The sequence below is a fragment of the Chiloscyllium plagiosum genome, unplaced genomic scaffold (assembly GCF_037043375.1).
Source record: "Chiloscyllium plagiosum isolate Xiang-an unplaced genomic scaffold, Cpla_swu_hap1 HiC_scaffold_35, whole genome shotgun sequence".
Lineage (NCBI taxonomy): Eukaryota > Metazoa > Chordata > Chondrichthyes > Orectolobiformes > Hemiscylliidae > Chiloscyllium > Chiloscyllium plagiosum.
In genome coordinates, this window is record NW_028270173.1 from 43,593,885 (window position 1) to 43,882,242 (window position 288,358).

The following is a 288,358-nucleotide window of genomic DNA, read 5'->3' on the forward strand; positions in this document are numbered from 1 at the left end:
ATTTGACACTGCCATCCAGCTTTGTGCCATCAGCAGATTAGCTAATATTCCTTTTAATACCTTCATCTATAGCTATTTCATTCACCACAGTGTGGTGAAGATTAGTGGGAGCCAGAGGATTCTGAAGGCTTGAAGAAACAGCAGAAGCTAACTGAAAAAGCAATACGAAGGAATAAGATGAAACGTTAGAGTAGGCGAGCTATCAATAAAAAAGAAGAACACAAGAGATTTTTTTAATATCTAATAGCTTATAGATAGGCTAGAGTGGAGCTTTGACTGCAAGAAAATGCGGCTGCAGAAGTAGTAATGATGAACAAAGAAATGGAGGAGGAACTGAGTATGTACTTTGCATCAGTTTTCACAGTGAAATACTTCAGCAGCGCATCAGAACATCAAGAGAGACATCAGGCTGTGGTGAGGGCACTGGCCGACACTGAGGAGAAGGTGCTGGGGAAGCTGAACGGTCAAAAGGTAAATATATCACCGAGGCTGGATGGACCACACGCCAGATTTCTGAAGATGAGGAGGCTGTAGAGGTGGTGATTTTCAGACATCAGGGAGGGTCCGAGATGACTGGAAAATTGCTAATGAAACACCCCTTGTTTAAGAAGGAGGGAGCCAAAGGGTGGGAGCTATAGACAGGGGATGCTAACCTCGGTTCTTGGGAAGACTGTGGAGTCCTTTAGAAAGAATGAGATGACAGAGTACTTGGCAACACATAGTAAAATAGGGCAGAGTCTGCATGACTGCATCAAGGGAAGGTCATGTCTGACAAATCTGTTAGATTTCTTTGTGAATGTAACAAGCAAGTTAGACAAAGGAGGGCCAGTGGACATGCTCTATTTGGATTCCCAGAATGCCTTTGTCAAGGCACTGCATAGCAGGCTGCGAAATAAGATGAGACCATGGTGTAAGTGGTAAGGTATAGAGTGGCAGACGGCAGAGAGTCAGGATAAAGGGGTCTTTTGCAGGATAGCAGGCGGTCACCTGATGAGTTCCATGGGGTCAGTGTTGCAACCACAACTATTTATGTTGTGCATTAACAATCTGGAGAATAAACGTGTTGCCACGTTTGCAGATGGCACAAAAATAGGTCGATGGACAGGTAGAGCTGAGGAAGTTGGGAGGCTGCAGAAGGACTTGGAAGGGTAGGAGAGTGGACAAAGAAGTGGCAGATGGAACACAGTGTGTGAAAGTGTGACGTTATGGATTTTGTCAGAAGAATACAGGCGTAGACCATTAACTAAATGGAGAAAGGCTTCAAAAGTCTGAAGTGCACAGGGGCTTTGGGAGACCTTGTTCAGGAATTTTCTTAAGGTTAGCATGCAGGTTCAGTTGATGGATAGGAAAGCAAATGCCATTTTAACAGTAATTCAAGGGTGCAATAATACAAGATCAGATCTGCAAGGTGAAGCTGGTTCAGCTCAGGTCAGACTGCATTTGGAATATTGTGAGCAGTTTCCAGCTGTGCATCTAAGGAAGGATATGCTTGCGTTGGAAGGAGTCCAGATTAGAATTACAGGAATGCTCGCAGGCTGAAGGGCTTGTCATAAAAATAGCAGTTGAGGACTCTGGGACTGTGTTCGATGGAGTTTGGAAGTTTGAGGGCGACGTCGGAGGGATAGCAAGGGAGGGAAAACAGGAGGACGACTCATGTTATTGATGAAAACGTTACTGCTATAACTACAGAAAATGTTTCTAAACAAATCATCTCGTGAAACTTTATGGATTGAAATGAGAAATAAAACAGGAATAATCGCCTTGATGGCACTGGAGGCCGCCCAATAGTCAAAGAGAAACTGAGGAACAAATATGGAGAAAGATCTCAGATGTATGTATGAGGACAATAAGTGTGTAATAGTAGGTAATTTCAATTTTCTAAACATTGGCTGAGGCGATCATAATGTTAATGATTTTGATAGTGATGGATTTGTTAAATACCTTCAAGAATGTTTTTTCAGACTTGAGGCCTATCACCAGGGGTGTTACACAGGGTGGCTTTTTGGGTCCTCTTTTGTTTGCTATTTATATTAATGATTTGGATGAGAAAATAGAAGACATCGTTGGTAAGTTTGTGGACAACACCAACATTGTTGGCATAGACAGTGAAGAAGGTGGTGATTGTGCATCCAACAACCACTTCCTCAGGAATTTGATTCCACTCACAAACCACGCCAGTGTATAAGGTTATCTACAATTACAAATGGATCTTGATGAAATCAGTCAATGGGCTAGAAAATGGCAAAATGAGTTTAAACTGGATGAATGCGAGATATTGCATTTTGGTAAAACAAGGGTAGCACTTATACAAATAATGGTAGGGATTTGGGTCATGTTGTAGAATAGAGCGACCGAGAGTGGCAGGGACATAATTCTTGGACGTTTCCTCCACATGTTAGCAGGGTGGTTAAAAAGGCGTTTGACACGTTTGCCTTCATTGCTCAGTCCTTTATGTATTGGAGTTGGGAAATCATGATGAGTTTGTACAAGACATTGATGAGGTGTCTTCTGGGGTACAAGTCTCCAAGTTATAGGAGGGATATTGTTAAGGTGGAGAGGATTTAGAAGAGATTTACCACAATGTTGCCAATTATGAAAGGTTTTAATTGTAAGCAAAGGCGAGATCGTCTGGCATTTTTTTTCACTCGAACATAGGAGTTTGAGAGATGACCATACAAAAGTTCATAAAACAACGAGAGGTATAGATTATATTAATGATAGCTGTCTTTTCCCCTCTATCATTGCCCCTCCCATAATTTCTCTTCACCCACTCGCTCTACCTGACTACTGCACTCTCTAAATTCCTTTCTCTACCCTCCTCCCACTCTTTCATTTCCCACCCATTCTCTGTTTCTCCCCTCCCACTCTCTCTCTAACCCTTTCCCACATACTCTCCAACCACCTCCCACTCTCTATCTACGTCCATCCAACCTCTCTATCTCTCCTTCCACCCCACTCTCTTTCTACCCCCACGCACTCTGTCTCTCTATTCCCATCCAATTCTCTCTTTCTATTCCCACTCTCTCTCTATCCCATCACATTCTCTCTATCTCAAAATCCCTTCCACATGCTCTCAATACCCCTCCCATTCTCTCGCTAACATCCTACTCTGTCTCTTTCGACCACCGTCACACACTCTCTTTCAAAACACTCTTTCTCCAACTCCTCCCACTCTCCTTCTCTCTCTACCTCACTGCCACACTCTCTTCCCCAATCCTTCTCTCCAGCCCTCACACTATCTCTCCCTCCCAGCAAATCTCTCTCTCCTCCCCTCCCACTCTCTCACTCCAGCCCACTCTCTCTATCCTCCACGCACTCTTTATCCTATTCCCACTTTCGCTCTAACCCCCACACTCTCTCTCCTTCCCGACGACAATCTCACTTTACCCCCTCCCACTCTCCCTCCACCCCTCCTACTCTGTCTCTCCGTCCCACTCTCTTTCTCACCACCCACTGTCCGTCTCTACCCCTCCTAATTTCTCTCTACTCCCTCCCACTCTTCTCTCACTCTCCACCCCATCCCATTCATTCCCCACCCCTCACACTCTCACTCTCTCTCTCCGTCTCTCTACACACACCTTCCACACTGTCTGTCTTCCTTTTCATCTACAACCTCTCACTCTCTCTCAAGCCCTCCCAGACTCTCTCTCCCTCTCTCTCTCTGCAGTTGTCCCAGTCTCTCTCGATCTGCACCCTCCCACACTCTTTAGCCGTTACCCTCTACACCCCTATTCTCTCTCTACCCCTTCCCAGTGTCTCTCTCTATGCCCAAGCACACACTCTCCCTCTCTCACTACACCATCCCTCTCTCTACCCCCCACTCCCGCTCTCTCTTGCTCTCTCCCTCTCCCCCCACAATCTCTCTAAAACCTCCCATCCTCTCTTATGCTCTCTCTCGCCTCACTCTCTCTCTCTTACTCCCATATTCTCTCTACCCCTTCCACTGTCTCTCTCGTCTTCCCATTCTCTCTCCGCCCTCGCAATCTCTCTCTCTCACTTTCTGCACCCACTCTTTTTCACCGTCTCTAACTACCACACCCCACACACTCTCTACCAGTCCAATTCTGTTTCTCACTCTACACCCACTCACTCTGACAATCTCTCTCTACACACACTTTCTCCTGTTCCACACTCTCTCTGCCCCCACTCTCTCTGTCTCTCCCGCCACCTACTACTCTTCCTCTCATCTCCCTCTCCCACTCTCTCTACACCCCCCTCTCTCGACGCCCCACTCTCTCCCTCTCCGCCCTTCCATTCTCCATGTCTACACCCCTCCCATTGTCTTTCTCTCCCTCCCTCCCATTGCCTCTCTCGACCACTCTCCTACCTCTCTCTCTCTCTGCTGGTCCCACTCTCTCTGTCTCTCTGCCCCCCTCACACTCCCCCAGTCTCTCCCCTCCTCACGTTCTCCATCTCTTCCTCTACCACCCTCTCTCTCTTCATTCACTTCCCATGTTCTCTCCCTGTCTCTGTGTGTGTCTCTCTCTGACGCCCTCTCTCTCTCTTACTATGCCCTTCTGCACACTGTCTTACCCCTTCTAATTCTGTCTCTCTCTATCCCCAAACACATTATTTCACTATCTCTCTCGCTACATCCTCTCACCCTCTCTCTGCAACCTCCCTCTCACTCTCTCACTCTCTATCCTCCCTCCCCTTTATCTCTCTACCCCGTCCCACACTCTCTCCCCCTCTGCCCCTCCCTCTCTGCCTCTCTCTATCTGCACACCTCCCACTATTTTTCTGTCACCACTTCTTCCCACTCTCCCTTTCGCTGTCTCTCTACCTGCTCTCTCTGCACCACTCCCACTCTCTGTCCCTCTCTTATCTCCCTCCTATACTCTCTCGCCATCCCTTCCACTCTCTACCACCCCAGTCTCTCTCTTTGCCCCTTCCCAATGTCCATCTCTTTCTCTACCCGTCTCCACACCTCCCACTCTCACTCTCTAACCCGCTCCCATTCTCCACCTTCCCTCTCATTGTCTCTCTTTCACTGTAAACTTCCAAATCTCTCTCTCAATATCCCTCCCCCACTCTCTCCCTTTCTCTCTGCCCCCCCTCTTTCGATCTCTCACTGCAAACATCATACTCTCTTTTGCTTTCTCTTTACCCTGCTCTCCCTCTAATCACTCTCTTGCTCCTGCCTAACTCTCTCTCTTGACATCCCCACTCTGATACACGCTCTCTCTCCCTCTCTCTACCCTACTCCAATTCACTCTCACTCTCTCTGCCACCCCACTCTTTGTCGCACAAAACACTCTTGCTTTACCCACGTCCCACCATCTTTCTCTATTCATCTCCTCTCTGCACCCTATCACTCACACTCTTCCAGTCCCAATCTCTCTCTGTCGTCAATTTTCTCTCTACTCCCCTCCCACTCTCTCTCTCGAACACCCTCAAATTCTCTCTCCACCTGCTCCTACTGTCTCTCTACGCTACCTTCCCTCCATTCCATCTCTCTCTACCCTCACCCAATCTCAATCTATCCCCTCCCACTCTCTGTCTACTCACCTTTTACTTTTTCTCTCTCTCCTCCCCATTCTCTCTCCCTCCCCAGCTCCTGCTCTCTTTCTCACTCACTCTCCCCCCACATTCCCGCACATTCTCCCTCTACCCACCTGCCAGCTTATTTCTCTTTTCGCCCCCTCCCTATCTCTCTCTACCCCATCCGACCCTCCATCTCTCCCCACTGTCTCTCTCTACACCGACCCACTCTGTCTCTGCATCCCTCCCTCTCTCTCTCTCTCTCTAATTCCCCCCTCTCCCTCTGTTTCTCTAAACCCCTCCCACATTCTCTCCCTCTTTTTCTCTCTCTCGGACAGCGTCTCTCTCTCTCTCTTTCTCTCTCTGCAATCCTCCCACTCTCGCTTTCTCTCAATCTACCCCCTCCCACTCTCTTTCACCCTCTCCCTACCAACCCATCAATCGCTCTCTGTACCCGCTCTAATTTGTCTCTTTCTACTCCCAAATACATCATTTCTCTCTCTCTCTTGCCCCCTCTCTGTCTACGCCCTCCCACTCACTCTCGTTCTGCTGCTGCCACACTCTCTCACTCTCTCTCCCCAATGTTTCTCGACTCCTCTCTTGACACCCACTCCCACACACGCTCTCTCTCTATCCCTCCCCCCCCCCCCCCCCAGTATCACTCACTCTCTCTCCCCACTTTCTCTGGCCCCTCCAAACTCTCGCTGTACCCTCTCCCACTCTCTTTCTTTTCCCCGCTCACTCTCTCTCCATTCCCTCCCACCCCCTCTCAATCTCTTTCTAGTCCCTCAAAGCTCTCTATCTCTACAGTGCTCACACTCTCTCTCTTTCACTCTCTACTTCCCTCTCATTCTCTCTCTATGCTCCTTTCCCATTCTCTCTCTATGCCTCCCTCCTATTCTTGCTGTCGAAACACTTCCTATTCTCTCCCTCCCTATCCCATCTCTCCCTCGCTCCCTCTGCCGGCCTCCCAATCTCTCTCTCTATAACCTTTCCCACACTCTCTCTACTCCACTCCCACGCACTCACCACCCCTCCCACTCTCTCTCACTCTGTTCTCTCACTCCCACTTTCTCTCTTCCCTCTCCCAATCTCTCTCTCTTTTCCCCTCTTTGTATCTCAATTTCTACACGCTTCCCACTTTCTAAGCCCCTACTACACACTTTCTCACTCTCTCCCCACCCACTCTCGCCCATCCCATCCCATTTTCTCTCTCACACCCCTCACTTTCTCTCACTCTCTCTCTTTCGCATCTCTCTCTCCCTCGACACCCACTCCCACACTCACTCTCTCTACTCCATTCCAGCCTGTATGTCTCTTCCACACGCTGTTTGTACCCCATCCCATTCTCTCGCTCTCTCTTTACAACCTCCTAATCTCCATCTCTATAATACTCCTACCTTGTCTCTTGCTTTTTTCTCTCTACTACCCTGTGATTTTCTCTCTCCTCCCCTTCCACTCAATCCACGCTTCTATTCTCTCTCTCTCGACACCCCTCCCACTTTCTCTACAGCCGCCACTCTCTCTGCCATTCCTACTTTTCCTCTCTCTCTGCCCCGCTCCCTCGCTCTCTCCCCTCCCCTCCATCTCTCTCTCTACACGGCATCAATTTTCACTCTCCATATCCCTCCCACCCTCTCCCGCTCTCTCTTTCTCTGTACCATTCCCTCTTACTTTCTCAGTCTCCGTACACCTCTAAATGTCTCATTCTCTCTTTCTAGCTCCTCCCCTGTCTCTTTCACACTCTCTATATCCCCCTCTCTCTACCCACTCTCTCGTTCTCTCCTCCGTCCACTCTCTCTCTCGATCTCACCAGTCCCATGCTGGCTCTCTCTCTCTCTCTCTCTCTCTCTCTCCCTCTACCCAACTCCAACTGTCTTTCTCTAACCTCCACCCCACTGTCTCCCCCCATACTCTCTTTATATCCTCCTCCCACCCTCTTCCTCTCTTCGGCCCCTCCCAATCTCTCAGTAACCCCTCCCAATTTCTGTCTTCCCCCAATCTCCCTCTACCACCTCCCACTCCCTCTCAACATCCGTAGCTCTCTCCCACTCTCTCTACGACCCTCCCACTCTCTCTGTCTCTCTAATCCCCTCACTCTCTCTCTCTGACACCGTCACTTTCTCTCTCTGTACGATGTCCACTCTCACTTTCTCTCTCTCTGAACCCTCCCTCCCTTTTTCACCCTCTCTTACTACCAGCCGCCCCACACTCTCTCTCTACCTACTCCAATTTTATTTCTCTCTACCCCCAAATACACTCTTTCTCTCTCTCTCTGTCTCTCTCGCACTCGACGCTCTCTGACTACATGCTGCCAATTTCTCTCTCTCTTACGCCTCACTCTTTATCTCCTGCTCCCCAACTCTGTCTCCGCACCTCGAACTCTCTCTCTTGCCCACTCCCACTCTCCCTCATCCCTCTGTCATCGCTCTCTCCCCCTCCTAGTCTCTCTCACTGCATCCCTCTCATTCTGTCTCTACCCCCACTACACACTCTCTCCCTAACCCCCTCCGAATCACACTCTCTCCCCACCCACTCTCTCCCTCTCCCCACACTCTCTCTCTCTGCCTCCATCCCTCTCCTTCTCGCTCGCTCTCTATCTCCCTCCCACGCTCTACTTCTCTAAGCCCTAGCAATTTCTCTCAGTCTCTCTACCCCAAAACCACGCTCTTTCGCTCTCTCTCACTACTACCCATCATTCTCTCTCTCTCTCTTTGCGCCTTCCAAATCTGTCTCTCTCTCTCCCCCCACCACATTCCGACTCTCTCTCTCACTCTCCACCACACACTGTCTCTCTACCCCTCCCACACTGTCCCTCTACAGCCCTCCCATTCTCTCTCTACACCTTCCCACTCTCTTTAACCCCTCTGTCTCTCTCTCTCTCTACCCTACCCACATTCTCTCTCAGTCCCTCCCATTCTCCATCTCTCTCTACGTCTCAACATCAAGAGTTGATGTTGATCATTTTAATAAAAGTACAGTGTTCTCCCCATGACAAATGTGAAAACCTGACATATTTGTTGAGCGAGAGTAATTTTGATCCTGTTAAATTGAAGACCAACGCAAACCAAAAACAGCCAACGTTTGAACCTGCAAGGAAATGATTATTACAGTATATTTGGCAGGTCTAAAAGTCCAACTTTATTTATTTATGCCACAATCCATAAGACTGGTTTGAACAATGTAACTAGTTCCTCATAATTAGCAATGTGATCGGATAAAGTATTAAAACCCTGCATAACAGTTTATTTCTGGGCATAATCTTGTGAAATAGCCAATCAGCACTTTTGTAAGAAGGTTTTAAAATTGTAATCTTTATAGTAATGCTGCTGTTCCAAGAACAAGTCAGTGATCATCCCACCAAACTGGACCACAGAGAAGAGGATGGTGTGTTGGAGTATTGTCAAATGCTGTAATGCGAGTGGAAAGGGCTGGATAATACAGCAGGGCTGAAGTCAAAGGATGTTGTCTGTTACTGGTCATTCTGGGCTATTTCAGTGCTGTGTAGAGGTTGAAAATCGAATTGTGGATCTTACATATTGAGAGAAAAATGTTCATGAACATTTGTATTGTGTTTGCTTTCATAAAAGCAAACCTTGAAATGTTGGCAATTTTTACCCCTAAATGAAATAGTTTCCAAAGAACTGCTGAGAAATGTTTCCATGAACTATTAGAATCCTACAACCGCAAATCTTTTATTTCAGGATTTCTTTTTGACATAAAAGACTTTTTCTTTTACACAGATGTTGGTTTACATGTGGAATGAACTTGTTGAGGAAGTGGTGGCTGTGGGTACTGTTAGAATGTTTGAACGACATTTAGATGGATATATGAATAGGTACGGTTTTGAGCGAAATTGGCCAGGAGCACACAGGTGGGACGAGTTTAGTTTGAGATTATGTTCAGCATGGACTGAAGAGACTGCTCCATGCAATATGACTCTATGTTTCCCACTCGTCGTATTTTGGAAATCACTTTGAAACGAAGTTTTATTCCGATGAACACACAAGCATTACCCATGCAGATACCTATTGCAAATCAGAGCATACACCGTTTAATTCAATGTGGCACACCAGGTCTGGCGTTTCCACATTCATTTAGACCTATTGGCAGTATATCATGAGCAGCACAAAAAAAAAATGAGAAAACGAATGCAGGAATTAAAGTAATATAAAATTGTTTGTACCATTATTTTAATATGGGATCTTTGTGACTTTTCATTATATATGAAAAAGTGAAATCAAGAATTCTTTTTGTGTAAAACAGTGAATGAGTACGGAGGGAGGACACAGAACTCGTGGAAAGGTATAAGACAGAGGGCCGTAGCATTGAGTTGCTTTTCAGTCTGGAGGCCTGTGACCATTGGTGTATCACAACGGTTGGTGCTGGGTCCCCTGCTTTTCATCATTAATATCAATGATTTGGATGTGAACATAGGAAGTATAGTTAGTCCGTTTGCAGACGATACCAAAATTGGAGGTGTCGTGGACAGTGAAGAAGGTTCCCTCAGAGTTCAATGGGATATTGATCAGATGGGCTAATGGGCTGAGGAATGGCAGATGGAGTTTAATTTAGATAAATGTGAGTTGCAATATTTTGGAAAGGCAAGTCAGAGTAGAACGTATACACTTAATGGTAAAGTCCTGGGGAGTGTTGCTGAACGAAGAGACATTGGAGGTTCATAGTTCCTTGCAAGTAGAGACAGATAGATAGGAAGTGAAGAAGGCATTTGGTATGCTTTCCTTTATTGGACAGAGCATTGAGTACAAGAGTTGGGAGGTTATGTTGCGGCTGTATCGGACATTGGTTATGCCACTTCTGAAATGTTGTGTTCAATTCTGGCCTTCCTCCTACTGGAAGGATGTTGTGAAACTTGGAAGGCTTCAGTAAAGTTTTACAAGGATGTTTCCAGGTTCTTAAGATTTGAGCTACAGGAAGAGGCTGGGGCTGTTTTCCCTGGATCCTCAGAGGCTGAGAGGTGATGTTATAGATATCAGCTGGTACCATTGAGGTATCATGAGGGGTATATATAGGATAAATAGACAAAGTATCTTCCCTGGGGTGGGGGACTCAATACATAGACGGCATAGTTTTATGGCGAGAGGGAAAAAAATCAAACGGGATCTAAGAGGCACCGTTTTTACACAAAGGGCGGTGATGGTATGGAACGAGCTGCGAGAGGAAGTGGTGGAGGCTAGTATAATTACAACATTTAAAAGGCATGTGGATGGGCATATGAATAGGAAGGGTTCAGGGGAATGTGGGCCAAGTGTTGGCAAAAGGGACTAGATTAGATGAAGTTAGCTTGTCAGCATGGCCGATTGGACCAAAGGATCTGTTTCCATCCAGAACATCCCCATGATTCTATGAATCTATGTGGGCACTTTGTTTATGATTTAGCTATGCATTTGGTCTTCTTTTCTACTTTAGCTTTTTGCCGAGATCATGATGTTGCAGTTTCATAGGACACAGAATCCCACTTGCTACATATTCGGTCTGTCTGCACAGTAACTGGATCAGGCTTACAGAGCCCAGGTTCCCACAATGGAAAAAGGGGATACATTTGATAAAATAATCAGCCCTCACACCTCCCAGCGATACAGTTTGCTCACTATGGATGATGTAATGCAAGAAAACATCATTAGCCAGCACCAACTCCGTGGCAGCAGTAATGAAACCTAACAGTCAGAAGTGGATTTCCCACCATGTAAAATCACCAGATTGCAGACTGCAAATAAGACATAAATTACAAAAGGATGCTTTAAGGAAAGAATGTGCATAAAAAGATACAATGAATTGCATCAACTTGCACAAACTTCAACAGTCATTCATTTATAATATATAAAGAGACCCTAGCACGTTAGAAACAGCATTTTTGGACAGCATTTACATGTGTTAAGTATGAATGCTCATCCCGCAAAAGATATGTGCATTAGACTAAAAAGAAGAAAATCTGTTCATTTGTATTATGTAACATGTAATTTAGATTTAACCAGCAAGTGTTATAAATGGAATGAAGACTTCACTGAAAGGGAGTTTCATCATCAAAGCAATGTAGGTCCATATTAGTCTCTATAAGTGTCCTAAATTATTCATATGATGCTATTGTGTTCTATGAATTTGGGAATGCTGACATCGTGCCAATGGTACCAGCTCATGAAATTCTGAGGTTCAGACTGAAGATCTGGAGGCATTATTTCGAATATCATCGCAATGCTAAAGGAATTTCAATGTAATTCACTCATAAATTTGGAATAAAATTGGAGAGACTAATAATGATAATGGAACAAGCAGGACAAGGAGTTGAGGAAAACCATTTCATTTCCTAATGCCCTTCATCCTGACTTATTTTCTCCTAAACATGACTCCAGATCCACAGGAATGTTATGAACTCTTTGTTAAGTACCTTTTGAAATGACCTTGTATGTCATTGATTTTAAAAATGAGGAAGAATAAAGTTGTATGGATCACTCAAAATCTATCTAGGAAATGGAAATAACAAAAGTGTACCTGGCTCAGGTGACCCTGCAATATCCTCCCAAGCGTCAGCTGGGAATTGTGCTATAATTGGGAGAGCTGTCCAACAGTCAAGTCAAGGAACAACCTGGCTTCGTCATAAATCATACCTGAAAGCCAATGAATCTGCGTCCTCCATCAATATCTCTCTCCTACTGGCAGAATAGATACAAAAAGATAGGAAGGATCAAAGGTGTACAGTCAGGAGTTCATGAGAGTTCTGAGATTCCTCTAATTTTACTTTGAACCAGCTGACATTTCAAGGCTTCGACTCAAACATGAGCACGGAAACCTCCTGCTGATTTCCACCTTTCCCCCTCTCTACCCTGTTTTCAACTGATAAGTCATTTTATCTCCATTTTGAATACCACAAAGAAGAAGCATTCAGTGCTTTACGGGTATAGAATGTATTTTGCATGGGGTCTTCAACGTCCATTACCAAGTATCGCAAGGGTATAAACGTTGGGGATTGATAATACCGAGTGGGTCATCAACATGTGTGCAACTGCGTTCAACAAGAGCCTGTAATCTCCATCCTGCAGCTGAAATCAGAGGTACGGTGGAGCATGCCAGAAATTACTTTTGTTGTAGGTGTGCATCCACAGTGCTGGGAGAGATAGTGGTCCAGAATTTTGACAGAGTGAAAGAATGACAATGTACTTCACAGACAGGGCAGTGTATTTCGGAGGTGGATCAGCAGGTGGTTTTCGCATGCACCTGCCACCCTTACTATCACTGATGCAAGATTAAGGCTCGCAGACCAACTCACATGGGAGTGATCCACACGTCCCTGAACAGTATCCATGATGTGGGAAGACATATACAAGACAAAATATTCAGCGCTTGTGATAAAAGCATGGGAATAAGAATTGATCATTTTACCCTACACATAAACTAAAAACATTGGATTGGTAACAGGAGTAATTCCGCTGATGGCGAACTAACAGAATGGTTTCAAAATAGTTGGTCAGAGCAGCACGTTCAGGAGCTGACCAGAGAGCAGCTTATATGAGAATTGACATTGCATAACATAACATCATTAATAAATGATTTCAGAGTGAAAGTATTTTCAAGTAGCAATGATCATAATGCGTAATTTTGCATTCATTTTGGAAAGGAGGTGAGTGGGTCTAAGCTAAGTATTGTAAACTTAAATTAGGACACCTATGAGCTAGCTTAAATGAACTGCGATATTAGGCCAAACGGCTGGGCAACATCGATTATCCGAATTTTGGATTTTGCGAAAGATCTTAAGGTTCGTAGCTTAGGTAAACTGCATTTTCTGAGCATTACATTATCCAAACATGTGATTATCTGAACAAAATACATCCCAGTTTGTGCGAAGATTTGTAGCTCGGGTGCTCGTTGTTGTGGTTCTGTTCGCCGAGCTGGAAGTTTTTGTTGCAAACGTTTCGCCCCCTGGCTAGGCGACATCATCAGTGCTTGGGGGCCTCCTGCGAAGCGCTTCTTTGATGTTTCCTCCGGTGTTTATAGTGGTCTGTCCCTGCCGCTTCCGGTTGTCAGTTTCAGCTGTCCGCTGTAGTGGTTGGTATATTGGGTCCAGGTCGATGTGTTTGTTGATGGAGTTTGTGGATGAATGCCATGCCTCTAGGAATTCCCTGGCTGTTCTCTGTCTGGCTTGCCCTATGATAGTAGTGTTGTCCCAGTCGAATTCATGTTGCTTGTTGTCTGCGTGTGTGGCTACTAAGGATAGCTGGTCGTGTCGTTTCGTGGCTAATTGATGTTCATGTTTGCGGATTGTTAGCTGTCTTCCTGTTTGTCCTATAAAGTGTTTTGTGCAAAATCAGAACATAAATGTTAATAGGAGTAAAACTGTCCACCTGATATGTACCTGGATTCCCAGTTATTTCAGTGGGCAGTTAAGAGATAACCACACTGTCGTGATTCTGGATCACTGTAGGTTAGACGAAATAAGGATAGCAGATATTTTTTACTTTGAAGGGCATTTGTGCAATAGGTAAGATTTCTCCGAGGTTTTCACAGCTATTGGGTAGCTTTTTTTAATTCTGAATTAACTAATTAATTGAACATATATACCCTTAGCTGCTGTTCTGGGATTTCAATTTGTGTCACGCAAACAATAGGCTCGTATGTCTAGATTACTCATCTACAGTAGTTATATTGGCACAAATCTGTACCCTTGTGCAACAACGTTGGTACAATGTCATCTACTTACATAGCATGATTGGCAATGAAACACATTGAAAATTATTGAGAAGGCTGGCCAGGCAAACATATGAAACTTCATTCCTGAAATATTGAAATCAATATAATGAATTTCTCCAGAGGAATCAATCAAATATCAAATAAGCTGTGATGGTTGCTCCCGAAACAATCATTTAGATTAAAGTCTGCTTTGTGGGTGCTTTTAACAATTTGGTTTCTTGTCATGAACAATTCAGATCACAAAATCTCCCGTGTCTCCACAACTAGGTAGTTCAAGTGGCTGTGGTAATTTAGTAAGAGTCTGCTATTACAGCAACAAATATCAAATCAAACGATGCTAAATTGTTAAATTAGAAAGCTTCATGACATTGTAAAAAAACTGATTTGATTTGACTTTAACAAGCAATTTATGCATGTATTTCATTGTCTGAAAAGGAATAGTAAGATTGAAAGTTTAGTGTGTAACTTAGTCGATGAGGGAATATATTCAACTGAAATATCTGAATCTTATGTCATTTTTCTTTTGTGTAACACAGGTCCACAGGGAACAGCCATTAATAACAATCCAATTGCCCAGATTATCTTGAACAGGAGACGTCAGTAGGTCAAGCAGGAGTCGAAGGACTATGACATGACTGTGTTTCCTGACAAATATCCTGCTCCTTTATGCAGAGACACCAAGGGTAATTATAATATTTAATTGTTATTTGTACAGACAGCAGTTAACTCAGCAGATATAAGCCTTTTTAGTCTGAAGAACCTTTTACGCTTACTTTCTTTTACAACTCAGAAACACTTGGGACATTGTACTCCATTAAAAAGTTGCTAATATGTTTTTGCAGGCCAAAAGGCAATGGAAAACCTGCAAAATTGCTTTTGAAGTGGAGCAAGGTTCCAGTATTTATAAAATTGCCATTTGTAACATGCGACTGTTCCAATGTGTTTTACAGACAATGACATGCATTTTGAAGTGCTTGCACAGAGAACATAGAACATAACAGCGCAGAACAGACCTTCGATGTTGTGCCAACCTGTGAACTAACCTAAGCCATCCCGCTACATTGTCCCATCATCATCAATGTCCCTAATGTGGCTGAGTTAACTACATTGTAGGCAGGACATTCCACGCCCATACCATTCTCTGAGTAACGAACCTGCCTCTGTCATCTGTCTTAAATTTATCACCCATCAATTTGTAGTTATAACTCATCGTACATGATGACGTCATCCTCCTAGGAAAAAGACTTTCACGGTCGACCCTACCTAAACCTGAGAACATCTTGTATGTCTCTATCAAAACCCCTCTTAGTCTTCTTCTGTCAAATGAGAACATACCCAATTCTCTCAGCCTTCCCTCGTAAGACCTTCCCTTCAGACCAGGCAACATCCACGTAAATCTCCTCTGCAACTTTTCCTGTGCTTCCACATCCTCCCTGGAATGGGGGCCACCATACCTTGACACAATATTCCAAGTGAGGCCGCACTCGCGTTTTGTATAGTTGCAGCATGATATTACAGCTTCGGAATTCAATCTTTCTACCAATAAATCTTAACACACTGTATGCATTCTTAACAGCACTACAAACCTGGGTGGGAACTTTCATGAATCTATGTACATAAACTCCAAGATCCCTCTTCAAATCCACACTACCAAGAATCTTTCCATTGGCACAGCATTCTGCCTTCCTGTTATTCTTCCCAAAGGGAATCACCTCACATTTATCTGTATTGAGATCCATTTGCCAGCTCTCAGCCCGATTATGCAATTTATCCAAGTCCCCCTGCAACCTGCAACCATCTCCCACACCGTCTATACTCCACCGACTTTAGTGTCATCTACAAACTTACTAATCCATTCACCTATGCCTGCGTCGAAGTCATTTATAAAAATGGCAAATAGCAGTGGCCCCAAAACCGATCTTTGTGGCACATCACTAGCAACCAGACTCCAGGCTGAATATTTTCTATCAATCACCACTCGCTGCCTTCTTCCAGAAAGCCAGTTTCTAATCCAAGCTGCTAAACCATCTTCGATCCCATGCCTCTGCGTTTTCTCCTGCAATCTACCATGTGGAACCTTATCAAAGACTTTACTGAAGTCCATGTTCACCGCGTCAACTGCCCTAACCTCATCCACATGCTTGATCACCTTTTCAAAAAACTCAGTGAGATTTGTGAGACATGACCTGCGCTTTACGAAACCATGTTGACTAAATCCAATAAAATTGTTGCTCGCTAGATGATTATAAATCCTATCTCTTATAATCATTTCTAAAACTTTTCCTACAACAGACGTAAGTTTCACTGGTCTCTAATTACCTGGGTCATCTCTATTGCCTTTCTTGATCGAGGGCACAACATTTGCAATCCTTCAGTTCTCTGGTACTGAACCTGTAGACAATGATTGGTCAAAGATAAAGGCCAAAGTTTCCAAACTCTCCTCCCTAGCTTCCCAGAGAATTCTTGGATAGATTTTCCAGTGCGAGCAGCAGCGAAGGTAAGACCGTTTGGTTTTAAAAGTGCTTACCGGTAGCGGGCAGCGGTGTTTTTTTTTCTCTTTCACTCTCTCTTCACAGAAAGAGCGGGAGCACCAGGGGGAAGTGACGACGACTAGAGGGGCAGCCGGGAAGGAAAGCGGTGAGTATTTATACTCATGGTATCTGAAGAGACTGAACACATCAGTCCTCATTATCTTTGATCCAAGGCCAACAACTACTGCTTTTCACAGTGTCATGCAACATTGGTATTATTATTTAGTTAGATATGGCAGAGATGATTAACAGAAAATGGATCAAAGTAGGAGGCAAACTTTATATACGACTAAAAAATAAGAGAATGAGTGTGTGATTCAATGTAAAGATATGATGAATAGGACATCAGTGGATTGGAGTTTGTGGTGTGTGAAGAACTAACGAGCACTCGTACCTTAGCGAATCGAATTTGCAGTACAGGAATCAATGTGACTTGGTGAGATCACTCGGATAATAATATAGTGATTCAAAAAGTAAAATGAAAACATCATGAGAGTCAAAACGAAATTCAGCGTGAAAAGAGAAAGTGGGAGATCAAACTTGAATATTGGACCAATAGGTATCAACTGCTGAATTCAGTGAAATTACTTGTGTCCATGATTTCCTTGGTCTTTCATTATCGTCTTGCTCTTACTTCAAAATCCTGAAAGCTTAAACTGCTAACTAGGCAAACTATGACTTCAGCATTGAAATACTTCAGGTCATTCAAAATTAAATTTATCAAAGCTTCCACGTAAACATATTTGTAAATCGATATATAAATCTTGCACATCCTGGAAGAAATATCTCAAGTTCAACAGGGCTAACGCAAATTCAAGGTCAGGGAGACAACGTTCATTCAGATTAGGTTTAGCAACAGCAGTCTCTGACATTAATCCAGGGGAAAGGGCACTGTCTGTTCGCCACCCGAGGCAGTCAGCTTCTCAGAATCCATAACCCTGCAGGACAGTCAGCTGGTCACGGTCAGCCCAGTGGGTGATTGAAACCAGTCCGTGGAGTGGGGAGTAAGCAGCTGCAAAACTATGGAGAAATCAATAAGATGTCTGGTCACTTATCGCTCATGTTGTCTGAAAAGAGTGACCACATCAGTGCTCATTGTGCTCAGCATTATCATAACTAAGAAATGTATGACTTTGGGGGCAGAGTGCTGTCACTGATGCAAGGCCGATGATTATTTCTTTTCACAGGTATCATGTAACACTGGTGTTATCGTCTAGTGGAATGTGGAAGAGATGAGTGTCAGCAAATGGATCAAAGGAGCAGGGAAAAGTCACTCGTGAATTAAAAAAAATAAGTGAATGAGTGTATGAATGAATGTAGGAACATCAGAAACAGTATATCACTGGATTGTAGTTTGAGGTATGTAAACCACTAAGGATAACTCATATCTTTCCGAATCAAAGTAAAAGTATAGAAATCACAGCAACTTGGTGAAATCACTCAGATGAAAGAAAGCGCGTTCTAAAATAAAAGTGAATTCATTATGAGAGTCCAAACGAAATTCAATATGAAAATAAAATGACTGCCATCAAGCTTAAATTCTGGATTAATAAATAACAACTGCTGACATCAGTGCAAATACATTTGTCCATGATTTGCTTGTTCTTTCGATATCATCTCGCTTTTCCTTAGAAGATGTAAAACTTTAAAATGCCAACTAAGCAAATTATAAATTCAGGCTTAAGAGAATTTTGGTTACTGAAAACGAAACGTAACAAAGCGTTCACTTATGTGTATGCACAAAAATCTGGCACACCCTAGAAGCACTATCTCAACTTGGTCATTCAGAAAAGCGGAGTCAAGAGCAATCTCTGACATTAATCCAGTGGCAGAGGCACTGTTAGTTCGCCATACGAGGCAGTTTGGTTCTCGGAATCCATACCTCTTCAGGATAGTGAGAGAGTCACTGTCAGCCCAGTAGGTAACTGAAACCAGGCCGGGGTGTGGGGAGAAAAAAGCTGCGAAACTGCAAAGACATCAGTCAGATATATGGTCACCCATTTCTCACACTGTCTGTTTAGGTCTCTCAAGGGGGTTGCCACATCCGTCTCATAGTGTCCAGCATTATTACAACTGAGAGATGTCTGACTCTGGGGGCAGACTGTAGCTATTGATGCAAGGTCGACCAGTAGTTCTATTCACAGGGTATCGTGCAACACTGGTGTTATTATTTAGTCGGATACGGCAGATATTAGTATCAGCAGATGGAACAAAGGAACAGATAGAAGTTATATGTGAATTAAAATTTACTGACTGAGTGTGTGACTGAATGTAGGGATATGATGAACAGGATATCAGTGGATTGAAGATTGTGGTGTGTGAAGAACTAAGGAACCTTTCTTACGTTTCCGAATCAAAATAAAAGTACAGAAATCAGAGTGACTCGGTGAGATCATTCAGATGATGTACAGTGATTTCTAAAAGTAAAATGAATACATTATGAGAGTGAAAACGAAATTCAACGTGAAAAGAGGAAGTCTGTGCTCAAACCTGATTATTGGATCCATAAATATGCTTTCTTCAGTGTAATTGTATGTCTCCATGACTTCCTTGTTCTGTCAATATCATCTTGCTCTTCTTTCAAAATCCTGAAACATTAAAATGCTAACTCAGCAAACTATGACTTCAGCATTGAGATACTTCTAGTCATTCAAAGTGGAACGTCACAAAACTTTCACCAAAACATATCTATGAATAGATATGTAAAGCTTGCACATCCTTGAATCACTATCTCAAACTCGAAAGGCGGAAACCCACAGTAGAGTTAATGGAGACAACGTTCATTCAGGACAGGTTCGACAAGAGCTGTTTCTGACATTAATCCAGCGGCAGGGGGCGTGCTAGTTGGCCACCCGAGGCAGTCAGGTTCTCAGAATCCATACCGCGGCAGGACAGTGAGCTGGTCACCGTCAGCCTCGTGGGTGCCTGAAACCAGTACATGGAGTAGAGAGTAATGAGTTGGGAAACTGTTGAGACATCAGTTAGATGTATGGTCACAGCTTGTTCATGGTGTCTGAAGAAGCTGACCACGTGAGTACTCATTGTGATTAGTATTATTACAACCAAGAAATGTGTGACTTTGGGGGCAGACTGCTGCCATTGATGCAAGGCCGTCGATTGCTTCTTTTCACAGGTGTCATGCAACATTGATGTTATTATTGTGTAGCTGGATATGGCAGAGACGGGTGTCAGCAAATACAACAAAGGAGCACCCAAAATTTATAGTGAAATATAGTGACGTATAAAATAGGTGAAAGAATGTGTGACAGAATGCAGGGATATGAGGTACAGGATGTCAGTGGATTGGAGTCAAAGGTATGTGAAGAACTACTTTTAGCTGGTAAAATTCCAAATCAAGATAAGAAATACAGAAATCAGAGTGACTCGGCGAGATCACTCAAATGATCTATAGTGAATCCTAATAATTAAAAGAAAACATCATGACAGTCAAAACGAAATTCTCCGTGAAAAGAGGAACACTGCCATCAAACTTAAATACTGGACCAATAAATATCAAAGGCTGGCCAGTGAAAATATATGTGTCCAAGATTTCCTTCTTCTTTCACTTTCATCTCCCTCTTCCTTCAAAAACCTGTCTTAAAATGCCAAGTAAGCAAACTATGACTTCAGAATTTAATATTTGAGTTCATTCAAAATAAAACTCATCAAAGCTTTTACATGTACACATTGATGAATAGGTACATAAATCTTGCACATCCTAGAACCATTATTTCAACATCAAAAGGGAGCAATGAGCAGTCGAGGTAAGGGAGACAACGTTCATTTTGGATAGGTTCGTCAAGAGCAGTCTCTGACATTAAACCAGGGACAGGGGCACAGCTAGTTGGCCGCCCGACGCAGTCAGGTTCTCAGAACTCATACCTCTGCAGGATAGTGACAAGGTCACAGTCAACCCAATGGATGACTGAAATCAGTCTGAGGATTGGGAAGTAAACACCTGGGGAACAATAGAGACATCAATTTGTCATCTGGTCAGTGTTTACCTGTTGTGTCTGAAGAGGTTGACCACACCAGTCCTCATTGTGTTTAGTACTATGACAACCTAGAAATGTCTGCCATAGGAGACAGACGTCGGCCATTGATGCCAGGCAGATATCTTCTCCTTTTCACCAGTGTCCAGCAACATTGGTGCTATTGTCTAATTGGATATGGCAGAGAAAAGTGTCAGTAAATTGACCAAAGGAACAGAGAAACGTTACGTGTGAAATAAAAAAAAGTGAATGAATGTGCAAATGAATGTAGGTATATCAGAAAAAGTAAATCACTGGATTGTAGATTGAGGTGGTTGAAGAACTAAGGATAGCTCATACTTTTCCGAATCAAAATAGAGTTACAGAAATCAGTGACTCGGTGAAATCACTCAGACGAAAATAAAAAGCGAATTCTGAAAGAAAATTGAAATCAAATCAGTGAAGTAAAATGAAAACGTCATGGAGATTCAAAATGAAATTCACCATTAAAAAAGAAAGACAGTTGTCAAAATTACACACTGAACCAATAAATACGGATTGTTTACTTCACTGTAATTGCATGTACCCGTGATTTGCTTGTTTTTGTTCTTTCAATATCATCTTGCTCTTCATTAGAAGACGTAAATCTTTAAAATGTTCACTATGAATTCAGCCTTAAGGTTACTTATGGTCACTGAAAATAAATATATCATGAGAGTCAAAACGAAATTCAACATGAAAAGACAAATGCTGCCATCAAACCTAAACACTGAACCAGCAAATATCAACTGCTGACTTCAGGGTAATTTCTTGTCTCGGTAAGTTGTTGGAAGTGATTCTGAAAGAAATGATTTATATGCACTTGGAGAAGGAAGGAATTGTTACGGATAGTCAGCATCATTTATGTGAGGGAAATCGTGTTTCTTAAACTTGACTCCGTTTTTTGAGGAAGTAACCAAGAACATTTATGAGGGCAGAGCCGTAGACATTGTTTACTTGAACTTTAGTAAATGTTCCACACAGTAGACTAATTAATTGACTTACATCACATGGAATTCAGGGTGAGCTTTTCAATTTAATACAAAATTGGTTTAATGGCAGGAAACAGACAGTGATCGCGGAGGGACGTATTTCATGCTGTAACCCATGCTGTCCCACAGGGATTAGTCGTGGGTCCATTTTTATTTGTCATTCAAACAAATGATTTAAATAAGAATATAGAAGATGTGATTAGTACATTTGTGGATGACACCATAATTGGTGGTATAATGGACAGTGAAGAAGGATATTTAAGTTTAATATGAGATCTTGATCAATTGGATCAATTGGCTGAAAAGTAACAAAATGAATTTTAATTTGGATATAAGTGCGATGTTGCATTTTGGTAAAAACAAACAAAGGCTAAACGCATGCAATTAAAAGTAATGCCTTCGGTCCTGTTTTCGAACAGAGAGAGCTCGGGATTCAGGTACATAATCCTTTGAAAGTTTGTATCACATGTGTATAGAGTGGTTAAGAAGGTATTCAGCATGCTTGCCTTCAGTTGTATATTTGTTATGATATTAAGATAGGTTGTACATGACGTTGGTGAGGCCTTTTCTCGATGACAGCATTTAGTCCTGGTTTCTCTGTTACATGGAGGATACTATTAATCTGTAGAGAGTTCAGAAGAAATTTACTCAGATGTTGCTGGGAATGGAGGATTTGAATGATAAGGAGAGGTCGGATTTCCTGGGATTTCATACATTTGAGCGTAGGAGATTGTGAGTCGGAAAGTGTGACGCTGTTAAAGCACAGCAGGTCAGGCACCATCTGAGGAGCAGGAAAGTGGACGTTTCGAGCATAATCCCTTCAAAAGGATTATCTCCTACTCCTGCGATGCTGCCTGACCTGCTGTGCAACACACTGTTTGTCTCTGACTTTCCAGTATCTGCAGTCCTCACATTCTCATAGGAGGTTGTGAGGTGACCTTATAAAGGCTTACAAAATAATAAGGAGCATAGATTTGGTGAATTTCATGTGTCTTTAAAGCAAGGGTGAGACATTTCAAGACAAGGAAACACAAGAGGATAATGTTTTAACAAGACATGAGGGAATGTCTTTGACAGAAAGTGATGTGTGCGTGGAATGAACAATCAGACTGAGTGACACATGTGAATCGAGTTAAAATGTTTATAAAACGTTGAGATACATATATGAATAAGAAATGTTTGGAAGGATATGGGCCAAGTTCTGCTAAAGATTATGGTCGCATGGACTGGTTGGACTAAATGGTATGTTTCTTTATGACCAAATAGAGGAATTTCAGATCCTTGCAGACAGCAGGGCTGGTAGATAAGAAAGCACATGGGACACTTGGCTTTATTAGTCAAGGCACTGATTACAAGGGTAAGGTGCTGTTGGAGGTATATACAGTCCATCAGATAGGCCATAGCTGTATTACTGTCTGCTGTTCTGGTTGACACACAAGAGAAAGAATATGATTACACTGGAAAGTATGAAGAGATTTACCACAATATTATTTGGACTAGACCGACTCAATTATGAAGAAAGACTGGACAAGTTCGTGTTATCTTTCCTTAGAGCAGAGAAGGCCGAGGGATGGGGGGAGGTGGAATCAGACTGACATATCCAAAGTTCTGAGGATAGATAGGGAGAAGCCGTCCTTCTTGGTAGACAATTTGGTTATTGCACTGGAGCGATGGAAATGGATAGGGCAAGAGTTCTATCTTGGAAAAAGGCAATTATGATGCGATTAGGCAAGATTTTGGATGCAGAAGATGAGAAGGAAACTGCAGGGAATGACCAGAATTGAAATGTGGAGCTTATTCATGGAACAGTTACTGGGGGTCCTTGATATGTATGTACCTGTCACGCGGGGAAAAACTGGTCGAGTTAGGGTGCTGTTTGTTTTTAAACTCAACAAGTTGAATCTCTTGTCAAGAAGAAGAAGAAGAAGAAGGCTTATGTTAAGATGAAACTTGAAGGCTCAGTTAGGACACTTGAAAGTTACAAGCTAACCAGGAAAGACCTAAAGAGAGAACTAAGCAGAGCCATGAGGGGACATGAGAAGTCGTTGGCAGTTAGAATCAAGGAAAACCCTAAAGCTTTCTATTGGTATATCGGGAATAAAAGAATGACTAGAATTAAATTAGGGCCAATCAAGCACAGTAGTGGGAAGTTGTGCATGGAGTCCGAGGAGATAGCAGAAACGCTAAATGAATATTTTTCGTCGATCTTCACACAGGAAAAAGGCAATGTTGTTGAGGCAAATACTGAGATGCAGGTTATTAGACGAGTCAGGATTGAGTTCACAAAGGGAAGTTGTTAACAATTCTTAAAAGCGTAAAAATAGTTTATTCCCCTGAGCCAGATGGGATTTATCCTAGGATTATTTGTGAAGCCAGGGAGGATATTGCAGAGCGTTTGGCTTTGACCTTACGTTGTCATTGTCTACAGGAATAGTGCCAGAAGACTGGAGGATAACAAATATTGTCGTCTTGTTCAAAAAGGGGAGTAGGGACAATCTTGGTTATTATCGACCTGTGAGCCTTACTTCGGTTGTTGGTAAAGTGTTGGAAAAGGTTATAAAAGATAGGATTCATAATCATGTAGAAAACGATAAGATGATATGGGATAGTCAACACGGTTTTGTGAAGGTTAGGTTGTGCCTCACAAAGTTTATTGATTTCTTTGAGAAAGTGATCAAACAGGTGGATGAAGCGGTTGATGTGGTGTATTTGGATTTTTGTATGGTATTTCATATTTTTCCCCACGTAGGCTATTGCACAAGATTGCGATTCAGGATGATTTAGCGGTTTGGATCGGAAATTGGCTTGCTGAAAGAAGACATAGGGTGGTGGTTGATGGGAAATTTTCATCCGAAGGATTAGTTTTGTACACATTGGTGTTTGCCATTTCTGTAAGTGACCTGAATGAGGACGTAGAAGGATGGGTTAGTACATTTACAGATGATACTAAGGTCAGTGAAGTTGTGTATGGTGACAAAGGATGTTGGGTGTTACAGTGGGACATAGATAAGCTGCAGAGCTGGGCTGAGAGGTGGAAAATGGACTATAATGAGGAAAAGTGCAAGGTGATTCACCTTGGAAGGAGCAACAGGAATAAAGTGTACTGGGCTAATGGTAAAGTTCTTTGCAAGGTAGGTGAGCACAGAGATCTGGGTGTTCATGTATATAGGTTCCAGAAAGTTGCACCCAGGTTGATAGGGCTCTTAAGACTTCTAAGGTGTGTTAGTTTTTATTAGTAGATGGATTAAATTTCGGAGTCACGAGGTCATGTTACAGTTATACAAAACACTAGCGCGGCCACTCTTGCATTATTGCATCCAGCTGTGGTCACAACATTATGCTTTGAAAATGATTTGGGGGCGACTTCCTAGAATATTGTCTGGTATGGAGGTCAGGTCTTCTGAGGAAAGGCTGAGAGGTTTGAGGCTGTTTTCGTTCGTGGGAAGACAGTGAAGAGGTGACTTAACTGAGACATATAAGATCATCAGAGGGCTTGGTAGGGTGGACATTGAGAGCCATTTTCCTCGAATAGTGTTGGATAACACGGGGGGCATAGCTTTAAATTCAGGGTTGATAGATATAGGACAAATGTCAGATGTAGTTTCTTTACTCAGAAAGTAGTAGGGGGTGGAATGCCCTGCCTACAACAGTAGTAGACTCGCCAACTTTAAAGGCATTTAAATGACCATTGGAGAGGCATATGAATGAAAATGGAATCGTGTAGGATACATCGGCTTCAGATTGGTTCCATGCCTCAGTGCAACATCGAGGTCCAAAGGGTCTGTCCTGCACCGTACTGTTCTATATTCTATATTTGAACTCACTGTCTGACAGTGTGGTGGAAGCAGATACATTCAAACCATTTGAGAGCTTTTTAGTTGAGTACTTGAAATGCCATAGCTCACAAAACTGCAAGCCAAGTTGATCATAGATCCCTAAAGTCCATCGAGTCCATACTGACCCTCTAAACAGCATGTTATTCAGACCCACACCCCTATCCTATCCCCGTAACCCGATATTTACCACTGCCTGTCTATAGGCTACATATCTCTCGACAAAATGGGGCAATTTCACATAGCCATTCCACCTAACTGGCACATTTTAGACGGTGGGAGAAAACACTCACAGAGACAGGTAGAAAGTGCAAATTCTGCACAGTCAGTCATCCAAGGGTGGAATTTAACCCAGATCCCTGATATTGTGAGGCAACATTGCGAATCATCAAGCCACCCATGCTGCCAAGTACTAGAAAGTGCCATCGAATAGATGGATGTTTCATGACTGATATGGCACGATGTACTGTTGAAAATCAAGATAGAACTCATGATTAGCAAGTTGATTTCCACATGCATGCTTTTCGGATGATTCAACAAGTTGAAAATCTCATAAACATTCTTTTTATGGATGTGGTGTTTTATTTATTCGAAGTGACAGGAAAGTCTGTTATCATACTTCGAAATAGTAGGCTGAGGCAGTCGCTGATGGTAGCAAGGATGCTGCATTTCGCTCAAATGCACTTGATCAAATAGGCAGTTGTTGGGGCTTGGGATTGATGGATATCATGTACTGCTGCTTAGAATAAAATTAAAATCTGAATTGCTGTACGTGCTCCTGTTGTTCACATTCATATTTTACCATTTGAAATTGTGAAAATTCGAAAGGAAATGACTTGGTTCAGGAAAATTTATGTATCTTTCCAATAATTTTGGGAAAGCATCTTGATCGTATTGAAGTAAAGATTTCCATGAAAATTTGGGTAACTTAAACCAGCCAATCACTTTGTGAATCTGTTACTTTAACAGATGTTTCCCCAAAACTAAATCGCAGTCAGGTCGTTTTAAAGTACCTTTCTATCATCAATTTAAGATGGGAATTTCCTTGCAGTTGAAGAGACCTAAATATGCAAGCAAAATGTTAACAATACGTACAGAAGCAGAATACTGAGACAAGGTCTGAGACGGTCCAGGTGAATTCGAGGTCGGGGTGGAGCGGTTGCAATAGATGATGTGTGTGGAGGTGCAGGTGAATTTGTGGCGGATATGGAAGTATCCCTTGGGGCCTTGGAGGGAAGTGAGGGGGGAGGTGTGGGCGCAAGTTTTGCATTTCTTGCGGTTGCAGGGGAAGGTGCTGAGAGTGGAGGTTGGGTTGGTGGGGAGTGTGGACCTGACGAGGGAGTCACGGAGGGAGTGGTCTTTGCGGATGCAATAGATGATCTGTGTGGAGGCGGATGCAATAGATGATGTGTGTGGAAGCGGATGCAATAGATGATGTGTGTGGCCTCCTCTATATTGGGGAGATAGGCCGCCTACTTGCGGAACAGTTCAGAGAACACCTCTGGGACACCCGGACCAACCAACCCGACCACTCCGTGGCTCAACACTTCAACTCCCCCTCCCACTCCACCAAGGACATGCAGGTCCTTGGACTCCTCCATTGCCAGACCATAGCAACACGACGGTTGAAGGAAGAATGCCTCATCTTCCGCCTAGGAACCGACCAACCACAAGGGATGAACTCAGATTTCTCCAGTTTCCTCAGTTTCCCTCCCCCCACCTTGTCTCACTCAAATCCCTCGAACTCAGCGCCGCCTTCCTAACCTGCAATCTTCTTCCTGACCTCTCCGCCCCCACCCCACTCCGGCCGATCACCCTCACCTTGACCTCCTTCCACCTATCTCATTTCCAACGCCCCTCCCCCAAGTCCCTCCTCCCTACCTTTTATCTTAGCCTGCTGGGCACACTTTCCTCATTCCTGAAGAAGGGCTTATGCCCGAAACGTCGATTCTCCTGTTCCTTGGACGCTGCCTGACCTGCTGCACTTTTCCAGCAACACATTTTCAGCTTGAATATACAATGACATGCCGCACGGATAACATCTCAGATATTTCTCAATGGTGAAATGTCAGAAAGTCTTTCAGAACAGCATCACTGTTCCAAGATTTTAGCAAAAATCTGTGACTTGACAAATATCATCCAATTCTTTATTTCTACGCTAATGCTCTTAAATACGTTCTTCACTCAGAGTAGCAATTCATTCTGCGATGCTGATTTCATTACTATGCGATTAACCAGATACACAGAAAGTCACTGCAGCCAGTTTACATTCACTTTAGGAAAGAAATAAAACCCGGTTGTAAGAAATGATGAAGACTAAACAAAGACACCAGAGTAAACAAATACTAGAGTAAATAATAAATTAGATACATATTTTTGACTGCAATTTAGATCTCTAAAAAAGAAACAGTACTTTGTGTTGAAATGACTCATGATCACCAAAAAGAGAGATTAAATTGAAAAACTGCATAACATTGATTATCAAACTTCTCTTTTTTAGCTGAGCATTGAAATGACTGGCAAGAATGAAAGATCAATTTGCCAAAAAAAGGAAGTCCAATTGCTTTGGTAAAACTGGCAGAATTAAAACTCTATTTCCTTACAAAAAGTTGCAAATAATGCAAAGGAGTATTCTAAAATGCAGGGACACAGGACGTTGAAAAGACAGTGCAATGCAATTAACAATCAGACACCAGTGTAGCTGTCAATATGGAACTGAAAGATTTTGAAAGCAAACAAATCATATTTGTGCCGCAAGCTAACTGAGAGCTGGAAGACTTCGTGGACTCCAGTGAATTATATAAACATTCCCAGTCTTGCTATTGCATTGTAAGTTTCGATCTCTCCAAATGCGAAATGTGGATCACTGTACAGACACAGAACGTTACAAACTGTAGTACTGTGAGGGAGAATTATGGGCTTGTTCAATGTTCATGTTTTAGATTATGAAATCAGAGACGAGACTCCCCGTACATTTCAACTTAGGACTGGAAGATCAACTTGACCTTAGACAGTGCACCTCGCCTCATTGAAGACCCAAGAATCTTCACAGGGGCGCCAGAATCAGCATTTTATCTTAAACGGCGTTGTGTAATAATTCTGCAGAATGGAAAAACAAATGGAGAATAAGTAACATTTTACAATGGTTTTCAAAGGCAGGAGTTCGTAGATGAGATTGAAAAGTATATATCCTTTGCACTCTGGTGTTTAACTCATGTGGCGGTATGGTTATTCTGTGGTGAATAATACTATTAACACTGTATTGTTGGTTCATCTTCTGGCTAATATATACTTTTAAACTACCTCAAATGGAACGTATTGGAAAACCTAAGGTTACCAATAACTCATCTTCACATTCTCTTCTGCATATCCATTATATTATTGGTATTGGAGGCATTCAGGCAAAGTTCTCTAGATTGAACAGTATATGGCAATATTTTCTTATTAGAAGAATTCTGGCCTGTGTTTATTGGCGTTTAGACAAATGAGGAGCAGCCTATTGAAACAATCAAGGTTATCTGGGGGTTTCAGAGAGTTGATTCTGCGAGGTTAAATCCAGGTGGCATTATTTCAAATGAGGTATTCCGTTTGCCTGAAATGCATTTTTACTCAGTATGAAATAGCTACTTAAATGTCTACGATTGTATTTCCAAAATGTCCCTTAATCCGATTTTTCAGGTCTTTTCATTCAGCTAAGCCTCTATATGAATCTAAGTGCCTGTACATAGATTCAAAAAATAGTTTTGGACCCTTTGTGTCTGTAATGATCTTAACCTGAATTTCAATCACATCATGATCGCAGCTTCGATTACAAGAGGATCAATTGATCCATTTTTTTGGCTGTCGCAAAGTTTCTATTATTCTTCTCTACTGTCGATTTTAGTTTATAATGCTCCAATAAAATGTTGTGCAATTTATATGTCGGACAAGATCACTCCTGTTTATTTCCCAAACACGCCATTTCATGAAGGGTCTATCATTACCGAACCCATAGAACACTTTCCAAAACTTTTTCCACTTCCCTTAACTTTTTCTTAATTTTACTCAATATTATTTTATGCCCAGATATTTAGAATGAATGACTAATCTGTGCTCAACTACTTGGCTGCTTTGTTCATCGTATGCTGGTTAGTTAATTAATGCCCAAGCCAAAATAAAGATAGATATTGCTTGGGGGTGGGGGAAGCTCAACAGGTCTGGCATCATCTATAAAGACAAAACAAAGTTGTCGTTTTGGCTTCAGTGAACATTCTTCAGATTTCTGGTTGTTTTCTGATTTTCAGTATGCATAATTTTATCTTTTTTTTGTTTAATGAGTTAATACCTGGCTGTGTTCTATTAGTAATTGTTCACGTGCTTTCAGCAGTAAAGGAGCATTTCATCAGTCCCATTGGTTGTGATCAATACCTTAGTTGGTGGCTGTCAGAGGGATTTTTCTTTATTTCTACATTCACTTAATTTGAGATGCCCTGGCTCAACCAGAATATGCTATTCATTACTTGTGACCTTGGAGAGTGGTGGCCAGCTGCTTGATTAAATTCATGCAGTCCAGTTGCTGTCGTGTCCTCTACATTACTGTTAGAAAGGCGGTGTCAATTATTTTTATGTAATACAGAGACGTTTTGATGTATTTCCAAAGCAGACTGGCGCTTATCTTTAGGATATTTTTAGGATGGTGCGTCTTTCCTTTTGCCACCCTTGGCCTTTCAGGAAAGTAAAGTGATGGGTTTGGAATGTGCTATTAAAGAGGCTTGGTCGGCGCTTCAGGGAATGTTATAAATGGTACACGATACAGTTGTCTGAATTGGTATAGGAGTGAATGTTTATGGTTTTCATTGTGCTACCATTCATTAGATGCAAACACTTACGCCTTGGAGATGGTGATCACATGATACTTGTGAGAACAACACTTTCCCATTATTAGCCGGAGACTAACGACTGGAGTGAAGCCTCTTGAGTGTTGAGTTACACTCTTCCAGGAACGTGGATGCTCTTCCATCATGGTTGTGCATTATATATTTTGGAGATGCTGTGTGCTTCCAGAATAATTAACTCATCACACAATGTGTATCATATCATCTGACTGCATAACTATAATAATTCTATTGCTGAATCAATTCAAGATTTAGGTCATTCTCGTTCTAAAATGTTGATGGTGCGAGATTAAATGTTAGCAAGAGTATCGAACATCAAGGAAGATTGTTCATAGAATCAATGAATCATCGAATTATACAGCACAGAAGAGCTTTTTGGCCCATGAGTCTTTAGCGCCAATAGTGCACTGAGTTAAGGACCAGGACACACCTCATCAAATCAGTTCAAGAAAGTTGCCCAGACCTTAACTTTGCTAATTGTTTTAAGCAGGTGTGACGCAGGTATTTCAGGAGGGATGCAGTTATTGAACCACGTAGTTTTAAACAAACCAGAATTTATTTACAGGATTGTCCAATGAAACAAAAAAAGTATACGGAAGAACTTAACCTATCTGAAAATCCAAACGGCATCCCAAATTATTGATGCTGTCCCAAATACTTACAACATCCCCCATTGGCACAAAAGGTAAAATCAAATATAGGTTCTGACAGGAGAGAAGTTAGAGAGAGAGAGTACCAGAATGGACCTGCTTCATCGGGTCCAGCAGCATTAGAACACTGTGCTAAAACCAAGCCAAACCAGACAATAGCGGAAATTGGAGAATTGGCCACTACACTGTCATTGTAAAAGTTGTTTCGTTTTTAAAACTTGAAAGCATTTTGCCTGAGGCAGTATCTGTTAACTATTATCAAAGTGGCCCTAAAATCCTTTGACTCAGTTTTCAGAATCTGTCTTTTACGATCTTGGTGAAATAAAAACTTAGGACAGCATAACATTATTAAAGGAGCGGCATGTTCACAGCTGCTGCTAATATTGCTCCCACATTTTTGCACAACGTCCATAACCTTGAATATTATGATACTTCAAGTATTCCTCAAAGTGCTTTGAAAAGTTTAACATAGAACATAGAACAGATCAGCATAGCACAGAACAGGCCAGTCAGCCCACGATGTTGTGCTGATCATTGATCCTCATGTAAGCACCCTCAAATTTCTGTGACCATATGCATGTCCAGTAGTCTCTTAAATGTTCCCAATGACCTTGCTTCCACAACTGCTGCTGGCAACGCATTCCATGCTCTCACAACTCTCTGTGTAAAGAACTCGCCTCTGACATCCCCTCTTTACTTTCCTGCAACCAGCTTAAAACAATGACCCCACGTGTTAGCCATTTCTGCCCTGGGAAATAGTCTCTGGCTATCGTCTCTATCTATGCCTCTCATTATCTTGTATAGCTCATTTAGGTTCCCTTTCCTCCTCCTTTTCTCCAATGAAAAATGTCCGAGCTCAGTCAACCTCTCTTCATAAGATAAGCCCTCCAGTCCAGGCAGCATCCTGATAAACATCCTCTGAACCCTCTCCAAAGCATCCACATTTTTCCTATAATAGGGTGACCTGAAATGCATCACCTCGCATTTATCCAGGTTGAACTCCATCTGCCTCCTCTCAGCCCATCTCTGCATCCTGTCAAAGTCCCGCTGCAGCCTACAACCGCCCTCTATACTGTCAACGACACTTCCAACCTTTGTGTCGTCTGCAAACCTGCTGACACATCCTTCAATCCCCTCATCCAAGTCATTAATAAAAATTACAAACAGTAGAGGCCCAAGGACAGAGCCCTGTGGAACACCACTCACCACTGACTTCCAGACAGAATATTTTCCTTCTACTACCTCTCGCTGTCTTCTGTTGGCCAGCCAATTCTGTATCCAGACAGCTAACTTCCCCTGTATCCCATTCCTCCTGACCTTCTGAATGAGCCTACCATGGGGAACCTTATCAAATGCCTTGCTGAAATCCATATACACCACATCCACAGCTCGACCCTCATCCACGTTTCTAGTCACATCCTCAAAGAACTCGATAAGGTTTGTGAGGCATGACCTGCCACTCACAAAGCCGTGTTGACTGCATTTAATCAAGCCATGCTCTTCCAGATGATCATAAATATTATCCCTCAGAATCATTTCTAACACCTTGCAGACGACAGACGTGAGACTTACTGGTCTGTAATTGCCGGGGATTTCCCTATTGACTTTCTTGAAGAGAGGAATTACGGTCCTCAGGTACGACTCCAGTGGAGAGCGAGAATGCAAAGATCTTTGCAAGTGGCGAAGCAATCGCATTTCTCGTTTCCCAAAGCAGCCGAGGACAAATCTGTTCCGGGCCTGGCGACTTGTCAATCTTAATGGTTAACAAAATTTTCAGCACATCAGCTTCCTCTATCTCTACCTATTCCAGCATGCATACCTGCTCTTCAAAGGTTTCGTTCACTACAAAGTTCGTTTCTTTCGTAAAGACAGAAGCAGAAAACTCATTTAGGGCTTCCCCTACCTCCTCAGACATCACACACAAGTTCCCTATGCTATCCCTGATCGGCCCTACTCTTTCTTTGACCATTCTCGTATTCCTCACATAAGTGTAAAATTCCTTTGTGTTCTCCCTAATCCGTTCTGCCAAGCCTTTGTCGTGCCCCATCCCGGCTCTCCTCAGACAATTTTTGAGCTCCTTCCTCGCCTGCCTGTAATCCTCTAGAGCTGAGCTTGACCCTAACTTCCTCCACCTTATGTAAGCTACCTCCTTCATTTGATGAGAAGCTCCACCTCTCTCGTCATCCAAGGTTCATTTATCTTACCCCTTCTTGCCTGTCTCAGAGGAACATATTTATTCATCACTCTCAACAACTGTTCCTTAAACAGTCTCCACATGTCTACAGTGCCTTTACCATGGAACAATTTCTCCCAGTCCATGCTTCCTAACTCATGTCTAATCGCATCATAGTTTCCTCTTCCCCATTAAAATATCCTCCCATTTTGCCTAATCGTCTCCATAGCTATGTAGAATGTGAGGCAGTTGTGGTCACTATCACCAAAATGCTGTCCCACCACAAGATCTGATACCTGCCCCGGCTCGTTTCCGAGCACCAAGTTTAGAATGGACTCTCCTCTCGTCGGTCTGTCAACGTACTGAATTAGGAAACCGTCCTGAACACACCTGACAAAACAGCTCTATTCAAATCTTCTGCTCAAATGAGGTGCCAAACAATATTGAGAAAGTTAGTCACCCATTACAACAACCCTACTACGTCCACACTTTTCCAAAATCTGCCGACCTATGCTTTCTTCAATCTCCCTGCTCCTATTGGGGGGGGGGGGGGAGGTGCTGTAGTAAACCCCTAACGAGGTAAATGCTCTCTTACTGTTCCTAATTTCCACCCATACTGACTCAGTAGGCAGATCTTCCTCGACAATGGAAGCTTCTATAGCTGTGATACCCTCTGTGATTAGCAGTGCTACAGCCCCTCCTCTTTTCCCCCCTCCCTATTCTTTTTAAATGCTCTAATTCCTGGACCATCAGCAACCATTCCTACCCCTGAGAAACCCATGTCTCTTATGACCAAAACATCATAGCATCAGGTACTGATCCATGCTCTCAGTTCATCATTTTTATCCCTGATACTCCTTGTGTTAAGCAAACACCCTTTAACTGATCCCTTGTTCCTTTCCAGGAAAATCCTACTCACTAGCTGGTGAACCTCTTGCTATTGCCTCATCTGTATCAATTCTCACCTCCTATCTACAGCTCAGGTTCCCATTCCCCTGCCATACTAGTTTAAATCCTCTCTAACTACTCGAGCAAACCTTCCATCCAGGACATTTGTCCCCTTCCAGTTCAGATATAACCCGTCCTTCTTGTACAGGTCCCACCTTCCCCAGAAGGCATCCCAATTATCTACATATCTGAAGCCCTCCCTCCTACAGCAGCTGCACAGACACGTGTTAAGCTGCACCCACTCCCTGTTCCTCACCTCGCTATCTCGTGGCACCAGTAGTAAACTAGAGAACACTACTCTGTTCGTCCTGCTTTGCAACTTCCATCCTAACTCCCTGAAAATCACTTTTTATATCCTCAATCCTTTTTCTGGCTATATCATTAGTGCCAATATGTAACACGATTTCTGGCTGTTCGCCCTCCCCTTTTAGAACCTTATATACCCTATCGGAGATGCCCCGGACTCTGGCACCAGGAAGGCAACATACCTTCCGGGAATCCCGATCCTGACCACAAAATCTCCTGTGGGTTCCCCTAACTATCGAGTCCACTACCACGAGTACTTTTCTATTCTGCCCCCTTCCCTTCTTTCCCATAGTGTCAGGCTCAGTGCCAGGGAACTGACTACTGTGGCTTTATTCTGGTAGGTCATCCCTCCCCAGCAGTGTCCAAAATGGTATACTTATTGCTGAGGGGAATGGCCACAGAGGATCTCTGCACTGTCTGTCTGTCACTGCTTTCCTTCCCGGCTGCCCCTCTGGTCCTCGTCACTTCCTCTGCTGTTCCAGGTGGTGAGGTTACGCACATTAACTACCCTTCCATGCAATATATTCAAGACCCAAACCACACTTAGAACGAAAGAAAATCCTTAAATTCCCCCTGAAATTTCTGCCTTTCACCTTAAAGGTTTGTCACCTTGTTCTTGACCCTTAGACAAAATGAGGGGGTGTGGCAGCAGTTTTTAATCCATGATGTCCATAAACTTGATCATCTGCATGCCCCTATTACCTCCCCCACAAACGTTTGTGTTCAACGGAAAACAGCACGAGCGTATCCAGTTACTCGTCACAACTGAAAGGCTCCATCCCAGGTAATATCCTGCTGAGTCTTCTCTGCACTCTCTCAGATGTGGTCCCATCCTTCCTGTGGTGATGAGGACTTCACACAGTATTGCAGCTGTGGCTTAAACAAAGTTCTGTGCAGCTCCAACATGCCTTTTTCTTTTATAATTTTTGATGGTTTGATATAGATAATCTGTTCTTGGAGATGACAATCACCCAGTACTAGTCTTATCAGAGAGACACTTGCGAATTATTAGCCTAAATGTTCTGTATTCCACCTCTTGTTGTGTATGATGAGAAACAAACTGTTGTAATACTTAAGAGATTGAGTATGGTTACACGACGTTCGGCAAAGATCATCAGATATTCCTAGAACTAACCTTTGATGGGTCCTTCATGAAGCAGTTGCAAATATTTTGAACTAAGAGACCACCCTGAGGAGTTCCTGCACCGATGTCCTCTGACTGAGATCAAGTGCTGCCTTAACGTAAAGGCAGACAGCCCGAAACGTCGTTCCTGCTCCTCAGATGCTGCCTGACCTGCTGTGCTTTTCCAGCACCATTCTAATCTAGACTAATATCTCCGGCATCTCCACTCCTCACTTATGCCATGCTTATGTCACTCTTGCATTTCAGAATCAATAGGTTATAGCCGTTGTGTTGATTAACATTTAATCATCAGAATTTTGAGATTCAGCTTTTATCTGTGTGTCATCAACCTGAAAATGATCAGTTGTCAAACTCCCTATATTTCTATTTTGATGCCTCGTTAGTCTACTGCAGCAAATTTCGCAATATTTTCTTCATTACTAATTCAAATTTAAAGACAGTTGTTTTTCAAAGGGCATGTTAGATCCATGTGCTTGTTAGCTGCAGCTTCTGCATTGTTTTGAAATATCATGTTAGTTGAAATGGTTGTCGTTAAAGATACACCTTTGGAGTTTAATATGCTATTGTAAACACTATTCGTTTGACCTATTTTATGTGTTGTGTGAGTTTGAGATGTTATATTATTTCCAAGTGCTTCAGTTAAAACAACTTGTTCTGTCTAATTTTATACTCATTTCCAAATTAAACCCAGGGTCATTTTAATAAATAGTCACAATTATTCTATTTGTAGAGAAAATTAAACGTATAAGTTTTTTTGATATTTTATCTTGAGTAAGTTGTAAGCAGTAATATAAATATTAAGAGCGAGTAATGCTGTGATTTACAGAGAAAAAGCTTTGCTCTTTCTTTTCGTCAGTGAGGTAACTTGAATTAAAGGATGTAAAAATTCTGGAGTGTAATAGAACACCACAGACGGGGTGCATAAACGTTAAGAATTGCATAATTGAATTGATGTATTATGTGGGGCATCCACATCTCAGAGCGCAGTCCTGCCAAGGCTTTCAAATATTGATCTAAAATGCTGCATGAATACAGCAGCATTCAGTGAAATATATTACCATTATTAACAATGCAACTATCGATTGGACATACTGTTTTTAAATAATCAAGCTATCGAAGGGTGATTAATAGACTAAACATCTTGGTGAATTCGGAATGTTTCAGAATGTGATCAGTATTTTTCACAGACTGTTATTTTACAATATAAGATGCAGCTATTGTTACAGGGATGAAGACCGTACTTCTACACTGCTTGTTTGTTAAAATAGAAACGATGTTGCAATCCCAATGTCCCCACAAACTCCATAGCGTATAAATTAAGGTCTCGGCCAGTGTTTAAGTCAGAGAGGTTGCTTGCTTCACGAAACGGTAGATTGACTCACACAGAAAATGTTTTACAATATCCGGAAAATATACTATCTGATTGTTGCCATTATTGGTGTCCCTGGTAAGTGCCTGTAATTGTTTCTACTGTCTAAACATGTGTTTTGCCTAGTGGCTCGTTTACTGCTGTGACTCTAATTTTCTGCGCTGGTCAGTCTTGACTACTATACATTCACAAGTTAAGTCCTACCGTTTTGATAAGACAACAATTACAGGTTGCAGTACAGGTTAGTTACCTCTAAAGAATCTTTGGCAGCGGCACAGTCTTTCTGAGTTTCAAGAATTCTTCTGTCATACAAAATTGCATTGTTTCTAAATAGTCCGCATATCAGGTAACTGCCTGAGCATTGATGTTAGTGTGAAAATAACTCCTTCTAAGATTACAATGAGTAGAGCTGGAGAGGAACACTCGCCTCACTGAGTATTGGGAATATCTGACTCTGTAAGATAGAACGTGCTCGGAATACATTGTTTCTACTTCCGAAATCAAACTAAAGAACTGCTGGTACTTCATTAAATCTTCATCCTGGATATCTGATGTCACCATTCCATGGAACAAACACAAGCAAGGGAATATTTTTGTTGACGGTTGATGACATTTTGTGGTAAATTGAAGAAGTCTGATATTGATTAATATTGAGTTAATTGCTAATGATCTGTAGCAAGATAAATAAATGTTATGTTTTATAATAGGTAACCAATAGGATAGTACATAATTTCATTTAAATTGTTGTGTAAATACTTATTCTTATTTTAAGTATATTACCTTTAATTAATTTGTTGGTTTGGTGGTTATTAAAACCCAACATGCAACTTAACTGTAAGGAAGCATCAGAATTGGATATTGTCTTTTCATGGTCTGTCTGATGCATGCAGAATTAGGTCTTTAAACGCTAGTATTGAAACTAATTAGTCTGTGGTCCTCCAGACGATTTCGTGTCTCTTCCTCATCTTTGATGATCTATCGATTTGAAAACAACTCAATGTTGCGTGTTCATCCATTGGCTTAAAACAATTCAATATATGAACAGCGTATTTGTTGACACATGAAGCAAGACCCCATTTAAGATGGCCGAGTCGGAAATGCAGGATTTTTTTGTTTAACGTTGTGTATCTTTCTGCTTTATTGTGACGATATTATGAATGCAAGCACAGTGCAGCTCCATAGGCAAGTTTTCACCGTTCTGAATGATTGACAGCCAGATCCTCCCAGTGATTTGTCAATGCCACGGGCTTTCATCAAAGAATTATTATGTGCATTGCTTAGTGCTTTCCAACTCTATCCCTGGGAATACTGATTACTTGTGAACTGAAGGTTAAAAGCTTGCAGAAGAGGTGCATTTGAGCCATTCCAGTAATGGTTAAAAAAAACGAAGATGATTGCGGGGGTGATAGACCTAAATGCTTGGCATAAAGAAGGACATCATGCGCTGATCCGTTGAGTCTGGACATATGATACATGCTGTCCGCATGGGATTTGTTGAACAATCGTCATTTGGCACAAGAGCATTGCAATGACAAGTTTTATGAGCTAAGACTTTTGTTGATGATAGGAAGTTAGTCCTGTCAATGAATCACTAATGTCATTTGCAGAAAGCTGAATTAATTATGTCCAGTGTTTCACGTCGTCAACCACCTGAAAACTCTTTCCCAACGATGTGTAATAAGGTATGGGAAAGTGTCAATGTATTTCAATTTCTCCCAAATTTTATTTTCAACAATACCTTCCTTTATGCCATTGCGAACTGTTTTGATAACGAAATGTACGAATGCGAATGTCAGTTTATAGAAAATATTAATCCGTTTTGGTTCCTTAAAAACATCATCAGTTCCTATTAAATAAAAAAATGCTTCTGCATTTCAGTCATGAAAGTTAGTTAACTGATTTATGATTCTTTGGACATATTGCACGTTTTAATTTTTAACACAGGCATCAGACTTGCTTTTTTTTTATTTTATTTTCATCAGTTTATAAATTTGTCTTTTATTCTCACATGCATGGATTTATTCTATTTGAATTAAAAGTTGTATTCCCACTGTTATTCATCTGTCATCTAGTTTCACCACCCTATTTCCTATCTATCCAATCGTTTGATATATTACAATGTTTGCTGGTTCAAGTTTCATTTCTAGACTTCATTCCTTTTTTTGGGATCTGAATTTTCATTCATTTTCTATTACGAATTCAGCCACTAATGCCCACAAACAGGGTGCCAATTTTCTTGTCATTTCCATGAATCTCCAGTAGTTTATTTGCGTTTTTATCGTTTCTGTCAATTCTATTCTACTGCAAGATCCAGCAATTCAGAGAATCCCTGAAAGTCACAGTGAATCATAGAATACCGACAAGCATCAATTTCCACTTGCATCCCATTCTGGACTCACAATCCGCATTTCACTCTATGCTATTTAACCAGTGCCTTCTGTTCAACTTCAATCCTCAGCTCAACAAAGGAGGAGAATGATGCGGTTATACTGAGTCTTCAAGCTTAACTTTACTGAATATGTTAGCAATTCTAATTACTGTGAATCAAAACTTGGTTCCAGTATTGTCAGCTAACGTTGGTGAGAATGAAAGTTGTTCACCTCAAACCCTTCCAAATTGGATAAATCAAATGTCCTGGATCTGAACAGTAACAATTTTGTGATTGCTTGAATTTGAAATCATGGTTTACTTTTTCAAAATTGTAATGTCTGTCACCACTCAATTCAAAACGATTATGGCTGGTTAACTTCAGCTCTTTTTGTCTTGGCTGCAGTTAATTTAACGGCGATTATAATATTGTCCCGGAATAAATGCAGACTCTCCACCTGCACCACCCGTTATCTCGTGGCCATGGCTGTTGCAGTTATAATTGCTGAGGTCCCACTTTGGCGAATCAGTTATTATTTCTTCCCAGGATCGTTTCTGGAAATCACTTTTGTATGCAGCACTATCTTCTTCCTTGATTGTGCAGCCACTGACTGTTCTGTCTGGTTCACAGTTACTTTTGCTATTGATCGATTTATCGCTCTTTGTTGCCAAAAGATGAAGCTAAAACTTTGCACAGAGAAAAATGCTGTCATTGTTCTCAATGTAACTTGTATTTTGTTCTGTTTAAAAAATGTTCCCTTCTACTTTACACTCGAATCTACTGAGATGATTGGTAACATACCATGGTTCTGTTTCACTAAACCAAGCTATTTCACAAAGCCTGGATAGATAGGATTTAATTGGTTTGATACAGTGGTAAACTCATTTGTTCCATTTGCTTTCAGTTTGCTGCTCAATACCCTGGCAGTCAAACATATTTTAGTGGTCAGCAGATTTCGTAAGAATTGAAGGTTTCAAAGTAAAACGGAACGAATTGCAATGATCCAGAGATGGACACCAGAAGGAAGTCTGTGATTTTGCTCTTTGCCATATCCAGCAGCTTCATACTTCTATGGCTTATAGATGTTGTCATAGAATTTCTATATTACAACATCACAGAAATAGATCCTTCAAATTAGAGATATACCTTATACATCTTTCGTCAAGTTGGAATTACGTTGCGAAGTTTAAATTGCTTTACAAACACATTTATTTATACGTTTACTCAGTCCAAGTTCAGACATGAATTCAAAAGATTGGTGATATATCCAGTTACATCTCTCACTCCACTCATCAATCGTCATAAGCACTGACGATAGCACAGAAGCGAATTCCAGCATTCACAATGCATAAAATATATATTTAGCCCCAGACCTCTGTGAATTGAACTGCATCATGATGATATAAAGATTTACTCTTCAGCATGACCACAACAACATTTCCTAAGATTTTTCTCATTGACTGATAGTTGTTAGGTACGAGAGACTTAAGTAATTTGGTGATTAATTTATTAATTTGAAACTTTTAATTCGTGGCATACGGGCGTAACTCAGGAAACTTTACGCATATTATAAGTAATATCTATTGCACTGGGGAAATGACTTTACAAGCAAATCATAATTCTTGCTTTCCAGTGCAATTTAGGGTGCTTCGCCTCTTTCCAATGCCTCGAAAACCTTCCACCACTGATTAGGAAGACGATATCTTCAAACTTGATCAGATGGGCCAATGGGCTGAGGAGTGGCAGATGGAGTTTAATTTAGATAAACGTGAGGTGCTGAAGTTTGGGAAAGTACATCTTAGCCGGACTTATAAAATTAACAGTAAGGTCCAAAGGAGAGTTGCTGAACAAAGAGACCTTGGAGTGCATGTTGTTAGCTCCTTAAAAGCAGAGTTTCAGGTAGATAGGATAGTGAAGAAGGCGTTTGATATGTTTTGCTACATGAGTCAGTGTATTGAGCACAGGAGTAGGGAGGTCATGTTACGGCTGTACACGACATTGGTTAGGCGACTTTTGGAATATTGCGTGCAATTCTGATCTCCTTCCTATCGGAAGAGTTTTGTGAAACTTGAAAGGGTTAAGAAAAGATTTACAAGGATGTTGCCAGGGTTGGAGTATTTGAGCGAAAGAGAGAGGTTGAATAGGCTGGGGCTGTTTTCCCTGGAGGGTTGAAGGCTGAGGGGTGACCTTATAGACTTTTATAAAATCATGAGGGGCATGGATAGGGTATGTAGACATGCTCTTTTCCCTGGGGTGGTGGAGTCCAGAACTAGACGGTATTGGTTTAGGGTGGGAGAAAAAATGTATAAATGAGACCTAAGGGGCAGCTTTGTCATACAGTGGGTGGCGTGTGTTTGGAGTGGATTGCCAGAGGAATTGGTGAAGGCTAATACAATTGCAACATTTTAAGGGCATCTGGATGAGTATGAATAGGAAAGGTTTGGAGGGATATGGGCTGGGTGCTGGTAGGTGGGGCTAGATTGGGTTGGGATATCTGGTCGGCATGGATGGGTTGGACCAAAGGCCTAGTTTCCGTTCTGTACATCGCTATGACGCCATAACTTTCTCAAGTTCTTTGGTCAGCAGTCAAAAAATGTGACGCTGGAAAAGCACATCAGGTCAGGCAGCATCCAAAGAGCAGGAACTTTGATCAGCAAACGTTGCTGCTTTTTTTAAGTCTTTTGAAAACATTAACTGCAGGTTAATCAATTGCAGCATGATATTTTGATTTGTCGAGGCGACATGGATCTTATTGTTAATTGTTCAGAAAAGGATAATTAATCTCAGATTATTTTAACCTTGCTGAACAGTGATGAACGCCACCACCACTGTAATGGATTAGATTCCTTGCAATGTGGAAACAAGCCCTTCGGCCTAAGAAGTCCACACCGACCATCTGAAGATTAACCCACCAGACCCATTTCCCTCTGATTACAGCACCTAACACTATGGGCAATTTAGAACTGCCCATTCACCTGACCAGCACATCTTTGGACTGTGGGAGGAAACTGGAGCACCCGGAGGAAACCCACGCAGACACGGGGAGAACGTGCATGCAAACTCCACACAGACAGTCACCCAAGGCTGGCATCGAACTTTGGTCCCTGGTGTTGTAAGGCAGCAGTTCTAACCAATGAGAAAGCGTGCCACCCCAATTGCGACTGCTTCATTAAGATTTCAATTATTTATTTGTCCATTCACCTCATTATGTTTTATGTTGTCAATTTAATAACATAATGGGATAAGTTTAAATGTCCTTTACTTCTTTGTTTAAAAAAAGAGGCAATGGTGGTCACGAGGTGAAGATTGATTTCCTTGAAATCATGTCTCAATCATTGCTTTATTGCTGAAATTCCCATTAAATCAGATACTTGCTTTTCACTGATCATTTACTCATTGTTTTTCTTTGCTACATTTGATGATGGGACGTCGGGGGGTAGTCTTCTTTTATTTTTCTGCTCTGAAAGTAAAACTAATTCACAAGATCAAAATATAAATCGTTCAGAAAATACCAATCATATAAAGTTGTTGTGAATTAACTGTAATACAGTGTGTCAATTGTTATATTTCCAGCATACAATTACGTGGACACAGCTGTGGTTATGGTTTATTCGAACAGGGCTAAATCATCCAGCAGTATACCTGTTGTCTCATGTACTCGGTAGTCATCGGGATGCTGCCATCAAATATGACTGAGAAGAACCCACGTTGTCCCAACAATTTGTTTGACAGCTGGTAACAGTAAATTGTCCTCAACTCTCGTGATTTCCTTTCTTTTAATGCTTATGCGTCTTACCCAAACTGGTGCTTCAGAAACACTTAATAAACTTGTCTGAACTATCTGTGATTGATGCATTATGTTTTCCTCCTGAATCGAAAATCTTCCAGTCTGTTATTGAGCTTTCAGTTCTGAAAGGTTAAATATTTTTTACATCCTCAATATTTGCCATTTTTCCAAAAATTGTGACGACCTTTTGTTGACTCGCTGGGAATGTCACGTGTACCATTCTGTAAATAAAAAAAAATACTGTAACGTATTATTTTCTGTCTATAGCACATTTCCATTTCATCCAATTGAAAATTATTTTCGTACTCCATTAGCCACAATTTTGTTCATCAACCTGTTACATGGAACTTTGTCAGATGATTTGTTTTTCGTGTCGATGTAGGCAACATTCATCATATTATCAGCTCCCACCTTTCCAAGGTTTCTCTGTTATTTCTAAAAAAGAACTTGCAATTCTATTAGCCAAGCTTGATCTGTACTTCACTAAATTCGGAGGGCTATAATTGAACAACTAAAACGTTAACAAGTGCCTGGATTTCTTTTCCGCTTTATACTGCTTATTCTTTTCAATATTGTTGTCCCTCCTGGTTTCAAATGAAATGATTTATATTTGCTCAAATACTCCTCATGGAAATATGTTTGCTGTTTCATACTTGCCCCTTTCCAATTGTCTGAAACATTGCGTTCGTTTGAGAAAGGTTGAAAATTGCAATAAAAACCTACAATACGAGCTTTTTAACTACCTAGAACAACCTGGAAAGGAAACTATGAAGACCAAATGGCGAATGAAGGCTCAGAAGGTCTCATAGCTCCTGTTAGTTTTCAAATTATCAATACTAAAATTTTGTCAAATTCATCTTTTTTCGTAAATACCGAAACGACGTGTTAGTTAAAGATCCAAACCTCGCCTGTTGCCATTATTGTCCATCTCCATTTGAATATCAATAAGACCATCCAGCACCTTATGACCCAAAATTCAATTCCATGCTTTGGGAGCATTTTTATTCACTATTTTTTAAAAATATATGGAATGTTTCATGAATTTCTGTGTCATGATTGCTGTATCATTCCAAGTTTAATTTATGGGCTGGCAAATCTATCTCTTTTATGTTGACGACCATAATTTCTTTGTCATTCGTAATATTATCTTCAACTCCCCTTTCAACCGATTGCACTTAATATTGTTATCGCTTGATAGCTAACCTAAATTCTACTTTCTTTCCTCTTTCATGGTATCATTACATTTTCTATGTCTCTTGTGCAAACGTCAATGGTCATTATTTCTCCCAAAATTCTGTTATTATTGAAAGGCATCTTTCTTTACCTGACTCAAAGAGTCGTCCCCAAATTTAAAAACCATTCATTTTTCAGTTAAAGACTTTGTTGTCTGACCTTGTTTCTAATTTACGTCGGCTAAATATTCTCAAATCCCATTCTCCACCAGTTTAGACGATAGACTGCTAACTTTAATCAGATTTTATCCCTCGGAATAAGCTATCCACTGCCATCCACTACGAAGCAACTGATTTCCATAGCTACCTTTGCCACAGCTATTCACACGCACACCCCACCCCCTAACCTCATCCAGCAAGGATTCCATTCTGTTCTCCCAATTCCTTTGCCTTTGTGGTATCTGTTCAGTTGATCCTGCTGCTAGCAGGGATTTCTTCTGCCATAACTGGGCTTTCCCCGTGCTTCTGCCCGTTCCCCTTTCCGTCATCATGATTTGATCCCTCTTTTCTTCACTTTTCATTGCACCAGTCTCTTCAAAGAATCATTCTCCGCCATTTCAGAAAACTCAAGAAGAACGCCATCACTAAGCACAACATACCTTGCCATATCTGATCTTACAGATATTGTCAAACCGAATACAAAAAGACACATGAGCTCTGAAGTAATGCAAATTTAATAATTTAGATTACGTGAGAATGTATAACAATGTTAGGCAATATTGCTTTAGACATATTTCCATGAAGTCATTATCTTAACGCATCCAGAATCAGATAGATGAAATTTCAGCATGAGTTCGTACCTGGGACTTCGATGCTGTGGCCATTTCTAAGACATGAATAGAGCAGGGACAGAAATGGTTGCTGCATGTTCCGGGATTTAGATGTTTGAGTAAGAACAGACAAGATGGTAAAAGACAGTAAGGTGTGGCATTGGTAGTCAAGACTAGTATTACGGTGGCAGAAAGGACATTTGAGTACTTGTCGACTGGGTTAATATGGGCTGAGGTGAGAAACAGGAAATGAGAGGTCACCATGTTGAGAATTTTCTATAGGCCTCCAAATAGTTCCAGAAATGTAGAGGAAAGGATAGCAAAGATTATTCTGGATAGGACCAAGAGAAACCGGGTAGTTTGTTATGGGGTTTTTAACTTTCCAAATATTGATGGTAAATACTATAGTTCGAATACTTTGGACGTGTGAATTTTTGTCCAATGTATGCAAGATGGTTTCCTGACACAGTATGTGGACACACCAACTCGGGGCGAGGCCACGATGGATTTGGCACTGGGTAATGAACCACGCCAGGTATTAGGTTTGCTGGTGGTGAGCAATTTAGTGATAGCGACCACAATTCGGTTATGTTTACTTTAGCGATGGAAAGGGATAGGTATATAACTCAGGGCAAAGCAATTATGATGTAATTAGTTAAGACTTAGGATGCATAGGATGAGGAAGAAACTGCAGGGAATGGGCACAATTAGAATGTGGAACTTATTCAAGAACAGCTACTACGTGTCCTTGATAAGTATGTGCCTATTAGGCTGGGAGGAAGTAGTGGAGCGAGGAAGACGTGGTTTACTAAAGAACTTGAATCTCTTGTCAAGAGGAAGAAGAAGGCTGATATTAAGATGAGACAAGAAGGCTCAGTTAGGGCGCTTAAGAGTTACTAGTTGGCCAGGAAAGACAAAAGAGAGAGCTAAGAAAGGTCAGGAGGGACATGAGGAGTAATTGACAGAAAAGATCAAGGAAAACTGTAAAGCTTTCTCCAGGTATATCAGGAATAAAAGAATGACTAGAGAAAGATTAAGCCAAGTGAGGATAGCAGTGGGAAGTTGTGCATGGAATTCGAGGATATGGGGAAGGACAAAATGAACATTTTCCGTCGTATTTCACATGGGAAATAGACAATGTTGTCGAGGAGAATACTGAGATACAGGCTACAAGACTAGATAGGATTGAAGGTCACAAGGAGGAGGTGTCAGCAATTCTGGAGAGTGTGAAAATAGATAAGTCCCCTGGGCTGGATGGGATTTATCCTACAATTCTCTGGGAATCCGGGGTTAGATTGCAGACACTTTGGCTTTGATCGTTATTATATACAGGAATAGTGCCACAAGACCGCAGGATAACAAATGTTGCCCCCTTGCTTAAGAAGGGGAGTAGAGATAACCATGGTAATTATAGACCAGTGAGCCTTACTTCGTTTGTGGGTAAAGTGTTGGGAAAAGTTATAAGATATAGGATTTATAATCATCTCGAAATGAATTAGTTGATTAGAGGTAGTCAACACGGTTTTGTGAGGTTGTGCCTCACAAATCTTATTGAGTTATTTGGGATGGTGAATGAGGGTAAAATGGTTGATAGTGTGTATATGGATTTCTGTCATGCGTTTGATAAGGTTCCTCACGGTAGATTATTGTACAATATATGGAGGCATAGGCTTGCGGGCGGTTTAGCGGTTTGGATCAGACATTGGCCAGCAGGAAGAAGGCAAGGGTGGTCGTTGATGTGAAGTGTTCATCCTGGAGTTCAGTTAATCGTGGTGTAGTGCAAGGATCTTTTTTGGGGCCACTGCCGTAGAAGGATGAGTTAGTACATTTGTGGTTGGCACTAACTTCGTTGGAAATATGGATAGTGCTGAAGGATGTTGCAAGTTACAGTAGTATATAGATAAGCTGCAGAGCTTGGCTGAGAGGTGGCAAATAGAGGTAAATGCGGAAACGTATGAGGTGATTCACTTTGGAAGGAGTAATAAGAATTCAGTGTATTGGGCTAATTGTAAGATTCTTGATAATGTAGATGAGTAGAGCGATCTCGATGTCCATGTTATTGATCGCTGAAAGTTGCCACCCAGTTTGATAAGTTCGTTACGGAAGGCATACGGTGTGTTAGTTTTTATTTATAGAAGGATCGAGTTTCAGAGCCCCGAGGTCATGCTGCAGCTGTACAAAACTCTGGTGCAGCTAACTTGGAGTATTGTATGCAGTTCTGGTCACCGCATTATAGGAAGGATGTGGAAGCTTTGGAAAGGTTTCAGAGGAGATTTAATAGGATGTTGCCTGGTATGGTGGGAAGATCTTCTGATGATAGGCTGAGGGACTTGAGGCGGTTTTCATTCAAGAGAAGAAGTTAGAAAGATCACATAATTGAGACTTATAAAATAATCAGAGGTCAAGATAGGGTGGACAGTGAGAGACCTTTTCCTCGATGGTGATGGGTAGCACGAGGAGGCATAGCTATAAATTGAGGCGAGATATGTATAGGACAGACGTCAGAGGTAGTTTTTTTAACTAAGAAAGTAGTCAGGGCGTAGACCACACTGCCTGCTACAGTAGTAGACGCACCAAGATGAAGGACATTTAAGTGGTCATTAAATAAACATATGAATGAAAATGGGATAGTGTAGGATAGATAGGCTTCAGGTTTGTTCCACAGATCGGCGCACCATCGAGGGCCAAAGGGCCTTCACTGTGCTGTAATGTTCTATGTTCTGTTAAGGTGAACAGATATATTCAAACAAGTGAGTTTCACGTCCTTTCGCCTATCTGGTCTCCTCAGAAATGGCTAGTGTTTGGAGCTCTAGATCAGTTTCCAGGGGACGAGTCTAAACCCAAGTCTGATGATGAAATCCAAGAATACGAAAAGTCCCCGATATTAATACTGTACTGAAATAAAGTTTCCCCGCTGAATTGTTTCTTATGAGTACTTTTCTCAAGCATTTCTCTGTGTTTGATGGTCAAATACAAGTACAAATGTTGCTGCAAAGCAATTTGTTCTCATGTAAAGTCCATCTTTTCGCAAAATGTCTCTTCTTATGTATTTTCGATTCTCCATCTTTTTTTAATTACCATGTTCAAATAACCCTTAGTAATCTGTTTTGGTGATGCTGTTTTTACATTCATTCATGACACAGGGTGGGGTTGGCAAATAATCCAACATGAGGACAGAAACAAGTTTCAGCAGAATTAGATAGGTTGTGTGATGAGGCAGCAAAATGTCAAGTAGTATAGTCAATGAGATTATCCAGATCAATAGCAAGAGGAAGCTAAATGTTTTCTTGAATATTTAGAATTTGAAAAAGGATTGTGTTTAGACACATCCTTAGGTTTTGTGATGTTACGAAGCTGAAGCTATTTACCGTACCTTTAAGAGAGAATGAATGTTCCCTTGCACTAAGAGCTTCCAAGTACCTGTCATATGACTGACTAGCAGTCCCAGAGTGTACTGGAAATTTGAAAATATGTAACATTTGGCTGTGAAATGATACCTAAGTTGTTGCTGTTTTGACAAAATTAGAATTTAACTGACCAGTTTAGATTACGCCCGGAATGCTAAAATCCAACATTGAACTAATGAGAAGATACGATGTTATGGGTTACAAACGTATCAGGCATTTTGAAAGTCGGAATGACTGCTCACACGTGTCGCTTCCATTGAGAGAGTAACTGCCATCGAGAGACACAGGGACCCAAAAGTCTGAAATGCTGTCTGGCAACATTTTCAAAGGAAACATCTTCACAGTAAAAAGATAGAAGACTAACAAGAGAGATCTTCAGCTGGAAGAATAGCGACGCCGGTGATGTACAGTTTTGAAAATAACTTGATGTAATATTAATAAGTCTTTTATTGGAAGAACGTATTGTTATAGAGTTGGAGGCAGATAATAAGCAGTTAAGAGAAAGGCAGGCCTAGTGTGGTGAAAAGCTTTTTTTAATGCTCACTTCTGGAGTTAAAGAATAAATTGATATAATTTTCTTCAAATAGTGGAATTTGGGAATCCCCTGTCACTCATATTTTAACAGATTACGAGGCAAGATAAGCTTTTCTGTGTGTTTGGCTTAATTAACAAAAGAGTTCACTACTGTGTCATCACAGTGAATTAAATAGAATCCTAACGTGCAACAGATAGGGCACATTGTAACTCAAATGGCATTTTAAAATGTGTTATAATCCATTGGAATTTGTAAGTTAAAGGGTTTCACTGTAATTAGAGCAGCATTGCCAAAGACGTTGCTAAGTATTTTACATATATTTCGTCCATCTGCCTCACAAGGAAGACATATTCACAAAGGAAGAATACAATAAAAAGTTCATGCCAACGATATTTGGTAATGGAAAGTGGAAGTTTTGTTGACATGTGAGAAATAAATGCAAGCTTGCTTGGAATGGAAAAAGATATGAAAAAATTCAGACTCTCGAGCCGGCTTTGTTATTTGATTAAAATTATAGCTCATACAATTGTAACCCCGAGTTCACATTTCTGCTGAGCCCAGATAAAATTGCATTTCCCTGTCTCATAAAAATATATCTAACATTGCCTTAAGACACTTTCAACAGCTCAGTTTTAAGCACCTTTGCAGGAGGAGATTTACAATTATTTAATAGCTTTTCAAAGAAGGAATATCATCTCATCTCATTTTTTAACAAGTCATACGTCATTCTTAAATAGTCAACTGCGAGATCTAGATGTTTTTATAAGAAGAAAGACCCTTCAAGTTCATGCATTTTTCAACCATTGGCACCTTATTCTTCTAAACAACAGAAATTACAAGCCGAGCTTATCCTACTTTTCATAAAAGGACAACCATTCCACTCCAGATATAAATCTAATAATCCATCATCAAAATGTCTCCAGCTAATTTTCATCCTTCCTAAAATACAGTGAGCTTTAATGGGGTGCAGTGCACAATAAGTTCTTTTACCCAGCATAAATTTGTTTTAAATTGTCATTAAGATAACTATCAATATGGCTAAATATCGTCTGCACCTGAATGCTACATTTTTAAAACTCGTTTTGTGATGTGTGCGATGCTGTTGGGTCCAGCACTTACTGTCAGCCCTTAGTTGCACTTAAGAGGGTGATGATAAACAACACTTCTGAATGACTGCAGTCAATACGCTGTATGTAAACCCATAATGCCATAAAAACGATCTATTTATTAGATTCATAGAGTCATAGAGATGTACAGATTTGTTATTTAACTCTAAAAGTGATCATTAAGCAACAGCTGTTTAGAATTTTAAGCCCCCTTTCTCTAAACTATTTATTATCTGCCTTCAACTCGATAACAATATATCGTTCCAATAAACATGTATTAAAATTAGATTAACTTAATTTCAAAACTACACAGTGGCAGTTATCTCGGTGTCTGTTTTCCTCTGTCTGTAGATACCCCTGGGTCATCTTCAGTCTCTTGCTGCAAAAATGTTTCCTTTGAAAAATGTTTTCTGACAGCCACTCTGTCGATGGCAGTTGGTCTCATAGTAACTTTCAAATAGTCACTTCGTCTCATTGGTTTGTGGTTGGAAAAAACAATAAATTTAAATTTGATTGAGCTTTCGCATCCCGGGGCATAATTTAAACAGATTGGTTTTATTTGAATTGTGGTCAAAAGAACCGTGGTATCTAGTTTACAGCTAAATGTGACATATTTTTCAACTTTTCATTGCGCTTTGAGACTGCTAGTCAGTTAAATAACAGGTGCTTGCAAGCTCTCAGTACAAAACAGCTTTCCCTCTATCTTAAAGGTACAGTACACATCTTCAACTTCACAACACAACATCAAGAATTAAAAGCAACGCTAACGTTTCAGGTTGAGGATCTTCCATCAAAAATTCACAGATGAAAGGTCATCATCCTGGAAAGTTATCTGTGTTACATCCAAAAATTATGAATACGTAGCTTGGTCTTCTGTGAATTTTCGCGAGGAGGCAGTTGTCATTTTTGTATCTTCTGAAAATTTTGACATGTAATCAAATTCTTTAACTGATTTCTGAATTTTGTCTGTGCCATTGCGTAAATAAATGTGTTGGTGCAGGAACTCAGGCGTTGAAGCATGTATCCAGTTTGCTCTATAATAGTGAAATGATCATTGTAATCAGTTTGGTAAAACTGGTTCTCTGTAAATTGCACAGATATATGACAGAAAGAAATTAGTACCCATAGCGAGATAAAACTTCCAGAAATGGCAAGCAACAATATGATAGATTTTCTGCGATTTTCACTTTCTGGGTCGTACTTGATTTCTCTGAATTGTCTCCTTATGCGATTGCTCCTTACAATATGCCTGATGGTCAAAGCATTGAACAGTGAAATAAAGAAAAATGCAGAAAATGGGGTTAAAATAGTATGAAAATGCAAGTAAGCCTTCCAAGCGGGCAAAATATAGAACTCAGGCTTTACAACACAGAACCATGCCGTGTTGTCAATAATAATCTCAGATTGGGTTACAAAATAAAGTGGCAGGTTTTGTCCAACACAAAGTCCACAAATAATGGCTATAACCACAGCTGCAGTTTTCTCTGTGCAGTATTTCCCTCTCAACTTCTGATAACAGATTGATAGACAGCGATCAAAGCTGAAAGCAACTGTTAACCAAACAGAGCAATCAATGGAAATGAAACTGAAGAGAAAAGTAAGACGACAAATGGAAGTGTAATCCAAAAATGATTTTGGGAAATAAATCTTTTTAATCTCGGACAGAATTACTTCAAATTTTATGACGAGGAGATCCGCTGCTGCCATTGAGACCAGGTAATGAGTAATACATTTAGATAGACCACAATTTCCACGGGGAAGAATTATGATTGATAATAAGTTGGCTGAAAGAAAACGTTGAAAAGCGTAATTAGTTTTTTCATAAAAGAAGGAGAAGTACGTGTTAAATTATTTTCCTCTTTCATTCCTTTTTTTTCTTGCATCCAGAATATGAACCACCATCTTGCTCTGTTATTTGATGGCTTGCACATTCTTGCTGCAGAACATCGAAATTGCAACAATGAAAATTTTATACACTTTGTTAATATTCCAACCTCATGTAAATTGGACTAGATAAGGGGGCAAACTTGTGGAAAAAAGGAACAGAAAACACTCTTCTGATATTGTGATGAAAGCAATTGATTTAAGAGTGCAAAAATGGGGGGATATTGTCTCCTGCATGGACTGTGTCTGAGCATTCTGCTTTAACATCTGTTCGAACTGTGAAAGGACAACGCAAACATTGAATGGAAAAGACATTCAAAGTGGCATTCACGTGTTAACTGTCAAATGATGACTTTGGCAGGAATTTGCTTCACAGTTTTTTGACAAGTGAACTTAAAACCATGAGTTAAAAGGTAGCTCCAATGAAAACTATCCGCTCTGATTGTATGTTCTTTCGGGAAAAAAAATACAGTTGGTCATATTACATTGAGAATTCATTGTGTCACTAAGGATTCGAAGCCAGGGTGGTCATCAATGTCTACAGTCTCTTGCGGCTTTATAACAATATATCAGACAATCAAGATGAGAAGAAGGAAATTTACAATGTTCTTAATTAACATGTGAGCAATGACTACTGAAACAGTTTGATTAATTTCTTTGCTCCTTCCTCCTGAGAAAGGATCGCTGGAGTTTAAATGTTACGCCTGCTTTCTCTTCACAGACACTGATAGACCTACTGAGTTTTGCCATAAATTTCTGTTTCTGTATCAATTTAATAATGGCTTCATCAGTCATCACAGCATGCATGCTGGTACACTGTCCTAATACATGACTGATCCTGATAACTGAAGGTGTATCTAAAATTATTGGTGATTGTCCAAATGCATTAACTTTGCAGCCATGTAAAATAAAAAGGCTACTTACATAAAATTCCTAATGTGCAGAAAGGAGGTGCATTACCCATCATCTCAACAGTGACTCTCCAAACAGCATCCCAGCCAGACCTTGCCAACCACCCTATCGACGTAAATCTGTAATTACCATGGCGAACTGAACTAATCTGCATTTCCCCGAACACTACAGGGAAATTTTCCATGACGAAAACACCTCACTTGCACATCTTTGGACTGTGGGAGGGGCATACTGCACTCAGCAGAAATCCATGCATTCACCTGGTTCCTGGCTCTGTGAGGCAGCTGTGTTTACCATTGAACCACGTTACCATTCGCTGAAAGAAGAATTTCAACAGAACTACTAATTTAAAAATGGGAGCTTTCTTTCCTTTATTTATTTAAACGAAAACGAATAGAGGCTATAGAACATCTCACCTGAAAGCTAACCTGTCTTGAATGTCTGGTACATTTATATGTTTTATTTTTGCAATCCCTGTTTAAAGAAAGTTCAATTAATTAATAGTTGAATGCATATCATAAATTCCGTGGGCTGTTTATGTTTAAACTACAGAACTTCTTGTTTTCTTTCTAGCACGGATAAAACCCCATTTTTGGAAGTACATACTGTATCAGCCAACTCATCATTCTGTTCTTCCAGTTCCATTGAAACACGTTTTGAGTCAATCCTTAGAGACTACTGTGTCATTATGGATCATATCAGATCATTAACCATAATTCCACATTCCTAAACCATCTCCAATTTGCATGATGTCATTAACGATTCAAAATCGATAAATCTCGGTGTCGAAATGACTTAATAACCAGCCTTCCACAGCACTTCCGGGTAAACAATTCCACAGAAAAACATGCTGTACTTGAATGTGTTCCTCCTTCCCTTCATCCTAAATAATTTCGTTGACTGTAGCGTCAAGAGCCAATGAAAGCATTTTTTTCAATCTCTGCTCTTTCTCTTCCTTTAAGAATTTTCCATGTTTCAGGATTTGATTCGTATTCTTCTAAACTCCAGACAATGCAACCGTATTCTCCCCAATGTCTCTTGAGAGGGCCAAACCAGCATCCCAATAATCTGTCTGCTGAACTTCTGCTGCAATACCTCATTGGTCAGTGTGTTCTACCTTCACTGCTGTGATCAGAAGTGTACATATAACTGCAGCTATGGTCTAGCTAATATTCAATCCAATTACAACAGTCTTCTTTGCTCTCGTATTCAAATCATTTTGTCATGAATACTGACATAACTTTGGTGCCTCAGCATGCTAGCTCTTAGTGACTTATGAAGAAGGACAAATCAGTTTACTTCCTATGTCCATCTTTTCTTATCACTCTCCATTGTTGAAATACTCCACGCTATGTTTGCTCCTTAATCTTCTTGGGACTTCACTGTTCATAGTCTACCAATCTAAGAATGGCACATTTGATCACAGTCTCTGCTTTCTACTTATTAACAAATCCTCAATCCAACCGATTCTTAGCCTCTGAGCTTTTACTTCTATTCTTTTTCTTTCTTGGCGTGGTAAATGTTCACTGCAGAACTGTTACATTTCCTGTCGATACACTCTCTAGCGTAAATTCTGCTACTCATCCAACCCCATTTTAACCCCTAAGCAAATGATGGTTTGTTAACTCGTCGCAAACTCCAGTTCAGATTTCTGTGTGATGTTCCACTGAGGTTTTTGGCTTCCACTTGCTCCCTCAATGTATTCCAGATCCTGAACAACGAACTGTGTCTGTGAGCTTCAGGCATATTGAAAACAAAAGACTTAAGCAAACTTCCGTGGCAAAGCAACGCACATAGATCGTGAAAACTGTTACTGTGCTGATGAGCAATACTGTGGAAAATTTCTCTGTTACTACTTTTTGAAAAAAGCACGACCTTTAAAACACAACCGTTTAAAACGTGACAACAATCCAAAGACTAGAAACGCAGTTGTGATTCTGTTGATAATGCATTCTAGTCTGACCATCTTGCAACTAATATCGACATAGAGTCGTAGAGATGTACAGCACGGAAACAACCCTTTGGTCCAATTTGTCCATGCCGACCAGATATCCCAACTCAGTCGTGTCCCACCTGCCAGGACCTGGCCCATAGTCCTCCAAGCCCTTCCTTTTCATATAGCCATCGAGATGCCTTTTAAATGTTGAAATTGTACCAGCCTCCACAACTTCCTCTGGCAGCTAATTCCATACATGAACCACCCTCTGCGTGAAAAAAAAATGTCCCTTAAGTCTCTGTTATATCTTTTTCCTCTCACCCTAAACCTATGCCCTCTAGTTCTGGACTCCCCAATCACAGGAGAAATACTTTGTCTATTTATCCTATCCAGACTCCTCATGATTTTATAAACCTCTATATTTCACCCCCTCAGCTGCCCACACTCCTGGGAAAACAGGCCGAGCTGAGTCAACCTCTCCCTATAGCTCCCGAAACCCGTTACCCTCAACCCTCTTTGAAATTTCAACAGAAAAGGCAACATCCAAATTTTTAACAACTAAGGTTTAGAACAGGTACAATGATCTAATTTATTCATACGTAAACTAAGTGCACAGTCCAGTAATATAACTGTCTTATAAACCTGATAAACTTAACGTATCAGATGAAAAAACTGGATGGTGAATTCCTCTGCCTCTGTAGTGATGGGATTTTTCGTAATTTATCGGATTCATTGACACTGTTAGTGAGAAAGTAGGTTTGCTGTGGAACTAATGATAAAGCAGAGGAAAAATAATGAACAGCATAAAATATTATCAAAAATCATTTCCACGTTAATTTTGTAACATCCGTTTTCGAATTAATTGCATATATTCACTTAGATTCTCTCATCATGAAAATATCCATTGCTTCCACGGGTAGAGAATATTAAAGAAGTATCACCTTACTGGAAGAAACACCATTGGCTTATACGACTGCTCCCTTATTTTGAGGCTACAGTCGTAATTCTGGACATCCCAGCAAGATGAAATATTTGCCAAACACCCAAGAAGGATTCTCCGTATTTCTGAGCAGAAATTAATTTGACATAATCTAACTGGACCTCAGCAAGGCTTTTGATGAAATCCTACATGGGATACTTATAGATTGGCAATGATGGAAATGTGTTGCTGGAAAAGCGCAGCAGGTCAGGCAGCATCTAGGGAACAGGAGAATCGACGTTTCGGGCATTAGCCCTTCTTCAGGGCTAATGCCCGAAACGTCGATTCTCCTGTTCCCTAGATGCTGCCTGACCTGCTGCGCTTTTCCAGCAACACATTTCCATCTCTGATCTCCAGCATCTGCAGACCTCACTTTCTCCTTATAGATTGGCAAGACAAAGCAAGGGAAAGAACGATGAACTGTAGTATCTTGGGTAGCAACGGGGATCACAGGGACCTTAGTGTGCATCCTCTGGTCACTTAACGTCGTGGAACATTTGCATAACGTGGTTAAGAAGTCGTTTGCTTGCTTTCCTTGGTCAGCGTTCCGTTTCCCAGCCCGGAAGTTATGTTGAAATTGTGTAAAATGGTGATTAGGCCAGACACAAAATATTGTGTGCAGCTCTGGAATTCACATCCTGGAAGGTGATATGATTGCAATGGAGACAGTGCAGACAGGATTGATCTGAATGTTGCCGGGAGTGGAGAAGTATATTTGTGAAGTGAGATTGGATAAATTGGTGTTGTTTTCATTGGAGCAGAGGAGATTAAAGTGGGGAGTAATTGTGATGCATAAACTTTAGTCGGATCGATCCGGCAGAGAGGAAGAAAATTTTTGCCATAGTGTAGGGAATCTACTTCTCTTCTATTCTGCGTTATATCTTTCCAGAATTTTAATCAGGAAGTTGTTACTTGTTTTCTGTTGATGATTAAACCTGTTCAACTCTCCCACTGACGATTCTGAGAGAATGGTTAAATTGTTTGTTCTGGATTACGGGATATACCCAGAAACAAGATATTATTTAAAACAATTTCTTCATTTTATATAATGAATGAATATGATAGACAACTGTTCAGAATTGATAGGCCGCTAGCCTGAAATCCCTGAAGCCTAAGGGCCCTCAGTCCACATTAAGATTCTCCCCCACAATTGACCCAATCACAAACTTGCTGGCGTTTTATATGTTGATTATAAATCTTCAAACAGAAGACTGAGACTCAACCAGTTTGATCACTTGATGAACAAATCTCTGTGGGTGCAAATCTTCCAACAGGCTTCTAAATGAATGGGAATGCTAAACGCGGGCCACCGGACTCACAACAACACCAACAATCTATTTGTCATTTATACCAGAAAACGTTGTATGAATCCCCGCAATTAACCCCATATGATTGTATGGACTCATAAAAGAGGTGAAGAAAAAAATGGTAGATACATTTAACTATCACCATAATTCACTTTGGCTAACACCATCCCAGACTTAACTCTGCTCTCCTTACTTTTTGTTGGTTTGTATCAATATTGAAGGCTGTCTGATCATGATTAAATTCAAGGGAAGTTCAAAGGATAAGTTTCAAGTCGGACTGTGTGAAACAGCAGAAAATCTTTCCTCAGTGTCTTGCCAGCACGTCACAACATTATTCATCTTGTGTGGTCATGTTGCCATATCTGTAAATATACGTAAAATCGAAATCCGACACCATTAACGTGAAGTAATCCTGAAATTAACATTGAACTCACTATCAGGACACAATACATTATGCTGTGAAATGATGGATTTGAATGGACAGAAATGAGGGCAATGCCCTTGGTAACTTCTCTGAACTTAATAATTTGCAGCAGAATTAGGAGATTGCGGGAGTATCCGTTCATATCTTCCATCTATGGAATCAGAATGATATCTAGATTCTCAACAGCAAGGACGCCAAAATTGGAGGTACTCACAAGTTTAACAATTGTTCCATCTATCACTGGCGTTATAGTGTTTAGTGTTTACTATCTACATGAGGACCCGAAATATTTCATAAATTCTCACAGCACATCATCACCCAAATCCTCAATTCATGAGCTGATAAGTGCACAAGGGAAGACTGACTTCTTTTTTCAAATTGCACTTCATCCTAATTTGGAACACAATGCTCGTCAAGTATCCGTCACCAAAATCCTAAAACTTACTCGCTAATACTGTTCTTTTGCACTGCGGAGCCTTCAGAAAGGGAATAATCTCCATGTTTTGTCCATTAATCCGTTATGGAGAATAAATACTTAAAAATATGCAAAGATAAAAGTAATTATGCAGTTTCTTTAAAAGTGAAACATTTGTTTGCATCAGATCATACAAGAAACGGAAGTTATCAATTGGGAACATATTCAGTCAGATTGCCAACTGATAGTAATGACTTACCAGGAACGCCAACGATTGCGAGAATAGGGTAGTACACGGCTTCAATCTGTATCAGCATTGATGAGTTCATCCTTCAAACGATGTTGATTTCACTAATTCCGATTGAAAAGCCAGCTTCCAATTATATCTGACAGAAATCTCAAGTGGGATAATTAGACAGCAGTTAATTAGTCAGGGTCTTTCAAACACGGAGATCAATTACTTGCTTGGTTATGATGACAATTGACGAATAGAAAACATACACTATCCAAGAAAGTAACATGTTACTGGTCGCAAGCAATCCACGTTATGGACCATCAGAACAGAAAAAAAAATCCGAATTACTTTTGCCACAGTACACCCAGGTTCCAAACTCGCTTCACCAGTCATCTTTCTACCAATTCGAATCTTGTTTATTGTCATATTTTTGCGTTACAAAATCAGCAATGTGATGCTACAGTCAAACATCTATTCATGAAAAAAAAAGTTATGTTGCCATCCTTCCATTTGAAATTACTTCAAATTAAACTTTAGCCTGCCATCCTTTAATTTTCATTCGAAATTTTAAGATATATGCATCCACCCTTTTACATCAGTTATAATATAAAGTACATCTATGAAGCTCAAAGTTTCTGACAAAATATGTGAGGAAGATGGACGTGATTGTCGCAGAGTATTTTAAATGCTAAACTACTCAGCTGTCACCAAGATGTTTCGTTTAATATTCATGCTCACTGAAGGTTATCATCTTAGTAAACCAGCTGAAACTGGTTCAGTTAGAGTCTTCGTGCCTTGATGTGCACTTGTTTATCTTGTACCATCGGGTTAGGTTAAATGTTACCAGAATCCTGAGGGATGATACAAAGTTTTTTTAAAAAAATGAATCTTCCATTTAAGAGCATGATGAGAAGTTTTTTTTTTAGTTCTGCCCCAGAAGGTTAATCCTATTAATGGTCAATCCTCAGGAAGCACTGGAAGCAAACCATTTTAATATATTCAAAGGTTAAAGCGAAATTTTGAAGATTTTCTCGGAAAAACTTCTTGTTTAGGAACATAGTGCTGCAGCCATGATAAGACTAAACTGGAATAACAGCATTTCGCTTTCATCTTGGAAACTCTACAACCTTCTGTACTTTATATCGACTTCAACAATTTTAGCACTTGAGCAGCATCACCAGTATCTTTATCTCAACCATCATTCATGAGGCCACTCTATCCCATGGGCTGCTATCACATGCAACCCACTGTCAACGACTAAGTCCCCATTAGCAGTTATTTATTCTTCCAGCCGGAACTTTTCCCAATCCTTTATCCAATTGCTTTTCACTCTTGGGAAACTATCTCCAGCTATTGCTTACAATCTCCCCCTCCACATAAACTATCTTGCAAAGCATCAAACGTTTCCAAGTTTTTAAGGTTCACTTGACCGGAAATTTAACTCTGCTTTTGCTCCATAGATGCTGCCAGAACTGCTGATTGTGTTTTTCAGCAATTTAGTTAGTTGTGTCAATAACGTTAGGTCCTGACCACGTTTTCCCATCTGCTAATCCCAACAACCACAAACCAGGCTTTGCCTTTACATTGGCTGTAACTGCAACCATTCATATCAGCTAACAATCATCCCGAACAGTTATTGATTCTCCCAGGCTGACGAATCCCCATTTCCTTTTTTCCGCCCAACTGCTGTTCTCTCTCTCTGGGCACAATCTCCACCTACCATTTATTCCATCAGTCTTGCTCCAAATTTCTGTATTCAGCTTACATAACAAACCTTTCCTTGCTAAAATCAAATATGAAGACATCACTGGACCAAATGCTTAACGCTGTTTTCTCTCCACAGATGCCGGCAAATCTACAGACATTTTCCAGCAAGTTCAAATAAATAATCGAATTTACATTTGATTAACTTTGAAGGAATCAGAGATCACTACCTCATAATTACTTTCCAACTGATTTCTTCCTCTTGGATATCTTTTACAAATATTGCGAGTCCCCCAGCTGGAGAGTCCGGTGCAACATTAAATAACTTGTACTCTGCTTAAGCATAATGCAAAGAGGTTCTACAAATTAATTCAGGCCAAAAGAGTAACTAGGGAGGGAATAGGGACTCTAAATGATCAAAAAAGTCATATATATGTGGAAATGCTGGACATGGGTGAGATGGTAAAAGAGAACATCACGTCAGTATTTACTGTGGAGAAGAATGTGGAAGCGAGTGAACTTGCAGAAATCAATAATGATATCTTGAAAGGTTCACAATTATAGAGGAGGAAGTGCTGGAAGACCTAACATGCATAAATCACCGGGACCACATTGGCTTTATTCCAGAACATTGTGGGAAGTTAGGGAAATGGTTGCTGGGCTCTTTGCTGAGATATTTTTGTCTCAGGTATTTTTGTGGGCGACACGGTGGCACAGTGGTTAGCACTGCTGCCTCACAGCGCCAGAGACCCGGGTTCAATTCCCGCCTCAGGCGACTGACTGTGTGGAGTTTGCACATTCTCCCCGCGTCTGCGTGGGTTTTCTCCGGGTGCTCCGGTTTCCTGCCACAGTCCAAAGATGTGCAGGTCAGGTGAATTGGCCATGCGAAACTGTCCGTAGTGTTAGGTAAAGGGTAAATGTAGGGTTATGGGTGGGTTGCGGGTCAGTGTGGGCTTGTTGGGCCGAATGGCCTCTTTCCACACTGTAAAGTAATCTAATCTAATCTAATCTATATTAGCATCATCATTGGCCACATGTGGAGTGCTGAGTTGTTGCCATTTTTTTAAAGAAAGGTGGTACGAACTCTGGGCATATCTATGGTCAATGGATAATCAAACTTTAAAAAGGCCAAGCAAGGACAGTCGAGAATAATGAACAGATCGGGTATTGTTCTACAAGAAGAAACACCCCGATACTCCAAATTGACATTCACACATGACCAAGATCTAGTTTAAAGTTGATTATATGGGGATGCTTCTCAGTATTGTAACCACAACGTTCAATCAAAGTGGTTTAATTGTCTATGAAGTGTAAAATGTTGGCATTATCTGAGAGAGACGTATTGTTTGCACATGACTGCAGCCTTCCCTGTGCTTTTGAAAAAGAGAGAAGTCTTGTAGGTGAAAGTCCGGGTAAATTTTGGTAATAGAAGAAGTACTCATGTGACCCCACTAAAATATTCAATTGAAAATGCCTTGTATAGTTTTTTCTGGCAAACACTGGTCGAGAATGCAGTGTGGAGACCAAGAGACTGGCCTACCTAGTGTATGGTATCGGGGGAAATGGAAATCACAAATTCTTGAAATACCACCAATATGGGACTTTCACATGCAACATCCAACACATCACCTTTTGTATTAGGCCAGACAAACCACATTAGTTTAAATTGAAGTCACTGACTTCCACAAACGGACAGAAATCTTTATTATTATCAATAGAAAACTCAGGCAAATTTTCGGGGATTTCTGGAAATAATACAACACTGGCATTAAACTCCTACCTGGATACGTACTCCAGGTCTTGACACAATTAAGAAAAGTATACAAAGATTTTACTGCAATTATTCAGCAGAAAGAGAAATTCAAAATTGTCGCAGAGAAATCGACGTGACTAGCGAATGGGATTCCTTCTGGGATCCATGGATCTGTCACCTATCAACTTGCCCACATAGGGCATCAGTTTTACTTTAGACAAAAGTGAGGATCGTGTTGCGTTGGAAAAACGTCGAATTTTTTTACTGAAACGTCGATTCTCCTGCTCCTCAAATGCTGCCTGACCTGCTGTGCTTTTCGAGCATCAGTTTTACTTTAGTTGACCTCATTATTCTCACCGTTAATTTCATTTGGTTGTAGAATAAACACACACAGAAATTAACAGTGGGCTCGATTTTCCTGCAGTGGAAGCCTAAATATTAATAAACCTGGACTGACACAAGAAAACACAATTTAAATTCTACTCTACTAAGTGCTGCAAACAGACAAAGAGGGTAGAGACCGACACAGTGCACGTATGGAGTACCTGATTATCAATTTATTTCTTCAGTTTTTTTTTATATATAGCCCTGTTCTGCTTACTGATTTGCAAAGTAAGTTACTTAGTGTATCGGGTACTAATAATTATGTACAAATGGGAACCCAGTTTCTCAGGCACTTGGTCTTTATGTCGGAGACTTGATTCGGGCCTGCCAACTGCGTGGCCCGCGACAAAGATCCTATTTTCACTCGATGCTTCAAGAGGTCAACAGAAGGGATAGTGGCAAAGCTATTACAAGCTAAAAATTAGATATTCTCAATTGATCTTAAGTGGAAAATTGGGCTTGACAGCAAGTTTGACAAACTAGATTAAACAACAGTTGTTGGCGACAGACAACAGTGGAAATCAAGATCAATGCATTCACAAAGTTTCAGCATTAATGACTTACAACCAGCCCGACGTTTGTGCATTGGAAAATCATTGACAAGACGTCCTGTTACCTTGACCTTTACCCAGTGCAAGAAGATATCCACTTTATACCTTCCCAACATGGTAACACTGATGGCAGGACCACTTTGGATGACGATGGCATCACAACAACCAAACTATTTGGGAAAGCCTGGGGCGAGGCGAAAAAAATACATAAACCTGGAAGTCACGCCCTCAGTGAAGAATGCAGAGAACATTCGTAGCAAGACTTGAGGGTGAAAACTACATGGCAGCCCAAGAAGACTCTGAAGATAATGTGTCCCACCTGCAAGAGCGATGTCTGTCGAAAAGAGCTGTCGTGGAAAAATAACTCCAAGAAGTATAATAACCAAGATGAAACAAACCTCAAGTTAACGCCTGCGGTGATGGATTCAATTGCATTGAAAATATGATAAAATGAAAAGAAAGGAGAAGTCAGTTGAGATTATTGAAGTCTCCGGCACAGAAATGAGGACTGAATGTTTGTAAAAGGTAAGGAATCAAACTTTGAACACACTGCATAAACGAATACCAATGAGAAGCGAAACAGTTAGTACAGGAATGATGATGTTAGATGCACACTATATGCAACATAGGGTAAATGACCTTGTTGCATCGATCGAAATTGGCAGAGAAGATGTAGTCAGCATCACGAAGATGTGGCTGCAAGGGGGTCAGGACTGGGTGTTAAATATCCAAGGATATACAACCTATCAAAAAACAGGAAGGAGAGCAGAGGGGGTTGCCTTGTTAGTAAAGACTGAGATTAAAGCAATAGCAACAAGTGAAGTAGGATCAGATGTGATAGAATTTGTGTGGGTAGAGTTGAGGAACCGCAATGGTAAAATAAAAACATAAGGGGGTTACCTACAGGCACCCAAACTGTCGTCAGGATTTGGCGACATAAGATACACCAAGAGATAGAACTAGCATGCAAGAAAGTCAAGGTTACATTGATTATGGGTATTTCAATTTGCAGGTGGACTAGGAAAACCAGGTTGGTAGTGAAGTGCAAAAGAAATTTGGGGAACGTCGATGCGATGGCTTTTTGGAGCAGTTTGTGGTGGAGCCCACTGGGGAACCGGCAATGCTGGATTGAAATTTGTACAGTGAGGCAGACTTGATGAAGGATCTTAAGATGATGGAACCCGTATGAGGCATAATATGATAGAATTTACTTTGCAATTTGAGAGGGAGAAGATGGAATCAGGTGTAACTGTGTTGCAGCTGAAGAAAGGCAAGTGCAGAGTCATGACAGAGGAGCTGACCAGAGTTATCGGGTCAGGAGCCAAATAGGAAAGATGGTGGGACAGCATTAGCAGGAGTTCCTGTGGAGAAGCTCGGGAGATAGAGCAAAACTTCATCCTGAGGAAAAACAAGCATACTACAAAGAGGATGTGGCAAGCATGGCTAAACAGTGTACCAGGGTCAGCATAAAAGCAAAAGAGAAAGTACATGATACAGTGATGGGCAGTTGGGAAGTCAGAGGATTGGGATTTCTACAAAGCCCAACAGAGGACAATGAAGAAAAACATAAGGAGGGAGAAGATTAAATATGCGAGTAAGCTAGCTGATATTAGGGAAGATTGCAAGAAATACTTTAGATACATAAAGGACAAAAGATAGGCTAAAATGGACATTTACAGCTGGAAAATGATGCTTGAGAAGTAGAAACGAGGATCAAAGAAATGGCTAAGAAACTACACAAGTACCCCGTGGCAGTCTTCACAGTGGAAGACGTGAGTAACACCCCAAACGTTCAAGAGATTCGGGAGCAGAGATGACTGTGATAGACATCATCAAGGAGGAGGTACTAGAAGAATTGAAAGTGGATAAATCATCTGGACCAGATGGGCTATACCCTAGAGTTCCGAAGGAGATAGCTAAAGAGACAGTGCAGACCTGAGCAGTGATCTTTCAGATATCATTGGAGTGACAAACGGTCCCAGAGGACTGGAAAATCCAAAACGTAACCCCCTAATTAAAACGGGAGTAAAGCAAAAGATGGGAAATTATAGGCTGATTAGACTGACCTCAGTCGTTGCTAAGATTTTGTAGTCCATTATGAAGGATGAGACTTCTGAATACTTGGAAATGCATGGTAAAATAGGGAAAATCAGCATGGTTTCATCAAGGGAATGTCATGCCTGAAAAACCTGTTATAATTCTTTGAGGAGGTAACGAGCAGGTTAGAGCAAGGAGATCCAATGCATGTTATCTACCTGGACTTCCAGAAGGCCATTTAAAAGATTTTGTACAGGAGACTGCTGAGTAAGGTAAGGGACCATGTTGTCAGAGGCAAGGTACTTGTTTGGCCAGATGATTGGCCGTCTGGCAGAAGGCAGCAAGTGCGGTTAAAAGGATCTTTCTGTTGCAAACTGGTGGCTGGTGTTGTTCCACAAGTCGCAGTGTTGGGACCACAAATCTTCACTTTATACATAAATGATCTAAATGAAGGAACTGAGGGTATTGTGGTGAGGTTTTCATATGAGAGAGAAATACGTGAAGGTACAGGTAGTATTGAAGGGGGGCAAGGAGGCTGCAGAAAGTTTTAGGCAGGGTTGGTATAATGGGCGAAGAAGTGGCAGATGAAATGCAACGCCGCAAATGTGTGAGGTTATGCACGTTGATCGGAAGAATCAAGGTATGGGTTATTTTCTAAATGTGGAGAAATTTTAGAAACCTGAAGTGCAAATGGACTTGTGAGTCCTCGTCCAGGTTTACCTTCATGTAAACTTGCAGGTTGAGTTATTACTTGGGAAGGCAAATGTACTGTTGTCATTCATCTCGATAGGACTAGAATAGAAAAGCAAGGATGTCTTTCTCAGGATTAATAAGGCTCTGATCCGACCACATTTTAAGTATAGTGAGACATTTTGGGCCCCATACCTCAGCAGAGACGCATTGGTCCCGGAACAGGTTGAAAGGAGGTTAACGAGAATAAAGTTAATGAAAGGTTCAACAGATGAGGAATGTTTGAGGACTCAGGGACTATACTCAATGGGGTTTAAAAGGATGAAAAGTGGATATGATTGAAGCTTGCAGATCACTGGTCAGCCTGGGCAAAGTGGACGTTCGGAATTTGTTTCCATTGACAGGAGAGAGGACAACTTGAGGGCACAGCCTTAGAGTAAAGGGAAGACCCTTTAGAACGGAAGTAATGAAGAACTTCTTCAGCCAGAAAGTGGTGAATCTATAGAATTCATTGCCACAGAAGGCAGTGAAAGCCAGATCATTAAGTATAATTAAGACAGAGGGAAACAAGCTAGTATTTGTCAAGGAGATCAAATAATATGGGAAGTAAAAGTGAAAATGGGATTGAAACCCCTATCAGCCATGGTTGAACAGACTAGGTGCGCCAAATGCCCTACTTTCTGCTCCTATGTCTTATAGTCGTATGATCTATTCTTCTAGGTCCACTTGTGCCACCATCAATATTCATAAGCAGAAAATATGCACTATCTATGAGATGCACTGCAGAAATTCATGGAAGATCGTTAGACCATTCCATCCGAAGCCACAAACATTTCCATGTGCAAGGTTAAGGGCACTAGATCCCTGTGAAAACCGCCAATTGCACATTCCTCTCCTTCTGGACTTCAAATATATGACTATTCTTTCACTGCCACTAACTTCAAATTTTGGAATTCCCTCACAAACAGCATTGTGGGTCTATTAAGTGCAGATGGACTGCAGAGGTTCCAGAAGCCTGCCCGTTACCGACTTCTAAAGAAAACCTACAGGCAGGCAATAATTGCAGGACCAGCGAGCAATGCTGATGTCTCAGAAAAGAATAAAGGAAAATTGTCATTTTCATGCAAATTGAAGACATGAATTAATCCTAAGTGGAGCAGAGGATGAGTTCATAGACAGAATTGAGGACTTTTCTTTCCCGAATAATACATCCTTCTACCAATAAATGAAACGGCTTATTTTGGAATTGGCAACGAGTAATGAGACAGGATGAATTGATGACTTCATGGTAAGTGGTGTTCTCGTAAACTGTGACTGAGACATGATGGTATGTATTTTCAGCTTGAAGGTGAGGGAAGTAGTTTTGGAACTTGCATATTAAATTGAAGAAAGGAGCACAATGTGACGCAAGTGATAATTCAGGTTTCAAGTCTTACTATCAAGAAGCAGTGATGCACATTTAATGAAACAATCCCTTATTCTGCAACAAATGTACTAATTTCAGATGATCTGTGAATGATACATTGTCTATGCTGAACTAAAGCGTCAATTTGAAAAGGAACAATCTTGTGAAATTTAGTGACGTAGTCTCACAGATAACGATCCCAAAATTAATGGGCAATCAAAGTCAAAAGGAATGGCAGAAAGTAAATCAGTAATGATTTCTTGAGAAGGAAACTACTGACACGTTGACATAAACGGATGTGATGCATCTCGGTTTATCAGCTAAATATCTAGGAAAGTAATAGATGCATGGACTGTAATCTGCTAAAATTTCCCATGTTCTGGAACAACCCCGGGTGGTTGAACGTCTGTGAATATTTCACCAGCAATCAAGAAAATATGGAGATTGTAAGGATATTATAGATCAGATCAAGCCCCCATTAAAATATATCTAGGAAACAAACTAGAAATGACCGTTTTATCTTTTAAAGGTAAGTGTAAGACATTTATTTTTACACTACAGTTAAAATACAGACATAATACAAATAAAAGAAAATAATTCGCTTCATTGTTACTTTACTAAATGCTTAACAATATAATGTATATGCTAACTACTACTAATTAACTGCTCGAGTATAGTAACATACCACAAAGGTAAAGGCAAATTCAGTGAAATAGATTCTCTCGCATGTAATTCTACAAGCAGGAAGAGGAACCTAGATTTTAACTGTAACAAAGAGAGTCAGACGTCGCAGTTTTCACAACTACAATAACTACTGCTTAAAGCTAAATTAAAAATTTTGGTTCTCTGGCAGCTTGACCCTCCCCATTCGGGTTGCTTCTATTGTTCAAACGTGAAAATCAACCTAAGGTCTCAGAAGCTGTTTACCCTAACAGTTTTCAGCAGATCGTTCGATATGTCTGCCTCAGCGTTTCTTCAGAAAAGAAAAGGACAAAAGCTGCCTGACCTGCTGTGCTTTTACAGCAACACTATAATCCAGACCTGGTTTCCAGCATCTGCAGCCCTTGTTTTTAACTTTACTGTTTAGTATACGCTGATGACCTCACTGAGGGCCTCAGTCTCAGTTTCCAACATTTCTTGTGATGCTATCTGCAGTGACACGATGAAATGTCCTAACTAGTCTTTCAGACATTATCAAAATGAATGCAAGAAAACATGTAAGTTCCGATATAATGTAAATTTCTTTCCTTAGGCATATTTAAAAAATATTAGGTAACACTACTTTAGATATATTTCAATAACACGGTTAGTTTAAGGTACATAGATATATTCAATCAAATGAGTCTCACATCGTTTCGCCTATAGGGACTCCTCAGCAACGGCTAGCATTTGGAGCTCAGCCTCAATTTGCACAGTATCAGTCGTGAACCCAAATCGCATGGTCCAACGAACTGTGAAAGTCCCGACATTAATAGCATGGTGTAGTTGATGTTCTTTGCTGAATCGCGTCCTCTGTGTACTTTTCACAAGAATTCCTCTGTGTTTGGCGGTCAAAAATAAGTACATGTGTCATTGCAATACAGCTTGTTCTTACAGGAAGTCCTTTTATTTTGCAAGATGCCTATTCTCACCGATTTTTCTTTTCTTCACCAATTGCTTATTATCATAGAATCATAGAGTCAGATGATCTGGCTTGGAGTTGCCATTTTTACACATATACACTTCAGGAGGTGTGGTGGGGAAAGAATTCAGCATGAGGACACAATAATTTTATCAGTTTTAGATAGGTTGCAAAATTAAGCAAGAAAATGAGAACTAGAGTATGGTTGGTGATGCTATCCAGATCATCAGCAAAAATAACAGGCAACTAGAATTTTGTGGAATATTTGGGATCTGGGAACGATTTGGAGGTGTCCTGGGGCTTTGTGAATAAAACAGAATGTTAATGTAAAATCAGAACCCGCACGTAGGATATCAAACAGCGTTTTAATATATGTTTCAACCTGGAATTTTTCCGTAGAAGGGGTTTGTAGTAATTAGAGAAACATTGCTGAAGCCATTGCCAAGTATTGTGAGCAGATTTCGTCCCTCTGCCTAAAGAGAAAGGATATATTGCCCAAGGAAGAATACAGTATAATGTCACTAGGTTAATATCTGATAATGGAATAGGTGGCGGTGTTGGCATGTGAGAAAAGAATGCAAGCGTGAATAGAATAAAGAATGACAATAAGACGTTCAGACTTTGCGCTGTCAATTGAAATAAAATATACAATTAATGTGATTCACCCTCAAATCTACCTTTCTGACGATCCCTGATATTTAAAAAATCAATCCCTTTTCTAACAAGAACATATCTAACGTTGCCTTAAGAAAAGCAACGGGCCATGTTTCAAGCAGCTTTACAGAAGCAGATTTACAAAAATTCGAAATAATCAAAAGCAAGAAAATCATCTTATCTCAGTTTTAAATAGGTGATACATGATTTTTGGGCCCCCGAATTCTATATGTTCCTATCAGAAGAAAGATCCTTCAGGTTCTTGCGTATTTCAAACAATAGACACCTTAATCTTCTAAACTACAGAGATTACAAGCTTACCTTGTCTAATATTCTCTGAAATGTCAAACATCCCATTTCAGAAGAAGTCGAATAAACCTGCATCAAAATGCATCTAGCACATTTTCATCTTTTCTGAAATAGGGTGGTGTATTGTGCACACTACACAAGATGTGCTCACATCCTGTATAAATGAAGCAGAGCGTACATTGTTTTGTTTTCAATTTCCGTTGTGATAACTATTAATATGTCTTTCGACTTCCTAAATATCCTCTGCACCTGAATGCTATCTTTAAAAAACAAACACTCATTTGGGATGTGGGCATCGCTGGTTCGATCAGCAGTTATTGCAAGTCATTTATTGCCATTGAGAAGATGCTGGTGCACTGCATTCTTGAACTGCTGCAGTCAAAATTTTGTAAGTCGTCACACAATACCGTAGTTGAGCGAATTCCATTATTTTTTCCCGAGGCCACTGAAGGAATGGCAACGAATTTCCCACTCAGACAATACGTGATATGAAGGAGAAATCTAGAGGTGCTGCTTTCTCTAGGTATATGCCGCTCTTGACCTTTTAATGGTCATGGTTCTGTGGAACGAGCTTTGAAATGTTCGTGTGTGCGGTCATGTGGATCCCTGTTCATCTCAGATGTCTGCAAGTCTTCTCATTTATTGAACATATTACATACGTATTTGTCTATTTATTGAATGATGAATGATCATTCATTCAAAATGTTACTTTCTTTTGTTGAAGCAGAATTGAATCAGCAGGGATCTGCAAAAGCAAAAGAAATCAAGTATACTCAAAAATCAACTAAACTGACAATAATCAGCATTTATTGTAAATACTGCAGCAGTTTGGCTGAGACTTGAAAAGAAATGGGATCCAGAACATTCCCTGTTTCCCTTCCAGGTTTCGTGCATTTGCAAAAGAAAAGGAACACATTATCTACTTTAAAATATGCTCAGCAATTACAGATTATCATGAAATGTGCGTCACCTGTAACGCAACTGAACCTTAGTGTCAAAAAATTTCAACATTTGCAGCATTGCATAACTCTGTTTCTATTATACGGACCTGTTGTGTTGGCTAAGACTGCAGTTTGAAATGTACAAGGAGCCGTTACAAGCTTAAGAACGCAGCCTGTGTCATGTTTACTGTTTCTGATATGTTTTTTTAAACAGTTTTTTAATTTACTAAATTATAACTCGAGAATTCACCATTTTTCCCATCATGCAATGTTAAATGTTGCCTACAATACCGCACTTATATTCTTCCTGCCAAAAGTGACCGCACTTTTATTCTTCCGGCCAAAAGTGACAAATTCACACATTCCCATTCAGCATCCATTCATTGATCTCACACTTCCAATTATGAACGCTGTCTGTATTAAAGGTCTACAAGGACGATATTGGACAGCAAGGGCAGCAATTATTTGGCAAAATTTCGAACAAATGTTGTGATGAGTTTGCATTATCATCACGGCTATTTAACAACAGATTCGCCAAAATCAAAATACTGCAGATACTTGAAATCTGAAATAGGTGCAAATTAAAAAGAAAGAAAATTTATAAATCTAAGCACACCAGGAAGCATCAGGAAAGAAACACAACGCTCACCTTTCAGGTAAAGGATTTTCCACTCAAAATACTCAGGTGAAAGATCGTCGGACTAGAAAATTATTTTTGTATCATTCACAAATTCTGAGTAACTAGCTTGTCTTGTGCTGGAGGGTGAACCTGCAAGAAGCGGCAATTATTATTTCTATACCTTCCAATAATTTTGAATATCAAGCATTTTCTTTATCACATTTTGGAAATTAGCTTGTGTCATTGCATAAAGGACCGTATTGGAGCAGGAACTCAAAAATGTTGAAGCACGTATCTAATGTCGTCCATAATTATCAAAGGATTATTATAATCAGTTTGGTAAAATGGATTCTCTGTAAATGGGACAGATATATGACAGAAAGGAATTAACATTCATAGCAAGAAATGGCAAGAAGTAACAGGATGGTCGTCAAAGACAAAAGAACACTTTGAATGTCCACCATGTCTACAGCCTGTTAAAGCTTTGTAACAATATATCATACAAACAAGACAATAAGAAGCAAATTCGCAATGTTCTTAATTAATTGGTGAATAACATCTACAGAAACATTTCCACATACTTGGGAAGAGTGCTGATGAATGCTGACTGGAGCTGAAGAGATAGCTCTGCGTTCTCATCACAGATGTGGCTAAGTGTGCTGAGCTTTTTTTACAGAAAGTTCTGTTGTCAATTTAGTAATGGCTTTATCTATCATCTTGTCAAGCTTTCTTTTACACTACCCCAGTTAGTGACCCAAACCTAATAAATGAAAAAATATCTAAAACTATTAGAGATTGACAACATATGTTAACTGTCCATCCATGATTGATGTAAAGCCTTCATGTTAAGAAAATCCTAACTTGCAGGAATAAACCACATGGCCCATTATGTCAGCACCCCCTCTCCCAAGAGCACCCCAGACAAACATAGCCCATGACCCTGTCTACACAACCCCGCAATTACCATGGCTAATCCGATTAATTTACGTTTGCATGGACATTACTGAGAAATTTGCAACGACGAATACATCTAACATCTTTGTCCTGTGGTAGGAATTCTGAAAAGCTGGCAGAAACCAACACAGACACCGGGTTCCTGGTTTTGTGAGGCAGCTGTTCTAACCACTGACACAGCGAGCCACCCACTGAAATAAGAATTTCATCAATACTATCCATTTGACAACATGAGGTATTATTATTTTTTGCTTATGAATGTAATAAAACAAACAGGAGTAGGGAGCATAGAGCATCTCTTCTGAAGACTGAGTTGTTTTGTAACTAAAATATATTAATAGAATTTGTTACAAGTCGCCTAGAGACTAGCAATGTCTCAAAATAAAATTCAACCAATTAATGTTAAAAGGAATATCGCAACAATATTTCATACTTGAAACATAAACTGTCAAAACAGACAAAAACATTTATTGTCTAAGCGCTCTTTTTTGTAGTTTGTTCATATTTCAAAGTAACAGAACACGTTGTTCTTTACAGCAGCGTAAAAATTCCCATTTTTATAGGCATAAACTGCATCGTTCACTCAACATTCAGTTCTGCTTAAACCACAGAAACATGAGGCGAGTCAATACATAGAGTCTACTGTGCCATTCTACATCATAGCTTAATATCGACCACTATCCGTATTCCCAAACCATCTCCAATTTCTTGCTGCCCTCACAGTGCTAGAGTCCTGGGTTCGACTCCGGCTTATCTGTGTGGAGTGTACACACTCTCCCCGTGTTTGCGTGGGCTTCCTCCCACAATCACAAAGCTGTGCAGGTCAGGTGAATTGGCTAGTTGTAGGGTAAGGGAATGGATTTGGGTGGGTTCTTTTCGGAGGGACAGTGAGGATGTGTTGAGCCGAAGGGCCTGTTTCCACATAGTAGAGAATCTAATTAATAAATTAAAATCTTCAAATCTTTGTCTTGAATGGACTTAATATCTAAGCTTCCACTGCAATCTCAGTTAAAGAATTCCAAAAAAGCCTGTAAGCAAATATGCTGCTCTCTTAGTTCTTCCTAAATAATTTCATTGATTTTGGCGTCGAGAACTAATGGAAGTATTTGCTTTTGATACCTACTCTCTCTCTCTCTTTTACAATTTTTTTATGTTTCATGGTTTGACTCATATCTTCTAAATTCAGGCAGTCTTGCCACATGTCCTCAATCTCTCCTTAGAGGACAATTCCAGCATCCCAGGAATCTGTCCACCGAAATTCTGATGCATTTCCTCCATGGCCAATGCACTCTCCCTTTGGCATTGTGTTCAAAACTAGCCACAGGACTGCAGCTATGGTTTATACAGTATTCCATACAATTCTAGCAATCTCTTTGCTCCTGTATTCAAATTGCCTTGACATAAAACCGAACATAACTTCCTTGTTATCTTTGCATGCTATCTTTCAGTGCCTTAAGAACAAGGACAAATAATTTTCGTGTGGATATCCATCCTTTCATATAACCTATCATTAAAATAAAACTCTGCTTCATCTTTGTTCCTTCATCCTGATGGCAATCTACTGCTCATGGTCTACCAACCTGAGAATGGTGCATTTATTCAAACTCTCCAATTTCTACCTATTAACCAATCCTCACTTACTTCCAGTCTAAATTGATTCTGAACCACCAAGGTGCTACCTGTACTAGTTTCCGTCCTTGGTGTGGTAAACATTAAGGGCAGAACAGTTAGACATTTCCTATAGATATGCTCTCTGAGATAAATTTAGCTAATTTTACAGGTTTTTTCCAACTCCTGAGTAAATTAAATGAAGTAAAGTCGCATACAAACTCCAGTTCAGATTTCTGTTTGATGTACCACAGAGATTTTTGGCTTCCATTTGCTCCCACAGCTTGTTTCAGATCTAAAAGACTGAATTGTGTCTGAATTTCAAGTGCATTGAAAAACAATCCATGCCGCAAGCACACCTTCATGGCAGAACAAATCTCATGCCTCTTGCAAACAGTTAGTGTACTCATTAGCGTTAATTTGGAACCCTTCTCGGTTAGTAAACAAAAAGCCTTCAAAATATAACCACTTGGAACGTGACAGCACTCAGATCACGAGAAACGCAGTTATGATTCAGTTACTAATGCGTTCTAGTATGAATATCTCACAAATCTTTTGCGACAAAATAGCCTGAGCCCTCCTTGAATTTTCAAAAGCTACCTCATCCAAGTTTTCATCTTGTACCGTTTAGGACAGGTAAGTAACTGCGACGAAGCTGCTCCTCTAACAAGGTTATGTTGTCTTCTTTTTTTTTTCCAGAGACGTTGTAAAAGACAACGATTCTGAAAAGTCTAAGTTGAAGGTTTTTCGGGTCAGTTAGATTATAGCTAACAAATACTGCCTCAGGCAAAAGGCTTTTACGTTTTTTTTTTAAATTGTACAATGAAAGGAGAATAACCAGTGCTTCCAGCTCAGCTGTTCTCTGGTTTGGTTTGGCCTCAGCAGTCGTGGTGAAAAAGATGCTGAACCCAAAGAAGCATGTCTATGCATATCTCTCTCTGACTTCTCTCCTGTTCGAATGGGTGTCTGATTTTACCTTTTGTTTCACACGGTGTTTATGGGGCTTGTTACAAGTTTGTGGAACAGTACGATTATGTTGGACAGTCTGTTTACAAATAGAGTAAGTTATTCGGTATTCTAATCGCTTTTTTGTGTTTCATTCGGTGATATTGTAAATAAATTCTATTTTGTTGAGAATAAGTGATTAACAAGCTGCATCTCTCCTGGAATACTCACTGTTCACCCACTTAAAACAACGTTCAAAGATAGGTCCTGGGCCACTTACTCGAAATATTTTGAGGAGGTCGAGCCTGGTCCATAACAGTAAGTACGCAGTCCACTGATATAGCAAGCTTATAAATCTAACAATTTTAACATATCAGATGGGGAATTTCCATGGTGAAGTCCTCTGCTTCAGACGTGATGGTAATTGCGGTAATTTACATAATTTACTCTAAATGTTAATGAGAAGCCAGCTTGGTATTGGTCCTAATGACAAAACACATGAAACAGAAATAAATAAAAGCATAAAAAACACCAGTAAAAATAATTTCCTCGTCAATTTAGATAAGCTACTTAGAGTGTGTCTTCCACATTTTAAAGGATTTTGTGCGCAGTTCGCACAATATAAAAAATAGACAAATGGAAATGATTAATCTCTTTAAGCAGTCAATAGGTCCTGTCAGATCTGGTAGGTGACTTTACACTCCTGCAGTATCCAAATGTCTCTTAACATTCATTCTCCAAATAAATGCATATATTGGTCTTAGGTACTCTCAACTGGAAACAATCCAATTCTTTTAAAAAGCGTTACCTTAAATGAAAAAACTTAACCTTTGCACTGGCTTAAATTACTGCAGTCACAATTCTGGACATCCCAGCAAGAGTAAATATTTGCCAAACACCCAACGAAGGTTCTCTGTATTTCTGATGGAAAATGAAATTGACGTAATCTAATTTGACTTCAGACAGGTTCTTGATAAAATCCTTCATGGGCGATTGATAGAGAAGTTCAGAGCCAAGCAAAATTGGCTACATTAATCCAGAATTAGAATTACGGAGCATGGTTTTCGATGTGTCTTTTTTTTCTGACTGGGACATGTAAATCCAATGGGTTTCCGCAGTGATTAGTGTGTTGTCACCTACTGTTTCTTTTAGATTAGATAACCTATAGTGTGGAAACAGGCCCTTCGGCCCAACACGTCCACACTGACCCTCCGAAGAGTAACCCACCTCGACCAATTTCCCTCTGACTAATGCACCGAACAACTTGGGTAATTTAGCATGGCCAGTTCACCTAACCTGCACATCTTTGGATTGTGGGAGGAAACTGGAGCACCCGGAGGAAACCCACACAAACACGGGGAGAATGTGCAAACTCCACACAGTCAGTCGCCCGAGGCTGGGATCGAACCTGGGTCCCTGATGCTGTGAGGTAGCAGTGCTAACCACTGAGAATCCGTACCACCCATTAAAAATGGACACGTGATGAATTTGGCAGGGCAAACAAGGCAACGGAACACTTGATATATTGCTGCTGCCTGGAAAAGAACGAAGACCAAAGGGACTTTACTGTTATTGTCCATTGGTCCCTCCTGTTTCTTGGACAGTTGCATAACGTGCTTAAGACAGCATGTGGGATACGATAACAGCTCAGACTGTTAACGATTGAACAGCCAGAGGTTGTGTTGAAACCGTAGAAAATGTTCATTGGGCCAGAACCCGAATATTGTTTGCAGCTGCGAAATTCACATTCCAAAAAGGGACGTGATTGCAGTGGAGACTGTGCAGATGCGATTTCCATTAACATTGCTTGGGTTGAAGAGTTATATTTATGAATTGATATTGGACATTTGAGTGTTGTTTGCTGTGGAGAGTGGAGACTGATTCGCGAAGTGATTGTAATGTGTAAAATTCAGTGGGATACATTTAGTGGAGAAGAAGGATCTTTTTGCCTTGGTGTGGGTATTCTGTTCTTCTTATATTCTGTATCGATATCATTCTAGAATTTTGAACATTGGTTTGCTTTTTTTCTTTTTCCCTGCTGATGATTTTACTTCTTCAACTATCCCACTGGCGATTTTGGGAGAATAGTCAAATTGGTCATCATTTCAGTTTGTGGGAAACGCCAGGAGACAAGATGTTATTTAAGACAACTCCATCGTTTCACTTAATGGAGGAATATGACAGATAACTGTCAAAACTAGATAGTTTGCCAGCCTGAATTCGTTGCAGTGTGAGGGGCGTCATTCCATGTTAAGGTTCCATCCCACAGTTACCACACAAAGGTTTTGGGGTCGTTTGCAGTTTAATTTTCAAACTTCAAATGAAAGAGGCTGGTAGCCAACCTGTTTGGCCATTTGTGAACGCATCTTATGTGGGCGGCAAGTCCTTCAGCAGGATTGGAACCATAAGGAGATTCTATGTGTTTGGTTCCAAGACCTACACGGCATTAAAATCCCAATTGTCAGTTTGTACTGGTGAATGCTACACAAACCAATGAAACTAGTATGACTGCACGCATTTTCAGAACAGGTGAAGGTAAATTTGTAGATCAGTTTCAGTGTCACCATAATTTATTCTGGGATTTACGGTGAGAGGAGAAAGACATTAAAGGGACCTAAAGGGCATGTTTATTTTCGTGCAGAGAATGTTGTGTGCATGGAATATGCTGTCAGATAAAGTGGTGACGGCCGGTACAGCTACAACGTTGAAAAGGGAATTGGATGTGTACATGAAAAGGAAGGGTTTAGGGGCATATGTGTCAAACGCTAACAAATGGGATTGGGTTAACGTAAAATACCTGGTCGGCAGAGGCCAGTTGGACTTAATGATCTGTTTGCGTGTTGTTCAACTGTATGACTCTCTGACTCTTACATATTGCATGATCAATTGTTACTAATCTGTCTTTAAAGAATATTTTATAGCTCCTACAAGAATGTCCTAGCATTTCCCTGCACAATTGAAAATAAGAACGTGTAAAAAATCCAGACATTCAAGTAAGCATGTCTTATTAAAGCTTTGCCCATTTTGCCCTCCTTCCATTGTTTCACAGAAGTAGCTCTTGTTATTATTTGTAGTGTTTCATCATATTTTACACGAGTGGACTTGCTTCATAATGGGAAAGCAAAAGATCTGATGAAGTATTTTCAAAACTTTTCCAGGAAGTGAAGGCAAATATCACCGAGGCACTCGCCATAATCTTTCAACGTACACTGTACTGCCATAACATATCAAGTCTGCATGAAAGCAGGAATACTGTTAAGGTGTTAAGGTATATGAGGACTGGGCAGATCAATGTGGAGCAGGGAGCAGAAAGCAGGGATACAGATTTTTGGATCTTTGAAATCTTTTCTGGGGCATAGTGACCTGTAAGGTGGGAAAATGTATACATCAACTGGTGACGGACCAATATCATTTTGAGAAGATTTGCTGGAATTGCGCTCAACTCGTTACCCTACTCTGGCACAGGAGGCGGCGGGGTGGGGGAGTGCGAGGTTCGGGGGAGGGGAACATCATAAACAGCAGTGACGGTTGAGGATAGTACAGAAGTTAAAGACATCAAGCAAAATAAACAAAGCAAGCAACAGCATAGCGGTGCACAGGGCTAAATAATGAATAAAATTGTATGTATTTCAAGCAAGAGGCCTGGGAGGTAAGGCAGACGAACTCAGGGCATGGATGGCAACACGGAGCTTTGATATTGCTGCCATTAGGAAAACATGATTAAGGGACAGCCTTGCTCAGGAGATCAGATGTTAAAGGTCGGATAGAATGGAGGTAAGAGAGGGACCACAACAGTACTTAGGCAGGTTATTCCAGAAGGGTGGTCTCGTGAGGCTCTACATGTGGAACTGAGAAATAAAAAGGGGATTGTCACATTGAAGTGATTGTACAGTAGACCTATAATCGTTATCGTAAATATGAGGAGCAAATATGTAAGGAAACAACAGATAACTATAAGAAGGAACAGCATTTTATTAGTTGGCGATTTCAACTTTCGAAATATTGATTTGAACTGCCATACAGTTAATATTTTGCAAATGCAAGATTTTTTGAAGGGTTTGCAGTAAAACGTTTCGCAATAGGTGCACCACCAACAGAAGGAATAAAGTTCAATCTTCACTTGGGAAATAAACAGTACATGTATTCAGATGTCATTGGAGAAGCACTTTGGAACTTTGACCATAACTCTATTAGCTTTGATCTAGTTTTGGAAAGGGATTGGTATGGTCCACAAGGTAAAGTTCTAAATTGTAGCAAGGCCAATTTTGATGCCGTTAAACTACAACTGTCAAAATTGACTGCGGGAGTTTGTTCGCTGGTAAATGGATACATGGCTTGTGGGTGGATTTCAGAAACGAGGTAAAGTAAAATCAGGGCCAGCGTGTTCCTGTTGATGAGAAGTGCAAGTGTGGCAGGAGTAAACGGCACTGGGTGACTGGAGATATTGAGGTCAAAAAGAAGAAACGATTAGGCTGGAATCACCTGAACGCCCTGAGGAATCTCAGGATGTCGACGTATTCTTAAGAGGGAAATCTGGAAAGTAGTAATACAAAGGGGACTTGAGATTGCTTTGGCAGATAAGATTAAGGAGCATCCAAAGATATTCTGCTATTATTAGGGGTAGAAGGATAAGTAGAAAGAGACTCGAGCCTCTTAAAGATCAAGTGAAAATCTATTTGAGGAGCCACAGGAGATTATAGAAATTCTAAACGAATATTCCTTCTCAGTATTTTCAATGGAGAACGACATGGAAGCTGGAGAACTCAGGGAAATAAATAGTAACGTTTGAAAAGAGTACACATGACAGAAGATAACGTGCTGGAGGTCTTAAAATGCTTATAGGTTGATAAAACTCGGGACATATTCCAGGACATTGTGTGAAGCCAGGCAGGATTTCGCGATGCTGATGGCAAGTCAATTTTGTCATCAAAAGCCACGAAAGAGGTGTTGGAAGATTGGTCTATAACTGATGTTGCGCTATTATTTAAGATCAAAACCTCTCAAGATAAGTGAAGAAGTTAGCCTACAAGCCAAATTCCTCGTATTTTTAAAGGCAATTTAATTGTGTTATGTTCTGGATGCAATTTGATTGGTCAAACCACAACGCTTGAAGCAAAACACACTTTATTTTAGCACTACAGTTAAAACCCAAACAGAGAGAAGAATCTGGTTAACCTAATTTTATTGAAAAGCTTGACAGAATAATTTATTATTTCACGACTAAACAGCAACTCCTACCATGCAGCAACATTCCATAAACACACCTTTAGCAAAGGCAATTTCAATGAAATAGATTATATGACATGAAATTCTCCAGTCCAGAAGGGAAGAATATCAGTAGAAAATTCTGAAAGGTAGAGTGAGTGAGACAGAGACAGAGAGAGAAAGAGAACTCAAGCATTCTGCAGTGACCGGGGAGGGGGGGGGGGATGTTTTGCAGCTTACAAATTCCATCAGCTACTGAATGTTTAACTAAAATCCGGGTTTTGTGGGAGATTAGCCCTACTCCTTAATGCTGCTTTATTGTTCCAACATTAGAGTAAAAACTCAACGACTTACAAGCTGTTTACTTTGTTAACCTGAAGCAGACCAATCCGTGAGTCTGTCTCAACATTTCATCACGAAAAAAGGACAAAATACATCTCTTAAAGCCACAGAATCGTCACAACTCCACCTTTAAAAAAAATATATACAAAGATGTCTTCATTAAAAAAAACTTGCTCTTACGTGATTAATACACTATAATGTAAGTTAATACACTCAGTCAAGTTGACATTCAAAATTGTAATTCATTTCAATCCATTTCTTCCATTGTCAAATATCTTTGTCTTCACTAATTAAAGACATGACAATGTATCAGTAATTACGTTCTCTCGCCTTGACAGCTGCATAATTTTCATATTAAATAGCTGAAATAATAATCTCTGCCTAAATAGCCTATCATTTTAATTCTCGTTTCTTTTTCCAATAATTTTAGGAGGTTATGATCAGTATCTGAAGAAAGAAGGGTAGCAAAGACTGGGTGTAGGACCATTGGGAGCAGCCACTTTGGCGTGAGCGATTCGGCGCGGCCAGTTTGGCGCGGCCCATTTCGGTGCAGACCCACTGTGGAGCGAGCGATTTGGTGCAGCTCTTAATTATTCCTTTTCAGGCTTACTTACAAGCATTAATGAAAGCAATAAAAAGAAAAATAATGTTTATCCTCTTCAGTAAAAATGTTAAAAAGAAAATAAAAATGAAAGAAATAAGGCAAATACAAAATTGTTGATGGCATTTTAACGGGTTTTATTTTATTTTAATAATTTGGATATTAATATATTTTATTTTTATATATTTTAATAATAGTAGTTTAATAACTACTACTGAATAACTAAAAAACAGTTCTGCCCCGAAATGGGTCTGCACTGAAATGGGTCGCGCCAAACTGGCCGTGCTGAATCACTCACGCCAATATGTCTGCGCCGGTCGGTCCCACTCCGGCAAAGACTTCTTAAAGGAGTAGCTTCGTTACAAATTGTACCAACGTCCACCACTTCCTCTGGCAGCACATTCCATTTGCGCACCAACCTTTGCATGATAAAAATGCTGCTTAGATCCCTTATAAGTTTTTCCTCTTCCGCCCTCAACTTATGCCCTCGAGTTCTGGTCGACTCACAACAGGGAAAAACCTTTTTCTATTTACCATATCCTTGCCTTTGATGACTTCTTAAAGCTCTGCAAAGTCACGCCTCAGCATCCAACACTCTAAGGAAAACCGCCCTCGCCTACTCAGCCTCTCCCTGTAGCTTAAACTCTCCAATCCTGACAAGATCATTGCAAGTCATTTCTGAACACTTCCAAGTTTCACAACATCCCTCCCATGTGAACGAGACCAGAATTGCATACAATAATCCAAAAGTGACCGAAACATTCTTCTGTACAGCCGTAACATTACTTCTCAATTCTCATACTTAATGTTCTGACTAATAAAGCATACTAGCCTTTACATTAGAACAGGAACAACGATTTATTTCACTAAAATGTAAATTAAGTAAATTTAAGTAAATTATGTAGAAATCTTACAAACTTTGCCGTAGCATATCAGATTTGGGATTTCCATGGTGAAGTCATTTTCGTCTGTACTGATGGTGTGGCAAGGCTGTTCCTTTAACAAGGCTATGTTGTCCTTTTTTTGTTCAGAGAGGTCATAGAAGGCACAGACTCCGAAAAGTCTAAGTTGAAGGGTTTCGGGACACTTCGATTGTGGATAACAGATATTGCCTCAGAACAAAGCCTTTTAAGTTTTAAAAAATAATCACTTGTACAATGAAAGAGGAGTGGCCAGTGCTCCCAACTCAGCCTTCACTCGTTTGGTTTGGTTTTAGCACTGTAGTGCTGTAAAAGCTGCTGGACTCAAAGAAGCAGGTCCATGCTGATCTCTTGTAAGACACTGTGTTTGATTTTACGTTTTCTGCCAAGCAATGTTTATGGGGATTGTTGTGCCAAGCAATGTTTGTGGAGATTGAAGTGTTTGGTACAGCATCATTAAGTTGGAAAAATCTGTTGAGCTTTCGGATAGGTTAAGTTATTCCGTGTTCTGTTCTCTTTTGTTTGTGCTTAAATTGGTAATCTTTTAAATAAATTTTGTCTTGTTCAAAACTAGATGGTTTGGCCAGCTGCATCACTCCTGGAATATTTGTGTTAAACCTGATTTAAAGAATTAGTAAAGTTAGGGTCACGGCTACTTTCTTGAAATGTTTTGAGGGGATCTGGTCTGGTCCATGGTTAATTGTGATAATTGCTTAATTCATTAGCTATGTTAATGAGATGTTAATGAAAAAGGTACAGAAGCAGAACCAAAGAAAAGTATGAAATATAAGCAATAAATAAACTCCTTCATTGACTTATATGTGCTGCTTCCCCTGCCTCTTCTAAATTTGAAGTGATTGTGCGTGTAGTTAACATAAACTAATGAATAGAAGGAATACAGAAATTGGATCAGTGTGTCTCCTTCGTCAATAATTAAGGTGATGACAGATCTGGTGGATGAAAGATACATTCATATTTTATTCAAATTTCTCTTAGCATCCATTCTCCAAACATGTGCAGGTATTGATCTTAGAAATTCTCAACGAAAGTCAATTCATTGCTACTTGAGATAGAAAATTTCAAAGAATCATTATCTGACCACAATAAGCTCACCCTTCTCAGCGACTTAAATGACTGATTCTTCATTTTGCAACTGCAGCCACAATTCCGGAAATCCATCCACAATCTATTCACCTCAACGGATCTTCCACCAACAGCCCTCCAACCTCAGTGTCTAGGAACCCCGTACTGCCTGATTTTACCTATTACCAAACATTTACAAACCGTTCAACCCGTCGTCTCAGCCGACTCCTGCCTCAATGAACTTATCTCCACATAGCTTGACACTGTCCTGTCCCTCTTGTTCCCGAATCTCCCTACATACATTCGAAATACCAACCAAGAAATGTTCAAGGGCTCCGTTTCAACAACCTTTGCAAGAACGATTTGCAAAGACTTCTACTGAAAGAAATAATATCATTTCAACTGTGATGATACTGTGCCTTGAAGAGATATGCTCCGTTCTGTTTTTCTTCCTAAGAGATGCTGCCACAGTGGTGAAAAAATGCCTCATTCATCAATCAAATGGTAAACAGCTTTGGGTTCTCCGTGGCTGAATATCTTAAAGAAAGACAAAAGAGGTTTGAGTGGCAGGGTAAGGCAGATACATGTCTTGACTTCAGTTCTTCTTTCAGTTAGTTGAATAGGGCTTTTTGTCTAGGTGCGGGACGAGAACGTTTGAGTTATCTGCTGCAACAGTAAAGTCTTAAACAGTGACGTGTTTTGCACCAGGCCAGATTCCCTCAAAACGTTTTAAGAATATAGCCCAGAAACCAACGGACGTTTTGTTTATTTAAATGACAGGTGCAGAGTAAATATTCCAGGCGTGATACAGCTAGCCAAACCACTTGGCTTTAAGCAAAACAGATTTTATTCACACACGCGATTGTGACTCAAAGAAAAAAAATAGAATAAATGAACTTATTTGAAAACCTGACCGAACCTAACACAACTTAATGACTGCTCCAATTACCGCAACATCATATAAATACACCTCTTAGCAAATAGAAAATTCGAACACAGGCTTTACAGGAAGAACAGATTTCAGAGAGAAAGTTCTGGCAAGACCTCTGTTGAAGCATGGAGTCCCTCTATTTGCTGCAGCTGCTTCTCTGCTACCAGTAGTTTTCTTGCTAAAATAAAACCAAATGAGGATGAATCTGATCTGGGAGAACTGGCCGCTTCCCTTTAATTGCACAAATGTATTTTTAAAAAAAACTGAAGGACTCCTCTGATTGTTGACTTAGGCAACTTCTGTTCGCCATGTCCGGTCATTAGCTGTTTTGCTTTATTGGCTTTGAGCATATCGCTCGGCAACTCTCTCTCAATCTTATGAGGAGAAAATACAACTCATAATGTTGTCACAAATGGCAGAATAGGCTACCTATACGATCCCTTTGAAATAAATCGAAGACAGAATGCACTTGTTAAACTGATAATATGGTCACTGAAGGTTCCACTTAAAAATCAAAGAGGTAAGAATGCTACTTTCGGTGTTTCTTTCTGATAGATGTAGATAAACAGTGCGTGAGAATAATAACTTTTTGAATTGCCTTTGACTAGGGTATGTTTGTGGGATGCTGCCTACACTGGAACAGTTGATGATTAATTGTTAAATAAGGCATTGCATTGTTAATTCTTTTATTTGGTAAAGTTATTTAAATTCGCCTTTTTGTTGGATTTTAACTGTTTGGGAAGAAAAAAGTGTGTTTTCATTAAAGCTTAGCTGTCGATCAAACGAATTGAAAAAAATAAATAATTTAATTTCGAGGTTATCTTCATGATGTGCTTTGCAGTGTATAGTTGGGGTGGTGGTGCAGACAGTTCTGGGCCATAACAAATTGTGGAATTTTGTGGGAACAAGTCTCTAATTCCAGGTTGGAATTAGGATTATTTTTAAATGGGTGATAATTCATTTTTCAACAGCGACACTCGAACTCCAGATGTTCCCATTAGTTGAAATGTCCTTCATTTTCATACGTGTTTCAACCAAGACACAACTTATTCAGCTCTACTGTAAACAGTCCGAGCTTGGATCAAAAAGCAATCACTCGAATCCAGGCATAACTCTACGAAATCAGCATCAAAATGTCTCCAGCTCATTTACATTCATCATTGAATAAGGTGAAATAATGTGAAACGTCTTGTGCACAGTAATTTAGATATGCTTCAGCAGTTCCCTGTGTAAAGAAGCATAGGCAACTCAGTTTTGCTTTCAATTCTTGTGCTAGCTATTAATATGGCATTAAATGTACCATATATCATCTGCATCTTAATTATGTTTATTTTAAATTATTTACGTGTTACAAATACACTTAAACACTTCTTGTCTAAACACTCTTTTTGCAGACTGAAATACTTTAAACTATAGAACAAGCCTTTCGTTTTCTTTTCTTTCCAGCACAATAGAACTCCCCATTTTTACAGGTAAATACTTTATCATTTAATCATTATTCAATTCTCCCAAAACATAGAAGCAGGAGTACAGTATTCAAACCTTAGAGCCTATTCTGCCATTTGTGACAACATTATGAGGTGTATTTTCTCCTCATAAGATTGAGAGAGAGTTGCCGAGTGATATGCTCAAAGCCAATAAAGCAAAACAGCTAATGAGGCTTCAGGATTTTTAAAAATTAAAGGTGGAACACTAGAAGCAGGATGAATGTGCGGGTTCAAGCTTCCAAACAACCAAGATTGTAACTTTAGCTAACAGCACTATATGTTGGGGTTGTTAAAGCTGTTATGTCTTGCTCTTTTTGTTCCAGTTAACTGTTGGGGTTCTCTTCATGTTATTAGAATTACGTGTGATACCATCTATTTTTCTCAATTTGTCTTTACCAAGGGTGTGTTTGTGGGATGTAACAACAATGGAATATTTGCTGTTTTGTAGTTAAATAATCTGTTATTCACTTCAGTTTTCCAATCGAGTTAACGTTTGCAAATGTTTCCTTCTCCTGTTGTCGGTTAACTTTGGTGTAAATGCAAAGTGTCTAAGAGAAAGTGAGGACTTCAGATGCTGGGAGATCACAATGGATAAGTGTGGTCCTGGAAAAACACACCAGGTCAGGCCCCATCCGTGGAGCAGGAAAGTCGACGTATCGGGCATAAGCCTGCTCCTGGGATGCTGCCTGAACTACTGTACTTTTCCAGCGCCACAAATTTTGACGTAAGCATATGGGAGGTTTTGCTTAAAGACGAGTGGTTTGACCAATAGAATTGCATCTGGAACACAACACCACACACTTACCTTAAAAGTAAATAAAACGTTAGGGTCTGGGCTATCTTGTTAATATATTTTGCAGGGGTTTGGTCTGTTCCTTAATGCGTCCAAGATCATAACTGACCATCTATTGCAATTCAAAGTTTCCAAACCATGTCCCATTTGCATGATGTCATTAATAACTATATAAAGTCTATAAACCTCGGTCTTGGTGTACTTTATTAATGAGCTTCACAATACCTTCTGATAATGAACTCCAAAAGAACTTATCACTCTGTGAACGAATATCTTCCTGATTCCTAAATAACTCTACTTATCCTATGTTATTCCATTTTCGTCCATTTGATAATCCAGTGACCACTTCAATGTCCTTAAAGTTGGTGAGCCTACTATTGCTGCAGAAAGATAGTTCTACGCCCCTACTACTGTCTGAGTAAAGAAACTACCTCTGACATCTGTCATCTAGCTGCCACCCCTGAGTTTAAAACTATGCCTCCTCATACCAGCCATCGCCATCCGATGAAAAGGGCTATTACTGTCCACCCTATTAGCGAGTTTTCAGAAAATGTGTAGCTCAGGTTGAGGTTCTGGATTTGGGTTTGCTCGCTGAGCTGGAAAGTTCATTTTCAGACGTTTTGTCAACATACTAGCTAACATCATCAGTGCTTCGGAGGAAGCACTAGTGGCCTGGCCCGCTTTCTATTTATGTGTTTAGGTTTCCTTGGGTTGGTGGTGTCATTTCATGTGGTGACGTTATTTCCTGTGTTGATGTCCTTTCCTTTACTTTTCCTCAGGGGGTGGTAAATGGGATGGAAGTCAATGTGTTTGTTGACAGAGTTCCGGTCAGAAGGTCATGCTTCTTGGAATTCTTGTGCGTGTCTCTGTTTGGCTTGTCCTAGGATGGATGCGTTGTCCCACTGAATGTACTGTCCTTCCTCGTCTGCATGTAAGGATACCAGTGAAAATGGATCATGGTTATTTTGTTGCTAGTTCATGTATCCTGGTTGCTAGTTTTCTACCTGGTTGTCCAATGTAGTGTTTGTTACAGTTCTTGCAAGGTATTTTGTAAATGACATTAGTTTTGTTTGTTGTCTTTCACGGGTCTTTATAGGGTCTTTCAAGTTCATTAAATGTTTTGTTAGTGTGTTGGTGGTTTTGTGGGCTACCATGTTGCCAAGAGGTCTGAGTAGTCTGGCAGGCATTTCCGAGATGTATTTGATGTAGAGTACTAGGCCGCCTGGACGTGTTTTGTCTGCTTGGTTGAGTTTGTTGCTGAGAAAACAAACCTTCCAGCTCAGCGAGCAAACCTACATCCAGTTCTCCCTAACCCTCTGATTAGCAAACTTCGTGGCATATGATAAAGAAAACAGAAATTTTTAAAAAGCCAATAAATTATGAACAAAAATAATTTCCCTGATCAATTAAGGTCTTTTGTTTCTATCGCCTATTCTGAATTTGAAAGGACTTTCTACGGAATGCAATTGTTAACTACTGAAACCAGTATGATTGTACGCACGTTGAAAGCCGGTGAATCTAAATTGGTGGATAAGTTTAATGGGCCCCGTAATTAATTTTGTATCACCATTCCAGACCCTTGAATTCTCCGTCTCATTGACTGGATATCGAAGGTTTCCTGCTTGTCAGTAAACTCAAACGGCTTTGAACGGATAAAATTTAATGTTCCATAAAATATTTCCTCAGTGCTTTGCCGTCACAGAAAGCTGTTATTATGTTGTGTGGCAGATTATTAAACCTGCGACTATTTGCACATTAAAAATGAAAAAAAAACAACACCCATTAACGGTGAAGTGATCCTGAAATTAATATTGGAATCACAGTTGCAACACAGTGCATGAACGAACAGTAAATGAAGACCGTGCGACCAGAGATTACAGGAAGCCGCACACACAGACGAGATGTTTAACTATAGAAGCAATCATCCCAACATCCACAAACGGAGCTGCATCAGGACATTATTTAAACAGGCCACAGCACACTGCAACACCCAGGAACTACGCGCAGAAGAAAAATACCTATTCAAGAAGAACGGGCACCCAATTAACACAGTCATCTGATTCTTAAACAACAAACCCAAACAAGAAGACAAAACACGCCTAGATATTCTAACCACATTAACACACATCAACGACATCTCTACCAGACAACTTCGTCCACTAAGCAACATGTTAGCCCACAAACCTATCAACACAATTAAACATCGGCTGATGACCAACACGTTTAAACAGTGGCTGATGAACGTAAAGGACGCTACACAAACAAGCACTAAAACCCATATAATTTACTAAATGAAATGTGAGGACTGTAAGAAACACTACATCGGACAGGCAGAAAATTCGCCACCAGGCTACAGGAACGATAACTAGCCACCAAAGGACATGACCAACTATCACTAGTATCCTTTCATACAGGTGAAGAAGCACACCACTTCGACTGGGACAACACATCTATCCGAAGAGAGGCTAAACAGGGACATAAACAGAAATTCCTAGAGGCTCGCATTCAACTGGAACTCCATTGACAAACACATCGATTTGGAACCCATTTACCAATCCCTAAGGAAAATAACCCGAAATGGTATCACTCACTTTAAGAGATCAAGACACATAAATAGAAAGCGGGACATACCATCAATGCTTCGCTGGAGGCTCACCGATAATGTTACCTAGCATGGTGATGAAACATCTGACAACAAACCTTCCAGCTTAGCGACAAAACGTACAACCTGAACCTCAACCTGAGCTGCAAATCTTCTCCAAAATTGCAAGCAGTCATTTAGATTGCAAAATGCTGACTTTGAGGCTGCAGAGATGAGCGCAATGCACTTGGTACTTGCTGTGAGCTCAATAATTTTAAGCAGGAATAAGAGAATGCGGGAGTAACATTCGATACTTTCTGCCTGCCTGTATGTATGCAATCAGAATGATATCTGAATTCTCGAAACCATCAGGACAAAAACGCTCACTTGAGCAGCATTGACTAGTTTAATAATTGTTCCATCCATCATTGGCGCTGCATTGTTAATGTTTCGTATCCACAGGAGAATCGGAAGTATTTCACAAAGTTTCACGGGTAAAATCGCTTTCTCCGACCTCTTAAACAGACAAGTGGAACAGTCTAAATTTCCTCTCAAATTAGACATCATCCTAATTTAGAAAATGAACTAAATTCCTGATGAAAAGCTTACGCTCGAATCCTCGATTCTTCTGCTCTTCCGATGCTGCCGGGCCGACTGTGCTTTACCAGCACCACACGTTCCGACTCGGATCTCCAGCATCTGCAGTCCTCACTCGCACATGATGCATTCATCCTGATTGTGTGAAAATCCTGAAGCTAAGATCTTAACAGTGAACTTTTTCTTGGACTTTAGTGTCTCCATAAGCCGAGCAATGATCATCTGTTAAACATTAACCAAAAATGGAGAGCAACTATACATGTGGTGATCTAGGCAATTCCGCACAACGACTTATTACTTAAGAACACAGAGGTGACATTTGTTGACATGACAAGTGTCTTAAAGTCACTATTTTTGTGACTTCTGCTGAGGATGGAAAAAAGAGCACCATATTCTCTGAGTCACTTTCGCTAATAGTTGAGTTCCATTGAGCCTGGTAATACCCTGACAATTACCCATAAAACATGCTGGGCCGCTGTAATCTATTGACATGTATATGAGTGATAAAGACTTTAAAAAGATGGTTTGCTTGTACCTTGGCTAAACTGGCTTTAGCATGCTCACACGGACATTTGCAAATATAGTTTGGAGAGATTAATCTGGAGCTGGAGCAAGAGTGGGAGCTCTGGTTCACGGGAAGTAAAAGTAGAAATCAAGTGTTGAGTAAGAAATACAACTGAAATGAAGCATCGCGTTTCAAGGTCAGAATAAAAGAAACGAAAGAAGGATGCTTGTTGCATATGCAAAAGGCTTGATGATTTGAAAGCAAAAATTGAGTTAATTGGTTATGATTTATTTACTTAGTTATTTGGCTCAAAGACTGGTGTTTGAAAAAAAAGGTTTTCAATTCATGCCCCCTGGAGAGAGGCAAAGACGTGCTGTTTGGAAGACCTTAACCTCTCTTGTGGTCGCTGCGGCTAGTCTATTTAATTAAATGAAAATTACGACTGGAGCTAGTGATATAAGTTCTTCTTTTCTCTCACGTAAGTAGAGGGAAAATATATTAACGGGACCTAAGGGGCAACTTTTTCGCACAGGTGTGTGTATGGAATGAGCTACCAGAGGAAGTGGTAGAGGCTGGTACAATTGAAGCATTTAAAAGGCATCTAGATGGATATATGAATAGATTTAAAGGGATATGAGGCAAGTGCTGTCAAATGGGGCTAGATTAGGTTAGGATATCTGGTCAGCATTGACGAGTTGGACTGAAGGGTCTGTTTCCGTGTTGTACTTCTGACTCTAACTCTAAATGACAAGCTGTCTCTGTAGAGTGCCACAGGGATGGGATGAGATGATAATCTCAATTATCTACGATTTAAGCTGGATGAGTGGACTGAATGTACGATAGTGAAATTTAATGATACCAAGTTAAGAGGTGAGTATGCAAAGGAGTTAAGTGAATGGTTAAAATTTGATAGATGGAGGATTATGTGGATAAATGTGAATACTCCCATTTTGGATGGAATAATAGATAATTTAAATGGGAAGAACTATAACTGAACTTGTGGTAGAGAGGAATCTGGATGTGCTAGAGCATAAATTAAAATTGAACTGGAAATAGTGATTCAGAAGGCAAAAGAAATGATGCTTATGGCAAGGAGAATAGTAATTAACTTCCATGGTAGTTGTTCAGGGTTTTGGTGAGACCACATTTGGAGTAGTATATAATTTTGTTCTTAGGGTGCAGGGAGATAACTGATTCAGAAACAGCTCAGAAAATGTTTAGTTGACTGATTCCTGGGGTCAAGGACTTATCTTGGGAGGGAAGGCTGAACCGTTAGCTCCATATTGGTTGATGTTGAGAAACATTAAGTGACCTTATAGGAACACAAAGAAGGGACAGAATACAACGGAATGTCAGGTGTGTGTGTCTGTGTGTGTGTGTCTGTGTGTGTGTGTGTGGGGGGGGGGGGGGTGTTTTCTTTTATGGGGGAAGCTCAGTAAATTTTTTAGGGGAAGTCTCCTTTTTAAGACTTGACACATATTGAGGGCCATCAGAATGTGGAATTTTAATCACAGCAGCTGGTGGAGGCTGGATCTTTAGATTCAAGGCAATTTCACTGAAGCTTATCAAAAAATCTAAAGAGTCATGGGTTAAGGGAAGTAGAGGTGAGACCACACAAGAGCAGCCATGATTTTATTGAATAGAACAGCAGACTTAAAGGGCTGAATACCTACAATTGTTCTGATGATTGTACATTGGTATTCTGGGTAATCCAAATGGAGGACAGGGGAAAACTGTGGCTGTAAGAACTGCTCCTTTTTGAGGTTTCTAGGTGTTGGAGGTGATTTCCTTGAATTACAGGAGCAACTATTTCATAACTGTTTCATATGCTGTTCCATTGTTTTGGAGTTTCGAGAGAAAAAGTTTAAACAACGGCACTTTAAAAGGAGGAAAGACAGATAAAGAAAGCAAGCACATAGTCAAAAGGGAGACAGACACCTGCTAACTGACAATGAATCTGCACAATTACTGCCTTTGCTGTTTCAGTTCTTGTTTCTCTGGATAGCAGAGTGTATCTAGAAAAAGATTAACAGTGAAATGCACAGCTAACCTTGGAGGAACCAGCACAGGAACAGAGTTCATAGTTTTTAAGTGTACTTTTGCTGTAAGTCTGCAGTACTGAATAGAGTTAAAAATCACGCACCAGGTTATAGTCCAACCACCTGATGAAGGAGCGGCACTCTGAAAACTAGTGCTTCCAATTAAACCTGTTGGACTATAATTTGGTGTTGTGAGATTTTTAACTTTGTAAACCCAAATCCAACACTGGCATCTCCAAATCAGTACTGAATAGAGTCAGAGTCATAGAGATGTACAGCATAGAAACAGACCCTTCGGTCCAACCTGTCCATGCCGACCAGATATCCCAATCCAATCTAGTCCCACCTGCCAGCAACTGCCCATATCCCTCCAATCCCTTCCTATTCATATACACATCCAAATGCCTTTTAAATGTTGCAATTTTACCAGCCTCCTCCACCTCTGGCAGCTCATTCCACACATGTACTACCCTCTGTATGAAAACGTTGCCCCTTGGGTCTCTTTACCCTCTCACCCTAAACCTATGCCCTCTAGTTCTGGACTTCCTCACCCCAGGGAAAAGACTTTGTTTATTTATCCTATCCATGCCCCTCATAATTTTGTCATGCTCTTCTATAAGGTCACCCCTCAGCCTCCGACACTCCACGGAAAACAGCCGCAGCCTTTCAGCATCTCCCTATAGCTCAAAACCTCCTAACCTGGCAACATCCTTGTAAATATTTTCCGAACCCTTTCAAGTTTCGCAACATTTTCCAATGGGAAGGAGACCAGAATTGCACGCAATATTCCAACAATGGCCTAACCAATGTCCTGTACAGTCACAACATGACCTCCCAACTCCTGTACTCAACACTCTGACCAATAAAGGAAAGCATACCAAACACCACCTTCACTATCCTATCTACCTGGGACTCTACTTTCAAGGAGTTATGAACCTGCACTCCAAGGTCTCTTTGTTCAGCAACAGTCCCTAGGACCTTACCATTAAGTGTATAAGTCCTGCTAAGATTTGCTTTCCCAAAATGCAGCACCTCTCATTTATCTGAATTAAACTCCATCTGCCACTTCTCAGCCCATTGGCCCATCTGGTCCAGATCCTGTTGTAATCTGAGGTAACCTTCTTCACTGTCCACCATAGCTCCAATTTTGGTATCATCCACAAACTTACTAACCATACCTTTTATGCTCCTATCCAAATTATTTATATAAATGACAAAAAGTAGAGGACCCAGCGTGGGTTTGTTCTTGATTATGTTCAATTGAAGTGTCTCTTGCAGTTCTGGTCTCCTGTCTATTCGAAAGATGTTGTGAAACTTGAAAGGTTCCGAAAAGATTTACAAGGATATTGCTAGGGTTTGAGCAGTAGGGAGAGGTAAATAGGCTGGGGCTGTTTTCCCTGGAGCATTGGAAGCTGAGTGTTCTAGAAGTTTATAAAATTGAGGGGCATGGATAGGATAAGTACAGTCTTTTCCCTGGGGTGGGGGAGTCCAGAGTCCAGTATAGGTTTAGGGTGAGATGGGAAAGATATGAAAGAGACCTAAGGGCAAATGTTTCACAGAGGGTGGTGCGAGTATAGAATGATTTGCCAAAGGAAGTGGTGGAGGCTAATACAATTACAGCATTTAAAAGGCATCTGGATGGGTATATGAATAGGAAGGGTTTAGAGAGATGTGGGCTGAGTGCTGGCAAGTGGGAACAGATTAGATTAGGATATCTGGTCAGCATGGACAAGTTGGACCAAAGGGTCTGTTTCTGTGCTATACAGCTGACTGAGTATGTAGTAATCACGCAAGTAAATAAACAAAAGATATGTTGGTATTAATAAGAATGCAGAACCATTAGAAACAACTGGCATCGACAAATGTTGAGCAGTGTTTGAGTTTTTGAACCAAGTCTGGAACATCTGAAGTGTTTAATGTGTGAGGTTCATGCTTCCTCAAGCTTCAACCGTTTGGTGTATGTCCCCATCTAAGGACAGTGAAGCTTTATGATAAGTACTGCAATTTTTTTTATAATGTTGATATTAAGTAAAAGATACTCTTTTGGTTAATATTAGACTTACTCACTGGTTTGGTTGGCAATAATGAATCAAACATTTGACATTAATCTGATGTGCATGTGACTTAATTCCCCTAGTTTTCATGGAATGAATGCTTAGTCATATTGTCTCTATTCAAAATATTTAAGTTAAAACCAAATTAGGAGGGCTGTTATGGCAGAGTGGTAAAGTCCCTACCTGAGCCAGGAGGTGTGGAGTTAAGCCCATCTCTTCTAGAGGTAGTAAGAAAATATTTGAACAGGTTAATTTGAAAATTTCTAGACTGAGGAACTCCTGCAGATATGTCCATGGACTGCGATGATTGACCTTAAACAATCTCAAATCATGGGGCTCTTGTAGTGCAGTGGTAGTATCCCTGCCTCTTGGGGTGTGTGTGTGTGTGCCTTGCACCTAGTGGTCACGTCCTTATCTATAAACAAGAAGGTCTGGGTTCATGTTCCACCTGCCAGGGAGATGCAATTGTGTCTGAATAAGTTGACTTAATTTGATATTTGAAATTTGATAATAATTTCCCAAAGTATCTCACCCCAGTGGGTATTCAGGGGGCTTTGGAAATGTGCCGCTGTCTTTCCCTCCAGCTTGTTTTCATACCTTACATTGTGATTACTGTGGACGGTACTGATATTTTAATACAAATGACCGTCAGGCTCAGACCTGCACTAACTCCATCTGTGTCTCTGTGCCTCTCAGAGACTCTCACCTTGAGCATAGCTGCCGGCTGTGAGTTTAACAGCTCCGGGAACTGGACCTACTTTGACCAGTTCATCTATGACCAACAGCTGATCATGTATTTCGACTTTAACCAGAAGAGGTTCATTGCGGTGAAGGACTGGATGAAGTCTTATGCGGAGAGATTCATTAAAGACAGAGGGGAAGCCATATACCAAGAAGTGTTCGCTGCATGTCCGGCTACCATTGGTATCCTGGAGAGAGGTGCTGCCCTGGAAAGGTGAGAGCGGTCCGTGGGGTGGGGGCACAGGGAGATATCAGCAGTGCCCCCGCCCCAGTGTGTGTCTGAGGGGAGAGCTTTCCTCACTTTCCCAACACTGCACCGCACTGGAAACATGGTCCCAGACTGAGTCTGAGTTAGAGATCCTCAGCCCGCACGCTGTTCCTGTTACAGGGATCTATAAAACTCCTCCAACCCTATTGCACAATCAGCCCTCTGCAACCTCAAAAGATTATGGTGCACAGGCCCACTTGGCCCATTATGAACGTACCAGCTCTTCAATCATCATGACCTACTACAAATCTCCCGCCTTTATTCCATATCCCTATACCATTTCTATCCAAATAATCAACCCAGTCCCCCTTGTATGCCTCCATTGAACCCTGCCTCAACCACATGCACTGTGTTTAAGTGTTCTGACATGACCTTTGCTAGACATGGTGGACGTGGACTTTAGTCTACCATGTGGAACCTTTGTCAAAGACTAAATTAGTAAAAATAGAACATAGAAGAATACAGCGCAGTACAGGCCCTTCGGCCCTCGATGTTGCGCCGATCCAAGCCCACCTAACCTACACTAGCCCACAATCCTCCATATGCCTATCCAATGCCCGCTTAAATGCCCATAATGAGGGAGAGTCCACCACTGCTACTGGCAGGGTATTCCATGAACTCACGACTCGCTGAGTAAAGAACCTACCCCTAACATCTGTCCTATACCTACCCCTCCCCCCCCCCCTTAATTTAAAGCTATGCCCCCTTGTAATAGCTGACTCCATACGTGGAAAAAGATTCTCACTGTCGACCCTATCTAAACCCCTAATCATCTTGTACACCTCTACCAAGTCACCCCTAAACCTTCTTTTCTCCAATGAAAACAACCCCAAGTGCCTCAGCCTTTCCTCATACGATCTTTCTACCATACCAGGCAACATCCTGGTAAACCTCCTCTGCACCCGTTCCAGTGCCTCCACATCCTTCCTATAGTATGGCGACCAAAACTGCACACAATACTCCAGATGTGGCCGCACCAGAGTCCTATACAACTGCAACATGACCTCAGTACTCCGGAACTCAATTCCTCTACCAATAAAAGCCAGTACGCCATATGCCTTCTTCACCACACTATTTACCTGGGTGGCAACTTTCAAAGATTTGTGTACATGGACACCAAGATCCCTCTGCTCATCCACACTACCAAGTATCCGACCGTTAGCCCAGTACCCCATCTTTTTATTACACTTACCAAAGTGAATCACCTCACACTTAGCTACATTGAACTCCATTTGCCACCTTTCTGCCCAGCTCTGCAGCTTATCTATATCCCGCTGTAACCTGCCACATCCTTCCTCACTGTCTACAACTCCTCCGACTTTCATATCATCCGCAAACTTACTCACCCAACCTTCTAACCCCTCCTCCAGGTCATTTATAAAAATGACAAACAGCAATGGTCCCAAAACAGATCCTTGCGGAACACCACTAGTGACAGCACTCCAAGATGAACATTTGCCATCAACTACTACCCTCTGTCTTCTTCCAGCCAGCCAACTCCTAATCCAAACCTCCAACTCACCCTCAATGCCATACCTCCGTATTTTTTGCAGTAGTCTACCATGGGGAACCTTATCAAACGCCTTACTAAAATCCATATACACCACATCTACTGCTTTCCCCTCGTCCACCTCCTTAGTCACCTTCTCAAAGAATTCAATAAGGTTTGTGAGGCACGACCTGCCCTTCACAAAACCATGCTGACTATCCTTGATCACATTATTCCTATCCAGATGTTCATAAATCCTATCCCTTACAATTCTCTCTAAGATTTTTCCCACAACAGAAGTGAGACTCACCGGCCTATAGTTACTAGGGTTATCCCTACTCCCCTTCTTGAACAAGGGAACCACATTTGCTAGCCTCCAATCTTCTGGCACTACTCCTGTAGACAACGAGGACATAAAAATCAAGGCCAATGGCTCTGCAATCTCTTCCATGGGAATCAGAGAGCTTGCCAATGGGATATAAAATTAGCTTAATGATAGGAGACAGTAATGGTGGAGGGTTGTTTTTCAAACTGGAAGCCTGTCATCAGCGGTGTTCCACAAGAATGAATCTGGGTCCTCTTGTTTGTCACTTATAAAACTGATTTGGATGGGAATTAAGAGGGCATGGTTAGTAAATTTACAGGCACAAAAATTGATGACAGTAGACTAAGAAAGTTATCTAAGAATACAGAGGGATCTTAATCAATTCAGCTGAAAAATGGCAGGTGGGGTTCAATCTGGATAAGTTGAGATATTGCCTTTTGGTACAACATACAGGGGTAGGGTTTATACAATTAATGGTAGAGCCTTAGATAGCTCTATAGTAGAGGGACCTAGGGGTACCGGTGCACAAATCTTTGAAGTTTGCTTCACATGTATACAGGGTGTTTGAAAAGGTGTCTGACACGCTTGCCTTCATTGGCCAGTTCTTTGAGTGCAGGAGTTGGGTTGTGGCTCATCTGTTTTGTCATGTGCTACTTATCACTTCCATTCACCAGACGCTATTATGTTTTCTAATCAACCTAATCAGTGCTGTTATGACATCCCTCTGGAACAGGTGGGACTTAAGGGTGGGGACACTACCACTGTGCCTCAAGAACCCTTCTGTTACTTTGTATTTATTTTCTACTTTAGTGTCTGTGATGTTTTAGACAAATAGAGGTCCCTTCCCTGCTATGGGTGTATAAACTGGTTCAATATCATCAACACTTCCCACTGTCTATATTTTACACATTTATTGTTTTTACCCAATTACAATGAGCTCGCACAATCTCATTTCACTGCATCCACCCTGGCCTAAAACTAAGACCTTGAGAGTTTCATATTGCTGTCGTTTAAATACAATATTGCACTTTGATCACATTGTGGTCATTGTTAGAGAAATATTCCTGCTCTGCTCGTGGTAATGTCCCTCCTGGATTGAAACGCAGGTTTAAGCCCCACCTCCAAGGTGTGTAATAAAATGTCCAAACAGGTTGATTAATGAAATAAATTAAATTTAAAAGTTAAATCTGACCTTGCTCATTTCTAAATAATGATGCCTGACACTGAATAATAGGTATTCTGTGCTGATGCTAATCAGCTAGTCCTACTGCTATACGTTATGCTGTTTACCTGGACCTTACTCAGCATGTTTTAGAAGTGACTGCAGTTAATACCCAACATTGTCTCTTCTTGCTGTTTGAGCTCTCACCTAGTCTGACTTGCAGTTTACACTAGGGCTTCTGGAGAGTTTGAGCCATTTAGAATGAGACTATATCTTAATGTGGTCCAATCGGGGACATTTGGAGGTGTTTTAAGTATTGTTTTTCTATTGCAATTTCTCAATTTCCAAAACATATCTTAATCTTGGTCACCTGAATGAAGGCCAGGCCTAATATAGGCATCCAACATGACATAACCGATCCAATTGGGGTTATTCAGGAATTACAAATGGGGATGGGAGAGTCAGACATAAACTGAAAACATTTGAACTTGTCCTGTACTTTTTATGAACTTTCTTTCTGTTCCAGATGAACTGACAGTCACTCTCCTACCTAAAGTATCTCAGCATTCTGCACAGTCAGCTCCGCTCTCATGTCATGTCACTGGATTTTACACTCCCCAGATCAAAGTCACATGGCTAAAAAATGGAGTACCAATTCCTGATGGTGTCATCAACACTGTCTTGTTATCAGATGGTGACTGGACCTATCAGGTGGAGGATCTCCTCCAGTACCAGCCAGTGTCTGGGGATAAATACCTGTCGTGTGCAACACAGCAGCCTGAGTGGATTCAAAAGTGTGGACTGGGGTAAGAGACTCTGAAGCAATATTATGTTGATTATACAATGTTGAAAGAGTAACAGAATTAACAGGTTAACCCATCATCAATAAATACAAATTACAACTGAATCCTAAATCACCACTCTACCCACATTCCGTTCCAGGGAAGATTTTCTTAATTGCTGCATTTTCTCTTCCATTATAAGCTGTTTGCTATTCCTTTTTTATATCACCTTGGCTTCTCCAATAGGTTTCAATATGAATCCTTCAGTGTTCTCTTGATCATCTATGAACATTTTTGTGCCATTTCTCCAAGGTGAGCTGTGCAGTTGAAGCAGCTGAAGATGCTTGGATTGAGGACACTGACCTGAGGAACTCCTGCCCTGGTAGAAATGATTGGCCTCCAACAAAACAAGCTTCCTTTGAGCTAGAAATGACTGCAATCAAAGCTTTCCCATTGATGCTCACTGACTTAAATTTTACTACAGTTCCCTTGATACCATTCTTGGTCAAATGCTGTTTTAATGAAAATGTTAACCACTCTCCTCTCCCTTTTGGGATGCTACTTTCCATGTCTGGATCATGGCTGTAATGAAGTCTGGAGCCAAATGATCCTGACAACCTAAAATGAGCTCAGTTTTGTGGACAGACTTGCTGGACAATTTTCTGCATATTTGTGTATGGAATTGTATTGAAGCTTAGCCGCATCCTTATTCAATGTTGGCAACTTGCAAGCCATTTTTCTCCCAACTGTAAAACATTGCGCCACCTTGTGTGCGTCTGCTTCACTCCATTACACCTATGGTCTGGATGCTCAGCGTGGTCTGTTGTCAGAGACGTGTCTGCAGGTAAGCTCTCTATAGCGATAAGAAATAGGAGAATAAGAATACATTATTGGAAAGTGTCAGAAATAAGGAACAGGAACAGAAGTTGTTGGGAAGGTTCCTCAGGACAGCTATATTTTGGATAAACTGACATTTTGTGAAGAGTGGAAGATGGAGAGCAATGAAATACTCCAATCTGATGAAAGCACAGGTGAGGGTTTCAGTGGTAGATGAGCTAAGTATTGGTAGTTAGACGTAGCCAATGAGATTTATATTGTGCTTCTCATTGCCATCAGACATCTCAAAAGGCTTTATAGCTATTGGAGTAGGTTCGATATGCAGTCACTGTTATATTGTAGGCCTGAGATGCCTTAATTTGAAATGAAGTGGTATTAAAAAGAGCTGAAACTTGTATCTCAATTCCAGTGGGTGATGATTGCAATCTGAAAGAGACTCCACGAGGCCCTTTCCAACAGGAGATACTCCACTTCCATCACACTGTTATATTTGTGTGAAACCAATTTGCACTCTGCAAACTCTCAAATAGCAATGTGACCATGACCTGGTAGTGTTTTTTTTTCATGTTGGTGGAGAGATAAATATTGGCCAAGGATAACACCAGGAATTACTTTTGACGTTTTATTTTTGAGGTGGTTCATTGGGATCTTTACATTCAATTGGTCAAGCATGTGGGGTCAGGCATTAACATCACATCCAAACGGCAGATCTTTTCAACACTCCACTGGTGTGTCTGTTTTTTGATATTCTGGAATTGAACTTTAATGTACAAGTACAAACAACTGAGTCACTCAGATGCTCAACACAGGACCACAAACAATCCTGTTCAACCTGAGACCACAGTCAGGGAAGGGAACAAAATTGGTGACAAGCCCAGGAATTGTGTTTAAGACCAAGAATTGATATCTTTGATCTTTCCAATATGTAACAGGAGGAAATTGTTACTGATCCAAGAATGTTTCTTGGAGAAACAGTCTAATAAATAAATCAGCAGTAATGGATCAAGAGAGATGTCAGAGATTTTTGTGTTATATCTTTGTTGAATCTAATTCCATGCTCAAAGATACATTTGGAGGTCTCTTTGGGGATTCTCAGTGAGTATAGGTCAGTAACAATGTGCTACAGGTCAGATTGGTCTGTGACCAGACAGGTAAGAGTGAAACAGGTGAGGGCACACTGACTGATATGGTGATTAGATAAGAAGTGTTGGAGCAGGGCTGTTCAATTAACTGTGATGAAGGGGATAATGTGCAATATTGTAGCCCACTCAGACACCAAGAATATGGGCTATTTCAGTATTGTGGCAGGGCAGGAAGCCAACTGGAATTAGTGAAAAGATGTACCTGAATTTGGGAAATTACAATACATTGAGCAATTTTAGAGAAAGGGGAGGTTTGACATTGGGCACTGGTTTTGTTACTAGGAGTATAATAACTGCATATTTTTGAGAGGAGAATTATATTTGTTGATAATGGATCTAGAAAACTATCATATGGTCAGCAGTTTCATGGAATGGGGTCACATAAACATAAATTGGATTACATAGATAAGATAAACTTGGAGAAAAGTTTAGAGCAAATGGAGAGCGTCTAGAGAAGTCTACATATTTAGAGCTGGGGAAGGAGTGTTATCTGGCAGGTTAGAGGGCAGGTGGAAAGTAGTAGAGGCAGCAGTTAGAATAGCATTGACTGAGAATCCATAAATTCCTTACACTTTGTATCTGAAGAAGTGTCATTATACTCAACATGTTAACTCTGCTTTCTCTCCACAGATGCAGTTTCTCCAGCATTCTGTATTTGTTTGGGATTTCCAGCCTCTGCAGTTCTTTGGGTTATTTGTTTAACTCCTGACAGTTGTTGTTGTTGAGGGAACAGGCAAGAGGGGTTTCATGAGATAATGGAGCAAGGATTGAGAGCTTATTCTTGATTTGCAGTTCAGGTTGAAGGGAGGAGCGGCAGGAGAAGTGGTTTAAAAAAGATCTAGTTGTGCACCAGAAACATTCAAATATGTGATCTTGGACTTCAATGAACACAAATCATAACGATATCATTTGCTGGTAGGAAAGAAGGAAAGGATTTACTGAAGCTGACGTTATCTAAAGAAAATAAGACCATAAAACTATAAGAAATAGGAACAGGAGTAAGCCATTTTGCCTCTTAAGCCTACTCCACCACTCAATAGGATTGTGGCTGATCTGACATGCCATGCATCCACTCTCCTGCCCTTTCCCTATAACTCTCAATTTCCCCAACTGACCTAGAATCTATCTCAGACTTAAATATTTAGAAGGATACTGCACCCATAGTTCTCTGTGGAAAGAAGTTCCAAAGACGCATGACTGAGTGGAGAAATTCCTCCTTATCTCTGTCTTAAATTAACACCGCTTTATTCTGAGATTATGCCCTCAGGTCCTAGAATCTCCCAAGAGGAAAAATATCCTCTAAGCATTTACTGTCAATTTCAATGAGACAGAGTAGCTGTTACAGAAATGCTATGACTAATGGAAAGTAAAGACTGGGGAGTTGGGAGTTTGAAAGGATTTATGTGAGTGATTTAGCAAAAGATTTGTTGTAGTAATAGATAGAAGGAAATATGGTGGAAGAGGTTAATGAAGATTGTGACATTTTCTTTCAAAGGAAGTGCAGTGTAAAAATAGGGAGATTTGGCTCAAATGTACAAGACAATAGTCAGTCAACAGCTGAAATACTGTGAACAGTTTTGGTTCCAGATTACAGACTCTAAAAATGTATTTTAAGGCTGACTGAATGTCCTGAAATGGTCATATTTATCACTGCACCCCTTTTCTAAACATTCCTCCAATTCTCTGGTACCGATATACCATGCCCTTATTTATCCACCTGTTACTGATGCATCTGATACTGATTGATTCTTGGAGCAGTGGAACCAACCAGGGAGCAGGGTACTCTGGATTTGTATTGTATAATGAGGAGAGATCAATTGATGACATCATAGTTAAGATCCGCGAGGGAGTAGTGACCATAATAATATAGAATTCTAAATTCAGTTTGGGGGTGAAAAAGTGGAGTCCCACAATAGTGTTCTGGAATTTACAAAGGAAATTACATAGGCTTGAGGACAAATTTGGCCTGAGTAGATTGGGTGGCAGGGCTAAAAGGTAAGACAGTGGATGAACAGTGGCAATTGTTTAAGGAGCTACTCAATTCCTCACAACTAAAATGTGTCCCAGTGAGAAAGAAAGATGGTAAGGGGGTTAACCAATATCCATGGCTAAACAAGATGGTCAAAGACAATATATAGTCAAAACTAAAGTGTACCAGATAGCAAAGGCCAATGGTAGGATGGGAGAAAGTGAGGACTCCACTCCTGATGAAGAGCTTATGCTCGAAATGTCGATTCTTCTGCTCCTAGGATGCTGCCTGACCAGCTGTGCTTTTCCAGCACCACACTCTTTACCAATGGTAGGATGAATGATTGGGAACTTTCAAATATAAACAAAGGGATACTAACAACTTAATAACGATACCTAAGATAAATTACAAAAAAACTAGCACAAAAGGGTATCAAAAGTTTCTATACGTATATAAAAGGAAAGAGAATGCTAATGCAAATGTTGGCCCCTTGGAAGATGAAACCGGAGAGTTAATAGTGGGGAACACTGAAATGGGAGAGATTCTAAATCAATACTTAGCCTCAGTTTTCATGGTGGAGGACAAACATACCATTCCTGGTGGAACAGGCAAGTCAGAGGCAACAGATAAGGTAGAATTCAGAACAATCAACATTGACAGGGAAAATGACTTACCAAAATATTAGGATTGGAGACAGACAAGTCACCCTGGCCTGATGGCCTACATCCTAGGTTATTAAAGGAGGTGGCAGCAGAGATAGTAGATCCATTGATTACAATATTCCAAAATTTCTCTGGACACAGAAAAGGATACAGTGGATTAGAAAATGGCTAATATAACGTCCTTATTCAAAAAGGAAGGAGGCAATATGTGGGAAATTACAGACCAATTAGTTTAACATCTGTTGTTGGAAAGTGTTAGAATCATTATCAAGGAAACAATATCAAAACATTTGGAAAGTCAAAATGCTATCCATCAGAGTCAGGATGGGTTTATGAAGGGCAAATCATGTTTGACTAACTTGCTAGAGTTCTTCAAAGGTGAAACAGGCAAGGTGGATAATGGGGATGCTGCAGATGTAATATATCAAAAGTTTAATTCACAAGGTTGAATCAGATAAGATTAGGGGTAATTTATTAGCCTGAATAGATGACTGGCTGATGGACAGAAAACAGAGAGTCAGGATAAATGTTTTTTTTTCTGGATGGTAAGATGTTTCTTTCCCGCCTCAGGCAACTCTATGTGGAGTTTGCACATTCTCCCCGTGTCTGCGTGGGTTTCCTGGTGCTCTGGTTTCCTCCCACAATACAAAAAAATGTGCAGGTTAGGTGAATTGGCCATGCTAATTGCCCGTAGTGTTAGGTGAAGGGGTAAATGTAGGGGAATGGGTCTGGATGGGTGGCGCTTCGGCGGGTCGGTGTGGATTTATTGGGCTGAAGGGCCTGTTTCCACACGGTAAGTAATCTAAGTAATCTATAGAAGAAGTGGGGTGCCATAGGGTTCAGTCCTGCCACAGGGTTCAGTAATTTACAATCTATATTAATGACTTGGATAAAGGGATAGAAGGCTTTATAGTCAAATTTGCAGATGATACAAAAATAGACAGGATGGTAAATTGCAGTGAGGAAATAAGAACCTTAGAAATGGATATAGATCGGTTTGGAGAGTGGGCCAAAATTAGGCAGATGGAGTTTAACATGGATAAGGGTGAGATCATACATTTTAGTCAAAAAAATGGGAAAGCAAATCATTATCTAAATGGGGAAAGATTTTAGAGTGCTTCAGTGCAAAAAGATCGAGGTATACTCGTTCACGAGTCATGGAAAACTAATGTGCAGGTATAGCAGATAATAAAGAAAGCAAATAGATTATTGGCTTTTATAGCTGAGGGAATAGAATATAAAGGGAAAGAAGTATTGTTGTGACTGTACAAGGTATTGGTGAGACTCCACCTGGAGTTACTGTGCACAGTTTTGTTGTCCTTATTTGAGGAAAGATGTAGTGGCATTGGAGGCAGTTCCCAGGAGGGTTCACAAGATTGATCCCAGAGATTGAACTGTTTAGGCCTATACTCTCTGAAATTTAGAAGAATGAGGAGAGATCAAATTCAAGATGATAAAAGGTGTGGATAAAAATAGACTTGGAGTGGATGCTCCCTCTTGTGGGGCATCCGAGGATGAGAGGTCATAGACTTAGGATAAGGAGTAGCAAATTTAAAACAGAGTTGAGGAGAAACTACTTTTCCCAAGTATCTGTGAATCTGTGGAACTCATTACCCCAAAGTGTGGTGGATGCTGGGACAGTGAGTAAATTTAAGGTTGAGTTAGACAGATTTTTAATTGGTAATGGGGTGAAGGGATATGGGGAGAAGGCAGGAAAATGTGGGTGAAGAGTATATCAGCCATGATCAAATGGCAGATCTGGATCGATGGAATGAATGGCCTAATTCTGTTTCTAAATCTTATGAACTCTTATGAACACTGGAGGAAGAGGTTACACAGATATCCCCAAAGTCAATGGTGGAACAGCCCAGCACATCGGTGCAAACGACTAGGCTGAAGCATTCACAGCAATCTTCAGTCAGTAGTGCTGAATAGATGATCCAGCATTACAGATACCAGTCTTCAGCCAATTCAGTTCACTCCATGTGATATAGAGTCATAGAGTCATAGAGATGTACAGCATGGAACCAGACCCTTCGGTCCAACCCGTCCATGTCGACCAGATATCCCAACCCAATCTTGTCCAACCTACCAGCAACAAGAAACAGTTGGAGACACTGGATAATGCAAAGGCTACAGGCCCTGACAACATTCCATCAGTAGTACTGAAATACATTTGCTCCAGAATTTGCCTCTCCCGTAGCCAAGTTGTTCCAATACAGCACTGGCATCTGCCTGAAAAAGTGGAAAATTTCCCAGTCACGTCCTCTAAATAAAAAAGAGGACGAATCCGACCTGGTCAACTGCCGTTCCATCATAGAGTTGCTTAAATGGCTATTGCAGAAATATGACCTTCACAGCAAACTATCTCACAATATTAGAATGTAAGACGATAAGATATAGATCATTTGGAACAGTGGGTCTCCTCTGCCATGCAATGACGTCGTGGTTGATCTGAATCCTCAGCTGCATCTTCCTGCCCTTTCCCCATAGCTCTTCATTCACTTATTGTTTAAAAGCCTGCCTCTTGCAGCCTTGAATACACTTGAATGATCTATTTTCGCCAGACATCTGTGGTAAAGACTATCATATATCCATGATCCTCTGAGAGAAGAAACTCTTTAATTTGCGATGCTGCCCCCGATACGACACTCTCCCACAAGTGGAAACAATCTTTTCGCATCTACACTGTAAGGTGCTCTAAAAATCTTATATGTTTCGTAAGGTTAACTCCCATTCTTTTGAACTCAAATAAGTACAGACCAAACCTACTCAATCTCTTGTTGTAAGACTGCCCCTCCATATCTAGATCAACGTAGTGAACCTTCTCTAGACTTCCTTTGAAAGGGAACCAAAATTGTTCACAATACTCTAGGTCTGACTAGTGCCTTGTATTGTTTTAGCTAAATCATCCTTCATTCCCTTTGAAGTAAAGGCATGTATTAATTTGCTTTCCCTATTTCCCAGTGAACTTGGATGCTAGCTGTTTGTAATTTATATCCAAGAACTCACAATCCCTCTAAGCTGGAATTTTCTGAATTTTTTTACCATTTAAGTAATATTTAGACTCTCTATTCTTATGACAAAGTGCACAATCTCACATTTCCCCATCTGCCAATTCGGCCCACTCACTTAATCTGTCTACGTCCCCTACAGACTCATTGTGTCATTCATATCACTTGCCTCCCCCACACCCATTTTTGTATATTCTGCAAACATGGCTATAGTACATTCACTTTCATTAATTAAGGCATCAGCTCATAATTATGGTCCCAGCACTGAGCCCGATGGCACATCTGTAGTTACAGGTTTCCATCCTGAAAGTGACACCTTTATCTGAACTATCTGTCTTCTATTAGTTAGCCAATCTCTGTCTATGCTACTATCCTATCTCCAACACCAGAATCTGAAGCCATTGTGTTAATACTCCTTATATACAATGTCTTATTGAAAAACTTATGGAAATTCAAATATATTAAATCTATTACTCCTCCTTTATTTATCTTTCTTGTTACCTCCTCAAAGAATCCTAGTAGGATTTCTCCTTCATGAAACCATGAAGACTCCACTTGATTATATTTTGCATTTCAAAATGCTCTGCTAATACATCCTTTAGAGCAGACTTGAACATTTTCCCAATAACAAATGTAAAGCTAACTGATCTATAGTTACCTGTGTTCTTCTCTTCCTCCCTTTTTGAATAAGGGTGTTATATTGGAGTTCGCCCTTGAATATCCTTGGATACAACCTATTGGATCCAGAAGACTGTTTAGCCTTTAAAGCCATTTGTTTTCCTAGCACTCGCTCTGTAGTGATAGTTATTGAATTCATTTCCTTGGCTGCTCTTTTATCCCTTTTTTTTAAAAATGCCATTTCATTTTCTACTGTTAAAACTGATGCAGTGCACTTAGAGTCATATCACAGAGAAACAGGTCCTTCGGCCCACCAGGTCTATGCTAACCAAAAGACACCAAACTACACTAATCCCAATTATTTGCACTTGGTCCACAGTCTTCTATGCCTTGGCATTTTAGGTGCTCAACCAGATGTTGGTTAAATATTGCAAGAGTACCAGCAATCTCTTAACAGCATGTTCCATCTACCACCCTCTGTGTGAAAAAGAAATGTTTTCAGATCTCCTCTAAACCACTTGCTTCTCACTTTAAATCTGTGCCCTGTGGTTTGAGACACATCTGCTACTGGGAAAAGGCTCTCACAATCTACCCTCTGTATGCCTCTCATAATTTGAGATACTCATTTAAGCCTGCTCTGCTCCAGGGAAAGCAATCCCAGCCTATCCAGTCTGTCCTTATAAGTGAAACTTTCCATCCCAGGCAACATTCTGGTGAATCTTCTTTGCATCCCATCCAGTGTAATCATATCTGACTAATAGTGTGGTGACCAGTTATCGGAAAAATAAGCCCAATACAGCAGAGACCACACAAAGCAGATCGGGTGAAATTGACATGCTATTTAGTACTAGGGATATTGCTGGAAGAGAAATTGACTAGGCTGACACAGAACTTGCAGTCTGTACGGGTAGTTCAAGAGTTCTCCTCTTCGAGTTGAGGATGAAGCCAGCTTTTACAGGAACCTTGTACATTAAAATGTGGAAAGATACAATGTGTTTGGAAATGGAGTAATATAGTTACAATGATGATAATTGAAAAACAGTTATCGGATGAATATCCTGATTCTCGATACAATGCAACATCCTGACAGTATCAATGGGATCAGGACATTCCAGTTCTCTTTGCAGGTAGGTGAGACTGTCTGTTTTGAAACAGTAAGGTGCTCCCATTGTCTTGTCCAGGGAGCAATGTCCTTGGTGGTGCCTCTCTGTCTGACCTGTTCTTTGTGTGGCTTTGGTACTGCTGTGTTATGAGACTGCCCTCAGGGCTTTGGGACAGCTGTGGTTGATCTGGTATTGTTAGTGGGTTTTGGGAAGTGTGTTCCCTTGTCTGCGAGTGCTGTCTGGTTTCAATTGTCAGCCTGTTTGATCCCTGCTGAGGCATTCTAGGTGGTATTTTTGGTATAGTTTGGCCAAGTTTACTTTCCTATGTTCTGTGTGGGCCTATTATGGGTAGGCAGGGTGGCAGATCTTTTCCCACACCAGTAATGCACACAGTATTCAATCTGTGATGAAGGGCTTATGGATGGGGTTTGGTGGTGGGTGAGGAGGGCCGTGTTGGAGGCAGACGGGGGAGCAGGCAGTGGGGCGGTGTTGAACAGTGTTGGGGTGGGCGGGACCTCACGCGCACTGTGCTGCTGCTAGTCTCCTGAACAGGCAGCAGACTTCAGAGAAAACTCTGAGCCCCAGAGGAACGGCATTGAATTGATTAACCGTATAATCAATTATCCGAATGAAATTGTGCCCGCCATCTCGTTTGGATAATCGAGATTCCTCTGTATTAAACTCCTCTACCATTTCCTGTTTCCCAAATATTATTTCCTCAGCCTCATTCTCTAAGGCACCAATTTTGGCTTGAGTCTTTTATATATTTAAAGAACCTTACTATCCATTTTTACACTATTTGCTAGTTTACCCTCAAAATATATTTTCTCCCTCTTTACCCAAGTACGTCGAAAATAGAAGCAGGAATAGGCCAATCAGCCCTTTGAGTCGGTTTTGTTATTTATTATGATGATGGATGATCATTCAATTCCGTACCTTGTTTTTGATTTCTCCCCATTTCCCTTCATCCCTTTCACCCTAAGAATGATACCCAACTCTTTCTTGAAAACATTCAATGTTCGGCTTCAATCACTTTCTGTGGCTGAGAATTTCACATTCTCACCATTCTCTGGGTGAAGAAATTTCCCCTTATCTTAGTCCCTAAATATTGTTAGACTGTGACCCCTGTTCTGGTCATTGCTGGCATCCTTCCCACATTACCCTATCTAGTCCTGTTAGAACTTTATAAACTTCTATGATGTGGAATCCCAGTGTCACACAGCAGAGGAGCAAGCCCTGCAGCCCATTATGTCACTGTGAACCAATGAATATCAAACTACACTAAACCCACGTACCTGAAATTGATCCATAGCTAACTTTGGTCTGGAATTTTAAGCCCCGCCCATTCTTCAAAACTCCAGGAAATATTATCCTAACCAATCCAACATCACTTCTTACATTAGGCTGCCATCCCAGGAATCAGTCTGGTAAGCCTTTGTTACACTTCCTCCACATACCGAACATCCTGCCTCAGGTAAGGAGTGCAAAATGAGACACAATACTCCAGGGTGTTGTCTCATCAAGGCTCATTAACCTGAAACCCCTCACAATGAAACCCAACACCATTTCCTCCTTCATTGCTTGCTGCACCTGCATGCTTACCTTCAGCGACTGGTGTACAAGGTCACCAAGACCCCCTTTCCCAATTTATCAACACATTCAGATAGTTATCTGTCTTCCTATATGTTCCGAAAATGGATAACCTCCCATTTATCCCCACATTATACTTCATCTGTTATGCATTGCCCACTCACTCAACTTGTCCACATCAGACTGAAGCTTTTCAGCATACTCCTCACAGTTCACCCTCCCACCCAGCTTTGATCATCTGCAAACTTGGAGGCATTATTTTTATTCCATTCCCCCTCCCCACCCCACCCCAAGAAATGGCAGTAAGGCAGGACTTTGCAAGGTTGACAGGACTGTTTCTACCATTGTCTTTTTTAGTGCCTTAGCGAATGCAAGCTGATTCATCTGATTTCCATAAGACCAGAAGACATCGGGTCATTCGGCCCATCTAGTCTGCTCCACCATTCAATCATGGCTGATCAGTTTTCCAACCTCACTCTCCCGCCTTCTCCTCATAACCCTTGAAACATTTGATACTCAAGAACCTATCTATTTCATTCTTAAGTATACTCAATGACCTGGCCTCCATAGCCTTCTGTGGCAGTGAATTCCATAGATTCATCACCCTCTGACTAAAGAAGTTTCTCCTTATCTCCATTCTAAAAGGTCTTCTCTTTACTCTAAGGCTGAGTCCTCGGATCCTAGTCTTTCCTACCAATGTAAACATCATCCCAACATCTACTCTGTCCAGGCCATTCAGTATTCTATATGTTTCAATTAGAACATCCCTTGTCCTTCTAAACTCCATTGAATACAGGCCCTAAGTCCTCAAACGTTCCTCATATGTTAAGCTTTTCATTCCTGGGATCATTTTCGTGAGCCTCCTCTGAACATGCTCCAGGGCCAATGCATCCCTCCTGAGATACGGAGCCCAAAACTGCACACAATACTCAAAATGTGGTCTGACTACAGCCTTATAGATTCTCAGAAGTACATCCTTGTTTCTATATTTAAGTCATCTCAAAATAAATGTCATCATTGCATTTCCCTTCCTAACTATTGACTCAACCTACAAGTTTACATTGAGAAAATCCTGAACTCCAAATCTCTTTCAACTTCAGACTTCTGAATTTTCTCATTTAGAAAATACTGCATGCCTCTATTCTTCCTACCAAAGTGCATGCCCTCACACTTTCCCACATTGTAGTCCATCTGCGACTCCTTTGCCCACTCTCCTAACCTCTCCAAATCATTTTGCAACCTTTCCGCCTCCTCAATGCTACCTGTCCCTCCACCTATCTTTGTATCAAATGCAAACTTAGCCAGAATACCCTTGGTTCCTTTATCCAGATTATCGAATAAACTCTCTTGAATGTTTGGGATATTACTCTGCCTTCCATCGTGAAGACTGACGTGAAGTACTTATTGAGTTCCTCAGCCATTTCTTTGGTTTCATTTCACTGTTGACACTTTGTAGCCATTATTAAAACTGAATGGCTTGTTTGTAAATCTTTTCTGAACAGTATACAATTAAAAGTAAGGCTTTAGGAAGAACAGAAAGACCTCAGGGTTCATGTATATAATTTGAAGCTTGTATCAAATGTCGACAGGGTGGCAAGAAGGCAATTGGCACACTTGTCTTCATTGCCCAGACCTTTGAGTATAGGAATTGGGAAGTCATGTGGAGGTTGTACATGACATTGGTGAAGCCTCTTCTGGAGTACTGTGCCCAGTTCTGGTCACCCTGTTGTAGGAAGGATATGTTTAAACTGAGTGGGTTCAGAAGAGATTTCCCACGATGTTCCTGGGATTGCAGGGTTTGAATTCTAAGGAGAGGCTGGACAAGCTAGGAAGTTTTAAATCAATCACAGAAGGTTTAGAGTGACATTATAGACTTTTATAAAATCATCAGGGATATAAATAAGGTCTACAGGAGGTAGAGTTTCTCTCTGGTAGGAATTTCAAGACAAGGGGACATACTTTTGAGGTGAGAGGAGAAATATTGAAAAAAGACATTCAGGAAAACATTTTTTAGACACAGAAGAGTTTGTACGTGGAATGAACTTCCAGAGGAAGTGGTGGATGTGGGTACAATTACAACATTTCGATAAGTACATGAATAACAAATGTCTGGGGGGGATGTGGGCCAAATGCAAGCAGGTGGGATGAGCTCAGTTTGGGAAGATCACTGGCATGACGCCGTGTTGGAAGACTCAAAGGACTTATGACAATCGATAATGGCCAACAATGCTTTCCAATCAAATGCCACCATCACCTGAGATTTGAACATGAGGACCCAGAACATTACCTGAGTTTCTGGATGAACAGGCCAGCGACTAGATCACTGCACCATTACTTCCTCTTGCCACAGTGTCACTACTGAGAGAGGACACTGTCACACTGTCAGAGGGTCAGTACTGAGGGAATAAGACAGTAAGACCATAAGACATAAGAGCCCGAAATTAGGCCATTCAATCCATCGTGTCTGCCCCACCATTCAATCATGGCTGATATGTTTCTAAAGCCCATTCTCCCACATTTCCCCCATAATCCTTGATCCTCTTGATACTCAAGAACTTATCTATCTCAGTCTTAAATATACTTAATGACCTGGCCTCCACAACCTGCTGTGGCACTGAATTCTATAGATTTACCACTGTCTGGCTAAAGAAGTTCCACCTTATCTCCATTCGAAAAGGTCTTCGTTTTACTCTAAGGCTGTGCCCTCAGGTCCTAGTCTCTCCTGCCAATGGAAATATCTTCCCACTCTGTCCAGGGCATTCAGTATTCTGTACGTTTCATTCATCTAAACTCCATTGAGTATAGACCCAGAATCCTCAAACATTCCTCATTTGTTAAGCTTTTCAGTCCTGGGACCATTCTCGTGAACCTCCTCTGAACACGCTACTGGGTTAGTATATCCATCCTGACATAGGGGGACCAAAACTGCACACAATACTCCAATTGTAGTCTGACCAGAGTCTTATAGAGACTCAGAAGTACATCCCTGCTTTTATATTCAAGACTTCTCAAAATAAATGCCATCATTGCATTTGTTTTCCTAACTACTGACTCAACATGCAAGTTTACCTTGAGAGAATCCTGGACTCGAATTCCCAAGTCTTTTTGCACTTCAAAGTTTTGAATTTTCTCCCCAGTTAGAAAGTAGTCAATGCCTCTATTCTTCCAAACAAAGTGCATGACTTCACACGTTCCCATGTTTTACTCTATCTGCCATGTCATCACCCAACTTTTCTAACCTGTCCTAATTCTTCTGCAGCCTCCCCATCTCCTAAATACTATCTGTCCCTCCACCTATGTTTGTATTGTCTGCAAACTTAGCCAGAATGCCCTCAGTTCCTTCAACTAGGTCTATAGGGAGAGCTAGCATTTGGAGACTTAACTGGCTCAAAAGTAAAGGACAGAGAGTGATGGACGAGGGTTGCTTTTCAGACTGGAGACCTGTGACCAGTGGAGTGCCAAAGGATCGTGCTGGATCCAAAGCTTTTTGTCAATGTTATAAATACTTTGGATATGCACACAGGAAATATAGTTCGTAAGTTTGCAAAGGACTCCAAAATTGAAGATGTAGTGGACAGTGAAGAAGGTTACCTTAGAGTACAGCGGGATCTTGATCAGATGGGCCAATGGGCTGAGGAGTGGCAGATGGAGTTTAATTTAGGTAAATGCGAGGTGCTACATTTTGTAAAAGCAGATCATAGCATAGCTGGGCTTGGACACGTAATAGCAAGGTCCTAGGAAGTGTTGCTGAACAAAGAGACCTTGGAGTGCAGGCTCATAGCTCCTTGAAAGTAGAGTTGCTGATAGATAAGATAATGAAGAAGGCGTTTGTTATGCTCTCCTTTATTGGTCCGAGTATTGAGGAGAGGAGTTGGGAGATCATGTTGCGACTGTACAGGACATTAGTTAGGCCACTGTTGGAATATTGGTCTCCTTCCTATCGGAAGGATGTTATAAAACTTGAAAGGATTCAGAAAAGATTTACAAAGATGTTGCCAGCGTTAGAGGATTTGTGCGATTGAGAGAGGCTGAATTGGCTGGGGCTGTTTTCTCAGGAGTGTTGGAGGCTGAGGGGTGACCTTATGGAGGTTTATTAAATCATGAGGGGCATGGATAGGGGTAAATAGGCAAGGTCTTTTCCCTGGATTGGGGGAGTTCAGAATGGAGGGTATAGGTTCGGGCTGACTGGAGAAATATATAAAAGAGACCTAAGGAGCAACATTTTCACGCAGAGGGTGATGCGTATATGGAATGAGCTGCCAGGAGAAGTGGTGGAGGCTGGTACAATTACAGCATTTGAAAGGTATCTGGATGGATATATGAATAGGAAAGATTTAGACAGATATGGGCCAAGTGCTGGCAAATGGGACTAGATTAGGTTAGGATATCTGGTCAGCATGATCGAGTTGGACTGAAGAATCTGTTTCTATGTTGTACATCTCTGACTCTATTAATGTATAAAGTGAAATGTTGTGTTCCAACACTGAGCCGTGTGGAACATCACTTCTCTCTGACTGCCATCCTAAGAAGGACCCTTTTATCCCCACTCTCTGCTTTTAGCCAGACAGCCAAGTTTCTATCCAAGTGAGCGCCTTGCCTTGAACACCATGACCCTCATCTCACTCAGTAGCTTCCTGTGTGACACCTTGTCAAAGGCCTTCTTGAAGTTCAGGTAGAAAACATGCATTGGCTCTCCTTGGTCGGACCTGCTCATTACCTCCTTAATGAATTCTAATATGTTTGTCAAGTATGACCTCCCCTTGATGAAACCATGCTGACTTTGTTGCCCCATAGATCTCTTTTATATCTTTCCCCTCTCACTCTAAACCTATGCCCTCTAGTTCTGGACTCCCCAACCCAGGGAAAAGACTTTGTCTATTTATCCTATCCATGCCTGTCATAATTTTGTAAACCTCTGTAAGGTCACCCCTCAACCTCCAATGCTCCAGGGAAAAAAAACCCCAGCCTGTTCAGCCTCTCCATATAGCTCAAATCCTCCAACCCTGGCAATATCCTTGTAAAACTTTTCTAAATCCTTTCCGGTTTCACAACATATTTCCGATAGGAAGGAGACCAGAATTGCACGCAATATTCAACAATGGCCTAACCAATGTCCTGTACAGCCACAATATGACCTCCCAACTCCTGTACTCAATACTCTGACCAATAAAAGAAAGCATACCAAACGCCTTCTTCACTATCCTATCTACCTGCGACTCCACTTTCAAGGAGTTATGAACCTGCACTCCAAGGTGTCTTTGTACAGCAACCCTCCCTATGACCTTACTATAAGGTGTATAAGTCCTGCTAAGATTTGCATTCCCAAAATTCAGCACCTCACATTTATCTGAATTAAACTCAATCTGCCACTTCGCAGCCCATTGGCCCATCTAGTGAAGATCCTGTTGTAATCTGAAATAACCTTCTTCGCTGTCCACGACATCTCCAATTTTGGTGTCATCTGCAAACTTACTAACTGTACCTCTTATGCTCACATCCACATTATTATGTAAATGACAAAAAGTAGTGGACCAGCACTGATCCTTGGTCATAGGCCTCCAGTCTGAAAAACAACGCTCCACCACCACCCTATCTTCTGCCTTTGAGTCAGTTCTGTATCCAAATGGCTACTTCTCCCTGTATTCCGTGAGATCTAACCTTGCTAATCAGTCTCCCATGGGAAACTTTGTCAAACGCCTTACTGAAGTCCATATAGATCACATCTACCACTCTGCCCACATCAATCCTCTTTGTTACTTCTTCAGAAAACTCAATCAAGTTTGTGAGACATGATTTCGCATGCACAAAGCCATGTTGACTCTCCCTAATATTTACTTGCCTTTCCAAATACATGTACATCCCATCCCTCAGGATTCTCTCCAACAACTTGCCCAATGTGCTTTCTCTTTTTGCTGTTATTCTTCCCTGACTTCCCTAATCAGCCGTGGTTGCCTCAGCCTCCCTGCACTATGCTTCTTTTTCCTCGAGATGAATCTCTGCTGTGTCTCCTGAATTACTCCTAGAAATTCCTGCCATTGCTTTTCCACTGTATTTCCACTGTATTTCCATTGTATTTCCTGCTTGACTCCTGTCCCAGTCAATTCTACCCAGTTCCTCCTCATGCCTTAAATTAAGCGGTAAAATTATTACCTCTGTTTTATGTTCACCCTCTCAAACTGCAGATTAAATTGAATCATATTATAATCACTGCCTCCGAAGGGTTCCTTCACCTTAAGCTTCCTTATCATGTCTGCCTTGTTGCATAACACTAAATCCAGTATTGCCTATTTCCAAGTGGGCTTCACAATAAGCTGCTCCAAAAAGCCATCTAGTTGACATTCCACAAATTCCTTTTCTTGCAATCCACTACCAACTTGACTTTCCCATTCCACCTTCATATTCAAATCCCCCATGATCACTGTAACTTTGCCTTTCCTACACATCTTTTCTATCTGCTCATGTACCTTGAGGCACAGCTCCTAAGGGAGGCCTGTACATAACTCCAAATGTGTTTTTTCATCTTTGCAGATTCTCATTTCTACCCTCACAAATTCTACACCATCCGACCCTACATCATTGCTTCCTGTTGAGTTAACTTCATTTCTTAATAATAAGGGAATCACATCCATTCTACCCTGTCAGAGGGTCAGTACTGAGACCGGCATCACTCCCCACCTCTTCCTCCGCTACATTGATGACTGCATTGGCGCCACCTCGTGCTCCTGTGAGGAGGTTGAGCAGTTCATCAACTTCACCAACACATTCCACCCCGACCTTAAATTCACCTAGACCATCTCTGACACCTCCCTCCTTTTCCTGGACGTCTCCATCTCCATTAATGACGACCGACTTGACACTGACATTTTTTACAAACCCACCGACACCCACATCTACCTGGGTAACACCTCTTCCCACCCTATCTCCTGCAAAAATGCAATCCTGTATGCTTAATTCCTCCGCCTCTGCTGTATCTGCTCCCAGGAGGACCAGTTCCACCACAGAGCACACCAGATGGCCTCCTTCTTTAGAGATTGCAATTACCCTTCTCACATGGTTGAAGATGCCCTCCAACGCATTTCATACACATCCCGTCCCTCCGCCCTCAAACCTTACCCCTCCAATCATAACAAGGACAGAACACCTCCCCCGCCCCCCCCCCCCCCCCCCCCGGTCCGCACTTTCCACCCTACCAACCTTCGCATAAACCGCATCATCCGCCGACATTTCCGCCACCTCCAACAGACCCCACCCACCAGAGATATATTTCCCTCCCCACCCCTTTCTGCTTTTCGCAAAGACTGTTCCCTCCGTGACTACCTGGTCAGGTCCACGTCTCCCCAACAAACTACCCTCCCATCCTGGCACCTTCCCCTGCCACCACAGGAATTGCAAAACCTACACCCACACCTCCTCCCTCACCACCATCCAAGGCCCCAAAGGAGCCTTCCACATCCAACAAAGATTTAACTGCACATCCACCAATATCATTTATTGTATCCGTTGCTCCCGATGCGGTCTCCTCTGCACTGGGGAGACTGGACGCCTCCCAGCAGCGCGCTTTAGGGAACATCTCCGGGCCACACACCAACCAACCCCACCGCCCCGTGGCGCAACATTTCAACTCCCCCTCCCACTCTGCTGAGGACATGCAGGTCGTGGGCCTCCTCCACTGCCGCTCCCTCACCACCCGACGCCTGGAGGAAGAATGATTCATCTTCCACCTCGAAACACTTCAACCCCAGGGCATCTATGTGGACTTCACCAGTTTCCTCATTCCTCCCCCCCCCTCCCCCACCTTATCCCGGTTCCAACCTTCCAGTTCAGCACTGTCCTCATGACCTGTCCTCCCTGCCAATCTCCCTTTCCACCTATCCACTCCACCCTCCCCTCTGACCTATCTCCTCCATCCCCACCCCCATTCACCTATTGTACTCTTTGCTACCTTCTCCCCAGCCCCACAGCCCCCATTTATCTCTCCACCCTGGAGGCTTCCTGCCTCTATTCCTGATGAAGGGTTTTTGCCCGAAACATTGATGTTCCTGCTCCTTGGATGCTGCCTGACCTGCCGTGTTTCTCCAGCACCTGTCTGATCTAAACTCTGGTTTCCAGCATCTGCAATCCTCACTTTTGCCGAGTACTGAGGGAGTGTGGCACTGTCAGAGGGTCAATACTGAGGGAGTGCTTCAATGTCAGAGGGTCAATACTGAGGGACTGCCTGCACTACCAGAGGGGCAGTTTTGAGGGAGAGCTGCACTGTCAGAGTGTCAGTACTGATTGTTGCACTATCAAGGGTACAGCACTAAGGGAGTGCCACACAGTTGGAGGGTCAGTACTGAGGGAATGCTGCGCTGTCAGAGGGTCGGTACTGAGGAAGTACTGTATTGTCGGAGAGTCAGTACTGAGGGACTGCCGCTCTGTCAGAGGGTCATTAAAGAGGAGATGCTGCACAGTTAGAGGGTCAGTACTGAAGCTGTGCCACATTGTGAGAGCCTCAGTACTGAGGAAGTACTGCACTGTTAGAGGGTCAGTACTCAGGAAGTCCCGCACTGTCAGAGGGTTAGTACTTCCTTGGTTGGCAATACTTCTTGTAAAGCATTTTTTCTTTTTTCATATCACCCAGATACGCAATGAAATTAAGTTCATGGAACTGTTCCATATTATTTGATGAATTTGTTTGTAAGCTAGTCTAGGATATTATTTTTTGCACCTCCAGATATTTCAAAGCATTACTATTAGAACTAATAATGTGCTAAAAAATAAAGCATTCAAGCAAGCCTGTGATGTTAAAGATGAACAATGAACTGTACAGACCCCCTTAAAGATTCAGGATTTTTCTCTATCTGGAGCTAGAGAAGATGGATGAAATCCTAAATAGACTCATGGAGTCATAGAGATGTACAGCATGGAAACAGATCCTTCGGTTCAACCCATCCATGCCGACTAGATATCCCAACCCAATCTAGTCCCACCTGCCAGCACCCGGCCCATATCCCTCCAAACCCTTCCTATTCATATACCCATCCAAATGCCTCTTAAATGTTGCAATTGTACCAGCCTCCACCACTTCCTCTGGCAACTCATTCCATACATGTACCACCCTCTTGTGAAAATGTTGTCCCGTAGGTCTCTTTTACATCTATCCCCTCTCACCCTAAATCTATTTCCTCTAGTTCTGGACTCCCCGACCCCAGGGAAAAGACTTTGCCTATTTACCCTATCCATGCCCCTCGTGATTTTATAAACCTCTCTAAGGTCAACCCTCAGCCTCTGACGCTCCAGCGAAAATAGCCCCAGCCTGTTCAGCCTCTCCCTATAGCTCAAGTCCTCCAAACCTGGCAACATCCTTGTAAATCTTTTCTGAACCCTTTCGAGTTTCACAACATCTTTCTGATAGGAAGGAGACCAGAATTGCATGCAATATTCCAACAGTGGCCGAACCAATGTCCTGTACAGCCGCAATGTGACTCTCAACTCTTGTACTCAATACATATGCCCTCACGTTTTGGACTCTTCTATTCTGGGGGAAAAGACCTTGGCTATTCATCTTATCCATGCCCCTCATGATCTTTTACACATCTTTAAGGCCACCCCTCAGCCACCTGCACTCCAAGGAAAAAGGTCCCAGTCAATCAAGTCTCTCCTTATAACTCAAACCTTCCAGTCTTGACAACATTCTTGTCAATCTTTTTTTTAATACTTTTCCATTTCATAAAATTTGCCTATAACTGGGCAAATAGAATTCCGTACAGTAAGCAAATATGGTGTCATCAATGTTTTGTACAGCTACAGCGTGGTGTCCCAACTCCTGTACTCAGTGCTCTCAATGGTGAAGGCAAGCATGTCAAACAGCTTCTTTGCCACCCTGTCTACCTGTGACACCACTTTCAAGGAACTCTCTGTTTGACAAAACTCCACAGTTCCCTACCATTAGCAGTGTAAGTCCTGTCCTGGAACCAGCAATGATCCTTACGGAACATCACTAGTCACAGGCTTCTGATCTGAAAAACAACCCTTTACCACCACTCTCTGTCTCCTGCCAAAAAGCCAATTTTTATCCAAATGACTAGGTCTCCCTGAATCTAATGTGATCTAATCTTATTAGCCTGTCTAGTGTGTAGTGTCTTGATGGAGGCCTTGCTAAAGTGCATGCATACAATGTGTACCATATGGCCCTCATGTATCATCTTGATAACCTTTTCAAAAGTCTCAAATATGTGAACCAAGTCTTCCTATACACAAACCATGCTTATTATCCCTAACTAGTTCTTGCCTTCCCAAGTGCATGCAAACCCTGGTGCTGAGAATACCCTCCAACAACTTATCCACCACTAACATTAGGTTAATTGCTCTGTAGATCACTGGCTTTGACTTGCAGGCTTTCTTAAGTAATCTAGCATTAGCCTCCAATCAGACTTCTAGCATCTTGCCTGTGGCTGTTGATGACAATATTACCTCTGCTAGAGGTCCTGCAATTTCTTCCCTTGCTTCCCACAATACCTTACGGTATACATCATCAGGTCCCATGGTTTTATCAAAAGTCACATATTTCAAGGTTCCCAGCACTATCTCTTCTGTAATGTGGACTCTTTTCAAGACATCATCATTATTTACTTCCCTGAATTCCCCAATTTTCATGTCTTTCTCCACACTAAATACTGCTGAGAATTGACACCAAAATTGGAGGTGTACTGGACAGCGAAGAGAGTTACATCAGATTACAACAGGATCTTGATCAGATGGGCCAATGGGCTGAGAAGTGGTAGATGGAGTTTAATTCAGACAAATGCGAGGTGCTGCATTTTGGGAAAGCAAATCTTAGCAGGATTTATACACTTAATGGAAAGGTCCAGGGAGTGTTGCTGAACAAAGAGACCATGTGCTTTTCCAAGGGATGTTTAAATCTCCCTAATGTGACTGAGTTAACTACATTGGCAGGCAGGGCATTCCACACCCTTACCACTCTCTGAGTAAAGAACCTGCTTCTGACATCTGTCTTAAACCTATCACCCCTCAAATTGTAGCGATACCCCCTTATACAAGCTGACGTCATCATCCGAGGGAAAAGACTTTCACTCTCTACCCTATCTAATCCTCAGATCATCTTGTATGTCTCTATCAAATCCCCTCTTAGCCTTCAACTTTCTAATGAAACAGACCCAAATCTTTCAGCCCTTCCTCATAAGATCTTCACTCCAGACCAAGCAACATCCTGGTAAATCTCCTCTGCACCTTTTCCAATGCTTCCACATCCTTCCTGTAATGGGGCAACCAGAACTGTACATAATATTCCAACTGGGGACACACTAGCGTTGTAGCATGACATTAAGGCTCCAGAATGCGATCCCTCTACCTGAAGAAGGGCTTATGCCCGAAACATCGATTCTCCTGTTCCTTGGATGCTGCCTGACCTGCTGCGCTTTTCCAGCAATACATTTTCAGCTCTGATCTCCAGCATCTGCAGCCCTCACTTTCTCCTCTACCAAAAAAAACTAACACACCATATGCCTTCTTAGCAGCACTATTAACCTGGGTGACAACATTCAGGGATCTATCTACATGGACTCCAAAATCCCTTTGAATATCCACACTAACAAGAATTTTTCCATTGACCCATTATTCTACCTTTCGGTTATTCTTCTCAAAGTATATCACCTCACATTTATCTGCATTGAACTCAATTTGCCACCTCTCAGTATAATTCTGTAGTTTAACCAAGTCGCCCTGCAACCTGCAACATTCTTCGACACTGTCCACTACTCCACTGACTTTCGAGTCATCTGCAAACTTACTAATCCATCCACCTATGCCTGCATCTAAGTCATTTATAAAAATGACAAAGACCAGTAGTCCCAAAGCAGATCCTTGTGGCACACCATGAGTAACCAGACTCCAGGCTGAATATTTTTCATCAACCACCACTTGCTACCTTCTTACAGAAATCCAGTTTCTCATCCAAACTGCTAAATTACCCACAATCCCATGCTTCTGCATTTTCTCTAACAGCCTACCATTTATCAAAGGCCTTACTGAAGTCCATATGCAACACATCAACAGCCCTATCCTCATCCATTCTTGGTCACTTTCTCAAAAAACTCAATGACGTTTGTGAGACATGGCCTGCCCTTGATGAAACCATGTTGACTATCTGTAATCAAATTCTTGCTTGCTAGATGATTATAAATCCTATCTCTCATAATCCTTTCTACAATTTTTCCGAGAATACATGTGAGGCTCACTGGTCTGTAACTTCCTGGGTCATCTGTATTGTCCTTCTTGAAGAATGGCACATTTGCAATCCTCCATTCCTTTAGTACTAAACATGTTGACAATGATGACTCAAAGATCAAAGTCAAAGGTTCCAACGCCTCCTCCCTAGTTTCCCAGATAATCCTCAGATAAATCGCATCTGGCCCATGGGACCTATTTTCACTGCTTCTAGAATTGATAATACCTCTTCCTTACTAACCTAGATCCTTTCTCATCTAATATCTTGTATCTCATTCTTCTCCTCTAAAATATTCTCCTTTTCCTTAGTGAAAACCAATGAGAAATATTCATTTAGCACCTCTCCAATCTCCACAGGGTGCACACACAACTTCCCACATCTATCTTGACTGCCCTATTCTTACCCTAGTCATCCTTTTATTCCTCACATGCCTATAGAAAGCTTTAGGGTTCGCCTTTATTCTTCCTGCGAAGGACTGCTCATGTCCTCTCTTTGCTATTCTTAACTCTCTCTTTAAATCCTTTCTATCTAATCTGTAACTCTCCATCACTTGATTTGAACCATCTCGTCCCATCATCACATAAGCCTCCTTCTTCCACTTAACAAGAGATGCAATTTCTATAGTAAACCACGGTTCCCTTGCCTGTCACTTGCTCCCTGCCTGACAGGGACATACCTATCAAGGACACGCAATTCCTGTTCCTTAAACCAGCTCCACATTTCGATTATCCCCATCCCCTGCATTTTGTTACCCTATTTTATGCATCCTAAGTCTTGCCTAATTGCATTATAATTGTCCTTCCCCCATCGATAATTCTTGCTCTGTGGCATGTACATATCCTTTTCCATCGCTAAACTAAATGTAATGGAATTATGGTCACTTTCTCTAAATTGCACACCTATTACTAAATCAAACACCTGTCTTGGTTCATTATCAAACACCAGACCCAGTGTGGCCTCCCCTCTTGCTAACCCTTCGACATACTGTGTCAGGAAACCCTCCTGCACACATTGGACAAAAACTGATCCATCCGATGTACGAGAGGCATTGATTTTGCTTTTTTTTTTATTGATGTCACATACAGTGAACCAAGTTAGTTGAAGACAGACATTTGTGAGGTGGGAACTCAGTAGGAAACCAATACAGATCATCCACTCAATCTTTTTAGCTAAATATTTATGGAAATACTTCAGCCAGTTTTTGCACTAGTGTGCTGGGCTTCCTTGGAAATGAAGGTGGCAATATTTGTCAAATCTCCCCTCCATGTTAGTTGTTTAATTGTCACTACTAGTCATGACTGGGTGTGGCAGGATGGCAGAGCTTGCATCTGATCAATTAGTTTTGAGAGAGCCTTGCTTTGTCTATAGTGTCTTACTTCAGCTGTCTGACATCTAAGTAGTCATGTCTTGCAAATTCACCAGGTTGACACCTCATCTTTACGTGTACCTCAACTTCCTCCCTACATTCCTCATTAAACCATGGTGAATCTCCTGTCTGGAAGCAGTTTTAGAATGGGAGATATGCGAGACATGAGGTTTCAGAGAATGTGTTTCAAATAATTCCGTTGTTCTTGATGGTTTGCAGTTCTTCATGGATTTGCAGTGTGGAGTTGCTAGATATGTTCAAAGTTTGTCCCCGTTAGCCTGGTGGTCATGCAAAAAAAAACACTAGGGTGGATACTCTCAAAGCAAAGATGGGACTTCATCTCCATAATGAGTGCACAGTGCCACTCATTTCAAAGTTATTATGCTCAGATGCATATGTGACAGGTAGGTTTGTGAGAATGAGATTAAATAAGTTCTTGTTTCACTTTGGTAGCTTCCTCACCACTTGTGAAAATTATGTCTTTTAAGACTTGGTCAGTTTATGTACGTTGTTGTATTACTGGTCCACTCTTAGTGTTCAACATTGATGGTCATTCCATGTTCTTGTGACTCTTAGTGCTTCATGGAATTGCTTTCAACATGGAGGAGCATTGATTCCTCAGTGGTTGGTGGCAATCTGCAGGACATTTTCCTGCTCTTGTTTTAATTTACACCATGATACTTCAGCAGATCTGGAATGGGTTTTTAATGGAATTTCGACCCATTGTATTACACAACGCTGCCACTCTTGCACACCTGTCCTCACAGTGAATTTGGACGACTGGGCACTGTAATGGTGGTGCTTGGGGTATTGTCCATGAGGTATGATTCCATTAGTGAGACTATAGAAGGCTGATGCTTGACCAGTCTCTGAGACAGCTCTCCCAATTTTGGCACAAATCCCCAGATATTAGTAAGGAGGACTTTGTAGTGTGAATACAGCTGGATTCAAAATTGTAATTTCTGCTGCCCAATTCAACCTAAGATGTCACATCCAATTTTATTACTTCCTCCAAATTTTGTTCTGGATTTTAGGTAGCTTGATAGGTCATTTCAAGTGGTAATTCAGAGCCATTCCCAGAGCTAGATGCTCAGAATTATTTGTAGGCTAAACCAGCAGAAGTTAGCAGACACCTTGATCCCTTACCCAAGATGGGTTTAATGAGCGCCATGGGTTTGTATAGCAATTGATAATCCTTTCATTGTGACTACAGAAGAACTTTTTTAATATTGTTAAGAGCAGTTACATGGATAAGCTTTTGTCTTAAAATTATCAGAATAATTTTCAGGAATACCAATGAAAATGGGGAAAACATTGAAATGCTTTATGGAGAGGGTTAGCAGGTGGATTCTGATGAGTAAAGTTGTTGCTATTTGAAAATGCACAAATTTAATGACGACTGAGAGTTAACAGCCAAGCTTTGTTGAAATATAAATCAAATAGATTGATTCTCTTTCATCAAAGCCTTACTCTGATGAATAAACTAAAGAATAGCTGTCATCTATTTTGTTGAAACAGATACTAGAGTACGTGACATTCTTTCTGTCTGGAAAGAACGGGGCTCTGTGCACTAATAAATGTGGATTCTAATGAGTGTAAGTACCACATCATCAGCCAACTAACGATCTTAAATTGGTTCTTGGTATCATTTTGAACACAATCATGATTATTTCACAATAAAGTCCAATAAGGATAACATATTTGTTAACATTATGCGGGCTATTGGCCTTTTGAATCCTCAAAACCATTCAATAATATCATGGCTGCTTCAATTTCTACTTTCCAAACTATTTCAATATTTATTCATGGGATGTGGGCATCAATGGCTAGGGCAGCATTGATTGCCCATCCCTAATTACCCAGAGGGCAGTTTAGATTTAATCACCTTGCTATGGGTCTGGAGAGATATGTCGGTCAGACGAGGTTAGGACAGCAAATTTCCTTCCCTAAAGGACATCAGGTAAATCAATCAATTTTTACAAGAGTCAATCGTGATTGCATCACCACTGTTAGGCTAGCTTTCAATTGTTGATTTGGTTTCAATATTGGATTCAAAGTTCATGAGCTGCCATGGTGAGATATTTAGCTATGTACCCCAGAACATTACAATTGGTTTCTGCAATAATCTAGTGACCTTCCTTCTATGCCATTATTTCCCAATCTACACTGATGCCCTTTGCTTCCCTTTCCTAAAAAAGCTGTCTACCTCTACTAAAAATATTTTCTGACCCAACTTGCCAAATTACCTGAGGCAGATTGTTCTAAAACTGCACAACCATCTGAGAAAGAAAAAAAAAACTCATCTTTGTCCTGACAGGGAAATGACTAATTTTCAAACCTAGTTCCAGACACAATTAAGAGAAAATATCCTTTCCATTCTGTTAAGATTTTTTGGGATCTTTATACACTTCAATGAAGTCACCCACTGCTGTTCCAAATTTCATTGAAAACAAGTCCAACCTGCCCTAACTATTCTCATGAAACAAGGAATTCTATTCGGGTATCAATATATTAAACCCCCTCTGAAGTGTCCCCAACACATTTACATCTCTACAAACAATTTTAAAGATGGGGTGTCACCCATGATTTAGATGACAGAATCATAACATCCTTATTTTTATGTTAAATTTCTTGCAATGAAGAACAGCATCCCATTCATAATAAAGACAGAACTTGCTAGAGAGAAGTTTAGCAGCATCTTCAGAGACAGAAACAGAGTTAACATATTCTTTTAATCGTTCACGGGATATGAGCATGGCTGACTGACCAGCAATTATTGCTGTCTCTAGTTATCTTGGAGAAGGTCTTGGTGAACTGCATTCTTGAATCACTGCAGTCCACCTGCTGTGGGTTGAAGCACAATACCATTCAGGAGGGAATTCCAGGATTTTAACTCAGCGACATTGAAGGAACATTTCCAAGTCAGGATGGTGAGTTGCTTGGAGGGGAACTTGCAGGTGGTGGTGATTTCAGTCCCATGATTCTTCTTTGGAATTAATATTCCATCATCATTCCTGCTTGTGTTGTGCCTGTGTTGTAGGGATAAATAACAAAGAGGAGTCTTGAGTTCTGTGTTGTGGAGTACAAATTATCTTTTTTCAGAGGTCTTCTGCCACATATGTGGGAGAGGCCAGACACCACGCCGAATCTGAAATTCACATTGGACGCAGTTACTCTCTTAATAACAGCTCAGGTCAGATGTCTGTGAGGCTGGGTTCCCTTGCTCAATATAATATTTTTATACATTCGTGTTACAATGATTACAAGCAACACTGATGTCATTGTTAGCCAGTGTTGACCAGTCAATTATCAAGACCCGAGAGTCAACTGCTCACTATTCTCAATCTGGGGTTATGAATGATATTACCATGACACTGCAGAAATCTCACATAAAATGGATCAGATAGTCTGGTCATTGCTGGGTCCATTGTTGCTGACTGTGAAGATAATTGTGGACTTACTGCCATCAGGACCTGGCTGCAGATGTCAGGCCCACAAAGAAATGGTGAAGAGAAGCAGTGGAGAAGTGAATTATTCCTTTTCACCACCCCAGCTGCATAGTACAGGCAAGATTTTGTAGGTTTCAAAAGGGTTAGTAGATTAGTGAGAGAATAGTTAGGAATGAAAAGGTACAGTAAGAGGGAGGGAGGGAGTGAGTTGGCAGAAAGGGAGTGGTGGTCCTGATATGTGTTTGCGAAGTGGATTTGGGAGGGTGGCGGAGGTTTGCTGAGTGGTTAAAGACATTACTGGTGTGGGAAAAATTGGGATTTGTTGGGGTACTAATATTCAGGGAGGGCAGCTAGTTGAGCCAATGCAATTGAGTAGACCCAGGTGTGCTGGGGAGGCCAGGATGAGGGCAGGTGGTGAACAGTTGGCTCTCAGGACTTGACTCAACTGTGTGGTTTGGTGTGGTAGGTTCACTGCTAAAAACTGGTCTCCACCAGAAATTAACAATGGGATAGTGGTTTAGCATCCAGGTAAGTCTCACATAAAAATGCCCAGTGATGGAGATGATTGTTGCACTGAAAATGTGACCAAATTTCAAAAACAAAGTCTGGGCAATTACTATAAATTGGTGTTGGTTCGGACTTGTAAACACTCTCACGGCAAAACAATGAAGAATGTATAAACTTTCACTGCTGTGATGCTGTTCTCTTTTGAGACTAATTAAGTTTAAAATGTACACAAGATATTCAAGTGATTGTGAATAGTTAACATTGAGGAGCTTGGTAAGGAATGTCCAGAAGTTAGATTCAAAGCAGAGAATAGACAGGCCCAACATGGTGAAGCAAGTAAAATTAAAGATGCACAAATAAAGGCATACAGGGATCACAAATAGTTATAAGGGCTAGAGGAGGTTAGAGATATGGGGAAAGATTTGGAAACAACAATGTATATTTCAAACTGAAGTGCTCTTGAGTATGAGTATTGATTGGAGCAGCAGCTGAGCTGAGCCAGAAGTCGACATTAGTACATAAGTGAAAGGAGGGTATCTTGAAGATATGAGGAAATAAATCAAAATTTCAGTCCAGGGTCCAATTTGACCGCAGGGTTGAAAAGAGTCTTGTTCAATGCCAGAAACCAACAATGAATGGGATAGGCTGGAGTCCACAGCAAGGGAAACAGGCTCATTGATCGTGCCAATACTTAACTGTAATACAGTTAAAAATCACACAACACCAGGTTATAGTCCAACAGGTTTATTTGGAGGCACTAGCTTTCGGAGTGCTGCTCTTTCATCAGGTGGCTGTGACAAAGCTCGTGCCTCCAAATAAAACTGTTAGACTAGAACTTGGCGTTGTGCGATTTTTACATTGTTCACCTCAGACCAACACCGGCATTTCCAAATCATAATCGTTGTAACTTTTTGTTGTATTACCAAAAAAGAGAAAATGCTGGAAAATCTCAGCAAGTCTGTTGTATTACCTACGTATTCTTTCTTTAGGTGAGGCAACCTGCGATCTAATTTAACACAATTAAAGCTTCTGTACAAATGTTAATTTTTTTTCGAGTTGTTTCTCGTGCTTTCCATGAGGTGGCGTTCTCGTTAAAAAAAATCGTCATGCAGGGAAATGAAACTGAAAGCAAAACGCTGACTTCCTCCCTGCTGCTGAACCGTCTTCAGCTGGAAATTCATTCAAACGTTCAAGTCATTGGTGAGTGCTAACTTCTTTCATATAGGAAGAATTAAATGGAAATCTTGAGAAAAAGACTTGTTAAAAAACTCTGCAAAAGTAGAGGGGAGTTGGAAATTGAGAAAGAAATACAATGTGAGTCGATGGTGTAGGTGGGATAGACCGATGGAATAACAAGAGTGGGAGAAAGAGAGAGAGACATATAGAAAACAAAATGCCATCCAGAAATCTCAGCAGAGATACAGAAAGACAAGCAGACGAAGGGAGTTACTGAGAATAGGGAATAGCGGGGAAGGAAGATAAAGAAACCGACATACATACACCTAAAGTCAGAGACACATTGAGAATGAGAGACAGAGATACAGACAGATACAAAGCACAGGCAGCGTGAGAGAGAGTCAAGGACACAAAGAAAGTAAAGAAATAGAGAGAAAAAGAGGAAGATGATCACAGACAAATAGAAAACAAAACTCATGAGTTGCATGGAATACTTTGGAGGGTTTCTCCCTGTGAGGCTGAGTTTTCTTGCCTTAGCAAACTAGTTCCACTAATTACCTCAAAAACAAAAGTTGCTGGAAGGGCTCAACAGGTCTGGCAGCATCTGTGCAAAGAAATCAGAGTTAATGTTTCGGGTCTGGTGATCCTTCCTCAGAACTGATGGTAGTTAGGAAAATATCGATTTTGATGCAGAAGATAGGATGGAGGGAGTGGTAAGGAGTAAAGGATAGGTGAAGGGGGAAGGAGCCCAACCAGAGAAAGAAGAGCCTTTGGACAGACAAAGGAGTAGATAATGATCTGGCGAGGAGGGTGAATAGCTGTTAATGGGAACCATGAGTGGCTAACAATGGCTTGTGCATAATAGCAGACGATAGAATCACAAGGAGAAAATGAGGACTGCAGATGCTGGAGCTCAGAGTAGAGAGTGTTGCGCTGGAAAGGCACAACAGGTCTGGCAGCATCCGAGGAGCAGGAGAATCGATGTTGTAGGCATAAGCCCTTCATCAGGAATGAGTCTTGTTTAAAAATTAATTGGGGAGGGGTGGAGTTCGGGGGAAGATCATCTCCTGCATTCTTTGCACCCGATGTGATCTCCACTACATCGGGGAGACAGGACGCCTTCCTGTGGATCTGGGACACCTGCACCCACCAACCCCACTGCCCCATGGCTGAACACTTCAACACCATCCTCCCACTCCATCAAGGACTTGCAGGTCCTGGGCCTCCTCCACCGCCAAATCGTTACCACCTGACGCCTGGAGGAGGAATGCCTCACATTCTGCCTTGGGACCCTGTAGCCACACAGTATAAAGGTGGATTTCAACAGCTTCCTCATTTCCCCTCCCCCCTCATTATCCCAGTCCCAAGCCTCCAACTCTGCACTGCCTTCCAGATCCATCCATCACTCCCCCTTCTGACCTATCTCCTTCTCCTTCACCGACATCCACCTATCGCTTTCCCAGCTACCTTTCCCTGAACACCACCCCCCTCCCATTTATCTCTCAGGCCCGACCAATAAGCCTCATTGTTGATGAAGGGCTTATGCCTGAAACATTGATTCTCCTGCTCCTCGGAAGCTGCCTGACCTGCTGTGCTGTTTCAGCACTACACTCTCGATGGGATCACAAGGCCTGTTGTGCGTGGGGTGGGGGCTAGGACATAAGAGACTTTAAGCCCTAAAGTTATTGAACTCAATTTTGTGTCCAGAAGGCTGCAGCGTCCCATGCTGTAAACTGAGGTGTTGTTCTTCCAGCTTACGCTGAGCTTTGCTGGACCACTGCAGCTAGCCTGAGAATAGGGTGAGGTGTTGACGTGGCAACTGGAAGCTCAGGGTCTTGCTTGCAGGCAGAATGTACGTGTTCTGCAAAGCGATCACACAGTCAACGCAGTGTTTCCCCAGTGTAGAGGAGACTACATTGTGAGCAGCGAGTGCAGTGGACTAGATTGTGTCAATGAGAAAGTGAGGACTACAAAGCACAGCAGGTCATGCAGCTTTCCAGTTGCAGGGTCTATGCATGAAACATTGACTTTCCTGCTCCTCGGATGCTGCCTGACCTGCTGTGCTTTTCCAGTGTCACACGTTTTGACCCGAGATTGTGTGAAGTGCAGGTGAAGGTCTGCCTCACCTGGAAGGTATGTTTGTGCCCTTGGATTCTGAGGAGAGAGGAGGTAAATGGGCAGGTGTTACAACTTCTGTAGTTACACGGGAGGGTGCAATCAGACTGTTGGGGGTGTTGAGAGTGAAGGAAGAGTGAACCAGTGTGTCCCAGAGAGAAAAGTCATTGTAGATGGCAAACAGAGGGCTGAAGTGTGGGAGATGGGGCAGACCTGGTTGAGGGTCCTGCCGACAACAGTGCTTGCTTGAGGAAAAAGGTGGACGTTTCGGAGCCTTGCCAAAGTTTGCTTTATTGAAACATATGCAACGGAGACGGAGCAACATGGGGAAATGCAATAGAATCTTTATAGGAAGCAGGGTCTGAGGATGTATAGTCCAGGTAGCTGTGGGAGTCACTACATTTATATTAGTGACCAGTCTATCCTCAGAAATGGAAACAGAGATGTTGAAGAAACAAAGGGGGGGGGGGGGTGAAAATCAGAGATGCAGCATGTGAAAACGAGGGCCGGATGGAAACTGGAAGCAAAATCAGTAAACCTTTCCAATTCCAGATGAGAGAGGGAAGCAGCACCAATGATATCATCAATATATCAGAGAAAACGTTGTGAGCGGGGACCAGAGGATGATTGGAATAAAGAATGTTCCACGTACCCCACTCTGAGTCAGGCATAACAAGGGCCCAGGCAGGTACCCATGGGCATACTCTAACCTGAAGAAAATGAAAGGAGTTAGAAGAGAAGTTGTTCACGGTGAGGACGTGCTCAGCCAGGCGGACAAGGGTAATGGTGAATGGGGACAGTTCAGGCCTTTGTTCGGGAACAAGTGGAGATCCCTGAGAGTATCCTGGTGGGTGATGGTCATGTAGAGGGATTGCATGTCCATGGGGAAGAGGAGGTAGCTGGAACCTTCAAACTGGAAATGAGTTCTGAGGGGCAGGAGCATATAGAAGCAATGGGTCTGCCTTGGCACTCCTGTTTGTGAATTTTCAGGAGGAAGTAGAAGTGAGCTCTTCCATCAGTTTGGAGGCAGTGGGGAGGAGATCACCAGGTGAAATGAGGTTCCATGACAGGGTCATGAACCAGGGAGAAATAATAGGAGATAACAGGGAGCTGGTGCTCAGCCTCTGCAATGTAGAGTACACCAGATTAAAACAGCATTAATTACCTACCCATCCCTAAGGCATCTCTGATGTCTAATTTCCAACTCATTCTACCGTGTCATTCCATAACAACACATCACTTTGGGTATCTGCTAAAACACAGGAATCCCCTATGCCAGCACCACCGTTAAAGCCTTGTGCATTTGGACTAGCACACAGGGTCTTTGTCTGTCTCTACTCCTGCACTGCCTCTTATTAAGCTCATTCTCTGCCGCTGGCAGGATTGAATGCAAGCCTTCCCACACTTTGTCTACAGATCCACCTTCCACACGCTCCCCTACCCCCAGACCCCAGTCAGAACTCTGAACCTCCACAGCAATCACCATACATGCCTTCTGTATTGCCTCCTCAGTCATTCGGTATTCCCAACCCCATTTTCCACTCATGCCACCCATGTAGATCATGTCATCTCATTGCAGGAGAAGACACAACCCTAACAGGGCAGAGATAGCAACACTGTTTGGAGGGGTGCCTGACATCCACAACCTCACCTACTTCTCCCAGGAAAACTGGACTGCCATTATGGAAATACAAAAAGCATACATATCCTACCAAGTATCACTCTTCATCCCACTGTAGATCTCATATGAACCCAGCTGTCGCCCTCAATCAATCATTTTTACTACTTCTAATGACTGACCGTGACATCTCCTCTCTCTTTCATTCCAACAAACATTCATAATGGACTTGAATCATCAATCTGAGTTCACTCTCCACAGCTGCTGTCGGACCTGCTGAGGTTCTCTGGCACTCTTTGTATTGCTTCAGATTTCAAGCATCTTATGCATTTTGCTTTTAATCCTTTTTCTCTTGAAGAATCTGCTAGCCTGTCCTTAACCTCTGCTGTGAAATGCCTGGTTCCAACAAAAGTGCCACTCTCAACCTCTGAGGATGGGTGTACAGAGGCTTCTGAGGAAGCATCGCATGGCCCCCTCCTGCAGCGCCATCTAGTCAAGATGCTGACACCTCAAGAGGAGCTGTAGGTACAGAGAGTGTGGGTATCCAATTTGGTGAGCACCTCACTACAACAGCTCCATAGCTAGTCCAAGTAAGAAATGGCCCAGGCCACTAGCATTCAGAGGACTGAAGGAGGTGAGGCATCTGCTCAGCCTCAAGCAGGAGTAGACCCTGTGATATTGACAATAAGCGACTTCATCCAAATGCTCAAAGCCGACCAGCAGTGGAAGACAAGCACATGGGATGCAATACTCCTCATTGCCCAAAAGCTGCATTAAATGCAGTAAATCCTGTGACCATTTGGTTGCCACCTCAGCTGGATTGGTGGCTGCCATGGTGAGCTAGGCCCAGCATACTCAGGAGCTGTTTGCGAGGGGCAGCCGTCTGCATTCCATCGCCCCACACATTGATATCTAGGACTCAAGTCATGGCAACAGGGGGTGGGGAACACTGGTTACAATCTGCATTCACCATCTTCACAAAGAGATAGGGTGGTGTAATGAGGCACCCAGCCACATGTGGAAACACGCAGGTCCCTCTTCACTTTGTACTCAAGAGGTGACCAGACCTTCAACCGCCACCTGACCCCTGCTTGGAAGATCAAGCCCAAGAGGATCAACGTGCCTCTGGCCTGTCCAGACACAATTGACCCAGGGTTGTCCCAACCAAAACTCCAGAGTTCATGACACATTTGTCCTTCCTTATTCACAAACACAGAGAATGTGTTTCGACTTTTCAAGAAAGGTGGAAAAGATCAACAAGGGAATACAGACCAGTGAGTCTCACATTAGCAGTAGGGAAACTATTGAAGAAGATACTGAAGGAGAGACAAGGTTTGTTTAAGGATAGTCAGATTGGCTCTGTCAGAGGAGGTCATACCTAATAAATTTGATTGCATTTTTGAAGAGGTGATCAGGTTTGTAGATGAACAGGGTACACGTTATTATAGGTCTTTCAGCTCCACTGTCAGGGTTTAGACTATCTCTCCTTCTGCATCTCTGGATCACCTGACCCTCTCACTTAAAGGGGCAGCACACATCCAACCGCATTCATCACAGTATGAGACAGAGAGTGGCAGTCAAAGGCTGTTTGTGTGATTGGAGGCTGATGTTTTGTGATGTATTACAGGAAGTAGTGCAAGGTGCTAGACATTGGGCCACTTCAAACTGATGCTGGAAGCCTAGTGATGGGAGAGAAGGAAATAGCTGGAGAACGTAATAAGTACTTTGGGTCAGTCTTCACAGTGGAAGACATGAGTAATATCCCAACAATTAAAGGGAGTCAGGGGGCTGAGTTGAGTATGGTTGCCATTACAAAAGAGAAAGTGTTAGAAAAGCTAAAAGGTCTTAAAATTAATAAATCTCCTGGCCCCGATGGGCTACATCCTAGAGTTCGGAGGGAGGTGGCTGAGGAAATAGCAGAGGCGTTGGTTGAGATCTTTCAAAAGTCACTGGAGTCAGGGAAAGTCCTGGATGATCGGAAGATCGCTGTTGTAACCCCCTTGTTCAAGAAAGGATCAAGACAACAGATGGAAAATTATAGGCCAATTAGCCTAACCTCGGTTGTTGGTACATTTCTAGAATCCATCATGAAGGATGAGGTTTCTAAATTCTTGGAAGAGCAGGGTTGGATTAGAACAAGTCAACATGGATTTGGTAAGGGGAGGTCGTGCCTGACAAACCTGTTAGAATTCTTTGAAGAGGTGACAAGTAGGTTAGACCAGGGAAACCCAGTGGATGTGGTCTATCTAGACTTCCAAAAGGCGTTTGATAAGGTGCCAGACGGGAGGCTGCTGAACAAGGTGAGGGCCAATGGATTGAGGATTGGCTGTCTAACGGAAGGCAGAGAGTTGGGATAAAAGGTTCTTTTTCGGAATGGCAGCCCGTGACAAGCGGTGTCCCGCAGGGTTCAGTGTTGGGGCCGCAGCTGTTCACATTATATATTAATGATCTGGATGAAGGGACTGGGGGCATTCTAGCGGAGTTTGCCGATGATACAAAGTTAAGTGGACAGGCAGGTAGTGGGGAGGCTGCAGAAGGATCTAGACAGTATGGGAGAGTGGTCCAGGAAATGGCTGATGGAATTCAATGTGAGCAAATGCGAGGTCTTGCATTTTGGAAAAAAGAATACAAGCATGTACCACTTTCTAAACGGTGAGAAAATTCATAAAGCCAAAGTACAAAGGGATCTGGGAGTGCTAGTTGAGGATTCTCCAAAGGTAAACATGCAGGTTGAATCCGTGATTAAGAAAGCAAATGCAATGTTGTCATTTATCTCAAGAGGGTTGAAATATAAAAGCACCGTTGTGCTACTGAGACTTTATAAATCTCTGGTTAGGCCCCATTTGGAGTACTGTGTCCAGTTTTGGTCCCACACCTCAGGAAGGACATACTGGCACTGGAGCGTGTCCAGCGGAGATTCACAAGGATGATCCCTGGAATGGTAGGTCTAACATATGAGGAACGGCTGAGGATCCTGGGATTGTATTCATTGGAGTTTAGAAGATTAAGGGGAGATCTAATAGAAACTTACAAGATAATACATGGCTTGGAAAGGGTGGACGCTCGGAAATTGTTTCCATTAGGCGAGGAGACTAGGACCCGTGGACACAGCCTTAGAATTAGAGGGGGTAAATTCAGAACAGAAATGCGGAGACATTTCTTCAGCCAGAGAGTGGTGGGCCGTGGAATTCATTGCCACGGAGTGCAGTGGAGGCCAGGACGCTAAATGTCTTCAAGGCAGAGATTGATAAATTCTTGATGTCACAAGGAATTAAGGGCTGTGGGGAGAATGTGGGTAAGTGGAGTTGAAATGCCCATCAGCCATGATTGAATGGCGGAGTGCTCTCGATGGGCCGAATGGCCTTACTTCCACTCCTATGGTCCTATATCAATGATATGGATAAGAATGTGAAGAGGGATAGCAATTAAGTTTGCAAAAGACACAAAGATTTACCAGGTGGTGATAGTAAGAAAGAAAGACTTAGGTTACAGGAAGACAAAGATGGATTGGTCAGATGGGCATCTAAATAGCAGATTGAATTTAACCCAGAAAACTGTGAGGTGATGAACGTTGAAAGAAGTAAGAACACAAAGAAGTACTCAAGGAATGGCAGGAAATTAGGAAACTCAGAAAACGAGAGTGATTTTGGGATATTTACAACAGATTCCAACAGGCTAATTGGCTGGTTAAGAAGCCATTCAGGACACAACTTTATCAAGTATAGTAGAGGTTACATGTGCAGCATCATCCTGCTTGCGAAAAACATAAAAATGAAGATGATTTTGAGTTGGGCTGGCCCTTGTCAGACTTCATGTCTGATTCTGCCACATATCTCACCAGAACCCTTGTCACTCAAACCCCTATAAGATTCCCTTATCAGCACAAAACAAAATGTGATAGCAAAGATGGAACGTGAGACAAAAAGACCGAGGGAAACCCAGAAAGAAAGGTCAAATAAGTATAAGAAACAGACTCGGGAGCAGAGAGAGAAAGTCAGCAAAAAAGAGAAAAGATAGCAGACAGAGGGTTAACAAAGGTAGAGACAGACAGATATAGAGGACGAAAGACAGCGACAAAAACAGTCATGGAGGAGAGGCAAAGCCAAAGACAGTGACAGCAAAGGCAGACAGAGAAGATGGGACATCTGGTCACTTTGCATTATTAACTCTGTTCTTTTTCCCTTTTCTGCCAGGTGATGGATGCCACAGGGCTCTCAGAGACTCTGCAGCATCAGAGTAAACTGATGGAGACCATCTCCAAACTTCTCAACAATAATCAACTCAGTGACATCAATTTGGTGGTGAACCGTAAGCTTGCCCTGAAAGCTCATAGATTTGTCTTGGCTGTGCACAGTGATGTCTTCAAATCCATGCTCGACAGTAAACACTGGCCTGATTCTGTAGACCATGTTGTCCACCTTACTGAGGACGAAGACTGTCTTGCCCACTTTGAAGAATTTGTGAGTTACCTCTACAGTGGGACAATCACACTCAACACTGAGAATGTGCTACCCCTTCATGTTTTATCAGAGAAGTACAATGTCCAGGAGCTGAGAGAAAGCAGTCAGAGCTTCATGTTAGCTAATGTGACATCCCCAAGCACTTATAACCATGCCATTACTTGGCACAAATATGCCAACCTGATTGGCCTTCGCCAACTGGAAGAAGAATGCCTTAGGTTTATAACCTGGAATACCAACACTGTGATCAAGTCACCAGACTGGACACTGTTAGAACCATATCAACTCTCTGCACTGCTCCAAAGATCCGACATGGTGGTTGAAGATGAAGTGGTCCTTTTTCAAGCCCTGGTGAGTTGGCTCTCACTGCATCCAAACCATGCTGAGGAAATGTTGGCCCATATTAGGTATCCGATGATGCCTCCTGAGAAACTGTTTGACCTGTTAAGCCCGGGAAGCCTACCTGACAGCATTGCATCCTATCTCTGCCGGGAAAGCCTGCTGGTCTACCAAGCTCATGTCTTATCAATGGAAACCATTAGCCAACGCAACAATATTGCTGCCAATCCTTTACCATGAGGATTTACACTTCAGAAAGGTTCAGCCAATTTTGGGACATCTCGGGATATAAAACAATGAATAAAATTGCTCTTAGTAAACGTTTATCTACAAGACATTTCCACCTGAAAACTGAATGGAATGTCAACTATTCTCCAAAAGGTCAACAGATTTTAAACTACACATGCAATAAATATCTTCCTCATGTTGTGCAAGAAGATGACTTTTCGACATTAACTGTCCGGCTGGGAAGCTGTGAACCAGGAGACATGAAGCACACTCACAAGATATGTGTCCTGCTCTACCAGTTTATCAATAGTCAGTGGTTTGTGGGTGACATCCAGACCCTTGAGGTTCCACATATAGGGGAAGCTAAAATAAATGATCTGATCCCCTTATCAAACAGGGACAGATACATTAGTAATGACACCATGAAGGTGCATCTCATCACTCAAACCAATTGGGAAAATGAAGAAGAAATATAGTGAAGTATCATATCCAACTCTTCGGTAATGCACTTTAAAATGGACGAGGCATTTCAGTTATGCTGAGAGATTGAGGAGGTTAGGATTGTTTTTTCTAAAGCAGATATGGTAAAGAGGATATTTCATAGAAATGATCAATATTCTGAAGGGTTTTGACTGATAAATTGCAAAGGAATAATTTCTTTTCACAGAAGGATGTGGAACCAGACAATACAGATTTCAAGTGATTAACACAAAAACATGAGGATTACTAAGACTTTTTTTATGCAATTAGTTCTGATCAGAACTATAGTGTTTAAAAGAGTGGTAGAAATAAAATCAATAATAAGGAATTTAGGGAATCGGATAAATATATTAAATTAAAAGAAATCTACCTGCTCTTGGCCAAAGAACAGAGGAATAAGAATCTTTTGCAATGAGCATAGACACAATGGTTTGGAAAAGCCAGACTCCAAACTGAACCTCATTCTCAAGTCTCTTTCCAACCATTGGTTTTTCTGTGCTTCATAACACTATTTCTTCAGCCAAGAATCTTTTATTCTTTTGTAAAAATAAATTTCACAACTTGTCACACCATCTTGAAAGATTTGTGTGAAACTTCATCCAGGAACTTGAATCATCTTTGAGACATGAATGAACATAAAGCAGTTGAGAGAAATCAATGTAGCAGATCCTGATCCATCAGAAGATGAAATGTAATGTCACCTCAAGGATTTTGGACAGTACCTGAATTAAATGCTGGAGGAATTGAACTGACTGTTCACAGAATATTAGAGAAATAAATATCTTCAAACTGATCTCTTTAGGGACCAGTGAATTCTGCCTTCAGAATGCTGTGTAGCATAATTGGAGTTTTATGATGGGGCTTCACCTTATTGGTACCGCACCCCTTCGTGTGGTGAGTGTTGTTCTTGACATCCTCTTGTACATTTTTCAAATAACGTCAAGCCTAATTTGGACTTATAGCTAAACCAGACCAGATAAGTATGGTAAAGATACTCTCCTGAAGGATGTTAAACAGGATAATATGATCAGCATTATTAAGACAATTTTTTAATTGTGGTTTTACTTAATTGAATTCATATTTGCCCAGGCAAAACTGAAACTCTTCTAAGCAGTTGTCAACAACTGTGACTGTTTACACTTCACATCAAACAAACTCATGGATGAGATACAAGTACCTCGCTCTCTACATTGCCCCATAATTATGGGCCAGATAAAATGGGAGATGCGGATTCAAATACTGCCTGCAACAACCTTTATAGATAGGATAAAATAGATTAAAGATCCTTTTCAAATGTTCCATTGAAAGAATTCTGGATCTCTTAAGATAACAAGGAGTAAAATCAATGTTTATTCTGAACAATCTGATCATATTCTCCAAGGAAATATGCAGCACATTTAGATAGAGGGTAACACTGTCTCTACATAGTCCCTCAAGTACTTCTAGGGCAGTCACAGTTTGAGTTAGATTGAGCATGTTGAAGACAGAATGAATACTCTTCTGGATGGCAATGACAACAAAAGGACATGGAAGTAATGTCACTTTCCTGCACTGAAATGGATGATCCGCCATGACCCAAGTGAATCGCAGAGGAAGCTCAACAGGTTGAATGGCATAATATTGTTCCAATAGCATAGATAAAGAGTAAAACTCTATCTGTACTGCCCAAACAGTCCCAAGCAAGGACAACACCCAAGTTAAATACACAGTAGCGCTCCCTTTACAAAGTGGCATTCAACATACCCAGTATCTTCTATCAAGATACAATGCATAAAGTGACTTTCATACTGACTACTCACAAATTTGCTAATTTGATAAGGTATGGATTAGATGCTGTTTAAATTGTTTTAGTTATATATTTGCATGCAAAGTAACACACAGGGTCACTAAACAATGAAGATCACTTTACAACAGTCCAAAAATATGCAGGTTAGGTGAATAGGCCATGCTAAACTGCCTGTAGTGTTAGGCAAAGGGGTAAATGTAGGGGAATGTGTCTGGATGGGTTGCTCTTCGGAGGGTCGGTGTGGACTTGTTGGGCCGAAGGGCCTGTTTCCACACTGTATGTCATCTAATCTAATTTATCTAATCAAATAGTCCCAGGGAAGTTACATACTGGGTTATAGGCAGTAAAGCTTTATTTACACTGACAGTTCAGACACTCATTCTAGACTGCCCCAATGAAACACTTACTGTAGTGGCAAAATACAGACAATGGAAAGTACAGTGGCAAACTGCACTTAACCCTGTTCATTTAGGTAATCCCAAGTAGTTAGCAGGATTATATGTTGTACAGTGCTTCCACTACACATGCCACTAAAAACCTGGAGCAACGTCGGCTAGATTGCAGGCTAAACATTCCTTGATACTATCCATTCAAAAATTGCCAGTTGTTAAATGTCTGACAGCTGGCATTGAAGCTGGAAACCAAATTCCAAACATGAACCATTATAAAAGTCCATACCTTCACCAACACACAAGGTGCAGAAGATCACTGTTTATGTATGCTCGAGGTATGTTATGAATCTATTATCTGAACCGTACAATTAACATACCATTATCAATAATTCCATAAGCACACTAATGGTACCTCGACATTGCTCGACCATACACTTCAGTCTATCAAACAAAAGTGTTAACTGAGCTTTAAATTATTTCAAAAATGTTCCATCATGCAATATCAGAACACATCCAGTCCAGGTTAGAGACAGAGTAATGTTCCCCCTGTACTATCAAACATACCGTGGTCAGGAATATCTTTCATTAGAAACAGAGTAATGGTCTCTCCAGACTGTTCCATTACTGTCTATACAGGAATAGAACAACTAAAATACAGATAGTATTTCCTGTTAATTTGATTCACAAAATTGAGAAATAACATGAATTCTTGAAGTGAAGCTCCTTTATTTTGCCAATATCTGACCAACTCAGATACAGACTGATAGTAAATGCATATTAGAAATGTAAATATAAATGTAAATATTCATGTAAATATAATAATGGTTTATGCACAAGGGTATATATATATATTACATTAAGCTCTATCAACTTAGTATCCCAAAAGCTGAGTCTGTTTGCAAATGTTAAATGCTTTGCATTCTCTGCACACTGTGTCACCTTAGCAAAATCGTGAACTAAAGGAAATCTCCCATCAGATTGAAATTTCCCACTTTTGTTCCCCATTTCCAACACTGTATGTCTTGATCCTAGCTGTCCTCTGTGTACAAGCTATATTTTCCATATCCAGTTAGTATGACAATGATTCAAGTTTTCATTACGTTTTGGACTTGCTAACATATTGCTCATATCAAGAATCTGTCAAACAAATGATAGTTACAACACAATGTAAACAGTTTTGTGCACATGATTAAACTTATCATGAATTTACTTGTGATAAGTTAATTAGTTTGAATCATTATTTTATATGATCTTGTCCTTTCTGTCCTTTTTTCTTTTTGTGAACACTCTTCTACTACTCACTCACACCATCTTTACTCAGGGGCTGCAACCAGGGGCAGAAATACACTAAGGAGGCAGAAGCCAGATATAAGTCTCAGATATCATTTCATATAAATTTGCTGGAGCCTCTCCCAGTTGATGAGTCACAGGATCATATGACTAGGCTCTGTGTCTGGTGTGCAGACTCACTGGACCTGAGGACAGTTGATAAAATAAGACTCAACTTCAAACTGCTCCCATCTTGGGATGATGCAACACAGAGGAAACTAATCTAGTCCAATATAGTTTGGCACTTCGCCAAAGATCCAACAATGCAGTTTAAGTTGAAATGGTCCATTTGAAGTCCTGCTGATTTGCCTCTCCCTGAATCCAAGCCACATTGAGGAAAAGTTGGCCCATTATTAGCCACTCAATGATGCTTCCTGAGAAACTGTTTGACCTGGTGTAACCAAGACGCTTATCGGAGGACAACACTATCTATCGCTACTGGGAAGGCCTGCTGGTACACCAAGCTTATGTTTTGTTATTGGAAACCACTGGATAATGCAGTAAAAATCTTGCCAGCTCTTTTCAAAACTCTTACAATCATTCATACATTTGATTTATTTATTGTCACTATATTCTGTTAGAAAATACAATGGAAAATGTAGGATTGTGCCACAACCAAATGGAATGGTAGCTCAGTGGTTAGCACTGATGCCTCACAGCGCAAGGGACCTGGGTTCAGTTCCAGCTTCAGGTGACTGTCTGTGTGGAGTGGTACATTTTCCCATGTCTCTGTGGGTTTCCTTCAGGTGCCCTGCTTTCCTCCCACAGTCTGAAGATGTGCAGATTAGGTGAATTGGCCATGTTAAAGTGCCCATAATGTTCATGGACCTAGGTTAGGTGCATCAGTCAGGGTTAAATGTAGAGTAATAAGGAAGGGGAACAGGTTTGGGTGGGGATATTATTCAGAGGGTCAGTGTGGACTTGTTGGGCTGAAGAGCCTGTTTCCACACTGTAGGAATTCTATAGTTTCCCGATGCCATCTTAAAACACAGAAAAGTAAGCCAAAACATAGAACTTACTTAAAGGCAGAAAAGGAAAGAAATAAAGGAAAAGTGTTCAAATTTGCAGTGCTTCTTGTTAAGTGCTATACCATTGTGCCAGGCATGAGTCCCATTCACTGTGCCACCACTGCTGGAATGAAAGTTGTCACTTTTTGGTGCCATCTCACCTCCATTGACATCCTTGCCACTCTGAATCCTCGCAGGACCTCGCCAATGCAGATGCCACTGATGCTGGCAGGTACCATACCAGCCCAAACTCAACTCCGCTACTGCCATGAGGCTGCATTGTGCCCACCTCGCAATGCAGCTGCTGCCAATGCCACCGAGTCTCGTGTTGTACTAAAACCTCGCCTCTGCAGCTGTAGTCCTGAGTTGGCACTAGGAACGTCTCGCCAGTACAGAAGCTGCTGGGAACGCAAACTTGCTTCCGACATTGCTGCAATGAGCTGGGCCCACTCGAGTCCATGCTGAGCTCACTCATCACTGCTGACCGTGCTCTTCAACATGAAGCAAGTAAAATAAAAGAGAAAAACAGAAAAGAAAAACAAAAGTTGGTGTTCAGCAAATAATCTTAAATACAGAGTCATATTAATGTCAGGGACATTGCCCAATCCATTAGACATTTCACCATCGGGTTGGGGTTCGTGAGACCTAGGGACAGAATAGTGCCACATAAAGATCACCAAGTGTTGTTGGAAACATGGGAGATGGGTGAGATACTAAGTGTGTATTTCGCATCAGTGTTTACTGTGGAGACGAATATGGAAGCTAGAGAACATGGAGAAATAATAATATCTTGAAAAGTGTCTAAATTACAGAGGAGGTGAGCTGGATGTCTTAAAATACATAAAGGTGTATAAGCCTTGGGAATGATGAGGCGCATCCCAGAACTTTGTGGGAAGCTCGGAAAGTGGTTGTTGGGCCCCTTGCTGAGATATTTATATCACTGATAGCCTCAGCTGTGGAGCCAGAAGACTGGCTAATGTGGTTCCGTTATTTAAGAAAGGTAATGAAAAGCTGAGGAACTATAGACCACTGAGCCTGATGACAGTGGTGGGTAAGTTGTTGGAGGGGAGTCTGAGGGACAGCATTTACATGGAAAGTCAAGGACTGATTAGGGATAGGAGAAAGTGAGGTCTGCAGATGCTGGAGATCAAAGTTGAAACTTTATTGCTGGAACAGCACAGCAGGTCACGCAGCATCCAGGGAACAGGAGATTAGACGTTTCGGGCACAGGCCCTGAAGAAGGGCCTGTGCCCGAAACGTCGAATCTCCTGTTCCCTGGATGCTGCCTGACCTGATTAGGGATAGTCAATATGGCTTTGTGCTTGGGAAATCGTGTCTCACTAACGTGATTGAGTTTTTTTGAAGTGACAAAGAAGTTTGATGACGGCAGAGTGGTGGACTTTGTATGGACTTCAGCAAGGTGTTCCACAAGGTTCCACAGGGAAGACTGGTTAGCAAGGTTAGATGACATGGAATTCAGGAAGACCTAGCCATTTGGATACAACATAAGGTTGAAGGTCGGGTACAGAAGCTGGTGATAGATGGTTTATTTTTGGAATGGAAGCCTTATGAACAGCAGTATGCCACAAGGATCAGTGCTGGGTCCACAGAATTTTGGCATTTGTACAATTAATTTAAATGTGATTATAGAAGGAACGCTTAGTAATTTTGCAGATGACATCAAAATTAGTTGTGTTGTGAATATTGAAGAAGGTTATCTCAAAGAACAATAGGACCTTTATCTGATGGGCTGAAGAGTGGCAAATAGAAATTAATATAGGTAAATGTAGGTTGATGCATTTTAGTAAGGTAAATCAGGGCAGGCCTTATACACTCAATGGTCAGATCCTGGGCCTGTTGCCAAACAAGCAAAGGTGGTAGTGCAGGTCGATAGTTCCTTGAAAGTGGGGTTGCAGGTAGATGGGAGGTGAAGAAGACTTTTGGTACATTTTCCTTTATTGGACAGTGTAGAAGTTCAGATGTCATGTTACAGCTGTACAGGACATTGCTTAGGGCAAGTTGTAAGTTTGCTCACTGTGTTAGAGAGTTTATTTTCAGACATTTCATCACCATATTAGGTAACGTCATCAGTGAGCCTCCGGTGAAGTACTGGTGCTATGCCCAGCACATTTCTATTTATGTGTCTTAGGATGTGTGATATCATTTCCGAATCTTTTTTCAGAGGATGGCAGATGGGGTCCAAATCGATACGTTTATTGATGGAGTTCAGATTAGAATGCCATGCTTCCAGGAATTCTCGTGTATGTCTCTGTTTAGCTTGTCCTTGGATTGATGTGTTGTCCCAGTGAAAGTGGTGTCCTTCTTCATCTATATGGAAGGATACTAGTGATGGCAGGTCTTTTTGTAGTTAATTGGTGTTCATGTGTCCTAATGGTTAGTTGTCTATCTGTTTGTACAAATCTTCTCAAAAATCACTAATTGCTTAGGGCAATTTTGGAATGCTGCATTCAATTCTGGACTTAAAATGGAATACAGGGGCAACATTTTCATGCAGAGGATGGTATGCATACAGAATGAGCTGTCAGAGGAAGGGGTGGAAGCGAGTACCACCACAACATTTAAAAGGCATCTGGATGGGTACATGAATAGGAAGGGTTTAGAGAGAATAGGACCAAATGGACAGTGAAGGTTACTTCAGATTACAACAGGACCTTGATCAGATGGGCTAATGGGCTGAGAAGTGGCAGATGGAGTTTAATTCAGATAAATGTGAGGTGCTGCATTTTGGGAAAGCAAATCTTACAGGATTTATACACTTAACGGTAAGGTCCTAAGGAGTGTTGCTGAACAAAGAAACCTTGGAGTGCAGGTTCGGAGCTCCTTGAAAGTGGAGTTGCAGGTAGATAGGATAGTGAAGAAGGTGTTTGGTATGCTTTCCTTTATCGGTTAGAGTATTAAGTACAGGAGTTGGGAGGTCATGTTGCGGCTGTACAGGACATTGGTCAGGCCACTGTTGGAATATTGCGTGCAATTCTGGTCTCCTTGTATAGGAAAGATGTTGTGAAAATTGAAAGGGTTCAGAAAACATTTACAAGGATGTTGCCAAGGTTGGAGGATTTGAGCTTGAGGGAGAGGTTGGGGCTGTTTTCCCTGGAGCATCGGAGGCTGAGGGGTAACCTTGTAGATGTTTACAAAATTATGAGGGTCATGCATAGGATAAATAGACAAAGTCTTTTCCCTGGGGTCGGGGAGTCTAGACCTAGAGGTCATAGGTTTAGGGTGAGAGCGGAAAGATATAAAAGAGACCTAAGGGACAACTTTTTCAGGCAGAGGGTGGTACGTATATATGGAATGAGCTGCCAGATGAAGAGGTGGAGACTGGTACAATTGCAACATTTAAAAGGTATTCGGATGGGTATATGAATAGGAAGGGTTTGGAGGGATATGGGTCGGGTGCTGGCAGGTGGGACGAGATTGGGTTGGAATATCTGGTCGGCATGGACGGGTTGGACTGAAGGGTCTGTTTCCATGCTGTTCATCTCTATGACTCTAAATGCTAGCCAATATGATTAGATTAATTTAGGATTAATTTAGCTGGTCAGCATGGACCAGTTGGACCAAAGGGTCTGTGTCTGTGCTGTACAACTACATGACTCAAATGCAGCTGGCATGTGACTTTGTTTTAATCCATAATGAGATCCTGAGAGACTATTTAGGATATGGGTCTAATGATGTTACCATGCAAAAATGTCTACTAGCTGAAGCCCAAAAGGTCTACAAACAGACATTACAACTGGCTTTATCTTGGAAAATGGCAGCAAGTGGAGCATATGAGTTGCAGGGTATTCTGATGGAAGTGGACACCCTTGCCAGTCCAATTTATCTTGAGGAACACCACTTCAATAAGGGCAATTGCATGGCCTCACATAGGGCACATCCTGAACAGAGGGACTGTTGGTCAGCCCACAGCAAAACCCCAGTCAAAGCCCAGCTTCGGCCAACATTGAAAATTTTCTTCAGGATCCAGGTTGGCAAGCTACTGTCTTGTGGACTTGAGACAGCAAAAGATTCCCACTTAACCTAAGTTGAGTAAGAGAAGTCTGAGGGCGGTATCCAGGAGAGTATACAGCCTGCAAAGTTGACCAACAACAGGTTTGGATGAGTTACATTGCTTAGCAACATCCAAATCAGAACTAATTAAACATCTGGTTAAATGCTTCCCCAATTCTAATGGAGGTCGATTCCAGCACGGCGATTTCAGTGATCACAGAACCAGTTTGTAACAAAATTCACTATGGCCTCGAAACCTTAAGTTTACGCAAAACATCAGCTATACAGTGGAACATTTACAGATTAAGGGTGCAACTTTTGTCTGGTCTTGTATGAAAAAGCAGCTGGTTCAGTTAACACTGATTGTAGTAAAATGCTCAGGTCCAAGCTTGATGGGATGACATTGGTTGAAAAAGATTCAGCGTGATCGGATCAACATTTTTCGCTTATACAATGGCTGCCTGAGTGAAGTCCTAATTAAATATCTTGAAGTTTTTCAGGAAGGTCTGGAGGCTATCAAAGGAGCCAAGGCCACCTTGATGTTGACTAGAAAGCAATTCCATGATTGTGCAAGGCCTGCCCACTGCCATTTGCCTGAAGGACGGAAGCAGAGGCAACAAACAGAAGGTGGGAAAATGATGGAATCGTCAAACCAATCCAGTTGGTGGAATAGGCAGCACTGGTCGTATTGGTTGTGATACCTAACAGGTTGGTTCACCTTTGTAGGGATTTTGAACGCATGGTAAATTGATTATTGAAGCTGGATAAACAATGAATCTGTCACAAAGCTGTTTGGGGGGTGTGCACGCAGGGGGAGGGTCTGTCCTCCATGAAGTCACACATGAGCCATGCTTACTTACAATTGTGGTTAGATGAGGATTCCCCCAATTATGTTACAATTAATACTCATAAGCATTTGTACCAACTTACGGGACTGCCTTTGGGGTATGATCAGCCTATGCTATTTTTCATTGAATGATGAAGAACATTTTATATGATCTACCCTAGGTCACTATTTATCTAGATGACATGCTAATAACAGAATTAATAAGGAGAACTTGTAGCAAAATTGGATATAGTCCTTCTCTGAGGTGGGTATAAGCCTTAAAAGGGAAAAATGTGTGTTCCTGGCACCCCAAATGACCAACTTGGACAACAGTCAATAAGACCAGATAATATCCAATGGAAAATATAAATGAAGGTGATTGAACGTGCCCGAGATCCCATCTCAGTACCAGATCTTAAGTCTTTATTTGAGTTGATGAATTATTATGGAAACTTCATACATAACCTTGCCTCCATCTTGGCACCTTTGCTTTGACTTTTAAAAAGGGTCAGCCTTTAAACAATTGCCAAGCCATAGTTTTCAGGGAAGTAAGAAACAGCTATCATCCTCTAAGATGTTGGCATATTGTGATCCCAAGCGAGATCTAAAACTAGATAACATTCCTGATGAAGGGCTAACGTTCGAAACGTCAACTCTTCTGCTCCTCAGATGCTCCCTGACCTGCTGTGCTTTTCCAGCCATCCTTTTCAACTCCAGATCTTGGTATTGACATGTGATGCCTCCCCATATAGCATCAGGGTAGGTGCAGAACGTAAATTTGCCCAGATAGGGAAGGAAGGCTTGGCGGTCATACTTGGAATCAGTAAGTTCTACTAATGCCTTTATGGATGTACATTTGTAATAATAACAGACCACAAACCCTTGCTAGGTCTTCTTAAAGAGGACAAGGCAGTAGCACCCATAGCTTCAGGCTGAATTCAGTGGTGGACCTAATACTAAATATGTAAAAGTTGGAACACCATCCAGGAGGCCAACTAGCAAACGCAGATTCATTGAATCATTTCCCATTACAGATACGCTACCACTGATACCGATGCTGGAAGAATCCACAATGTTTTTAAACTTTCTGGAAGCACTTCCAGAGAGCTCACAATCTGAGACTTTGGACATAGAAAGATGCGGTGCTAGCAAAAGTGAAGTAGCTGGTAGTGATGAGGGAAATCCAAAGGGCCATCATAACTAGAATTGAAACCTCTCTGAACTCAGAGAGACCAGATCTCAGTCGAGGATGGCATGTTATTATGGGAAGCAAGTGTGATTGCCTTGAGCAAAAGTCACCACCAGATTCTGGCTGAACTCTATGATTTATCAGGGGTAAACAATATAAAAACGTTGGCGAGACTTTAGGTCTCGTGGCTAGGATTGGATGCAGACATAGCTGTGTTGGTGAAATAGTACCAACAAGGACAATAATTACCACCAGCAGTTCCCCCACATTCATGGGAATGGCTGGATAAACCCTGGACTCGGTTACTCATCGACTATGCAGGTCCTTTCTCGGGTCAATGTTTTTAGTCATTGTGGATACCCGCTTAAGATGTTTGGAAGTGCATAGAGCTCATTAATCAAACACATGAACAATGAAAGAAAAACTGCACACATCTTTTGCAATCTATGGACTCCCAGAAGTATTGGTCACAGATAATGGGCCATTGTTTACCAGCAGGGATTTTGAGCATTTCACACAGTTGAATGGTATGTGCCATCTAAGGACAGCTCCATACCATCCATAATCCATTGGTCTGATAGAAAGAGCAATCTAAATTCTGAGGCAGACTTAAAGAAACAGCCTACAGCCTCACTAGATGTGAAACTGTCCTGGTTCCAATTGGTTGTAGGACTGCCCTAATGCAACTACAATGATAGCTCCAGCAGATTTGCTAATTTGGAGAAGACTCTGCACCAGATTAAATATGATATCCTCGGATCTTGTGGGGGTTGGGTGCCGGATGAAGTGGCATCAGGAACTCCTATGCCAGGCAAAAGACTCCAGTAAGCAAGAGAGGCAGTTTATTTCAAGGGACAAAGTTCGATGGAGGAACCACAGGGATGGCCCTGTATGGGTAAGAGGCATAGCTGATGTGAGGTCAGGTGCAGAGATGTTTTCATGTGCAGGTACATGAACTATGGGAAAGCTGCAAACTCGCAAATGGCACAGGAGCAGTACTTAGCCGGCTCCCCCATTGCTTTTTTGGCTAATTCCGAATCTGTAGGTTTTTTGTCTCCATTAGGCATTGAAGATATCTCGCTATCTGAGATGCACATAGTAGGTGCCATCGCCTTGATACCTTTGCCTCCTGAATCAGGGAATGAATTTCTTCCAAGACTGTCCAGCCACAAGAAGTGAGTTAATGCGTATTACATACCACCTGTATCAGAGGCAGAGTTGGAGGAAGCTAGCCCAGTGCCAAAACATTCCAGGAGAAACTACACAAAAAGAACTGGCCTGTGTCCTCAGACTCAAAAAGGGACCATGTATATATTGGGGGTGGGCGTTTGCACTCACTTTTTGATTTCCTCAAAAACCTCCTTCTCTGTTTCTGGTTGCATTTCAGTCCCATGCTCCTGATTTTCGGACACCCAGTACGGAAGGGGGAGGGGAGGTCTGAAGACCTCCTCTTGGGTCTGCGCCTAGGCCTGGCCAAACTGGGCATAAACAGGTCCAGGCAGCGGGCCATGGAAGGGGTCGTTAGGGCTGACTGCCTTCCCCTTTTCCACGGTTACATTAGAGCCCGGGTGTCTCTGGAGAAGGTGCATGCGGTGTCCACCAACACCCTTGAGCTATTGAGGAACAGGTGGGCACCGCAGGGAGTGGAGTGCATTATTTCCCCCTCCGACTCTATTTTGATTCAATCCCTGCCCTCCCCTTCACTGTTTGATTACGCAGCATTGCCCTTTGATGTGAAGGGCACTGCTTGTCACTGGCCACTTGGGTGTTTCTTTTCTTCCTGGTGGTGGAAACTGAATAAAGATTCGTGCACCTTGTGTCTTTCACTGTGTCTCACACCTGCACACACACAACGTGGGTGCAGGGGGAAAAATAAGCACTACCGCAGTTAGGCGGTAGTGTAGGGGTAATGAAAAAAAAGGAAAAAAAAATTGGAGTGTATTTTGGTTTCGTCCCCTTTAAGGACATAAAAAGACGGGCCTTGTATCGACTGCTGCTGCATACCATCCACCTCTTCTCCCTCATCCACTGCCCGGACACACCTTCGCATGCCCATTTGCCACCGGGTGGTGGGGAGCCCTAGTGGAGGGCTGTCTACATGGGAGTCCTCCCCCTTTCTCTCGTGGATTTGGGGTGGAGGGTGTTGTACGCAGTGCCCCCCTGCAACGTTAGATTCCGGTGGTTCACAAAATCCCAGCCCAACTGCTTGTTCTGTGGCGCTGTGGAGTCAATGGACCATTGATATATTGGGTGTGGGCGCTTGCACCCTCTTTTCGATTTTCTAAAAAACCTCTTTTTATGTTTTTGGTTGCACTTCAGTCCCACACTCCTGATCATCGGGCACCCGGTACAGAGGGGGGGAGGGCAGGTCTGAGGACCTCCTCGTGCGTCTGCTTCTGGACCTGGCCCTAACTGGTCCAGGAAACAGGCCGTGGAAGGGGTTGTTAGGGCCGACTGCCTGCCCTTTTTCTGTTAGAGCCCAGGTGTTTCTGGAGAGGGAGCATGTGGTGTCCACCAACACCCTTGAGCTGTTCAGGGAGAGGTGGGCACTGCAGGAAGTGGAGTGTATTATTTCCCCCTTCAATTCTCTTTTGATTTAATCCCTGCCCTCCCCTTCACTGTTTGATCACGCAGCATTGCCTTTGGATGTGAAGGGCACTGTTTGTCACTGGCTACTCAGGTGTTTCTTTTCTTTCTGGTGAAGAAAATTGAATAAAGATTTGTACACCTTGTGCCTTTCACTGTGTCTCATACCTGCACATACAAACATGGCTGCTGGGGAAAAAGTAAGCAAAACAAAAGGTGTATCAGACATCCTGTTCACTCTGAGAGTTGGTTCTGAGGGAGCTGCATCAGTATCAAGGACTCTCCATGTGTAAATAATGGGGGACTTGGTGATGGGATATTAGCCTCTGTGGAGTTATTTCAGGAAGATGTTGAGAAGATGTTACAACTTGTGACGGAATCTCGAGCTGCGGAACATGGTTTCAGAATAAGGGGTAACTGATTTAAAGGTGAGATGCAGAGGAATTTCCCTTCTGCCAGAGGATGGTGAATGTCTGAGAGTTGTAGAGGCTGGATCACAGAAAATATTTAAAGAGGAGGCAGATATCTGCAACATTTTAGAAAAAAGCTTTGAGACATATGAAGCATTGAGGAGGGGAGGGGAGGAGCTCCTGAACTGCCTGGAACCACCCAGTCAGTGTATCATGTTTTAAAAAAAATAAAAATAAACTGGAGTGTCATAGATTCTGTTCATTAAGAACTGGCTCTGAGGGAGCGAGATCAAAGATAAGGACTCTCCATATGTATATAAAGGGGGACTTTGTGATGGGATAATTGCCTCGCTGGAGTTACTTCATCTCCCTTCATTTTTGTCCGAATATGTCATGATTGGGCCACCAGTGGTCTTCAAAGAATCTTGTCTTTCTTTCAGAACATAAAATCCTATAAAAAGAATTATTAAGTTCTACTGTGTACTGCTTGTGTGTGTAGTGGAAGCTCCAATTAAGGTGGGAGTTGGATTACTACCTGACAAGGAAGAGTGAGCAAGAGTACAGAGCGAAGGCGGGGGAAGGGCAGTCGGGCATGGTCTTTTGAAGCCCCATGCTGACATGACAGACTCAACGGCTTCCTTCTGTGATGTAACAATTCTGTGATACTGAAGTAGCAGTACTTCACTCCTTGCACCCTGAGTGTTTGCACTTCCCTTAATATTTTCATGTAAACAATGTTGCAATCTTTTACCTTAAGTTGTTGGTTTCAATTAAACAAGTTGGTTCTACACATATAGAACTTGATCAAGCCATTTTGTCATCTGAGAAATGGCTTTAGTTATGGGTAGTGACCAAATAGTTTTTGTGAAAGCAAAACAATTCTTAATGTACCGTCCTCTTTAAATGGTAAGTGATCTGTACTTAACACTTCTGCTTTGTTAAATTAAAATCTAAAAGCCAGAATCCCTAGGTATCCCTCTCCATTTGTGCCTTTTCTGAATATTCCTGTCTTATGTTAGTCCCTAAGTAAACCAATTCAGCTGCGTAATCTCTGAATGCCCTAGTTTGGAGGTGGTTTATCTGTGTATATTTACCAAGAGATGTTAATTCCTGTGTATGCCTGACCAGCCTCCTCTGTCACAGCTAAAACAGATTTAATTTGTTCATGAACAACAGACATTCTGGCACATATTTTGAGTAATTGGAAACACAAATGATTGGAGTGGTGGCGATGAATCAGTGATGGAAAATAAATGACTTTTGGATGTTTGATATAAAATAGGAAAACAAGAGAAGAATTATCAACATACACTTTCTTTTGGTGCAATTGTAATGCCCCCTACCTCTGGACCCGGAAGCCTGGGTTCAAGTTCACATAATAAAACAGATGTGGAGGCTTTCAATAGGGTAAAAATAGGTTTACAATGATGTTGCCTGGATTGGACTGCATTAGCCATAGTCGAACGTGGGTGCTGCAGATGCTGGAGGAGCACCTGAGGAGCAGGAAAATCAAAGTTTCAGGCAAAATCCCTGATGAAGGGTTTTACCCGAAATGTCGATTTCCTGCTCCTCGGATGTTGCCTGACCTGCTGTGCTTTCCCAGCACCACTCTAGTCTTGACTGTATTCGCCATAGAGAAAACTTAGGTAAACTTGGACTATTTTTGCAAAAGCACCGGAGGTGGTGGGGCAACCTAACAGAGGTACAGAAAATTATGAGGGGCATGGATAGGTGGAGAGTCAGTGTCTTTCTTCCAGGGTGGAAATGTCAAACACTGGGGGGCTGAGTTTTAAGGTGAGAGCGGAAAAGTTCAAAGGAGATGTGCAAAGAAATTTTTTTTACACAGACGGTGATGGGTGCCTGGAACGTGCCGCCAGGTGAAGTAGTAGAAACAGATATGTTAGCCAAGTTTAAGAGGCATTTAGACAGGCACATGAACAGGCAGAGAATACAGAGATACAGAACAAGTGGAGGAAGATGGGATTAGTGCAGAATGGCATCAAAATTAGCAAGTTGGGCCAATTCTGTATTGTGCTGATCTATGACTTAAGTCCCATCTGCTCTCATAATGTAAATAGCATTTTGTACAGGCTGATAAAAAGAAAACAACAGACCCCAGAAATGGGATTGTTAGAGTATGCTTACAACGTACTGCTCCTCCTCAAGCCTGATGAATCAGTCCTCCTCCATGCTGAACACCACTTTATGGATACAATGTGGATGATCAGAATGTGGAAGGTGCTCTGAGTGGGGGACTTGAATGGCCACTGAGCCAGACGTGTCTAAAAGGGCCTGCATCAAATTGTGAGTGAATCAACACGAGGAAATAAAGGCACTTGACCTTATCCTCAGTAATCTACTTGTTACAGATGCCTCAGATTAGTAGAAATGACAATCACACATTCCTTGTGAAGACCGAGTCCCAGCTTCTTCTTAAGTATACCCTCCATGGTGTTGTGTGCCACTACACCATGAACAAGAGGGATTTCAAACAGAGCAAATCAAGACTGAGCTTCCTTAAGATGCAATGAGCCACCAGCAGCAGAACTGCATTTAACCACAATGTCTTATAGTACAGGTTATCTCCCATTAGCAATACTGCAAACCAGTAGGCCAACTCTCATTTAATGTAGAGTATGAGGCAATATGCCCAGAGCAGCACAAAGTATCCCCAAAATTGAGCTGACAGCCTGCTGAAAGTATAACATAAGGCAATTGTCATGAGAAGCAGCTCCAGTAGCCTTTGGTAGAGAGAGCTAAGTGATCTCACAACCAAGAGATTAGATCTACTCTTGGAGTCCTGGCACATCCAGTCATGAATGGTGGTGGCCATGTAACAAACTCACTGGAGGAGGAGGATTCACGAATATCTCCATCCACACTGACAGGGTAGCCCAACATATCAATGCTGAAGCTCTTGTAACCACGTTCATTGAAAGATGACAAGTGTACAATCCATCTAAGTCTCCCTTTGAGGTCCCCAGCATTATATCTGCCAATTCAATTCAGTAATGTATAATAATATCGGAGATGAACATAAGGTCTGAACTTAATAAAACATGAGGACTAGCAGTTACTAAGACCAGGCAAAGAAATCTGTTTGCCAAAAGTCTTTTTTTTATTCCCAGTTCAAAAGGTTGTGTTTCCATGAAATAATGAAATGCTAAATGAGGTAAATTTCAGTTAGTGACCTGGTTTGCCAACAGATGCTGTCAGACTTGCTGAGATTTTTTTAAACAGTTATGGTTTTGGTACGTTAAAGTTCTTAGCTTTTTTTTAAACCATTCACTTTGTGCTTATTTACAGGTTGCCAGCCTATGGCTTGAATTGCATTCAAACACCTGGGATCTTCAATTTAAAGGCTGCCAGCTTCTGTGACCTACACTCCTTTTTAGTGCAGATAGAGAGGCAGGTGCTTTTCATAGCTGGGAGCACTGAGCAGTCAATGAGTTGGACATGTTGCTGTGCTGCACCATGTCATCTTAATGTCACATCTGTAACACGTACCAGCAGTTTATGCAGAGAACACAGTGTGTGCTTCAACCAATTAGCTGTGTTTGAAAGACAAAGGGAAGGAATTAATAATAGATTCAAGGAGACATCAGTCAGTCAGAGATTACCACCACAATCAATTAATGCACTCATAGGAACAACTGGGACCCACAGCACAGCCTCAGAGTGAATGGATTTTGTTTCAAACTCAGATGAGAAGGAATTTCTTCAGCTAAAGGGTGGTGAATATCTTGTGCAGAATGCTGTGGAAGTTAAGTTGTTGAGTGTATTTAAGACAGAGGTACAAATCCTGTTGATTCATAACGGGATGAAGGGTTACAGAGCGAAGGCAGGAGGATGGGCTTGGGAAGCATATTAGCAATGACAAACAGTAGAGCAGACTTGATGGGCCGAAAGGCATAATTTTGCTCCTTTATCTTATGGTCAGTCTGGTAAATGCGCCACAATTAGTTCTGCAGATCAAGTAGAAGCAATGCAGGCGTTGCAGATATGTTTTCAGTAAAAAAATTAACTGCACAATAAAGATTAGTGTTCGTACTGTTAACAGTCCTTTTATTAACTCTCCATAATTAATGGTCAATCACCAAGAACTATCTGGTTTCCTAATTGGACAACTGGGAGAATTATTTGTTGAAGGTATAGGTCACAAATCTCCCTGTTCTAGCAAATTTGTAATTACCTTTGTTACTTCACCCTCAGCTTGTTGAGAGAAACCATACTGCCTTTGATATTTTGTGTTTGAACCTTCTACAATTATTTCCCCTAACATTTTACCACACTCTTGCATATGCATTACGAATTCATCTGCATGCTTAGTAATAAGCTCTTGTACAATTAAATCATTGGACACCTTTGTAGGTTTGAGTCAAAATTCCCTGAATGTATGGATCCTGTCTGTATAGATTCTTGTGCATATCTCTATTGGCATCTCATTTACATCAGCCATTTGCCAGATGTTACAAATCACCGGATCAAAAGACAAAATACACCTGCTGATAAAATTAGAATCCGGGGAACATGTGCTAATACGACCACATGATAACAAAATAAAGTGCCCAACTTAAACTCAATCCAGTCCGTTCAAAGTCCCTCTTTTAAATATTCGGTAAACCCACTCAAAACAATTGTCCCATTCTTTTGCCTAAACAAACAAATAACTCTGGATGTTTTCAGGGTAGTACAGGAACCCTATGCATCCCCTAGGAATTCAGTGGGGTATTCTCCTAATTTGACTTCTACTATGGGTCTCCATACACTGTCCTATCTAGCATTACACATCCATACAGAGAGGCCTGGCACTATCATGACCTCACATCGAAGAACAGTGGATAAAAAGCAGAGGACTGCTTCCCTTACTGGAACCTGTCGCACTGGTCCCTCTAGTGGCAGATCTCTGTATCGCTGTTCTGATTCTTGTCCTCGTCCCTACTCTCGTGTTGTGCCTTTGCAGAGCGGCAAGGTGTTCTATAATCCCGAGCGAAGTAATCTAGTCGGCCACAATTATAACACTGCACCTGAGGTCTAGTGTCCCCTTGTGATTGTCCTCCACCTCAACCCACAGGCACTGTAGATGGGGGTGCAAAACCCCAAAGATTAACATCACCACAAAAATTAACACCACCTCTTCCTTTACCTCCTTCAGTTCTTCACACTGGACCAGCATTAGGACCTTTAATAAGAAATATGTTCCCACTCTTACTCCCTTTGCCTTTACTTGCCTTTTGAACTTCCTTCTCCCAAGCTCAAACCGGTCGCCTTACTATCTATACCTTATTATGTGTAATATCTACAGGCTCTCAATTCTCACAGGCCTTATTACCCCTTCTGGAGCGTGTGTTATTCAAGGTTCTGAACCAATTCGAAAAATCACATCCAGTTAACCTCGTACAATGCATGTCCTCAAAACCTTGAGTAAAATGAATCCAATCTGCACATGCAGTCGGATGTTCCATTTTGTTTGCACCTACTCCTTCATATATTTCAATTCCCCCACTCTGAGGAGTGGGCAAGCAGTCTGAATCACAGGGCGCACACATATTAGCATTCATTTTACATCTTTATCATCAAGCCCATGTAAAAGTCTTTACTGGTGATTGTTTTAAAAAGAAATAAGGATCTGCAGTATGTTCAAAAGTACAGATCCTTTTAACGATTGCCCCTTACTGCACTACCATTAAGCAGGATTGGATAACGAACTGACTGAGGATCCTGACCTTCTCTGCACTCAGTAGTCACAGGTTTCATCAGGGCGAGGGTAGTTTCTGATGAATTTGATGCTTCTGAAAGAGAGATAAGATCCAGTTATTGTCACCTGGGGCATACCACTGGGCATTCACTTCTGTCTCCCGTTAATCCATTCCATTATCACTATCTCCATCAGACATAACTCTCCCAAACACAGACTTTTTTTGTACTGCCAGCAGTATGGCAGCATGGTGGCTCAGTGGTTAGCACTGCTGCCTCACAGCACCAGGGTCTTGGGTTCGATTCCCGCCTGTTTGTGTGGAGTTTGCACATTCTCCCCGTGTCTGCGTGGGTTTCCTCCCACAATCCAAAGATGTGCAGGCCAGGTGAATTGGCTATGCTAAATTGCCTGTAGTATTAGGTGCATTAGTTAGGGGAATGGGTCTGGGTGGGTTGCTCTTCGGAGGGTCAGTGTGGACTTGTTGGGCCGAAGGACCTGTTTCCACGCTGTGGGGAATCTAATCAGAGATCTCAATTTATCAATCTCCTGCTGGCTCAATGAGAGATCAGCCACAGAAATTCTATTTTCTCTGTCTACTTGACACAGGACTTTTAACAACAGCCTGCAAATTGTCCACGTCTCATTCACTGTTTGCACGCCATACATCTTGGTAAGCCTTCTCACACTGTGTTTGAAACTGATCGATTTACAACACATTTATCTGACACCTTCATTCCTGTTCTACCACTTTTCAACATGGACAACTTCTCATTGTCTTAACATAACTTCTCATTTTCTAGCTCTTTTCCCCATTAACTGCTCCAAATATCTATCATTGTTGCCTTATTAAGCTTAGAAGTGCACTTTCCTTACACTCTACGCGCTCCAGGAGTGTTGCTGAAGAAAGAAACCTTGGAGTACAGGTTCATCGTTCCTTGAAAGTGGAATCTCAGATAGATAGGATAGTGAAGAAGGCATTTGGTATGCTTTCCTTTATTGGTCAGAGTACTGAGTGCAGGATTAGGAGGTCATGTTGCAGCTGTACAGGACATTGGTTAGGCCCCTGTTGAAATACTGTGTGCAATTCTAGTCTCCCTCCAGTAGGAAAGGTGTTGTGAAATTCGAAAGGATTCAGTAAAGATTTAGTTTAAGAGGGGAAAGATTTAAAAGGGACCCAAGGGGCAACTTCTTCAAACAAACGGTGGTGCGTTTATGGAATGAGCTGCCAGAAGTGGTGGACGCTGGTACAATTACATTTAAAAGGCATCTAGATGGGTATTTGAATAGAAAGGGTTTAGCGACATATGGGCCAAGTGCTGGCGAATGGGACTAGATTAATTTAGGATATCTGATCAGCATGGATGAGTTGGACCGAAGGGACGTGCTGTATATTTCAATGACTCTCAAATCTGACCCATGGGTCCCAAAATCCAGTCTAAATTAGTGAAGTGTTTCTGGGATATAGGTAAAGCAGTGTTACTTCTGCAATCGTAATTACTTATGCAAGGTAAATGAACTCACACCAGTGTATAATTGTTTCAGCCAAGAGCTGAGTCAACAAGAATGAAAACTATGTGAAGGAAATATATATTTTTTTTGTATTAGCTAACATGTGCATACAAGAATGAAATGTGCCTGCAAACAATGGTAGATGTTACAGACAAATAGATAAGGTGCTGTGAGGGGAGGGGGTTAAGCTAGATACGCCTGTACAAACAGTAGTTATAAGCAACTATTTCCCACTTCTAAAAAAACAAGAACAAACCATAATCAAGAAGTCATGAGGTCATAACAAGTAAGGGAAACAGATGGTAGTGAAGGGGGATATACCTAACAATGGCCTACAGCAGGATGTGGTCAAATGGCCTTGTGAGGCCAGAGATAAACATTTTGTCATGGACAAGGCCGGATGAGTTCAGAGATGAACAGCCGGGTTTGGATTAGAAACAGATGTAAACAGGGGAGGAGCAATGGGAGGAGAGAAGAGAAACAAATTATATAAATATTGTGTACTAGTTGAATTCAGTGTGTGTCCCCCTGCCTTGTGGACAGTGGACACAACCCCCCTCTTGCAAGAGCGTAATAAACAATACTACTGATTCAGATCTTGTCTCGGACTGAAATTATTGAAGTGAGTGAGCTTTGTTTCTCACATGCTTGACCCACTTGGTCCACTAATTAGGCACTTTCTTAGAATGCCTTCCCATTCTTGGCAATCTACCATTCTCTACCCTTAATTCTTTAGGTGTTGTCTAAGAGATAAGGGGAGCGAACTGGGATTAAAGTCCAGCTTTTGTGAAATTCCATCCCAATCCCCTGTCCCCAGTCACATTGACATTCTATGAGACAAGTCTTAGCCTTCTTGTGGCTGGCTATAGTTTACCCTTACCCTTTCAACTAAACTAGCTTAACTTCACAAATTCCACCGTTTGTTTGTCTCACTCAGCAAGCACTCAATTTTTTTCCAATCTCTGGTCAATCCACCTCTATCCTCAGAGATCTGTTTGAATCCTGGACATCATGTGTAGCAGCGGTCCTCATAATTCAGGCTCAGGCTGTATGTTTGAGAAGTTAAAGGTTTGTAGGTTCGACTTTGGAGCAATTTAGGGTCACCTCTTATCGAAGTCTCTCCAGGAGCATAAGATGTTAACCGAATGGTGTACTTAAACCTTTTCTCCAAGTGCTCTTCCTTTGTGCTAGAGAGGAAAGACACAGAGTTGATTTGGAATTTAATTAAACTCTCCTTTATTTAACACTTCAGGTATCAATATAAAACATATCTTTGTTGCAACATTTACTTCTTACCTCTAACAACTCCAATTTTAATTCCATTTAACATCATTTTAACATAATTTACATTTAACTCTAACCTGTAATGTAACTCTAATAAATTTGGCTTGAAACATGTACCAGGAGAAAGTGAGGTCTGCAGATGCTGGAGATCATTCCTGAAGAAGGGCCTGTGCCCGAAACGTCGAATCTCCTGTTCCCTGGATGCTGCCTGACCTGCTGTGCTGTTCCAGCAATAAAGTTTCAACTTTGAAACATGTACCACCCCAACTCGAATGAAGCAACAAACCTTTGCTGCTGGTGTAGACCTTGCCTTGCTCTGAAGGCAACTTCAGGGCACATATGTCACAAATGTGTCTTGAATCCTCTCTGAGGAAGTAAATTCTTTGTACTGCTAACTTTATCCCAGAATGAACTTTCTCTTCCAGAAACTTCTCTGGCACTCAGCCAGTGAATTGACTGAAACCTGATCACAATGATCCCATACAATGGAGTTCACTGAGAAACAAATCCCAAATGTTTATATTAAGTTGCAAGCAGTCACATACAATGCTCCATATAAGGTAATAGTGGTGCCAGTGTGTCTAGCTATTTATCAACCAGTCTTTTAACAGTTTCATTCATGTAGCTTCAAGCCACTTACTCTCAGGCATGGCTAATTGCTGTCAATTCCTGTACAAATTTGCCCTTGCCCTTCAAGAGTTTATTCCAGAGATATTGCTGCTTCTTTCTGCACCTAACAGCTTATTCTTGTTGATTCTTTCAATCCATGAACAGTTATTACAGCTCTGAAGTTTATAATATCACAACCCTGCAACATTGCATCTATCTCAGTGTACATCTCGGTGCATCGGTAGCATGCCTGCAAATATAATGATCCATCATTGCATCTATATCTGGGTGTAAGTGAGGACTGCAGATGCTGGAGATCAGAGCTGAAAATGTGTTGCTGGAAAAGCGCAGCAGGTCAGGCAGCATCCAAGGAGCAGGAGAATCGATGTTTCGGGCATGAGCCCTTCAGGAATCTCCTGCTCCTTGGATGCTGCCTGACCTGCTGCGCTTTTCCAGCAACACATTTTCAGCTCTATATCTGGGTGTACCCATTATTCTGTCCATTAGCGAGTGCGAGCATGTGTGTGAAATTCATTGATCAATGTATGTACACATCCATCTCTATCCATCAGTTTATACATGTGAAATGTGAACAACAAACCTGGGTCATGTTAAAAAGAATGACATTCAAATTAACTTCCTCACAGCAGGAATGAAGGTCAGATGATTAAGTAAAACCCTGACACCAAATTCAAACAATAAGCTGACCTTTCCGTTGCAGATGTTCTTATTGTGAATCATGATGCCACTGGTCTAGTCAACTCATGTGGTTTGAGTGTCTGATGAATAAATGGTCTTTCTGGAACATTTTGGGGTCAATTATAAGCATTGCAAAGTCTGGTTAAAAGCAACTGCGAAATAGTGCAAGGTTGCATGCTGTATTTGGAATTGCATTGTTCAAGATTAGAAAGCGTGAGAGCAAACATCAGTTTTGAAGATGTCTCTATCTGTGAAGCTGGTCACATTGCTGCTGCTTATTGCAAATGCTATCTGCAAAGTCTGGTTTGAAACATCAGGATCCCAATCTGCAGGAACCTGGATTTCTTGTTGAATCTATGGAAGCACAATGCTACGTAATGAACAAGACACTTATCCATCTGTAAATTACTGGGTGGGTTCAGAGATCAAAACCTCACTTACTGAGTCATGAAGAAGGTGGAATGGTGACATCAGAAGCTGAGAAAATAAAAAAAATGAAGTATTCAATATCCCATTGACAAGTAAACAAATCTGAAGATTTGAGAGAAGACACAAATTGCATCTTAGCTAGAGTCAAGAACCTACTACACTGTATTGTTCTATGTTCTATACTGTCTCAGGGCACAAGCTTCTCCCTTTAGAATTGAACTGAGGAGAAATATTTTCACTGATGAATATTAATCTTTGGAATGTTCACACCCAGAGCACTCCTTGAGTATACGAAAGGTGGTGATTCATACATTCTGAGATGTAACAACAGCAATTAGAAGACATTCAGCTTAATTCTATGTTGATTCTTTGTGAAGCAATTCAGTTAGTCTCAGTTACTGCCCTTTAGCCCCATAACGTTGCAATCATATTTATTTCAAGTGGGCATTCAATTTTATTTCGAAATTGCTGATTGTGAGAAACAAAAGCTCACTCACTTTAATAATTTCAGTCCGAGACAAATATCTGAATCCGCCATTTATTTATACACCTATAGGTGGGTGCCCTGTCTCATTACCAGGTAAGGTAATGACAAAATGCACACCAAATCCAACAAACTCTCGAAATTTATACAGTTTGAATCCCCATATTTTTCCTTATTCCATTGTTTGTTCCCTGCTTCGCTTACGTCACTCATTTCCTTAAGACTTATCCCACAACTTCTGTTTATCCTGTTTTGTCCGTGACAAACTCTTATCTCTGACTCCCATAAGGGTGTTTGACGTCAGTCTATTATAGATTATTGATTAGGCATATCTTTTCTTCTATCAGCATCTATTTCCATCCAGAGGCCACTTTGACCTCTTTGATTAGGGTTTGTTCCTGTGTCCCCGTGTAAGGGGGAAACAGATGCTTTCCTGTTTGCCCATACATCCACCATTGTTCTGTATTCACTTCTCATGCTTTCTTTTCGCTGAATATGTATTTTCTCATTCCTGTTCTGTATCAGAATTTATACTTGCAGAAATAACATTAATTCATTTATATCCCACAATTTCCCCTTTTTCTTTTCATTACTATCTGTTATCTTCTGCATTTTTGTCTCTTTTTTTTTAACATTGTTCCCAAAATTCGCAAGCATCATTTCAGAGATTTCATCCATCTTAGTCTCACTCATCTCCTTATTATTTAGTCGATAAAGTTCCTCTGTCAAATGTCCCCTCAGGGGCATTCGTTTCATCAAGGCTGTTTCAATCAGCCTCTGGGTGAGCCCTCGTATACAGGGTATGACACAACAGCCAATGGCCACCAATACCCCGACTACTACTATCAGGGAAGTAAGGATAGAAACCACTACCCCCTTTCTCTGCTAAAATCATATCAAGGGCTATTCTATTTTCCCATGCCATCCTACTTGTCGCATCAAGCTGTTTTGATATTCCTTTAACCGCCTCTCTTGTATAATTTATAAATCGCTGTTGATTATTAAAAAAAATGTAATTTATCCAGTCTACATTTTTATTAATTGTTGCCCACCAAAAGAGAGCTGACTCAAAGCCTGCTGCAATCTGGTTACGAGCCTTGAATTCAGGCACTCCCCTAGGGACTCCTACCGAATCAAGATACCGAAGTATCTAACAGTAATCTCTTACCCCTTCCCTTTTTCCCTACTATCTTTTCCTTCTCAAATGCCAGGGTAAATGGAATTGCCAATTGTACAATTGCGCATATCCCTTTCCAGTCCGGAGGTAGGGTGGGTCTCAATATTTTTCCTCCACAGTACCACCACAGATCCGCTCGGGGAACCTTTAGTGCTGAGTGGTTCCCTCCCTTCTTCGTTTCGGTAACATTCTTAATCTCTGTACATAATTTCAGCTCCCCCAAATGTCTCGACCGACTCGTACCTCGCCTGTGCACACATGATGTGTGATTTCCAACTGCGGCGGAAAATGTGGGGGGAACTTTTGCATCTTTCTCCTCCAAGGGAGGGGACATCAGAGATAGGGAGGTACAATTCCTATCATTCCATGCAGTCTCATCCTGGTACAGGGCTATCATACATTTCATGCCCTTCCTGTCTCGCTTCCACCCGAGCGGAAAGGGAACCACCTGGGCCACTGGCCTACCGGAGGCACATGCATAGCAATTGCTTTTGTTCAGACTTTTTACAGTATACTTTACCCATTCAACCCAGGCATTTGCATCCCCGTACCCAGTCTCTATCTCGATGGTCTGTTTCAAATCCTTTACCTCTATAATTTTTACTACTGTAGGATCATCGGGAGGGGTGAAAGGTTGTATCTCATTACCCAGTAATTCTACCCATTTTTCCCTGTCCTATGCTAATTCGAAAACAACAGCCCACAAACTCCTTCCTATTTGCTTTCATTTCAATCCCAAATGTTTCATTTAATTGTACCTCATAAGTGCCACCTCCCAAAACCGCTCCGTGCCATGTGGTTTTTCTTATCGTTAAATATATGGGGTTACACTTTTTATTGGGACAATCGCGTGCTGGTCGGAAGGGGGCCCGGTGTATTGTGACAAGACCATTATACCAGGTACCATCCCAGAGGCCATCCCCATAGGACTTAAGATGTATCTCTGAGTTGCGGTATTGTCTCTGATTAGCTACATTCCCACAATTTACTAAGCTACATATATCAGTGTCTATTACTTGTGGATTATCAGACTCAGGAACCATTAATAATACATATGAAAATGATATGTGACAAAATCCTAATACCAAAAGGGCTAGCATCATAACTCTAAGCATTCCCAGTATTCTGATCATTATGCTAAAACACAAAAAGGCTTAATATACAATCTTACAGAAATAATCCCGCGCTCGCATCGCCACTGTATAGTCAATTACTCAAAGTCTCTTTAGTCTGAGTTTCAGCGGGTCTTGTGTTGATTCGGCTGTCCAGACTTCTTCCTCAACTGGAGGGTCCACTGGCCCTTTGATCCGAATGTAGTGAGTCTAGCCTTTCTCCACCGTCCTTATTGCCGTTTCGGTAGTCAAAAGAGCCTGGTACGGCCCTTCCCAGTCTGGCTGCAGCTTAGTCTCTGTCCATGATTTTATTAAGACCCAATCTCCTGGCCGGATGGGATGAACAGCAAATTCAAGGGGCGGAGTCTGTGCCAATAGACCCGGTTTTCTGAGGAAAGATAAAGAGGAGGACAAGCCCAGTATATACTTCTTTAAAAACAAATCTTTAGTTTCGGGAATTGGCAATTCTCCCTGTGTTCCCAGATAAGGTAATTCAAATAAGATTTCATAGGGGGATAGTCCCAAATCTTGGCCAAGGGACAAGCCCAAAAGGCATCCTTTAAATCTATCACACTAAACCTGTAATCATGAGGGATCTTACTTAATAACGTATAGGGGTTTGGCACCACTGGGTGCCTGACCTGTACTATTCGATTTAATGTTCTCAAATCCTGCACCAATCGATAAGTTCCATCAGATTTCCGCACTGGTAGAATTGGGGTATTATAAGGAGACATACATGGCTCCAACAGTCCATCTCTAATCAGTCCCTCAATTACTGGCTGCAGTCCTCGTTTACCTTCTATGGAAATAGGATATTGTCGTTCACAGATAACGTCCCCTTTCCGTTTTAAATTTATTGTAAGGGGAGGGATCTGTAGTTTTCCACGATTCCCTTCTCTAGCCCATACAATAGGGTCTATCTTTCTCTCAGCATCCTCTGTCAACATCACCAGTTGTACAACTAATTCTTTTTCCTGAATTCCAATCTCCAGTCCTAAAAGGATAATTAAATCTCTCCCCAGTAAGTTACTTCCTATATCAGGGATATACAGCAGTTCCCCTGTAACCCTACCTTTAGGACCTTCTATCATCATAGGTTCAAATAGTGGAACAGTAAATCCTTCCCCTTTCACCCCCGAAACAGTAATTGACCGTGTTAACATTTCTACTTTCTTTGGTTTAAAATTCAGCAATGACCGTGCTGCCCCCGTATCTACTAGGAAGACTACCTCCTCCCTACACGGTCCCACCTTCAAGTTTATCAAGGGTTCCTGGTGGGCCCCCGAGGGCAGGAACCCCTGACACCCCTATTCTTCATCATAATTCATAAGCGGAATTGCCTTTTCTTCCCTTTGTAGATCAGGATACTCCCGCTTAAAATGCCCTATCTTTCCACAATAATAACATCCTGCCTGTAGCGACTTCCATCTCTGCCCCTGTCGCTCAAACCCTCTATCAAATGTTCCCCCTTGTCCTCTCCCTCTTTACAAACACTTTCTGTGCCTCTCTCAACAATTCATCTCATGGTTTTTCACTCCATCCTTCTATCTTCTGTATCTTTCTCTGTATGTCTGGCCATGCTCTTGTCACAAAATGTACTTTCAAAAGACCCTGTGCCACTGGGTCCTCAGGGTTCATTCCAGAGTAGTTCCGCATTGAGCCCCTTAATCTTTGCAAGAAAGCTGAGGGAGTCTCATCTTTCTCCTGTCTAATTTCAAAGGCTTTAATCAAATTCTGTGACTTCGGAACTGCCTCCCTTATTCCTTTTAGAATCAGGTCTTTCAATTCCCTCATTTCTTCTCTATGCTCCGGGTTTTGGTTTTCCCACTGGGGGTCTCTGAGGGGAAACTTCACCTCTCCCTGTCCAGCATCCCCATCTCCAATCGGGTGTTCCCTGTCCCATATTTTAATGGCAGCTCCTCATATAAGTCCCCTTTCCTCCCCAATAAATAATATATTCAAACTAGACATTAATTCAGCCCAGGTATACAGACTGGGCCCCAAAAATTGATCAATTTGTTCAGACAACCCCACCGGATCCTCAACCAGGACCTCCATTTCCTTTTTAAATGTTCTGACCTCCCCACTGGTGAGGGGGGCACTTACAAACCCAATCTCTTTGTCCCCTATGGGTACCTCCCAAAGGGGATAAGTCGTTACGTTTTTCCCCTTTTTCTTTTTTTAAAGAAATATTGCAATATTTCTAGCTCCCCATAACTTCAAACACCAATTCATCAATTCATGCTTGACTAACCTTCAAAGCCTGTTCCTAACTTATAAATATATTTATATATATTTATGTTCATTTCTTCAGTATTTAATAGTCAAAATGCAAAATGCATACAGTTCCCAATTTTGCAATTCACTGTAATTACCCAGTTTTAGTCCTTTAATTTAGATCCAGAATTAGTTTCCTTAAATAGTCCTGACCAATCATTGCTCAATTACAATACTATAAGTCGTAAAATAATCAGAACTTGCCTTCAAAGAATTTGTCTACTCAAGTTTTTTTAAAAAAAAAACAACTTCTAATGCATGAACAATGGCTGAATCCAAGGTCACAGATATTAACCATAGAATTTTGCTTTTACTACAATCTAATGTTGAACTGAAACTTCAACTGTCCTCCATTAATCGCTGTTATGTAAAGATAAAAGAGATTAGTTAGGAACTGATAGTAAGGCAGTCATGATCTGTAAAAAGAACAGGAGTTATCATTCCTTTTTTTTTCTTCATAATCACAATAGAATCCTTAACCTTAAAAGAAATCATGTTAAGTTTCCATAACAAAATCAGATTCAAAACAGTCCTGGAACACAAGCTCCAGGGAATAAAACACAAACATTCAATCACCAACAAACAAATGTTCACTCAAACCAAATCACAAAGGGTTAAACTTCCTACCAGCTGTACAGCTCTTTTCATTCTCTCTCTCTCTCTCTCGCACATGGACATATAAACTCAGATATTCACAAACCCAGTCTTCGTCCGATCTGTACTTTGGCCAGAAGACAGCGGGACGAAGAATGGAGTCCTTAGTCCATACAAAGCAACAATATTTACTCATCTTTCTCCCTTGCACAAGTATTATTTTGCCAATTTCCACAACATCCTGCCCAAAGGACCTTCCGGAGGAATGTTGTAAGGGACCCCGCCTCCATTTCCATTGCCGTTTCCTTACTTTGTTTCCCCGGAGGCTTTTTCCTTACCCAAAGCGCAAGCCATATTGAGTTCCTTCGTTAGTCCCTTATTAACTACTAAAACTCAATCCCGGCCACCAAGGCAATACTTAAAAGTCAATTTTCTTACCTTGGTCTGTGCACAGAGTTGCCTGGCCCCTTTTGTCACCGTATTTTCTATCGAGCTCCTATCACTGTCTGATTCAGATGTCTCTCTTATAGGATTCACATCAGTCACCCAAGGGAGCAGACCAAACCGGGATACGAGACCGCTCCTCAATGGGGAACGGGACGCGTCTTCCCAGTGTCCAAGGCCAGCCACTCCCCCCGGTGATGGAAGAAAATCCCGGACACGAGCCCCCAATTGTGAGAAACAAAAGCTCACTCACTTTAATAATTTCAGTCCGAGACAAATATCTGAATCCGACATTTATTTATACACCTATAGGTGGGTGCCCTGTCTCATTACCAGGTAAAGTAATGACAAAATGCACACCAAATCCAACAAACTCTCGAAATTTATACAGTTTGAATCCCCATATCTTTCCTTATTCCATTGTTTGTTCCCTGCTTCGCTTACGTCACTCATTTCCTTAAGACTTATCCCACAACTTCTGTTTATCCTGTTTTGTCCGTGACAAACTCTTATCTCTGACTCCCATAAGGGTGTTTGACGTCAGTCTATTATAGATTATTGATTAGGCATATCTTTTCTTCTATCAGCATCTATTTCCATCCAGAGGCCACTTTGACCTCTTTGATTAGGGTTTGTTCCTGTGTCCCCGTGTAAGGGGGAAACAGATGCTTTCCTGTTTGCCCATACATCCACCATTGTTCTGTATTCACTTCTCATGCTTTCTTTTCGCTGAATATGTATTTTCTCATTCCTGTTCTGTATCAGAATTTATACTTGCAGAAATAACATTAATTCATTTATATCCCACACTGATTATTTCTGCTTCCATCTCCCGAGTAAGGAGTGAGTGTGAAGTTATTACACTCACTGTGCAAAAAATGTCTTCTCAACTCCCCTGTATCTCTTCTGCAAAAACTTTAAACTCATGGCCCTGTCTTCCACCTAGAATCATAGAAACCCATTTGGCCCAAGTCCACACTATCCCTCTGAACAGCATCCCATCCAGACCCGCCCTCCCTACCTTATCCTGCAATCCGGCACTTCCCATCGCTTCTCCACCCAGTCGGAAAATCCCTGGACGTTGTGGGCAATTTAGCATGGCCAATCAACCTAACTGCACGTTTGGACTATAGGAGGAAACTGGATGACGCTGAGATAACCCATGCAGACACAGGGAGAATGTGCAAACTCCAAAAAAACAGACTCCCGAGGCTGAAATAGAATGTTGTGAGGTGTTGTGAAGTAGCAGTACTAAGCACTGAGCCATCCTCGTCCTTGTATACTGTATCTGATTCTATTATAATCTTAAAAATCACAAACACCAGGTCCAACAGGTTTAATCGGAAGCACACTAGCTTTCGAAGCGTCGCTCCTTCATCAGGTGAGAATGGAGGACTCAATCCTAAAACACAGAATTTATAGCAAACATTTACAGTGTGATGTAACTGAAATTATACATTGAAAAATACCTTGATTGTTTGTTGAGTCTTTCATCTGTTTGAATACCATGATAGTTTCACTTCTTTCATGTGTAAATCACAAAACCTTTTTTTAAAAGTTGCATTCTCAGGTTAGCTGTAACGATGGGAGATAGCTAGACAATATGTTGAAGGTGTTAGCCCCCTGTGTTCTCTGTCTATGCCATGATGTTTAGATTGATTCTAATCAAAAAAGTAAGATAACGGAATTTTACATGAATTGATACAGTTTTTGAGCAAAGTACAATGTAACTGTGCAAGTACAAATTCACCCCACAAAATATATGTGCATGTGGGTCTTTGTCTGTGTGTATCTGTCTGTCTGTGTTGGGGGTTGTGAGTGTGAGAGAGAGTGTGTGTGTGTGTGCGCGCACGTGTGTAGTGAGTGTAGAGTGTCTTAAGTCTGTGACGGGGTGCATGTGTGAGTGTGGGAGTGTGTGTACGCGTCTGGGGTGGGGGGTTGTGAGTGTCTGTGAGAGAGAGTGTATATGTGTGAGCATGAGTGTAGAGTGGTCTAAGTCTCTGAGACGATGCCTGTGAGTGTGCGGGTGTACGTGTCTGTAAGGGTGTGTCCGTGTGCATGTGTATACAGGAGTGCCTGTGTGTGTGTGTGTGTATGTGAGAGAGTGTGTGTGTATAGGAGTGTCTGGGTGTGTGTATAGTGCAATGGTGGTCACCTGTAATGTGACGTGGACCCAAGGTCCCGGTTGAGGCCCTCCCTATGGGTGTGGAACTTAGCTATCAGCCTCTGCTCGGCCACTTTTCGTTGCTGCCCATCGCGAAGCCCGCCTTGGAGGACGGCCACCCGAAAATCCGAGGTCGAATTTCCTGGACCACTGAAGTGTTCCCCAACTGGGAGGGAACATTCCTGTCTGTTAATTGTTGTGCAGTGCCCATTCATCCGTTGTCGTAGCCTTTGCTCGGTTTCCCCAATGTACCATGCCTCAGGGCATCATTGCCTGCAACATATAAGATAGACACCGTTGGCTGAGTCACATGAGTACCTGCCATGTACAAGGTGTCCCCACGCATAATGGTCGTATCCATGTCCACTCACTGACATGTCTTGCAGCGGCTACCGTGACAGGGTTGTATGGAGTTGTCCTGAAAGCCGGGCAGCTTGCTACGAACAATGATCTGTTTGAGGTTAGATGGTTGTTTAAAGGCAAGTAGTGGAGGTGTGGGGAAGGTCTTGGTGAGGTGGTCATCCTCATTGTGTTGCAGGTCACAAAGAATATGGTGTCGTTTTTCAGCTCCTGGGCAGCGCTGAACAACGAAGTGTATCCTGTCGGTTGCAGCACAATGTCCGTCTCCTGAGGAGGTAATTACGGTTCCTTGCTGTGGCACATCGGAACTGGCGGTCGATGAGTTGGGCATCGTACCTTGTTCTTGTGAGGGCATCCCTGAGTACTTCCAGGTGCCCATCACATTCCTCCTCATCTGAGCAGATCTGGTGTATGTGTATGTGTAGGGCTTGTCCATAGGGGATGTCTGTTTTAATATATTTTGTATGGAAGCTGGAGAAGTGTAGCACTGTGAGTTTGTTTGTGGGTTTGCGGTAGAGTGTGGTGCTGAGGTGCCCATCCTTAATGGAGATGCATGTGTCCAAGAATGAGACAGATAGTTGAGAGTAGTCCATGGTAAGTTTGATGGTGGGATGAAACTTGTTGACGTCACTGTGTAGTTTTATAAGTGACTCCTCACCATGGGTCCAGAGGAAGAAAATGTCGTCAATGTACCTGGTGTATAATGTTGGTTGGAGGTCCTGCAGAGAGAAGAAGTTTTGTTTGAACCTGTGCATAAAAATGTTGGCATATTGGGGTGCAAATTTGGTCCCCATGGCTGTTCCAAGTGTCTGGACGAAGAACTGGTTGTCAAAGGTGAAGACGTTATGATCGAGGATAAAGCGGATGAGTTGTAGGATGGTGTTCGGAGATTGGCAGTTCTTGATGCTGAGTACTGAGGCTGTTTCCGTGATGCCATCATTGTGGGGGATACTGGTGTAGAGTGCTAAATCATCCATTGATGAGGAATGTTCCCGCTTTGACTGGTCCATGGGTGCTGAGTTTCTGTAAGAAATCCGTAGTGTCGCGACAGAAGCTGGAGATCCCCTGTACAATAGGTTTCACGATGCCTTCCACATTGCCGGAGAGATTCTCACACAGGGTCCATTGCCCGACATGATGGGACATCCTGGTGTGTTGGCTTTGTGTACCTTTGGAAGGCAGTAGAAGTCGCCTACACGAGAAGTACGTGGGATGAGGGCATGTAGGGAACTCTGAAGGACTAGATCCAAAGTCCTGATCAATATGTTCAATTTACGGGTGTATTCTTTGGTCGAATCAGCTCGTAGTTGCCTGTAGTGTTCCTGGTTGTTCAGCTGTTGGTACACTTCCTTGCAGTAGTCTGTTCTATTCTGATTGATAATGGCTCCTCCTTTATCGGCTGATTTGATTACAATATTGTGATTGGTTTTGAGAGCCTGGATGGCATTGCTTTGTGAATGGGTGATGTTTTGCTCTACCTTGTGGGTATGGCTGATGAATCTAGCATTTATATATTTCCTGACGGTTTGAGTATACATGTCAAGCCCAGGGCAGCGGCCCTCCGGTGGGGTCCAAGTTGACACCTTCTTTGGTCGCTCCTCTACAGATCCCTGTGATGACTGTTCCAGTTCATTAGTGGGCTCATTGGGATCACTGCCGGCACCTTGAAAGAATTCCCGGAATCTCATTCGTCTGATGAACTCCTCCGTGTCAGGTGACCACCATTGCACTACACACACACAGGCACTCCTATACACACACACACACACATATACACAGACACACACACCCCCACACTGACACAGGCATCCTCTCAGAGACTTAGACCACTCTACACTCATGCACACACATATACATTCTCACTCACAGCCCCCCACCCCAGATACGCACACCCACTCCCACACTCACACATGCACCCCCTCACAGACTTAAGACACTCTACACTCACTACACACACACATACACTCTCTCTCACACTCACAACCCCCAGCCCGGACAGACACATGCACAGACAAAGACCCACATGCACACATATATTTTGTGGGGTGAATTTGTACTTGCAAAGTTACATTGCACTTTGCTCAAAAACTGCATGAATTCATGTGAAACTCAGTTATCTCACTTCTTAGATTAGAATCAATCTAAACATCATGGCATAGACAGAGAACACAGGGGGCTAACACCTTCAATATGTTTGCTTTTGCCCGAAACGTCGATTTCGAAGCTCCTCGGAAGCTGCCTGAACTGTTGTGCTCTTCCAGCACCACTGATCCAGAATCTGGTTTCCAGCATCTGCAGTCATTGTTTTTACCTTCAACATATTGTCTAGCTATCACCCATTGTTACAGCTAACCTGAGAATGCAACTTTTAAAAAAAGGTTTTGTGATTTACACATGAAAGAAGTGAAACTATCATAGTATTCAAACAGATGAAAGACTCAACAAACAATCAAGGTATTTTTCAATGTATAATTTCAGTTACATCACACTGTAAATTTTTGCTATAAATTCTATGTCTTAGGATTGAGTCTTCCACTATCACCTGATGAATGAGCGATGCTCCGAAAGCTAGTGTGCTTCCAGTTGGTCACTAACCTGGTGCTGTGTGATCTTTAACTTTGTTCACCCCAGTCCAACACCAGCATTTCCAAATTATAACAATCTTGTGCACCTCTGTCAAAGCTCCCCTCAGTCTCCACTGTTCCAAAGAGAACTAGCCCAGCTTCTCGAATTTAAACTTAAGGATAAAGTCTTTCATCTCTAGAACCATTCTTGCAAATCTCCTCTGCAATCTCAAGGCCCCTCAGTTTCTTCAAAGAATGGTGATCACTTATGGAAGCTACATTCCAGTTGTGACACTTGAACTGGAGCAGGGGTAGGCCATTCTGCCTATTATGGCTGCCCTGACACTCAATAAGATAGTGACTAATTCAACTGCAACTCAAATTCACATTCCTACTTACCAATGATAATATTTCATTCTATCATTTAGAGAGAATCTACCTACCTACATACCTCTGCCTTAAAAATATTCATGGACACTACTTCAAATTCAATTATTCTGCTATAACTACTTTATCAGAGTTCTAAAGACTGATGACCCTCTGAAAAAAATGTCTAATCTCTATTTTAAATGAGTGACCAATGCATGACACTGTAATCTTTTGCTATAAATTCTGTGTCTTACGGTCCTGCTTCACAACCACCTGATGAAGAAGCAGCGCTTCGAAAGCAAGTGCCTCCAAATAAATCGGTAAGACTATAGCCTGGTGTTTTGGGATTTTTAACTATATTTATGACAACCAAGTTTTCACATGCTTTGCTCACCACTCTCTGTTTAGCCTGCTTACATCAAGATTCAATGCATATGCACTCCCAGATCTGTTATTCAGACTTTTATTTTTAAGATTCCCTACAGTGTGGAAACAGGCCCTTTGGCCCAACAAGTCCACACCAACCCTCTGAAGAGTAACCCACCCAGAACCATTTCCCTCTGACTAATGCACCTAACACTATGGGCAATTTAGCACAGACAATTCACGTGACCTGCATATCTTTGGCTATGGGAGGAAACTGGAGCACGCAAAGGAAACCCATGCAGACACGGGGAGAATGTGCAAACTCCACACGGACAGTTAGCCAAGGCTGGAATCGAAGCCGGATCCCTGGCTCTGTGAGGCAGCAGTGCTAACCACTGAGCCACCATGCTGCCCCAATATACCCTGTATTCTGCTCAAAATTATGCCATTACATTTACATTTTCTCTCCATATCTGTTCTGCCAAGTGTGTCAACTCATACTTAGAGTCATACAGCATGGAAACAGGCCCTTCGATTCAACCAGTCCATTCCGAACATAATCCTGGTCCATATCCCCTTCTTATTCATGTACTTATCCAAATGTTTTTTAAATGTTGTAATTGTACCCACATTCACCACTTCCTCAGGACGTTCATTCTACAGGTGAAGCACCCTCTGTAAAGTACTGTATTTGTCACTCATGTAGTTTTTAAATCTCTCTCCTCTCACCTTAAAAATGTGCCTCCAAGTCTTAAAATCCCCCATCCGACGGAAAAGACAACTACCATTAACACTCTATTAAATTTCATTTGCCACTTGGCTAGTCATTAACTCGTCTATGTTCTATTGCAGTTAGATTGTATAATTGTTACCGCTTTGATCGCTTCTCCAAGTTTTGCGTCAGTGGCAAATTTTTACATTTCCCACTGACGCAAAACTTGGAGAAGCGATCAAAGCGTTAACGATTATACAAACTAACTGCAATAGGACAGAGACGGGTTAATGGCTAGCCAAGTGGCAAATGAAATTTAATAGAGTGTTAATGGTAGTTGTCTTTTCCGTAGGATGGGGGATTTCAAGACTTGGAGGCACATTTTTAAGGTGAGAGGAGAGAGATTTATAAACTACATGAGTGACAGTTGAGTTACTGATCTTTGGGGAGCACCACTATCATCAAGTCTGAGAAATACTGAAAATAATTTTCTATCCAAGGTGACACTGGCCTTCCTATTTCACAAGTCTAAATTTTGTTGGTATTTTTGAATGGTACCTTTTCAAGTGTTTCTTAAAATCCTCTCCATTCCTTTCCCTTCATCAAATTTACCCGTTATTTCATCTGAAAGTTGAATTGAAATGGTCAGTGATGATCTGTATTTTACTAATCTAGCTGGCTTTCCTTAATTAAGTCAAACCTCACCAAGTTCTTTTTACTTTTTTCAATAAATGTAATTGTGAAACAAGCTATACCTTCAGTCACTTACTGCAAGCTGCTGTTTAGGTCACCATTGGTGAATCTGTAGAAACAAAATAAATATTAAGTAGAATGGGGAATAACCCATTATTAGAGAATGAGACCAAAGCAAGTGCGTTGGAATGGAGAGTATTAAATGAATACAGCAGATCAAGACATACAAATCAACTTTTGAAGCCTATAAACTTTTGAAAGATGGCTTAAGAATAGAGTTTAAAATGTCAGTGATCATGATTTTAAAATATAAGAAACAAACATAATCTGATAATTCATTTCAAATTAAGTGTGGTGGGGTTTACTGAATGAACTAACAATACAAAGATACAACACAACATTTGTGTAAACATTTGTAGCTTGGGTGCTGGTTATCATGGTTGTGGGTAGGTTCACCTCTACAGAGTCTTCATCAAAAATGGATAGCCCTGCAACTTCATCCGCAGATGCCTAATAGACAAACAACTCGACCAAAACATGCCACGACTTAACACACTAGCCACTCTACCTCATATAAAAAACATCTCAGAACTGACAGCCAGCCTTCTTCGACCACTGGGATTCATGATGACCCATAAACCGACAAGACACACTCAGACAACTTACCAGGACAAAAGACCCGATACCCATCACGTGCAAGATTAAAGTAATTTACGAGATTCCATGAAAAGGCTGCACAAAACACAATGTAGGACAGATAACAGATAACAAGCAATCCACATCCGCGAACAGCAATTAGCCACTAAACGCCATGACCAGCTGTTCCTAGTAGCCATACATACAGATGACAGGGACCACAAATTCGACTTGGACAATATAACAATCATGGGACAAGCTAAACAGAAGACAGCCAGAGAATTTCAAGAAGCTTGGCACTCATCCACAGATTCCACCAACAAGCACATTGACCTGGACCCAATATACCAGCTAGGAGAAAGTGGGGACTGCAGATGCTGGAGATCAGAGCTGAAAAATGTGTTGCTGGAAAAGTGCAACAGGTCAGGCAGCATCAATTCCTGAAGAAGGGCTTATGCTCGAAACGTCGATTTGCCTGCTCCTTTGATGCTGCCTGACCTGCTGCCCTTTTCCAGCAACACATTTTTTAGCCCAATATACCAGCCACTACAATGAATAACTGGAACCAACAACCGAAAGCAGCAGAAATAGAACAAAATAAATTCTAGAAGACACGGTACAGCAGCGTTTCACAGAAGGCTGCAAAGTGCTGAAGATGTCACCGAGATGGGACAAAACCTCTGCAAATCAACTTCCCAGCCCAGAGAACATACCCACAACTAATACAACAAAACACAACACAATGCAACCTAACTCAACCACCGTCAAAGCGTTTTAGAACCATCAAATTCATTGTCATCAGCATCTGATGCACAGTTGATAAACTTCATTCAGAGTTACTTTGGCTGTGATGTCACTGTGAACTCCAGCAACAGAAATTTCACGTGCCATTCACAATATAGGTCTAAACAATACCCAGGCAAAAACCACTACCTGATGAACAACCATCTATTATTTGTCTTCAGGTCTCTTAGAACTTTTCCACTTTCTCAACAGAATTCCATATTTTGAACAATCAATCTATAGATCTCGTTTGCCCTTAGCTTCAGTGTGGACTGATTGTGTGAAAGTGCCCAACTCCGAATCTGTTTGTTGAGCCTCAATAAAGAAGACTTAACAAACATTTCTCAGCTACTTTATTCACCTCTCCACCTCTCTGCAGTGTTTACATTCAATCTCATAACTGGAGTTAAGATTATAATTTGACCCACAGGTTTTCTTCTGTAAGCCCTTTCCTTGGACACATTCCTACTTCAACAAGGCCTTTTAATACATACCCACAAATTTCAACATTCTGAATGAAGGTGTCACACTTTGTCACAATGGAAACACTTTGACCTTTGATTCTCAATTTCACCCTGAGCACCTTAATTTAAAGTTTGAGGAAACATTGCTGGGTCGTTCCCAATTGCCCCTTCTTTGCCCTGGCTACATGCCTTCCTTTTATTTTCCTTTTACCCTTTTCGGTTTTATGGAGTGGGAGACCATAAGATAGGGGAGCAGAATTAGGCCATTCAGCCCATCAAGTCTGCTCCGCCATTTGATAATGGCTGACATGACAGCAGGAAAATAGTCTAGATTTAACGATCACCTCATAAGAGTCAGCTAGCTCAATGCCTGCTTAGTTGCAGCAACCTACCAGTATTCAATGTAAACTCTAAGTACTGGCAGTAGTGGATTTTTCAATTCACCTGACTGGATAACTTCCATCGGAATTTCATTGCCTTGAGAACTTTACCTTTTAATATCGATAGACCACAGTCAAATATTCCTTGGCTTTACTCTTTCAAATTGAATTTGGATCTGCTCAATGTGTTTCCTTAAGTTTCAAAACTTCAACATGTACGCTTCAGGAACTTAAATAGACCAAGAATAACATAATTTTTCAAAACTGTGTAATTATCCATTGAAAAACAAAAGGATGAGCTCTATCTGTTCATCTGCTCTGCTTGGTCAGTATCCAAGTTTACCTTCAGCCACTGAGTACTTTTTCCAAACAGTATAAGGAATGCCTCCACATCTCTTTTCTGAAATTTAGATAGGAATTGTACAAATTTAAACTTTCCCTTATTGGGCTTTAGATTATGTTTAAGTTTTTCTCATTAGAATCTTCCTCGGCATCTGAAGTCTCTTTTCTCAATGGCACCAGTTTAAACTGACAGTCACTCCCTTTCCTTTTAACCCCTTTGCAATTCTAATTCAAGCCTCTCTCTTGTTTTCTTTGTGTCCTCTTTCTAAAGTTAAAATTCATGCCTTTTCACTTCCATTTACATCATTTCCTTCGAACAGTACCTGGTCTTTCTTCCATTTCCATAAGTCCTAAATGCTGTGGCAATATTTCAATCATCTCTGCCTTCTTGGCTTCATGTGACACTGGCACCAGTACTGAGGAAGAAGGGACCTGTTTTGATGGGACAGTCTTCATCTGAACCATGCTGGGACTAGTGTCCTAGTGAATCGCATAACCAGGGCTGTGGACAGGGCTTTAAACTAGATTGGGCATGCATGGTTCAGTTATAGGGGAAACTAGAAAACCTGAATTAAAAGAGGAGGGAGGAGTGCAGAACTCAGGAGAGGTTATTAAAATCTCCAGCAAAGACACAAAAAATGACAGAGTGTATGGAAAACCATAGCAGGTCAGGCAGCATCCCAGGAACAGGAGAATCAACATTTCGGGCTGAGGAGGTAAGGGTTTCCTTATTGTAAGAAATGAAATTAAATCAATACTAAGAAAAGAAGTAGGGTCAGATGATGTATAATCCATGTGGGTAGAATTGAGGAACTGCAAAGGGAAAAAAATAAACATAGTTGAAGTTATGTATAGGCCTCCAAACAGTCGTCAGGAGCTGGACTGCAAGATATAATAGGGGATAGAAAACATGTATAGGAAAGGCAAAGTTACAGTGATCATAGTGGATTCCAACATGCAGGTTGCCTGGGAAAATTAGGTTAGTAATGGATTGCAAGAAAAGAAATTTATGGAATGTTTACAAGATGGTTTTTTGAAGCAGCTTGTGGTGGAACCCCCTAGGGAACAGGCAATACAGGAGTTAGTATTGTGCAATGAGGCAGACTTGATAAAGAAGTTTAAGATGAAGGAAACCCGAGGAGGCAGTGATAATAATATGATTGAACTTACACTGTAATTTGAGAGGGTGAAGACAAAATCAGAGGTAACAGTGTTACAGCTGAAAAAAGGCAGAGGAAAATCGACGTTTCGAGCATAAGCACTTCATCAGGATTCCTGATGAAGGGCTTATACCTGAAACGTCAATTCTCTTGCTCCTCGGATGCTGCCTGACTGGCTGTGCCTTTCCAGCACCACAGTCTAGAGTCTGATCTCCAGCTTCTGCAATCCTCACTTTCTCCCTCCTGAATGGAAGAGGAGCCTAGCAAGAAAGACAGTGTAACAGCAATGGCAGGAGTTTCTGGGAGTAATTTGAGAGCCACAGCAGAGATTCATCCCAAGGAAAAAGCAGCATGGTACAGGGAGGATGAGGCAACCATGGCTGACTAGGCAAGTCAGGGATAGCATAAAAGCAAAAGAGAAAGCATATAATGTGGCGAACGACAGTGGGAAACCATAGGATTGAGAAGCTTAAAAAGACCAACAAAGTGTGGCAAAAAAAAGAAATATGGAGGAAGTAGATGAAATATGAGGATAAGCTAACCAATAATATAAAGAAAAACTATAAGAGTTTCTTCACATATATAAAGGTCAAATGAGATGCAAAAGTGGGCTTTGGGCCGCTGGAAAATGATGCTGGAGAGATAGTCTTGGGGTACAAGGAAAAGGCTGAGGAACAGAAAAGTTATTTGGTGTCAGTCTTCATGATGGAAGGCACGAGCAATATCCCAAAAATTCAAGAGAGTGAGGGATGGAGCTCAGTATGGTGGCCATCACCAAGGCGAAAATGCTAGAAAAACTGAATGGCCTGAAAGTGGACAAATCACCTCGGCTAGATGAACTACATACCAGAGTTCTAAAGGAGATAGCTGAAGAGAGAATGGAGCTGTTCGTGGTGATCTTCCAGAAATCGCTAGAATCATGGAGAGTCCCAGAGGACTGGATATTTGCTAACATGTCACCCTTTTTAAAAAAGGGATTAAAGGCAAAAGAAGGAAAATTACAGACCGATCAGCTGAACCTCAGTCATGGGTAAGATCTTGGAAGGCATTGTGAAGGGTGAGATTTCTGAATACTCGGAGGTGTGTGGTAAAATAGGGCAAAGTCAGCATGGTTTCATCAAGGGGAGGTCATGCCTGACAAATTTGCTCGAATTCTTTCAGGAAGTAACAAACAGGTTAGACCAAGGAGAGCTAATGATTGTTATCTACCTGGACTTCAAGAAGGCCTTTGACAAGGTGCCACACAGCAGACGACTGAGTAAGATATGGGTCCATGGTGTTAGAGACAAAGTGCATGCATGGATAGAAGCTTGGCTATCTGGCAGGAAGCAGAGAGTTGGGATAAAAGGGTTATTCTCAGGATGGAAGCCAGTGACAAGTGGTGTTCTTCAAGGCTCAGTGTTGGGACCACAACTTTTCACTGTATGCATGAACGACCTAGATAAAGGAACTGAGAGCACTCTGGCTACGTTTGCAGACAATACAAAGACAGGTGGAGGGAAAGGCAGCATTGAGGAGGCAGGAAGACTGCAGAAAGATTAAGACAGGTTAGAAGAGTGGGCAAAGAAATGGCAGATGGAGTACACCATGGGAAAGTGTGAGGTCATGCACTTTGGTAGGAAGATTTGAGGCTTGGACTATTTTCTAAATGGGGAGAAAGTTCAGAAGTCTTAAATGCAAAGAGACTTGGGAGTTCTAGTCCAGGATTTTCTCAAGGTAAACTTGCAGGTTGAGTCAGTAGTTAGAAAGGCAAATGCAATGATGGCACTTATTTTGAGACGACTTGCATATAAAAGCAGGGATGCAGTTCTGAGGCTCTATAAGGCTGTTGTCAGGTTTAGAGTATTGTGCGCAGTTTTGGGCCCCATATCTCAGGAAGGATGTACTGGTCCTACAGCATGTTCAAAGGATGTTCACAGAAATTGCCCCAGGAATACAAAGCTTTACATTTGAGGAATGTTTCAGGACTCTGTGTCTATACTTGATCGAGTTTAGAAGGATGAAGGGGAATCTAACTGAAATATACAGAATACAGAATGGCCTGGACAGAGTTGTTGGGCAGATGTTTTCATTGGTAGGAGAGGCTAGGACCAGAGGGCACAGCGCCAGAGTAAAAGGGAAGACCGTTGAGAAACTTCTTCAGCCAGAGAGTGGTGAATCTATGGAATTCACTACCACAGAGGGCTGTGGAGACTGAGTCATTGAGTATATTTAAGATGGAGACAGACAGGTTCTTGAGTATCAAAGGGATCAAGAATTACAGGAGAAAGCAGTAGAATGGGATTGAGAAACTTATCAGCCATGATTGAATGGCGAAGCAGACTCAATGGGCTGAATGGCCTAATTTCTGTCTTATGTCGTAGTCTTATGCAGGAAATCTCAACTTTCCTTTCTTTGCCAATTAACTAAATCTTGCAAACAATTCAGGGATACCTCTTCTAATATTTAACAAATAACATTTTAATTTTATAATAAGAGAAAGCTGGTCCCATTACAAGTACTCAGCATCCAACTTCATGTTATCTGCATCCAATGTCCACACTAAGGCCCAAACTTTCTTATTACTCTGACTGGTAATTAACTTTCCCACCACATAAACTGTACAAGTGTAAATGTTCATTTTACCAATATGCTCAAGGTGTTTACCCTTACTATTGTACCTACAACAAGAGACTGCCACTGGGTTGCTTCAAAAAGCTAAACAATAGTTTATTAAAACTGTAAATTATTCAAACAAGTGGCAAAACTGGTGATCAACAATCATACTGTTTTGAATTAAATGGTATATCCTTAATCCCAAAACACATTCATACCAGAAAAGACAGGACAAGACAACTCTGCACAGATATTATGGATAAAATAAAGGGAAATAAATAACAACATGGGTAAAAATTTAGAAGTATAGAATGGCTTGACAGTAAATTTCAAGACCAGACCAAGAAAAGTGAAGAATTGTAAACCCTTGTGAAAGTCAATGGGATTTATTGACTGACTGCACGTCACCTTAAATTCTGAAGGATTGGCTGAGAAATCTGTAGGATCCATCGTGATCACATTTGATGTATAATTAAATACGTTCATGGGTCGTGACCATTTATGGTCAGCGCCTAGTTGCCCTTGAGAAGATGGTGGTGAGCTGCCTTCTTGAAATGCTGCAATCCATGTGCTGCAGGTACATACACGGTGCCATGAGGGAGGAATTCCAGGATTTTGATTCAGCAACAATGAAGGAATGTAAATATCTTTCCAATTCAGGATGGTGCATGGCTTGTAGGAGAATTTGTGGATGGGAGTGTTCTGCTGTATCTGCTGCCCTTGTTCTTCTAGACAGAAGTGATGTGGGTTTGGAAGGTGCTGCCTGATGATTTTGGAGTGCTTGTTCAGAGATCCATGAAGGTGGCAGGACAAATCAATAGTGTAGTTAAGACACTTGCTTTGATCTGTCGTGGTATAGATGAGAAGAGCAGGGAGGTCATGTTGGAGCTGGACAGAACATTGGTTAGGCCACAGTTGGAGCACTATGTGCACTTCTGCACGTGGTGGGGTTCCCATCTATCTGCATATCCCATGTATATTCCCACTGGCCTTCTAAATGGCAGAGGTCAGAGGACTGAAAGGTGCTTTCTGAAGGATCTTTGGTGAATTTCTGCAGTGCATCTGGCAGATCATACACACTGTTGCTCCTAAGCATCGGGGTGGAGGAAGTGGTTGTTTGTGGATATGACTCTAATCAAGTGGACTATTTTGTCCTGGATAATGTCAAACCTCTTGATTTGATTTGTGCAGTTCCAAAAGCAAGTGGAGAGTATTCCACTATACCTCTCACTGTGCAGTGTAGATGGGGCTAGGCTTTGTGGAGTCAGGATGAGGGTTACACACTGCAGTATTCCAAACCTCTGACTTGCTCTTGCAACCACTATACTTCTGTGAAACGTCCAACTGGAGTTTCTTGTCAATGGTAAGTCCTAGGATGGCGATAGTGGGAATTGAGTAATGACAAAGCCATTGAATGGCAAGGATGGTGGTTAGATTGTCTTTTGTTGAAGATGGTCATTGCCTGGTGCAAATGTTACTTACCAACTGTCAGCCCAGGCCTGGAAATCTTCCAGGTATTGCTACATTTGAATATGGACTGCTTCAGTATCTGAGGTGTTGCGAATAGTGCTGTACATTCTACAATCATTCCTACAACTGACCTTAAGGTGGGGAGAAAGTAATTGAAGCAGCTGAAAGTGATTGGCATGGGACACTACCATGAGGAACTCCTGCAGAGATGATGTTCTGGAGCTGAGATGTCTGACCTCCAACAACCCACAACCATCTTCTTTTAAGCCAGGAATGACTCCAACCAGTAGGGTCTTTTCCCTGATTCCTATAGGATGCAGTCTTGCTCAGGCTCCTTGATACCACACTTGGTCGAGGGTGGACTTGATTTCAAGGGCTCTCATGATTACCTCATCTCCAGAATTCAGCTCTTTTGGTCACGTTTGAAACAAGGCTGTAATGAGGTCAAGAGCTGAGTGGCCCTGGCAGAACCCAAACTGGGCGTCACTGAGCAGGTTATTGCTGAGCAGGTGCTGCTTGATAGCAGTGTTAGTGATACCACTTCACTGATGATCAAGAGCAGAGTGATGGCGTCATAATAGGCTGGGTTGAATTTGACCTGCATTTTGGACTTTTGTAATGCATACTGAATTTAGTATATTGCATAGGATGTAATATACTAAATTGTGCATGTGTAAAAGTTCGCGGTGGGGAGAGATCAGGAGAGTCTTTTTTTTGTGGGGCAGGAAGTGAAGGGCAGGGACGAATGGGATTGTAACTGGGATCCTGCAGAGAAGCCTGGGGGAGGTGGGGAAAGAGCCAGATGCTGGGGAGCTGCAGTGGGTGGAAAAGAAAGCCACTGGGGAAAAAGAGAGCTAGGTTGAGTGTGGAGGGTGTGGAAAGGAGAGAGAAGGGAAGGTGGCCACCTGATAACTAGGCTCAACATGTCACCACGCCCCCATGCAAAACCCTGTCTTCTGGTCTGCATTTCTTTCTTAATCTAGGGGCTTTCCTGTCCCACATTCAGCGTCCCTCTCTTATTGCTAAGCCCAGTCAAAATTGCACATATCTATCTGCACACTACTTCATTGGCATTTGACATCACATGAATAACCTCAGTGCTTACAAATGTGAGTTCCCAAATGAGCATGCATGGGTAGTTTGTCTGTTTTTGATTTGTGCCATGGGGCATCGGATCACAGCATAATACTCATATTTAGCAAGTTACTTCTGAAATAAGTAAGTATTAGATGCATTGCTGGTTGTATTACAGATATAACTTGTGTGGCACTATCAAGGAAATGTCACCACAGCCCCAAAGGTCTAAAGGGCTCAGAGAAATAACTGATAGTGAATCTAACACCTCTCAGACAGATCGAGGTTGAGAATCTGGAACGCACGTGAAAATCTAAGCCAGTGTGGAATATGAACTGCTACCATCACTCTGCATGCAAATCAGGCACAACGGAGCCAAGAAAAGCTAACAAATATAGTTGGGCCCTAAATACGCAAATGAAAAATGTAAACTGTCTTTCACTAACCAAAAACAATTGGAATGATCTCTTTACAAATATAAAGAAGAGAGTTTCATCCGCTTTTAATCGCAGCAATACCTTTATAATATTCAAACGTCAGTGAAGAGTCACCATTATTTCCGTGTTAAAGCTTTCTCCTCAACACGTTTGATGTTAACTAGTTTCCTTTTGGCAAATTTGCCAGCATTCACATAATGCTATTGTCTTAAGCCAATGTCTCTCTCCCCCCCCTCCCTCTCTGAGATCCTTATAATAAGCAGAAAATGCAGCCCACTTGTTAATTGCAATAGTAATTGTCAGAGAAGGCTAAAGGGGCCTAATGACCTAGTCCTGTTTCTTGTAGATATATTCATGTTGGTAAGTGCTTACCCCCAGCTACTTTACTTAGAATTATGACTTTTTGTAACTGCAAACCTGAAGCTCATAGCATTATAAAATTCCTTGGCCTTACTTTGAGCCTCATTGATTAAAACAGGCCATGCTACATTGCCTGTAGTGTTAATTAAAGGGGTAAAATGTAGGGGAATGGGTCTGGGTAGGTTACGCTTCGGCAGGTCGGTGTGGACTTGTTGGGCCGAAGGGCCTGTTTCCACACTGTAAGTAATATAATCTAATCTAAATATTCTACACCACACGCTGTGCGTGTGCATCCACTGACGGGCAGCAATAATTGAATGACTCAGCAATTAAATCATTTAGAATCATAGAATCTCTACAGTGTGGAAGCAAGCCTTTGGCCCACATCTTCAACAGCCTTGAAAGATGATTTTTTTCTCGGATAGCTCATTTACGACTGGAACTTTCTTCTCCCCTAGCCCTGATTGCTTGGAGACTGCTCATAACAGCAACTCTTCTCTCTGAATGGGCCTGCTGATGATCCTCTGTCTCTTGCTGTTTTGCTGGTGAGAATAATCCTCAAATCAGCAATCTCCTAAGCAATTATCTCCTTGTGGTAGGCATTTTTGTTAAACGTCACAAAATTCCATGCAAATACTGATTCGAACTCAATGTTAAAAATGACTGACATTCAAAGAAAAGTCTGATTTTCACACACTTAAATCTATTTTTCCTTTAAGACACAAGGTCTCAAATAATAAAATGAATATTGATAGCACAAGGTTTTTGAAATAACACATGATAACAAAAGGTTCATAAGGTGATGATGGAGATTGATCCGACTGAAGAAACTCTATTTCTCACAGGAAGCATCAACACAGTAATAAACCAAGTAACCTTCAACCCAGAAATCCAGGGCAGCACGGTAGCTCAGTGATTATCACTGCACCAGCGACCCAAGTTCAATTTCACCCTCAGGCAATTGTCTGTGTGGAGTTTGCACATTCTCTCCATGTCTGTTCACTTTCCTCTGGGTGCTCCAAAGAAATGCAGGTTAGGTGGCTTGCTCATGCTAAATTGCCCATAGTGTTTAGGTGGATTAACCATGGGAAATGCAAGGTTACAGGGTTAGGGTCTGGGTGGGATGCTCTTCGGAGGGTCGGCATGAACTCGATGGGCCAAAGGCTTGCTTCCACACTGTAGATTCTATGATTCTAAATGGTTGCTGCGTCATTAAATGATGCTGCTGGACAGTGGATGCATATGCACAGTGTGTGTAGGAGCTAATTTGAAGATAGTATGCTAATCAATGAGGCCCAAAGTAAGGCTAAGGAATTTGATAATGCTACAAGCTTCAGGTTTGCAGCTGACCAGAATCATTTCAAAAAGTCATAATGCTCCGTAACCTAGCTGGGGTAAACAATTACTAACATGAGTATATCTACAAGAAGCAGGGGTAGGCCATGATAGGCCCTATTAGCCTTCCGTGACGATTGATATAATGGTGGCTGATCTGATTGCAATCTTAAATCCACATTTCTGCTTACCCATGATAACATTTAATTCTCAATCCACTTTAATGCCTTAAAAATATGCAAAGACTCTGTTTCCATCACCTCTTCATGAACAGAGTTGCAAAACTCTCTACCTTGAGAAGAAGCTTCTTCTCCTCTTATTTACAACAGTAACCCCGAATTCTCCAATAAGAGGTCTGCAGTATTATTGTTTTTGACTGTATTGTATCTAACTAACATCCATTCAACAGAACAGTTAACCTGATCTTACCAGATGTTTGGTTCATCCCCTTCATTATTGTGTGGAGATTCTCCTTTGATATATTTGAATGTGAATTTGCAATATTGGTGACAACATTCGGCACCAAAAGCGTCTGCCATGAACTTCCTCCTGGGAATCATTTAACGGATTTTTGTATCATGGTAATTAAGTTGAATTCCTTTCACCATTGCAATTTTAGTCACGTCAGGAAAGTCATCAATGCCATGTATAGCACAGTCAGTGAATCACTGTCTATAAAACAAAAAGGAAAGAGGCAGATTATCAACCGTACACACCGACCACAACCAAAGGCATACCCAGAGTGACTCCAATAATCCACCACATCCTTGCACTCTCAGAATTCTGTCTGATATGAGAAGCAAATCATATAAAATTGGGTCAGAATTAGAAGACTTCAGTCTCTCAGTTCAAGAAGTAAATGTGGAAACATAGACAGAAAGAAACCCAATATATGTATATGTGGGGTAGATATTAGGTCCCAAATAGAGCAATTACTTCAATACATGAGGTCACTCTCTAACCTGGAAACATAATATGGGGCATTCTGGACCCATGACTAATCTAGAACAGCAATGAGGTAATGCCAACTTGAGGAAACTTTTGGAGAAAGACAATGAAGAGACCCTTCTGACCAGAAAACATTTGGAGTTAGGAATTCAGGACAACCCAAGGGTAGGTCTGTGGTTTATCACCATAATCAGGAAGGGAATGGTGTCAGTGAATCTGGATTGCCGGATTTACACGATCCTTTAGAGCTCTTTAATTTCTTCATATATAGGCAGTCAGATGCTGATGGTGTGAGATAATCTGTTCTGTTCAACCGTGAGGGCATCACTTCTGAACCTGGGATGGGTTCAACACAGATTATCCGCAGCCATTTGACTTCTCTCATTTCATATTGTTACAGACCAAACCAGACCCCCTCAAAGATTAAGACCCTAACTTTCTCTTATTTTAAAAGGTAGATGTGAAGCATGTGCTCCAGATGTGTTGCAACTGTTCAAACTACTCAACATTAAGCAAAACACAATTTATTCACATTCTACAGTTAAAATACAAACAAAAGAAAGAAGAATTTAGAATAACTTAACTATTGGAAAACTTAACCGAATAATAGATACACTGACCATTACTAATTGACTATTGCATTATAGTAACATGCCATAAACTCACCCCTTGGCAAAAATGCAAATTCAGACGCAGGTTCTTACATGCAGCTTTCCAATCCCGGAAGAAAAAACATCAAGAAAAATTTCAGTGGAAGTAGCAACTAGGAATCATTCACTGAAGCTTACAATTTTTCTGAGACCCCAGACAGCTTTTGACTGCTGAACAAAAATCAAAGCCCAGAAATTCTGATTTGAGAGAACTAGCCACACCTACTCAGACTGTTAAAAGAAAACCAAGGTCTCACAAGTTGTTTACTCCAGTGGTTCTGCTAGACTGCCTTTACAACCACTCTTCAAAACAAAAAGGACAAAATAACTTTTAAAGTGAAAGCATTGTTATCATAGGAAGATTAAAATTGTCCATCTGCACCATTCTCTGTTTGCTTGGAGCTTCTCTGTTCTCAGGGTTTCTACATCCTGCTGTCAGGACACCTGGACACAAAGCCCATCGGAGTCTTCGATAAAAAATAGGAAAAGCAGTAGACTATTTGACCCCATAAGTTGCTCTGCCATTCAACAGTATCTGACATCTGGCCGATCTAACATTCGTCATTCCCACTTTCTTGCCATTTCCCTCAATTCTTGATTCTATCTATCACAGTTTTCAATACAAAACTCTATTCCTCCCTCATATCTCTCTGTGGCAAGGAGCTCCAGAGACTTTCAATACTCAGAAGAAATGCCTTCTCAACTCAATCTTAAATTGTAACCCCTTTATCCTGAGACAATAATCCTTAAACAGCACCTTCCAAATCTACGACTATTTCCATCCAGAAAGACCAGGGTAGTGTACATATGAACAAAACCATCTGCAAGTGCCCCTCAGTACACTCACCATCCTAACTTGAAAATATGTCCTCATTCATTCACTGTTGCTGGATCAAAATTCCGGATTTCCGTCTCTAACAGTATTGTGTTTACCCACTGAAGTAGAAGAAGGCAGCTCACCACTGCCTTCTCAAGAGCAACTAGGGATGGACAATAAATGCTGACTAGTCAATGACTCTCACATTCCATGGGAGAATAAAAAACTACATCCTCTGGTCCTAGACTCGTCCATGAGGGGAAATATCTTCTCAGCATTTACCTTGTCAAGCCAGATTGTGTTGCCTTCAAAGTGTAAAAACAAATCAGTTTGGCTCTGATCAAACATCCCAATTTCAAACTCTCACCAAAATATCTGTTTCTAATGGATAGAGTGCGTGCACGTGGTTGGGTGACCCCAGTAGAGAGGGAGGAATTGGAAAGCTATTTTTGTACTTACCAGCAGAGACCCAGGAAAAACAAGGAGATGAAAAGGATCAGCAACATTCTGGAAATCCACTCTCCCTATTCCAAACCAGGACTGGGGAATTAAAACGCTGAGCGATAGGAAAACAACAGTAAACCAGAAAGAAAAGAAAAGGAACAATCATTCTACTGGATTCTACTTTAACGAAGCTTGAACTTTTCAACCAGAGGGTGAATGATTGGTTTGTCTCAGAAACAAAAATAAAATTAATAATGGTAAACAGCATTCTGTCATCAGTTACCAGGAAGTTCAAAGCCAGACAGTGTTTGAGCTTCTGAGATGAACACAGAGCGCTCGAGAAACTCAGTACGTCTGGCTGATCTGCGTGCAAAGAGTTAACATCTCGAGTCCAAAATGATTCTGTCATAAGTGGGCCGGCTGAGAAAAAGTGAAAGTACATTTAGCTGCAGGCCGACTGATGCCTTGTGGCTCGCAGGGAATGAATGGCTGCCTGAGTGCCCTTTAAACATAGAGCCAAGACTTGTCATTCCGGAATGTACTATGCAGATTCAAGATAGCTTGTCTGCAGGCCCACCCCCACACCTTCAGATTCGCCAACCCATTTGGTGGTCCCATTCCTCCTCCAGAACTGCTATGCTGACTCTGGCCAGACTGAGGCTCCACTACGACACATTACAGTCAGACACCACCACTAACATTGATTCCCCAGAGAAACTCACTAAGCAGAGGGAAATGATGTCGAAAATTGCTCGGGTATACCCCGCCCACACACACACAGAAAGCAACACACAAAAACAGAAATTGCTGGAGAAACTCAGCATGGCTGTGGAGCGAAAACATATTTTGAGTGACCCTTCCTCAGAACTGACAACATCTAGGAAAAGGTGGTATTCAAGCTGGGGGAGGTGGGAGGGACAAATGGAGTGACTGAGTAGGTGCTCGGAGAGAGATATTGAAGAGCAGGCAGACAAAGTGATTGTTGTGAATAAACCAGGGTGCAATAAAACCAGGGAAGAGGAGATGCTAGACAAATGATAATCAGGGTTCGAGTGGGTGAAAATCGCTCTGCTATGCTGAAAACAAACTGAAACTGGGACAAGACAAATCTGATTTGACCAACTATCTTCCAGTTGTTCTACTTTCACTTTCAGCAAAGTAACAAAAGGTATCATCAATAATGCTCTTGTAGAATATTTACACAGCAATAACTTGCTCACTGATGCTTATTTTTGAATTCAGCCAAGGTTACTAATCTCAATGCTGTCTTCGATTCAATATGGACAAAATCTGGTGTGGTGTGAAAAACCCCAGGGTTTGTGTGAAGATTGGTTAAATACCCTTTCATAAACAGAGCAGGCGACTACTTCAGCATGAATGCCAAGTGTCAGAGTGATGGTGAACAAATGAACCCTTTCTTGTGTACTGATGAGGTACCATCCCTGCAGAGTGAGCATACTAGTGTCTGCAAGTGGGACGAGCAATTAAATTCCTTGCCATGCACAGAACAGGGAAGGGGTAATCCCCAGTGTGGCTGAGTTGATGAAATTCCCCCTGGATTGATAATCCAATCCTTTTCTATTAACCCACATTTCCAGTGATTCTCCATTGTGAGCATTAGAACTAGAGATGTACAGCATGGAAACAGACCCGTTGGTCCAATCTAACCATACCAACAAGACATCTTAAATTAATCTAGTCCCATTTACCAGCATTTTGCCTATATCCCTCTAAATCCTTCCTATTCATATAACCATCCAGAAATCCATTAAACATTGTAATTGTCCCAGCCTCCTCCACTTCCTCTAGCAGTTCATTCAATACAAGTGCCACCATGTGCATGAAAACATTTCCCCTTAGGTCCCTTTTGTATCTTCCCCCTCGCACCTTAAACCTATGCTGTTTAGATTTGGACTCCCTTACCCTGGGGAAAAGTCCTTGGCTATTCACCCTCTCCATGCCCCTTGTGATTTTATGAACCTCCGACGCTGCAGGGAAAATTGCCCCAGGCTATTCAGCCTCTCCTTATAGCTCAAACCCTCTAATCCTGGTAACAAATTTGTAAATCTTTTCTGTAAATCTTTCAAGTTTCACAACATCCCTGCTTTTGCAGGGAGACCAGAACTGTATGCAGTATTCCAATAGTGGCCTAACCAATGTGCTATACAGCCACAACAAGATCTTCTAACTTCTATACTCAATGCACTGACCAATAAAGGCAACATACCAAACACCTTCTTCACTATCCGATCGACTTGGGACTCGACTATACACATGCACTCCAAGGTCTCTTTGTTCAACAACACTAAGTACATACGTCCTGCTCTGATTTGAGTTTGCAAAATGCAGCACCTCACATTTATTTAAATTAAACTCCATCTGCCACACTTCAGCTCATCGGGATCTTGATCAGATGGGCCATTGTACTCGGAGGTAAACTTCTTCGTTGTCTACTACACCTCCAACTTTGGTACCATCTACAAACTTACTAACCATGTTCAGATCCAAATAATTTAGATAAATGACAAAAAGCAGTGTGCCCAGCACTGATCTTTATAGCACATTGCTGATCACAGACATCCAATCTGAAAGGCAACCCTCTACCACCACCATCTGTATTCTACCTTCAAGCCAGTTCTGTACCCTAATGGGTAGTCCTCCTATGTGATATAACCTTACTAACCAGTCTACCATGAGGAACTGTGTTGAATGTCTTATTGATGTCCATATCATTCAATCTTCTTTGTTACTTTTCCAAAACAACACAATCAAATTAGTGAGACACAATTTCCTATGCACAAAACCATGTTGACTATCCCTAATCAGTCCTTGCCTTTCCAAATACATGTAAATCATGTTCCTCAGCATTCCATCCAACAACTTGCCCAGCACTGATGTCAAGCTCACCAGTCTATAGTTTTTCTGACCACCTTTCTTAATATTTCTAGTAAAATTGAGGTCAGGAAATGAGTAATCCTAGCTGAATCCAATCTGAATGTTGGTGAGAAGGTGCTTGAGAAGGTCAAGCAAGTGCTGTGAGATAGCACAGTTGATGACCTTTTCCATCACTTTATTAATGATTGAAGGTTAAGGATCAGTGTTCTGGCTAGCAAGTGCTTTGTGTCTCCAGAACACAGCAGTGCTTCTCCAGATATGGTTAGATAGATGAGAACGGAACAAAACGAGTACAATTGTATCCAGCTGCAGAGTAGCAGAACGATCTTGGAGGAAGATGCTGCGAACAAGTTCACTAAAGCTTGTATTGAGGTCGAGAAAGATGAGAACCTATAGTTAATGGTGAACTGTTACAGCACAGAAGGCTTCTCCAGCCCATTGTGTCCACTCTGACTCAAGCCTCAATCTGTTCTAATCACATTTTCCAGCACTTAGGCCATAGCGTTGCATGCTATGTCATTTCAAGTGAATTTAAATACTTATCGAATTTTTTTGAGGGCTCTCGCCCCCAATCATTTTTTGTGTTGAATTTCAGGTACCCAGCGCCATAAGGTTCAAACCTTGTTTCAAATTTTCTCGAGACTTCCTGTTCCTTATTTTAAAACCGTGCTTCTGATTATTGAAACCTCTATTAATGAGAAAAGTTTCTCCTGACGATCTGATCTATGTCATTTATAATTTTATACACATCAATCATGTGCCTCCTCAGTCTTCTCTGTTCTAATGTAGTCCTCCTGCATAGCTGAATCAGTCCAGTCCAGGAACATGCCAGTCAATCTCCTCTGCACCTTTTTGAGTGCAAATTACAACCTTCCAAAAGTGTGGCAACAATTACTGTGTACAGCAGTCCAGTTTGGGCCTAAATAATATTATACTGTACACAGCTCCATTATATAACCACCTTGCTCTTGAATTCAAAGCTTTGATTATTAAAGGCAGATATCCCATGCATCATCTTAACACCCAAGACTAATACCAGTCCTTCACAATACTAAAGTGTTCAAACGTAATTTTCACAGCCACTAACGCAGTCATTAATGGTTTTGTAAAAAGGCCGTTTAATTACTGTAGCAGAGGCGGAAACCTGAGTACTTCAGACACAATCCAGGGTAAGATGGACACAGGTGTGGGAAGGTGCAACACATTCAAGCATTTTGGAGAGCACAGAAAGGTTGGAGTCAGGTTGTAGTTTTCAGGGGCAGAAGAATTAATGGTTTTTTTGCAGGACAGGAGAGACGACAATGTCAATTTTTGCAGGAAAGGGGACAGATTTAAAAGAGAAAACAGTGGTCAAGATGTAAGCTAACACAGGGAAAGAATGTTTTACGAACAGAATCAGAGAGGAATACAGATGTACAGCACAGAAACAGACCCTTCGGTCCAACCCATCCCATGCTGACCAGATATCCCAACCCAAACTAGTCCCACCTGCCAGCACCCAGTACATACCCCTCCAAACCATTCCTATTTATATACCCATCCAAATGCAATTGTACTCGCCTCCACCACTTCCTCTGGCAGTTCATTCCGTACACATACCACTCTCTGTACGAATAAGGTGTCCCTGAGGTCTCTTTTACATCTTTCCTCTCTCACCCTAAACTTATGCCATCTAGTGCTGGACTCCCCGACCCCAGGGAAAAGACTTTGTCTATTTATCCTATCCATGCCACTCATTATTTTGTAAACCTCTATAAGGTCACCCCTCAGCCTCCGACGCTCCAGGGAAAACAGCCCCAACCCGTTCAGCTTCTCCCTATAGCTCAAATCCTCCAACCTTGCCAACATCTTTGTAAATCTTTTCTGAACCCTTTCAAGTTTCACAACATCTTTCCGATAGGAAGGAGACCAGAATCCACGCAATATTCCAACAGTGGCCTCACCAAATCCTGTACAGCTACAACATGACCTCCCAATTCCTTTACTCAATACTCTGACCAATAAAAGAAAACATACCTAACGCCTTCTTCACTATCCTATCTACCTGCGACTCTCCTTTCAAGGAGCTATGAGCCTGCACTCCAAGGTCTCTTTGTTCAGCAACACTCCCCAGGACCTTACCATTAAGTGTACAAGTCCTGCTAAGATTTGCTTTCCCAAAATGCAGCACCTTGCACTTATCTGAGTTAAACTCCATCTGCCACTTCTCAGCCCAATGGCCCATCTGATCAAGATCCTGTTGTAATCTGAGGTAACCTTCTTCGCTATCCACTACACCTCCAATTTTGGTGTCATCTGCAAACTTACTAATTATGCCTCTTATGCTCACATCCAAACCATTTATATAAATGGCGAAAAGTAATGGACCCTGCACCAATCCTTGTGGCACTCCATTGGTCACAGGCCTCCAGTCTGAAAAACAACCCTCCACCACCACCCACTATCTTCGACCTTTGAGCCAGTTCTGTATCCAAATGGTTAGTTTTCCCTGTATTTCATGAGATCTAACCTTGCCAACCAGTCTCTCATGGGAACCTTGTCGAACACCTTAGTGAAGTCCATATAGATCATATCTACCACACTGCCCTCATCAGTCCTCTTTGTTACTTCTTCAACAAACTCACTCAATTTTGTGAGATATGATTTCCCATGCACAAAGCCATGCTGACTATCCTTAATCAGCCCTTGCCTTTCCAAATACATGTACATCCTGTTCCTCAGGATTCCCTCCAACAACTTGCCCACCACCGACATCAGGCTCCCTGGTCTATAGTTCACTGGCTTCTCCTTACCACCTTTCTTAAACAGTGGCACCACCTTAGCCAACCTCCAGTCTTCCAGCACCTACCGATGATACAAATATTTCAATAAGAGGGCCAGCAATCACTTCCCTCGTTTCTCACAGAGTTCTAGGGTACACCTGATCAGGTCCTGGAGATTTATCCACGTTTATGCATTTCAAGGCATCCAGCACTTCCTCCTCTGTAATCTGGACAATTTGCAAGATGTCACCATCTATTTCCCAACATTCTAAATCTTCCATGTCCTTTTCTACAGTAAATAATGATGCAAAATACTTGTTTAGTATCTCCCCCATCTCCTTTGGCTCCACACAAAGGCTGCCTTGCTGATGTTTGAGGGGCCCTATTCTCTCCCTAGTTACTCTTTTGTCCTTAATGTATTTGTAAAAACCCTTTGGATTCTCCTTAACTCTATTTGCCAAAGCTATCTCATGTCCCCTTTTTGCCCTCCTGATTTCCCTCTTAAGTATATACCTATTGACTTTATACTCTTCTAAGGATTCACTCGATCTATCCTGTCTTTACCTGACATATGCTTCCTTCTTTTTCTTAACCAAACCCTCAATTTCTCTAGTCATCCAGCATTCCCCACACCTACAGCCTTTCCTTTCACCTTAACAGGAATATACTTTCTTTGGACTCTTGTTATTTCATTTCTGAAGGCTTCCCATTTTCCAGGCATCCCTTTACATGAGAACATTTACCCTCAATCAGTTTTTGAAAGTTCTTGCCAAATACCATCAAAATTGGCCTTTCTCCAATTCAGAATTTCAACTTTTAGATCTGGTCTATCCATTTCCATTACTATCTTAAAACTAATAGAATTATGGTCACTGGCCCCAAAGTGCTCCCCACTGACCCCTCAGTCACCTGCCCTACCATATTTCCCAAGAGTAGGTCAAGTTTTGCAACTTCTCACGTAGGTATATCCACATACTGAATCAGATTTTTTTCTTTTCCACACTTAATTTCCTCTCCATCTAAACCCTTAACACTATGGCAATCCCAGTCTAAGTTTGGAAAGTTAAAATCCCTGACCATAACCACCCTATTATTCTTACAGATAACTGAGATCTCCATAAGACCATAGGACATAGGAGTGGAAGTAAGGCCATTCGGCCCATCGAATCCACTCTGCCATTCAATCATGGCTGATGGGCATTTCAACTCCACTTACCCGCATTCTCCCCGTAGCCCTTAATTCCTTGTGACATCATGAATTTATCAATCTCTGCCTTGAAGACATTTAGCATCCCGGCCTCCACTGCACTCTGCGGCAATGAATTCCACAGGCCCACTACTCTCTAGCTGAAGAAATGTCTCCGCATTTCTGTTCTGAATTTACCCCCTCTAATTCTAAGGCTGTGTCCATGGGTCCTAGTCTCCTCATATAACGGAAACAATTTCCTAGCGTCCACCCTTTCCAAGCCATGTATTATCTTGTAAGTTTCTATTAGATCTCCCCTCAATCTTCTAAAGACCAATGAATACAATCCCAGGATCCTCAGCCGTTCCTCGTATGTTAAACCTACCATTCCAGGGATCATCCTTGTGAATCTCCGCTGGACACGCTCCAGTGCCAGTATGTCCTTCCTGAGGTGTGGGGACCAAAACTGGACACAGTACTCCAAATGGGGCCTAACCAGAGATTTATAAAGTCTCAGTAGCACAACGGTGCTTTTATATTCCAACCCTCTTGAGATAAATGACAACATTGCATTTGCTTTCTTAATCACGGATTCAACCTGCATGTTTACCTTTAGAGAATCCTCGACTAGCACTCCCAGATCCCTTTGTACTTTGGCTTTACAAATTTTCTCACCGTTTAGAAAGTAGTCCATGCTTGTATTCTTTTTTCCAAAGTGCAAGGCCTCGCATTTGCTCACATTGAATTCCATCAGCCATTTCCTGGACCACTCTCCCAAACTGTCTAGATCCTTCTGCAGCCTCCCCACTTCCTCAGTACTACCTGCCTGTCCACCTAACTGCATATCATCGGCAAACTTCGCTAGAATGCCCCCAGTCCCTTCATCCAGATCATTAATATATAACGTGAACAGCTGCGGCCCCAACACTGAACCCTGCGGGACACCGCTTGTCACCGGCTGCCATTCCAAAAAAGAACCTTTTATCCCAACTCTCTGCCTTCTGTCAGACAGCCAATCCTCAATCCATACCAGTAGCTCATCTCGAACACCATGGGCCCTCACCTTGCTCAGCAGCCTCCCGTGTGGCACCTTATCAAAGGCCTTTTGGAAGTCGAGATAGACCACATCCACTGGGTTTCCCTGGTCTAACCTACTTGTCACCTCTTCAAAGAATTCTAACAGGTTTGTCAGGCATGACCTCCCCTTACCAAATCCATGTTGACTTGTTCTAATCCGACCCTGCTCTTCCAAGAATTTAGAAACCTCATCCTTAATGATGGATTCTAGAATTGTACCAACAACCGAGGTTAGGCTAATTGGCCTATAATTTTCCATCTTGTGTCTTGATCCTTTCTTGAACAAGGGGGTTACAACAGCGATCTTCCAATCATCCGGGACTTTCCCTGACTCCAGTGACTTTTGAAAGATCTCAACCAACGCCTCCGCTATTTCCTCAGCCATCTCCCTCCGAACTCTAGGATGTAGCCCATCGGGGCCAGGAGATTTATCAATTTTAAGATCTTTTCGCTTTTCTAACACTTTCTCTTTTGTAATGGCAACCATACTCAACTCAGCCCTCTGACTCCCTTTAATTGTTGGGATATTACTCATGTCTTCCACTGTGAAGACTGACGCAAAGTACTTATTAAGTTCTCCAGCTATTTCCTTATCTCCCATCACTAGGCTTCCAACATCAGTTTGAAGTGGCCCAATGTCTACTTTTGCCTGTCGTTTGTTTCTTATGGATTGAAAGAAACTTTTACTATCATTTCTAATATTACTGGCTAGCCTACCTTCATATTTGATCCTCTCCTTCCTTATTTCTCTCTTTGTTATCCTCTGTTTGTTTTTGTAGCCTTCCCAATCTTCTGATTTCCCAGTGCTCTTGGACACTTTATAGGATCTCTTTAATACATTTTTCTTTAATACATTTCCTGACTTCCTTTGTCAGCCATGGCTGTCTAATCCCTCCCCGGATAAGCTTTCTTTTCTTGGGGATGAACCTCTGTACAGTGTCCTCAATTATACCCACAAACTCCTGCCATTTTTGCTCAACTGTCTTCCCCGCTAGGCTCTGCTTCCAGGCTATTTTCGTCTATCTCCTTACAAGTTTGTTTCTCAATTTCCCTTTGACCATTAGGGGGTCTATAATACAATCCCACTAAGGTGAGCATCCCTTTCTTATTTCTCAGTTCCACCCAAATAACTTCCCTGGATATATTTCTGGGAATATCCTCCCTCAGTACAGCTGTAATACTATCCCTTATCAAAAACACCACTCCCCCTCCTCTCTTGCCTCCCTTTCTATCTTTCCTGTAGCATTTGTATCCTGGAACATTAAGCTGCCAGTCCTGTCCATCCCTGAGCCATGTTTCTATAATTGCTATGATATCCCAGTCCCATGTTCCTCACCATGCCCCGAGTTTATCTGCCTTTCCTATTAGGACCCTTGCATAGAAATAAATGAAGTTTAATTTATCAGTCCTGTCTTGTTGTCTGCTTTGTCCCTGCCTGCCCTGACTGTTTGACTTGCCTCTGTTCTCAACGGTACCAGTCTCAGATCGGTTTCTTTCCTCACTATCTCCCTGGGTCCCACCCCCCATGGCTTACTAGTTTAAAATCCTCCCGAGCAGCTCCAGCAAGTCTACCTGCCAGTATATCAGTCCCCTTCCAATTTAGTTGCAATGTGTCCTTCTTGTACAGGTCACTTCTACTCCAATCCAGATATTACTACTCTTGAAGACCTCCTTTTTAAATTCCTGCCTAACTCTCTGTTATCTCCCTTCAGAATCACAATCTTTTCCCTTTCTATGTCATTGGTGGCAATGAAAACTATCAAGGAAGCTGGAGGTGGGTCTCATAGGTTAGATGTGCTGGGAGAGGGCATGAGTGGAGACATGTTCTAGAAGTATTCCAACAGTACACTTCAAAAACACAAGCCAGTATAAATTTCCAGCACTACCTACTTCAATAACACAAAATCCAGTACTAAATTCAACAGCCACAGAAGCAGGCTATTGGCCCATCGAGTCCACACTGACCCTCCAAATAGCATCCACCCAGACCTATCCCCCTGGTCTATCCCTGTAATCCTGCATTTCCCACAGCTAATCCACCTATTCTGCACATTTCTGGACACCATGGCAATTTAGCATGGCTAATCCATCTAACCTGCATATCTTTGGACTGTGGGGAAAACCGAAGTATCCAGAGGAAACTCACACAGACATGGGGAGAATGTGCAAACTGCTCAGACAGTCACTCAAGGCTGGGATTGAATTCAGATCCCTGATGCTGTGAGACAGCAGTGCTAATCACTGTACTACCCTAAAATCTGGCAATTCTTTGCTCGCTTACAAATGTTATTTATTTCCCATTTGAAGATTCCTTGTGTCATTTTCACAATTTACTTTGAGCTATCATTGTCCACCATCCGAACAACCCCAAGATGATGAGAATGCTAAAATCAAGGCACAGATAATTTTACATCTAATGTTGAAATGCATTTGAAGTACTTACGGCAAGCTGCGCTGTGAATAAAAAAGGACATCAATGTTCTTGGAGAAGCAGTCACGATCACACAGCAGTCAAGTCACAGCCACTGTGTCAGTTCAATAGGTAGAAATGGGAATAGCTGAAGTAAGGAAAATGAGATATCTTAGAACAGAGCCTAAACATCCCCAAAGACCACCTCTCCCAACCATCACCTGAATCAACAATAGCCACTTTTCCATCTTTTAAAACTAAACTCCAGATGAAAAGAACTTTGGGGACACATCAGAACTGGGGTAGAACATAATTTTAAACATGATTACTTATGATTTTCTGATGTGCTGTCTAAAAATAAAACAAATCCAAAGGCAACTTTTAAAAGGGAAATATAAATACCTCAGGTGTGCTGTCTAAAAATAAAACAAATCCAAAGGCAACTTTTAAAAGGGAAACATAAATACCTCAGGAGCAAGCATAACTAGTTTTATGATGGTACAGTGGAAACACAAGTGATTTTTTTTAAAAATTTGATTACTTAGTGTGGAAACAGGCCCTTCAGCCCAATAAGTCCACACTAACCTGCAACCCACCCAGACCCATTCCCCTACACCTAACACTAGGTGTAATTTAGCATGGCCAATTCACCTAATCTGCATGTTTTTGGATTATGGGAGGAAACCCACACAGCCACAGGGAGAATGTGCAAATTCCACACAGAGCCACCTGAGGTGGGAATTGAACCCAGGTCTCTAGTGCTGTGAGGTAGTAGTATTAACCACTGTACCACCATACCACCCATCTTCTTCACTAGTTGCATTCAAACCAAATAACTGTGCTTACTGAAAAAGCAGCAAAACAGCAGCACCATGGCTCAGTGGTTAGCACTGCTGCCCCACAGTGCCAGCCCCCCCCCCCAGTTGGATTCTACCCTCAGGCGACTGTCTGCGCGGAGTTTGCACATTCTCCCCGTGTCTGTATGGGTATCCTCCGGGTGCTCTGGTTTCCTCCCACAGTCCAAAGGTTTGCTGGTTAGGTGAACAGGCCATGTTAAATTGCACATAGTGTTCAGGGATGTGTAGGTTAGGTGCATTAGTCAGGGGAAATTTAGAGTAATAGAGTAGAGGAACGGGTCTGGATAGGATACTCTTCAAAAGGTCAGTATGGACTTGTTGGGCTGAAGGGCCTGTTTCCACACTGTAGGGAATCTATGATTCTATGATAAGTATCTGGATTTGACTCTCTGTGCTAGTGTGAAGTTAGAAACAAATATTATGTCCCACAACTGGCAGATCATATAAAACGTGTCCATTTACATCTATGGACAGACAGAGAACTGATCCGATACAAAGCATGTATCCTTGCAAACTTCAGAGCACAGTGTGCAACATTTGATTTTGCAGTTTTTTATCCTGCGCTGGACAATTCCAATTGTGCAGAGATGTTTATGAATGACAAATTTAACATTATCAGTCATGATAGCAGAGTGGCTCACTCACATGCAACAGAATCCATATAAATTCAACAGTCATATAGCATACAAACCAATCCACACCAAACATAGTCTGAAACAAGACTTATCCCATGTGCATGCTCCTGGCCTATACCTCTCCAAACCTTTCCTCTACAGGGACTTATCGAAGTGTCTTTTAACAGTTATAACTGTGCCCACCTCCACCGCCTCCTCAGGATGTTCATTCCACATGTGAACCAACCTCGGTGAAAAAATATTGACAATCATGTCTTTCTTAAAATTTCTTTCTTCACCTTTTTTTAAATACAGATTCAGAAAGCCACTTCAAGTATATTATGGGTCAGATGACCTCCACCTGTATCATCCTCTGAATCAGTCCAATTTTAAGATCCAATCCACTGCCTATCTGGCTAGGGGGAAGCAAAAGAGAGACAATGGCTAAGCTGAGCTGGCTCACCAGATGCAGTAGAAATTCACAGAAACTCAACAGGATGTTCAACTCATCTGCTGAGTTTCTCCAACATTTTCTGTATTTGGCCCAGAGTTACTTCTTGTCCTTTTTTCTCCTCTTTTCCCCCTGGATCTAAGTGTGTCACAAAGGGACAGGCGTAAATGGCCTTCTCTTGCTCCTAGTTCATGTGACTGTGCTGAGAAGGCAAACCAGGTGGTGTGAGAATGGAATTCATTAAGAACCACACAGGATGTCCAGTGTAATTCACAGTCTGGTTCACTGCTCCTGTCTCCACCTTTTCCCCTTAGTTCTGAGATTGAAAGATAGTTGAATAAAAAGAACTGCAAATCAAATCAGAAACAAAAACAGAAAAAGCCTGAAATCAGAGTTAATGCTGCAGGTGAAGTGTTCTTTCCTCAAAATCCTCCAAAGATGTTTGTCAGCCAAAGGGTCAAGGAATATGAAGCAAATGGAGGAGGATGGCGCTGGATCGGTGATCAGCCATGACCCCATTGAATCGTGGAAGGCCAAACCCCTTGGTCTGGACGTCCTTCTGATTGCAGGGTCAGTGCAGAGTGAATGTTATGAATGGCTTCTTTCTGTACTTTTGGGAATCTACGCCTACCCAAGCTATTGTGACCTCACAATGACCGGTGCACCCTCACCACGCCAGGTCCAGAATTGTCGAATCCCTCGGGAGCAGAAAGAGACCATTCAGCCCATCGAATTTGCACAGAACCTCAGAAGAGCATCCTACCCAGACCAATCCGCTCCCCCAATCCTATCCCATAAACCCACACTTCCCATGGCTAATTCCCCGAGCCTGCACATCCCTGGACATTATCGAGCAACTTAATACGGTCAGTTTACTTTAACCTACGCATGTTTGGACTGTGGGAGGAAACAGGAGCATCCGGTGGAAATCCAAGCGGAAACGGAGATAACGAGCAAACGTCTGGGCCTAGTCCGCTCCTGGGTTGCCAGTCAGTACGTCTCTCGAGAGGACTCGCCCACGATCCAGAAAACGCCGCCAACATTAGCATTCAGTGCCCTGGAGCCGGTCTGCTGGTCACGCATTGCCGCTCAATAACAATGATGTGGAGGTGCCGGTGTTGGACTGGAATGGACAAAGTTAAAAATCACACAACACCAGGTTATCATCCAACAGCACGGACTTTAACCTAGAATTGTGTGATTTTTAGCTTCCAAACAAAGCAGCGTTCACAGCGTCTCTACGGTTCACAGACGTGGTGATGTAAAAAGCGAGTCACGTGTTTGGTGTCTCCCCTTCCCCCTCCCCCTCCCCGGGCGAGAGCAAGTTGTCAATCAAAGGAACTGCAATCACTTTGCACTGGTTTTGCAAAGCTCACTTCAAATACGAAGTCTGCAGTATTCAGAAATATAAGCATAAATCACTAAACAAAAGAAAAATCTGACACTTAAAAATCGAAAATGGCAGTAAATGCAAAAACAGTAAGTACAGCGATTGAATAATAGCAAATTTACAAATTGCTGTATGCAATGTCTCTAACACCCAAAATATTGGAAAATGGAGCAGCAAGGGCAGTGGAGGGCATGATCTTAGAAAAACAGTTAGAGAGTTCATGTATGTTACAGAAATAGAAGTAAATATCCAGGGAATAAGAGGCACGAAATTTAGGTTTTGTTTCTTTTTCGTCCATTTGCACCAGTATTTAGTTCACCAATGACTTGGAAACCCAAGCACCTCTCAGCTCACGGAGAAAATGTATCCCTTTTCCATATGACCCATTCGGAGATGCTAAAATGCATCTCTGGAGCAGATGGGACTTTAACCCACACCCTCTGGTAGGGACATAACCATGGTGCCACAAAAGCCTCAGAATTTCAAATGGGGCCTATTGGACCAGTTGGGAAATATTTAAATCAACTTGTTCAGATAGATTATATTCAGATATATTACACCTTGGGAGCAGGTGAGAATGGAATCTCGGACTTCAAACCCAGTGATAGTAGGGTCCTTAAAATTATTTTTAGTAAACTGACTTGGACATGTTATGGCATATCTCTGTGGCAGTCAAGACATGAACTTGGGTCTACAAGTCAGTCATGGTGACAGGATCACAGTCCCACAAGAATCCCTACAACAGCCCATATTCTGTCTGATGGGTTATGCTTCTGCTGTTCCCTGTCCCTCTCATTCCATGTCCTCGATATTTACAAAATAAATCCTTTCTCTGGATCTGTCCAATTCAACCATCAGCTCTTTGTCAAGAGTCTTAGATTTTACTGTCAATGGAGAGGCCTTTCAGCCCATTGTCTCTATGTCAGGTATCAAACATACACCCTAATCCCATTTTCCAACCCTTAACCCCTAGCCCCGTGTGCAAAGTTGTTTGAAATGTTCATCTTATTAGTTCTTGGGGGCTTTGTATATTCCTCCCTCTAATGCCATTTTACTTAGTGAGTTCCAGATATCCTCAACACTGAGTGAAAATATATTTCCTCAAAAAATGAAATCTCCTGGTCCTTACCTTCAAATTGCACTCCATATTGACCCCCACTATTAAAGAGAAAATTTTCTCCCAGTCTATCCTGTCTAGATCCTTCAGGACTTTGAATAGCTCAATCAGATACACCCTCAAACCTCTCTGTTCTACGTAAAGCTACCCTAGATAATCTAGTCTCTCCAGAGCTGAATCACTCCAACCCAGACAAAATCCCCTCAAAGCTCCTCTTCACTCTTCCCAGTGTAATCACATCCTTCCTAAAGCATGGTGACCAGAATTGCACACAGCACTCCAGTTTTAGTGTAAATAACATTATATGCAGCTGAACAATAAGCTCCTGGCTGTTGCATTCAATGCTTTGACTTATAAAGGCAAGTATGCCATATGCCTTCTTAACCGCATTAACCAATATATCTCCCTGTCCTGCTGCCTTCAAGCATCTATGAACATGCATACGAAAGTCACTGAAATTCTCTGTATTTCCTGGGGTCCTACTATTCAATAGGTACTTCTTTGCCTTGTTAGTCCTCCCAAAATATATCACCCCATTATTTTCAGATTTCAATGCCATTGGCCATTGTACAGCCCATGTGAACAACTTGTTTATACAGTATTGTGTTTTAGGCTAAGGCTTTCTTCCTGACTATTTAACCTTTTTTTACAGAAATTACAGAAGTAATATGGAAAATTATAAAACAAATATAAATTAATCTTAGAGGGCTGAGACACCTGAACAAGTTCTGTGTAAAATGACGTCTGAATAAGACAAAATGGGTTTCTACTGAACTGAATTGGGACTGGATTTCTCACAAGGCAGGTGCAGTACTGTTGAGAGAGCTTTAAATTAACTCAGTGGGTTTGTGGGATTCAAAAAACAAACATTAAAGAGGAATATCAAGGTGCAGTAGTACAGCGATTAGGTGATGTCTTAATGGTATTATCACAAACCATTAATCTGGAGACCCAGGGAATGTTCCAGAGACCTGGCTTCACATCCAATTATGGAAGATTTGAATTAGATTAAAAATATGTAATTTACAGTTTAATGATGACGGCTGGTGATTTTGGGGGAGAAATAAAAGTTTCGTCTTCTCTGGCCAATGTGTTACTGTTATCTGCTCTCAATTCTACTTACCACTAGAAAGGAAGAAAAGGCATGAAAATAGCCTCCTGGCATCAGAAACAACTGCAACTCTGGGTCAGGCAATAGTGAAGGAACCAACAAGAGGGAAAAACATATTTGAGTTCATTCTTACCAGTTTGTCTGTTGCAGATGTAATTGACAACCATGCAGTCCTTGTGGAGATGATGTCCTGCCTTCACACTGATAATACCTTAAATCGTGTTTGTGCGGTAGGACTCCCATACTAAGTGGAAAAGACTTTGAACAGATCTAGCAACTCAAGATTGTGCATCTATGGTGCATTGTGAGCATCAGCAGCAGAATCATACTTCAGCATAATCTACAACCTTGTAGCAGGCATTTGCCAAATGAGCCATTACCATCAAGCCAAGGAATCTACCCTAGTTCAATGAAGAGTGCAGGAGGGCATGCTGGGTGGGGCAACATGGAAATTCTAAAAATTAAGTGTCAACCTGATGATGCTACAACACAAGGCTACATGTATGCCAAACAGCATAAGCAGCAAGTAGTAGACAGAGCTAAGTGATCCCACAACCAGTGGATTAGATCTGAGCTCTTTAGTCCCACCACATCTAGTTGTGAATGGTGGTGGACAATTAAACAACTCACTGGAGGAAGAGGCTCACAAAAATCCCATCCTCAGTAGTGCAGAAACCCAGGACATCTGTGTAAATGATTAGGCTGAGGCATGTGCAACCATCTTCTTCTGAAATTGTCAAGTGGATGATCCATCTTGGCCTCCTCCAAAGTCTTCAGTTTAACAGATGCCAGTTTTAAGGCAATTCAATGTGATATCAAGAAACAAATGGGGTACTGAATACTAGGTAAAAACAATGACTGCAGATGCTGGAAACCAGATTGTGGAGTAGAGTGGTGCTAGAAAAGCACAGCAGTTCAGGCAGCATCCGAGGAGCAGTAACATTGATTTTATTGCTCCTCGGAAACTGGATACTGCAAAGTCTGTGGCACCTATTCACCATTAGTACTGAAAGATTGTGCTACAGTCTTTGCCACACCCCGTCTAAAATATTCCAATACAGTTACAACACTGGCATCTAATGACACATGTGAAATTGCTCACGTGTGCCTTGTACACAAAACATTGGACAAATCCAACAACATCAATTACAACCCCATCAGTCTACCCTCCGTCATCAGTAAATTGATGGACGTTGTCATAAACAGTGCTTTCAAGCAGCATCTGCTCAGCAATAATTGGTTCAGTGACACCCAGTTTGAAATCTGCCAGGGCCACTCAGCTCCTGACCTATTTACAGCCTTGCTTCAAACGTGGACAAGAAAGCATAATTTCAGAAGTGAGCTGATAGTGAAAGCCTTGACATCAAGGTCACAGTTGACCAAGTGTGGCATCAAGGAGCCCAAGCAAAAGAGGAGTCAATGGGAACCAGCAGAAAACTCTGTACTTGTTGGAGTCGTACCGACCACATGGGAGGGTTGAACATTTTGGAGGTCAGTCGCGTCAGCTTCAGAGCATCCCTCTCGGTATTCTTTAAGAGAGTGGCCAAGGACCAATCCTGTATTACTCCTTCATCAATGACACTCCCTCCATCACAGGGTTAGAAGTGAGGATGTTCACTGATGATTGCATAATGTTTAGCATCAATCACAACTCCTCAGACATTGAAGTAGCTTACATCCACATATGGCATAACCTAGATAATAGCCAGACTTTGGCTGGTAAGTGGCAAATAGCATTCATGCTGCAAATGCCAGGCAATAACAATGTCCAATTAGAGACAATCTAACTAATGCTTCTCAACATACAATTATGTTGCCATCACTGAATCCCACATTACCAGCATCCTGGGAAGTTATCATTGACCAGAAACTGAATGGGACTAGCCATATAAATTTGTTGGCTACAAAAGCCAAACTAGAGGCTTGTAAATTGCTGCATATAACTCACTGTTTGATTCCCCAAAGCCTGTCCACCATTTTCAAGTGACAAGTATGATAGAACACTCCCCACGAGCCAGATGGGTGCAGTTCCAACCACTTACAAGAAGCTTGACACCAGCCCATTTGATTGCCACCACATCCACAAAAATCCATTCTTTCCACCACCATCTACAAAAATGTATTTCAGAAGTTCACCAAAGATCCTTAGCTTCTTCTTTCTCCACAGCCAATACCCTAGAGAAGGACAAGGGCAGCAGCTACATGGGAATACCACCACTTGCAAGTTCTCCTCCAAGCCTATCAGCACCCTGACTTAAAAATGTATCACCGTTCAGTATTGGTGGGTAAAAATCCTGGAATGTCTTCCCTCGTGGCAACGTATGTCCCCTTCCAACACATGGACTGCTATTGTCTGTCTGTGTGGATTTTGCACATTCTCCCCGTGTCTGCGTGGGTATTCTCCGGGTGCTCCGGTTTCCTCCCGCAGTCCAAAGATGTGCAGGTCAGATGAATTGACCATGCTAAATTGCCCGTAGTGTTAGGTGCACTAGTCAGAGAGAAATGGGTTTGGGTGGGTTACTCTTCATCAGTGATTTTTTTTTTGTAAAAAGTGTCTGAAGTGAGAGTAGAGGAAAAAGTCAGTAAGTTTAAATTGGGATCATGAACTATATTTGGCTCAATACCGATGGTCCATCGTTTAATGGTCTTAGTGACAGTGGTTTGAAATACTCCCGTAGCTTGACAGGCGATTTCAGAGGACATTTTAAAAATCAAGCACAGTGCTGTATGACTGAATTCACATGATTCACGTTAGATAATGACGGCAAATTTCCTGTCCCAAACAAAATTAGTGAAATATCGTGATGACAATTATGTTTTTTTTCAAAAAAGAACTTCGAATGAAGCCAACTGCAGCTTTCAAACACAGACGAACCGAAATAGATTTGTAGCAAGCAAAGACATGAAAAAAATATCCAGCGCATGAAAATAAAACAGTTAAAACATGACAAATCCGATGCGTTTCGATACATTGACGTCACTGTAAATGGCATTGAGACAACGCCACCTAATGTGATTCCCTGGTGGTCTAGTGGTTAGGATTCGGCGCTCTCACCGCCGCGGCCCGGGTTCGATTCCCGGTCAGGCAAGCATGTTTTTGAAGAGCTGTCTACAATGTAATAGTTTTCACATAACTATTCCAAATTTCTCTATATTACTGCCTATGAAAATAAATGTTGACCAAAGATCTGGTTGGTCACCTCAATTGTCATCACTTTTGTCCCCGGCTTCGCCTGACAACCATGATAAAAATTTGTAGACTGCGAAAATGTTGGATCAGTGGATGGAGATTTCAGGAGAGCTTGTGGTGAGATGGATGGGGGACGGTGATAGTGCACTTAACAGCGACAGGTGTATACACCTAACCTTTTGCATTGTCGAGTACTTTGCACATATTTACTTTCATTCCCGTTTCACAGTTCACAATTCACTTTATGCGAGGGGAAAAAAGGAATATCAATTTCTAAAACTTTACACTCACGAATCTGTTCCTCTTCCGAAGAAGAATTACTTCTCTCCCCATAAAGTTCACTAGTGTTGCCCCATATTTCCGGTACTTGTCGTTTTCTTTCATATTTTCCTTCCGCGAATCATGGGAATCTTACCCTCCTTCGGATCCCTCGTCCCGCCTCCGGGAAACACCACACTGATTCTGTGAATTGGAGGTGCTGATGTTGGACTGGGGTGGACAAAGTTAAAAATCACACAGCACCAGGTTATAGTCCAACAGGTTTATTTGTGCTTCGGTGTTTTTGAACTTGATTCTGTGAATGCAGTGTGTTTTGTTGGGGTGGGGGCAAGGTGGAGAGGGGAGGTCACTTAACCACACGTTCCTGCAAACACTTTTTTTCCCAGAATGTGACACTCATTCACTCACAAAATCTCCACACTCTTGCACAGGCAGACGACGCTGGTAGGAGCGATACCTGGCAAATATGCACATTCCGGCCGATATACATATGGAGAGCACAGCTGGAGAGGGATATGTAGCGATTCCTACAGTCGGAAATATGTCCAACACTGGGGAAAAAAAATTCAGAATAAATTTCTTTCAAATGGAACAAGATGTTTAGCATTGTTTTGCCTCCACTAATTCAACCTGCAAAACAACTGAAGTAGCTTTACACTGTATTTGAAATCTGTAGAAACAACTTGCAGCAGTCTCTTTGAATCAGTAACTTAAGGCGAGATTTTAGAAAGGAAATATTGCTAGTTAGGAGGCGAGAGAATTGAAAAATAAGAAAAAAAAAACAGACGCCAATTCTGTAACTCTTGATGGACGCTTAATCAAAACAAAATTTGCTGGAGGAAACTCAGCAGGTTTGGGAGTGCCTGTAGAGAGAAAGCAAAGTTAAAGTTTCGGAGTTCACTGTTCCTCATTCAGAACTGCTCGTGTCACAGGTGCTCTCAGACCTGCTTAGTTTTTCCAGCAGTTCTTTATTTTTATTATTGTTCATTTTTCTTTCTCCTTTGAGATACTGGAACATTTACTCCGAACGTCTCCACAAAATTAATGAATCTGTATTACTGAGGCAATTCCCAATATTGCACAGCAGGACATAAAGTGCAATGTTGTGAATATTTCGTTAACGATTCAGTAAATGGCTATAACGAAGACGGCGGCGACAGTAAGCAAACCACATAAACTGTTTCCAAGATATCTATGAGTATCCCCAAGGCAAGGTATGCTCACGAAGTCTTTGTGGCGCTCTCGGTTATCCAGGTGGGCCGTTAATAGCAATGTTGGTGGTTTGAGTCCACTCAAGGACGTGCGTGTGAATTTTAGCATTCTTGCTAAAAACACCACCATGAATTGTTGTGCACTCAATCCCCAGGAAATTATCCACAAACGTTGTCACCGCAAGAAAACCGGAAGATGATCATTCATCAATTGAGAGATCAGTTCGTGCTGTCTTCTTATGCAATACTGTTTTGCATCTGTATTGTAGCAATCCTGGAGCAACTTACTACAGATGCTGGAATCTCTCCTGAAAAGACTGGAGACCACAAGCGAGTCAGACAGCTTCCATTGAGAGAAATAAAGCTAAACTTTCGAGTCTGGATAATTATTTATCAGAGCTGGTGAAATATGGAATGGGCAGCTTTTATGAAGTAAGGGATTTTTTTGAATGCTGCAGGAGAGAGGATTTGGATCGTTCAGATTAAATGATCGGAATGTGAGAATGACAGAACAATGGTGTGGCGAATTGCCAGACTGGAATTGTCATTCCAAGAGCACGGTATGTAATTTTTGCTTTTTGGCTGCAGAGAGTCAAGGAGGGGACGCACCACCCAGGATAAATTGCAATAGGCAAAAAGTGCTGATCTGTGCTTCCTTCCCATAATCGAATGCAAATCTCATTGAAATTTACAAGATTACATGTCGACTCAGGAGGAATATCCCCACCAGCTGCGAATTTAAAACAACGGAACTTCAAATGGAAGTATACAATAAACATAAAACGTTTTCAATCGTGAAATTTGTTTTTGGTTATTTTCCATACTTGGGTAGTATCCGCGGGAGTGCGTTGAGAATGAGGCGTTTGGAGTAAACTATACAGGGAAATAAAGAACAACTGTTGTGTAACAGATGAATGTAAATTATAGCCAAATTAATGTAAATCATATTATCTGCCAACGATTGTTGTTGATTCGTTTATTTGTTCGGAACAAGAAAACTGCTGGTGGTCCCAAGATGTTCATATGTTCCATCACAGGAACAATTTTGCGTTAGCCTCCGTTAAGAACTGGGCTATGAGAGACCAAACAAGAAATTCAGAACCGGATTCGTTCATTCGGAAACACAGGGGATTACTGCGCAGATTCTCTGAACGGAATTCGAACTTCTGGGAGAAAAAAAAAATCATTGGCTTTGCCAATCCATTCAATTTACCACTAAGTAGTTTCACCCGTGCAAGAGTAATGTTTAACATTTAAAGTGTGAAAAATAGGGAATAAATGCTGATCAGCTGTGTGAGGCAACACTTTTCTGGTTGTCACTCCTGCACATCACTCGTTGTCTGCCAACTGGTACAATGTGGTCTAACATCGAATGCCTCCACTTATTAAGCAACTACTTAAACTTATTACAAACAGGATTGTAACAGTTCCCAGATCTGGAGGAAGAAGCAAAATGTAAACGTGTAGTCACTAATTACTTCATCTTGACCTTCAGCAAACTCTACCATGACAGACTGAAAACAACAAATGCTGGAGATCACAGCGAAACAGACAGCATCCGTGGAGACACAGCAAACTAACGTTTCAAGTCGAGAGGACGCTGATGAAACGTTGCTCTCTCTCCATGGATGCTGCCTGACCCGTTGTGATGGCCAGGATTTGTCGTTTTCATTGCAGATTCCAGCATCTGCAGTAATTTGTTTCCGCCATGACAGACTTTCGTGTGAGTGTGAAAGCAATGAAATTGTTTCTTGAGTGGCGTACCCACCATTCGAAGAACAGGAGGGTCTTTTTTTATTTCAAAAATATACTTTATGCATAAAATATTTTGATGATCTGTACAATTGGTCATGCCATACATACGTAAACATTCCATTACTTTGCATACAGAGATCGAGAAATCAACCATATATACAGGTCTGTACGTTTACTATCCATATATTTAGCTGAGGCATCAGCAGAGCCCACTTACTGCGTGGGCCCCCTGTTCTTTGGCAGGCAGACCTTACACGGTGGTCTTTCCCCACCGCGCCTTGGCGGCAGCTGCCCCAAGCTTCAGCGTGTCCCTCAACACGTAGTCCTGGACCTTGGAATGTGCCAGTCCGCAACACCCAGTCGGGGGTCAGCTCCTTCAGCTGGAAGATCAACAGGTTTTGGACAGACCAAAGACCGTCCTTCACTGAGTTGATGATCCTCCAGGGACAGTTGATGTTCGTCTTGGTGTGCGTCCCGGGGAACAGGCCGTAGAGCACGGAATCCCGCGTCACGGTGCTGCTCAGGACGAACCTCGACAAACACCACTGCATTCCTCTCCAGACTTCTGCGTAGGCACATTCCAGAAGGAGGTGTGTGACAGTCTCGTCCTCGCCGCAGCCGCTTCGAGGGCAGCGTGCGGTGCGGCTGAGAGTCCGGGCATGCATAAAGGATCTCACAGGCAGAGCCCTTCTCACCACCAGGCAAGTCATGTCTTGGTGCTTATTGGAAAGTTCTGGCGATGAGGCATTATGCCAAATGACTTTGACAGACTGCCCAGGGAACTGTTCGACAGGATCCACCCTTTCCTTTTCCCGAAGGGCCTCAAGGACACTTTGTGCTGACCACTTCCTGATGGACTTGCAGCCAAAGGTGTTTTTCTTCATAAATTTCTCCAGGAAGGACAGGTGATACGGAACGGTCCAACTACTTGGAGCATTCCACAGCGAGGCCAAGCCCATCCTTCGCAACACCAGGGACAGGTAGAACTTCAGTATGTACTGACACTTGGAACCATGGATCCATGCACAGCTTGATGCAGCCACACACATAGGTGGCCATCAGGGTGAGAGTGGCGTTGGGATTCGACGTTTTGGGCAAACGCACTTCATCAGGAATGTGGCCTGGAGCCTTGACAGTGAAGTGATAAATTGGAGTGGGCTGGGGCAGGGGGAAAGGTAACTGAGACTCGGATAGGTAGATGGAGGTGTGGGTAATGGTGATAGGTCAGAAAAGATACTGGAGCAGGTAGGTAGGAGGGAAGATGGACAGATAGGACAGGTCATGAGGACGGTGTCGAGTTGGAAGGTTGGAACGGGATAAGATTGGGGGAGGGGAAATGAGCAAACTGGTAAAATCCACATTGGGCTTTAGGGCTTTTTAAGATTAGATCCCCTACAGTATGGAAACAGGCCCTTCAGCCCAACAAGTCCATACCAACCCTTCCAAGAATAATCTACCCATTCCCCCACCCTCTAATTACCCCTAAATACTTTGGTAAAACAAGCAGATTAAACATTTTGGGTCCATAACATTCTCTTAGAATGTCGTTTGCTATGTCCACTATACAGGACACAAACCATTGCATTATCCCAGAGACACACAGCAGTAGCTGTTCTAAAATCAGGAACGTTATGTAGATCACAATCATAGAAAGTTTATGACACAAGAGACTGGCCAGTTGAGTGAATCAGCTGAAAAAGACCACCAAATCAATTTCGGAGCAGCTTTTCCATGGTCAATGAATTCCCTAGCTCAGACTATAGATGGTACAGTACTGAAAATAACAAATGCTGGAGATCACATCGGGTCGGACTGCTTCCATGGAGAGAGAGCAAGCTGACATTTCGAGTGGCGATGACTCGTCATTAGAATCTTGGGAAAATTGATTAACAAAAGCAGAGGCGAATGCTACGTAAAATAGTCAGGGGGATGACCACGCTCTCTCCCCCTTTCACGTATTCCTTGCTAAAATATAGGTGAAAGTGTTGTGGAGAAAATATGGAGAATCACCAGGAGACGAAGAGAGTTCTTCAAGAATTAAGTCTTTTATTTGCAAACAAAAAAGCCATGACACTGAGAAATCAGATTCTTGAATGCCTCCAAACCTCAGGGTCCATGGATTTTTATATCTTTTTTTAATCATGTTTTTCTTTGGTTATCAGCATGTCCAACTATATTAATCAAAGTACCTCACCCTAGCTACACACCAAACTAGTGATGTTAGTTCCCATTATCTCTTTAGTTTTACATTCTACTTAATGTTATTCTAATGTCACGGTTAGATATTTAGTGCTAAGTCTGGCACGATGGCCTTTCGTTCCAGACCCTACTTAATGTTTTCCTAATGTCATGATTAGATATTTATTATCAGCTCTGCTACAGTGATCGTCTATTCCAGACTAACCTGTCATGTTAGATATTTAGCTATTCCATCTATTACAATAGTCTCCTGTCTCAAGCTGACTCTACTAACTACTAATTCGATATTTTAATGCCATGTCCCAAATATTCTTGGTCCCAATCCTGTCATACTAACACTTAATAGAGAAACTTGCTTCATTACTTGAGTTAACCTTAACCTTACTCTGCTAATTGGTGTAAGAGCGTTCCACTATGCTTATCCCATCTTGCCTTCCACAGACCACAGATTGCCAGTGGTCGTCATGCTTTAACCCTTCCCATGCTTTCATGTTCTTTATTTTCCATAAAAGGAATTGATCTGCCTCATCAAAAGAATTTTCATTTCTGTCGGTCAGGAAATAATACAAAAGTACATACAACATTGACTAAATGAGAACTTGAGTGTAGTCATGATTTGGAGATGCCGGTGTTGGACGAGAGTGGATAAAGTTAAAACTCACACACCAGGTTGTCGTCCAATCGGTTTAATTGGTAACACTAACTTTCAGAGCGCTGTATCCTGGACGTCTGCGTTTTTATTCAGACTAGAGGCAATGAGCCAAGTTGTAATTAGTCTCTGTGGCGCAATCGGTTAGCGCGTTCGGCTGTTAACCGAAAGGTTGGTGGTTCGAGCCCACCCAGGGACGTGTTTTCCTCTTGTTGAACGCTACACTGCGTCAGTTTGTCGTGTGCCCTATATATCGAACCGCTTTTCAGACTGGAGGCCTGTGACCAGTGGTGTGCCTCTGCTTCTCGTCATTTATATAAAAGATCAGTGCTGGTCCCACTGCTTTTCATCATTTGTATAAATGATTTGGGTGTCAACATAGGAGGTAGACTTAGTAAGCTTGCAGATGACACCAAAATTGGAGGTGTAGTGGACAGTGAAGAAACTTTCCTCAAAACGGGATTTTGATCAGATGGCTCAGTGGACTTCGAAGTGGCAGATTGGAGGATTTGAGCTATAGGGAAAGGCTGAACAGGCTGGAACTGTTTTCCCTGGAGTGTCGGAGGCTGAGAGGTGACCTTACAGATGTTTATAAAATCATAAGGGGCATGGATAGGATAAATAAACAAGGTCTTTTCCCTGGGGTAGAGGAGTCTAGAACGAGCGGACATAGGTTTAGGGTGAGAGGGGAAAGATATAAAAGGGACCTAAGGGGCAACTTTTTCGCACAGAGGGTGGTGTGTATACGGAATGAGCTGCCAGAGAAGGTGGTTGAGGCTGGTATAATTACAGCATTTAAAAGGTATCTGGTTGGGTAAATGAATAAGATGGGTTTGGAGGGATGTGGGCCAAGTGCTGGCAAATCGCACTAGATTAGTTTTGGGTATTTGGTCAACATGGACGAGTTGGACCGAAGGGTCTGTTTCTGTGTTGTACATTTCTGTGACTCTGTGACTCTATGACTGTGGTGTTCTTTTCCTATACGGTACAGAACAGTCCCGCACACTGGCCCTGGCCTCAGGTTGCAGAATCCGTATTGACAGATCCGCGATTTGAGCAAAATATTGAAATCAGCTTCAAATTCGGTTATATTTCAGACCAAGGGAAGATTGGACAATTTAACGATAGAGGAGTTTAAAATATTCTTTCGGCCCAAATACAAATAATTTCAGCTACTAAGTGAGTAAGAAACGGTTGTCTGTTCTCCACATCATTTTGATCCCCGGCAGTTTCTGTTTTTTTTAATGTTATGTGTTCACTATGAACCATAAAATGGAGAGTCGCGAATGCTGGAAATCGGAAATTGCTGTCAAAACTCAACAAATTTGGTCGCGTCTGTGGAAGAAATAGAGTTCGAGTCCAGTGACACTTTATCAGTGCTGACAGCAATTTCTGGTCACGTTGCTACAGAATCATCTTGAACTCCAGACAACTTCATTCAAGGGGAGAACTCCTTGAGCGTTTCTCATACATGAGTGCTCATATTCACTCACATCTGCTTTGAAATCGGCATTTCCGAAAACTGCTTATGCCAATAACATTTTCTCAGGGCTAACTTACTGCAACATTTTTTCTATTTCGGATAATCGTCTATCTATTGCGACTGCACATTTCAACAAAGGAGATGCCTGGCAGTTCGATCTTGAACTCTCCACCGGTTTGTCGGTGCGTTGCTCATCTGTCTGGATATCACGCACATCTAAAGAGATCGATTGGTTTCACTGCAGAACCGGTGGGATTGAGCCACACAGTCCAAAGAACAGCGTGATTCGGAGATGCCGGTTTTGGACTGGGGTGTACAAAGTTAAAAATCACACAACACCAGGTTATAGTTCAACAGGTTTAATTGGAAGCACACGAGCTTTCGGAGTGACGCTCCTTCATCAGGTGTCGGATCAGCTGGTAGTTGCCTGTATTGTTCCTGGTTGTTCAGGTGTCGGTACACTTCCTTGCAGTAATCTGTTCTATTCTGAATGACAACGGCTCCTCCTTTATCTGCTGGTTTGATGACAATGTTGTGATTGGTTTTGAGAGCCTGGATGGCATTGCGATCATTGCAGCGATCATTGCAGAACACACATGGAAGCATAAATATGGAAATAAATGGAAACTGTTCCCTTAGGTGATGTGGCACGAAAGTAAAGATGTAATGAAAGAATGAAAATAAATGAGTGCTAGTGATTTAGAACGAGGAAAAGAAAACATGAGAAAAGGGTGAGGTTTGAGAGGGAGTACAGACGCGCGAGGGCGCGAGGTCTGGAAGCGTCAAACAGGCTTTGCCATCACATATCTTTATTCTTCCCATGGCGTGTTCTTTTGCCAGGTGTGGCAGTGTATAAACTACGTCAAAATGGAAACGTGCAACGACTCCGATTCGAACTGCGGTTGCCGCGGCCACAACGCAGAGTACTAACCACTATACAACCACGGCGCCACACAACAAACGTGGCACTTTGGCTTGCCGAGGGTTCACTTATAAAACACACCGACTGGAAAGATTGAGATAACCTCTTGCTGCATCGAAAAGAGGTGTACAAAGTTAAAAATCACACAACACCAGATTATAGTCCAACAGGTTTAATTGGAAGCACACTAGCTTTCGGAGCATCGCTCCATCATCAGGTGGACCAATGTGAACTGGGTGGTGTGTCAGCGGATAAGAGGAATCATAGAGATCAGGGCAGTGAAGAAGGCTTTTGGCACACTGTCCTTTATCAGCCAGGGCATTGAGTGTAGACATTGGGAAGGTGTATTGCAGTTGTCCAGGACGTTGGAGAGGCCGTACTTGGAGTATTGTGATCAGTTTTCGTCACCGTTACTGGAAGGATGTTAGAAGACCAAAGACATCGGATTGGAGCAAGCCCATTCGGCCCATCAAGAACACTCCGCCATTTAATCATGGCTGATGGGCGTTTCAATTCCACATATCCGTACTCTCCCTGTAACCCTTAATTCCTTGCGAGAGCAAGAATTTATCAATCTTTGCCTTGAAGACACCCAACGTCCCGGCCTCCACTATGCTCCGTGACAAAGAATTCCACAGGCCCACCACTCTCTAGCTGAAGAAATGTCTCCTCATTTCCATTACAAATTGACCCCCTCTAATTTTAAGGCTGTGCCCATGGGTCTCAATCTCGCTGTCTAAGGGAAACAACTTCCCAGCATCCACCCTTTCTAAGCCAAGTATTATCTTCTAAGCTTCTTTGATTTCCCCTCAAACTTCTAAACTCTTATGAATACAATCCTAGGATCCTCAGCTGATCATCATATGTTAGGCCTACCATTCCAGGGATCATCCGTGTGAATCTCCACTGACATGGTACAGTGCCAGTAAGTCCTTCCTGAGGTGTGGGGCCAAAAATTGGACACAGTATTATAAATTGGACCTAACTAGAGCTTTATAAAGTCTCAGAAGCATGTCACTGCTTTTATATTATTAAACTGGAAAGACTGCAGAAGAAATTTACCAGGTTGTTGCCTGGACTCAATGGGCAGAGTTATAGGGAGAGGTTGGACAAACTAGGATTTTTTTTCTTCAGAGCATAGGAGACTGAGGCGGCACCTTGTAGAGGTGTATAAGACTATGAGAGGCATGTCGAGGGTGAATGCACTCAAGGTTGGGGAATTGACGACTAGAGGGGATTAGTTTAAGGTTCAAGAAGGTGGTAGGTACATGGAATAAGCTGACAGCAGAAGTGGTTGAGGCGGGTGCATTAACATTTGGGCAATTGCATGGATAGGAAAGGTTTAGAAGGTGTGGGCTAAGTGCAGGGAAATGGGGTTAGAGTGGATAGACCAGTTTGGGCCAAAGGAGCTGCCTCCATGCTGTTGGACTCTATGATTCTATCTACAGCAAATACAAAAAAAAACAACCTTTAGCCCATTCACTCAGCTGCAGGTCAACATCCACCCAACTATTCCTGTCCTTTTTACAGTATTTCAGCAATAGACCGGTATGGTTTGTCATTCCAATTGTATATCCAAATGTGCCACAGATGTCATGAGCATTTGTGCAGAGGGTAATAGTGGTAGAATGCTTCTTGGACTGGAGATCTGTGACTGGTGGAGTGCCTCAGGGGTCGGTGCTGGGCTAATTGATGTTTGTCATTTATATCAAGATTTGGATGAGAATGTACAAAGCACAATTAATAAGTTTGCAGATGTCATTAAAATAGAAGTTATTGTGGACAGTAGGGAAGGTTCCCAGAAATTGCACACCTGGAGTACTGCATGCAGTTCTGGTCTCCACATTTGAGGAAAGACATTCTGTCTATTGAGGGAGTGCAGCGTAGGTTCACGAGGTCAATTCCTGGAATGGCGGGATTACCTTATACTGAAAGACTGAAGCGACTGGGCTTGTATACCCTTGAGTTTAGAAGACTGAGAGGGTATCTGAATTTGATTTTAGATTACTTACAGTGTGGAAACAGGCCCTTCGGCCCAACAAGTCCACACCAATCCGCCGAAGCGCAACCCACCCATACCCCAACATATAGCCCTTACCTAACACTCGCCCTGTTGGACTGTATGACTCTGAAAGCAGACAGAAGCTGATGGTCCTGGGCCAGAAGCTCAGGCACAGTGTTATTGCTCTGCCATCATCTTGGAAAATTCTGTGCGCCCTCTCCAGTACAATCACATCTCTCCAATAATGTGGATCCAATACTGTATAAAATGCTCCCGCTGTGGCTTAATGAACACTTCTTTTACAATTCCAGCACTTACGTTTTCCTGCTCTTAAATTCTGTACCTCAGCTAATAAAGGCAAGTATCCCATTTAGAGTCAGAGAGTCACAGAGATAAACACCATGGAAACAGATCCTTTGGTCCAACCCATCTATGCCGATCAGATATCCCAACCCAATCTAGTCCAACCAGCCAGTACCCCGCCCATATCCCTCCAAAACCTTCCTATTCGTATACCCATCCAAATGCCTTTTAAATGTTGCAATTGTACCAGTCTCTGCCAATTACTCTGGCAGCTCATTTCATACACGTACCACCCTCTGCATGAAAATGTTGCCCCTTAGGTCTCTTTTATATCTGTCCCCACTCACCCTAAACCTATGCCCTCTAGTTCTGGACTCCCTGACCTCAGTGCAAAGACTTTGCCTATTTATCCTATCCATGCCCCTCATAATTTTGTAAACCTCTATAAGGTCACCCCTCAGTCTCCGACGCTCCATGGAAAAGAGCCCCAGCCTGTTCAGCCTCTCCCTATAGCTCAAATCCTCCAAACCTAGCAACATCATTGAAAATCTTTTCTGAACCCTTTCAAATTTCACAACATCTTTCTGATAGGAAGGAGACCAGAATTGCATGCAATAGTCCAACAGTGACCTAACCAATGTCCTGTACAGTCATAACATGACCTCCCAACTCCTGTACTCAATATTCTGACCAATAAAGGAAAGCATTCCAAACGCCTTCCTCACTATCCTATCTACCTGCGCCTCCACTTTCAAGGAGCCATGTACCTGCACTTAAAGGTCTCTTTCTTCAGCAACACTCCCTAGAACCTTGACATTAAGTGTAGAAGTCGTGATAAGATTTGCGTTCTCAAAATGCAGCACCTTGCATTTACTGAATTAAACTCAATCTGCCACTTCTCAGCCCATTGGCCCATTGGCCCATCTGGTCTCGATCCTGTTGTAATTTGAGGTAACCCTCTTCGCTGTCCACTTCACCTCCAATTTTGGTGCCATCTGCAAACTTACTAACTGTACCTCTTATGCTCGCATCCAAATCATTTATGTAAATGACAAAAAGTAGAGGACCCAGCACCGATCCTTGTGGCACTCCACTGGTCACAGGCATCCAAGCTGAAAAACAACCCTCCACCACCACACTCTGTCTTCTACCTTTGAGCCAGTTCTGTTTCCAAATGGCAAGTTCTCCCTGTATTCCATGAGATCTCACCTTGCTAATCAGTCTCCCATGGGGAACCTTGTCGAACACTTTATTGAAGTCCATATAGATCACATCTTCTGTTCTGCTCTCATCAATCTCCTTTGTTACTTCTTCAAAAAACTCAATCAAGTTTGTGAGACATGATTTCCCACGCACAAAGCCATGTTGACTATCCCAAATCAGTCCTTACCTTTCCAAATATATTCACATCCTGTCCCTCAGGGATCACTCCAACAACTTGCCCACCACTGAGGTCAGGCTCACCGGTCTATAGTTTCCTGGCTTATCTTTACCGCCCTTCTTAAACAGTGGTACCATGTTAACCAATGTCCGGTCTTCGGGCACCTCACCTGTGACTATCGATGATACAAATATCTCAGCAAGAGGCCAAGCAATCACTTCTCTAGCTTCCCACAGAGTTCTTAGGTACACCTGATCAGGTCCTGGCGATTTATCCTCCTTTAACTGTTTCAAGACATCCAGCACTTCCTCCTCTGTAATCTGGACATTTTGCAAGATGTCACCATCTATTTCCCTACAGTCTATGTCTTCCATATCCTTTTCCACAGTAAATACTGATGCAAAATATTAGATTAGATTACTTACAGTGTGGAAACACGTCCTTCGGCCCAACAACTCCACACCAACCCGCTGAAGCGCAACCCACCCAGACCCATTACCCTACATTTACCCCTTCACCTAACACTACAGGCAATTCAGCATGGCCAATTCACCTAACCTGACCATTTTTGGACTGTGGGCGGAAACTGGAGCATCAGGAGGAAACACATGCAGATATGGGGAGAATATGTAAACTCCACACAGTCAGTCGACTGAGGCGGGAATTGAACCCGGTTCTGGCACTGAGAGGCAGCAGTGCTAACTATTTTCTCACCGTGCCAACCAAATGGAAACATTCCTTGAGTATCTCCCCCATTTTCTGTGGCTCCACACAAAGGCCATCTTGCTCACCTTTGATGGGTCCTATTCTCTCCCTAGTTACCCTTTTGTCCTTAATATATTTGTAAAAACCCTTTGGATTCTCCTTAATTCTCTCCTGTTTATACCTTACATATGCTTCCTTCTTTTTCTTAACCAAACCCTCAAATTCTTTAGTTATCCAGCATTCCCTATACCTACCAGCCTTCCCTTTCACCCTGACAGGAATATACTTTCTCTGGATTCTTGTTATCTCATTTCTGAAGGCTTCCCATTTTTAAGCTGTCCCTTTACCTGTGAACATCTGCCTCCAATCAGCTTTCAAAAGTTCTTGCTTAATACCATCAAAATTGGCCTTTCTCCAGTTTAGAACTTCAACTTTTCGATCTGGTCCATCCTTTTCCATCACTATTTTAAAATGAATAAAATTATGGTCGCTGGCCCCAAAGTGCTCCCCCACTGACTCCTCAGTCACCTGTCCTGCCTTATTTCCCAAGAGTAGGTCAAGTTTTGCACCTTCTCTCGTCGGTATATCCACACACTGAATCAGAAATTTATCTTGTACGCACTTAAGAAATTCCTCTCCATCTAAACCTTTAAAACTATGGCAGTCCCAGTCGATGTTTGGAAAGTTAAAATCCCTACCATAACTACCCTATTATTCTTACAGATAGCGGAGATCTCCTTACGAGTTTGTTTCTCAATTTCCCTCTGACTATTGGGGGGGGGGGGGGGTCTATAATACAATCCCAATAAGGTGATCATCCCTTTATTATTTTTCAGTTCCACCCAAATAACTTCCCTGGATATATTTCTGGGAATATCCTCCTTCTGCACAGCTATAATGCTATTCCTTCTCAAAAACACCAATTCCCCCTCCTCTCTTGCCTCCCTTTCTATCCTTCCTGTAGCATTTGTATCCTGGAACATTAAGCTGCCCGTCCTGCCCATCCCTGAGCCAGGTTTCTGTAATTGCTATGATATCCCAGCCCCATGTTCCTAACCATGCCCTGAGTTCATCTGCCTTCCCCATTAGGACCCTTGCATTGAAATAAATGCAGTTTAATTCATTAGTCCTAACTTGTTCCTGCCTGCCCTGACTGTTTGACTCACTTCTGTTCTCAACTGTACCAGTCTCAGATTGATCTCTTGCCTCACTGCCTCCCTGGGTCCCACCCCCCACCTTACTAGTTCAAATCCTGCCAAGCAGGTATAGCAAATTCCCCTGCCAGTATATTAGTCCCCTTCCAATTTAGGTGCAATCCGTCCTTCTTGCACAGGTCACATCTACCCTAAAAGAGATTCCAAAGATCCAAAAATGTGAATCCTTCTCCCATACACCAGCTCCTGAGCCATGCATTCTTCTGCTTTTTCCCCTATTCCTGCCGTCACTAGGTCATAGCACTGGGAGTAATCCAGATATTACTACCCTTGAGGACCTCCTTTTGTAACTTTCTGCCTAACTCTCTGTAATCTCCCTTCAGAATCTCAAACTTTTCCCTTCCTATATCGTTGGTTCCAATGTGGACAATGACCTCTTGCTGGCCCCTCTCCCCCGTGAGAACATTCTACACCCTCTCTGAGGCATCCTTGATCCTGGCACCAGGGAAACAACACACCATTCTGTTTTTTCTCTGCTGGCCACAGAAACTTCTGTCTGTACCTCCGACTACAGCATCCCCTGACACAATTGATCTCTTGGAAGCTGACGTACCCCTCATTGCATTAGAGCCAGTTTCAATACCAGAAACTTGGCTGTTTGTGCTACGTTCCCCTGAGAATCTATCATCCCCTTCATTTTCCAAAGCAGCATATCTGTTTGAAATGGGTATGTCCACAAAAGACTCCTGCACTAGGTGCCTACCTCTCTTATCCTGCTGGTGTTAACCCATCTATGTGACTGTATCTGAGACTTTGCCCCCTTCCTAATACTGCCATCCATCGCATACTGTTGCTGTTGCAAACTCCTCATCCCTTCTGTCTCTCCCTTCAACTGATCCACTCGAACTGATAAATGCAAATCTTATGGCACATATAATCTGCAGTAACCCTTAAACTCTCTTTAAACTCTCACATCTGACATGAAGTACATATCACTGCAAAGGCCATTTTTGCTCCTTCACAATCTACAGACCCAGAAAATAACACCGTCTTATTCCTCTACAAAACACTGCACCAGTTTAAAATATAAGCTATAGCTATTAATTTAAGTTTGATCAAGAGACTTCTCTCCAAAAATATATAATCAAGAAAGAACCCACTGTGCCCACTAATGCAGCCTTTCTCTTGGACACTCTTAAGTTAATTGTTGTTTTATCTGATTATGTTGTGAACTTCGTGCAAACTGGTTCCTCCAAGATTAGATGTGAAATTCACCGTTTGTTAATTTTCCCAGATGCACTCCGATGTCCAGCGGCACATGAATTCAAAAACAGCAAAGGCAGTAACTGTGCAGGTTCTCTCTCTCTCTCCTGCACTGTCCTCACTATGAGTTTCCTTTGTCTGTTCTTCTCCCTTTTAAAACTGCTGCTGTTTTGATTTTTTTCCCAAAGTTCCAAAACAATGCTGCCTCTTAACTATTTTAGCTAATTATCATTGGTGAAACGTTTCCCACCAATGCAACAAATGAAGGACTTCACCCCAGTACAAAACTGCTAGTGCTTCTGCAGATGACAAACTCTTCTGGAGCTCTCTTGAGCAATTGAATGTAAGTGTGAAAGTAAATGATTATCAGTGATAGTTAAAGACGATAAACCATGGGATGGAAGAGGTGGATCTGATTTTTGGAGTAAGATTTATAAGGGCATGAGATTTGGAAAGTGCAAATATGTCTTGCTGACAAATTTATTTCTTTCTGCAACTGATTCCTCATTGTGTTCATTGACCAGGTGCGGCAGACAGCAAAATATCGCAAAAACAAAATGGCGGTGGCCACAATGAAGAGTTATAACCATGATATGATCATGGTGCTACAGATCAAATGGTGTTCTGTAGTTTGCTTACTGTTAACTCACAATGTACATAGCTCAATCAGACCAATTGTTTAGCACAGCAGTAAGATACAAAGGGGCGAACTGACAAAGAACATTCATTGACATTTCAATGGGCGGAAGAAATGATAGAATCCCTTCCCATATATAGAGCAGGTAAATGGCTTTTCAGCAGTGTGAACCCGGTACGATGTCAAGAGTTTGGAGAGAGAGACACACATACCCTGACAAAGTGAAGACAAAGCTGTACTACCCGGTGTTTTCATGAACTGAATATGATGTTGAGATGTCAAAGTCAGCAACATTGAACTTTGCAGCATCTCATGAGGTCATCCGGGGACTTACCTGGACTAGCCTTGGAATTTCTGTAGCTACAAAAGGAAGTCAGAAGCTGAGATTCTGTGAAGAGTTACTCAACGCATGACTCAAAAAGTCAAGAAACTTAACTCACAAGTGCAATAGGGTACTCTCCACAAACCTGGATGAATACAACTCCACAAACATCCTGCAGGACAAAATAACCCATTTGATCAAAACGCCATTCAGTACCTAAGCTTATAATTAATACATCTCCGGTGCACTGTGGCACACGAGCATCTGCAAGGTACAGTGTCACAACATGACAATGTGTGGGAATCTCAAGAGCAGTGAGGACAGACCAGAAAAAAAACTCCTAAGCAGTGAAACTCCAGCGGTCCAAGTCCATGACCATCAGAAAATATAGAGAAAGGAGAAAACGTCGACCCTTCTCATCGAGGATTGGTGCTACGTCAGTTTCCTAAAATGCTTGGCAGACTCTGTCTCGTGAGAGTTGTTGCAGACTAGAGATGGGAATAATCCAAACTGGCAGCAGACTTTCTCTTTGGCTCAGTCTGCATATAACTGATGAGACCTGCTAAATTCAAATGGCAAGTATTTAAAATCATGTTAATCTTTATCCCAGATTTACAAAAACAAAGGGGGAGCTCCATTAAAACAGAAAATTCTCCCAGGTTTATCTGCAAGAGTAGAAACTAACCACAATGGAATTTCAGAGACATTTGGAGAGATGCGGAGAAATATACCACTTTATGCTAAGCATGCACATGTTCTTTATTTTGTATGCTGGAGGACATTTACATTGTTGACACTCTCCTTTGAATATCCAACTGTGGGCCATTGAGCTATATAGAGTCAAATATATTTGATTAAGCAGTTTTATTTATTAATTTAGCAATGTGACCAGGCTGGAGTTTAGTTCCATCAGCAGAAACAAAACCCAACTGTCAGAATGTGGTTCAGTTGTGGATGTGAATACCAGCAGTGAAAAAAGCAAGGTCCATCCCCTGCAATCAGTTGTGAATTTGCTGGTGTTTAAGCAGGTTGGATGACTGAGTGAATCCTTTCCCACATACAGAGCAATTGAATGGTCTCTCCCCAGTGTGTACTCGCTGGTGCGTCTTCAAGTTCGATAAACGTGCAATGGTTTTCACACAGCCAGAGCATTTGAAAGGTCTCTCATTGGTGTGAACTCGCTGGTGGGTCAGCAGGTGGAAGGACTGAGAGAATTCCTTCCCACAAATCGAACACGTGAATGGCTTCTCCCCAGTGTGAACCCGCTGGTGAGTTAGGAGGTTAGAAGACTGAGTGAATCCCTTCCTACAAATAAAGCAGGTGAACGGTCTCTCTCCAGTATGGACTCGCTGATGCTTCAGAAGGTTGGATGAACGGGTAAATGTCTTCACACAATAAGAACAACTGTATGGCTTCTCCCCGGTGTGAACTTGTTGGTGTGTCAGCAGGTGAGAGGATTGGGCGAATCCTTTCTCACACACAGAGCAGGTGAATGGCCTCTTGCCAGTGTGAAGCTGCTGGTGTTTCAGCAGGTTAGATGATTCTCGAAAACGCTTCCCACATTGCGAGCAGCTGAACGGCCTTTCCCCAGTGTGGCTACGTAGATGTATCTCTAACTGAGATGGGTAGTTGAATCCCTTCCCACAGTCCCCACATTTCCATGGTCTCTCCATGGTCTGGGCGGCTCTGTGACTCTCTAGGTTGGATGATGAGTTGAACTTTTGTCCACACAAAGTACAAATGTACATTTGCTCCTGCTAAAAAGGTTAAAATGTTTATTCAGGAATGATAACTAGTCGAAGTTCTTTTCACAGTCAATGCATTGGAACATTTTCAGTCAGGTGTCTGGATCTTGGTGTTATCCCAGTCACATCGATGCTTGAAATGTTTTGAACAGGCAAATGGAGCAAACGTGTCTCCTTTCACATTCAAATGCTGAGAATAACCAGGATCTGTTTGTTGTCAAGCAATACTGTCAAATCTGGATATGACATTGTGTTTTGAGTTTTCTGATCTCAGCTTTTCTTCCAATGTCCCTGTGAAAAGAGGTTAAAAATAATCACTACTCAAGGTACAAAACAGAATTTCAGAACAGGCATGTTTAGTTTCTATGGAACATTCTTTCCCCTATTGTTTCCTCAAAACTGTAAGCACTCATCCCATACATTTTCTTTTGTCCCTTTGGACAGATTTCAATCTGTCACACTTCTTCAAAATTTCTCTCCTCTCTGTCTTTGCCCTCTTCTGGCTGAGTTCAATTCTCCAACCCCAGTTGCAAAGTGACAATAAAGTCAACGAGTCAATGGTCACTCGTGTCTTGAAACCCAGACTGCTCCCTCTCCCATCATACAAGTTGGCTGCCATTTGTATGACCCTGCCCTGGTAACAAGAGACCCTGCTGACTCAAACCTGACTCAATGGTCAAATGTGGGTTTCGGGCTTCCTTCATGCAACTCCAGGTGAATTTCAGTTTTTTCCTCTTCACATTTTCCTCCTTATTCCTAATCAAATATCCTGCAGTTCTCTCCTCTAATCCTGGCACAATTAAGTAAAAGGAACAGTAAATCCTGCGCCTGAACCATTTTCAAAATGGTGGATGAGAAAGAATCATATCCATACAGCAGATCCTTTCTTCCCTCGATTTCTTGGAGCATTATTTATTGTATTTATAAGTGATAACTTTTTTTTTGAATTCAAAGGTAAAATCAGAAACAACATACTTTAAATGGGAGGAAATGGAGAGAGCAGGAATTTCAGGAGAGACCATGTGGGAGGTTCAAGAATGGATCGAGAGTTCAACACAAAACAAACAATGAACTTTCACAGCTGACCGATTGTGACATTACAAGCATCTCTGGGAATCGGAGCTCTGTCCAAGAAAACCAAACAAACAGCTGTCCTTGCAGAGACCTCAGTTTCAGAACAGCTCACAGCCGGGACAATCATGATTTCATTGACCGGTGAGTATTTGTTCTGAAAATTTAAAAAACTTATAAATCTTAAATTCCTTTGGCTAATCTATAATAGACTCTGATGTTTTACTGAGATCTGTGTTTTGTTTTCTTTAAATATAAAACATAGGTATGAAGTTATCCGAGAGCAGTGCTTTTCGAGCAATAAGAGGGTGGTACTGTCTGGATCTGTATATAAAGGTACACAGATGGCCTTTAGTAAATAAACATGCTCTTCCTATTTGATGTGTGAGGTTATCAAGAATTTCAATATTTCTGATGATTGCGCCTGTAAGAGGTGTGTTTGGTTATGAATCCATTGGGTCATATGGATCTGGTGGAGCAGCAGTTAGAGGCAATTAGGATGTGATGGATTGAAGTTCAAAAAGGTAGAAAAATGCAATTACAGTCAAATGGATGGGTTAACAATAGGACAGGTAGCAGAGGCAGACAGAAAGTGCAGGAGTCTCCTGTGGCTATATGCATCTCAAACAAGTGTGCTGTTTTGGAAAATGTAGGGTGTGATGGACTATCAGGAGAATGTAGCTCTGGCAGCCAACTTTCTGGGACCAAACCTAGCCATGCCGTGACGAGAGATATGTCCAGTTCCAAGCAATTAATTGTGATAGAGACTCTCTCTCTTTCTGGGAGCACAGACAGACATTTCTGTGACCGACAGCAAGACATCAAAATGGTCTGTAGCTGCCCTGGTCAAGGATGTCTTGGAAAGGGAGGAGTGACATTGTACATTGTACCAATGATATCGGAAGAGAAGGGAGGTGATTTTGAGGACTGAATATAGGAAATTGAGCAGGGGATTTGAAAATAGATCCTCTCGCGTAGTAATATATAGATTACTCCCTGTGACAGGTGCGAGTGAGAGTAGGAAGAAGATATTAGAGCAGATGAACGTGTGAGTGAAGAGCTGGTGCAGTGGGCAGCGAGTCACATTTTTTGATCATTGGAATCGTGTCTGAGGCAGAAACGGCCTTATGAGAAGGATGGTTCGCAGCTTAATTAGAAGGGGTAGATTGCTCATGCTACTCATGAGTTTGAAACCAGTAAAGGCTGGGGAGATGGGGCAATAAATAGTGAGAAAAGAGGAATGACTGAGGCTGGTACAATTGAGAAGAGGAGCAGGTCAAAGAGTCAAGGCAGGCAAGAGCAAGACAGAGATAAAAATAAGACTGATCAAACAAATTGCATTTATTTCAATATAAGACGACTGACAGGTAAAGCTGATGAATCCGAGGCATGGGTGGAAACCTGGCACAGGGATATCATAAAAATTACATAAACGTGTCTCAGGGAAGGACAGGACTGGCAGCTTAATGTATCAGGGTACTGATGCTAGAGAAAGGAGAGAAAGGACGCAAGAGTGAAGGGGGTGTGGCATTTTTGTTCAGCTGTACTCAGGGAGGATATTCCTGGGATTACGTTCAATGAAGTTATTTGGATGGAAATGAAAAAAAAAGGATTATCAACACATTGGAATTAAATATAGGCCCCTCAATAGTCAGCAGGAAATTAAGAGGCGGCTCAGTGACTCAGTGGTGTGCACTGCTGCCTCACAGTATTAGGGACCCGAGCTCGATTCCAGCCCCGTGCAAATGTCTGTGTGTGGTGTTTGCATATTCTCCCTGTATCTGCGTGAGTTTCCTCCAGTTGCTCTGGTGTCCACCCCTAATCTAAAGATGTGCAGGTTAGGTAAATTGGCCATGTTAAATTACCCATAGTGATCAGGGATGCGTAGGTTAGGTGCATGAGGAAGGAGTAAATGTAGGAGAATGGGCCTGGGTGGAATTCTGTGCGGAGGGTCGGTGTTGACTTGTTGGGCCGATGGGCCCGTGTCCGCACAGTCGGGATTCGAATTGCTTATCAAGCAAATTTGTGAGGGGTTATCAGTTATCTCTCAGAATAAGAGAATTATAATGGTAGGGGATTTTAACTTTCCAAGCATAGACTGGGACTGATATAGTGTTAAGGGCTTAGATGGATTAGAACTTGTCAATTGTCTACAAGAAGATTTTCTGATTAAATATGTCGATGAACCTCCGAAAGAAGGAGCAAAACATGACCTTTTCTTCAGAAGTAAAGCAAGGCAGTTGACTGAGGTGTCAATGGGAGTGCAAGTTGGGGCCAGTGATTATAATTCTGTTAGTTTTAAAAGAATAGACATAATCTAAAAGTTAAGATTCTAAATTGAAGTCACGCAAATTTTGATGGAATTCGGCAAGTCATTTCAAAAGTTGATAAGGAGAAGCTATTCATGGGTAAAGGGGCTGTTGGAAAGTGGGAGACCTTCAAAAATGAGATAAAGAATGAAGGGCTAGGTAATCGAAAATGGAGGATGGGGGAGAAAAGTTGCAGCCATAAGAGCTGCGACTTTGTTGAGGTATTTTCAGTGTTGAAATGAATTTCCTCATATTCTAGGAGCAGTAATTACTGTTTTATATGCTGTTGTATTGTATTGGAAGTTTGGGGAAAAAAACGATCAAAATAACAGCAGTTCAAAAAGGAAAAACACAGAAAAGGTCAGTGAATCAAATGGTGAAAGAAATTGACACTGCTGTCTAACCCAGCAGTAACCTGCACAGCTGCTTCCTTTGCTGTCTGGTTTCAAGCATCTTCAGATATTGGAGTGCTTCTGAGAAAAACAAACAGACAGCAAAATACACATATGACTTTTGAGAAACCAGTGTGTGGGAGCTCACAGCAGGGGAGCAGCTAATTGTCTTTTTAAAAACTGTACCCACACTATTTCTTTGGTAAATCCACAATAGCGAGTAGGTGTTTACATTTTGATTATTTCGTTAAAACTTTAAGAATATATAAACTTCGGTATTAAGGTTGGAGTTGTGTTTTTAGAGCAGTAAGACAGTGCTAGTTTCTGGGGGTGTATATTGTTAATATGTAAAGATTTTTTTTTGCAGGATTGATGTGCTCTTCCTGTCGGATGTGAGAGATTAGGGAGAGTTTCCATGCTACTGATGACTATGTCTGCAGGAAGTGTATTTCGTTGTGAATCCTGTCATATTGCATGGATCGATTGGAGCAGCAGTTAGGGGCAATGAGAAATTTGCAGGAGCTCGGGGGTGTGATGGATGGCAATTGCAGAGAGGGAGATAAACCGATGATTCATTCAGGATGATGGGTTACCTCGAGGAAAGGTCAGAGAGGGAGACAGGTAGTGGAAGAGTCACCTGGAGCCATCCTCATCTCAAACGAGTATGCGGTTCTGGAAATTGTAGGGGCTGATTGACTCTCAGGCGAATGTAGTACTGACAGCCAGGTTTCTGGTACTGAGACTGGCTCTAATGTAATGAGGATTATGCCAGATTCCAAGTGACCGATTGTGATAGAGGATTCTTTAGTTCGAGGCACAGACAGACGATTCTGTCGCTGACAGCTAAATATCGGAGTGGTGTGTTGTCTCTCTAGAGACAGGATCAAAGATATCTCAGAGAGGGTGTAGAATTTCCTCAAAGGTCAACAGGACCAGGATAAGGTCTGGAACTAATGTCATAGGAAGTGAAAAGAATGATATTCTGAGGAGAGAATATCAGAGTTTAGGTTGAATAGTAAAAAGCAGGCTTTCGAGATAGTCATATTTGGATTACTCCAAGTGCCATGAGCTAGTAATGGTAGGAATAGGAGGATAGAGCAGATGAATGCGTGGATGAGGAGTTGATACAGGGAGAAGGATTCACATTTTTTCTCATTTGAATGTCTTCTTTTGTAGAAATAGCCTGTGCAAGAAGTACGGAATGCATCTGCATTGGAAGAGGCCTAATATACTGGCGGGAAGATTTACTAAAGCTGCTTGCGTAGAAATACACAGGTCTGTGGGGGAGGGGGTGGGGGTAGGGGACCCATGGGGATAGTGAGGAAAGTGATCAGTCTGAAACTAGTACAGTTGGGAAAAATAGTAAATCAAACAGACAGGGCAATCAAGAACAAAAATGAAATGAGGTAGGACTGATAAATTAAACATCATTTATTTCATTGTAGGAGGTCCAGCAAAGCAGAAGCACAGAGTACATGATTAGGAACATGGGATGTGGAATATCATAGCAGTTCCAGAGATGTGGCTCAGGGATTTACCAGATTGCAGTTTAATTTTCCAGAGTATAGATTTTATAGGAAGGATAGTAAGGGGGACAAGAAAGGAAGGGGGAGTGGTGCTTTTGATTAGGGACAACATTATGTCTGTACTTAGGGAAGATATTCCTGGGAATATATCCAGGGAAGTTATTATAGAAATGGGAAATAAGAAAGGGATGATCACCTTACTGGGATTGTACTATAGATCCCCCATAGTCAGTCAGAAATTCAGTAAAAAAGCTGTAAGGAGATTTCAGTTGTTTGTATCAATCACAGGATTATGGGAGGGGATTTTGACTGTCCAAACAAGAAAATTTTCTGATTCAGTGTATGGATCTACCTACCACAGAAGGCAAAAAACCCGACCTCTTCTTGGGAAATAAGGCAGGGCAGGCGAAGTGCACAGCACAGAACCAGATAAGTTAATTGTTGTTTTAAGTCTGTCCAAGAGAAAGGCTGCAGTCGTAGATGCAGTGGATTCTTCCTTGACTATATGTTTTTGGAGATAAGTCTCTTGATTAAACTTAAAATATAAGCCATAGCTATTAATTTAACCTTGGGCAGTGTTTGTAGAGGAATAAGACGGTGTTATTTTCTGGGTCTGTGGATTGTGAAGGAGCAAAGATGGCCTTTGCAGTGATATGTACTTCTTGTCAGATGTGGGCGTTAAAAGAGAGTTTAAGGGTTACTGCGGATTATATCTGCCAAAAATGCTGTTGGATGCGAATCTTATCAGATCGAGTGGATCGGTTGGAGAGTCAAATAGAAGCGATGAGGAATTTGCAACAGCAACAGTATGCGATGTTTGGCACTTATAGAAAGTGGCGAGGGGGGAGGTCTCAGTTCCAGTCACATAGATGGGTTAACTTCAGGAAGTGTAAGGGAGGTAGGCAGCTACAGCAGGAGTCTTTTGTGGGTATACCCATTTCAAACAGGTATGCTGTTTTGGAAAATGTAGGGGGTGATGGATTCTCAGGGGAACGTAGCACAAACAGCCAAGTTTCTGGTATTGAGACTGGCTCTAATGCAATGAGGGGTACATCAGCTTCCAAGAGATCAATCATGTTCGGGGATTCTGTAGTCAGTGGTACAGACAGACGTTTCTGTGGCCAGCAGAGAAAAAATCAGAATGGTGTGTTGTTCCCCTGGTACCAGGATCAAAGATGTCTCAGAGAGGGTGAAGAATGTTCTCATGGGGGAGAAGGGACAGCAGGAGGTCATTGTCCACATTGGAACCAACGACATTGGAAGGGAAAAGGTTGAGACTCTGAAGGGAGATTACACAGAGTTACGTAGAAATTTAAAAAGGAGGTCCTCAAGGGTAGTAATATCTGGATTACTCCCAGTGCTACGAGCTAGTGAGGGCAGGAATAGGAGGATAGAGCAGATAACTGCATGGCTCAGCAGCTGGTGTGTGGGAGAAGGATTCACATTTTTGGATCATTGGAATTGGTCAGGCAGGGACAAGGTGGGACTAATGAATTAAACTGCATTTATTTCAATGCAAGGGGCCTAACAGGGAAGGCAGATGAACTCAGGGCATGGTTAGGAACATGGGACTGGGGTATCATAGCAATTACGGAAGCATGGCTCAGGGATGGGCAGGACTGGCAGCTGAATGTTCCAGGATACAAATGCTACAGGAAGGATAGAAAGGGAGGCAAAAGAGGAGGGGGAGTGGCATTTTTGTTAAGGGATAGCATTACAGCTGTGCTAAGGGTGGATATTCCCGGAAATACATCCAGGGACGTTATTTGGGTGGAACTGAGAAATGAGAAAGGGATGATCACCTTATTGAGATTGTATTATAGACCCCCCCCCCCCCCCAATAGTCAGAGGGAAACTGAGAAACAAACTTGTAAGGAGATCTCAGCTTTTAGATGGAGAGGAATTTCTTAAGTGCGTACAAGACAATTTTCTGATTCAGTATGTGGATGTACCTACTAGAGAAGGTGCAAAACTCGACCTCTTCTTGGGAAATAAGGCAGGGCAGGTGACTGAGGAGTCAGTGGGGGAGCACTTTGGGGCCAGCGACCATAATTTTATTCATTTTAAAATAGTGATGGAAAGGGATGGACCAGATCGAAAAGTTGAAGTTCTAAATTGGAGAAAGGCCAATTTTGATGGTATTAGGCAAGAACTTTTGAAAGCTGATTGGAGGCCAATGTTCGCAGGTAAAGGGACAGCTTGAAAATGGGAAGCCTTCAGAAATGAGATAACAAGAATTCAGAGAAAATATATTCCTGTCAGGGTGAAAGGGAAGGCTGGTAGGTACAGGGAATGCTGGATGATTAAAGAAATTGAGGGTTTAGTTAAGAAAAAGAAGGAAGCATATATCAGGTACAGACAGGATAGATCGAGTGAATCCTAAAAAGAGTATAAAGAAAATAGGAGTATACTTAAGAGGGAAATCAGGAGGGCAAAAAGGGGACATGAGATAGCTTTGGCAAATAGAATTAAGGAGAATCCAAAGTGGTTTTACAAATATATTAAGGACAAAAAGGGAACTAGGGAGAGAATTGGGCCCCTCAAAGATCAGCAAGACGGCCTTTGTGTGGAGTCACAGAAAATGGGGGAGGTACCAAATGAATAATTTGCATCAGTATTCACTGTGGAAAAGGATATGGAAGATATAGACTGTAGGGAAATAGATGGTGACATCTTGCAAAATGTCCAGATTACAGAGAAGGAAGTGCTGGATGGCTTGAAACAGTTAAAGGTGGGTAAATCCCCAGGACCTGACAGGTGTGCCCGAGAACTCTGTGGGAAGCTAAAGAAGTGATTGCTTGGTCTCTTGCTGAGATATTTGTATCATCGATAGTCACAGGTGAGGTGCCGGAGTTCTGGAGGTTGGCAAACATCGTGCCACTGTTTATGAAGGGCGGTAAAGACAGACCTCGGTGGTGGGCCAATTGTTGGAGGGAATCCTGAGGGTCAGGATGTACATATATCTGGAAAGGCAAGGACTGATTTGGGACAGTCAACATGGCTTTGTGCATGGGAAATCATGTCTCACAAACTTGATTGAGTTTTTTGAAGAAGTAACAAAGATTGAGGAGGGCAGAGCAGTAGATGTGATCTATATGGATTTCAGTAAGGCGTTCAACAAGGTTCCCCATGGGAGATTGATTAGCAAGGTTAGATCCCATGGAATACAGTGGGAACTAGCCATTTGGATACAGAACTGGCTCAAAAGGGAGAAGACAGAGTGTGGTGGTGGAGGGTTGTTTTTCAGCCTGGAGGCCTGTGACCAGTGGAGTGCCACAATGATTGTTGCTGGGCTCTCTACTTTTTGTCATTTACATAAATGATTTGGATGCGAGCATAAGAGGTACAGTTAGTAAGTTTGCAGATGACACCAAAATTGGAGGTGTAGTGGACACTGAAGAGGGTTACCTCAGATTACAACAGGATCTGGACCAGATGGGCTGAGAAGTGGCGGATGGAGTTTAATTCAGATAAATGCGAGGTGCTGCATTTTGGGAACGCAAATCTGAGCAGGACTTATACACTTAATTGTCAGGTCCTAGGGAGTTTGCTGAACAAAGAGATCTTGGAGTGCAGGTTCATAGCTCCTTGAAAGTGGAGGCGCAGGTAGATAGGATAGTGAAGGCGGCGTTTGGTCTGCTTTCCTTTATTGGTCAGAGTATTGAGTACAGGAGTTGGGAGGTCATGTTGCGGCTGCACAAGACATTGGTTAGGTCACTGTTGGAATATTGCATGCAATTCTGTTCTCCTTCCTATCGGAAAGATGTTGTGAAACTTGAAAGGGTTCAGAAAATATTTACAAGGATTTTGCCAGGGTTGGAGGATCTGAGCTACAGGGAGAGGCTGAACAGGCTGGGGCTGTTTTCCCTGGAGCATCGGAGGCTGAGGGGTGACCTTATAGAGGTTTACAAAATTATGAGGGGCATGGATAGGATATATAGGCAAAGTCTTTTTCCTGGGGTCAGGGAGTTCGGAACTAGAGGGCATATATTTCATTTGTCACACTGTTGCTCACTTAATTTTAAAAAAATCACACACATACCTGAGTAAGGAGCAGTGCTCCAAAAGCATGCACTTTCAAATAAACCTGTACGACCATAACAAGGTGTTGCATGGTTTTTAACTTTGTCCACCCCAATCCAACATCACCACCTCGACATCATGGCTCAGTTAATTAAATTGTATCATAGACAAAATTAAAACAATTATTTCTTTTCTTTTACTTAAGTAATGAACATAGATTCCAAATAGCAAAGGCCCCAAAGTTCCTCCTTGCAGGACTCCCTTTATCACAGCCTGCCAACTCAGAAATGCCGATTTAACTCTAATTTCAGCTTTTGTCTGGTAACTAATTCTTGACCATTTCTAACACAAGGAGCCATAAACTCTTTGGATACCCCTTTTCTGTGACAAGCTATCAAAATATGTTTGACGTCTTTTAATACACCATTTGCTAGTCTCACAGGATCTGAACAGATTACCAAGATATAATCGAAAAGGGTAAGAGAAGTGTGCAGGCAGAAAGGCTTTACTTAGAAGCAAACTCAAAGAAAAAAATCAGTTAGTGTTAATGTGTAATATAATGCAATCAAAAACCAGCTTAAATAATGGAAAATAGAGTTTATTAAATGAGAGAACGGCTTAAAAAATGAAGCACCAAGGGAAGTTTACTGGTAAATACAGAAAAATCATAATTGCACATCATGGAACTACACAGTTCAGGTCGTTAAAGGTTGTTTGGTATCAACCACAAATTTGGAGGATTTGAAGAAATTATAGAAAGTAACAAGGATTCAGGCACTTCATAAACAAATACTTAACAGGGTATAAGGCTTCAACTGCTAAAATTGACAATTTGATAATAATAGATGAGTTTTCAAAGTCAATATGAGGCTATTTGTTTGAAAGGAAGATGAACAAAAAGGGTATTAATGCCCAATATTTACCAGGTGTGGCTAGTAATTTGTGAAATTTGATTATAATAAATAGAAGAAGGAAGTCCACAGGATAAATACTGCACACAGGATGAGGGCCTGGAGGTTGGACCATTAGAGTAGGGACATGAAGTACAAAGATGAAAGGCAGGAAAATGTGGGTAAAATCAAACACTGAACTGGGATCAAACATGCCCCTTAAAGTGATCATGAATTGTTGAAGAAATCCAAAGATGGAGGAGTCAAACAATAGTGCACAAAAAGATCGAAGTAATGTTGTAGTTTAACTATGAAAAAAAAGATTGATATTGCAGTTTCAACACAATGCTCACGAATGGAGAAATCTCCAAACTGTAATGGGCGCATAGCAGCACTTGGCTATCTCATTTTCTTCTTACAAAGTAAGGAGAAACATCTCTCCTTTTATATTCCACTCCCTTTGCAATATCCCAGATGCATCTGTTTTGAAACTTGCTGCAGTTTTTCTCCACTTAAGTAACATTCAGCTCCTGTATCTTCCTGCCAAACCTCACATTTCCACACATTACATTCCATCTAACAATTTTTTGCCCACTCACTTAGCCTGTATAAATGCCTCTCCACACCTTTTGCATTCTCACCATATTACTTCCTACCTATTTTTTCGTACACGCAAATTAGCTATGGCACATTCATTTTCCTCAGCCAAGTCATTGTTATATATCATCATAAACTATGTGCCCCCACCCACTCCATGAGATGCAGTTTGCTATTGTGATCAGACCCCATTTGTCCCAATTTGGAAGAGGCCGAGTGTTATACTCACTGGACTATTAGTTTAAAGATTGAGATAATGTTCTGAGCCTGGTTTGAATACCACCAAGGCACACAGTGGAATTTGAATTTAGTGAAATCTGGAAGGATAGACTACTCCTATCAGTGTCTTCTTTATTTTTTTTAATCCTTTCCTTCACCCATATCGATTTAATGTGCACCAATCCAGGATTATTCCTTGCTACCGGACTTATTCCATTTTGTACGGAACATGCTACCTTACTCCCTGTTCCTTCATGCATGCTTTTGCATAAAAGTCACATACATCTGAAGATTTAATTCCCATTGTGGATGTATTCGCAACAACAATGATTACCTTTCAGATTCTGTTTCTTCACATTATCCTGAGATTGTCATCGTCCTTCAGCAGAATCTCATTCTTTGTCCGACACACTATATATACACCTGTATAGGGCTAAGAGTGAGAGAGAAAAACTATATTGTTAATAAGTATTAAATGGAGATTTCTATTTTCACAGCAAGAAAATTCCCAATTTCATCGTTTGCAACAGAGGTGGTACCGTCCTGAATCTTGCACTGGGAAACAACAATGCCTGAGTGAACTTGCTTAATTACAGAAAAAGGTAACCATAAAATTACGAAATCGAAAATGCACAACAACTTCTGCGGGTGGGGAAAACACCTTTTGTGGCTGATCACAATAAATTCGACGCTTTTGAAGAGCCAACCAGTAATCGCAAGTTCAATACCCACAATGCTCTGCGATTGATTAAGGACTCTCTCCAAACCTTTGAATTCGATGGTGCTGAAAGTGCGCATACTCACCAGGATGGGCAGCGGGGCATTCTGGATGCTCCTTTGTCTCGAACCAGATGCGGTGGACAGGAGAAAAGGGAGCGGGGACTGGCGGCGAGAGTATGGTGGAAGAGCGATCGCACCAAGTGAATGGTAAGCTTGCTCCCTTTGAACCACAGACGCCAAATGGCCAGGCGGAGCAAATCTGATTCGGGCCCCGACACCAGCAATCAGCACCTCTTAACCAGCTCTCACTGCTATCCCCTCCCCCCAAAACCGACCCGAGTCAACTTCCGGAAGGCCCAATGCGCATGCTCATCTCTGGACTTGCTTCCCCCGAGACGGCAGGGTTTTTTGCTCCTGTGTTTTGCTGTCCTCCTGCTATTTATATTCTGCAGCGTCTGGAATCGCAGAGGGAACCATTATCCTGCAACATTAAAACAAAACGGCCATACCCCGTCTTCTGTGTATGTGCAAGCAGTTTTTGAATCTTCCTCACAATATCTCTCGTTGAAATTATTCCAGTTTGAAAGGTAAAACGGTCTAAGTTTCTGATTCAGTGCTCTTAGGAATCACCTCGGAAGATTGGAGCTCATTCAGGCGCCATGTAAATACTCCCAAGGAGCGAGGACATGGGCATTGTTTGGCCAGGATAAAAACTGAATGGTGCAACCGTCTGAATGGCTTCCTCTGCTTTTCCTTACAGTCGTGGTTTTTGTGATCAGAATTTATTGAGTACTTGCAAACCAGGGTTTGTTTTAGTTAATGGGTTGTGGGTATTTCTGTCAAGGCCATAACATGTTGGCCATCCTTAATTACCTTTGAGAAGGCAGGATACGTTTCTCCTGTCTGTCTGACTCAGTTTTACAATGGACAGGTGATTTCTTTTTGTTCACTGAACATATCTAATTTCAAGCAGGAATATTGTAAGTGTGAGGCGTCAGCTGATGAAAGCGGAATAGCCTCTTAACGCACATTTCCGATGATCGCACAGATAGATTGGGCACAGAGTCTCATGGAAGATAAAGGGTTCTGCATAGAACTTGACATGGTCAGATTCAGAATATTCAGGGGATTCAGCAAGAGGAGAAATGAATACAGCCAGTCATAATCCATGAGGGAACAAGGGAAAGTTAACCAAAAGAGAAATAAGTTTTAAATGCTGTGATGGGTTTGGATGTTGACACCGAGTAGAGGCAGGTTTGATTTGATTTGATTTGATTTATCATTGTCACATGTATTGAAGTACAGTTAAAAGTGTTGGCTTACCTGCTTTACAGCCAGACCATTCTGTACAAATGCATGAGGATAACAACAGAATGCAGGATACGATGTTCCACCTGCTGAGATGGTGCAGAGAGAGATCAACACTAACATTAAAGAGGTCAGTTCAAAAGTCTGGTAATGGCAGGGAAAAAGCTGTTTTTTCAATGCAAACAAATTTCATATAAATTCGATGTGTTCTGCCTGATAGAAGAGGGTAGAACAAGGAAAGATTAGAGTAGGAAGGGCCTTGATTATTTTTCTGCTTTCCAAAGCATCAGGAAGTATAGATGAAGTCAATGGATAGGAAAATGGTTTGCAAGATGGATTGAGCTGTGTTAACACGTCTATAATTTCTTTTGGTCTTGGGAAGAGCAGTTGCTGTATCATGCTGGGATACAGACAAATAGAATGAGTGAGTGAATGGGAAGTGAATGTAGAGCTGAAAGTAAACAAGTTCAGCAAGTATATTCTGTACACAATTGAACTTCACTCTGTTATAACACTGATAACTTTTATGATTTCCTTTTTACAGGGCATTAGATCAAGAGCATTTACAGATGGGAAATTCAAACCAAGTATCATATGAAGATCTGGCAGCATCAATCAGTTCATCAGACCCCGAATGTCATCTACCTTTGGATGTGGAAGGAGATTATTTTTGCCTGTTCAGTTTGTGAGGAAAGAATTTCCTGAATAAATGTCACCAGAGAAGCACCAACACACACACACACTCAAGTGAGTCTATTCCAGTAGATTGCCTGTGAAATAACGTTTTATAATTTATGCAGCCTCAAAAATAGCACTTACGATGCAGAATAGTTAATCAACTGTTTTGTGTGTCGACGAGATTCAATTGATTATCCAAGCGAGAGAGACGTAAGGATATATACACAATGGAGAAGCCTTGGAAATGTCGGGAATGTGGGAAAGGATTCAATTATCCATCCAAAATGGAAAATCATCAACGTAGCAACACCGGAGAATGGGCATTCACCTGCTCTGTTTGTGGTAAAGGTTTCAGTTACCCATCTGAATTGAAAAATCATCGACGCAGCCACACTGGGGAGAGGCCATTCACCTGCTCTGTATGTGGGAAAGGATTCGGTCAATTCTCGATCCTCCAGACAAATCAGCGGGTTCACACTAATGAGAGACCATTCACTTGCATTCATTATGGGAAGCGATTCAGACAGTCGCCTCATCTAATTGCACACCAGAGAATTCACACAGGGGAAAGGCCCTATGTGTGGGAAGAGATTCACCCATGTATCCCACCAGCTGACACTCCAGGGTGTACACACTGGGGAGCGGCCTTTTACCCGCCCTGTGTGTCAGAGAGATTTACATGGTCATCTGAGCTTTTGACACATCAGCGGGTTCACACTGGAGAAAGGCTATTCATCTGCTCAGTGTGTGAGAAGGGATCTAATCGATCTTCTAATTTACAGAGACACCAGCAAGTTCACGTGAGATTGAAGGGGCTTGAATGTTCTATTATTGCTAGTGTTAATTATGCACAAGACTGAATCAGATGAATTCAATCCGTATTTGCTTTGGCTTCTGTTCATGCTGGAATACTGGATCATTGGTTGCTTTCTTTCTGAGAACGTCAGTATCCCTTTCGGAAGCACTGTTCAACAGAGAAACAAGTCAACAGGAGATTTATAAATGCATTTTTGAAAAATAAAAAGGGAACTAAAACTAATCCAATAAATTATGTACAAAGGAACTACATAATAGTGGTGTGAAATCTATATTCAAATAGAGAATCGACTCCAAGAAACAGCAAATAGTATTTAAAATAAAACGTCAGTGCTTATTTCAAAATAGAAAGTGCCCATTCTTAATACTTTGAACAGTAACAGGAAAAGCAGATAAAGGTAACGCAGTAGATGTAACATGTTTATGTTTTTTAAAGGCCTTCAATCAGTGAGAATATAGTACATTCATGACGAAAATCAGAGCATGTGGAGTCAAAGACCAGATTTAATTGACAGGAAGCTCTCTGTACAGCAGAATATTTTGTATACGGCAAATGATTTACCCATTCACTCAACCTAAAAACACAATAGTGACATTTGACACTCGGGGTTGATTCTGCTAGTAGTACTTCGATGAAACACATCCTGGACTCGACTATGATAATGAGCTGTGCACAGGTTCTTGCATTCATGCTGAATTTTACACATTGGCTCTCTGGCTCAAGATTCCATTTAATCATAGTACATCATTTCTGTTCATTTGAGAAGAGAATTCAGTGGCAGTGCCAACATTCCCTGTGGAACAGAGTTTTCCCTGTCTTTACGGGAACCTCTTGAATTTTGTGAAGTCAATATGATCTTAGATTTATGGAGTATATAATGGGAAACAACAGTTGAGGAATTTTACAGCAGATGGAGTCATACAGCAAGGGAACCGGTATTTCTGCCAAAGTTGTCTATACTGACCAGTTTTCCAAAACTGAACTAGTCCCATTTGATTGTATTTGTCCGATATCCCTCTAAAATATTCCTATCCATGTAGCTGTTGAAATGTCTTTTGACTTTTGTAACTGTACCCACCTCCACCACTTCCACTGGCAACTTGATCCATACACGCACCACCATGTGTGTGAAAATTTGTCCCTTAGGTCGCTTTTAAATCTTTACCACTCACATTAAACCGATGCCCTGCAGGTTTGGAGTTCCATACTGTGGTGAAAAGGCCTTGTCTATCCACCTTAGGTATGCTCCTCAATTTTATATAACTCTATAAGATCACCTGTCAGTCTCCTACGCTCTTTGGAAAAAATTCCCAGCCTATTCAACCTCTGCTTATAATTCAAGATTTCCAGTCTCAGTAACATCCTTGTAAATCATTTTTTTTGCGCACTGTCCAATTTAATAAAATCCTTCCTACAATACTCCAAATGTTGCCTCACCAATGTATTTTATAGCTGTAACATGACATCTCAATTCCTGGACTGAAGGCATGGATGCCAAGTGCCATCTTCACCAGCCTTTCTACCTGTATCACCACTTCAAAGAAACTACGTCCAATGACCCCTAAGACTAATCTGACAACACTCCTCAGGGCCCTACCATTAAATGGAAGTCCTGTCCAGTGTGTCTTCACAAAATGTAATGTCAGAAATTTATATGCATTGAATTTCATCTGGTATTCCTCTGTCCACTGCTCTAGTTAGTCAAGATACTGTTATACTCTGAGATGATCTTCTTCATTGTCCACTACACTGCCAATTATGGTGTCATCCCCTAGTTTACTAATCATGTCTCCTATATTCTCGTCAAAATCGATGGTATAATTGATGAAAAACAATAAACCCAGCATTGATCCTTGTCCCACACTGCTGGACACAGTTCTCAAGTTGAAACAACAATCTTCACTCTGTCTCCTACCATCAAATCAAGTTTGTAGCCAACTGGCTATCTCTCCCTGGATCCTATGTGATCTAACCCTATTAATCAGTCTACCTTATTGGAATCTTGTCAAAAATGTCAGTAAAGCCCATGTAGACAAAGTATATCACTGTGCCTTCATCTAGATACTCTGTCACCTCTTCAAAAGAATTAGTCAAATGTTTGAGAAATGATTTCCAACATACAAAGCTATGGTGACTATTCCTAATTAGTCCTTGCCTTTCCAAATGCTTGTCAATGCCATCTCTAAGAATCCCTTCTAATACCTTACAACCACTGACATTATGTTAAACCAGTCTGTAATGCCATGGTTTTCCATTGCTAACTTTCTTTAAAAAATGACACAACATTAGCCACCCTGCATGCTTCCAGCACATCACCTGTGGCTATTAATGATACAAATGTCTCTGGCAGGGGCCCAGGAATTTCTTCGTTAGTTTCCCACATTGTCCTGAGATACACGTGATGATGTTCAAGAATTTATCCGTCTTGATGCATTTTAGGATTCCAGCAACTCCTGTTCTACAATGTAGACTCTTCATGACATCACTATTTATTTCCTAGAATTCCCTAATTACATATATTTCTCCATGGTAAATACTGACAAGAATTATTCATTTAGGATTTTCGCTGTTTCATGTGGCACCACACACAGATGACCTCATTGATCTTTAAGGGGTTCTATTCATTCCCTGATTATGCTTTTGCAAGGGCAGTCTCATGCAGCTGAACGATGTGGAATTGTATTGGAAGAGAATGGTGAGATGAATTATTTCAAACTCCGAAGACAGATTAAGAAACTGAATCAATCCGATGGCTCTGCTGATTTTGACAACAGCTATTTTGGTACTGCAACAGAGATAGAAATGTAATTGTAACGGTTTGATTCTGGCTTTTGGGGAAAGAAGATTCGAAAATGTGTTGTAGGTGAGGTGGAAGTTTGCAAGGGTAGTGAGTTTGAGTCTTATTCTTTTGGGACCTTCAAAATAGTGGCAATTTTGGTGATGAGAATGAGAGCACAGTTCACAGACTGCAGCTTCTGCAATGGCTTTGCGTTATCAGCGAAGGAGCAGGAGAAGCGAGGTTTCCAGCATAAGCTCTACATCAAGAATTTCAGAAGAGAGGCTTATGCTCGAAACGTCAATTCTCCTGCTCCTCGTACGCTGCCTGACCGGCTGTGCTTTTCCAACACCACACTTCAACTCTCATGCAGCAAGGCTGGAAAGGCTGGGACATTTTTCACTGGAGTGTAGGAGATTGAGAGGCGACCTGACAGGAGTTTATAAAATAATGAGAAGTGCAGATAAAGTGAATGGTTGGCTTTTCTGAAGGATGGAGGATTTAAAGACTTGAGGATATATTTTTAAGGTAAGAGGGAAGAGAATTAAAAATGACATAAGAGGGAAATATTTTTATGCAGTAAGTGGTTTATATGTGGAATGAACTTCCTGAGGAATTGGTGGATGGTTGCACAATAATGCTTAAATGACATGTGGATAGATAGAGAAATAGGAATGTTTTGGAAGGAAATGGTCTTGGAGCAAGTAGTTGGGACTAGCTTAGTTTGGGATTACATTCGGCATGACTGTTTGGACTGAAGGGTATTTCCATGGAGTGTATCTGTACTCTGTAGAATATAGATGTGACAACAAGTGATGGGGATATAAACATGAGAGTGTGTCCAGGGATTTAATAATGTGCAATTGATTAAGATGCAATCTCTGAAAGGGGTAAGCACATTTCATCACAACAGAATATAGACAGGTACAGATTCAGAAAATGCTTGAGAAACATTTGAACTGTTTGAATCTGATGTGATTGAAATCTGAAGAGTTCTTATTGGACTCAAAATATTATCTCTTTCTTTCCAAATGCTGCCAGACATGTTGGTTGTCTCCAGCATTCTGTTTCAGTTTTAGAGAAATCACAACATTTTGCCAGTATTTGAGGATAGAGAATGCTCATAATTTCATTGCCTCATGGAGCTAGTGCAGATGTTCTCAATCCCCACTCACCCTGGCCAACTATACCATCCCAGTTAGCAAGTTTGCTGATGTTTTGATTACTTTTTGCATTTCAGGGAGTTCATCGCACGATTGGTTAGGCCCTTTTTTGGAATATTGTGTGCGGTTCTGACTACTTCCCATCAGAGGATATTCTGAAACTTGAAAGGGTTCAGAAATGTTTTACAAGAATGTTACCAGGGTTGGAGGATTTGAGCGATCGGGAGAGGCTGAATAAGCTGGGGCTATTTTCCCTAGAACATCTGAGGCTGAGGAATCACCTACAGAGGGTTATAAAATCATGAGGGGCTTGGATAGTGTAAATACACAGAATCATTTCCCTGGGGTGGGGGAGTCCAGAATTAGAGGGTGTTGGGATAGGGTGAGAGGGAAACGATTTGAAAGGGACCAAAAGAGGCAAAGTTTTCAAGCAGAGGGTGGTGCATATAAGGAACGTTTCCAGAGGAAATTGTGGAGGCTGTTGCACTCACAACGTTTACAAGGCATTGAGGTAAATATATGAAGAGGAAGTGTTTGGAGAGATATGGTCTGAGTGCTGGCAAATGATTAGCATGGACGAGTTGGACCCATGGGTCTGTTCCCGCATTGCATAACTCTGTGATCCCACAAATTACAGCCGGTCTGGGGAATCCAGACAAGTGCCAAACCAAGTGTTAATTGAAAACAAAACAGAGAATGTTGGTTGGCGGAGTCACCATGAGCGTCTCCTGGATTCTGTGGAGCAGCCGCATTCTGTTTGTCTCAGACAGCCCCAGGTCCAGAGCCTTCGATAACAGTGGTGATCTCCACTAAAATCAAGAAAATGCTGTGCAGTTGGCAATATCATTAGGGAACTGATGTGGTGGGTCTGGAGGGAATTGTAGATAAAGGGAGAGGCAAGGGCATGGTGCTGAAGTGGGGATAAGTGAAGATAGGTGGAGGGTATGACCTGGTTTGTCAATGGGAGGAATGGATCCAGTTGGTGGCAGGGAACAGTGACGGTGAGGTGCAGGGTCTGAGAAGGAAGTTGGGGGATGGGCAGGGAAGTTATTTGAAATTGGAGAATGCAATTTTGAGTCTTGAGGGCTGTAGTGTGCCCAGGCGGAATACAAGTTTTGTTCCTCTATTAGGTGCAGTGTTTTGATTGAGCAATGGAGGAGGCCAAGGATAGTCATGTTGGAAAGGGAGTGTTTGGGGAAATTGAATTGCGTGGTGACTGGTGTGTCTTGCTGGCCTCTGCTGTGATACTCGGTGAGTCATTGCCAAAGTTTATAATCGGTTTTCCGGATGTAGAGGAGACCACATTGGGAGTACCGAATGCAATAAGCTCGGTTGGAAGAAAGGCAGGTGAACCTCTGTCTCAACTGAAAAGGCTGTTTGGGGCCCTGGGCGGAGATGAGGTGGGTGGTGTGCTCGTAGATTTTGTATTTTTTCTGTGTGCAAGGAAAGGTACTTGGTGTTAAGTGATGGGGTGGCACGAACAAAGAACTGTCAAAGGGAACAGACCTTGTGGAAGGCAGAGTGGGATGGGGTGGGGAAGATGTTCTTGGTGGTGGGGTCTTGGAGTTGTCGGAAGTGTTTGAGGATGATGTGTTGGATGCGGACTCTGGTAGAGTAGTAGGTGGAGACAAGGGGGACTCTGTTCTTACTGTGCTGTGAGGCAAATTTTAGAGTGGTGGAATAGGGAATGGAGGTGGTTTGGCAGAGAGATGTCTGGAAGATGGAGGGAGGAAAAGCAATTAATCAAAATCGCTGCTCAACTGGAATGCTCGCAAGTGGAATATCTACTCATTCAAACAGATGTGGTGGAGGTAGAATAATTGAGCAAATGGGATGGAGTTTTTGCAGGTTGCTGGGTGGGAGGAGGTGCAGTCCAGGTAGTTATAGGAGTCTGTAGGTTTGTAGTAGATGCCCATTTGCAGGCTGTTGCCAGAGATGGTAATGTTGAGGTCAAGGAAGGGGAGGGGGTCATCTGAGGTGGACCAACAGAATTTGAGGGTGGGGTGGAAGTTGGGGGTGTGGTCGATGATCTGTTCCAGTTCAGCCTGGGGTAGGACACTGCCCTGGTGCAATACTTGATGTAATGGTGAAAGAGTTGAGGGACTGTTTGATATGGCGAACAAAGATGCGGGCATAGCGTGGACCCTTCCATGTACCCATGGACACATCCTTGATTTGGAGGAAATGGGAGCAGTTAACGGAAATATTATTCAGGGTGAGGACCAGATTAGTGAGGCAGAGGAGGGTATTGGTGGAGGGGGACTGGTTGCGTCTATTGGAGAGGAAGAAGCAGTGGGCAAGCTGACCATCCTTGTGTGGTATGGACGTGTATAATAACTGCACATCCATAATAAAGAGACAGCGCTGTGGACCAGGAAACTGGAAGTTGTTGAAGATATGGAGGGCATGGATGGTGTCACAGATGTCAGTGGGAGGTGCCTTAACTTGGGGGGAGAGGATGGAGTCATAGTAGGACAAGATGAGTTCAGTGGGGCAGCAGCATGCGAGATAATAGGTCACCAGTCTGGTTGTGCTTGTGGATCTTAGGGAGCAGGTGGAAATGCCAGGGAGTGACTGGGGCAGTGGGGTGGGGCTATGAGTTTTCAGGCAGTACAGGAGAGATCTTCAGAGGCAGTGAGGGCATGGATGGTGTCTTGGATTCGGCCATAATGGGTTGCAGTGGTTCATGGGGAAGTAGGAGGCAGGATATAGTGTTGTAGAGTTGGCATTTGACCTCTACAATCTGAAGGTCCATCCTCCAGACTTCCACCAGTCAGCTGGTTTGATGGTGAACCAGGTGTTGTAGTGGAGCGAGTGGAGTGCTGCACGTTCGGAGGATTGCTATTTCGCATTATTCAGCTGTGTTCGTGGAAGAGAGTGAGGACCTCAGATGCTGCAGAGTCAAGAGTCGATGAAATGTGCCTCTGGAAAATATGCAGCAGGGTGCTGCCTGACCTGCTGTGCTTTTCTTTCATTTTCCTTTCTCCTTTTGTTTTGGGTTATGGATCTGTGAAATGTCAATCGAAGTAAGTGAATAGATGATCGAGCATTCATCCTCTTACACGTGCGTTGAAAAGGATAGCTTCATATTGTCAGGCAGCTGTGCAAACGTTACAAATTGACAAATTTTAGCTTTTGCGTAATATTTTGAAACAACAACACCTATGCGACAGTAATCAAAGCACAGGTTTCTTGGCCAAGAATCGAACAGAGGCCCCAGCCGTGAAAACACCAAATGCTAACCATTAGACTACCAAGGAGTCTTAATTCATACGCTATCGTTTGGTAAAGATAAAGGTATAACGCATATTTCTGTGCAAAACTTATATCTGTGGAATGGCTCTAAATTCATTTTATGATTTCCACTCTCTTAGGACTCTTTTGCATATATTTCCAATCATTGTTTTCAATCGGCTGCATCAGATTTCATTCAAAACAATTTTGTTACTTATTTATTTTTGACGATCCTTTCAATCACGAAAGGTATTGATACCCAATTCACATGCACACATGTATTTCGCGGAACTCACTCACATCCGTTTACAAAACTATTAAACAAAAATATTTATACGTTTGGAACTTGATGCAATACAATTCCGATGTGTTGCAGTACCTAGATTAATGATAAATTCAAGTTATTGTTGTTGGATGCACGAGGAGATGCCATTTTGATTCCAACAGGTGTATTTGAAACCACAAGCTTTCGCAGCCCGTGTTCCTCCCTGCAGGGAGTTAGTCAGAGAGGATGCATCCAGCACAGAATTTATAAGTAAACGATAAAAGGGTCATACCACTTAAGCGAATGTTATAACCAAACCGAAGAGGCTATTAAGTCTGTAATCCGTTACAATGGAGGTGCAGGTTTCGGTTATTTACTATGTAAATCCGGGGATTTATTTTATGTCTCTGCACCAAGATCACTCCACCCACTCTAAGGGTGACATCGTAGGCAAGACAATGCATTTTAGGTATAACGTCACGTTTCATGTCTGGGCGAAACCCAGACTGCAGATTCTGTAGTTTAGAGTCGAGAGTCTGGTGCAGCCAAAGAGCGGGAGAATCGATGTTTCAGGTAAGTCTCTTAATATCTGAAACAGAAGTCAAACCAAAGTGGATTTTCTTAAAGGCCACGTGTGTGCGCGTGCATGTGTGTGTGTGTGTGTGTGTGAGAGAGAGAGAGAGAGCGTATGTGAGCGAGATTGTGTGTTTTTTTGAGCGAGAGACGGAGTGAGTCTGGGTGTGTGCTCTCTTCAGCGTATGTGTGTGCTTGAGATAGTGTGTTGGTGAGTGTGAGGGATTACAGAATATCCCCGTGAGAGAGTCCAAACTTGTGTGATTGAACAAGGGTCTCTGCGTGTGCGCGTGTGAGAGAGAGTGTGTGTGTGTGTCCATGTGTATGACTGTCTGCGTGTGTGTGCGTGTGAATAGTTTGGTGCGGTCACCTGTTGTTGCGTGTCCCGAAGTTTGCCTTGGGTGATGTTTACTCGTAAATCCGAGGGAGAATTTGGGTGATTGTTTTCCTGACAGAATCATACGTCACAGAAAATGTCTTTTGAATCTGTAGTCAATTTTTCTTCAGATGAATAAAATAGAAAAAAAGCAACTTATGGTATTGCATTCTATTGAGCAAAATGGCACCTCAGGCATGATACATCCCAAATCACTTTGTTTGAAAATATCTACAGGATTCAAACCCGCGCGGGGAATCTCCGATGGATTTCTCGCCCGTCGCCTTCACCACTCAGCCATGACCACATGAAAACCCAACGACCTTCAGTCGTGTCGTTCTCTCGTTATACACTTTAGGTTCTTTTTTGAAGTGTTCTCCTGCCAATGAGCAACAATTATATCAAACCGCGTCGGCATCACCTTCCAGATGGAAGGATCCCGTAAATTCCATGAGCAAAACGTCCGAGTGGAGTCATCCGAAAGTGAAGATGGGTACATCTCAAGTGGACGCCATTGAATGAGAGAACATTCATTTATCTAAGTTGCCAATGTTAGTCTTCTTTCAAGCAGTCTTCTTGAATATTTGTATCTTTTTGCTTCATTTAACATTTAATGAATTACAAAGAATGCTCGTCGGTGAGTGAAACAACAGCAAGAGAAGGGAAGAAGATAAAGAGGGAGGAGATTGAATGAAAATGAAGTTGGAGGTGAAGGAATTGGCTTTCAATCTCGCCACGGATCAGAGGTGGGGGAAGACAATTTTTTCCGATGGTCTATGACAGACTTTAATTGTCACATGATTGAACAACTGGTGAAATTAATCTGTGTGCGATAAACATGAGGGAAGCAAAAGCGTAATGGTTGTCTGATTGAGTGCGTTGCACCGAGACAGAGTGAAATTCGAATGAAAGACAATTTTTTCCTGGTCTGAGGCCATGAGTGAGCAACCATGAGTTCTGGTATAACTAAGGCGCATTTTTAATTGCGCTCTGTTCGTGATGTATCTCCGACAAGCTAGGATGAAGGAGCGTCGCTCTGAAAGCTAGTGTGCTTCCAATCAAACCTGTTGGACTATAACCTGGTGTTGTGTGATTTTCAATTTTAACATTATAATTTCTTCCTGTGACATTTTTTTAAAAAAAGTGCAGGAAAACGAAAACCCAAATTGCAAACTCCTCACTGGGGAATCGAACCCCAGTCTCTAGCGTCTAACCACCATACTATCGAGGAAATGATAAATGACCATTTCATTAATATAGTACAAAACACGTGAAATTCAAAATGGTTTTCTGTTTGATTTTGGCATGCAATATTTTCATGGAATCAGAATAATAATTTAGACGGTGAATGAAGGAAGGAGTTAAAACAAATGGACAGGGTCAGGGACAAATTGGTAAAGGTAGTCTACATTCACCTTAGCAGCAGGTACTTTCGTGTGCAAAAAGGCTGAGACGTCGCAAAATGCCCTGTTTGTCGGAGAAGAAAACTTGAAGCTCCAGATGCCCTAATGAAAGTCCAAAAAAAAAATAAACACAGGGAAGTTAGAAGGGGAAAAGGGCACCGAGTGTTCCAAGGATCCGAGCTTAGATACAAAGTCGAGAAGGCAGTTAGGACAGACGGAAAACTGATTTACTCAAAGTAAGATTCCCGAGAATTTTACTGCTTCAGCAATTCATGCGCCTTTATTGTTGGTCAAGAATTGTGAATATTAATTACATCGTCCGAAGGTCTGCTGATACTATCGAACAACAAACGTTAATGAGTTAAGTTGCGCTTAAAATTGACGATGAAGACGACATGTGATTGATTAATTTTGCCATTACCAGGCATGGAACATCTGCTGGCCGCATAATACTTGCCGCAAGGACATTTTGCCAAAGGTTGGGAAGTTGATAACTGAGGCGGTGGTGGGGAACGGATGAAGGCAAATTGGATTAGTTTATTCACTCGATCGTTATTTCGGATAATTAACAAAAGAGTTAGAGCCACAAAAATTAAAGAAAGATTGAGCAGAACTGAGTCGGAAGAGACGTTTCACCTGTATGGAGGGCTCTATCCCCAAGGAGCACAGACTTAAAATCCGGGGCAGAAGTTTAGAGGAGACGCACGGAGCATCATTTTCCCTCAGAGAGTGATGGGAATCTGGAATTCCTTGCCTGTCAGGATGGTAGCGGCTGAAGTTTCCATAAAATTGCACAAAAAATCATATGTTCACTTTTTGCAAGCATAGGATCCAAATGTTGGAATTAATCGAATTGCTTCAAGGCAGGACGCAGGACGCGTTAGATCAGCTACTTGACACTTCTGGCTGAAGATTATTGTGAATGCTTTACACTTATATTTTGGAAAGATGTGCTGAGCTCTTCTATCGTTGAAGATGAGTGCTTGTAAAACATCCTCTTCCAGTGTCTTGTTATTCAGCAATCACGACTGGATATGACAGAGTGCAGAATTTGCATCTGATCTGTAGTTTGTGGAATCGCTTATCCCCGTCTATCACTTGTTTTTATGTTGTTTCGTAGCTTCACCACGTTGAAACCTCATGTTTAGGAATGCCTGCTACTGATGCTGGCGTTCCTTCCTCGATTATCCAGTGAACCACCTTTGATTTACTGACTTGATAGTAATGGTTAAGTGGAGGATATGTCGGTTCATGATTGTGCTGGAGTATGATTCCAGTGATTCTGATTGTCATAGAAAAGCAAGGATACCCAGTCTTCAGTTGCAAGATGTGTTCAAAGCCTGTTTCATTTCGCATTGTAATAGTGCTACGCAACTAGATGGATCGTGTTCTAAATGTAAAGAAAACACATTGTCTCCACAGTGATTGTGTGCTGGTCACTTTTGCCGATACACTCATGCAGTAGGCAGATTTGTGAGGTTCAAATCAATCATGCTTTATTTTGCCTCACTTTGGTTCTCTCATCACCTTCCACACATTACTCCAGCAAGTATGTAATTTGGGACCGAACAGCCTGATTGTGCCTTTTGTTGGGCCATAATTATTGGTGAATATCGAACTGCCCTACTCTGAGTAGTTTCCCTGCCGTTGACACCCTTCCAACTTCCTTGAATGTTGTTCACCATGATTATTCAGTGGGACAACATTAGACTGTTATTTTACCTGACTGTGAGACAGATCTCCCAATTTAAGTGAAAATCATCGGATGTTGTTCAAGCCGATGGATGGTTTGCGGGGAGATAATAGGACTAAAAGGGCAGCAGTCATTTAGTTAGGACCGTAATAGAGCACTCAGCCAGTGAGCAATTGTGGGGCAGATATGCAATCAATGCACTATCATGTTTAAATAAATATTAATGAGTTAATTATATCAGTACTGGTTGGGATAATCAGAAATAATAATATTCCTTTTATACTGAATTTTTTTTATGTGATGACATAAGTCGTCCAACAAGGCTTGTGCCATTCTGGATCGAACTTTGAGAATAGAAATTCGACATAAGTTTGAGGTGAATATGGAGCATCATTTAAATGACAGTGACCACTATATGGTTTAAATTTGACATCGTAAAAGAGAAAAAAATGATCAGCAAAAAGAGTTTTTACATTGGGACGAGCAGATTTTCTTAAACTATGGTAGATCTGGTGAAAATGCAGCTACTGAAAAGTATATCGGACTAATGTGAGGCGTTCAAAATGAACTACGAGAATAAAGGCTCATATTTGTACCCTTCAGGTGAAATGCAGGAGCAGCAAGCCCTGGGTTTCCGTGGAATAATTGTGATTCATTGTAAAAAAGAAAAGGAAAGGAGAGGTGGACAACAGATTCGATGGAAGCAAACCAATGGAAGACTGACAAGAATGTAAGAGGTGTGGGGGAGCATGAGACAACAATTTGGCGAGCTCAAACAAACCATGATAAAATGCTGGCTGTTAGGAGAAGACGGATTATGTGAAATTGAGGACTGCGATGCTCGGCATCAGAGTCGAGAGTGTGGTGCTGGAAAAGCACAGCAGGTCAGGCAGCTTCCAAGGAACAGGAGAATCCACGCTTTGGGCAGCACCCCTTTTTCAGGAATGGGGCTTGTGATCCGAGGAGTTGGAGAAATAAGTGAGAGGGGGTGGGGCTAGGAGGAGTGTAGCTGAGAGTGCGATAAGTAGATGGGGGTTGGGTGAAGGTGATAGATCAGTGAGGAGGGTGGGGTGGGCAGGTCGGAAGGAATATGAACAGGTAGGCATGTTATGAGGGCAATGCCGTGTTGGAAGGCTGGAACTTGATTTCGGTGAGGGCGGGGGAATGAGGGAACTGGTGAAGTCCACGTTGATGCTGGGTAGCTGGATGGTCCTAAGGCGGAAAATGAGGCATTCTTCGTCCAACATTATTTATTTACAGTGTGGTGATGGAGGAGGCCCAGGACCTGTATGTCCTTGGCAGAGTGGGTGGCCGAATTGATGTCTTCGCCTAATGGTAGGTGGGGTTGGTTGGTGCCGGTGTCCCGAAGATGTTTCCTGTAGCACTCTGCAAGTAGGCGTCCCGTCACCACAATCTGGAGGAGACTGTATTGTGAGCAATGGATATAGTAAATGACATCTGTTGAAGTGCAGGTAAAACTGTGATGGATGTGGAAGTCTCCTTTGGGGCCTTGAACAGATTTGAGTGTGGTGGTGTGGGAGCAGGTTCTGTGATTCCTGCAGTGGCAGGGAAAAGAGCCAGGTGTGGGGGCGTGGACCTGACAAAAGAGTCGCAGAGTGAATGGTCCTTACGGCAAATGGATAGAGGTGTGGAGGGAAATATATCTCCTGTGGTGGGGTCCGATTGTCGGTTTTGGAAATGATAGAGGATGGTGCGATGTCAGTGGAGGTTGGTGTGTTCAGTCCTTTATTGTGGTTGGAGGGATGAGGTTCGAGAATGGAAGTATTGGAAGTGAATGAGGTGCACTGTATTGACCCACGTCGGAGGGGTAATTGCGCTCTTTGAAGAAGGAGGCCGTCTGGTGTGTTCAATGGGGGAATTGATCCTCCTGGAGAAGATGCGGCTGAGGTGGAGGAATTGGAATTAAAGGATAGTATTTTTACAGGAGGCATGGTGGGAGTAGGTGCAATCCAGGTAGCCGTGGGAGTCAGTGCATTTGTCAAAGATGTCCGTATTGAGTCGTCACCATTGACAGAGATGCAGAGGTTGAGAAAGTGGAGGGAGGTGACTGGGATGTTTCTGGTGAACTCAAGTTCAGGTTCGAATGGGTTGGTGAAGTTGATGAACTGGTCAACGTCCTCGTGTGAACATGGGGTGGCGCCAATACAGTCAACAATGTAGTAGAGGAAAAGATCAGGAATGGTGCCGTTGTAGCTGTGGAACATGGACTGTTCAACGTTCCTGAAAAAGAGACAGACATGGCTGTGGCCCAGATGGGCGCCCATGGCAATACCTTTCATCTGGAGGAAGTGAGCGGATTCAATGGAGGAAGTATTGAGGGTGAGGGCCAGTTCAGCCAAATGAATGAGAGTATCAGAGGAGAGGTACTGGTGGGGACGCCATGAGAGGAAGAAATAGAGGGCTTGGAGGCCTCCATCATGGCAGAGAAATGTATATAGTGACTGAAAATCCATGGTGAAGATGAGGCACTGGGGGCCAGAGATACCAATGTCTTGGAGGAGGCAGAGGGCGATGGTGGTGTCCTGAATGTATGTGTGGAATGCCTGGAACAGGGAGGATAACACAGAATCAAGGTATGTGGAGGTGCGTTTGGGAGAATGATATCAAGTGAATGACAATTTCCAGAAAAGTTATAGGCCTTATTGGGATGAACGTTGCAACCTGTGTGGGGACCCAAAGAACTTTGGTAAAAGTGATAAATGATGACTGAACACACATCTTTACTGGAGCGAAGAAGGATCCAAAAACAGAATTGGAAATGATGAATGTGATGCTTTTTAAAAGATTGTTTGTTTGTATTTTTTTAAAAAATGATGCATTGGAGGTTTTGCAAGATTTAAAAGTGTACAAAGTAAAACTTCCGGTGACTTTCCTTAATAACCAATATACCTGAACCTCTATTGGTCTGACATGCTGATGAGATCAGAGATATCTTGGGATGGTGATGTCAGTCTCCAATCCTACCTTTGGGCTACTGCACAAAAGCACAATTTAAAGAAGGGTTTCGACAGGGGGGATTCAAAATCCGTGATACCTCAGTGTGTAAATCTACCGCGTATTAAAATTGAGAAAATGTGTAGAGAAACAACCTGGATCCTGATAAGTTAAAACACTTTCATCGACGATGAATGTTATAGAAAAACATATGAAAAATAGGTTCAATGCCAACTCGACTATTGTATCCAAGTCAAGCCATCACATTCTGGATGGATGGTTAGGTTTCATGGTGATTGCCATAACTGTGTTCTAAATGGTATGTTGTCAGAACATAACCTCATTTGAGTACCTGCTACAGGTCATCAGTGGTCTATATTTTCGTTTGAGCAACATAATTTCGGGAAATTTAATCAAATTGTTTTGAAATTCGTTTTCTCCTCACACTTGCGGCTAAGCTTCCTTTGTGTATTCATTATTTTACACTGTTGTATTCATTAAGAAATCATTTTCTGTTTTGTGCTTTGGAAATATTTTGCTCTTGCCTGAAGCTGGAGAATGTCTGACAATACTTTTCAAAATACACACACTACTTAATCAAGACCACCACCTTTAATTGGCTTTCTTTAAAACAGAAGGGAAAATAGAACACAATCAATACATTTTGCAGAACTGGTGTTCCAAGGAAGAAAGATGAGATGAAAGTAAATCATGTCAGCAAAATCACTGTACTAGTAAAATTAAAAGGATGGAAAACTGATAAAATCCTTGGAACCTGACACTCCACATCTCAGTGCTGAAGAAAATTGCTACAAAGATAGTTGATGCATTGCTCATTATGTTTCAACATTCCACAGATTCTAGAATGAATCCTCAAAAACATAAAAGGTGACAAATGTCAGAAAAGTATTTGGGAAGATAGCAGGAGACAAACGATGGAACACTTCACCTGTTGACCTTGCAAGAGTAAGAGGCAAAATTTAGAATCTTTAACAAACAATGAGATAAGTAGGTGTGGAATAATAATCATCATAGTGGTAATAATATTTGACGACTTTGCTGGACATATTTTGACGGCATTAGCAGCAAGCTAAATTAAGGAGAGCTGATGGATATTGTATCCATACATTTTCATGAGACGTTTAATAAAGTGGTCCAAAGGAAGCAGGTGAGAAATTGAATACATGAAATTCGAATTGATATGGATTAATGATTGGCTGGAAGTCAAAACAAGAAGACAATAAGAATAAATGAGTGATTTTCACATTGGCGTGGTGTGACTTCTGGTGTATTGTGAGGATCAGTGCTTGAACACGAACTGTTCACTCTATATCAACGATTTGCAGGTGTTCGGACGTTTGTGGAAAGTCCCCCCAGATGTATTTGAATGATCTTCATGAATAGACGAGTAGATGACACTTGCGGCATAATATGAAAATTTCCGAGGCCATTCACTCTGATAAATGAACAAGTATGCAGAGTACTTCTTCAATGTTAAGTGATTGAAATGTGTGGATATACAAAAATATGCCGTTGTACTTGCGAGAAATCAATTATAGCTGACATGCAGTTGCAGGAACGCTATGATGTAGACTGACACAATTCTAGACTGCATTTAATGAGGATTTGAAGACAGGAGTACAAAAATAACGCTAGTTTGCGTCAGAGCTTATTTAGACTGCTGCTGAAGTCTTCCCAGCGCATTAAATATATTGAGGTGGAGTGAGTGCTACATATGTTCAACAGATTGTGGCCAAAGTTTCGAGGAATGAGAACAAACTCAATGAAATGCACTAAACAGAAAACACGAATAAGCAGAATAGGTTCAGGTGAGACATTTCATCCAGTTGAGATATCTTGAACGAGAGCTGAAACATTTATAAAATGCAAATTAAGTCCGAACTGAAGAGAACTGACTTTTACCCGGAGGGTTGTAGACATTTAGCATTGTTTATCACAGAGAGGCACAGATCCTTTGTCTATGGCTTTATTTACATATATATTTGTGCTATGTTGTGTACCAAAGATCTTCAGGTTAATGGTGATGTTTTGAGAAATTACGTTGAAGTGTTTCAAGTCATGATTGCGTTGGATGGCGGAATAACCTGTTGAGCTGAAAGGCTTAGTTATATTCCAATGTGACTTAGTATGTTCTACATGGCATTTTACATGTGTTGGTTTACAGAATGTGACATATTTTCTCCATTTAAAGCAACAACCTGGACTCGTTGGACACTCAGAGAGGAAAGTCAACATGCAGTCAACTCCTGAGTCGACCTTGAGCCATTTCTTATTCATTGATTTTGCCAAATCTATTTCTTTGCAAGGTTATGATATTGACCTCTTGCCTATGGACAGGCGGTGAGGTAGCAGCTTCTACATGGAAACATCATCACGTTATAATCAGTAATCAGGTGTGGCTTTCATAGCCTCGACAAAGTCCCAAATAAGTGCAGGCGTTGGTTTATGTCATCTGTTCTCTTTAACACGGTCTACAAAATGAGTCAATGTTTATTACTTTGTTACATATCATTTTGCTGAAGAAAACTTATGATTCTATCCCAGTCCAGTCATAGCATGTCTGTTCTTGATGTTTCAAAACTGGGAAGGGCCTCCATGTGTGTCACAAGCAGTGAAACCAGTAAAGTCCCCGTGTGATTGATTGCTACCTGGGAAGGTCATATAATGAAAATAATACCATTAAAACAGTGCCTGGCAGCAACATTTCGAAAATTAGTGGAAGTTTGAAGTTTGCTTGGGGAAAGAAGTTACCTATTTTTAACAATCTGATCCGAATCCCGAACTTAACTGTATATTTCGAAGGATTCAATCAAACAAAATGGAACCATATTTAGGAACTGGGACAACGACTATTGCGGAATTTAGTGACACATTTGGTGGAAGTCACCGATAGTTCAGAAGACTGTGTTTGGCACCGAACGCTACGACAGAGTTTATGTTTCAAAAATGTAAAGATAATGCTCTAGTCCATCTCTTCAGGTCAGTTGTGCTGCATTGGTAAAGAGTCACTAAATGAAAACCTCCAGCCTGTACAGGTAGATGTGAAATATACAAAGGCATTTTTCTCAAAAGAAGACAAATGTTTACCCTTGCTGACCTATAAATTCCATAATCACTCCCCTTTTTGCGCTGCAGATATTGGAAATATATTACCTGAGAATAACCACAACTTTGTTTACAGAATCTTGCTGAGAACAAGTGCATCAGTTACTGGACTGGTCAGCACTTTTGGGCATCTTACGACTTCCTTTAGAGATCTGTAGGGAATGGAAGACGATTGAGGTTCAGAAACGTGCCAAATACATTTGTGGAAAATATTAATGAATCTGGATTTACTTTAATTCTGTATTGGCTGAATACACTCAACTTCACTGCATCCAATTTGCCAGAAGACTTTCATTGAAATCTTCAAATGCTGTGATACGTTTAAGACCAACAAATAAAATGTGCTTCTCTCACTGACATAAAATAACTGTCTGGATATTCAAGGTTACACATGATGCAAATCTCTTTTCAAAATGTTCAGTTCTGACTGACAATGAATTTGTCTGTGATCAGAATCAAAGAATGAAGCTGAAGCAAGTTGATTCCAATCCTCATTTCATATTCCCAACTTCTTTTGTGCTTGATTTTATACAGAACATTACCATCGACAGAGCTTTTATGTCATTGCCTTTCTAATCATCTCTCCATGGATTACCAAATAGCGTGGGCATATTCAATGTTACTCAGTCTCAATTTCTCGACATGTAATAAATAAGGAAATAACGCTGTAGCAGACAAACAAATTAAATGCCCCAGTCTTCAAGTTAAAGTACTTGCATTGCAATTTGTAGTTTGTCAGCAGTTCACTATATCATTTTGTGAAAAAAAAACCTGCTTCGTGTGCTAATGTTCTGGTAAAAGTTTCCTGTTGTTTCTGAGTCTGGTGGGATGATTGCATATTTTCAGACTCTTGATGTGTCTTGTGCAATATGCAGTTGTTTTTTTCCGCAGTGTGTGTGTGTAAGCGTTAACTTTGTCAGTGACTTCTAGTAGGAATAATATTTCATTAAAATGCAAACAATGCTAATGTAAGGGATTAAATGCATTTCATAATTTAATTACTTTTCCAATGAACATAAATGGATAGGTCATCACATTTTTCAGTTGCTCTCCAAACTTCGCCTGAGTTACAGCATATATGCAAATGTTTGTGCAGCAAACGGGAGAAATACAGACTTATACCCATCTACCACATGCGACTCCATAGAGAATACAACATGAGCATAGACCAAAATAGTATGAAATTTCCCGAGATTACAAAGATTAAAGTTATGGATTTTCTTCTGTTTTCCATCTGTGGGACCTTGGTACTCTCTTTATTGTTCTGACTTCTCAGTCTTCTGCGAGCTTTGCTGGTCGCAACAATGTGGCTGACAGTGAAAACATTCAGTGACACAATCAAAATAAAGGGTACAAATGGGGTGAGAATGTGGTGCAAAAACACAATTGTTCCCCAAAACTGTGATTGCAAAGTCTACATTGTTGCCTCACGAAACCAGGGTGCATTATCAAGCCAATATTGATTGGTGAATATGAAATTTCAGACAGTATTCTTTAAACAACTCAGCACAATCACTGCTCCGAGATTAATAGCCACTGTTTTCTGCCAGCAGTACTTAGTTGTCAGTTTCTGGCAACAAGTAGCTACGAATCGATCCATGGTAAATTCAGCAGTGAACTAGACAGAACAATCTGTGACTGCATAAAGAAGCATAGCATGGATATTGCACAAAGGGGTCGAATACACAGAAACAAACTGTTCCTCGGAAACAATGGGAACCTATCTCAATAGGATCAGCACGAAAATCGTCAGTATGTTCACTGCAAGGAAGATAATTAATAGGAAATTACACATAAGTCTGCGAGAGAAAAAAAATATCAATATGACTCTCATTGAGTTTTGGAAGTGCATTACTGCATTTAGAAATTAACAAAACTTATTGTTTGATCAGGATTCTGCACTGGAAGCAAACACTTGTATGTGTTATTTAAGAGGAAATAATGCATGGCAGAAAATAAATTCTAAAGTAAATGGTTTACTTAACAGCTTGATGCTTCAATAATTCAAAATTTAAAATACGTTAAAATACTAAGGACCACAACAGTATAGTCGCCGTTGTCAGAAAAAGAATTAAAAAAAAACAAGCTATGGGATCTTCAGATCAATTTATTTCATTTGTAATCGTCCAAAAATTGTAGATTTTGTACGGCAAGTCACCATAACAGCTTGATCATGCTCGAGACCGAGTGACTTATTCTGTGGATAGCTTGCCTGTTTTGAACCATAGGACCATCCTGAAATTTCGAAGAAAAATAAAACAGACAACGATTTTTTTTCCCTCAAGGATACACGGTGATAATGAGACCAGAAGTGTAAAACCGTTCTCTTCTGCAGTTTTGAAAATCGCGACATCAGTTCAGGAAATCTGTCAGTCATTGTTTAGTTGGTCAGTTCAAGGTGTGAGGTTTTTCTGGTTTGGAGCCAGGCATGGTGTTCCTGCGGAAAAATGATCCATTCCTGCAGCCGAAACACAATCCTAAACAGGCAGCGATGCAGATATAAGTACATTTGCCCATTTTCTAACACACATCATTTCATTAAAATGTTGGAGATAGGTTAGATACGAAAAAGCGAAGAAACTGCTTGGATTCGATGAAACAGATTTACAATGACTCACGTGATCATTGATGAAGTTTTCTGAAACATATGCCATTTTTCGAAATGAACTTGAAGTGTAAATGGCAGAACAACTATTTTTTTTTCACGTTAATACTGTCCAAGTGTCTTTGGATCACCTTCTCTTAGGAAAATTTAGAGTCAACCATGTTGCTATCGTCTAGTTTATAAAGGTGAGATCAGGTAAACAGAATGTCAGAACATCAGTAGTATTCCTGACCGACATTACAAAGTTGATGAATATTTTACAAAAATTATTATGCAGTCATCATGAGGCATTTTCACGATTCCAGTACTTTGGAGAATATAAATTTCATTATCTTGTAACCAAGACTTTTGGTCAAGAATTACGAGATTGCTAGCCCAATGTTATTACCACTTTGTCGCTGACCTTGAAATTCGAGAGATTAATGTAACCACAATTAGTAGTTGGTCAGAATGGTGGCTCAGTGGTTAGCACTGTTGCCTCACAGCGGAAAGGGAATTGGTTTGATTTCATTCTTGACTGTGTGGATTTCTTGCTACTGCTCTGGTTTCTGGTCACACTCTAAGGATGCGCAGGTCCGGTGGACGGGCAATCCTAAATTGCCCATAAGCAACTCTGTAAATAATGGTTCTAATATTTACAGTCCCCGACACATCTCATGAATAATTGTATGTCACTAAACATCACAATGCATGAAGATACTGCACAGAAATCCCAATAACTCAGGATATCAGTAACTCAAGACACGCAATAAATCTTAGCCAGTTGCAACAATCTTTATTAGAATGTCCACTGGAGTATGCCAAAATCATTGATGACAACTTTCCTCTAATTTACTGCAACACATAATATCAAGAAACGTCCGAAGGCACTGTTAACTGGAAAGGCTATGTGCTTTTACGACATTTCTGTAATTTAAAAGAACACTTGTATTTCTGCAAAACTTGCTGTGTGTTCTTGAACAGTTACAACACTGGAATTTAGCTGATGGCAAATGCTTTGTGCACAAACACAGGACATAATTAATGTGGCAAACTGATGCATCATGAATGTCATTTTAGTCATCATCAAAGTGATAGAAAGTGTCATCAATCGAGAAAACAAACACAACCTGCTTACTAACCAGCTGCACACTTGTGTTTGTTTGCGATGAGCTCACTCTGATTTGAACAGTATTACAATTTTGTTCAAAATGGACAAACGTGTTACATTCCAGCGTTTGAGATGAGAGTGAATGGCGTCGACTTCAAGGTAGAATTTAATTGAATGTAGCTCCGAGGATCCCTACTCAAAATGGGGTCAACGTAAACCATAGTGAAGCCTCAATGCTGGTTGTGGATGTTCACATTCAATCATGCCCAATTCCATGAGGTCACTGCAATAGATTAACAATGCAGACATTTTCAAATCATTCTGTCCACTGATGCTATCACACACGCCCAGAGCAGGTAGAACGTAAAACCAGATTCCTGCCTGAGACGTAACGGTACTATCATTGTGTACAAAGTTGTTCCAGTTTCACATTGTAGGCATTTGTGATCCACCTTTTCAGGGACATTCAGGGACACGCCTCGGGATCAGGTGGGACTTGAGCCCAGGACGCCTGTCTCAAAGGTAGGGACACTATTACTGTGCTATATTGATCTTTCCCTCGTAGCTTCAGCAGCAAATGCAACTCTTCAGATATGTTAGCTTATTATTGTATATCGTATAACCCAGGAAATATTCAATTTTGGCGTTCACATGCAATGTAATGAGCATTTCTAATAAGACAAAGGCAAACCATTACCCCACAGCATTCATTTGGGTTGTAATTTCTGAATCTCCAATCCGAAAACATAAGTACTACTAATGGTAATTAACTAAATTGCACTTGGCACAAAAACACTGCAGCTCCAGGAAGAGTCAGCTACTATGAATACGGCTGAAAGCAACCGAGCTCATTAATCCTCAAAGTCTGTCTGCCTCCAGCAAATGTAATTTACACGATGTTGGGAGGTTCATGGAGTATGCCTGACTTCCTCGAGCAGCTGCTGTAACATTGAACAAGATCACCAGCATCTAATATAAAGCATCTTACGTGCTTGGCACCAAATCCACAAATATTGAGTCACTCTGACATCGAGGTTCAGCACAGTCAACGTGTGCAAGCCAAAAGATGAATTGCAGAAGTTTATCAAAGTTCTGCAGATAGCAACTTCCAAACAAACAACACCTGTCACTGAGAAAGACGAGTCAGCAGTACATGGATACATTACCTTCTGCAAGTTGCCATCCAAGCCACTCGGCATCCGCAGTTAGGTAAATGTAATTTACACATCAGTTACACGAGTTGAAAAATCCTGGAACACTGTCTCTCACGACACCATACATGTACCAAAAAGAAATGGACTGAAGTGGTTTAAGAAGGCAGCTCACCAACACCAACACCAAGGAGAACTAATGATGCAACATCGATTATGTCTCAGCAAGAGATACCTGCATCCCATGAACGACTAACATAAACGAATATCTATACAATGACATGAAACTAGAAATCATTGAAAGATGTAAAGACGGGGAATTGCAATAGCAGCAAGTCAGGGACAATAGATTTTCTCTACTTTGAAAAGGAAAATATATATTTGGAACTCGAATACATATACTTTGTCCATTCTCAGTCACACTCTCCCTCCTTCGCAGATGCCTCTTTGTTCTGGAGACGCTGCCCCGAATAAAATTGCATTGCAAAACACAAGTAAAAGATGCTCTTTATAATGAAACGAAAGTCCTCAAGGAACACTGCATTGCCTACGCAGAATGACACTATTTACACTTACTGATGAAACAGCATTACTTCTTCCTGTTCATGTGACCATATTAAGATGGGACAAGAATATATCTCTTGGCATTTTCAAATTGTTCCAACATTCAATAAATCCATGGTTGATCTGATTTTAATCTTGACTCTACATCGTTATCAATAATTTGCCACACCCTTAGTAATCAAGAATACCTAAATCAGCCTTTAAAAATATTTAGGAATTCTCACGCACTACCTACCGAGAAATGGAATTAGAAATAATGACAAATATCTGCAGGAAAGATAAAATGTTCCCTCATCTCTGTTTTAAATTGAGGACACCTTTTTTTAAAATGAGTTCCACAGGTTCTGGATTCTACCACAAGTGGAAACACGCTTCCATCTTACAAATAGCTGACCCCTCTCAGACTGTTATTTGTTTCAATTAATTCATCTGTGAGCCGTCTAAATCCCAGAACCTATGGATCTCACATGTCTACCTTTTCCTCAGAAGGCAATCTGTTCATCCCAGACTCCAGATGACGTTGTGTGTACTGCTTCCGAAGTTTTACCATTCTACTGCAAGTACAGTGAATGATACTACACAAAGCACTTCAGCTACAGTCTCATCAATGCTCTGTATAACTGAAACACAGCCTCCGAAGTAAGGGAATGTGTTCATAGAATCATACACATGAAAATGCCTTTCAGCCACCGACTCTGTGTCAATCGACCGACACGAATGTAACTTCCAAGAAATTGGTCTGTGGCATTTGGTATTATAACAGTTCAAATGGACATTACGTTGCCTTTTAAGTTTGAGAGAGCTGCCACTTCTACTGCCATCCGGAGAGTGCATTCTTCAATTTCACTAATTGAGGAAAAAAAGGATCAAATTCTCCGAGCTCTTATTTTTATATCATAGCCCTGTGTTCGTGACTCTTCAAATGATAATAGCTGAGTGCTATCCACCCTGTGCACACCACTCATATTCATATACACTTCAGTTATGCGCCCCGTTCCTAACTCTAAGTCGCTAAAATAAATTCAAGCTATCCAACCTCTCGACGTATCTGAAATGCTCCAAAAAAACTGTTGTGTGACGCCATAGTCTTACCAGACCACAGGGTCTGCACTCTCAATAGAGAGAGAAGGGAATGTGGTGATTCAACCTGAGGGCCACTGGACTTCTGGTGAGGGAGGAGGTTGTGAAGGAAACTCCTTCATTTAATCTCAAACCTGTGATGGGAATTGAACCTTCACTGTTGGCTTTACACTGCTCTGTCAACTGGCAACATCCTGGTAAATCTCCACGGCAACCCTTATAATGCAACAACGCAATGATATCGTATGGACAGTAGGTTAAAATTAATGGCGTTCTTTAATCAACTGAGGCCATTAGACTGCTCAGAAAAAAATTGCTTCCAGTGTCCGAAAGTCACACATTCCTCCAGTGGGCTTGTTTTGTTGGTACAATAGAGTCTGAACAGTTTGGCTCATTGAGGAGTCTTCGATGTTGACCTGAATGCACTACTTCGTGATAAAGAAATGTTGCATCTTCTACAAAAGCAGGACACCCAGGCGACCATCTGCACCACTGATATGGACGCACCAAGTTGCCAAAAATACTGAAATAGTCCATTGACACATTATCAGTGTTTTACGCATGCTCGCTCTTTTCAACCAAACGGAGAAAAATATGCTTTCTCTCGCACAAGTGTGGACCATGAGATTTCCAACTATCGGATAACATGGGTTTTGTCTTGGTATTTAATACTTCTAATAAGATTTTGTATCTATGAGAGTCCAGTGCAGGAAATGATCTCTGGACTCATGAAGATTCCGCGTGCACTTGCTGCATAGCAAAGGATTTCACAGATTCACAAATGAAACAACAACAATGGAGAACCCATAGTCGTGCTCAAGAATATCATCGATGCTTAAATTGTGTTGAAATATATTTGCTGGACAATAGATCTGAAAGACACATTCTAGTTGTAAACACAAGCTGCAAACTTCAAAGTAAGATCTACAAGCACAGGAAATTTAACATCCTTATCTTTGTGCAGGATAATGTTGCGTGAAAACACCATGTTCCATATAACTACATTTGCATTGGGAATCAGAACGGCAAGAAAATTAATTCAAGTAAATGGTGCAGAAAGACACTGAGAGTGGAAGCAGTGAGAGGCTTTGCTACAGACTTCAGTGGCTACACTATTGAAGAGTGTGAACTGTCTGAGGCGAAGCAGGACATTTCACACATCCAACTTGCTCCAGCATTCTACGAGAACAAGTTTAATCTTCATCCTCGGTGTCTTTTTTCATTGTAGTCTGTTATTCCATTAGTATTTATTTTTTCTGGACCCCGCCAGTCCACAAGCCTCTATAATCTGCAATATTGTCCTGTTCCACCCTCAACCATTAGCTCCTATATCATAATGTGACGTGTTACTCAACATACGTAATTTAACCATCTTCCATTCATTGAAATTAAATGTCCTTCAGTTTCACCATGCTCGATTGTGCCTTAACCTCTGCCTTAAGAATTGTTTCTCTTCTATTTTTGACACTCCATCACCCTCGATTGTACGTCTACTTCTGGATCCCATCTCTCCTTCAAATTATTTTATAATTGTAGCACCAATAGTGTCAGGAACTCTCCCCTTCCCCCGCAACTTTCAGGAACAACAACAGCATCTATTTGGTCTCCTGCCGGTTTTGTTGCAGTGTACCAGGTTAGTGCACATTCCATCTTCCCAACCACAGACTCAGTAATCCAGAATGCGAAATACCTTTTATCTTACATCAGCTCTTCAGGTACTCATTCGTTTAACCTATTTGCCCATTCAAATAACCATTGGTAAGTTTTGCATTGTGCAATCCGGAGAGTACAACAATGAGGCAACATTATTCAATCTAGTTTAAAATTTTTTAATACAGTACATCATCCTCTTTCTATCTTTGTCTTGGTATCTTTATGAATCCAAATATCTGACTGTTTGTGCTGCCCAATCAGGATGCTTTCGAGCTGTTCGTTGACATCCTTGACCTTGGCCCCATTACAATAACACACCACATTTTTGTCAAGTTTACAAAACTAAACAACAGAATGTCCTGCACACTGTTGTGGCCCTTCCTCTATTAGTCTTTATCAGTTTCTCCAGTACAAATACGCACTGGCCAAACTACCCAGTGGAACTCTCACTGTCAGTGATTTCGACGACAGCAAAACTTTGTTGATTGTGATACGGCATAGATCTTTCCAGATTACTGCTTCTTCTGACTGGTGATGAACTATTCCTTCTCTGAACACACTTTCATAATTCGCCGGGTGATCATTCAGAAAGAAAATAACGTGCAATTCATGGATTTCCCTCCACCCATCACTTTCGTGGAAGCGCTAACTTTGAAAGCGAGAGGAAATCCTGTAGATTTGTTCATCCGGAATTCCAAACACATTCAAGACGTCTCAAACTCTACAGATCATGCAACGAACAGTCCTGAACTTCCCTATTATCGTCAATATAATCTTCCCATAAATATAAAAGAACGAGGGAAATATTTTAAGCATTGAAAAGAAATCACACACAAATCTCGCCTTCTCCATTCCAACAATAATGTCGGGAAACAAAACAAAGTGACCGAACAATCAGCTCACCATTTGTGGCTAACTTGATTTGCATCCTTCTGTTCGAATTCAGATGAGCCTTATTGTGCTGACAATTCTTCCAATTGGCTCAGTCTGCACCTCAAAACTCATAACTTAATTTCAGAAGTTTTGCTGTCTCTGTTCATGTTCATGTTTGCATGAGGCTGCTACGTCCGATGCACTCACTGTCTGGATGAGGACTTCCACACTCAGATTTTTATTTAGTACGTTTCCTGACACTGTTCACCTCCATCCTATGTTTAATACAGTCCTACTGCTCATCTGATGAACTCTGTCTCTGACTGCCTAGCATAGGCTCCTCATCCTGTCCACACCTTCGTGATGCTGACGACAGATTTGAAGGTCCACACCGATGCTGTTCCTCTTTGTAATATTTCTTTCCCCTCATGTGTTGCCCAATTAATTCTGTACTTGAAGACTCTGATATATCCTATTCGTCCAGCACTGCAGTACTAAGTTGACCAATCTCTCTCCACACCTTTTTAAAATACTCATTCAGAAAGCCCGTTAAAGTACATGATGCTGGAAAAACACAGCAGGCCAGGCAGCAACCGAGGAGCAGGAGAATCGACGTTTCGGGCTTATGGCCTGGCCTGCTGAGTTTTTCCAGCATCACATTTTTCAATTCTGGTCTCCGGCATCCATAGACCTCACTTTCTCCAAGTACATGATTCGCCAACTTACCTCCATCTGCATCACCCTCTGATTCAGTGCATTTTTAAGATCCAATACACTGCCTGTCTGACTGGCAGGAAAAGCAAAAGAGAGACAATGACTCAGCTGAGCTAGCTCATCAGACGCAGTAGAAATTCCCGGAAACTCAACAGGATGCTCAACCCATCTGCGGAGTTTCCCCAACATTTTCTGTACTTGGCCCATAGTTAATTTTTGTCCTGTTTTCTCATCTTCTCTGCCTAAATCTAACAGAGTGTGACAAAGGCAGAGGCTTAAATTGCCTTCTGTTGCGTATAATTCCTGTGACTGTGCTGAGAAGGCAAATCAGATGGTATGAGAAAGGAAATTCATGAAGAATCACACAGGAGGTACAATGTAACTTGCAGTCCGTTTCACTGCTCCTGTCTCCTCTTTCCCCCCTTCTTCTGACATTGAAAAATGTTTAAATAAAACGAACTGCAGATGTTATAATCCAGAACCAAACAAAAAAAGAATGTCTTAAAAGTTCAGCAGTTCGAGCAGAATCTATGGAGAGAAATCAGATTTAATGTTTCTGGACAAGTGTTCTTTCCTCAACACCCTTGAAAGATGTTTGCCAGCCAAATGGTTGAGTAATATGCAGCTAATGGAGATGGGCAGATCTGGATCGATGATCAGCACTGATCCCATTGAATCGTGGAAAAGGATAATCTCCATTGGCTTTGGTCTGGATGTCCGCCTGCCTGCCGTGTCAGTGCAAACTGAATGTGATGAATAGCTTATTTTTCTACTATAGGAAATCTACGGCCTCACCCTCAGCTATTGTGACGTCACAACGACCGGTGCACCCTCACCACGCCAGGTCCAGAATTACAGAATCCCTTGGGAGCAGAAAGAGACCATTCTGCACATCGAGTCTGCACAGAACCTCAGAAGAGCATCCTACCCAGACCTATCCGTTCCCCAAACCCTACCGTTTGAAGCCACATTTCCCATGGCTAATTACCCGAGCCTGCACATCCCTAGATATTATGGAGCAACTTCGTATGGCCAGTCTGCCTTAAACTACGCATATTTGGACTGTGGAAGGAAACAGGAGCATCCAGTGGGAATCCAAGCGGAAACAGAGACAATGAGAAAGCGTTGCAGTCCGTTCCTCGGTTGTCAGGCAGCACCTCTCTCTGGAGGACTCAGCGACGACTCAGAAAATGTTGCCAACTTTATAATTCCATGCCCGGAAGCTTGTCTCCTGATCACGTATTGCCGCTCAGTAACAATGATGTGGAGGTGCCGGTGTTGGACGGGGATGGACAAATCAAAAATCACTCAACACCAGATTATCATCCAAAAGGACGGACTTTAACGTCGGGTTATGTGATTTTTATTTACAAACAAGGCAGCGTTCACTGTGTCTCCACGGTTCACAGCCACGATGACAAAAGCGAGTCACGTGTTTGCTGGCTTGCTCCCGGGCGAGAGCGAGCTGTCAATCAAAGGAACTTCTATCACTTTGCAAAGCTCACTTCAAATGCAAAGGCAGCGTTGTTCAGAAATATGTGCATAAATTACTGAACAAAAGAAAAATCTGATACATAAAACCCGAAAATTACAGGTAAAGGCAAAAACAGTAAGTACAGCGATTGAATAATAGCAAATTTGCGAATTGCTCTTTGCAATGCTTGTATGCAATGCCTCAAACACCCAAAATATTGGAAAATGGAGCAGCAGGGGCGGTGGTGGGCACGATCTCAGGAACACAGATAGATAGTTCATGTATATTACAGAAAAAGAAATACGTACCTGGGGAAAAAGAGGCATGAAATTTAGTGTGTGTTCATTTTTCTTCCATGTACACCAGTATTTAGCTAGCCAATGACTTGGAAACCCAAGCACCTCTCAGCTCACGGAAAAAAAATGTATCCCTTTTCCATATGAACCATCCGGAGATGCTAAAATACATCTCTGGAGCAGATGGGACTTTAATCCACGCATTCTGGTACCGAATAACCATGGTACCACAAAAGCCCCTAATTTCAAATGGGGCATATATGGATCAGTTGGGAAACACAGCTTAGTTATTTACATCAACCTGTTCACTTCTCTTATGATTCATGCTTGGGAGCAGGTGAGATTCGAATCCAGGGCTTCAGGCCCATTGACAGTTGGGCCCTTAAAATTATTTATTCACAAACTGCCTTGGAAATATTGTGGCATATCTCTGTGGCATGCAAGACATGAACCTGGATCTACAATTCAGTCATTAACAATCCCGATATCTCCCTGTATTCTGTCGGATAGCTTATATTTCTGCTGTTCCATGTCCTCTATGTTTACAAACTAAATCCTTTCTCCGGATCTGTCCAATTCAATCAGCCAGCTCTTTGTCAAGAGACAGAGATTTTACTGTCAATGGAGATGCTATTATCTCCATACCAGGTATCAAACATGCATCTATTCTAATCCCATATTCCAAAAGTTGACTCCTCCCCCAGTATGCAAAGTTGTTTGAAATGTTCATCTCATTAGTTCTTAGGGGCTTTGCATATTCCTGTCTCTAATGCCATTTTCCTTAGTGCGTTCCAGATATCCAGGATATTTCATCGAAAAATGAAATGTCCTGGCCCTTACCGTAAAGTTGCACTCCATAGTTATTGACCCCCACCATTAAAGAAAATTTTTTCTCCCATCTATCCTGTCGAGATCCTTCAGGACCTTGACTACCTCTATCTCATACATCCTCAGCCTTCCCTGTTCTACCCTGGAAGACGAAGTCTCTCTAGAGCTGAATCAATACAACCCAGACAACATCCCCTCAAAGCTCCTCGACACTCTTTCCAGTGCATTCACGTCCTTCCTAAAGCATGGTAACTAGAATTGCACACGGCACTCCAGAATTAGCCTTTGTAACGTTATATGCCGCTGAAGAATAATAATAATTATTAGTATTATTCTAATATTCTCCTCGCTGTTTCATTCAATGCTGTCATTCATAAAGGCATGTATATCATATGCCTTCTTAAGTACATTAACCAATATATCTACCTGTCTTGCTATCTTCAAGCATCTATGAACATGTATACCAAAGCCATTGAAATTCTTTGTATTTCCTGGAGTCCTACCATTCAATAGGTATTTCCTTACCTTGTTCATACACCGAAAGTAGAATCACACCATTATTTTCAGACTTCAATTCCTTTTACCATTGTTCAGCCCAACTGAACAACTTGCTGCTCGAGTATTGTGTTTTAGGTGAAGACTTTCCTCCTGACTATTTAACATTGTATTACAAAAATTGTAGAAATAATGTGGAAAATTATAAAATAAATATAAATTAATCTTAGAGAGCTGAGGCATCTGAACAAGTTCTGTGTAGAATGACGTCTGTGCAAGACAAAATGGGTGTCCGCTGAACTGGGTTGGGACTGGTGTTCTCAAAGGACAGGTGCAGTACTATTGAGAGAGCTTTATATTAACTCAGTGGATTTGTGGAATTCAAAAACAAACATTAAAGAGAATATCAAGGTGCAGTCATACAGCGATTAGGTGATGTCTTAATGGTATTATCATTAAACTATTTTTCTGGAGACCGAGGACATGTTCCATAACCAGGCTTCACATCCAATTGTGGCAGATAGTGGAATTTGGAAGAAACATGAATATGTAATTAGCACTTCAACGATGACGGGTGATGATAGTGGGAGAGAAATAAAATCTCATCTTCTCTGGTCAATATGTGTCTGTTATCTGCTCTCAATTCTACTAACCACGAGAAAGAGAAAAAGGGAATTAAAATAGACCCTGGCATCAGTAACAGCAGCAACTCTGGGTCAGGCAATGGTGAAGGTACCAAAAAGAGGGAAAAACATAGTTGACTTAATTCTTACCAACTTGTCTGCTACAGTTGCAATTGACAATCATGCAGTCTTTGTGGGGATGATGTCTTACCTTCACACTGATAATACCTTAAATCATGCTTGCATGGTAGGATTCCCAATCTAAGTGGGAAAGACTTAGCATCTCAAGGTCTGAAGCATAACAGAGACAAGTTTTAATGCAATTCAATTCACTCAATGTGATACCAAGAAACAATTGCAGGTATAGGGTGTAGGTTTGCTCGCTGGAGACATCCAGGAGAAAGATATAAATAGAAAGCAGGAGACAATAGCTTCGCTTCACTTGGAGGTCGCCACTGATGTTACCTAGCCAGGTAATGAAACGTCTGGATATCAAACCTACAGGTCAGCGCGCAAACCTACACCCTAAACCTCAACCTGAGCTACAAACCTTCACAACTCTTGCGAATTGCAGGTGCAGGATACTGCCATGTCTATGGCCCCTTATTCGCCATTAGTTCTGAAGTGTTGTGCTACAGTCTTTGCCACAGCTCTGTCCAAAAAGTTCAAATATAGCTACAACACTGGCATCTATTGACATGTGTGAAATTGCGCAGGTGTGCCATGTACACAAAACATAGGACAAATCCAACAAGGTAACGTACCGCCCCATCAGTCTCTTCTGAGTCATCAGTAAATTGATGCAAGTTATCATGAGCTGTGCATTCAAGCGGCATCTGCTCAGCAATAATCTATTCACTTACACCCAGTTTTTGTTCTGCCAGGGCCACTCAGCTCCCGACCTGAATGCAGCCTTGCTTCAAACATGGACACGAAAGCATAATTTCAAAGTAGAGATGATAGTGACAGCCTTGACATCAAGTCGACAGTCGACGAAGTGTGGCATCAAGGAGCCCCAGCGAAAGAGCAGTCAGTGGGAATCAGCAGACAACTCTGTACTATTTAGAGTTATACCTGACCACATAGAAGAGAAGAACACTTTGGTGATCAGTCGCCTCAGCTCCAGAACAGCTCTGCAAGCATTTTTTAAGAGAGTGGCCAATCCTGTTTCACTCCTTCGTCAATGACACTCCGTCCATCACAGTGTTAGAAGTGAGGATGTTCACTGGAGATTGCACAACGTTCAGAAACATTCACAACTCCTCGGATATTGAAGTGGTTTATGTCCACATACTGCATAACCTGGATAATAAACAGACTTTGGCGGGAAGTGGTAAGGCACATTCATGCAAATGCGAGGCAATAAAAATGTCCAATTAGAGACAATCTAACTCATGCTTCTCAACATACAATTATGTTGCCATTGCTGAATCCCACATTATCAGCATCTTACAAGCTACCATTGACAGGAAGCTGAATCGGACTAGCCATATAAATATATTGGCTCGAAAAAAAAACAGGCTGGAGGCTGGTAAATTGCTGCAGGTAACTCACTGTCTAACTCCCCAAATCTGACCACCATTTAAAAGTGACGAGTGTGAAGGAACACTCCCCACTATCCTGGATGAGTGCAGTTTCAATAACTCACAAGAAGGTTGACACCAGCCCACATGATTGGCATCACATCCACAACAATCCATTCGTTCCACCACCATATACAAAATGCATTTCAGAAATTCACTGAAGATCCTTAATTTTTTCCAAACCCACAGCCACTACTCTACAGAATGACAAGGGCAACAGCTAAATGGGAATACCACCACTTGCAAATTCTACTCCAAGACTAGCAACACCCTGACTTAGAAATATATCATCGTTCCTTCAGTATTGGGGATCTAAATTCTGGAATTTCTTCCGCATGTCACCGTATGTTCACTTACAATACATGGACTGCAACAATTCAGAAAGTCAGCTGACAAATCGCCTTCTGAAGGGAATATGAATAGGCAGTAATCATTGGATTTGCCAATGACACTCCCAGGTGCCATCAATGTTTTTTTTTTGCAGAAAGAGTCTGAAATAAGAGTAGAGGACAAAGTATTTATGTTTAAATTAGGATTATGTCCTATATTTGGCAAATTTCCAATAGTCCAGAATTTAATATTCTAAGATGCAGTAGCTTGAAACAACCCCGTAGCTTTACTGGCGATTTCATAGGACATTTAAAGAAACAAGCACAGGTCTGTATGACTGAATGTACAAGATTTATCTCAGACAATGACGGCAATTTTCTTGTCCCAAAGAAAATAAGTGAAATATCGTCAAGACAATTACGTTTTTTTTCAAAAAAGAACTCCGAACGAAGCCACATACAACTTTAAAACACAGACGAATCGAAACAGATTTGTAGAAAGCCAGAAGTGAAAAATAGTGGAATATGCAGCGCGTCCAAAGAAATATCAAAACACGACAAATCGAATGTATGGAGATACATTGCGTTCAGTATAAATTGCATTGCGTCGAAGCCAGTGCTGCATATCCCTGGTGGTCTAGTGGTTAGGATTCGGCGCTTTCACCGCCGCGGCCCGGGTTCGATTCCCGGTCAGGGAAACCTTTTAGAAGAGCTGCCAAGACGTAGTTGTTTCTGAGTCATGTTCGTCCGGCCATGTAAATACTTTTCACATAACTATTCCGGCTTCAATATATTACTGGCTATGAAACCAAATGTTTGATTAAGTCACCAGAAGATCTTTTGCGCATCAGGTCTGCTTGGTGATCCAGCGCTACCTCAATTTTCAGCACTTTTGTCTTCAGCTTCGGCTAAAAAATGTTTATTCGGATGAAAATTTGTAGACTGCGAAAATGTATCAGTGGATAATGATTTCGGGGAGATTGTGGCGTGACGGGTGCGAGAAGGTGATAGTGCAATTAACAACTACAGGTATACACACCTACTTCTCTCCCCACAGAGGTCACCAGAGATGCCCCATATTTCCGCTTTTTGCCGTTTTCTTTCATATTTTCCTTCCTCGAATCTTGAGAATCTTGCCCTCGTTCGGGTCCCTCGTCCTGCCGCCGGAAAACACTAGAACTGCTCGCGTCACAGGTGCTGTCAGACCTGTTGAGTTTTTCCAGCTGTTCTTCGTTTTTAGTTATTGCTGACTTTGCTTTCTCCTTTGAGATACCGAACATTTACTCTGAAAGTCTCCACGAAATTAATTACTCTGTATTACTGAGACAATTCCAAATAGTGCACATCAGGACATAAAGTGCAAGGCTGGTTTCAGAACCTTGCAAATACTTCGTTAATGTGCAAGCCACGTACACCAGTTTCCAAAATATCCACGAGTATCCCCTCGGCAAACCCAATGCCGGAGTTTCTATTGACGCTATCCATTGGCGGCTTTGGCTATTAACTGAGTGGTTTGTGGTTTGAGCCAACCTAGGGACGCTCGTGCATATTAATTTTAGCACTCTTACTAAAAACATCACCACGAATTATTTTGCACTCAATCTCAAGGAAATTATCCACAAACTTTGTCATCGAAAGAAAACCAGAAAATAATCATTCATCAACTGAGAGGTCAGTTCGAATAATCTTCTTGTACTATACTGTTTTGCATCTGTATTGTAGCAATAATGGAGCAACTTACTACAGATATTACAATCTCTACTGAAAAGACTGGAGACCACAAGCGAGTCAGACAGTTTCCATTGAGAGAAAGAAATTTTTATTTATTTCAAAAATATGCTTTATTCATAAAATACTTTAATGGTCTGTACAGTTGGACATGCCATACATATGTAAACATTCCATTTGTTTGCATACCGAAACAGAGTAATCATTCCTATTTACAGGTCTGTACGATTACATTTTTAGCTGAGGCGTCAGCAGAGCCCAAATGATTGCGTCGGCCCCCTGTTCTTCTTTCGGCAGGCAGATGTCACACGGTGGTCTTTCCCCACCGCGCCTTGGCGGCAGCTGCTCCAAGCTTCAGCGCGTCCCTCAGCACATAGTCCTGGACCTTGGAATGTGGCAGTCTGCAACACTCAGTCGGGGTCAACTCCTTCAGCTTGAAGATCAACAGGTTTCGGATCGCCCAGAGAGCGTCCTTCACCGAGTTGATGATCCTCCAGGCACAGTTGATGTTCGTCTCGGTGTGCGTCCTGGGGAACAGGCCGTAGAGCACGGAGTCCCGCGTCACAGCGCTGCTCGGGACGAACCTCGACAAACACCACTGCATTCCTCTTCAGATTTCTTCTGTGTAGGCACAGTCCAGACGGAGGTGTGTGACAGTCTCGTACCCCCGCAGCCGCTTCGAGCGCAGCGTGCGGTGTGGCTGAGAGTCCGGGCGTGCATAAAGGATCTGACAGGCAGAGCCCTTCTCACCACCAGCTAAGCCATGTCTTGGTGCTTGTTGGAAAGTTCTGGCGATGAGGCATTCTGCCAAATGGCTTTGGCAGTCTGATCAGGGAACCGCTCAATAGGATCCGCCCTCTCCTTTTCCCGAAGGGTCTCAAGGACACTACGTACTGACCACTTCCTGATGGACTTGTGGTCAAAGGTATTTTTCATCATAAACTTCTCCACAACGGACAGGTGATACGGAACGGTCCAACTACTCGGAGCGTTCCGCAGCAGCGAGGCCAGGCACATCCTTCACAATACCGGGGACAGGTCGAATCTCAATACGTAGTGGGGATCCACGCACAGCTTGATGCAGCTACACACAAAGGTGGCCATCAGGGTGAGGGTGGCATTGGGTGTATTTTTTCCCCCGTTGCCCAGATCTTTGTACAGCAAGTCCCTTCAGACCCGATCCATCTTTGACCTCCATATAAACTGGAAGATGGTCTGGGTGACTGCAGCAGCACAGGTTCTGGGAATAGGCCAGACCTGTGCCACGTATAATAGCAATGACAGTGCCTCACACCTGATGACCAGGTTTTTTCCCGCGATGGATAGCGACCCATCTGCCCACTTTCTGCCTCACTTTGCTGATACGCTCCTCCCAAGACTTGGCGGACGCCCCAGCCCCCCCGAACCAAATACCCAGCACCTTCAAGTGTTCGGTCCTGACGGTGAAGTGGATCGAGGATTAGTCGGCCCAGTTCCCGAAGAGCATGGCCTCGCTCTTGCTTTGGTTTACCTTGGCCCCCGAGGCCCGTTTGAACTGGTCACGTATGCACATGAGTCTGCGCACGGACAGCGGATCCGAGCAGAAAACGGCGACATCATCCATGTACAGGGAAGCCTTAACCTTCAGGCCCCCGCTGCCAGGAATAGTCACCCCTCTCAGGCTCGCATCCTTCCTGATGGACTCAGTAAATGGCTCTATGCAGCAAACAAACAAGACAGGAGAGAGAGGGCAGCCCTGCCTGACTCCAGATCTGACTGGGAAGCTATCTGATTCCCACCCATTGATTGAGACTGCACTGACAATGTTGGTGTAGAGCAGTCTGATCCAATTGCCGATTCCCTCCCCAAAGCCCATTTTGGAGAGAACATCTATCATATACCTGTGTGATATCCTGTCAAAGGCTTTCTCCTGGTCCAGGCTGATCAGGCAGGCGTCCAACTCTCTGTCCTGCACGTAGGCGATCGTATCCCTGAGGAGTGCGAGACTCTCAGCGATCTTCCTTCCCGGCACAGCACAGGTTTGGTCAGGGTGAATCACCGACTCCAGAGCAGGTCTGACCCGGTTGGTGATTACCTTTAACAGAATTTTGTAATCCGCATTCAACAGTGAGATTGGTCTCCAAGTTTAGAGTTCCTCCCTCTCTCCCTTCCGCTTGTAGATGAGGGTGATGATGCCTTTCCTCATGGATTCACTCATGGTACCTGCCCGAAGCATACTGACATAAACCTCCAGCAGGTCCTGGCCAATCAAGTCCCACAGAACGGAATAGAGCTCAACCGGTAAGCCGTCACTTCCGGGAGTTTTATTCTTTTCGATGGACTCGAGGGCCTTGGACAGCTCGTCCAGAGATAGCGGTTGGTCCAGCCTCTCTCGGGTTCTGTCGTCTAAGACCTCCGTGATAGAGGACAGGAATGACTGGGAGTCCGTGCTGTCAGTTGGCTTCGCGTCATACAGACTGGCATAGAAGGATTTACTGATCCTCATGATGTCAGCCTGAGATGACGTTATCAAGCCATCTTCTTCCTTCAGGCTGCTGAGTACAGAGTTCTCTTTGTGCACCTTCTGGAAGAAGAAACGTGAGCACGTCTCGTCCTGCTCCACCGAGTGGACCCTGGACCGGAAGATTATCTTGGAGGCCTCTGAAGCAAAGAGCGAGGCTTGCTGGCCCTTCACCTCCTTGAGGTCCTCCGTGACATTCACCCCCATCTTCTGCAGCAGGAGCATATTCTGCATACTTTCCTGGAGCTGGGACAGTTTCCCCCGCCTCTCTGTCGCCTCCTGAACACCTTTGAGGATGAAGAACCTCTTGATGTTCCCTCTTACTGTTTCCCACCAGTCCGCTGGGGACTCAAAGAGGGGCTTCACGGTTCTCCAACCTGCGTAGTCCCTCTTGAGCTCCTCAATGTTTCCCGGGGTCAACAGCTTTATGTTCAGCTTCCACGTTCCCTTACCATCCCGCTGCTCGTCCTGTAGGTGACAGTCGGCCAGCAGGAGACAGTGGTCAGAGAAGGACACCGGCTTGACGTCGGTGGATCTGACCGAGAGCGTTCGGGACACAAACAGGTAGTGGGCGGGCGCCTCCTCGTCGCCGACGTCATGTACAGGAATGCTCCCCTGAGACTGATTAATGTATACTCCCCAGTGAGTAAGAGTGAAGTTGCCGTCCTGCAGCAGCTTCCACTGTTGCTGGCTACGTCCAGGCCGGTCATTCTGGCCGGAGACTTCAACTGTATCATTGATGCAGATGGACGATCCGGCGGGGAGGGTGGGCGGGGGTGGAACAGTAAACTGGATGCCACGTCCAGAGCCCTGATGGACACGGTAAAAGATGCGAAGCTGCACGACGTCTTCAGCACTCTTGCAGACGGAGAGCAGCGTAGATACACCTGGTCACGGGCAGACGGGTCTATCCCTCATTGTTAGATTACCTGTTTGTGTCCCATTGAGAGAAAGAAAGCTAAACGTTCGATTCTGGATAACTCTTTATCATACCTTGTGAAGCGTGGAACGGGCAGCTTTTATACAGTAAGGGGTGTATTAGAATGCTGAAAGAGAAAGGATTTTGATCGTTCAGATTCAGTGATCGGAATGTGAGAATGACAGAACAATGGTGTGTCGAACTGCCAGACTGGAATTGTCATGCTAAGAGCACTGTATATGCTTTTTGCTTCTTGGCTGCAAAGAGTCACGGAGGCAAACATTTCTGGTTGTCACTCGTGTACATCACTCGTTCTCTGCCAACTGGTAAAATGTGATCTACCATCTAATGTCTCCAATTATTAAGCAAATGCTTAAACTTATTGCAATCAGGATTGTAACATTTCCCTGACCTGGAGGAAGGAGCAAAAATGTAACATGTAGTTACTTATCACTTCATCTTGACCTGTAACAGACTCTACCATGATAGACTGAAAACAACAACTGCGAGAGATGACAGCGCTTCAGACAGCATCCACGGAGAGGGAGCAAGCTCACGTTTCAAGTCGAGATGACGCTGATGAAACGTTGCTCTCTCTCTCCATGGATGCTGCCTGACCCACTGTGATTACCAGCATTTGTCGTTTTCATTGCGGATTCAGCATCTGCAGTAATTTGTTTCCGCCATGAGAGACTTTCGTGTGAGTATGAAAGCAATGAAATGTTTACTTGAGTGGCGTATTGTTAATGTCAGTCAAGAAGGTGGTGCTGGAAAAGCAGGGCAGGTCAGGCACCATTCGAGAAACGGGAGAATTGACGTTTTGGGTAAACGCCCTTCATCAGGAATGTGGTCAGGAGCCTCGACAGTGGAGAGGTAAATGGGAGCGGGCTGGGGCTGGGGGGAAGGTAACTGAGAATGTGATGGTAGATGGAGGTATGGGTAATGTTAGTAGGTCAGAGAAGATGCTGGAGCAGGTAGGTGGGAGGGAAGATGGGCAGGTAGGACAGGTCATGAGGGCAGCGAGGAGTTGGAAGGTTGGATCGGGATAATGTTGGGTGTGGGGAAATGAGTAAACTGGTGAAATCCACATTGATGCACTCGGACATTTTAAGATGAGATCACCTTCAGTATGAAAACAGACCTTTCAGCCCAACAAGTTCACCGACCCTCCAAAGAGGAATCCACCCATTCCTCACCCTCTAATTACCCCTAAGTAATTTGGTAAGACAAGCAGATTAAACATTTTGTGTGAAGAACATTCTCTTAGAATGTCGTTTGCTACGTCCACGACACAGGTCACAAACCATTGCATTATCCCAGAGACACACAGCAATAGCTGTTCTGACATCAGGAACGTTATACAGATCAGAATCATAGAACGTTTATGATACAAGAGTGTGGCCAGTTGAGTGCATCAGCTGAAAAAAAAAGACAACCACCAAATCAATTTTGGAACAACTTTTCCATGGTCAATGAGTTCCCCAGCTTAGACTATACTTGGTACAGTACTGAAAATAACAAATGCTGGAGATCAGATCGGATCAGACTGTTTCCATGGAGAGAGAGAGCAAGCTGAAGTTTCGAGTGGCGATGACTCGTCATTAGATTCTTGGGAAAACTCATTAACAAAAGCAGAGGTGAATGTTACTTAAAATAGTCATGGGGATGACGACGCCCTCTCCACCTTTCACACATTCCTTGGCTGAACGTGTTGGGGAGAAAATATAGAGAATCACCAGGAGAACGCAGAAGGTTCTTCAAGAAGTAGGTCTTCTATTTTCAAACAAAAAACCGTGACACTGATAAATCAGATTCTCGAATGCTCCTGAACCTCAGGGTTCGTGGATTTTTATATTTTTTTTATCATGTTGCTGTTAGTTCGTCAGCATGTCCAATGATATTAATCAAAGTACCTCACTCTAGCTCCATAACAAACTAGTGATGTTAGTTCCCATTACCTCGTTAGTTGTACATTCTACTTAATGTTATTCCAATGTCACGGTTAGATGCTTTGTGATAACTCTTGCAACGATGGTCTTTCTTTCCAGACCCTACTTAATATTTTCCTAATGTCATGATTAGATATTTATTATCAGCTCTGCTACAGAGATCGCACATTCCAGACTAACCTGTCATGATAGATATTTAACTATTCCATCTCTTAAAATAGTATCCTATCTTAAGCTGACTCTGCTAACTACTAATTCGATATTTTGATGCTATGTCCCAAATATTTATGGTCCCAATCCTGTTATAATAACACTTAATAGAGAAACTTGCTTTATTACTTTTTTTATCCTTAACCTTACTCTGCTAATTGGTGTAAAAGCGTGTCTGGATATCACACACAACTAAAGACATCGATTGGTTTCACTGCACAGCCGGTGGGATTGAGCCACATAGTCCCAGGAACAGCGATCATTGCAGAACGCACATGATATCATAAATATGTATATAAATGGAAACTGTTCCCTTCGGTGATGTAGCACGAAAGTTAAGATGCAATGAAAGAATAAAAATAAACTCGTGTTAGTGATTTACAAGGAGGAAAAGAAAACATGGGAAAAGCGTTAGGTTTGAGAGGGGGTACGGAACACAGACGAGTGAGGGCGCTACGTTTAGAAGCTTCGAACAGGTTTTAACATCACGTATCTTTATTCTTCCCTTCGTGTGTTCTTTTGTCAGGTGTGGCAGTGTATAATCTATGTCAAAATGAAAATGTGTCAGGACTCTTATTCGAACCACGGTTGCTGCAGATGCAAGACAGAGTACGAACCACGACACCATAACAGCGCCACAGAGCAAACATTGCACAGGCTTTTTCGTAGGGTTCACTTATCAAACACACCGGCTGGTATGGAAAGATTGCAAATACCCTTTGCTGCATAGAAAAGAGGTGAACAGCATTTCGCCAGTGCGAACCCACGCGGATGTCAGGACTTTATGATACTGACTGAATCTGTTCCTACAAAAAAAAAGTTGGGTGACATCTCCCTGCTCTGGATTCGCTGATGTTTCAGAAGGTTGGACAAATGGCTCAATGCTGTTGCACAATAATAATATAAGAACAACTATACAACTCATTGTGAACTGGGTGGTGTGTCAGCAGATAAGAGGAATCATCGAGTCACAGAGATCAGGGAAGTGAAGAAGGCTTTTGGCACACTGACCTTTATCACCCAGCCCATTGAGTGTAGACATTGGGAAGGTATATTGCAGATGTCCAGAATGTTGATGAGGTCGTACTTGAAGTATTGTGATCAATTTTCGTCACTTGGTTACTGGAAGGATATTGGAATACCAAAGACATAGGAATCGAAGCAAGCCCATTTGGCCTATCAAGAACACTCTGCCGTTTAGTCATGGCTGATGGGCGTTTCAATCTCACATATCCGCACTCTCCCTGTAGCCCTTAATTCCTTGCGAGATCAAGAATTTATCAATCTCTGCCTTGAAGACACCCAAAGTCCCGACCTCCACCATGCTCCGTGACAAAGAGTTCCGCAGGCCCACCTATCTCTGGCTGAATAAACGTCTCCTCATTTTCATTCTAAATTGACACCCTCTAATTTTAAGGCTGTTCCCACGGCTCCTAGTCTCCCTGTCTAATGGAAACAACTTCCCAGCATCCACCCTTTCTAAGCCATGCATTATCTTCTAAGTTTCTTTGAATTCCCCTTCACCTTCTCAACTCTAACGAATATCATTCTTCGATCCTCAGCCGATCATCACATGTTACGCCTATCATTCTAGAGATCGTCCACATAAATCTGCACTGGACATGCTCCAGTGTCAGTAAGTCCTTCCTGAGGTGTGTGGCCAAAAATTGGACACAGTATTCTAAATTGGACCTGACTATGGCTTTATAAAGTCTCAGAAGCACGTCACTACTTTTACATTGGTAAACTGGAAAGACTGCAGAAGAAATTTACAAATCTGTTGTTTGGACTCAGTGGTCTGAGTTATAGGGAGGGGTTGGACGAACAAGGATTTTGTATTCTTCAGAGCATAGGAGACTGAAGGGGCATCTTGTAGAGGTGGATAAGACCATGAAAGGCATGACTCGGGTGAATGCACTCAGGGTTGGGTAATTGAGTCCTAGAGGGAATTAGTTAAAGGTTCAAGAGGGTGGTAGGCACATGTAATAAGCTGACAGCGGAAGTGATTGAGGCGAGTGCATTAACATTTTGACAAATGCATGGATAGGAAATGTTTATAAGGTGTGTGCTCAGTGCAGGGAAATGGGGTTAGAGTGGATGTATACTTTGGTCGGCAAGGACCAATTTGGGCCAAAGGAACTGCCTCCATGTTGTTGGACTCTATGACCCTATCGACAGCACAAACAAAAAAGAAAAATCTTTACCCCATTCACTCAGCTGCAGGTCAACATCCATCCAACTATTCTGATCCTTTTTCCAGTATTTGAGCAATAGCCGGTATGGCTTGTCATTTAAATTGTATATCCAAATCTGTCATAAATGTCATGAGATGTGTGCCTTTACATACCCTTACAGAGAGTGAGTTCCTGCTTTCAACCACTTTGAGGGTAAAAAACGTTTTCCTTACCTCTTACATCTCCTCGCAACCTCTTGGCGCTTTCTTTAAATCTATACACCGACGCTGGGGTGGTGGGTGGTGTAAAAGACTTTTCTTGTCTACCCTGTGTATACCCCACATAAGTTTATACATACCAGTTATCTTCCTCATCATCTCCAGCCATCCAAGGAAAACTCTACTCTCTTCACAAATAAACCAACCCAGCCCAGACAATACCCTGCAAAATCTCCTGAAGGAATGAATGATTTATTTATTGGCACAAGTGAAAAGTGAAATGGGTTGCCGTGCTCCAGCACCATTTTGGATTACGGAAGATAATCTGGGGACAACATGACTGCTACCATTGCACATGAGGAAGACCACATTGGGGCTACCATGGCACTGCTGATACAACCAGTGCTCCTGCCAATCTCTCAGGAGCTTTATGCACTGTCACTGCTGAAGACCACCGACCTGCTTCTGAAGGCAACTGCCTTCGTTGCTGTTAGCAGAGGCTGCCTTGCCATCGCTACTATCTTGAAAGCCGGTGCCACTGCCACTGCCTCGAGCGCTACATTGGTGAGCCCACCAGCACTGATATCCTTATGTTCGAGTGCCATCTTTCGCCACTGAGGCCACATTCACTGCCATCGCAAACTCTTTGAGGGCCGACTCACTCACAGAAGTCACTTGCTGCACATGCCAGGAGACCATGCTCACGCTTGCCCTGTCAACAATGATGAAAAGTCTTTAAAGGAGCAAAAGGAAGAAAACATCAGACCAAAAGAAAAGAGCAAAAATAAAATGTAAAAGAGAAAGGAGAAACAATTAGTGCCATTAATCAAGAAGGGCTGCAAAGGGAAACCTGGGAACTGTAGACCATTCAGCCTAACTTGGTAGGAAAATTACTTGAATAGGTTTTGAGAGATAAGATATGCATGCATTTAAAAAAGACAGGGTTTGATTAGGAACAGTCAGCATGGCTTCTTGTGTGGGAGATCATGTCTCACAAAATTATTAGAGTTGTTTGATGACCAGAAACATTGACGAGGGCAGGGTGGTGGCTGTCGTCTATACGGGTGTCAGTACAGCCTTCCACATGATAAGCTCCTCTGGGATGTTAGTTCACATGGAATCCAGGGGGAGCCAGCAAATTGGATACACAATTGGCGCGATGTGTGGTGCAGAGGGTAATAGTGCTAGAATGCTTCTTGGACTGGAGATCTGTGACTGGTGGATTGTCTTGGGGGTCGGCGCTGGGCTAATTGATGTTTTTCATCTATAACAAGATTTGGATGAGAATATACAAGGCACAATTAGTACGTTTGTAGATGACATTAATATAGGAGGTATTGTGGACAGTCAGGATGGTTCTGAGAAATTACAGCAGGACATTGATGTGCTGGGAAAGTGAGCTGAGAAATGGAAAATGGAGATTAATATAAATTAGTGTCTAGGATTGAATATTGGAAAGTCAAATCAAGGCAGGAGTTTCATGGTGGCGCTTTAAGGAGTGTAAAGGAACAGGCGTAGCTTGGAGTTCAGGTGCATGGTTCTCTGAAGATGGAGTCACAGGTCGGCAGGGCAGTGAAGAAGGCTTTTGGCACATTGGCCTTCATCAGTCAATGCATTGATGATAGGTATTGGGAAGTTATGTTGTAATTGTACAGGATGTTGGTGAAGCTGCACGTGAAGTTTTGTGTTAGTTTTGGTCACCTTGCCGTAGAAAGCATGTTATTAAACTGGAGAGTGTGTTGAATAAATTTACAAGATGTTGGCTGGACTGAAGGGTCTGAATTATAGGGAGAGGTTGGACCAACTCGGAGGTTTTTCTTTAGTGTGTAGGAGATTGAGGGGGGAGTCTTGTCGAGGTAGAGAAGATCATGAGAGGCAGAGATAGCGTGAATGCACTCAATGTTTTTTCCTCAGGATCGGGGAATCAAGGCTGAGAGTGCATCAGTTTAAGGTTAGAGTGGAAGAATAAAAGGAAACCAGACGGTCAACGTTTTTACACGGGGGGGGGGGGGGGGGGGGGGGGGGGGGGTGGTCAGTATATTGAATGAGCTGCAGCGGAAGTGTTTGATGTGGTTATATCAACAACATGTGAAAGGCATTTGGACAAAAACATTGACAGGAAAGGTTTAGAATGTATGGACCAAGTTCAGGGAAATTCGGTTTGTGTTCCTGGACCAATTTCAGCCAGTTCTGGACTCCCCGACCCTAGGTAAAAAACTTTGCCTATTTATCCTATCCATGCCACTCATAATTTTGTAAACCTGTATAAGGTCACCCCTCAGCCTCCGACGCTTGAGGGAAAACATCCCCAGCCTGTTCAACCTCTCCCTATAGCTCAAATCCTCCAACCCTGGCAAAATCCTTGTAAATATTTTCTGAACCCTTTCAAGTTTCATAACATATTTCCATTAGGTTGGAGACCAGAATTGCATGCAATATTCCAACAGTGGCCTAACCAATGTCCTGTACAGCCGCAACATGACCTCCCAACTCCTGTACTCAATACTCTGACCAATAAAGGAAAGCGTACCAAACGCCTTCTTAACTATCCTACCTAATTGTGACTCGACTTTCCAGGAGTTATGAACCTGTACTCCAAGGTTTCTTTGTTCAGCAACACTCCCTCAGTGTCCGGCTCATATTTGCTTTCCAAACATGTAGCACCTCGCATTTATCTGAATTAAACTCCATCTGCCACTTCTCAGCCCAGTGGCCCATCTGGTCCAGATCCTGTTGCAATCTGAGGTAATCCTCTTCGCTGTCCACTGAACCTCCAATTTGGGTGTCATCTGCAAACTTAATTACTGTACCTCTGATGCTCGCATCCAAATTATTTATATAAATGACAAAAAGTAGAGGACCGTGCACCGATCCTTGTGGCAATCCACTGATCACAGTCATTCAGTCTGAAAATCAACCGTCGACCACCACCCTCTGTCTTCGACCTTTGAGCCAGTTTTGTATCCAAATGGCTATATTCCGTGAGATCGAACTTTGCTAATCTTCCATGGGAAACCTTGTTGAACGCCTTACTGAAGTCCATATAGATTACATCTACAGCTCTGCCCTCATCAATCTTCTTTGTTACTTCTTCAAAAAACTCAGTCAAGTTTGTGAGACATGATTCTCCACGCACAAAGCCATATTGACTGTCTCTGTTCAGTCCTCGCCCTTCCAAATACAAGTACATTCTGTCCGTTCGGCTTCCATCCAACAACTTACCCACCACTGAGGTCAGGTTCACCGGCCTATAGTTTCCTGGCTTGTCTTTACCGCCATTCTTAAACAGTGGCAGCACGCCAGCCAGCCTCCAGCCTTCCGTCACCGCACCTGTGACTATCGATGATACAAATATCTCAGCAAGAGGCCAAGCAATCACTTCTCTGGCTTCCCACATAGTTCTCGGATCCATCTAATAATGTCCTGTTGATTTATCCATCTTTGAACGTTTCAAGACATCCAGCACTTCGTCCTCTGTAATGTGGACATTTTGCAGGATGTCACCATCAACTTCCCTACAGTCAATATCTGTCGGTATATCCACATATTGAATCAGAAAATTGTCTTGTACACACTTAAGAAATTCCTCTCCATCTAAACCTTTAACACTATGGCAGTCCCAGTTGATGTTTGGATAGTTAAAATCCCTAACATAACTACCCTATTATTCTTACAGATAGCTGAGATCTCCTGACAAGTTTGTTTCTCAGTTTCCCTCTGACTTTTGGGGGGGTCTATAATACAATCCCAATAAGGTGATCATCCCTTTCGTATTTCTAAGTTCCACACAAATAGCTTCCCTGGATGAATTTCCGGTAATATCCTCCCTCAGCACAGTTGTAATGCTATCCCTTATCAAAAATGCCACACCCCTCCTCTCTTGCCTCCCTTTCTATCCTTCCTTAATATTTCAGGGATTTTTATACTGGAAGTCCTGCTCATACCTGAACCATGTTTCTGTGATTGCTATGATTTCCCAGTCCCATGTTTCTAACCATGCCCTTAGTTCATCTGCCTTCCCTGTTAGGCCCCTTGCATTGAAATAAATGCAGTTTAATTTATTAGTCCGACCTTGGCCCTGCCTGCCCTGACTGTTTGACTCACTTCTGTTCTCAACTGTACAATTCTCAGATTGATCTCTTTCCTTACTATCTCCCTGGGTGCCACCCCAACTCCCCCCCCCTCCACCTTACTCGTTTTGAACCCTCTCAAGCAGTTATCGCAAATTCCCCTGCCAGTATATCAGTCCACTTCCAATTCAAGTGCCATCCGTCCTTGTATAGATCACTTGCACCCTAAAAGACATTCCAATGATGCAAAAGTGTGAATCCTTCTCCCATACACCAGTTCCTCAGCCATGCATTCATTTGCTCTGTCCTCCTAATCCTGCCGTCACCAGCTCATAGCACAGGGAGTAATCCAGATATTACTACCCTTGAGGACCTCCTTTTTAAATTTCTGCCTAACTCTCTGTAATCTCCGTTCATAATAGCAAACTTTTCCTTCCTATATCGTTGGTTCCAATGGAGACAATGACCTCTTGCTGGCCCCTCTCACCCCTGAGAACATTCTCCATCCTCTCTGAGACATCCTTGATGCTGGCACCAGGGAAACAACACACCATTCTGCTTTTTCTCTACTTGCCACAGAAACGTCTGTCTGTACCTTGGACTACAGAATCCCCGAACACAATTGAGCTCCTGAAAGCCGATGTATCTCTCGTTGCATTAGAGCCAGTCTCAATACCAGAAACTTGGTTGTTTGTGCTACGTTCCCCTGAGAATCCATCACCCTCTACATTTTCCAAAATGGCATACATGTTTGAAATGGGATATCCACAAAAGACTCCTGCCATGGGTGCCTAACTCTGTTACCCTTCCTGGATTTAACCGTTCTATGTGACTATATCTGAGACTTTCCCCCTTCCTATAACTGCCATCCATCTCATACTTTTGCTATTGCAAATTCCTGATCGCTTCTATCTGTCTCTACAACTGATCCACTCGAACTAATAAGATTCACATGCAACAGCATTTGTGGCAGATATAATCCCCAGTAACCCTGAAACTCTCTTTAAACGCCCACATCTGACGAGCAGTACATGTCACTGCAAAGGCTATTTTTGCTCCTTCACAATCTACAGACCCAGAAAATAACACCGTCTTATTCTTCTACAAAACACTGCACCAGTTTATCTTAATACCTATGGCTTATATTTTAAGTTTAATCAAGAGACTTATCTCCAAAAACATATCATCCACTGTACTCACAAATGCAGCTTTTCTCTTGGACAGTCTTCAAACAACAATTAACTTATCTGATTCTGTGTTGTGAACTTCGCCCAAACCGGTTCCTCCAAGATTAGTCGTGGAATTCACTGTTTGTTAATTTTCCCAGATGTACTCCGATGTCCAGCGGCATATGAATTCAAAAACAGCAAAGGTAGTAACTGTGCAGGCTCTCTCTCTCTCTCCTGGACTGTCCACACTATATGCTTTATTTGTCTGTTCTTCTCCCTTTTAAAACTGCTGTTGTTTTGACTTTTTCTCCCCAAACTTACAAAACAATGCTGCCTCTTAACTATTTTTACTAATTATCCTGGGTGAAACGTTTCCCACCAATGCAACAAATTAAGGACCTCGCTCCAGTACAAAGCTGCGAGTGCTTCTGCAGACGACAAACTCTTCTGGAGCTCTCGTGAGCAATCGAATGTTAGTGTGAAAGTAAATGATTAACAGTGATAGTTAAATACAATAAACCATGGAATGGAAGAGGTGAATCTGATTTCTGGAATAAGATTTATGAGGGCATGAGATTTGGAAAGTGCAAATATGTCTTGCTGACAAATAT

At 41.9% G+C, this 288,358-nt stretch overlaps 2 protein-coding genes, 2 long non-coding RNA genes, 3 other non-coding genes and 1 pseudogene across 10 annotated transcripts; 6 read left to right on the forward strand and 2 right to left on the reverse strand.

The window, feature by feature from the left end:
- The first annotated feature begins 306 nt into the window (after positions 1-306).
- LOC148140725 (DLA class II histocompatibility antigen, DR-1 beta chain-like) lies at positions 307-98,429 on the forward strand (annotated as a pseudogene).
- Positions 98,430-125,631: 27,202 nt separating this feature from the next.
- Positions 125,632-201,757, reverse strand: LOC122541309 (uncharacterized). Of its 4 annotated transcripts, none has more exons than XR_015753072.1 (10): positions 201,407-201,757; positions 198,632-198,746; positions 188,284-188,380; positions 185,839-186,081; positions 174,436-174,482; positions 161,067-161,102; positions 156,553-156,618; positions 141,966-142,295; positions 128,609-128,654; positions 125,632-125,947 (listed from the first exon to the last, which is right to left on the reverse strand). It is a non-coding gene; the product is annotated as an uncharacterized LOC122541309 (long non-coding RNA). The 4 variants fall into 4 exon arrangements; XR_015753073.1 differs by lacking the exon at positions 128,609-128,654 and adding an exon at positions 159,138-159,220; XR_006309560.2 differs by lacking the exon at positions 128,609-128,654.
- LOC122541308 (BTB/POZ domain-containing protein 17-like) lies at positions 128,039-140,495 on the forward strand. The gene is made up of 3 exons (XM_087979773.1): positions 128,039-128,074; positions 135,977-136,798; positions 136,831-140,495. The coding sequence occupies exons 2-3, from the start codon at positions 135,980-135,982 to the stop codon at positions 137,284-137,286; spliced, it is 1,275 nt and encodes a 424-aa protein (XP_087835899.1). The 5' UTR covers positions 128,039-128,074; positions 135,977-135,979; the 3' UTR covers positions 137,287-140,495.
- A 5,398-nt stretch (positions 201,758-207,155) lies between the features above and the next one.
- trnae-cuc (transfer RNA glutamic acid (anticodon CUC)) lies at positions 207,156-207,227 on the forward strand. The gene has a single exon. It is a non-coding gene; the product is annotated as a tRNA-Glu (tRNA).
- A 6,319-nt stretch (positions 207,228-213,546) lies between these two features.
- Positions 213,547-213,620, forward strand: trnan-guu (transfer RNA asparagine (anticodon GUU)). Its single transcript has one exon. It is a non-coding gene; the product is annotated as a tRNA-Asn (tRNA).
- Positions 213,621-224,451: 10,831 nt separating this feature from the next.
- Positions 224,452-237,306, reverse strand: LOC148140727 (uncharacterized). The gene is made up of 3 exons (XM_087979534.1): positions 237,170-237,306; positions 236,700-236,798; positions 224,452-225,629 (listed from the first exon to the last, which is right to left on the reverse strand). Exon 3 carries the CDS (start codon positions 225,339-225,341, stop codon positions 224,592-224,594), a length of 750 nt encoding a protein of 249 aa, XP_087835660.1. The 5' UTR covers positions 225,342-225,629; positions 236,700-236,798; positions 237,170-237,306; the 3' UTR covers positions 224,452-224,591.
- On the forward strand, positions 237,213-239,643 carry LOC122546699 (uncharacterized). The gene is made up of 3 exons (XR_015753074.1): positions 237,213-237,672; positions 238,420-238,523; positions 238,938-239,643. It is a non-coding gene; the product is annotated as an uncharacterized LOC122546699 (long non-coding RNA).
- Positions 239,644-273,436: 33,793 nt separating this feature from the next.
- trnak-uuu (transfer RNA lysine (anticodon UUU)) lies at positions 273,437-273,508 on the forward strand. The gene has a single exon. It is a non-coding gene; the product is annotated as a tRNA-Glu (tRNA).
- Positions 273,509-288,358: the final 14,850 nt, after the last annotated feature.

Bases quoted from the DNA above. Each gene is read 5' to 3' on its own strand.
- LOC122541308 (XM_087979773.1), top strand. From the start codon at position 135,980: ATGGATGCCACAGGGCTCTCAGAGACTCTGCAGCATCAGAGTAAACTG. The intron at 136,799-136,830 runs ATTGCTGCCAAT...ATGAGGATTTAC, and splicing joins CCATTAGCCAACGCAACAAT to ACTTCAGAAAGGTTCAGCCA.
- LOC148140727 (XM_087979534.1), bottom strand. From the start codon at position 225,341: ATGTACATTTGTACTTTGTGTGGACAAAAGTTCAACTCATCATCCAAC.